At 36.5% G+C, this 211539-nt stretch overlaps 2 protein-coding genes and 2 long non-coding RNA genes across 7 annotated transcripts in view; 2 read left to right on the top strand and 2 right to left on the bottom strand.

The window, feature by feature from the left end:
* TNFAIP8 (TNF alpha induced protein 8) overlaps nt 1–11078 on the bottom strand; it is a 122650-nt gene extending 111572 nt beyond the window's left edge. The window contains exon 1 of the mRNA XM_027099608.1: nt 10966–11078. Within this exon, the coding sequence (XP_026955409.1) occupies nt 10966 (1 nt within the window). The 5' untranslated portion in view covers nt 10967–11078. The remainder of the gene's footprint in view (nt 1–10965) is intronic.
* A 226-nt stretch (nt 11079–11304) lies between these two features.
* On the top strand, nt 11305–12970 carry LOC113616315 (uncharacterized). Its single transcript, XR_003431263.1, has 2 exons — nt 11305–11601; nt 11714–12970. It is a non-coding gene; the product is annotated as an uncharacterized LOC113616315 (long non-coding RNA).
* Nucleotides 12971–18808: 5838 nt separating this feature from the next.
* Nucleotides 18809–152161, bottom strand: DMXL1 (Dmx like 1). 4 transcript variants are annotated; one of them, XM_027099563.1, is made up of 44 exons: nt 151410–152146; nt 130299–130424; nt 127146–127217; nt 124259–124337; nt 119633–119765; nt 114839–114905; nt 113387–113565; nt 109084–109273; nt 107372–107540; nt 103986–104198; nt 101871–102124; nt 101079–101763; nt 100867–100988; nt 98076–98165; nt 97893–97995; nt 97633–97752; nt 97120–97341; nt 93287–94972; nt 91953–92060; nt 90654–90823; nt 90042–90139; nt 88892–89057; nt 87814–88069; nt 85586–86679; nt 84942–85133; nt 82393–82469; nt 80041–80168; nt 79275–79523; nt 74007–74185; nt 69326–69456; nt 64454–64539; nt 62841–63042; nt 61486–61603; nt 58195–58257; nt 49458–49544; nt 46778–46899; nt 46269–46410; nt 42695–42755; nt 38446–38573; nt 34455–34547; nt 31798–31889; nt 26543–26595; nt 23984–24201; nt 18809–22297 (listed from the first exon to the last, which is right to left on the bottom strand). In XM_027099563.1, exons 1-44 carry the CDS (start codon nt 151494–151496, stop codon nt 22073–22075), a joined length of 9135 nt encoding a protein of 3044 aa, XP_026955364.1. In that variant the 5' UTR covers nt 151497–152146; the 3' UTR covers nt 18809–22072. The 4 variants fall into 4 exon arrangements, with proteins under 4 accessions (XP_026955364.1, XP_026955372.1, XP_026955379.1 ...); XM_027099578.1 differs by lacking the exon at nt 18809–22297 and adding an exon at nt 22303–22395 and having other exon boundaries at nt 151410–152150; XM_027099571.1 differs by lacking the exon at nt 58195–58257 and having other exon boundaries at nt 151410–152147.
* On the top strand, nt 151429–157689 carry LOC113616304 (uncharacterized). Its single transcript, XR_003431262.1, has 4 exons — nt 151429–151518; nt 152059–152243; nt 154483–154610; nt 156148–157689. It is a non-coding gene; the product is annotated as an uncharacterized LOC113616304 (long non-coding RNA).
* The last annotated feature ends 53850 nt before the right edge of the window (nt 157690–211539 follow it).

Consider the following 211539-nt stretch of genomic DNA (forward strand, 5'->3'; position numbering starts at 1 on the left):
ATACCAACCTAGGGCAGCTTTGAGTTCCCAGAATTAGAGAAGAACCTTACACCCCTTACTCCCATACTCAGCTCCAGACTCGTTATTAGCAATAGTCGATTAAAAAACAAATGAACAGGAGCTTCCCTGGTGGCCCAGTGGTTGAGAGTCCGCCTGCCGATGCAGGGGACACGGGTTCGTGCCCCGGTCCGGGAGGATCCCACATGCCGCGGAGCGGCTGGGCCCGTGAGCCATGGCCGCTGAGCCTGCACGTCCGGAGCCTGTGCTCCGCAACGGGACAGGCCACAACAGTGAAAGGCCTGCGTACCGCAAAAAACTACCACACACAAGATGTTATTACAACTTTAGCAACATGAATTCAGGACTAAGAGAAGAAACACAGGCTCCCAATGTCTGCACTGCATTTTGGAACAGCGTCTCCACTGCGTCCCTGTTATTAGAGTCACCAGATGAGAAGCACACCTAGCCCTGCTTCTGCTAAAGCCAATTCTCAGCTGCCCAAGCATTCTGCAGGGTGCAGTCTCTGCACAATGACCATCAGGAAGTTTTCCCAGCTTTTACTAAATTTGCCTCACACAAGATTCTACAACCTGAGGACAAATTTGCCATCACTCAGATTGGCACTCTTCTGTACAAGCCAATAATGAAAGACACATTCCTCTGGGTTATTAAAGTTGTCCAACTTCTTCCCAGTATGAAAAAGGATATAAATGTTATCTTCTCAATTTGGGAAGTACAGCTCCATTCATCTTGAACTTCCACATCCTTACTTTGAAATACATTTGTGAATCACATCTGAAATAAACATAGGACTTTTAGTACAATCTGCAGAGGGCAACGGTCTGTGAACAACAGACCCTAAGTGCCTGGATATGGCCCCGCAGACTCAGTCTTAATCTGAACTTCTCAGAGGAGACTGTGGTGGCTTGTTGAAGGTCACCAGGTGAGTCAGTGTCAGCTGGGCACACTCTCAAGGTTCTTCTTTCTACTACTAAAAACACCAGAATGTCAATTATATCTCAATCTTAAAATATGAACAATAAAATGAGACATAAACTATGAGGTAGACTCTGACTGGTTGGAAAGATAACAGCTTTTGAGAGCTTACAGAAAATGAAGGAGTTTTTAGCAGTTTTGTTGAGGGGTAATATCCTGTAGCAGTTCAAAGCACAGGTATGGGATGAAGCTGAACTGCCCGGGTGTGACTCCCAGCTCAGCCAGGAATCTATGGCAGGTTATTTGACCTCCCCAAGCCTCAGTTCCTCATCTGCAAATGCAGATTAACAACAATACCTTTCTCACAGATCTGTTAGGAAGATGAATTTAATAATGTGTATAAAGCATTTAGCACAGTGCCCGGCCCATCATAAGTACTCAAAAAGTGTTTGTCATGATTACTGTTACTGGGGGTGTAAACATTTCCATAAAGATAAAGAACTCTCTATTTGATGAACATCTTCTGGGTTTCAATGCAGCATGCTGTCTCCAAAGTAAATACTGCTATTTTTAGAAACCCACAACATTAAAAAGTCACTACTAGTAGTAATTAAGTTCATATATGTGATTAACACCTTCCACATCTTTTTCTCCCAACTACTCATCATGGGTAGATAATTTTAATTCCAATAAAACCTGAGATGATTATTATCAGTAATAGTGATGGCTCAGCTAGACAGCTTCTAGAGCATGGGAGCCTGGGGCTGGTGCAGATATTATTTATCTGCCCAATAATCATGTCTCTTTCCCTTGTTCCCATTGGTACAGCCAACCTCCCAAAGTAGAAGTTTTCCCTTAATGTCCATTACTTATTTTCACAGCTTCCCTTGCAGCTGTGACTCAGTTGTGGTCAGTGAGGCCTGAGGAGGCTTCAGGAAAGATTTATCCTCTGATGAAAAGAGATGGACAGGGAGGGGGAAGGGTAAGCTGGGACAAAGTGAGAGTGGCATGGAAATGTATACACTACCTAATGTAAAACAGATAGCTAGTGGGAAGCAGCCGCATAGCACAGGGAGATCAGCTCGGTGCTTTGTGACCACCTAGAGGGGTGGGATAGGGAGGATGGGAGGGAGATGCAAGAGGGAGGAGATATGGGGATATATGTATATGTATAGCTGATTCACTTCGTTATAAAGCAGAAACTAACACATCATTGTAAAGCATTTATACTCCAATAAAGATGTTAAAAAAACAAAAAGAGATGGACATTACAAGAGAACAGATTTATTGCTGCTCTCTCTGCCCACCCCTCTCCCCACATCCACAAGCTCCTCCTGTCTTTGAATGAGTTTGGAGAAGCCTGTGATACCCACCGCAGAAGAAACTATTTTCTGTCTATGAGGCGGCAAGTCTGCAGAAAAAAAAAAGGTAACATATTAAGGATGGGAGAAGAGAAGGATGGAAAGAACCTGGTCCCTGATGATGCTGTTTGAGGCACTGATTCAACTCTGGATTGGATCAACCCCAGACTCCCTTCACGTAAGATAATTTAATGTCTTTACTGTTCAAACCACTGGTAGCTGGGCATTCTCTTACTTGCAGCCTAAAGCATCCTAACTGTTATGGGCTGAATTGTGTCCCCCCCCCACCACTAAGAGAATTCATATGTTGGAGTCCTCACCTCCAGTAACTCAAAATGGGACTGTACTTGGAGATAGGGTCTTTAAAAAGGTGATTCAACTACAGTGAGGTTCTTCTGGTGTGCCCTAACGCAATCTGACTGGTACCCTTATAAGAAGAGATTTGGACACACAGACATGAGGGGCACATGTACAAAGGAGGCTGAGAGAATTTGTTGCCAGCAGCTCTGGGCTACAAGTAATATTAAAGGAAGTTCTTCAGGCTGAAGGATTAAAAAATACCTGATGGAAACGGATCTACACTAAAGAATGAAGAGCCTCAAGTAAGTGGATAAATATAAAAAACTTTTTCTCATGTTCTAATTTCTTCAAAAGATCATTGTTTAAAGTAAAAAATAATAACCATGATTTCTGAAGATTATATATGTAGACGTAAACCATATGATAATAACACAAAGGGTATTATTTGTAACACTCCTGCCCTTTTTTATGACCGTGCTGCTCGGCTTTTGGAACCTTAGTTCCTGAATCAGGCCACCACAGTGAAAGTGCCCAGTCCTACTACTGCACTGCCAGGGAATTCCCCGTAATACCTTTACAAAAGAGATTGTTGTAGATAGAATTCTGCCCCCTCCCCCTCAAAATCTTAGGCTGAAGCCCTAATCCCCAGTGTGACTAGAGATAGGGCCTTTTGAAAGATAATTAAAGTTAAATGAGGTCAAAAGGGTGGGGTCCTAATCTAATATGACTGCTGTCCTCATAAAAAGAAAGTGAGAGAGATACCACAGATGCATGCACACAGAGAAAAGACTATGTGAGGAAACAATGAGAAGGTGACCATCTGCAAACCTAGGAGAGAAGCCTCAGGAGAAACCACACCAGTCAACACCTTGATCTTGGCCTTCCAGCCTCCAGAACTGTGAGAAATAGATTTCTATTGTTTAAGCCACCCAGTCTGTAGAATGTTGTTATGGCAGCCCTAGCAAACTGTTACAGTGATCTGGTATACTATCTGTTATCATGAATATACAAATACTAGGGCAACCAAGAAAGGAAACAGAAAAGACAGACTGAAGGGTAAAATTTGGGGTGGACATGCTTGTAGGGAACTCAGACCAGGTATGCACCAGGAAGACTGTGGTGATTCATTCTCTGGCCTGTGGTTTGTCTCTGCAAGTCACTTCCCAACCTCTTCCACCTGCCCCTTTTCCCAAATTGTGAGGCTAGAAGGCCCCTTGTGCGCTGGACTCGGGAGCAGCAAACCTGGAGGATTGCTGGCTAGAGAGGAAGGCTGAGGCAAGACTCAGATCAGTCCATTTTTATACTTGTGGGTCCCTGGTCAAATATTTCAACCTAGAGGGAAAAAATAGTGGTTCTACTAAAATTAGGACTATGTAGCATCAGTAGCAGACCATTATTAAATAATTTTCAAGGCCCCTATTAGAATGAGAAATTGAAAACTGACGAGAATTCAGAAGTAGGGAAGAAAGTCTCAAGTACTTACACAACTCAAAATGCAAAAAAAAAAAAAGCAAAAGAAGGAGGAGGAAGAAGAGAAGGAAGAGGAAGTAGAGGACAAAGGGGGAGAAGGGAGAGGGGGAGGAAGTTACAGCAAGACAGCTTCAGCAGTCTATTGTCCATTTTCCCATCACCCACCATTTCAACATGAGAGGGGCACGGCACTCTCAGAACAGGATAGCTTCCTGGAGGTGCCAGGACCTCAGGACAGGGGAGTAGACCCAGGGAAGGGAAAACAGGCTACTTGGCAACTCAAGAGTCTTGGGCCTGGGGCTCCTCCCAACAGGTGTCACTCCTAGAAAAAGGGCGCCCATCCCATGTCAGTGATCTACAAAGCGTGAGGTGTCCTCAAGTCAGCAGCACACTAAAGGATGAGGTCAGCATTGCCAGTGATTCGAAATCTAGATTGTGAACAAATGAACACTGAGCAGACTCCCTGGTGTCTCTGCTTCGTGGCTTTCAATTCCTGGATCCATTTGTGGGATGCCACTACTGGTTTTGGTTGTTATTTTTTGTTCTTGACCTGGTTGTTGGTCAACAATTTTTAACCCAGTGAGGACCTACTTGAAAAACCACTTTGTTATTTCCTAGGATGGGTACACAGGTGTTCATTTTGTGCACGTTCATGTTAATCTTCTTTAAACTTTAAAGTCACTCTGTACTTTCAAGAGGTTTGCACTTTTCCACTGCCAAAAAAAAAAGGAGGTGGGGAGACACCTACAGATACTGCCTGAATAATCTTTACAGAACGAGACATTACAACCGATCTCCCAGGCTAGGGGTTTTCAGTTCGCTGTGCATCAGTCACCAGGGGTGGGCATGGGGGGGCGGGGAGAGAATTGTTAGAAAGGCAGATTCCCTGGCCCGGCCTTGGTGATGCCACAGTAGGTGGAACTATGGCCCCAGATGAGCCCTAAAATATAGCACGTTGGACAAGTTCAAAATTTCATTTGGGAGATCACCTCTGTGGCTGCCCAGATAATTGCATTCTCAAACCACAGGGCAGGAACCCGGGAGGCTCCTTGTCGACACAGTCTCTCTCCTTGGCAAAAAGAGTGGCTGTTCTTTCAGGAACCTTCAGGTGTTCCAGGCCATAAAAGCAAAGGAGCAAAATGGCTAAGTATGTGCAACACAGAGACCATCACCGGATGCTCGGGGAGGGAGGGCTGAGCTCACCACCTCTCCCAGGTACACTCTGTGAGTCACCGGGGGGCCTATCCCTGCACCAAGGCAGAAAGAATTCCATCATTAAGTCTAGACTGCTCTGCCCTTCCAGGGCGGTGATAGTATTGAATCAAACACCAGCCACTTCCCAGAAAACTACCTCATCTTTTTCAAGAGAGAAGAAAGGGAGAAAAAGGGAGTTGTTTCCCAATCACAGAGGGGTGGAATCAGGTATTGGACTTCTTTCTTAAAGGTCTGAGTCATCAAAGATTGTTTTGAACTTTGCAACCTCTGGCCAACATTTGTACCTGCAGTTTTTCTCAGAAGACGGTGGCATTTCCGTAGAACTCCCTACTCCAACATGTTCCGTAGAATATGTTGCATCTACATGTATATGAGAGCCTGAGCACAACTCAAGAGGCCGAGATGGGAAAGGATGAGGACAGTGGGACTCCACCAGGACTGGTTGAGTCCCACTGGTTGACAGTCATAAGGAACTCATTTTTTGAAATAAATAAAATAACAGCTGTGAGTGGAGAAGGCTTGAACTAAATGAATTTGGCTTGAAGGAATAAGAGCCAGGCTTAGAGAGGGTATTGGCCAGGTGGGCTGGTTCTTCCTTTTTGGCTCCTTTCAAATATTCATGAGTGTCCTGTGTGCCCTGCAGAGTGCTGTGTTCCCAGAAGAGCTTGCCCCAGTGGACAACCTTGAAGATAATGTCCCTGCCCTCTGCCCCTCGGAACTCTCACAACTTCTCTTGAAGACATGCCAGCCCGAGTCCCTTTGCAACACCAAGGGCAGCTGAGACATAGCTTCCTGTCTGGCTTGGAAAACCTGGTTTCATATCCATTACCTGTTTTAAATAAGGGCCTCCATAGGCTAAAGGCCAACCCACTGCTCACAAATGAACTGTAACGGGCCTTTTAAAAGTGTCTCTCATGCATAGGGAGGGTTTACTGGATGCCATGGCTCTTCTGCTCAGACACGTAAAACCCAGATGCCCTGCTCTGGCTCATTCTCTTTAGCAGCTGCAGCAGCGGCAGCAGCAGCAAGAGTTCCCTATATAATCACATGACCCTGCAGCTGGGAATAACTGAAATTGCGCTACATGCACCCCCTTCTCTGGGCTTCTCTGGCTTCGTCAGAGGCAAAAAAAGGAAAGTTCATGCTAAAAGCACATGTGGTAACAGTCACCACTCTCCCTCTCTGCTCCACTATGGCCCAGTACAAACACCATCGTCTTGAAATGAGAGCAATGTGGCCAATCCAACAAAGTAGACCACTTGCTTCTGCACATTGGACACCAGGAGAGGAACATCCTGCCTTAATCCACACAACAATCCTATGATAGAAATACCATCCCCACGTTTTAGGTAAAGCAATAGGCTCAGAGAGCTGAAGTAGCTTATCCCAAGTCACACAGCTAGTGGTGGCTGAGACATGAACAGCTGATTCCAACAGTGTCACGTGACCCAACCACTTTTTGACTAAACTAAAAGTCATCTTCATTCCCAATGTTTAAGGAAATGACGACAAGTGGAATTTTGGACTTAATTCCATTCTCTGTTATTAAAGAAACAAACCCCAATGTGCTTATAAGTCAGCTTGGGTTGTTCCAGGGGAGGCCCATTCCTGTGACCTCCCAGCCATTTTTTGTTTCTTTTTGGTGGGGAAGGTGGCTGCATGCCTAGCCCCTGGTCACCCTGAGTGAAATATCATCATGTTGGTCAATCACCCCTCTTGTTCTATATAAAAAAGCACAATCCGGGAATTCCCTGGCAGTCCAGTGGTTAGGACTCTGAGCTTTCACGGCGGAGGGCCCGGGTTCCATCCCTGGTTGGGGAACTAAGATCCCACAAGCCGCATGGGCGGCCAAAAAAACCTCCACAATCCTGGGAAAACAAACTTGCTGACGCCCATCCAGCTTTGCAGCTGGCTCTGCATCTTTGCTACCTTGGTTCTGAACCATAAACACTTTCTTCTAGAGAAAAAGCAACCTATCCCTAAAAGGATGGGTGGATGTTATTTGATTATTTTGGAGCATGTGACATTTTAAAACAAATTTCTCAGGTAACTTCCATGCTTGACATGCAAGGCCAAGAAAACCAAATCTTATGGAATCACGTTTATTGCAGTTATACCACTGGTGATTTGAAACAGACGTCAGATGAAAGATGCTTATTTCAACTTCTTATTATTGAGAAATAAAAAATATTTTGAAAATGGTTCATCTACTGTTCTAAGGAATTGCCTTTACTTTCCTTTGTGAAACTCAGAAGAATTCTGAACCCATCTTTGCCATTATCAATTTATCTTCAGGGACTCGTTCTTACCAGCAAACATTTTCATGCAAGTCACTGGTCCTCTTGGATCCCAGGCCTTGGTGCAAACATGAGAGGGCTGCACAGTGCCACGTACACAGTAGGAGCTCAATAAATGCCCGCTGCGTGAATGAATGGTGCCCCTGAAAGCTGGACAGAGGGGATGCGCCTCCAAACTTGTATAACGGCCACTGTTGTAGTCTAAGACTCATGGGCCAAATGGTGCCTCTCACATTCTAGAATTATCTACCTCCTACTGTAGCTCACTTCCTTTTCTTAAGGCCAAAATATAGAATGCGAACTGACGTTCGCTGGTTACTACTTGACCTCGTTTACATTTTGCAACAAGGTTCACTGATTTTTTTTTTTTACCCTCAATGAACCATCTGTTTTTAGCTACTGGGAAGCCCCACTGAGGTACAAAAGTCTAGAAACTGCAGTTGGCTCAGACCCCAGGGCCAAAGTCATCAAAACCAGAGATGGGGGAGCAGGAAGTAAACTGCTTCTCACAGGGAAACATGAAGGTTGGGGTGTTAAAAGCTCCTTTTCGGTGTTTGTTGAATGCTTACTCTGTGCATTTGGTATTAAATGCAGGATGTGGGCAGCGTGAGGAGAGTTGAGGTGATAAAAGTTTATCTGGCACCACACGGTGCCTTCTCTTAAACTCTGCAGCAGAGCTGATTATCTCTGTGAATGCCAAACTTAGGAAAACTGTCCCATTTTTGTCCGGGTGGGCCCCTGTGCGTGTCCCCAGTGCCCGAGTCAGTGCCCATGGTACTGGGGTTGTGCTACCGCTCCCTTCTCCCTCCGTGAGAAAACAGGTGGCCTTTATTTGTTATCACCCACCCTCCTCTGCCTCCTGGAGGTCATCCCATGGTCAAGCCCTCAATTTGTACCAGGCAAGGATGGAGGGGGTGGAGAATGGACTCTTCTGCATGGTGTGGAAGCAAAGCTCAATTCTGATTGAGGACGAAAGAAATCTCCAAGAAGGAAATGTGTTCATTCCAAGGGGCTGATCCAAGTAGACAAGGATTAATTTGAATCAATTAACTATGAGGTCTCGCGAGTGCCTGGCACTGTGGCAGCCTCAGCTTCAAGGATCAGCTACCTGAAGTTCCCCAAGTCGTAAACCACCTAGAAATCCCCTCCTCCCCCAAACTGCATTTCCTAATGAGTACTGTTTGGATGCAATCATTTCTCTCCACACACCCTTTCCTCCAATTTCAACAGAATAAAAAATTGCAGAGAACAGTCCTCATAAAATACTCTGTTCCTGGCCCTTGCAGTGTGCATGCTCACCCTCAGTTTCTGCCATTCTGCTGGACTCCCAGAACAGCCTGTCTGCAACACTCACAACACAGATGAAGACTATATCCAGCAATATAGTCAGAAACAGAAAATTAAGAGGCAACAAAGATAAGCAGATTTTCCAGCTCATGCCATCCCTTTCCTCATTGAATTTAAACACATTAGAACAAAAGGCACTACAGATTCAAGTCTCTCTTAAAGAAAAAAAATTTAAAGGAGCATCTGTGCAGGAGCACTACAATTTGGCGGGAACTTTCTTATATTCAATAATTTATTAATGATTCTTAAATTAGCAGATAATCTAGATGGATATAATGGCTTAGAAGACCTATATCTGTTAATGCAAAGACCTTAACACCAAACATTCAATACCTAAGGTATTCATATTTTACAGGGAGGTAAATGGTAGTCCACTTCCCTAAACTTTATTTACTCAAATTACAGGTTAAAAACTCAAAAGCTGAGCAAGAAGTGGCAGAGACAAGTAATGTATATGAAGGGGAACTGGCATCCCCCGCCCCAAAAATCTACGAAAAAGCCAATTGTGTTACTGGCTAGAATATTAACAATAACTTGCTGACAACTCCCCATGACAGATCTAATTAGAAGGTGGCAATAAATGTTTCCAGGTGTTTAATTAAGTGTGATAATTATTTCTTTCCTTAAAGACAGATGGAGTCATATGTTTACATTTCAAAGCATAATGTTTCCTTAGTTAAAACACTGTGGAAACACTTTTGTGTAACACAAGATTCAAACCAGGATAAAAATATCTGCTGTGATAAGCGGCACTTAAAGTGATTTATCAGCTCTAACTTTCATATCAGCTCTAACTTTCACAATGGCAACTTAGAGCCTGCTCTGTTCTGGTTATTTCCTTTAACCACATAGTTTTGTTTTCCTTATGCCTCAATGAATAATTTCTACTCAACAGGTCATTTCCCTACCAGCATCTCCTAAATGAATTCTTATCATGAAGGTGGGGAAATTTTATGGGTATCTCTACTTTCACAGCAAGAAGATAGCAAGAATAAACTGAGATACAGAAGAATTCAGGGACTATCATAATTGGATGGGACCTCAGCAACCAGGGAATCATTTTATTGATGGATTAAAGTACTGTACTGCTATCAATTAAATCTGCTTTTTAGGGCAGAAATACACCCTACATTGAGATAGTATTGACCCCCAATAAAAATAATTTATGCAAGGATGGAATTATCAGTCTTAAGTAACTCCAGGATTTCTTTGTTTCAACACTGAACACTCAACTACTGTCTCCCTCCTCCCATGATTCTCTCAGGGTACTGCTCTTCCTACCTAGGGCTGTGTTTTATCAGTTGGCTTTAGCAATAGGGTGTCACTGAATCAATAAACATCTTTTAGGCGCCCAAGCCCGGTTGGTCAGAGTGGTCTTGAACATGCCTATCAGCCGCCCTGGGTCCGAGGGCGCTCATCAAGTGTTCTTGCATCAGGTTTTGAAGGCTGAGAGTCGAGAGGGCGCGCAAAGACACGGGCGGACACACAAACACACACACAAACTTTCTTCCTCAAAGGAAGTCTCCACCGAACGATCTCAAGGCAAAACTCTAGTCCCTGCCCATTTTACAATGCAGGGTTGGATTACAATCTCAGGCTAGCATCTCGGTCTGCAATCTGGGGCATCCTGATAACCGGGCCAGTCCTTTCGACAGCAGGAGCTGTTACCAGGAGGGCGTGACACGTAGTGGGGGCCGCGTCTGCAGAAGGAAGCAAGGAATAGGGAGGGATGGGGCTCAGTGCAGGAGGTGGAAGTTAAGGGGTCAGCCCAAATCGGTAAGGGCCCCGAGCTGGAGGTCTCAGGTTGTCTCTGCGCTGCAGGAACTGAGTAAAACTCTGCGGAGTTTTCGGAGCTGTGCGCGTCTGCACACACACGCACAAACACACACACTCGCTCACACGCACTCACACCCACTCCCACCCACTCCAGAGACTCTCGGCGAGCTGAAAGCGCGCGCCCTCAGGAGCAGCCCACAGCCCAGCAGCCGGGGAAGGTTGCGAGGGTGTGTGCGGAACCGGCGCGCCCAGGAAGCACTTACTCGGAAGAGGGGGCCCGGTGGCGCCGGGACGCCAAGAGGCGAGCTGGGCGATCTGACGGCGCGGAGCTGCCTAGACTCTTGAACGTTCGCGGGGCCCCGCGGACTCGAGCAAAGCGCGGGCCAGAGACGGCGGGAGAAAAGGAGCCAGGGGCAAGGCAAAAGAAACGAGGGGCGGGGTAGGAGGAGGAGCTAAGGAGCCGGGGGCGGGGCGGAAGGTGGAGTTAGGAGGCTGGGGGCGGAGCCGGACAAGGAGGAGGAGCCGGGAGGTCGGGGGCGGAGCGTGCGGAGGAGGAAGAGCGGAGCAGCCGGGGAGGCAAGGTAGAGGAGGATCTAGCGGTCCAGGGCGGGGACGGGAGGAGAACCCCAGCGGCCGTGACTGGGCAGACTGGGCCTGGCGTTGGGGGTCAGGAGTGGCCAGAGCTCCGGAGACCGCGGAGGAGAGCTGGACAGCTACCTGGGAGCTGGACTTGAGCTGCAAGGCAAGATTTTTGGGCGCGAGGAGCCAGGACAGGCTTGGGAGATATGCAAGGAAGACGTTACCTTTCGGGTCTCTCAGTTTCTTCAACTGTGAAAATGAGATACCAACCTCGTAGTGAGTTGAGTCGGTTAAGTGAGCTCATGCCTGGCACCTAACAAGTACGCATGAATTTTATCATCTGTTATCTGTTGCCGTTATCATCCTCATCATCATTTTCCGTATAAGCCCCTAAATCCCGCCTGCTCTTAACGCTGTGTGTGTGTGTTTCAGCCTCTACTGGCCTCAGGTCTACCTGGCGATACCTGACGCGCTAGCGATTCCTAGTTTCAATTCGCGGGGGGTGCAGGGCTCCCTCTCAAAGTTAAAAGGCTCATTGGCTCCTGGGAAGCCAGACCGGTCTGTGGCACCCCCGTGGACTTCAGTGACTGCCCCTGCCCACGGAGCCGAAGGCTGGCTATTCATTGGAATGGGACCGAATCTGGGCCTTCCTTCTGGTGAAGAGCCCTGACCCGGGGTAGCCATTCTCAAGGGCGAAGGTGCTGGACCTTCGTAGGAGTGTGATGAACCCGTCCTCCATTAAGCACCTACTATATGGTAGTTCTGTGCAGAGGGCTGGGAATATGAATAATACTAGCAAAACTTAACATATGCAGGTCACTTATAATCCTCACAACAACTTATAAATGTAGATCCTGTAGCTACTTTAAGTTTTACAAAGGGAAAGGGAGGCATAGTAAAGTAAAATACCCTACCCAAAGTTACACATTTAGGAAGTGGCAGAGCATGGCTGGGACACAGGAAAGTAAACACTTGTTAGGTGAAATAGACTAAAATCACAACACATTTGGGTTTAATGCCCAAAATAGGAATATACAGAAGATGTATACAGAAGACGTAAACATCTCTTAAACAGAGATGTTTAAGACACTGTTCCTGTGGTTATAGCTATGGGGAGGGGAGTGTCAGGAAGATTTTTCTGAAGGAGGTGATGTCTAAGCTCAATTTGGAAGAAGAAATGGGAGCTTCACAGCACCTATAGGTGGAGAAAGGACACAGTAAACATTTTTCAAGCATTCAGAAGGGTTAGGGAAGAAGTGGAGATTGGAATGAAGCTAAAACAATAGAAAAGGACCAAATCTAAGCGCGTTCTTCCAATAGGAGCTGAAGAACATTAATTTGACCCTTGTTTTGGAGAAAGTCAGAAGGATTTTAAGCATGGGAGACATGTCAAATGTTCTAGAAAGGTTAATCTGAAAACAGCATAGAGAATACCAGAGCCAGGAAACTTGACTTATGGAGTTATTGAAATAAGTCAGATTGGGATACAGTGGTAGGCAGAATAAGAACTCCAGGAAAGATGTTCACACCAGAATCCCCAGAACCTGTGAATATGTTACCTTACATGGCAAAAGGGACTTGGCAGGTGTGATTAAGGTTAAAGATAATGAGATGGGGAGATTATCCTGGATTATTTGGGTGGATCTAATCTAATCATATGCTTCCCCTAAAGTAGAAGAGTGAGTCAGAGATTCAAAGCATGAGAAGGGCTTGACCTGGGTCAGGAGCCAAGGAGGGTGAGTGGTCTCTAGAAGCTGGGAATGGACCTCAGTCAACAACAACAACAACAAAATGGGAATCTCAGTTCTACCACCATAAGGAAATGGATCCTCCCTTGGAGCCTCCAGAAAGGAACTCAGCTCTACTGACACTTTGAGTTTATCCTGGTGAGACCCATACTGGACTTCTGACCTGTAGAACTGTAAAATAATAAATGTATGTTGTTTTAAACCCCTAAATTGCTGTTAATTTGTTGTGGCAGTAATAGGAAATAATTACAGACGCTGAATGCTTAAACTAAGTGGATGGAAAGAAGATGGTTTCAAGGCTTAACACAGGCCCTGGAGACTAATGGGATGTGAGGGTTAAGGGAAAGAGAATAATCTAGGTCACTTTATGGGGTTTCTGGATTGCCAGGCTCAGTCTTTGGTAGTGCCACGCAGTGCAGGGAGTAACAAAGGCAGGTCCTTTTAGGATTAAAAAGGTTTGTACACTCCCAGGCCTCCCCTACTCCTCAAAATCATTAGAAACGATCCCTGAAAGTCCATGGGCAGTGATATTTGTCACCACGAACTGAGAGTCCTAATAATGGGTCTGCTCTGTGTAAGCTGGATACTTTGGACAAAGCACAAAACCTTAATGAAACATGGCTTCTTCTACTGTGTGAGATAGGAGCCCCATCTGTGTGACTGCTGGGAGAGTCAGCCAGGATGTCATGGTGTCTTGTCTGTAACCTCAACCCCAGTAACTTTCACCATTGCTTCATTTCAGTCTCCCTTGTCTCAAGCTGCACCCTGGAGCAGCAATCTCCAGAGATATTTCTACCTTTATAGAAAAAGATTCTTTCATCTTTATCTCCATCATTCTACACCCCTACTGCAGCCTTTCATCCTTGGTCCTCACACTCTTTTTTTACCTCATGCAGACTTGCATTTCTCCCAGTTGGCTTCCTTTCCTACACAGCCTAACCCCAAGAGCCAATACCTCAGTCACTCACTGCTAGTGCCTCCTATTGCTTTATTACATTGTCCTTTCCTTCTACTACCTGGCAAATATTTTTAGCCATCCACATTATTCATAAGCTCTACTTAAGAAGCACCAAAAAGTGTAAAACCTGATGCTCTGCAGATTCATGAGGATTTTCTCCTGCATCATGGATGGAAAGGAGAAGTGTGTTCCATCTTTATCCCTTTCCTCAAGACATCTTTTGCACCCCTAACCCCTCCTGCTCTTGATATATAATCTCACCTCCTATTTCAAATAAATATAGAGTGAACTTTTAAAATAATTAATTAATTAATTAATTTATGGCTGTGTTGGGTCTTCATTGCTGTGCACAGGCTTTCTCTAGTTGCGGTGTGCGGGGGCTACTCTTTGTTGTGGTGCGTGGGCTTCTTATTGCGGTGACTTCTCTTGTTGCAGAGCACGGACTCTAGGTGCACGGGCTTCAGTAGTTGTGGCACGTGGGCTTCAGTAGTTGTGGCACACGGGCTTACTTGCTCCGCGGCATGTGGGATCTTCCCGGACCAGCACTCGAACCCATGTCCCTTGCATTGGCAGGCGGATTCTTAACCACTGTGCCACCAGGGAAGCCCCAAAGGAAATATATAGATCATCAATAGAGAATTTTCTCTACTTCCTACCCCAGCTACCAAAAATGCCATCTATATCAACAGTCACATTGACTTCCTTTCTCTCACCCCAGTGGATCAGAGCAAACCCATCCACCAGTTCTCTGGGTCCCCAAGGAGCCCTCCCTTCTATCTACAGGGGCCACATTCTGTTGAATATCCCTTCTTTTCTATCTTGGACCTCTCAATTTCTATGCTTCCCCCACAAAATATTTAAAAATGCTAAAATGTTAAAATGATAAAATTTAAAAATCTCCATGAATCCTACCACCTTCTCTCACCGCAACCCTCTTTACTAGGGCCATCTAGACCTGAGTGACTACAGGAGCTGATAGCTGAAATGATTCAGAGTGGGCATTGCCTCAGCGCTTACTTTAGGAGGGCTGGTAAGGGGCCTCTACAATCCCAGGCAACTTGCATCATTGTCATCAAAGAACAACCAGTCTTTCTTCTAATAAAGATATTGGATTCCACCTTACTACACAGAGTGATAATATTTAGAAATTAGTAAGATAATTACCTTTCCTATCTTACTTGGGCCAAAAGATACTTGGATCATTTCATTTTCAAACTAGCACTTGCATACTTCCAGTTCGGAGTTGTAAAAAACATAGAATCTAGGAAGCTCCTAATAACTAATCCATTATTCAACGGCTAATTATATTTTAAAATAATTGCAGCTGTCTCTGGATTAATTGAATCCTTTCAGACCAAACTCCACCCCCCCAAACCCTATAAATCACATGAAGTGGAGAGAGCTGTAATGAGAGCTGCATGCCAAAAATACCTCTGTGCATACCTTCTATTTTTACTTCTGCCCAGTCGAAGGTATAGGAACTAACATCAGACAGCTTAAAGTTGAAAAAATCTTCTGACCCAGCTTCCTCTTGTACTCTTCTTTTGCTTCAAGCCTCTTCTCTGCTTACTCAGTGTCAGCCTCCTCTTTTTGAGTGTAAGGAAATAACTACATGGCACTGTGAAACGTACAATAAAAATTTATGCATAAATACTCTGGGAGGAGAATGGAAGTGACTCACACTCCTTGGGGGAATGGAGAGAATTTCACAAAGGAGGTTCCATCCAACCAAGTCGAAAAGGATGAACTCAAGCTTGCCCGGCAGAAGGGCACTCCAGGCATCATGGAGAGAGAAGAAAGATAGTGTAACATTTTCTGGCACTAAAATCACTGAAGCAAGGATGTGCACCTTGAACACAGCCCACAGAAATATCTATGTGGCCTTTGTGCTCTAACTACATTTTAATGGGACTATATCAATGAACATGCCTGATTCAAAACATGGCTATAACTTCACCATCCTCTAAGGTCACTATCTGATTGTCTACTGCTTCAACTCTATTCCCAGTCCCATTTCTTTTCAGAGCTTTACCATAACATGTAATCTTGTTCTTAGAGTAACAATATGGGTATGGTAAAGAGTACATTTTTCCTAACAGAAGTCAAGGTGCATACTGGGTAGGGTAGGAGAATTGTTCAATGTCATGCAAACTAGAAACTTGGGGATAGAACAAAAATCAAGATTTGGGGGTCAGTGATCTTTTCCTATTACTTCCATATACCTCAACCCTTACTCCTAACTATTATACACCACTAGTGATTATACCTTCATCATAGAGCATTTTTCACTTTTTTATTCAGAATTACTTACCTATGATGTTACTAAAATACACCTCTTCCTAAGAAAGTTTGCTAGAACTGTTGCCTGCATTAAAGGTAACTTCATCCACATTCTTAGCCAATTCGATCAGCCACCCTCTACATGAAACCAAGCTCTCTGTGTATTTCCAGGTTTTCACCCCTTAAGCCATTCCTCTATAGAAAATATAGTGATGCCCCTACCCAGAACCCTTATTTTTCTGTGACTGCACCACTGGATTCTTCATCTCTGTGGGTTCTTCCTCACCTGAACTGTTTTCTCCTTTTTGACCATCTCAAATCTTACTTGAGCCTATCCCCAATACTACAGTCTATTTTTTTTGTCCTTAGCTGCATAATTCTACTCTGAAAGGCTTTTTCTATACATATGGGTCTAAATTCCTGCCTCTATCAAGAGTTCTCTTCTGCGCTTACACCCATGAAATGCTAGCCCACATTGGCAAGGCATTACGTGATTTTAAACAAAAAAGGCTCCCACCTTAGTCCTGGAATACTCGAAGCACAGCACCCTCCCCTAGTGGGTTCTGACTTCCACACTGTCCTCTTTCAATAGCCTCACTTCTTTCCCTCTCATTATCAGTCTTCAGAGTAAAGAGTTGATGTGCTAGTTATTTCCATGTACCTGTGCTTCCTCTCTCTGTGTGTGTACATGGGTCTGTTCATCTGTCTCTCTCTACATAAAAATGGCCACATGGATTTTAAAAAAGTGTATTCAGTATTGTGGCGGATTGCAAATGGTCTCAGAATAAAAACACAGCCAAGGTTATGGTTAAGTCCTTTTGTTAAGATCTCAGAAAGATTTTTGGGTGCACCATGTATACCGTTTTTGTGAGACACTAAGATTTCTAAGAATCTTAAGGTGGTATACACCACAGCAACCTCACAGGGGGCCCAAGGTAGAGAAATAAAATACGGGTGTGGCTTTTGTCTAATGAGTGGATTATAATTTAATATACAAGAAACCCACAACGGTTTTTTTTTGTTTGTTTTTTTGCGGTTCGTGGGCCTCTCACTGTTGTGGCCTCTCCCGTTGCAGAGCACAGGCTCCCGACGCGCAGGCTCAGCGGCCATGGCTCACGGGCCCAGCTGCTCCGCGGCATGTGGGATCTTCCCAGACCGGGGCATGAACCCATGTCCCCTGCATCGGCAGGCAGACTCTCAACCACTGCGCCACCAGGGAAGCCCCCCACAACGTTTTAAAAAGCAATTTTACTAGACTGAAGCATAGGGGACAGGACAGTATAAAATGTAAAGAGGTCTTTGAATGCTCAAACTTCTCTATCCAGGAAAACAGGCTGAGAAAACTTCCGTTAAAAACACTGGGCCACTTTTATGGAAAAAGAATAACTTAAGGATAGAAAAAAGCAGCCCAGAAGGTGGAGCCAAGAGCTGTAGAGAATTACTTGCAGGGAACAAGAGTACTCAAGGAACTGGTGACATGTACCCAGCTAAATTCCAGAATCCCTCTGGACCAGGACCTACCATGTGACTTACTTTTCCTCTTTTAGAATGGGAGATAGCTATCGCCTGTTTCACCACTGTTACATTTCACATGTGGGAGGCACATAACTTGCCTCATTAGTTCATGGATCTTTAAACTGAGTACTGTACTTAAGGAACCTCATTTAAGGAGCCACATATACACCTGAACCTGATTTAGACATCAGGACCCTGGGGTTCAAATGCCTAACCCTGATGCAGTAATAGGATGAAAACATTGGAGTTTTTCTGGGGGAGTGTTTTACATGTGGGAGGAATAGATTTTAAAACTTTTAAAACACATATCCTGGACTGATACACTGCACTGCTTAGATTCTGTTACAAAGGGCATACAGGAGTAAGGCATTTTCACTGTGGAAAGAAATGGGTTGTACCACCAAATTGTTTCTATTACCTATCTGTATTTGCAGTGGGAGAACATTAAGAAATTTTTCTTGTTCCAAGGAGACTTGTGAAATAATGTCACACTGCAACTCTGTGTTAGCTCCCTGACTTATAGGCCACAGACATACAGGAGACAACCAAGTAAGCAGAAGGGGAAGAAGAGTCCTAAAAAACTCGAAACAGATTTAGCTTTGAAAATAACTGTAGCAAAAGCCATACACATATCTAACGCTGACAGGTACATTTAACTAATCTATGTTCAACTTTTTCCAAGTACCCTGAAGGGTAACATCTTAACCTTTCTACTTAAGTAATATCAAGCATCAAAAATATCTCAACAATTCAAAGAGGAATATTCCTGACACAAGACCACTTCACTCGACAGAGCAGTTGCCAAAGTCGTTGTCCTTCTTGGTATGAAAATACAGATTTTCTTCACCAACACATACACAACCATCTCGGGTATCATGTTACCAAGTGGGGTTTAAAGGAGTTTAGAAAAGTATTACCTCCTTCTTCCCTTTTCCCATGTTAAAGTTTTGCTTTGTATGTATTCTTCCATACACATTTCTATGTTCCTACATATATACTAAAACTAAAGATTGAAAAAACCTGAAATAAGGGATATAACACCTTTTACTTTGAAATTTTATCTCACCACCCTCCTTTCAGATGAACAGATACAAATCTAACATTCTTTTACCATTGAGAATATTCCATTGTATGGATGTACCAAAATTTATGCCAAAATTTACCCACTAATTAACATTTAGATTTCCAGTTTTCTTGCTCCATCAGATGTCTCAATAAACATCCATATACATATATTTTTATGCATAGGTGTTTTTATCTTAAAGGATAATCTCTCAAAAGATTGCTCAGTGAAAGTATGTTTTTCAATTTTAATATGTATCTAGGTAACTTTGTAGCAGTTTAGTCCTGCCAGCAATGTTTCACTGTGCCCACTTCCTTGCATCTTCACCAAACTGATGTCACTGTGTTTTGACTTTATACTAACTTGATGGATGAACAGTGGTAACACATTTCTTTTTTTTAAAGCATTCCTTTAACTATTAGTGAGGATGAACATACTTTGTGCTTGCTGACTTTTCCATGTCCTGTTCTGTGAATTGTGTGACTTCTCCATTACTTATCATGTTAAAATTCTCTTTGTATTAGGGTCGTTAACATTTTTCCTATTCCTATACACATATTTCTTCTCGTCTACCTGTTCTTTAGACTGTGGTCTTTTGCAATATGACATTTAAACTCTTTGTTTAGTAAATATGTCTCTCTGGGTTTCCAACACTGTTATAAAAAGATCATCACCACTCTAAGGTTGTATAAGGATTTTCTTTAAGTAGGTATATCTCTGTATTTTGTTCCAATTGTTGAGACCATTTTGAGAAATTCCTCAATGGTTTTGAAAAAATTTTTTAAAGAGAAGAAATGAATTGGGGCAAGACAGAGAGAGCAAGAAAGGAGGATGGAATTGACTGTCCCATGATTCTACATAAGAAAAATCCTACATTTTAGAAAATGAGACTCACAATGTTGTGAATTCTTCCATCATTACAAAGCCTCATTCTCAGAAAGCACACAATTTAAAAAATGTATTTTGATGTATCTACTTCATTAGTGTGGATGAAATTTTACATATATGTATACCATTTTATACTTAAACATACATTCCAACTACTTTTATTCTCACCTTTTTTGAATAATGCTTATTCATTAAGTTAAAGACTATAGAGAAGGAAGAACAGGGTATCTGGGAAAATTATGCAATTCTTCCTACATTAACCAAATACAATACAGAAGTTCTCCAATTTAAAATGTCACATACACTCAAGTCAACTAAAGTGGCATAAATACTACTTAAAACAATAGCATGCTAAAAATAGTTACTGCATGATTGTTTATTTAAAATATTATGACTCTGGATGTAAATACATATGGGCTTACATAATTTATTATTCATATAAACCCTCAATTAAAATGCTTAATTCTTCTCCACAATGTCTTTTTCCTAGTAAGCATAATAATACATTTTCTATCTCACTGAAAGTGTTTAAAGCCTTTTGAATCTTGATTCATGAAGAAATTACTGAGGAATAACTTAATATTAACTACATCAAACAATAGTATTGTTTGCAATGTTGTCACAGATTTCTCCATGGCAAAATAGTCACATATCGTTATTGCACAATTTATAGGTACAGGTTATTATGTGCACATCAACTCTCTACATAATAACAGTGTCTTCACTGCAACTTGCTCAACACATTTAAAATTATGAATACAATTTACAAAATCTTTTAACAATATACTTTTAAAAGTATCCTGAGGATATTACAAAATTCATTTTACCAGCCCTTCATTTCTTTGCTTCATTTGACTCTTTAGTTTCCAAGATAATAGCTTTCCATATTTTGTTACATAAAAATGTTCTCTTAATATTCCTATTAAAATATATTTAAGCTAAATAGTATATAATTGTCCCTTAAACTCTTAGTCCCATCTGCCTCCAGTCTTCTTGGTTAAAATCAAGTATTATCAAGTTTTCTATAATTCTGAATCAGAAAAGGTATAGCACAAAACAGACAGAAATAGGGTTAGCACATTTAAGTTAAAAGCATTGTGCATTTTTAATATTTTGGTCATATTTTATAATAAAATAATATATTTTGGCAAAAAATAATAAAATATAAGGCTTAGTTTATTATCTTTTAATGGTAGATCTGGCAGGTATTTTACATTTGTAAATACTATCTATTTAATTTGACTGTTTTCACATTTGTTTCTAAAAACACTGCTATGAGGTTTTCAGAACGTTGAGACTAAAAGCACCTAAAAAATAAGAAATAAAATAAAATAAAATTTAAGTAAAATGTATGGTGCCTAGAAATCCTTTGACAAATTTATAAGCTTAAGTATCTCATATATGCCAACACAGAATCATTATTGCCTGCTAAGTCTTATCTGACTCAATGTAATCTTTAAAATAATAATCTTGGAAGTTTTCCTGAAATTTATTTGAAAATTAGGATGGGAATTCAAAAATTAAAAAAAAAAAAAGGTGAAAAAAACAGTTGCAGAAAAAGTTGTTATTCTGGTGGCAGTAGTTGTTATGGCACAAAAACAAATGAAAAGACTTATAGTTTTCATATATATATATATATATATATACACACACACACACACACATATATATATATATATATACATATACACACACACACACACACAAAGTTCAAATAAGATGTATAAGATACATTACATATATATACACGACCACACACACACAACTTGGGGTCCAGAGGGGAAACTGATGAAAACTTTACATAACGAGGCATTTGGCTCACCTGTCACTGAAGTCCCAAAGACAGTGTTAATGGAGATGTTCACTATTTTTTGATTCTTACCCAAATATCAATCTATCATTAATTAAGAGAGGAGTGTGAGATGTGTAAGTTTGAAAAAGGCAGTGAGAGTGTGGTGAATTAAGTGATGACTGATGTGCAACTGCCTTTACATAAAGGGTATTTTTACTGTGAAACAAATTCATGCAGAGATATCTGCAGAAGAATTTATCAACAACAAGAAAACAAAACTCCTTTAACACTATGATATACTCACTATACTATAAATATGTATTATTACAGCATTACTTATACATTCTACTTTAGGCAATGTAGTCTAATTTTGAATGACCTTATTAATTTTTAAGGCATCAGTGCATCAAGGGCAAAGCTCCATAAAATAAATATGAAAACAGGAAAGCATTAGCTTATCTGTGGCATAGAGACTGATCACTGTACATCATATGTGTTGGCCACTTCATGGAATAGGTAATAAATTATACATCTTATTGTTAAAATGTTACAGCATAAATTTCACATCATTTTTCAACACTTCATTTAATGGGCTAAACTGATCTGGCAGTATTCTCATTTTCATTGTTCCATCAGCTCCACATGAAAAAATGTGATTTGCAGGCCCTGTCTCAATTTGCATCACTCCGGTTCCAATATTTCTGAAAATGGATTGCCGAGCATGTTCATTGATAAAAGTGTGGAGAAGACTAAAGGTAGAGAGACTCCAAATCTGAAATATATAAGAACAAAATAAAAATTGGGGTTGACATTACCTTAAAAATCCAAACAAAAGATTCACGTCTGTCTTCCTGCACAAATAAGGAATTTCTAAAACAAAAATGGAGAAAAATCTGTGTAGGCTTACAGTCATAACATTTTGATTCTGTATATGGTGTTGCAATTTTCCAAAGCTCTTTGATATTATCACATTCTTCAAAAATCAATCCAGTAAGAGAGGAGGTACTTTAAACCCTTAGTTGGAGACGAGAAAACTTAGGTACAAGGAGGTTAGGTGTACAATGCAACAGAAACTTGTAATGTTATAGGAACTACAATCAAGATTTCCTATCTCTCAGCGAAGTTTCTGTTGTGTAGTTGTATAGTGGGGTAATTCTTTCCCCATAATATACAGTACCCACCAAGGGATCAGAACCGCTGGAAAGAGGAAAATACCAAACACCTAGAGGCCTTCAGACCAGTCAAAACTATATTCCAGCTGCAAGATAAATTATTACAACTTTCTGATGTTTTGACATCACATTAAAAAAAAATATTTCTTTTCCCTAAGAAATTCATTAATTTATATTACTCTAGACATGATTGTTAAATTGTAAGTCCTGAATACTACCTGGTATACTATGAAATCTTCTAACTTAATTAAATAATAAACCTCAGAATGAAAGTACAAACTAATCTAAATAACTAATCTAAAACATAGTATGACTTATTCTAAACTGAGGGCAGTTCAAATAAGAAACTAGCTTCAAACTGGAAAAAAAAAGAATTCTGTATGGAAGCTGGTGTATATATTTAAGAAAAACCTTTTTGAAATTCTTCAATTTCTTCTGGCTGAGAATTATGAAAACAATATGGAAGTTCTAACAAAGCAGTCCAACTTACCTGTACTAAGTACTCAGTAGCACTTAAATTAATGGATTCTAAGAAACTAGACTCCTCCAGTGGGTTGCTGACCATTAGAGTAACTTAGGGACTAGTCTTATCCCTGCAGATCCTTCTGAGTGTAGCCAGAGAACCTGCCATCAAAACCACTATTTCTGTGTTCCAAAAATGCACATTCCTGAGCCTTGGACTTACCAAATGGGTATTTTTGGGATAGGACCTAGTAACAGTATTTCTGGAGTGGGATGCATTTTTAACAAGGTGCTTAACATTTTTAACAAGCTGCTTAACATTCAAACTTCTAAGTTTGAAACACAGTGGAGTTTGAGAAGGACTGTTACAGGCAGAGCTTATCCAGGTACATCAGAATTCTTGAATCAGGCACTGAGTTGTTGGATGCTGATACTATGAATGACAAAATGGGGAGAAATTTGGAATAAGGGAAAATGTCAGCATATCTCACAGCCCCTGAAACTGAATTCAGTAACTCTGAATATGGAGTCAAGACTAATTCTAATGTCTGAAATATGTTCATATCCATGGAAAATCCAGTTCTTTTGCGTGCATTAGTTAAGCATATTTGAAAACAACTGAAAAACAGGCATTTTTCAAGTTAAATATTATTTTATTTCATTCATTAAAAGATTTATTAAATAGCAATTAACCTTGTTGACTACAAAGGAATTAATACTTCTATTATTTAAAGAGACTGGTGTCATCAATATGATTAAAGATCTAAGGTTTCTAAAGATTTCTTTTCATATTGTAATAGATATTGTGGCATTACTGTATTTACCTTTATGTTGCCCTCAGCAGATCCTGTAACAAAGTACTCTTCAGTTGGATCAATAGCAATGGCTTTAACAGGAGAATCATGGCTCTGGAAAAGCTGCCTCTGCTGTCGTTGCCGAAGGTCAAAAACACATGTATAGCCTTTTCTGCCACCTGATATTAGTAGCTGATGTTTTGGAGCATATGCTAAAACAGTGGCTCCGCTATCATGACAAGTAAAAGCTGGAAAAAAAAGTAAAAACTATTTAATAGTATAAGAAACAGACTTCTGGCTTTTGGCCAAGGTAGAATGATAGATTAGATTTGCCATCCTGCCTAAAACAATTAAAATATCAAATGATATACAGGAAACAATGGTTTGAGACACCGGTCACTAAGCAATGAAGAATGATCTTTGCAAAATGGGAAACAAACTGGGTGACCAACATAACTGCCCCAGCTTATTGCCTACAGAGTATTTTCTGGCCGTGGCATAAGAAAGGGGAACCCAAGTTGATCTGGGTTCCTATTTCCACCAGCCATACTGGGAAAAAACCCTCATAATTCACAAGGCATCGTATAGAGTACTGAGAAGGGTACTGCCTCAACAGAGGGGCAAAATTAGCCCTGTACCAAATACGGCTTTTAACACAGCTGTTTTCATCATCCCAGAAAGTTCCCTCATGCCTCTCCCTCAAAGGCAATCGCTATCCTGATTTCTATCCAATTGGTTTTGCCAATTCTTGAACTTCACATAAATGGAATTTTATAGTATATATTCTTTTGTGCCTGCTTCTTTTTCTTTAACATAACATTTTAGATGTGTCTCACGTATCAGTAGGTCATGCTTTTAAATTCTGAGTAGTATTCTATTACATAAATATACCACGTTATCCTGTTGGACATTTGTGTTGTTTCCAGTTTTGGGCTACTATAAATAAAGCTGCTAAGAACATTCCTAATACCAGTCTATTTGTGGACATGTGTTTTCATTTTTCTTGGGTACATATGTAAAACTATATACTGCTGGGTCACGCTACATGCATGTTTAACTTCACTAAGAAATTGCTAAACAGTTTTCCAAAGCAGTTGTACTGTTTTATACTTTTATCAGCAAATCATGAGGGTTCCAGTTTCTCCATATCCTCACCAACACTTGGTAGTCTAGAACCTTTAATTTTTGCCATTTCAGTATACAGAGTAGTATGATAAATTATGGTGAATTTAGTTTGCATTTCCCTGATGACTACTGATGTTGAGCATCTTTTATATGCTTATTTGCTATTCAGGTATTGAGAAAAACGGTAATTTAAAAAAATCTTGAATATATCATTTCTTTAATAGATTGTGCTTTTGGTGTTGTATCTAAATCTCATTACCAAACCCGAGGTCACCAAGATTTTCTCCTATATTTCCTTCTAGAAGTATTACAGTTTTGTTTTTACATGTTTTACATGAGTCATTTTAAGTAAATTTTTGTGAAAGGGGTAAGGTTTGTACCTATGTTCATTATTCCACATATAAGCACCCAATTGTTATTAGCACTTTTTGTTGAAAGACTATCTGTTTCCACTGAATTATCTTTGTGCCATTATTAGCAATGAGTCTACTATTTATGTGTGGGTCTATTTCTGGGCTCTCTAATCTGTGTCTATTCTTCAGCCAGTACCACAATGGCTTGATTACTGTAGCTTTATAGTGAGTCCTGAAATCAGGTAATGTGAGTTCTCCAAGTTTGTTTTTATTCAGTATGCATTATTCTAGGTCTCTTGCCTCTCTACATAAACTTTAGAACCAGTTTGTTGATATATACAAAACAGATTGCTGGGGGTTTAATTAGAATTCCACTGAATCTATAAAGTTGTGAGGAAGTAACATCCTAACAATATCAAGTTTTACAATCTGTGAACATGATGAACATTTATTTAGACCTTTTTTTCTTTTACTTTTTTTGTGGCTTCTCCCAACAGATGTTATACATATTTCGATTTATGCTTCAGTATTTCATTATTTTGGGTGCTCTTTTAAATGGTAATATTTTTTTTAAATTTCAAATTCCAATTGTTCATTGTTGATAAAGGAATGCAACTAATTTTAGTATAATGACCTGGTATCCTGTGACATTGCTGTGCTTGCACATCAGTTCCAGCAGTTTTTTTTCTGTATTCTTTGGGATTTTCTACACCATCATGTAATCTGTGCATAAACAGTTTTATTTCTTCCCTTCCAATATGGATAACTTTTACTTCCTTTTCTTGTCTTATTGCTTTATTTAGAACTTCAAGTACAAAGTTGAGTAAGAGTGGTGTGAGGGGATATAATACTGTAACTGATGTTCGGACCTGTGCTATCAGATTCAAAGTAAAAACAAATGATTTTTATATTATCTATGTTCCACTGTCCTTCATTAAAGTACAGTGAAGAGTTAATTACATATACAGCATTTTTTCTGCTTTTAAACTTTGCCACCATGGTCAAAAATAAACCTCACAGACTACTAAGTGTGTCATTAAAAAAAAAAATCCATTTAAACATCACTTTTACTTTATGAGTTTGTGATTCATAAAATGCTTTCAAAACTTACCATGGACTAAACTATTGGAAGGTGCTACAAGAGTGTCCCACAAACATATGTTTCTGGAAAAAAAAAAAAATATTATTGAATGACATAAGAAGTTAACCACAGAATAAAAATAGATATGTCTCATATTATATAATGATAAAGGTATCAATACAAAAAGAATATTATACTTGTTAACATATATGCACCCAATACAGAAGCACCTAAATATATAAAGCAAATACTAATAGACATAAAGGGAGAAACAGACAATAATACAGTAATAGCAGGGGATTTTAACACCCCCCCTAACATCAATGAACAGATCATCCAGAGAGAAAGTAAGGTAATAGTGGTGTTAAGTGACACAATAGACCAGCTGAACTTAAATGATATGTACAGAATATAACACCCCAAAACAGCAGAATGCACATTCTTTTCAAGCACACATGGAATGTTCTCCAAAACATATTACATACTAGGTCACAAAACAAGCCTCAACAAATTTAAGAGGATAGAAATTGTATCAAGCATTTTTTTCTGACCACAATAGTATGAAGTTAAAAATTAACTCCAGAAAGAAAAATGGAAAAAAACCCCAAACACATGGAGACTAAACAACATGCTACTAAAAAACCAATGGGTCAATGACAAAATCAAAGAGGAAGTCAAAAAAGATCTTGAGACAAATGTAAATGGAAACACAACAACCCAAAATCTATGGGATGAAGCAAAAGCAATTCTAAGAGAGAAGTTCATAGCAATACAGGCCTTCTCAAATAAACAACACAGCCTATCACTTACCACCTAAAAGAATTAGAAAAAGAACAAACAAAGCCCAAAGTCAGCAGAAGGAAGAAAATAATTAAGATCAGAGAGGAAATAAACAAAATAGAGCTTAAAAAAACAACAACAAAAACAATCAATGAAAGCAAGAGCTGATTTATTTTTAAGAACTGATTTTTTGAAAAGAAAACAAAATTGACAAACCTTTATCCAGCGCATCAAGAAGAGAGAAGACCCAAATAAACAAAATAAGAAATGAAAGAGGAGAAATAACAACTGATACGAAAGAGATACAAAGAATTATAATACTATTAACAGTTATATGCCAACAAATTGGACAACCTAGAAGAAATGGACAAGTTTCTAGAAACATACAGCCTGCCAAGAATGAGTCAAGAAGAACAGAAAGTTTGAACAGACTGATCACTAGAAACGAAAATGAATCTGTAAGGGAAAAAAAAAAACAAACCAAAACCCAACCGCCAGGAAACAAAAGTCCAGGACCAGACAGGGGAATTCTACGAAACATATGAAGAACAAACACTTATCCTTCTTAAACCATTCCAAAAAAACTGAAGAGGAGGGAACACTCCCAAATTCATTCTACAAGGCCACCATTACCCTGATACCAAAACCAGACAAAGACACTACAAAAAAAGAAAATTACAGTCCAGTATCTTTGATAACTACAAATACAAAAATCCTCAACAAAATATATTAGCAAACTGAATCCAACAATACATAAAAAGCATCATACACCATGATCAAGTTGGATTTATTCTGGGGTCACAAGGATAGTTCAACATTTGCAAATCAATAAATGTAATACATCACATTAACAAAAGGAAAGATAAAAATCACATGATCATCTCAAAATACACAGAAAAACTGTCTACTGAGATGTCCATTCATGATAAAAACTTTCATCAAAGTGTGTATAGAGAGAACATTCCTCAACATAATAAAGGCCATTTAAGACAAATCCACAGCCAACATCATACTCAACAGTGAAAAGCTGAAAGCCTGCCCACTAAATTCAGAAACAAGACAAGGATGTCCACTCTCTCCACTTTATTTAACATAGTACTGGAAGTCCTAGCCACAGCAATCAGACAAGAAAAAGAAATAAAAGGCATCCAAATTGGAAGAGAAGGGGACTTCCCTGTTAGTCCAGTGGGTAAGACTCCATGTTCCCAATGCAGGGGGCCTGGGTTTGATCTCTGGTCAGGGAACTAGATAGTGCACACATGCCGCAACTAAGAGTCCACATGCCGCAACTAAGAAGTCCACATGCCGCAACTAAAGATCCTGCATGCTGCAGCTAAGACCTGGTGAAGCCAAAGTAAATAAATAATTTCTTTTTAAATTAAAAAAAAACAAATTGGAAGGGAAGAAGTAAAACTGTCACTATTTGCAGATGACATGATACTTTAGATAGAAAACCCTGAAGTCTTCACCCCCCAAATTTAGAACTAATAAATGAATTCAGCAAGGGTGCAGGATACAAGATCAATATTAAAAAAATCTGCATTTTTATACACTAATAATGAAATATGAGAAAAAGAAAGTAAAACACAACCTGTTTAAGATCACATCAACAAGAATAAATACCTAGGAATAAACTTAACCAAGGAGGTGAAAGACCTATACTCTGAAATATATAACACTGATGAAGGAAACTGAAGATAATACAAAGAAATGGAAAGATATCTTGTGCTCTCGGACTGGAAGATTAATATTGTTAAATTGGCCACACTACTCAAAGCAATCTACAGATTTAATGCAATCGCCATCAAAATACCCATGGCATTTTTCACAGAACTAGAACAAAATAATCCTAAAACTCACATGGAATCACAAAAGACCCTGAATTGCCAAAGCAATGTTGAGAAAAAAGAATAGAGCTGGAAGAATCACACTCCCTGATTTCAGACTATACTACATAGTTACAGTAATCAAAACAGTGTGCTACTGCCACAAGAACAGACACATAGATCAATGGAACAGAACAGAGACCCCAGAAATAAACCCAAGCATTTATGGTCAGTTAATCTATGACAAAGATGGCAAGAATATACAATGGAGAAAAGACAGTCTCTTCAACAAGTGGTGGAAAAACTGGACAGCCACATATAAAATAATGAGATTAGAACATTCCTGTTCACCATATACAAAAATAAACTCAAAAAGGTTTAAAGACCTAAATGTAAGAATGGAAAACCATAAACCTCCTAGAAGAGAACATAGGCAATACACTCTTTGACAAAAATTGTAGCAATATTTTCTTAGATCAGTCTCCTAAGGCAAAAGAAATAAAAGCAGAAATAAACAAATGGGACCTAATTAAACATAAAGCTTTTGCACAGCAAAGGAAATCATCAACAAAACGAAAAGACAACCTACTGAATGGGAGAAAATATTTGCAAATGATGATTGACAAGGGGTTAAAACCTAAAATATACATACAGTTCATACAACTCAATATAAAAAAAAAAACTCAATAAAAAAATGGGCAGAAGATCTGAATAGACAATTTCCCAAGGAAGACATACAGATGCCCAACAGGCACATGAAAAGATTCTCAACATCACTCACTATTAGAGAAATGCAAATCAAAACAACAATGAGTTATCACCTCACACCAGTCAGAATGGCCATCATCAAAAAAATCTACAAACAATAAATGCTGGAGACAGTGTAGAGAAAATGGAACCCTTGTACACTGTTGGTGGAAATGTAGATTGGTGCAACCACTGTGGAAAACAGTATGGAGGTTCCTCAAAAAACTAAAAATAGAACTACCATATGATCCAGCAATTCTACTCCTTGGGTACATATCTGGAAAAAATGAAAATACTAATTTAAAAAGATACATGCATCCAAATGTTCACAGCAGCACTATTTACAATAGCCAAGACATGGAAGCAACTCAAGTGCCCATCAACAGATGACTGGATTAAGATGTGACTCACACACACACACACACACACACACACACACACACACACACAAAATAAAATACTACTCAGCCATAAAAAAGAATGAAATACTGCCATTTGCAGCAATGTAGATGGACCTAGAGAATATCATGCTAAGTGAAATAAGTCAGACAGAAAAAGACAAATACTATATGATATAACTTACATGTGGAATCTAAAAACAAAGACAAATGACTGTATATACAAAACAGAAACAGACTCACAGATATAGAAACAAACTTGTGGTTACCAAAGAGGGGAAGACGGGTGAGTGACATATTAGGAATATGGAATTAATAGATAAAAACTACTATATATAAAATAGATAAGCAACAAGGATATACTGTATAGCATAGGGAATTGTAAAAATTATCTTGTAATAACCTATAATGAAGTATAATCTGCAAAAATACTGAATCACCATGCTGTATACCTGTAACTAATATAATGTTGTAAATCAAGTATACTTCAATGAAAAAAAGCAATATGTCTCATTATAGCTCGCTTGAACCTTGCTCACACAGAAAGTTCTTAAATTTATAAAGCATCGAATACAAGTAGCCAATATATTTATGTATGATTAATTTTTAGACAAAAATTTAAAAAACTAATAGCTTCCCAAACTGAATAACTTTAGATTAACATGTAATTACAAGGAGTACTATATGAAGTCTGAATATGGGAACCACTTTTTGTATTCACTGATTTTCTAATCTAATAGTTCGACCACATACATAAGTAGCAGGACACACCGAATTTTCTTGAGTACAAAGAAAACTTATTCCTACTACAAAAGGGAGCAGCTTCTACTCCATTCTGTGAGTTACAAAGAAGGCACAAATGTGCATAAGAATTTCTATGAAAAACGGGCTGAAAACTCCATATTCCTAAAATTCCCACTTTGAGTGTAAAGTGAGGCCTCAGGACAAACACAAAAGCTCAGCAACCTCAGAAGGCCTTAATCACAGAACTCAGCTGTAGGAGGAAAGTAAAAAGTGTGCCTGGACATGGAGGGAGGAGACTTTTTTTTGCATATTTAAGCTATTTGGGGAGATGGGGACGGGCTGTCACTTACTAGTTATTATACAACTCAGCTTCTTGTGTTCTTACTGTGAAACATTGATAATACGATATAATAAAGCTGTGGCAAGGGTTTAACTAAATAGCATGGCCAATAAATAATACTCTTTTTTTTTTTTGGCCTCAAGCTTTCGTAACACATAGCAAATAATATGGAGAAAAACTCTACCAACAATCAAATTCTTTTATCCTACACTAAAGTCTTAACATTAGAATACTAAAAATCCAGAAGGAATGGATTTTGTCTTTAATGTCACCAGAATTTCCTTAGCTTTACAATTAAAACACTAAAAAAGCTCTAAGAAACAAGTCTCTTTAAATAAAAATATTTAAAGGTGTAATTATGACATTATTGAGATATAAGGACATTAAGCAATTAAAATATAAAGCTTAGCTATACATACACAGACTTCAATTTCAGTTATAATCTCTTACCTATTGTCAGTTGAAAGACCAGCTGTAGCTATCAGAGAGGAGGAACTAACGAAGACAAAATCATTGGCTGTTTTGTTATGACACTGCCAAGTCTGGAATGGTTATAAACAACACATGTTTATTGCTGTCACAAACAATTTTATAAGCAGGTAGATGTATTAATCAAAAAACGATCATGTAATTTGTGGCTTACTTAAATCCTTGTGTTCTTTCCCCCACAGATTTTAGAAAAGTTGCAAGAGTAATAGAGAACTCTCATATACCCTTTACCCCGATTCACCAATGTTTACCATTTTGGCACATTTGTTTTGCCTCTTCTTCTCTTTCTCACACACACACACCCCTTTCCCTGAACCATTTAAATAAGATGCATACGTTATGACCTTTTATGACCTCCGCTTTTGTTCAACCAAAAGTTCAAAGGGAAACAAAAGAAAGTTAAGTTCAAACATTTTTCTTAGAATACTTGTGAAAATTTTGGTCTTAGAAAACAAAAACTAGCATTTTAGATGATCTCAGACTGAATTATTTATTTTCAGAAATATTTAAGCTTTCAAATACTTTTTCAAATATGTGAATAAAAACATATTACTAATAGTCAACAAATTAGAAAATTTACAATGTTTCTCAATATTCCGTCAAACAATAACAAACTACTATGAGAGGTTTAGTCAGTTATAAAGGCTTCCAAGTTATGTCTGCTCAGATGTTTCTCTTCAATAAAAAATAAAATTTAAAAATATGTCAAAATCATCATATGAAAAAGTTTTCCTGTGAGTCACTTCCCCATTGCCCCCAACCACCACTGCAGCTGGGCTAGATGATATGTCTTTAAAACAAAATCTACTTTAATCCCCAAAAGCAAATAATGTTCATTTTTAATCCAATTTGTCTTTTTAGAAGTTTTAAAACAAAGGCAGTCCCCTAAGAAACATAAACCTGTACAGTTGACCCTTGAACGACACAGGTTTGAACTGCATGGGTCCACTGATACACAGATTTTTTTCAATAAATACTACAGTACTACATGATCCAAGGTTAGCTGAATCTGTGGATGCAGGACCATGGATATGGAGGGGTGACTGCAAAGTTATATGCAGATTTTCACCTTGGGGAGGTGAGGTGTCCAGTGTCCCTAACCCCTGTGTTGTTCAAGGCCCATCTGTACATTTAATCTGCTGCCTGAATGAAAATATGAGGAAAAATAAATATTCTTTCAAGGTACCCTCACCAACACTCCCTTGCTTGCTTTCACTTAGACCAGTACTTTATTCTAGCATTTAACCTTGGATGAATTACTGGAATTTTAACCCATATTCTTAATTTTTTTCTTGATAGATATTACTTAGTCTTATAAAGAGCTTCACTAAAGAATCCATCAAATATAAATTCAGTGTTCTATGAGGCTGCGGAAGGTTCACTGAACCTGTGTGGTCCTGAATAGAGATTTTTTTTTTTTTTTTTTTTTTAAGAGATGGGCAAGAAAATAGCACCAGCTATAGGATACCCTTTCTACTTTGTTCATAAGGGATAATAACTGCAGAAAAACAACCAGATGCACTGGTCTGTTGATCATCCTTTTTAGGTATCATAGCCACTGCCATTTAGTGAGGCTAGAAGAGGGCTTGAGTAACTCATGGGTCTCCAGAGTTACCATGTTGGTTCTATACAGGTTTCTTTTTTTTAACATCTTTTTATTTTATTTATCCCTTGACTAATCATTGCATTTTTTTTTGTGTGTGTGTGTGGTACGCGGGCCTCTCACTGCTGTGGCCTCTCCCGTTGCGGAGCACAGGCTCCGGACGCGCAGGCTCAGTGGCCATGGCTCACAGGCCCAGCCGCTCCGCCGGCATGTGGGATCTTGCAGGACCGGGGCACGAACCCGCATCCCCTGCATCGGCAGGCGGACTCTCAACCACTGCACCACCAGGGAAGCCCAATCATTGCATTTTTAATTAATTTTACTACTTTGGTCTTTATCGAGTGACTAATCCACAAGCTTTATTATTTATTTACATTTTCTGGTGAGATTTTTTTACTTTTCTTATGTTTTTTTTTTTTTTTCCTTTCAGTTTTGAGAAATGATTAACATGAAGCACTGCATAAGTTTAAGGAGTACAGCATAATGTTCTGGCTTACATACATCATGAAATAAGTTTAGTAACATCCATCACCTCGCATAGATATAAAATGAAAGAAAAAATATTTTTCCTTATTCTGAAAATGCTTAGAATTTACTCTCTTAACAACTTTCATATATAACATGTAGCCGTGTTAATTATGTTAATCATGTTGTACATTACATACCCAGTACTTACTTACCTTTTACCTGGAAGTTTGTACCTTCTGACTGCTTCCATCCAATTTCCCCTCTCCACCCCTGCCTCTGAGTAACCACATATCTAATCTCCCCTTGCCATCAGAAACAGGTACTTTCATACAGGTTTATTCTCCAAGTTACCAGAGACTAAGGATTTTTATACCTCACAGTGTAATTTTCAACACAATACAAGGACAGAAACTTATAGTAAAGTGATTGAATACACAAGACTAGACAGATTTTGTATTTTGGCTTTGATATTTCTTGCAAGTATATATTCTTGGTTTCTTTAAAATAAAAATTCAAAAAATTTTAAAGGTAGGAATTCTTGGCTTACCAGGTATGGCTTAGGCATACTTCCAGTAACTGGACAACATTTCCAGTTTGTTTGATACAAACTTAAATATCCATCAGCATCAACTATTCCAAACTTAGAGAAAAAAAATATTTAAAAGTATTTAATACAAATAAAAAAGCACATTATTTACCCTTACCCTCACTGTGAATCTCATACTTTAACTCTTAAACATTTGACTGATAAGTTGCTTGACTTTTCACTTCACCTACACATGGATCTAGTCCAGAAAAACATTTAGCTATTGCTTTAAAAAATTCCAGGGTGGATATAAAGGAAACTAACATCAGACACTCAATTTATTATACTAACCGACAGCACAGTCTGTATATTCTCTGTAAATACTCCAAAAATAGAATACTGGATTTACACATTAAGCCATGTGACAAAGTTTTAGCATATATAAGATAAAAAAACTGTTCATCTTAAAAAAGACAAAGTAAGGACTTCCAGAGATATACAATAAGAAAAACACGTAAACAACAGCAGAAAATGAAACAAAGTTTATCACAGTAAAAGAATTCCACTATGGAAACTCAGAGCATTTTGACTGGAAAGATGACAAAATAATCCAGTAAGGGAGTATATGATACAGATCTTAAAATAAAACAAATGTCTAATTCGGACTCCTGCCCTCTCCCATCTACAGATATAACAACTATTAACAATTTGATAGTGTTCCCTTTCAGATTTGTTCTATGAATATTCAAACATTCATACATACAAGGATACAAGGTTTTTTAAAAATTATGATGATAATATACAGTTCTACAGTTACATTTTTTACTTATTATAGCCATTTTTTCACATTGGTATCTATAAATCTACCTTATTCTTGTGCTGTGCAGTATTACACTATATAGTTGCACTGTAACTTTTTAAAGCTTTTCCTTATAGAATTTCCAATTTTTCCTATAATAAAAAGTACTGTTTTGAACATTCTTGCATATACACCTCTGAGTATTTATATAGGACAGACATCTAGAAAAGAAAAAGCTCTGTCAAAGGGCATCATTTAAAATTGGTAGGTGAAGCCAAAATTAAATCCTAAGTGGTAATATCAATTTACACACCCATTTTTCTTACACATTAGTCAATACTGCGTACTACAAAATTATAATATTTGTTGATTATCAGAAATAAAGTCTCATTTTAATGTGCATTTCTTCAGTTATTAGTGAGGGTTATTGGCCATGCATAGGGTTTTGTTTTTTTGGTAAATTGTTCATTCTTTGTCTTCTTTTTCATTGTCTTCTTACAAAACTGACTGATAGGACTAATAGTAGGAATATTAATCCATTGTTTACTATTTTTGTTACAGATATTTTTCTGATGTTTATCCTTTCTGTGGTTTATCCTATGTTTTCTAGAGTAGGTTTAGGTACGTTCTTCAGAAAGGGTATATGGAATGTGCTAATTCTCTGCATACTTAAAAATGTGTTTATTTTGCCACCAAATATAAATGACAGTTTGGATAGACATCAACCCCATTCCTTATCCATCAGAATTCTGTGAATACTGTTCTATTGTCTATTTGTAACCTCTATTTTTGAGGAGGCCAATGCCATTAATTTTAGATAGGGGGGTGGAGAGGTTGTAAGCAATCATTTTTACCCCTACTCCTTTCTAAAAGCTCTCTTTATCCTTCAGTTAAAAAAAACAAAAATCAAATAATCAGGCTGTGTCTAGGCACGTGCTGTTTCTCAATACTCCTGCTTAGTACTTGGTAGGTGCTTCTTTTTCTAAAATTCCATGTTTTGCTTCGGGGAAGTTTTTATTTTATTATTCCTTTTAATATAATGTTTCTCTTCCATCACCTTTTTTCTTCTTCTGATACATCTTTTAAATTTCTTTTATAAATTTTCCTGGGTCTAGTCTCAATTTACTTCTTGGGTTATTTTCACCATGGAATAAATTCCAAATTTGTACCTCCCAGTCACAAACTTGATTTTCAAAAACTTCAATTCTGCTATTCAGCCCTTGTAATCAGTAGTTCCTCTACTCCTAATTTTGGGGAATCATATGTTTTTAACTTCTAAAAATTCTTTACTGTTCTACTGCCTTTGGTTCATAAAATCCCATTCTTGTTTTACAATGTAGGATCTTCCTAAATCCAAGGAATTATTCCTCACAGGTCATTTTTTTCTGCTAAATGCTCCCTTTTATCCTCTTGGTTTTTCTGCAATGTCCAATGACTTTTGACAAAATGATCAGCATTACTGTGATACACTGTAGTATGAGTTATCTGTTCCAATTACTCCAGTAGGCTTCCCTACTAAGGGAGATAGCACACTTAGGTGTCGTGCTCTTGGGCACCATCATGGCTAAGGTGAATCAACAGTAAGCTGACTGCCTGTCAAAGAGACTTGGGAAGACAATAAGGAAGTTTGTTGTGACTTAAAATAGCCTATATAGAAGGTTGTAGTGAGTGTAAAATCTATAAAATAACTCCGAGTGTAGAAGGACTTGAATGCCACACTAAAGAATATGGGCTTTTGGATAAAATGAGGAGGCTGCAGGTTCTTGAAAAGGACAATATGATCTCACCTATAGGGTAGTTATATAATTATGTTATTTGTTCTTTTTTCTTTTATGGCTACACCGCACAGCTTGTGGAATCTTAGTTCCCGGACCAGGGATCAAACCCGCGCCCTCGGCACTGAAAGCACGTGAATCCTAACCACTGAACCACCAGGGAATTCCCTACGCTATTTGTTATATAACTTTGTTGACAACATGAAGAATGCATTAGAGAGACAGGGTCGAAGTACAGAGATTAGTTAGGAACAATGTAACATTGACAAACCAAAGTGGAAAAATATGAGCACATAAGTGGTATGGATAGGTTATACAGCTGAAAGTACAGTAGAATTCTAAAGGCTTTTAGATTAAATCCCCTTAATTTCCCATTAAGGAGCAAAGAATGTTGCTAATTGGTATTAAGAAATTATAAGCTCTCAATTTTGTTTCATAACTACATGAAAAATTATCCCTGACTTCTGTGAAATGATAAGAGCCATGTGATAAATGTGGCAGGCAAAAAGGTTGCAGCACACCATGACACAAGTAACACGTAAGGAGGGTGGAAGGTTTGGAGGTTGAGGGAAAACGAAAGGCAAGATGAACCATCAGCTAGGGCCTGTGTGAATGTTTTTAGTGAAGCATGGCCCTGAAGACAAAGAGCAGGCTGATTTCCCCTTCAGTAGTTGTTTAAAGTGCTAGTAAGATAGAAGGAGCAGAGAGAGGCAGTTTGAGGAAAGGAGGATTACGGGAAGTGAAGCTGGTAAGAGCCAGGTTGGCAAACTTTTATTAAAAGGCCCATATAGTAAATATTTTAGGCTTGCCAGCTACAGTCTTTGTTCTCCTGAACTCTGTTGCAGTACTGGGAAAACAATCATAGAAAACAAATAATGAATGGGTTAGCTGTGTTCCAATATAACTTTATTTACAAAACAGGTGGCTAGGCCGTAGTTTGTTAACACCCTGTTCTAACACCCTGTTCTAGAGCAGTGCTTCTCAAAACTTTAATGTTGTATACAAATCACAAGAGTATCTGGCTAAAATGCAGATGGTGATTTGATAGGTCTGGACTAGAGTCAATAACCTGCATTTCTAATCAACTCCCAGATGTTACTTACTACTTGGTACTTGACCATACTTTGAGTAGGTCCCAGAGGGTAAAGTAAGCAGATGTATTTAATAAAAAATGTGTAATATAAGATGGTCCTATAATCATTTGGTCCTTAAGCATCATATAAGAGAATTTTAATGGAAATGTATATAATGTCTTTCCAGGAAGAACCAAGTGAATTTACGTTTTGAGAGGAATTTCTTTAAAAAGAATTCATATAAGATGGATTAATACTTCACCATTAGCTCATTGAGCTGTTCTCTTCAGAAACCCAAATGAGTAATATTCATAAACCCTTAATGAAATCAAACCATTTTCCCTATTTACATTTTTATATACTACCTTATTTCCTTGATAGTTAAATCTCATTCTTGTAACTCTTGAATTGCCACCAGATCGGAAACAGGTTATTTGTTGAGAATGGCCCCATTCGAACATTCTCACACTTCCATCTTGAGCTCCTGTCAGATCTGCATTATAAGAGGGAAAAAATTGCAAATTTATTTCAGGAATCTTTGGCAAATTTATCTTTTAATCCAATGTGAAAATCTTTACGGAAGAAATACCTAAGAAATGAATCATAGTCAATTCACATGAATTTACCTTTGTATGAAATTTCACTTGAATACTCTCAATCTTAAAAACAGATGATTACATGGTGTTCTTTCAACTGACAGAACATATCCTCACACAAAACAACAGAAGCAATTAAATCAGACCTCTATAAACTTTATTTCCTTTTGAAATTATCTCAGTTACGTTTTAACAGCCTTTAGTAGATAACGTTTATGATAAAGAATCAAATTCTTGGAGTTACTTAACTTTGTATGGTGACAGATGGTAACTAGACTTATCATGGTGATCATTTTGTAATGTATAAAAATACTGAATCAGTATGTTGTACACCTGAGACGAACACAACACTTTAATAAGTCAACTGTATTTAAAAAAAAAAACTTGGGTTTTTTTTTTCACACACACACACTGTATTTTATTTTTACAAGAGATAAATAAACTGACACCAAGCATTGTAAATGGATGACCACAACAAAAGCAACAATGACTGCAATTACCAAACACGAAACACACTCATACTATGTCATATAATATTGACATTCAGTCCAGTAATCCTCCACAGTAACAGCTCCTTTACTTTGTATATTGATTTGTATATTTTTTGATTCTGAAAATTGATTTGTATATTTTTTGATTCTGAGTCCTTGTGGGTTTTTTTTTTATTGAAACAGAAAGTCACAAAAATTATAATCATCCTCATCAGTTCACTCAGTCCCATGTAATTAATTTTTTTTTCATCTTGATCTTTTGTTAGCACTTTTATGAATTCATCAGTTTTCCATTAGAGTTCCGAAAATGCTTATTCATTCAGTTCAGCAGTATAAAATCTTGGGATTTTTAACAGCCAATTCTTATCAGTCATACTACTGATGTTTAAATTTATGCATTTTTCTCTGAAAAAAAGATTGTACAAGGTCTTGAAAGTCATGCTAAAAAAATCATTTCTAATAGTTATTGTCTGATCTGATATCTCAAATATATGTTATCTGTTTCATTAAGGAATATGAACAAACTAAGTAATTATTAAATTCTTTACTTTACCATTTACTAATTGTGTGTTACTAGGAAACTTACTTAATCTCCCTGAGCCTATTTCCTTCTAGTAAAAGGTATATAAGCCACTATAATAGTGATATATATCATTAATGATATATAAGTCACTGGACAGTTCTGAGAAGTAAATGAGATAATTCATATAAATCATTCAGAAATATGCCTAACATATAGGGCCAAATCTACATTAAGAATAGTTATCAGTATTAATGTGGTACAGAGGTAGTGAGAAATTATATTAATGTATGTAAAAGTAAAGTATCTAGCACATTGCTGGTCATATATTAGTCAATTTTCCCTCATTCATATCCAAGTATTTAAAAAAAAGGAGCTTCAACTGTTTTGACATGTTTTAACACTGGGCTGGGATGGAAGGGTGGGTAGAATTTCTTGAGACTAGGGATGTTAATTCTACCCTCCCTCTCCTCTATAGTCTTGCCCAGCTTAATCAAAAAAAATAAATTGGACTAGATGCATTTAAAAACCACTCAAATTTTTCTATTATTTATGGTTTTATTTATTTGAAAAAAATCCCTAATTATTAGTAGCTCACATGTAAAATGAAACACTCTTAAAACCTTATAAACTAAAACTTAAAAAAACGAAGGTTCCATGACTTCACTGGTGGCACAGTGGATAAGAATCTGCCTGCCAATGCAGGGGACACGGGTTCGATCCCTGGTCTGGGAAGATCCCACATGCCGCAGAGCAACTAAGCCCATGCACCACAACTACTGAGCCTGTACTCTAGAGACCGCGTGCCACAACTACTGAGCCCGTGCAACACAACTACTGAAGCCCGCGTGCCTAGAGCCTGTGCTCTGCAACAAGAGAAGCCACTGCAATGAGAAGCCCGTGCATCGCAACGAAGAGTAGCCCCCGCTCGTCACAACTAGAGAAAGCCCATGCGCAGCAACAAGACCCAATGTGGCCAAAAATTAATTCTTTAAAAAACAAAAACAAACAAACAAAAAAACCCACAAACGTTCCTATAACCAGGTTGTCTGAGCAAATATTCCTTATTAGTAAGTAAAGTCTGTTACATCATATACATGTAACGAAAGAGTTAAATGCAACCTTAAAAATCTTAATATATTCATTTTTTGTTTTTGAAATGAGGCTTTCCTTTTAAGACTTACATTTCTATTTCAGTTCAACCTATTAGATTAACTTCTAAAAAACTTCCCTGGAGTAGAAGTCCAAAAGTTTTGGTTTACAATGACTAAGATTTTTTAAAAATCTATTCCAAAGGAAGGAAGGAACTATTTTGAGGTATCTGTAATTCAGAGTAAAATTTTTTAAAAACTTGTTTCAAAACATTTCCAGTACATGAAAGGAGCCTATTGTTGAACTAAATTACTATCTGTGAGACTTGTTCATGACATGAAAAAATATACTGTAAAAAAATTTCAGTGATTAATTTAATTAGCATTTAATTTTTCAAGTCTCTTATCTGCCAGTTACAGTAGTTCTTCTCTGAACAGAGAAAGTACTTACTGCAAGACAGAAGTTACATGATATTACATAATAACTCTGAAAATAAGTCCATTAATTGCCTTTGAAGCTAGGGATTATTTTATTTAAATTTATGGGCTTGACGTAGAGCCTATTTATAAACTAGTCACCTGTCATGATACATGCTTTGGGACTGAGAAATAATGAAATCCCTTCAATATTTCAGGAAACTTCTAAACCCTATTGTATAGAGTAAGAATAGATTTTAAACAATGCCAAATTTTCTTGCTGCAGGATTAATATTATTTAAGCTTTGTAAATAAAACACCTTTGACTCCTTCCTCTATATGCTTCATGATTGTTTTTAGTTCTTACTTTACATTAGACTTGTGGATAGAAAACATATACTTCTAGTGTTGAATAAATTTGATGTAGTGGAAACAGGCTAATTTTCAATATTATTTTATACCTCTAGCATAAGTAACAGAAGTTACCCTCTTCATCTTAAATATATGGTTCTCTTCAACCCTTTTATTAGACATTGGTATATAACTTTGATAATAGATGCTTACAGCGCTTATTATAATTAGGTAGTAAAGAACACTCGTTTTGCCACTCCTATTTTATTAGACATTGGTATATAACTTTGATAATAGATGCTTACAGACTTATTATAATTAGGTAGAAAAGAACACTCGTTTTGCCACTCCTATTTTATCAAAACATCTCTCATAAAAAAGGTGGTACAATTTTTTTATAGGTTATTAAATTGGAAGGACATGAGTACCTTTTAATTAACATGCACTATTTTCACTATTTTTGTTACTGTGTAGTAGGACAATTTGATGAAGGGCACTACTTAAAAATTATATTAAAAAAAACCTGGAATACACACATGCCAATATGAATACTGATTCCAACCCACCAGTTAAAGTTGTCTCTATTATTTTTTCTCTGCTTCAATACTTCCAATAAATTCCCCGTTAAATCTTTGTTAAAGGAAGAAAAACTTTTGAGATTCCTAGGAAGATTAACTAAAAATAAATATATCCTGCCTTAGAATGTAAGAATGTAGTAATAACCATTTCCTATACTTACTATTAGTGTATCTGATAAAAGACAAACTGACAAAATGTTAATAAAATACAAACTGATTATGAGGAGGCTACAAGTGACCCAGATACGGTTCTGTTCTATGTAATAAAAAAGGGAGTGATCCAATTATTAAAACAATAATTATCAACTACAATTTAACAATGTGCAAAATGTTCAAAAATAAAATGTGATAACAGAAATATTCAGTCAAAATGCTAAAAATTTACATGTTAAGTTAGCCTTCTCTATTAATTCAGGAAAATCACTTTTTCTATTTTTACCCAATTTTGAAGTGATTTTACTTGCTAGCAAACATTCCCTACAAAAAAAATAAAGTGTTGACTATCTTTCAATTGAAACTAAAAGTTTCCTTTAAATTCCTTAAAATAATGGCTAATTATTATCAACTTACAGTAAGGAAGAGATGGATGAGAAGTCATTCTTCTGACATTATTAATGGCTTTCTTAATCATCTGTTAACAAAGAAAAATCATTCTTTTACAGTTACAATAAAAAGTAGTATTAAAAATTTAAATTGTGACAGGAGATTCAAATAACATTTATTTATTTTTACATGATTCCATAACTATTGTAATGGGTGCTAAAAATACTAAACATGGTAACAGAAATGAAATTTAATAGCTCAGCTCTCTAACATTTAAGTGTACATACATTTTCTGCATCATTACCTAGTATCTAAGAACAAATTCACCTCAAGAATTTAGTCTTACCTCCTTTCTTGCCAATTCTTTTCTTATCCCATTAAATTTATTGGAACAATCCTGAATAGTATAAGGTTAAAAAGACAGGCAGAAGCATGTGAAAAAAAAAAAAAGAGGTAAACAGAAAACTGTATAAATTTTTAACTGATAGTTTGGAACTATTTATTTACCCATTTTAAAATTATGCTTTGAATGATTTACATAGCCTGTCAAATAAGAGTAAACTAAATATGTGAAATTAAAGGGATAATTTTAATTTATAGAGTATTTCCTACTTATAACTCTAACTATAGTTATAGGTTATCCTAAGTTTGTAGCACCAGTTCATGTATATTTTGTTGTTACTGTTCTTTTGGATTTTAAATTGTTCAATTAGCCTAAAGCTGTAAGTAAAGTGGGGATTTGGAAGGGAGGGAAGGAACTAGGCCAGCAGAATCAGTGAGGGATAGAAACACTGAAAGATATATATGGCTGCAGTTATACTCCAAAACAGCAGAAATTGGTCATAACTAGTATTCATTAGCATTCATAATTTAATAAAATAATAGGATTAAGAAAATTTTGATCAAATTCTCTACACACAAAAAACAACCTTCTGAATGTTACTTCTGTTTAGTAAACTTCATGTTTAAATCCCTTGCCCCTCTTAATTTAGAAAAAGTCTAAAGATTCCTGTTCTTTCTTTTAATTATCATTTTTTTTCTGGTAAGAGCATCAAAGGAAAATCATGAGTAAAAAAATAAAAGAAAGTTAAATAAGTTTCTGAAAGCATATGTAGAATATTATAAGGGAAAGAAATCATTAATTATTTTAGAAGATCCATATAAAAAGGAACCACCTTATTATATTGGTGTCTTTTTCCTGAGGATGGAGTGGGATAATCCCAATACTTATGTTTACAAACCACAATGACCCCAACTAAAAAAGATGTCCTTCTAACATTTAAATAGGAAGAAAATTCAGTCCTAAGAGGAATAACAATGGTAAATTTCCATATTATAATACTCTGGAGAATAAACAAATATTTTCTGAGCACCTACTAAATGTTCTACTTAGAGATCTATTCTACTTAGAGATCATCAATATATAAGGCAGGCATAACATAATCTCTCAAAGAGCTTGCATTGCAGAGGGTATAAAAAAAGACAACCAAATAATGAATAGATAATTTCCAAACTGATGAGATGATAACATGGGATAATATGATGATCAAATGAGATAACAGTGTGACTGGCAGTAGTGTAGGGAGCAGCAGATACCTTTGCTAAGGAAGCAAGGGAAATCTCTGGGAATTTGAGTTGAGATCTGAATGGTAAACAGAAGAGTATTTCAAGCAGAAAACAAGGTAAAGGCTCTGAGCTTGATGTGCTCAAGTGACAGAAAGAAGGCCAGTGTGACCAGAGCAGAGAATCAGGTGTGGAAACAAGGGAGATGCTGCTGCAGAGGCTGGCAGAGTTTAAATCACATAGGGCCTTAGAGGCCATGTTAAGGACTTGATTTAAAGCTGTACTGGGAAATCTTCAAGTCTTAAGCATTGGAGTGATAACCTGAATGATCTTTTAGAAAAAAGCAACTCTGCCTGCTGTGTATAAAACAGAGGGAGCAGTATAGAAGCAGAGAGACCAGAAAGAAAGCTGTTACAGGAAGAATTGTATCATATTCTCTGAAAATGGAGTTGGAAAAAGTGCTTATTATTTCTTTTTGTATATTTTGTATATTCTCTTTAAGTTCTTTAAAAGATAATAGTATCAGTAGGTTTTACAAATGAATTTTAATGTATCTGTCCATTGGAAAAAATTTAACTATTAATGACCAACTCTTTTCTTTTGAATAATCACTAGATTGCTTTTCAAATTCTTAATACTTAAAACACTCCTACCTGAAATCAATGAGTGAAGGGGAATGGAGGGCTTTAACACAAGCTCTACCACAAATTTGAGATAGTGACCTGAGTTAAATTCCTTGACCTTTCTGGATCTCAAGCTTCATCTAAAGAATGGTAAGTAGGAGTAATTACAACAGCTACAACAGATATCTCAAACAATAATAAGGTTATATGAGTGATAAAGGAACTGCATTAAGTATAAAATATTATCAGGTATTATTAAAGATGACTGAGCCTTTATTTAAATAATTACCCTTACAAAACCCACCTACCACCTAGAAAGCCATGGAAAGAACTGCTGGTGCTGGGTTTCTTTGGTTCTGTGTATGAATTCCTATACCCTAAGTGTCAACAAAGGAATCTCATGTGGGTATAAACATGGATCACAGCTTAGGTAATCAGGGCTCAAGAAGATCCTCCATTACTACAGAAAAATTCTGTTTCAGTTCATCTGCATATTATATTTTGCTTAAATTAAAAAAAATTTATATCATTTTTATTTGTTCAAAAAAAGAAAAATTTATTTGTCTCAGCATCAACTAACAGTTATTAGTTGATAACCATTTAAAAATATTATCTAGACTAGGGGTTGGCAAACCTTTTTCATAAAGAATTAGATAATAAATGTTTTGGACTCTATGGGCATATAGTCTCTGCTCAGATACTCAATCCTACCACTGTAATGTGAAAGCATCCATAAACAAAATATTAAAAAAATGAGTGTGGCTATGTTCCAATAAAACTTTATTTATAGACAATAAAATCTGAATTTCATATAATTTTCATGTGTCACAGAATACCATTCTTCTTTTGATTTTTTTTCAACAGCTGAAAAATGCAAACACCATTCTTAGCATGTTGTCGATACAACAGGTAGTAGGCAGGATTTGACCCATAGGCCATAGTTTGCTGAGGCCTAATTTGGTTCCAAATAATTATTACTTAAAATATAGCTCTTTGTATTTTCAATTATTTATTTAAAATAATTTTTGTTACCCTCTTCAAATGAAAACATATTATTCTTCGAATCAAAATTTATAATTTCCAACAAGTATGACTTATTAAAAAAATTAAGAATTAAAAAAAAATATTTAGGGCTTCCCTGGTGGCGCAGTGGTTGAGTCCGCCTGCCAATGCAGGGGACACAGGTTCGTGCCCCGGTCCAGGAAGATCCCACATGCCGCGGAGTGGCTAGGCCCGTGAGCCATGGCCACTGAGCCTGCGCATCCAGAGCCTGTGCTCCGCAACGGGAGAGGCCACAACAGTGAGAGGCCCCCATACCACAAAAAAAAAAAAAAAAAAATTTACATCATCTTTTATCTATTAAGTTAGAGAGAAAAACAGGACATTTATACACAAATATGTTTAACTTTACATACCACTGATGCTCCTCTGCCAGTCTGTGTACTACCAAGCCATGGCATGTTAATTGGAGTACCAGGATTGCTATGTGTGTATGGGGTTGTACCCTGCACAGCTGTTAAATCATCACGAGCATGTATAACCAAGAAATCTTCTGACCTACAAAGGAATATCAGCCAGAATGAAAGCAACCCATCAGTTCTTCATTTCTTCTGTTATACCTGAAAGCTCTAACATATGACTTTGTATTTCCCTTTAAAATTAATTTTCTTCAGCTCTGAACTCTCAACTTACAGACAATAATTTCGTACGTGAACAATTTCAGATCCCTTCACCTATTCTCTTCTAACCCTCGATTCCCTTCTTTAAAGCTCCAGCCACCCCTTCTTTACTCTTTAGCGTATCAATTTCCACTTTGCTTACAATCTAGGACTATTCCTTTAAAAAATCATTTGAAAGGTATAGTTCTGTGGATTTCATTATTTGTACTGCAATGTCACCAAATAAAAACAAAGTATAAGGGTACCCTTTGGTTTCCATTTCTATATCATCATCTACCCAAGTATAGATCTGTGTAGCCAGAATTCCAGAAACATCTAGTTCTTGAACATCATGGCTTGAAGCAATTGCTATGCAGTTTCTATTCGCCTGAAAAATAAATCATACAGTACTTTTTAAATAAAAATGTGTAACATGTATATGCGCTACTTTTGAAAATGGAGACTACAAAACAGCCTCTAGAAATGATAACTTTAAGGTATAGAATAAATAGTATTTTCACAAATATTTTAAATTAATTTTAATAAATAACTGAGTGAAATAATCATCAGCTTGAGCTTGGAGATATGTTTATATTCTAAGAATTCCAGAGCATTCAAACAGAAAGTCAGCTATAAATGGAAATGCACATGCCACTTCATTTCTTCTCCCAGCACTGTCTCTCTAGTCTACTAGAATGGTACAATCTCCTTAAGGTTTGCACAGTTCAGAAATGTGGAGTGAGATGTTGAACAATATAGGGGCCCTGGGAGGTAAGGAAAGGTAAGGGAGATAAGGAACTCCAAACTAAAGAAATAATGGTGAATTATTCAAATAAGATGGTATCACTTTCACCTAAAGCCTTTCAATCTTAGGCAAGACAAACAGAATTTGGGAAAGGGTCACAAAGAAGAGGTGAAGAAGAGTGAGGGAAGTATGTCAGAAAAAATCATAAATGAAAAGTTGGTCAGACTAAATGATAGAAAATTTTAAACATCTACAAATTTAAAACATGTATCTCTAAAACAGAAAATGAAAAGATATTGACAGCAAAAAGAAAACAGGATTAGTATTTCCATTATGTAAAATGCTAAATACAAACTAATAAGAAAAAACTGAGACCCCAGAGATATGTGGGAAAAGGATATTAACTAGACTGTTGGAAGGTAATTCTCCATGGGACTCTCCACTTTTGTATGTCTTGTGAGTTAGTCAATGACTGCCTTTGTTTCACGGTATTATTGCCAGGATGTCTATATAGCTATAGTCTCTCCCTCCAGATCAAAAGGCAGATAAGCTTAATGTACATTAGAAAAGATTTGGGTATCATTGGCCTTCTTGCTGTCCCTTTGTGGGAACTGTACCTCAGGGAACCAGAGCAAAAATGCTAACATTCTAGTTTTTGCTATTAGTAATAAACTGTCCTTTGTCTCTGGTCTTGTGTCTTCTAACAGTATCCATTAAACTGTGAAAGTTAACTTGTTCCATTGAATGCAGGGGAAAATCTCAGATCATTCTTGACACAGATAATTCACAACTAAACAAATGGGGAAAAGTTCAATCTCATCAGCATTTTAAATTACTGCAATTTAAAGCAAAGGATATTTCTTAGCTACAAATTTAACAAAGATGTAAAAACAATATATTTGAAGAAATAAAAATTAAACAAGTACACTCTTACAGAGTCAACAGGAGACTTTGTATATGACTGTTCATTACTATTTACTTATATAATATATCCAAGTAAGAGAAAAAAGCTAGTCTGTTTTATAGCACAAAATATTAAAACCTTATTTTCTTCAGGGGAAGGAAGTGACTTGTTGAGTGTAAATAATAATTTTATATTTGTATTGTGTAATATGTATATATCATATTATATAGATACTACATCATGAGAACTGCCTGGCTAAGGGGCGAATCCCAAACTTGCCTGCTATGAACAGAACTAGTCACTGTTAGGGAGAGTCTATGAGGAATATGAGATGAAGAACACAGGTAAAGATGAGGACAGAATGACAAAGGATCTATCTCGGTGAAATCAAAGAAAAGACAGGCATAGGGAATTCCCCAGTGGTCCAGTGGGTAAGACTCTGCGCTTTCACTGCTGAGGGTGTGGGTTCAATCCCTGGTCAGGGAACTAAGATCCCACAAGCCGCACGGTGAGGGCAAAAAAAAAGACAGACATAGCATAGGAAGATGAAGAATCAACTAGAAGTCCCTATACATTTTGCAGTAAGGCAATTAGGGAAGATAGGAGGGGAAAATGACTAAGATAAATTTCAACCTTGGACCACTGTACCGAAGGCTACCTCTTCTGTAAGTAGCTTATAGACACCTCTAAGGAGGATATTGAGTAAGAAAGCTAAGGAATACAAAGAAAACACTCTAGTTGGGCAGCTATTATAGCTGAAAGTCAAAGAGGGAGAATTTCTGTGAGTCACATATAAGCTTAATTTTGATCTATACGAAGAATCACATTCAACATATTCATATAAAGAAAACAGGAAACATTTTCTTTGGATTAGCTGCATGTGTTGTATAAATTCTAAAGGCAGGGGGACTTCCCTGACGGTCCAGTGGTTAATATTCTGTGCTTCCACTGCAAGGGGCATGGGTTCGATCCCTGGTCGGGGAACTAAGATCCCGCATGCCAAAAAATAAAAATAAAATAAAATAAATAAATTCTAAAGGCAACTGCATATATAAATACTTGAGACCTCTCTCTGTGTAGTAATAAAACATTTTATCTGCTATATATCCAAGATCAAATAAATTATCAAACAATATAATCATTTTATAAAATAAAAAATGTATTCACATTGCAATTTAAGGAGTAGAAAGTAGCTCTGGGAAAGGGAAACACTGCTACTGAATAAACTGACAGAACAGGAGACATTCTCCAACTATGAATACTTAATCAAAGAAAAGAAAAATGTCTATGTACTTACTTTATTAACAGCAAAGGCAGTAATTATATCAGATTCCTTATGAATAATTCTTGCTTTACCTCCAGGATATCCCAAATCTGCTTCTATCTAAATGGAGGGAAAGAAAATACAAAAATACAGTGATTTTAGTAAATGAAAAAACATAATATATGTCAGTCTTTCATTTAATACTTGCATAAATTAAGAAACTTTTCAGGTATTTCAAATCCAAAGGTACTATTTTACATGTTACTTATTTCTAAAACAAAATTTGGCAAGAGGAATTTACATCTTTTCAAATTTGCTTTTTCACATATAAAAAGATCATTGATATACAACTTCATTAACTGCTTATGTTCTTAAGCTGCAATAAGTTAACTTTAAGACATTCTAATTATTAACGTTAAGATAAGTTTACCGCGTTTCGTAGTATTATAATCCTTTGATATTTTAAATATTTTAATATTAAAAGGTCAGAAGGTAAATATCTTAGGTTTTGCAGACCAGTAAAGAATTATGTTGCATATTCTTTTTTAAAACAACCTTTCAAAAATATAAAAACCATTCTTAGCTCATGGCCTACAGAAGAACAAGTAGGACACAGCCAGCTGAATATATTTTACTGACTCTTTATCTAAAATAACTTTTAATTTATTAAAGGACTCTGAAATCCGGAAAGGCATAGTAATTTGCCCAAGTCAGTAATCATTTTAATAGCTGAATAAACCATAATTCAATATACTTTGGAAAAGGGAAATATTATTTGACCTTTTGCTTACCCCACAGAAGGTATATACACCTTTCAACTCAGAAGAGAGTACTGTATAAAATCAACATTTACTAAAATAAACAGAGGTAAAATGAAGAGGCAATTGTTAAGAGTTGGAGATGTTACTTAATGTACTATTTTGTTTCATTTTATTTTATCCTAACCTTCAACCTTTAAAATGAATTATTATAAATTGTTTCACAACTCATTGTGCAGTGCAGAAGTTATTAATTTGAAATCAGAAAACAAATTTACTTCCTGGAAAATTTAGATAAAATATCACCAATCCCCATCCATCGTTTGACCACAGAACTGAGTAGGGTGAGCAGTATTTTTAAAAATGGCAACTAAGATGACAGTTCATTTGCAAAGTTGAAAGAGACATAATCAAACCAAAATAACCATATGCAATCAAAACTCATAGTCACTGGATGTAAAGATGTCAAATATACTCTAATCTTAAATGCAACTGGATAACAAACATGAAAGAATTTCACTGCTCGTACCAGCATTTAGGTTGAGAAGTCAACTTCTTTTCTAAATAAAGTCTTAGTTCTGGTTGAGGTCCATCATCCAGTAAGAATGTCTAAGTCAAATTCTGTAATTTCATGACCAAAATCCCAACTTAACCACCTATCTGCCTGGTATCTAAAGTACACTAAGGGTCCACTACTGGGTGTTGAAGAAATTGGAAATAAAGACAAATGATATTTCCATGGAATAGAGGGATATGCTATTTGCTGGTAATGAATGGGTGGGTGGAAAATTTCAGTTTCACCGGCAGCACTTCTTCAAACTTTACACTCACAGAGAGGAAAGCATGAACTTCATAAACGCTTCTTCAGTGTGGGAATACATTCCTGTCCTTCCATTATCTAGATTTACTAAAACATTGTTTCTCAATAGTGCGGTCCCAAGAAGATCTGTGTGAGAATCAATTAAAGGGGGTGGGGTGGGGTAGAAGGAATGGTGTTTGGCATCAAGAGTTTATGCATATTCAATTTTGAAAACAATCGTAAGTTGTAGGAGATGAATTTGGAGAAGTAGGCACAGTTTAGCTTGCATGGGGCCTTAAAAGCCATAATAAAGAATTCAGATTTTATTTTAAGGTTAGAAAACCATTGGAGGGTTTTGATAATTCTGGATGTTGTGGGACAAAACATAAGGGGCGTGAGACTGGCTGCCAGGAAACTAGTTAAGAGGCAACTACAGTAGCTGAAGTAAGAGGCAGCGGTGTATTTGATTAGAGGAGTAGGAATGGTGGTACTGATTAAGTGGTTAGCATTAGGATAAATTTTGCCAATGGGCTGAGACTACAGTAGTGAGTAAAAGAGAGGAAGCAAGGGTGACTCCCAGTTTTCAGACCGTTCTCAAAAAATGATACTGAGACAAAAGTGAAGGAAAGAGTAGGTTTAGGTTGGGATTAGGGGAAGACAGAAAATTCTATGTTTTGACATTGAGGGGGAGGTAACTAATAGATTATATATGCAAGTCTGGACTTCATGAAATGAGCAGGGCTGGAGAGAATTAAGAATTATAATTTGTATGGAAACACAAAAGACACTGAATAGCCAAAGCAATCTTGAGAATGAAAAACAGAGCTGGAGGAATCAGGCTCCCTGACTTCAGACTATACTACAAAGCTACAGTAATCAAGACACTATGGTACTGGCACAAAAACAGAAATATAGATCAATGGAACAGGATAGAAAGCCCAGAGATAAACCGACACACATATGGTCACCTTATCTGTGATAAAGGAGGCAGGAATGTACAGTGGAGAAAGGACAGCCTCTTCAATAAGTGGTGCTGGGAAAACTGGACAGGTACCTGTAAAAGTATGAGATTAGATCACTCCCTAACACCATACACAAAAATAAGCTCAAAATGGATTAAAGACCTAAATGTAAGGTCAGAATCTATCAAACTCTTAGAGGAAAACATAGGCAGAACACTCTATGACATAAATCACAGCAAGATCCTTTTTGACCCACCTCCTAGAGAAATGGAAATAAAAATAAACAAATGGGACCTAATGAAACTTCAAAGCTTTTGCACAGCAAAGGAAACCACAAACAAGACCAAAAGACAACCCTCAGAATGGGAGAAAATATTTGCAAATGAAGCAACTGACAAAGGATCAATCTCCAAAATTTACAAGAAGCTCATGCAGCTCAATAACAAAAAAACAAACAACCCAATCCAAAAATGGGCAGAAGACCTAAATAGACATTTCTCCAAAGAAGATATACAGACTGCCAACAAACACATGAAAGAATGCTCAACATCATTAATCATTAGAGAAATACAAATCAAAACTACAATGAGATATCATCTCACACCAGTCAGAATGGCCATCCTCAAAAAATCTAGAAACAATAAATGCTGGAGAGGGTGTGGAGAAAAGGGAACACTCTTGCACTGCTGGTGGGAATGTGAATTGGTATAGCCATTATGGAGAACAGTATGGAGGTTCCTTAAAAAACTACAAATAGAACTACCATATGACCCAGCAATCCCACTACTGGGCATATACCCTGAGAAAACCATAATTCAAAAAGAGTCATGTACCAAAATGTTCATTGCAGCTCTACTTACAATAGCCAGGAGATGGAAACAACCTAAGTGTCCATCGACAGATGAATGGATAAAGAAGATGTGGCACATATATACAATGGAATATTACTCAGCCATTAAAAGAAATGAAATTGAGCTATTTGTAATGAGGTGGATGGACCTAGAGTCTGTCATACACAGTGAAGTAAGTCAGAAAGAGAAAGACAAATACCGTATGCTAACACATATATATGGAATCTAAAACAAACAGAAAATCGTCATGAAGAACCTAGGGGCAAGATGGGAATAAAGACGCAGACCTACTAGAAAATGGACTTGAGGATACGGGGAGGGGTAAGGGTAAGCTGGCACAAAGTGAGAGAGTGGCATGGACATCTATACACTACCAAATGTAAAACAGATAGCTAGTGGGAAGCAGCCGCATAGCACAGGGAGATCAGCTCAGTGCTCTGTGGCCGTCTGGGGGGTGTGATGGGGAGGGTGGGAGGGAGGGAGACACAGGAGGGGGGAGATGTTGGGATATGTGTGTGTGTATAGCTGATTCACTTTGTTGTAAGGCAGAAACTAACACACCATTGTAGAGCAATTATACTTCAATAAAGATGTTAAAAAAAATCACAATGAATATGGTCTTAAAGGTCATCTTAATATAAGGTTTCAAGTCATGCTTATAAAATGTGATTGGGCTGGATAAATGAGGGAAAAAAACCCAAATATGAATGCTAAAAGAGTTTTTATGAGATTAAACAGATAAAAAAAAGTAAACAGGACAATTGTGGTTGACATGTATACACTGATGTGTATAAAACTGATGACTAATAAGAACCTGCTGTAAAAAAACTAAAATAAAATTCAAAAAAAAAAAAAAAGTAAAGAATTATCATATGATCCAGCAATTCCATTTCAAGGTAAATACACAAAGAACTGAAAGCAGAGACTGGAATAGATATTTGTATACCAATGTTCACAGCAGTACTACCCACAATAGTCAAAAGACTGATACAACCCAAATGTCCATTAATAGCTGAATGGATAAACGAAATGCTATATATACATAATGGAATATTATTTAACCTTGAAAAGAAAGGAAATTCTGAAACATGCTACGAAATGGATGAACCTTGAAGGTGTTATACTAAATGAAATAAGCCAGTCACAAAAGTACAAATATTGTACGATTCCACTTATATAGGTATCTAGGGAAGTAAAATTCATAGACAGAACGTAAAATGGTAATTGGAAGGGGCTGGGGGGAGGAGTGGCAGAAATGGAGAACTACTGTTTAATGGGTAAAGAGTTTCAGTTTAGGGAGATGAAGAAGTTCTGGGGACGGATGGTAGTGATGGTTGCAAAACCATGTGAATGTACTTAATGTCACTGAACTGTATACTCAAAATGATTAAACTGATAAATTTTATATATATATTTTACCAAAATTTTTAAAAAAGGAAATCTTATGTGGAAACTGATCTGAATAGTGTCTGGGTTCCACAAAGCTTCCCTTAGGAGTGAAGAAGGGAATAGTACTAACAGACTAAATCCAGGATTCTACTACTATTTCAATTAAAGCAACAGCATGTTTAAAACTATCAACTCTCATTTAGTAAATAAGACTTCAAGGGTGGAATGAGCTCGGTGTCACAGAACAGGTCTATAGAAAAGCTGTACTCCAGGTCTCATTAGTTGTTTTCAGTTACTAAGACTTTCTACAATATAAAGCTGTATGCCTGGAGTACTTCAGCACTACTCTAATGATATAATAAAACAAACATGAAGATGAGATCTAAAGACTATCAAAGGCATACTAGAAAGAAATGGGAAGCAGTCAGATGAATATAAAATGACACCAATACCCAAAATATTAGGGAATATAAATATTAAGAAATAATTTTGTTTTCAAGATTATAGCAGAGAAATGAGAGGTAATAACACCACAGATTCTACTGTGTATTAAAAGGATAAGGGAATATTATGCATAACTTTACATCAATAAATATGACAACGGAAATGAAGCAGATAAATTTCTTGAAAGGTATGGACTACCAAAAGCTCACTCAAGAAGAAACTGAAAACCTGAACTGCTCTATATCTGTTAAAGAAAGAAACTGAAGTTGTAGATTTAAAAACTCCAGGCCCAGAAAATTTCTCTGGTGAATTCTACCAAACACTTAAAGAAGAAATAATACTGATTCTACACAAATTCTTCCAAACAATTAAAAAGGAGAGAACATTTTCCAACTCACTCTGTGAGGCCAGCATTTGTTAAAACACACACACACACACACGAAAAAAAACAAAGATAAAACAAAAAACCCAAAAACATTAAAAGAAACTAAAAACCAGTATCTTTCATAAACATAGGTACAAAAATTCTTAACAAAAATTTTAACAGATCAAATCTAATAATATATTAAAAATATACCACATCATGACCATATGGTTCTTACCCTGGGAATGCAAATTTGATTTAACATCAAACAAAGCCATCAATCTACTTAGCCATATTAAACAGACTCAAAGCAGAAAAACCATATGATCATCTCAACAGGAGAAAAAAAAAAGCATTTGACAAATTCCAACATCCATGCCCGATTAAAAACTCTCAACAACCTGAAGAAAGAAAGAAACTTCTTCAGTCTTATGAAGGGCCTCTAAAAAAACCTTACAGATAACATCATACTTGATGACAAAAGACTGCATGCTTCCTCCCCAAGATCAGGAACAAGATAAAAATGTCTGTTTTCACCATTTCTATTCAATACTAGACTGGAAGTTCTAGTTAGTGCAGTAAGATAGTAGGGTATTAGCATAAAGATAAACAAATAGATCAATGGTCCAAAATAGAGTCCAGAAATAAACTTCCAGATATATGTCAACTGACTTTTTAAGAGAGAAAAGCAATGCAGTGGAGGAAAGGATAATCAAAGTGGTGGGACAACTGATACACAGATTTAAAAAAAAAAGTAACTACAATACATACTTCACACCGTATTAAAAAATTAACTGAAACTGGGTCATAGGTCTAACCATGACTATAAAACATCAACAAAGCAGGAGAAAATCTTTGTGACGTTAGGTTAGGCAAAATTCTTATAGAAAGAAAATCCATACACAGAACAAATTTTGATGAGCTCCAATGTATCAATTAAGAACTTCTGGGGCTTCCCTGGTGGCGCAGTGGTTGAGAGTCCGCCTGCCGATGCAGGGGACACGGGTTCGTGTCCTAGTCCGGGAGGATTCCCACATGCCGCGGAGCGGCTGGGCCCATGAGCCATGGCCGCTGAGCCTGCGCGTCCGGAGCCTGAGCTCCGCAACAGGAGAGGCCACAACAGCGAGAGGCCCGCGTACCGCAAAAAAAAAAAGAAAGAAAAAGAACGTCTGCAGTTTAAAAGAACTTGTAAAGAGAATGAAAAGACAAGAAATCATCTAAGAGGAAATATTTTAAAATCACATATCTAATTTGTATTTAAAATACATAAGGAACTGTTGAAACTCAACTAAGCAAACATACAACCCTATAAAAACAGACACAACATCTGAAAAGACACTTCAACCAAAAAGTTACACAAATGGCAAATAAGCACATGATTAAGATGCTTAATGCAAATTAAATCCATAACAAACTACCAGTACACATCTACTAGAATGGCTAAAATAAAAAGGCTGACCATACTAAGTGTTGGTGAGAATGTTAAACAACTGATTTCATATACTGTCACTGAGAATGTAAAATGGTACAATGGAAAATACTTAAGCAGTTCCTTAAAAAGTTAACCATACACCTACACTATGATTCAGTCGTTCCATTCCCAGGCATCTACACAAGAGAAATGAAAGCATATGCCCATACAAAGAAACCTGTGCATGAATATGATAAGTAGTCTTATTTGAAATAGCCCCAAAATGGTAACAGCTCTAGTGTTCATCAACAGATAAATGGACAAACAAACTGTGGTATAGCCATAAAATGAATATAATTCAGTGATAAAAATGAATGAACTACTGAAATAAACAATATGGAAGAATTTCAAAATAATTATGCTAAGAGAAAGGACACAGAGAAAAAAAGACATATTGTATGATTCTATTTACATAAAATTCAAGAAAATGCAAACTAATCAGTAATGTCAGGAAGCAAATTGGTAGTTGTCTGAGAGAAACAGGGCAAAGTTAGGAAGGGAGAAGCAAGGAAGGAATTAAAGTTTTGAGGTTGATGGATATATTCATTATCTTGATTGTGATGATGGCTTCACCAATGTATACATATGTCAAAGTTGACCAAACTCTACACTTTAATAAATATGTGCAGTTACTTTAAGTCAGGTATACCTAACAAACCTGTTTAAAATAAAACTGTAGCAGATGGCTTGGAAAATTCTGGCCAAAAATTGTTATGATGTTAACCAAACAGAATGACTGCCTTTTGATGTAGTGTGATGACTACAGAAATACAACATTCTGATTATTAACATTTTATAAAATCTGTCAAAAGAAAAGTCTTAGGATAAGAATTCATGCTAATGTATAGACTATAATAATTAATGAGTACCCAGGCAAAGAATATTGTTAACTGATTAAAAGTCTGAATTACGTTCCCTCAAAACTTCTGAAGGCCATTAGAAATTTCCAAAGTTAAGTATGGACGGCATATATTTACTTTGCCAAAGTTTTAGTTACAATATACACTTCATATCAAATCAGTCTTTTTAAATTAATTGCATAGAATCCTTTGGGAAAGAAAAAGAAGTGGAAATTAGTAGCCTTAAAAAAAATATTTTGAAAAATCATTCCCCTAAAAATTACTCTGTTGAGATTGTCTTAAAATAAGAATATGAAACATATAAATTAAATACCAACCTACTAAAAGTTGTATTTGAATGTCTGATCACAGAACATCTGGGAGTTATTTTATGATTGTACAAATTCTCATCCTTTCTGCTCTTATTCTCAAGTACTCTGAGTACTTACTATACATAAGGCAATGTGCTATATGCTACTGATACCAGTAAAACAAAGGCTACATAATAGTATTTGATATATTTCAAGTAATTTACATCATAGGAGAGAATTTTATCTTCAAAAGTGATACTTGCAGAAACAGAACAATACTACTATACTTCTATAATACCTACTGTAATTACATTTTATTAAGAACCTTAGTTTTATTTACTCAGAAAAATCTGCAGCCAAAACAGGATACATTCAACTCCCTTTAAAACTGCATTGTCTTAATAACAAAACAGAAACAATTTTTATGATTGCAATATTTAACTTGTTAAAAAAAGAATAATTTGAGGGAATAGTAATTTAATTGCATTAGAAACAAAGTCCAGTCCAAAACTAAAATGCAAACACTTTGTTTTTCTTGTTAAAGAATGCAATTTCTAATTTCAGTTGAATGATATTTTGTACCTTATTGATGTTTGGCTCCTCCATCATAGAATTTTTGATGGTTTCACAGCTGTCCTCTAATGACTTCATCAAGAAAGAATAACCACATGACAAAGAGTAAGGATGAGATGTAACATGCAAAATACTGGGGATATTTTTTTTAATTTTATTTTTAACTAAATTTACTAAAAAACAACACTGGACTGAGTTATTATTTTTTTAATTTCATATATTTTAAAAGAAGCATGTGTGGGGATGCATGATTGGGGTTTGGGGAAAACTTAATCCGTCGGAACTCCTTAACTATCACTATAAATTTTATTCTATTTCTTAAGAAATTTTTACCCACTTAACTCATTTGAAACGTTGACATTAAAGCAAGATTGAGCCCAAAGTACTTTATACTACAAATTTCAGAGCTACTAGTGCCAGAGTACTATCAACTGAAAATTAAAGTAAAATTGCTCTCTTACACACTATTAAGTCTTGTCTCCATTATGATACCTCATTCCTCAAGGAAGACCCCCTGATTACAAAATTTTTGATTCCTAGGTTTCTAATTCTCTCCTTCTCTTGATTTAGCCAGAAACAGTCAATAAAATGCTTGGAGACACATATCATTTTTAAAAGGGGATATTAGCACTTGTTAAAAAAAGAGATGGTTCAAGATCTTTAGTTCTCAGAAAATGGAAAAAAAAAAAACAGAAAAAGGAATTGGGGATAAAAATGACAGCTGCCAAGCATTTTTGTTGTTGTTGGTTATGATTCAGATATAGTCTATTTGCAGCTATCTATACTTTACTTCCAAATAAGCACAAACAGGAAAGAACTTCTATTTTAAAAATGCATGTGCCAGCAAACTACATTATATACGAAAAGAAAAGAACTGAGGATACACCAGGATTTTAATGTCAGATGAAGAAAATTTCATTTCCAAACATGTAAAGGAATAAATAAAACAGCACTCTCAAAATACTCTCCAACATCTCCCACTGAAAATTCAAGGCCTGTCACACATCTGTTAATATTTCCTAACCATCTGAAAAGTCAGGGACTTGGGCTCAACTATTTAAGTATAATCATCATTTTATAAAGCAGAGAGATGGAAGGTAATTTTGTTAATACCACAAAAAGGCTAGTCAACTTTCCAGTAAAGATTAAATAACTTTGTACCAACTCTATAAAGTTAATATTTTATTTAATTCCATCTAATCTATGTTTTACTCCATAAAATTTTTCTTTTCATATTTCCTTTATCAAAATGTCACTATCATCAAGAATAAAACAACAAAGTAGTAACAAATAATTTCTAATAACTACCATTAATCACGCCAGGTTTTATATAAGTTAAGTTCTGCTAATCAAAGTACTGTAAGGTATATCATATTCATTTTAGAGATTTAAAAAAACTAAAATCGGAGAAAATATTTAGCTTAATGATAGCTATAAAACATTCAGTGCAACATTCATATTCATGCTTCTGATTAAAATAATTACAATACAAAAATAACTAAAATTTTCTTAAGATATCATGAAACTCCTAAGAAAACTAAGAATAAAACAGCAGAGGAATTTAACAGGAATAGTTGTACTCATTTATCCATTATCCCTCCATATGCATTCTGGCTTGGTTATGCTCCTCTATTTCCTTAATGACTCTATTTCCTAATTCAACTAGACAATCCAGTGGTAAACTAGTTTTCTGTTTTGTTTGTTTTGAGAATGATTTCATTTCCCAAATGCACTAAATATATCAGCAGTGGAGAAATGTTTTTATCTTCATAACTATATTAATCAAATACGGCAACGGTTTTTAAAAAATGATTTTGTACTTGAAATTACTATGCCATATTTGCATGTTCATATTACACGGCACATCAAAGAAATCAAAGAAGTAATAACAAGCAGAGTAAACATGCCATTTATACAGAATGCAGCAGTGCTTCATATACCATTATCAGGATGCTTTAACTTGTAATAAATTATTTTAGGCAAAGGTATATTTAAAATAAGAAACATTACCTCAGCAGTAAACATATTATAGTTACTCTGACACTCTTATCTAGCACATTCATTTTTTTTAGCACATTCATTTTTAATTTTATTTATCAAAAAAATTTCTTAAACTGTTTTAAAGGGAATTCATATACTAAATATTTAAGATATATCTGACATAAGGTTAAAAAGAAATACATTAATTTGTATTATATCTAATTGTATCTATTGTTTGCCTAGATTTCAATGTTATACTAAGGTACACATGTCAGAAGTCTTCTAAGTTAGCAAGAACACTATATATTTTGTTTCCTGACTTGGCTATTCAAATATATTTACACAATCAGGCAAATAGTAAATAATAACACATGCAGTTGCCTCTTACAAATTAGTTCTTAAACTGAGAGACAATGAGATATATGTAATTTTCCTTTTTCAATAAGGTTAGATGCCATCTTGCTTTTTGCTAACTTGTCTATTAAGAAGCTGTTCTATTTCCTTATTTTTCCAACTGAAATATCTTCCTTTTCTCCTCCCACTTCAACAACTGCAAAGCTTGCTTTTAGATTAGTTCAGTGCTTCTCAAAGTGTGATCCACAAACCAGCCGCCAGTCTTGAACTCTTTGTTACTGATCCATGAGAAGATAAGGAATTAACTGCATCACTAAGTCCACTGTTTAATTTATCCAAAACTTTTTAATAGCAAAACTATTTCAAAGAAAGAGGCAATATGTTAATTTATATTCCAGTACAGGTTCCCCATATCTTCAAACTGGACTTACTAGTAGCACTGAACTAAATGAGAAAAATAATCTTTATGATAATAACATCAAGGTATAATCAACCAATTACAGTATAATTATAAATTTATTTCAGTCTGCAAAATTTTACTAAGAAGTATAATCAATACAAAAAAAGGAAAATGTACATATTTGAAATGTTTGCAGTATACAAACCTAGTTTCAATGAAACTTATAAGATAAACTTTATCACATGAAAATGATGGGAAATTTCCACTTTGCCTCTTAAAATGGTAATCATGACAACTCAAAACCAGGAAACAAGACAAAAAATCTTAAGTCAAACAGTATCTTTTTGGGAAATAAAAGTCCCAAACACATCTGAATTAGTTACTTTAAATTAAATTGGTTAGGAAAATACTGACCCTCTCTTTTTCTATGTATTAACTACATAATACATGTTTATGACATAAACAATGAGTTTTTAAAAGTCTGTAAAATGCAACTTATTCTTTATAGTTAAAAATACAAAAGACTTTAATAATAAAATAGCAAACAAGTTTTAATTTATACAGACCTCATTTAGACACCTTTTCTTTGTGAATATATTTCTGATAAAGGTTTCTTGAATTTCTTCCTGCTTCACCAAGTACTGCCAAAGTCTCTTCACAGACAGTGACAGATGGTGTTTAGATCTACAGAGAGACAATATGTTTCATCATACACTTCAGAGATTTCTGGTTAATCTGACTATATTTCCTTGGTGCTATATGAATGTTTATAACAATAAATTAACTAGAATCAGACCACATCATCTAGGGTAGCAATCAGCAAACTTTTTCTTAAGAGATAGTAAATATTTCAGGCTTTGTGGGCTATATGGTCTCTCCCCCAACTACTTAACTTCACCACTGAAGTGGGAAAGCAACCATAGGTAACACTAAAATGAAAGGGTGTGGCTGTAATCCACAAAACTTTATTTACAATGCAGAAGGAGAGTGGATTTGGCCCCACAGGCTGCAGTTTGATGACCTTTAACCTAAGCACATAAGATCTAACAAAAGAGGTATGCTTCCTACAAAAGATCTAGAAGCAAAACTACTCAAAGTGTTGTTTGTGAACACATACTGGACCATGAACTGTGTTACTGATGTGCAGTGAGGTAAGAGCCCATGAAAGAATGTAAATCAACTATGTCACTAAGCCACTAAGTACACTGTTTAGTTCAGTTAAATGAAGCAAGCAATGAATTGATTTACCTCTTGGTGCAAATGCTTTATCTCCTCATGTACAGTAAAACAGTTTGCTAACTAGCTATTACAAATAGGTCTGCTCCAACGTAGATGTCAGAAAACACTGGCCCATGGCTCAAATTTAGCCTACCTTTCATATTCAAAAATAAAGTTTATTGACATTACTATATTTAGAATAGATAAGCAACAAGGACCTACTGTATAGCACAGGGAACTTGTCTCAATACAATGTAATAGCCTAAATGGGAAAAGAATTCAAAAAGAATGAATACTTACATGGGTATAACTGAATCACTTTCCTGTACACCTGTAACTAACACATCACTGTTAATCAACTACACTCCAATATAAAATAAATATTAAAAAAAAAGTTTATTGGATCATAGCCATGCCCATTCATTTACTGTCTATGGTTGCTTTTACTCTACAAATGGCAGAGTTGAATAGCTGCAAAAAGGATTGTAGGGCCAGTAAAGGCTAAAATATTTACTATATGAACCTTTGCAAGAAATGTTTGCTAACATCCGGACTACAATATGCATCACACAAAGACACAGATATGAGCCTAGAACAGCAAATTAAATATGGAAGTACTAAAGTATTTTTTCTTTAAATACCACCTGATGACATTCTGATTTAATAAAACTCATATTAGAACAGTATTCATATGAAACCCTACTTGAAAGGAGTGTTTGTAGGTTCCAGCAAAGCTTTGTGGCGGAGAATTGCAGGACCTGCAGACACACTCTCTTCAGAGGTATGACTTGCAATATAGTTTTGAGGTGGCCCCCCATGGATTTCAAGTCGTCGGAGAAGAACTTGTTCCCAACATTGAAGAGTTTTTAGAACGGCATGACAAAGTGGTGAACTAACTGGAAGCTCTATAAAGAGAAAATAAAATTGACCCACATTTATCTTCTGCAGTAAAATGCTATATTCAATGTAGAGAATAAGATATAAACACACATTTTGGCAGAGGCGATGCGAAAGAGAGGTGGGCACAGAAATCCAGAGGATTGAAAAGAATGTCATAAATCTGTATAGCATTTCAACATAATTAGTGGCCTAGGACAACAGAATAAAAGGGCAATCTAGGTCAAAATTACATCATACCTTTACTACTAGAACTTGGAATAACATTTGTGACTTGTGATTTAAGTAACTGCCATAGTGGTTAAGAATCCGCCTACCAATGCAGGGGACGTGGGTTTGAGCCTCGGTCCAGGAAGATCCCACATGCTGTGGAGCAACTAAGCCCGTGTGCCACAACTACTGAGCCTGCGCTCTAGAGCCTGTGAGCCCCAACTGCTGAGGCCCGTGCGCCTGGAGCCCATGCTCTGCAACAGGAGAAGCCACCGCAGTGAGAGGCCCGCTCACTGCAACGAAGAGTAGCCCCCGCTTACCGCAACTAGAGAAAGGCGGGCGCAGCAGCAAGGACCCAACACAGCCAAAAATAAATAAATTAAATAAATAAATAAATAACTGCTATAGCAATCTCTGCTTTTGACTTTAATTTCGCACAAAAAATGTACCTGAATATTATAAAAATATGTTTGGGAGGAAAATTAATTGCTTTAAGCCTTTGTATCAGCCCAATTTATGTACAGCACATAGCTAGACTTCTTTTGAAAAGTAAAATAATATACAAGGTAAAAAAAGTGAAATAATACTTATTACAAAAGTCAGCACTTTCCAGTTCTACACTTCCATACTCCTGAATCCTGATCCCCCTTTCAACTTTTAGCTATTTCTGCTGTTTACCTTCAAAAATCTAAATAATATGCTTATGATTTTTTTCTATTTTAGAAATGATCTACTGATTTACTACTATGAAATGTGAGAATAAACTTCCCCTCTCTCCATCATTCCAATATAGTCCATAATAATTTTTAGTTAGATTGATAATTTAGTGTCTACTTTGTTTTATATATATGTTAATAGAGATCACAGCTGAACTACTTAGTATACTATCATGCCCCTTTCTTTCCTGTACAACCTTTTTCTCCCTCAGAGTTAATAATTACTAAATTTTTGCTTTTGTTTAGTTTCCTACGTGTCTACAACTATTAAATCTTCAACACCTTGGCTAGAGCCATAAACACAGTCTCAATACAGTCAATCACATCAGCTTCAGATTCCCTGCTTTCTTGGACTCTGTCCTCCTAAAAGCACCTAACAATATGATAGACCCATAGGAACTTACTAAACGTTTTCTCCACTACTTGAAAAACAATACAAAATAAGTCAATCAAAAGCAATGGCAATATAAGTTTATGTTAAGCTATTTATTACCTGCAAGATCATGACCTGCAAAGGGATAGAAAGTCTTCAAATTGCTGAGCACCAACTGCACCATTGCCAAACGCATCAATGACCAACTAAAAATAAAGCAACAGTAGATCTGTTAAAAATTTACTTAGGGATTGAGAAGACTACACACTCTTTATCCAACAATTCACTACCAGGAATCTACCCTGAAGATATACCTCCACAAAAACAAAACAATACATGCATGTAGTTACTCATGTCAGCATTATCTACAACAGCAAAAGAGTAGAAATTACCCATCAGAGTAATTGTAATGGTTGAATAACTAGCTCTGAATCATGGAATGTTTTAGGGTAGCCAAAAGGATGTTTAAATGTTAATATGGAGTGAACCCCAGCATGTATTAATAAATAAAAAGCAAGTTATAAACATTATATAGTATGCTACCTGCTACCTTCTGTGTAAGAAAGCAGCGGAAATAAATTTTACACACACACAGAGACACACACACACCTTTATTTTTGAGAACAGAAGGATAAACCAGAAACTAATAAAAATACGTATCTGTAGAGGGTATAGAGGAGGACTCAAGTGGAAGGGATATGAGACTTCAGATTTTATATTTTTATACAGATTTCCTTTTTTAATTAAAAAAAGATAGCTTGGCATTTTTTTTTCAAGCAAAAAATTTATTTCTTAGATTACTGATTTTTTACTACTCTAAATTGTAGTAAAATACATATGACATCTAACTACCTTTAAGTGTACAGTTCAGTGACATTAAGTACATTCATATTGTGCAGCCACTACCACCATCCATTTCCAGAATTCTTTTCATCTTGAAAAACTGAAACTCTATAACCATTTAACAATAACTCCCCATTTTCCCTGTCTCCTAGGCCCTGGCAACCAGCATTCTACTTTCTGTCTCTATGAATTTGACTATTCTAGGTATCTTACATAAGTGGAATTATACAAGCATTTGTCTTTTTGTGCCTGGTTTATTTTACCTAGCAAAATGTCCTCAAGATTCATCCATATTGTAGCATGTGTCAGAATTTCCATCCTTTTAAAGGCTGAATAATATTCTACTCTATGTATCTACCACACTCTTTATTGCATTCAATTTGCTGACAGACACCTGAGTTGCAATTACCCCTTGGCTATTATGAATAGTGCTATTATGAGCATGAGTGTACTACTACCAGTTCAACACCTGCTTTCAATTTCTTGTGGTATATATCCAGAAGGGAAACTGCTGGGTCATATGGTAATTCTACTTTTAATTTTTGAGGAACTGTCATACTGTTTTCCACAGTGGTTTGCACCAGTTCACATTCCTACCAACAGTGGACAAGGGTTTCAATCTCTCCACACCCTTGCCAACATTGTAATTTTCTGTTTTTTTTGATAATAGCCAATCTAATGGGTGTGAGGGGATCTCTCATTGTGGTTTTTATTTGCATTTCCTCAATAATCTGTGATAGTGAGAATCTTTTCATGTGCTTATTTTGAAAAATGTCTGTTCAACTTATTTGCCCATTTTTTAATTGAGTTATTTTGTTGTTGAGTTACACAGATTGACTTTTGAGCCATGTAAATATTCCATATATTCAAAAAAACAAAATCAGGTTAACACAGGAAACCAGCAAATAAAAATCTCACATTGATACCAACACCAGACAAAGACATCACAAAAAAGGAAAATTACAGGCCAATATCAGTGATGAACATAGACACAAAAATCCTCAACAAAATACTAGCAAATCAAATCCAACAACACATTAAAAGGATCATACACCATGAACAAGTGGGATTTATCCCAGGGATGCAAGGATACTTCAGTATACGCAAGGATACTTCAATATACGCAAATCAATCAATGTAATACACCACATTAACAAACTAAAAAATAAAAACCGTATGATCATCTCAATGGACGCAGAAAAAGCTTTTGACAAAATTCAACACCCACTTATGATAAAAACTCTCCAGAAAAGTGGGCATAGATAACATACCTCAAAATGATAAAGGCCATATATGACAAATCTACAGCTAACATCATACTCAATGGTGAAATGCTGAAAGCATTTCCTCTAACATCAGGAATAAGACAAGGATGTCCACTCTTGTCACTTTTATTCAACACAGCTTTGGAAGTCCTAGCTACAGCAATCAGAGAAGAAAAAGAAATAAAAGGAATCCAAATTGGAAAAGAAGAAGTAAAACTGTCACTATTTGCACATGACATGATACTACACACAGAGAATCCTAAAGATGCTAACAGAAAACTACTAGAGCTTGTCAATGAATTTGGTAAAGTTGCAGGATACAAAATTAATACACAGAAAGCTCTTGCATTCCTATACACTAACAATGAAAGATCAGAAAGAGAAATTAAGAAAACAATCTCATTTACCATCTCATCAAAAGAATAGAATACCTAGGAATACACCTACCTAAGGAGGCAAAAGACCTGTACTCAGAAAACTATAAGATACTGATGAAAGAAATCAAAGATGACACAAACAGATGGAGAGATATACCATGTTTTTGGATTGGAAGAATCAATATTGTCAAAATGACTATACTACCCAAAGTAATCTACAGAATCAGTGCAATCCCTATCAAACTACCAATAGCATTTTTCACAGAATTAGAACAGAAATTTTACAATTTGTATGGAAACACAAAAGACCTCGAATAGCCAGAGCAATCCTGAGAGAGAAAGACGGAGCTGGAGGAATCACACTCCCTGAGTTCAGACTATACTACAAAGCTACCGTAATCAAAACAGTATGGTACTGGCACAAAGACAGACATACAGATCAATGGAACAGGATAGAAAGCCCAGAGATAAACCCACCCATCTATGGTCACCTAATCTACGATCAAGGAGGCAAGAATATACAATGGAGAAAAGACAGTCTCTTCAATAAATGGTGCTGAGAAAACTGGACAGCTATATGTAAAAGAATGAAATTAGAACATTAGAACAAATTAGAACAAACACCATACACAAAAATAAACTCAAAATGGATTAAAGACCTAAATGTAAGACAGGATACTATAAAACTCTTAGAGGAAAACAAAGGCAGAACACTCTCTGATATAAATTGCAGCAAGATCTTTTTTGACTCATTGCCAAGAGTAGTGAAAATAAAACCAAAAATAAACAAATGGGACCTCATTAAACTTAAAAGCTTTTGCACAGCAAAGGAAACCATAAACAAAACAAAAAGACAACCCTCAGAATGGGAGAAAATACTTGCAAACTAAGTGGCCAACAAGGGATTAATCTCTAAAATATCAAACAGCTCATGCAGCTCCATATCAAAAAAACAAACAACCCAATCAAAAACTGGGTGGAAAATCTAAATTGACATTTCTCCAAAGAAGACATACAGATGGCGAAAAAGCACATGAAAAGATGCTCGACACTGCTAATTATTAGAGAAATGCAAATCAAAACTACAAGGAGGAATCACTTCACACTGGTCAGAAGAGCCATCATCAAAAAATCTACAAACAATAAATGCTGGAGAGGGTGGGGAGAAAAGGGAACCCTCGTACACTGTTGGTGGGAATGTAGATTGGTAAATTGGTACAGTCACTATGGCGAACAGTATGAAGGTTCTTTAAAAAACTAAAAATAGAGCTACTATACCATGATCCAGCAATCCCACTCCTGGGCATATATATGGAGAAAACTATCATTTGAAAAGATACATGCACCCCAACGTTCATTGCAGCACTATTTACAATAGCCAGGACATGGAAGCATCCTAAATGTCCATTGACAGAGGAATGGATAAAGAAGATGTGGTACATATATACAATGGAATATTAGCCACAAAAAAGAATGAAATAATGCCATTTGCACCGACATGGATGGACCTAGAGATTGTCATACTGAGTGAAGTAAGTCAGACAAAGACAAATATTATATGATATCACTTATATGTGGAATCTAAAACAATAGTACAAATGGACTTATTTACAAAACAGAAATAAAGTCACAGATGTAGAAAACAAACTTATGGTTACCAAGGTGAAAAAGGATAAAGTGGGGGAGGGATAAATTGGGAGACTGAGATTGACATATATACACTACTATATATAAAACAGATAACTAGTAAGAACCTACTGTATAGCACAGGGAACTCTACTCAATACTCTGTAATGACCTATATGGGAAAGAATCTAAAAGAGTGGATATATGTATATGTATAACTGATTCCCTTTGCTGTACAGCAGAAACTAACATAACACTGTAAATCCACTATACTCCAATAAAAATTAATTTTTTAAAAATCTCATAAAAACTGTTCTTTTCGATAAAGGAGTACTTCATTTTCCCTAATATCCTTACTTGTTTCTTTTGGAAAAGTTATATTTTTCTATCAATTAACATACCATGTCATAATAAAATATATACACCTTTCAGATATAAACAACATATCATACTATCACTTATACATGTAAGGATAATAATGTAGCATTGGAGCTTTGAGGGTATTTGAACATTTATGATTTTTATATGTGTTCCACATATGCCATTTTTAAGAAAGAAATCACTGACATCTTTGAGTACTAGTGTACTGAAAAGACATTAGATCTTTTAGGTTAAAACAATGCAGTTTGTTTATTGTAGGGAGCAAAGGGCAAGGAATGATATGACAGCAAGATTTATGAGAGCTGAAAAAAAGTACAGATTGTCCATTCAAGGGTAATCAAAAATTAACTGTCAAATTATTGTTAAGGAAGGGAATTTAACAATTTCAGCTAAAGAGATCTGGGTTATAATATAATTCACCAAGATATTAATTTCATGTATTATTTTCAAAATTACATAATGAATTTTTTTAAAGAAGCTTAAAATTAAATATTCCATACCTATATGAATTTGAATTAGAATGCTCTTGGAGATGGAAATCTGAAGCTAAAACATCTTCATCTTCGTCATCACTTTCCAGACTCTCCTCTGAATCATATTCTGGTCTACTTTGAGAAGCAGGTAGAAAAGGCTAAAATAAAAAAGTTACAGAATTTATCATCCAACTATCTGATTTAACACATTCAATTATACAGTCTAATATTAGCAATTTATCCCATTTTGGGGTACTTTGTTATAAGAAAGTAAAGTAACCAGTACTTGGTTGCTTCTTTTTTGACATTCTATGCCTTCAACATCACTTTACACAATTCCCTTCTTTATTCATCCAATCAACAAAAATTTATTAAGTATCCACTATGTGTGAAAAGTATACTCAATGTAAGAAATTTTAAGACATATATATAGTCACTGTCCTCACAGCTCTTATATTTTAGTGGGGGAAAAAAACAGGCAAATAATAGAAAACTAAATATAAATTGTATTTAGCTGTGTTATAAAGAAGAAAATAGCATTGGCATCAAGAATATTAACAAGAGTTGAGATAAGCTGATCATGAAAGGCCTCTTTGAAAAGTGTCATTTAAGTGAGACCTAAAGGACAAGAAGGAATAAGCCATTTAACAAGAGGGAAGAAAAGCATTTTAGGTAGTATAGTATGTAAAAAGGCTTTAATAAGGTAAAAGAGTTTGGTATGGAAAAAAAAAAAAAGAAGTTCGGCTGAAGCCTACTAAAGCAAGAGGGTTGTGTTGGGAGAAAAGCTGAAGAGAACAGCAGATGACAGATCAGGTAGGGTTTTTGTACAACACAGTAAAGAGTGTAATGGAATGCCACTGATGAGTTTTAAGTAGAGGATAGGTATTGAGATTTATACTTTAGGAATGTTACTATGACCATAGCCTTATGAGAGAAAAGTCAAATGTCAAGAGAAGAAATGGAGACATCAGTAACTAAGGCAAGAGTTGGCAGTCTGGATACAGGTGTGTGATGGAGATGGAGATAAATAACACATTCATGGTATATCTGGGGGAAAGCACAGATTTACTGATCAATTTGGAGAGCAAGGGAAAGAGAAGGAAAAGACGATTTCTGGGTTTCTGGCTTGAGCAACTATAAGGATGAAGATGCCGTTTACTAAAATGGGAGGACTTTGGTTGTGACATGGGAAGTACTAAAGAAAATAAATATCAGAAACCTAAATCTTGAAGAAGATCAAGATTCACAGGTCAGGCAGAAAAGGAAGAAGAAAGAAGACTATGAAGGAATAAATAGTAAGGTTAGGAAATAAACTAGAAGAGACTGGTATCAATACAACAAGAGAGAAAAGTAATTCAAAAAGGAGGAAATAGTCACATGGATTGAATACTGCTAAGAAGTCATATAAGATGATGACAAAGAAGTTTCCTATACTTGATGACATGGATACCACCTGAATCTCAACAACAGCAGGTTTAGTGGGGTGGTTGTGTCACGAGTCATACAATGGGTAAATATGAACAGGACCTATGGTAATAGAAAGATAATGTGTTTATAGTTTTGAAAAGTTGAAGGAGGATGGGAAGCAGAGAAATGGGATAATAGTTCAAAAAGTTTTGGGATCAAAGCAGGATTTGGAATGGGAGACAGCAGAGCACATTTCTGCTCTGAAGGGAAGAGCCAGTAGTGAAGAGAGAAGGGTAGAGAAGAAAAACAAGGATAGGATTCAGAATAGCAATGAATCTTTGATAGGAAGGATGCTTCCTTGATAATAACAAGAGAGAACAAGATGAGGGCTTCACAACAGAATGATGAAAGACTTTTGTCTGGTTCTATTTTTTTTTTTAATGACATAAGATGATGTCATCAGTTAAGAGTGAGGATGAAAGAAGAGATGTGGGAAATTTGAAAAGAAAACTTATAAAATCTTGGGTCCAAAGAAGCCCAATAAAGAAACATAGCAGGGAGGGTAGAAATTCTGGAAAAGCTGAGTGAGGAGTTTGGTAAGTCCTCTTCCCAAAAAGAAGTAATGAAACTGGAAAAAGTTGTCAAAAACAACCATTTAAAGATACTGGAAACTGACCAAATACATACAACACATAGAGAAGTATTTATTCAAGAAAAACTACTGAATCTCTGGTAAAAAGTGAGCATCTGGCATTTTGGCCAGGGGGTACTCCTAACCCAACCCCTGCCCTCTGTGGCCCATTTGTTCTATCAGGGACAGCAGCCTGTGAGGACAAAGAACTCTGTGGCCTGGCCAGAGGGGGCTGACTTTAATAAGAACTCCATGCCCATAAATCCAGAGAAAACTATAATTCGAAAAGATACATGCACCCCAATGTTCACTGCAGCACCATTTACAACAGCCAAGACATGGAAACAACCTAAATATCCACTGACAGATGAATGGATAAAGAAGATGTGGCACATATATATAATGGAATACTACTCAGCCATTAAAAAGAATGAAATAGGGTTTCCCTGGTGGTGCAGTGGTTGAGAGTCCGCCTGCCGATGCAGGGGACATGGGTTCGTGCCCCGGTCCGGGAAGATCCCACATGCCGCGGAGCGGCTGGGCCCGTGAGCCATGGCCGCTGAGCCTGCGCGTCCGGAGCCTGTGCTCCGCAACGGGAGAGGCCACAACAGTGAGAGGCCCGCGTACCGCAAAAAAAAAGAAGTGAAATAAGTCAGAAACAGAAAGATAAATACCATATAATATCACTTAAATGTGGAATCTAAAATATGGCATAAATGAACTTATCTACGAAACAGAAACAGACTCACAGACGTAGAGAACAGACTTGTGGTTGCCAAGAGGGAGGTGGGGTAGGGATTGGGACTTTGGGATTAGGGGATGCAAACTATTATACAGAGAATGGATAAACAACAAGGTCCTCAATCTATATTCAATATCATGTGATAAACCATATGAAAAATATGAAAAATAATGTATATAAATGAATACTTGAATCACTTTGCTGTACAGTAGAAATTAACACAACACTGTAAATCAACTATACTTCAATTAAAAAAACAACAACAACGAATTCCATGCCCAGCAGCATTGTCAAAAACAAGAGTTCTTAGCAGCAAACAATTAGGGAAGGTTAACATTTCAACTAGCCTGAGGCTGAGATACAGATTGGAACAAGGGCAGACCAGCCCCAAATTTAACCAGATCCAGGAACAAGACAACTAAAGGCGGCCTTGCTAATCAAGAATCACATACCCAGCAAAAGTAAAACTATGCTTTAAAAATGAAGATGAAATAAAGATATTCCAATATAAACAGAGTACATAATAAACATCTGTTGAATGAATCAATGACTGCAAAAGGCAATGTGAAACAAGGTGATATAAATGCCCTTCTTTACCCTGAAGCATGCCAAAATTACAAATGTTCTGTGACCATTTAAAAATTTGTCAGAACATTAAAAACTTTTACAGTCAGCTATAAATGTATAGGAAAATGAAAAAAAATAGTAAAAACAATACTTATTTAGTATACTGTAATTAGAAACAGTGAGAATTAAAGTGTTTTATTTCTTTGTAAGAAATTTATCAAGAGTACTTTGAACAGTGCTGGCCTTCTTCTAACTCAGGAATCAAAGCAAGCTTCTTTTCTAATTGTTAGCAAATCGTCATACTCCTTTCTAAGTTTGTATCAGCGTCCAACTTTTTACTCTTTGCACTTTCAATGTTGTGAAATATTACCCAGAGTTCTTTTAATGTGAAGTATTTTGCCAATTTCACTATCTCTGGGACATCTTCATCCTTTTGCCACACTTTCCTCATTTATGTTGATAAGCTGGCCTTTACTAATTGCCTCTGGCTGTACATCTAAAGTGTATCAAATGACAGCAATGTCAGTATTCCCAAAGTTAGCTATTTCTTCTATAACTTTACTTATATTTGATTTGAATTTCACTTCCAGTACTATCACTATCACTTTTCATTTTTCAGTTGCACTTTTATCTGTGTTAGCCAATTCCCTCTTCTGATTAGCCAGTTTTGTAAAATGTCACTTGAGTTTATTATGGGAGATAAGGAGGCAAGACAACCACATGCCTTTCTGTCTGTGTATGAACTGAATACTGAATAAGGGGTACTAAATGACCAATCACTGACAGACTTTGAAAGAACTGTTGTGATTGGTCACTGATCATGAGGTGCATCTGTTATTTACATAGTGATTTGTGGACTGAATAGCTAGCAGGAAAGTTTGTACTTTATGCAATTACTCATATTTAATAAATTGTGGTAACTTTAAAATTGAACAGTGTTGTTGAGGGACTGATGTTATTTAACTAAAAACTGAAATCTGTGTATATCAGGACAATGCAGGACTGCCTGGAGTATAGAAAAGGAATTAGAGTATGGATGGCACTTTGACTTCCGGCAGTCTTGATTCCTTAATTACTATCAAGCATTAAGGTGCTAATAACCAATTTATCTTTTCATCTTACTAAGAACGTTGCTTTGTTTAAAATGCAAAGATCATAATTTATAAAAGAACTGCCTTAAAACCTGGTTGAAATATGTCCAAAATATTTTAGGGTATATTTTGTGATAATGTACCCTGATAAAATGAAAATTTTCTAAACCAGTGTGGAAAAATATTTGGAAACACCAACAATTACCTATTTTAAACAGTTTCATTTCTGTTTAACTACACAAATAATCATGTGGATAACACTTGTATTACCTTGGCAATGAAATAGTCCCAGATACTGAGCTCAGGTGGAATGAACTTCTCTTTAACTATCAGTGATTCCTGGCTTACTGGTGGTGAGGAAGAGGTCACTGAGGCAGATTCTCTGTAAGACATTTTTGATGGCCTAAAACGTTTGTTCTGTTTCTCTCCTTCTTCCACTAGTGAAGAAACTAACAAGAACAAAATAAAGTATTATAAAATAAGTACAATTTTCATTGTTCTGATTTCATCTATTTTTACATAAGACCTAAGGTTAACTACAAGTAAGTACATACACAAAACCGAGATTATTATGATAGTAAGGTAAGAAAATAGTGGAGGAAGTGAGACAAAAATCATCTTGTATAGTGATCTTTGTTTTTATCTCATCTTGTCCCTTACTCTCTGAATGTTGACTTATCTAAATTATCTACATCTTTCTATTTTGTTTTTTAAGAATATCATGGGGCGGGGGGGGGGGGAAGAATACCATGGGATGTCAGTGGTAATTAAAGGCAACAACTCAGTTATGAGATTCTTCAGTAATCACTTGGCCTTTTATCTACTAAAAAACTACTACTAATTTTTCACTGAAAATATTAAAAAATTCAAACACCAAAACTACCTACTAAACTGATTCAGACTTTTAGAAATGGCTTGGAGGTAGAATTTTCTACTCAATGGAACAACAAAGAAGAGGGAGAAAATGCAATCTTTATTGTTTTAACTTCTAAACATTTAACAGTCAATATTCTCTTAGTATTTTACCTTAGAGTATTAAGGGCGTTAGCAAAGAAAAACAAGTTATACAAATCTTTAATCAATACTAAGTCACTAGATGCAAATCACCAACAGAAAATCAAGGATCTCCTGGACATAGTCATGGTCTAAAAGATAGGTAAACAACCCCATATTAAGGCACACCAATATTCTTCTTTAATGGTTACAGCAAGAAGTCACTTACCTTCCAAAGGAATACAAGTATTTGTGTTTTAATACAATTTTGTTTTATTGCTTGAAGCTACTTAGCTTGCATAAACAGCATGCTCATGCATTATATCAAGCTACAGCCAAGCTGAGTCTAACAATAATTTAGTTACTTCAGAAAAAATGAAATAAAGATGAATAAAATTAGTATACAGAGGGATTGCTAAAAAGTGGTATGTAATCATTCAAATGACTTTAAAAAGAACCATCATATTCAATGTGTAATTTTTTCTCTCTGATCTTATAAGCAATTGATAATCAACAATCATGTTTCTAATATATCTGTTGCATACATTTATATACATTATAAAACTTAAACAGTGGTTTTACCAAATTCTCATTGAGTAAAAAATTTAGAATATAAGGGTATTTTTTTAATCTGTCAAAAAAATTAATGCTATGCTTTAAAATAAATTTATCACTTGACAAATATTACTATTCTCCTTGTTTTGTTTTTAGATTATTAGAAGGCATGTGATGTGAACACAGACGTTTAGGGAAAAATAAAACTTACAATGCTAAATTCACAGATTTTACCAAGCTTGCTATGTCATAAAAAAGCAAAGTTTTTAAAGCAAAACATAAAAAAAATTTTTTAAGAGAGAAAAACATTTGCAAGTACAGTGTGTGAACCCAGATAATTGACATGAAAACAAGAAATTAACCACACTGAGGGGAAACATTTAAAATTACAGACTCAATTTCAGAAGTATAAAACTTCTTATTGAAACATTTCTGATGCACAAGGACAACAGGGGAAAAACGGCAAACAGGTTCACAGTACCGAATGTTATATTACGTGAAATGCTACAAATTAAAAGACCTTAGTGACACCTCCTAGCAAACAAGAAATGATTTGAAGCTTATCATTAGGGTAGATGCTCCCTCTTCTTTTCCCTCAAATTGCAGCAAGACCTAAGACAACTTTATGCTTATATCACGTTGGGTTCGAGTGGTCATGAAGCTGAGGGGCACCAAGAGAAACTGTGTAGCTGCTGGCTGCTTAACCATTTGTTTCTGAAAAAAGCTAATAATAAAATATCAAGAACTGTGTCACTCCTTGGATACAAACTGATTCTACTGTTCCATTATTAAGGTAGTAAATGGCTACTTTACTAGTAATGAAAGAAAAAAATCAGCATTAGGGGGAAATGAAAAGGAACTTGGATATAGATAGAGCTTATGAATTATAAGGGGCATTAAGAAGTTAGAATGTAGGTAAAGAAAAACTAAGGTATGCACAGGAATAACGACAATTCTTATACCTGCAAACATTATTATGAAACACAACAAAAATTCTTAAAATATTTTGTTTTGCTTTACAATATGCAATAAAAAGCAAAAGTATGGATTTCTCACTGTTAGCAGAAAAAAAAGTAGTTTTTCAAAAACTGCTATTGCTTATATGATCATCTACTTTAAAACTTAACCATAATAGAATAATTCAGAACTCCATGAACATTCACCCACGCTATAGTTTTAATTAATTAGAAAAAATAAATCCCTCATTAACATATGTAGGCATCACAAAGTAAATTTGATTAAAAAATAAAATACTGATTTATGTACCTTAACATTTTTGTTAAGAACTCTGACCTGCTGAGTTAAAGTCTAATAAAAATCATCTACCATTTTCTTATATTACAAAGCTTAAGTCATATTTAAATTTTATGTCACTAAAAGTATATTAAGTATATAATAGACATGTAGAAAGAAAAATTTAGTTCATAAGACCATTATTGCAAAGAAAATTAAAATCAGAATTTATACCAGAACAAGGAAAACAAATGGTAACTTTTAAAATCTTCTCATAGTACTAAGTTTATGAAAACACTTTTTAAAAACAGATTTTTAAGGGTTCTAAGCATGTATTTCATCTTCAATATACAATACATTGACACTGAATAGATGAATAGGTTGTCAGGAAAATGAAATATTCTAGACCTGTCAGTTTTCATTTGGCCATATTTAAACACTAGAAACTAAAAATATATCAATATATATAACAATTTTGGCTGAATTCAGATCAACTTTTCTAAAACGCATCATTTTATTCCCTTGGTCAACAATGTATACTGAATATTATCTAATTTAATTACACTCTTAAGACATCATGATTACATTCAACAGTAACTCGAACATACAGGGCTGCTTACTTACAACCTAAAATTTATCAAGCTGCTGTGCTGCTTTAGTTGGTGTGCTTTCAGAACAACATAATAATGCCTTCAAAAACTGAGATTTCAGAACTCTGCCTTATACTGAAAGCCACCCCTGCTTGTCCCTTTGTCTTGGTTGATTTTCTGTTCTCAGATTTTGTCTCTCCAACTGTCAGTTTATCTGCCTCATAGGACTGCTACTTCTAATTACTATTACTGCCTTTACTACCTAGTATCTTCACTTCTTCCCTTTATTCTGTTTTTCTACTTTTTTCTTTTTCTCCTTGTTCCTTCACAAACTAAATCAGCTTTAGAAACAGCAGACCTTTGGTTTCATCATTAAATGAGCGTACTCTTTTTTCTGGTTAGCAAACTGATAAATCATATCATTTATGTTTTCTGTACATGCTCCTTCAGTTACATCCATGATTGATTGCATTCAGAATTGTTTCTGGGTTCTTATAGACAGATGAGCATCACATAATCTATATGTGGCTATATCCAGCCCCATCACTAAGTAAACCTCATTTTTTAAGTATCCTGTATTATTTGGCTACCATGTCCCAACGCAAGAGGTTAAACATACAGATGCAGATAATTTTTTTCACTTTGATTATTTCGGATTCAGTAAGTGGTGAGATAGAGTTGATTATATGATATTTGTAACTACAAACAGCTATATCTGAGTGGTTAAACAAAGAACAACCTGGACTTTGAGTAAGGTTGTTTATGTATCTGTGCTCAGAAATGCTCCAGGAATTGTTGAAGTTGAGGCTTGCTGACTGGTTAGTAAAAATGTATTTTTAATTTTTTACAAGTATGTGGACATTCTATTTCAAGAATTTATCCCTTTATAACATGTTGTAATAACAAGATCACAGTCTTTAATCTCAGTAGACCTATAAATCGTACTCCCTCTCAGACTTTGAAATTTTTTCTAAAATGAATTCAAATACCTGAAGTTAAGTATATATTCCAACATGAGTTTCATAAGTTAGTCTTTTCTATTTTTATCCATATAAAAAATAAAGCACAGGAAATTACTCTTTAAAAATTAGAAAGGAGATGTTACAAAATTTAAAATATTGTTAAAAATTTTAAAGCCAAGATTATCACATATGGGCTAATAAAAAAAAGAAAACTTAAAGGCAGAAAGCATCATGAAGATTCTTTTCAGGTCAAAAGCTTGTTTCAGTCTTTAAATAAATACAGTACCTACAGTTACAACATTAGAAAGTTAGAAAAGGTAATACAATTGTTTAAAATACTTACTTTGCATGATATTATGAACACTTAGAAATCCAAAACCCTAATGGCTGGAATCATAATATGCAGAACATAAAGCAGCCTTATTTGAAATGTTTTTCCAGTCATTTCAAGCCATAGTCTGATTTATCATGATTAGCACTGACGTTTATTTATTTCTACACATTTAAAAATATGTTAAAGTCTAAGGAATAGAAAACATCAAAATGAAGAACTTAAAGCATAATAAAAAAGCAGGGATGGTTTTCTAAAATGCTAATCATTGTTTTAAATCAAAAATATGACTTGATTAATGGAAAATTTTCAGTTTGCTAAGTGCCAAACAAAATAAAACTGGCCCACTGTACCCCAACCCTTCCAAAACAACACAAAGCAAGCTGAACTGTAAAAGCCTATTTCTAAAGCTAATATCTTGCCTGCAAGACTGGGAGGGCTATGAGAACTGATGGTTGAAAGAGCTTTGGAAAAGCCCACACATTCCATGGAGAATACCACTACCTGGTGGGGGCTAGGCATAGCAAAGTACCTTCCTGCCAAAGAAAGAAGAGAGATCTGATTTGGGATAGAACAAAAACCAATGTTACAGTACATTTCAAAACAAATGAAAATTTCAATAGTAAAAGATTTTAAATTACATTAGATAGTTCTAATCACTGGTGCATGAGTATCTTAAAGTTTGATAATTACACCAGAAACTTTATACTGCATATTTACCACAAAACTATTTGTTCATGCTTTAAGAAAATGGTCTGTAACAGAACTTTCTGTGAATGAATTAAAATGTAATTACATTTAACGAAGTTATCATTCAGATGAAAAAATAAAGCTGTAGCCTTAAAAAATAAAATAAAACAGTTTAAAAACTAACCAGGTAAAGCTTTTGAGCGTGTCTGTTCTTTGCTGGGAACATGTGCACCTCCACCAAATACAGCAGACCACATTTTTTCATTTAGAGGGTGGGCCACAATCCGAAACAGTTCGTTACTAGAATGTGTTGCCAAGCCATGGATGAAGAGACTAAGATACACTGCTGTGAGAATCTCACAGAGCAAGACTGTAAGCCCTGACTGGGCTTCCTCCCCAGAAGAATTCAAAAGTCGAATTAGAGAAGTTATTCCTAGGAGAAACAACAAACATAGCTACCATTAGCTATCATTGACAATAAATTAATAAATAATCAACATTTCCTAATTTTTGAAAAAAGTTACAGCATCAGGATTAAAATATTTTCTGCCAGAGATTCATAGACTAGTAGAGGTTATTGCAGTTAATGCATAAATGTTGAGCTACTTGTTCAATTTAGACAAACGCTGGAAATCTGTAATCTGATTCAAATCTGATAGATAAAATTTCATTGCCATAACAAATGTTTTTCTATTATGACAAAAGCAAAATTATAAAAAGTGATATAACAAAATATTTGAGTTATTTTAGTATGATGATAAAGGAAAAACTAACATTACATAACTGGATAATTTGTAATAAGTGGTGAATAATAAACTGGTATCAATTCTAACAATAGTTAACAACAATGATTATCATACAACAAACCCAAGCCAAACCTACTTTTTCCTCATCTGATTAAATTCAATAAGGCTAAGAAAAACACTCACACATATATAAATTATTTATACCTGGCCACTGAGCTGGTGATGTATTGGGAGTTATGGCTTCATCTAAGCTTCCTGTTTTCAAAGAATGTCGATGGGGAAGCAGTACTGTCTGATACACCATTCCAGTAAACTGATTTGTTTGAAATGAACTAAGAAAAAAAAATTTAAATAATAACAATCTATAATGACCTACAATAACAACGATATAATAAAACAATAATAACATACAATGATCTAAAATGAATTTCACACGTAATACTTCCATGTTTTAGATCTATCATCTAGGGTACCTTAAATACAAAATTTTGTGTATTAGTTATACTGCTTTACACCTAAGTACTGTGCTTTATAGTCTAGTATTATAATAAAACAAAGTGTCCTTTAAATTTTCTAAATTAAAACAGATATGATAGCTTTTAAATATATTTACTGTAAGACATAAAATATGCACAAATGAAAAAACTAAATCATTATTGACCACAAGTAGCAAGCTTATATATCAAAATTTAAAACAAGGTTACTGAGTTGAAAAAGTCAGTTTAGGTTCAATTTGATATTTAATGGCTATTCTACCCTACACTAGGGTAGGTTATATCAGGTATATGCACCAGATAACAGGTGTTTAATGAAACACATGGTTTCCGTCCTCATGCGATTTATAGTCTGGTGGGGGAATCAGACACAAATAATTTTATCAAACTGTTTTTAAAGACAAAACCTATGCATACAGTGATATGAAAGCAAAAGGGAGGAGTGATTTCACACAGTTTGGGAATTCAGCATAAGCTTCTCTAATTAAATGGCACTTTAAGCTAAAACTAAATAAACTGATCAATGGACAAAATAAATTACAGCTTGACACAAACTATGAAATAAATACAATAGAAAAATGGTACGAAAAATTTGTTAAACCCTGTCAGTAGTTCCTATATCATATGTTAAATAAATGAATATAATATTTAAAAATAGCACACTTATTTGTTTAGATCTGTTCTAACTGGCAAGTTGTCTTAGTTCTAACAGTTTGATACATATGGAAATAGCTTCTCTTGCTTTACTTTCCATTTTCAAGATGGAAGAGTAACAAAAACCAAAAATCTCCCCTGCTAAAGTAAGCCTATGGAAATGATAAGAAAGATAAAAATATGTTGATGAAAACAAAGCCATACTCAGTAATAAGAAAGTGAACTTTTGGAGGACCAAGGTCAAAGAAATCAAGTTGAAGCTACTATGGGAATACATAACCAGAGTAGTAAGCTGAGGTGACCCCTGGGAGAATTCAAACACATAAGATAAACAGATAATCAAAAATCAACACAAAGGAATGTTGACATCATGTAAGAGAAAACAAACTCAGCGACATACCTACACCTGAGGAAGCAAAGACTTACCAGAACATTAAGGAAAGTGGTTTATACTCAGAGATGTTAAAAAAAAAAATAAAACTAAAAAAAGAACAGTAAGTTATTTTTTTTAAGTGGCTATTAAAATAAATAAAGAGATACTAAAATTGAAAATAGAATTTCTAAAACAAACTCAAATAGGCTAAATAAAAGATAGGACATTGCTGAAGAATGAATTAGTGTCTGGAAAATGAAGCTAGGATTTCTCCTGAAATGAAGCAAAAAATAAATAAAGAAATAATGAAAGGGATCATTTGAGAGGAAAGCTAAAAGAAAAATAAGAGGGACCCACAAGTTCCAATATCTGTCTCATATAAGGAAAGAGAAGAGAGAAGATAAAATATTTGAAGAAATAGAGTAAGGGAATTTCAAAGAACTAAAGAAAGATACAGACCCCCACACTGTCAAACAACATGTTTTGAAAGCCTAGATAAATTATCTAGGCTTTAAATTATTTAGGCTTTATTATCTTTATGTCCTAAGTGAAACCTTAGGACATAAAGAGAAAAATCATAATCAACTACTCTGTAAAATTTTTCTCAATTCCAAGTCAGTCACTCCCTCCTCTGTGCTCCCTGAGATTTTACTACCTATCATCTTATAGGACATATCATTTAAGTATGATGTCATGTTACATATCATTTATCATTTCACATGTTTGTCTCTAACTAGATTGACCTTAAGGAAGGAGACCTTATTCCAGCGTATATCACAATGTCTAGCATTAGACAGTGATCAATAAAAGGCTGCTAAATAAGTTATATTGTGAAGAGTTTACTTGAGATACATTTGCCATAAAGACGTATGCTAAAATTTCAAAGATGAAAAAAAAGGACTCAACACTTAAGCCATATGCTTTTTGCATTATTTAAGGTGGACTGCAGTACACAGTATTTCTAGAGCAAGAGCATACAAATTCTCAAACCTCATCAGTTACTGCAAACATTCTTAAATTTCACAAGATATTTACCTGTAGTTATGACTACCACAAAGGCACTGATAAATACAAGCAGAAAGTGAAGCTGCTAAAGTATGCATTACATATACCTGGAAAAAAAAAAACAACAGAGTTATAACTTTGAAAAATGTAGCTTTTTTTCAAGACCTAATATAATCAGCATTTTTAAAAAGATGAAAAAATGATTTTGCCCTTATAAACTATTTCCTTTTTCTCCCTAATACTCATTTCTGTCTGAAAGGTCTTGTGACAAACAAATTAAAAACACACACACAAACAAACACACAAAACCTGAGGACTTTGGCAGAAATTATAAAACAGACACCTACTACCTAATTTGTTTTAAGGGCAAACGAGAACAGATGTTAGCTTATTCAGTAGTGCCATGAGCCATGCATTAAAAGCAAGCCCTCCAAGACTTAAACGGCTCCTTCTTCAACCAAAATATGAAGTCCAGCCTGGTAAATGACAGTTCACTTATGAACAGATCACTGAAGAATATGCTATCACACAGTCGAGTTACTACAGAAAACAATTTGAAGAGAGGGAAATTTTAGAGAAAGAAGGTATGAAAGACAGCAACTGAAAGGCAAATACGTGTACTGAGGAAGACAGGGCTCCAAACATGGCATGACAAGAGAAGTAACAGGAGTAGATCTGAGGATGAGGGAGAAGCTTAGTCTAGGTAAGAAAGGAGGCTAGACTATTAAAAGACCAGGTTCTTGATCTAATTATAAGGTATGATACTCTTTGTGCATATTAAAATCTAATTGCTATTTTTCCTTCAATGATCAATAGACATGTGATATGAATTAAAATCAAGGACAACATCATATGAATGAAGACAGCGAAGACCACATACAACAGACTACAAAAACGATAATATTTTCTAGCTTCTCCAATCAACAGGTGGAGTCTATTTCGCCACTTACTGAATTTGGGCTGAGACTTGCTTTGTGCAAGAGGACACGGCAGAAGTGATGCGTTATTTCTGAACCGAGTTCTCTAAAGGCCTTGCAAATTCTACTTTTGCTCTTTAAACCCCTGGAACCACTATATGAAATAATCCAGGTGAAATGGTTAATTTCATGTGTCCATTTAACTGGGCCAAGGGGTGCCCAGACGTTTGGTCAAACGTTATTATGGATGCGTCTGTTAGGGTAAATTTGGATGAGGTTAATATTTGAATTGGTAGACTGAGTAAAGACGATTGCCCTCCCGATTGTGAGCGGGCCTTATCCAATCAATCGAAGACCTGAATAGAACAAAAAAGCTGAGTATGAGGGAACTTCTGCCTGGCTGCACTGAGCTGGGACACTGGTCTTTTCCTACCTTGGGACTAGAACTGAAACACTGGCTCTTCTTGGGTCTCAGGCCTGCTGGAATTTGGACTGGAACTTATACTATTACCTATCCTGGTTCTCAGGCCTTTGTACTTAGACTGGACCTACACAATCTGTTTTCCTGGGTCTCCAACTTGCCAACTGAAGATCCTGAGACTTCTCGGCCTCCATAATTAAGTGAGCCAACTGCTTACAACAAGGCTCCTTCTATAAAAACACACGCACACACCCTACTGGCTCTATTTCTTTAGAGAACCCAGGCTAATTACTCTAGGCTTGCCTACTGGAGGATGAGACACATCCCAAAGTCTTTGGTCATCCCAAAGTTTCCTGTCAGCCTTGCAAACAGTCTGCCAACCACCAGAAATGTAAATAAGGCCATCCTAGGTCATCCAGAATCCAGTCAACCTGCCTGCTGACCAAAGACAAATGAAGGTATCCAGCTATCAGTCCAGTTGGCCCACAGAATCATGAGCAAAATAAATCATGGCTATTTTAAGCTATTAATGTTTCAGGGTGGCTCTTAAGCAGCAAAAGCTGATACACCAGGGTTATGCTTATTATTTGCTTATTATTAAAGTTGAATATGGAATAAAGTTTGGTTAAAATCAGCACAATCTAAACAAAATTAAATTCCTAATTGTATAATATGCAATGTGGGCATTTATTCTACTGAGCAGTATAGGAAACAAAGTGACAAAATTAATTTATAAGGGTTAAGGTTATCCAGGAAGGTAAAACTGTAGGAGAGGCTACCACTAGACAAAAAGAAAATGGATGGCATGATATCACAGCCTGTGAGGTGGGGGAGAGAATCAAATGCAGACTATGAGGGGAAAAAAAAGAGATACTAGTACTTTTACATAATATTAAGTTTCTGTCTCTAAAAAAACCCCAGCTTTTTGGCTAAGTGTACTGCTGAAGATTTACTCATAAATGTGCATACACACTATTATGCTTACCAAAATGATGCAGTTAAACAAGACGAAGTAAAACTTTAAAACTGAAGTACCCTATTGGGTATAAGTAATACAAGTAAGATGAACTTGGCCTACAACCAAAAGTTTTCTTTGATCAAAACCAATATAAACTTGGCAATGAAACAATCACTATGCATAGGATGATATTTAAAATTGTTTATAAAAAGCCTTAACACTTATCTTTTAGTTTTATCATAGTATATAGGTAAATTAAATGTCTGAAACCAAGCATACTTACTTTATTGCTTTGGATATCAGGATGGGGTGGTGAATCAAAGTTTATTATGGCATGCAGAATATCATGTGTTAGATTACTAAGGTGCAATAACGGATTGGCAACTACTGTTTTGGCACTGGCTGTACAAGCAAAGAGGAGAGGTACTGAGGTTTGTTCTGAAAGAGGGCTAGGAAATATTGGTTCTGCTGTTTCCTTAAAAAACAAAGGGAAAAAAGGTTAATCAACTATTTATAGTTATAATCCATTAAGTAATTCAGGGTCTCTTTGAAAAACTTCAGAACAATTAAAAATTAAAAGCATAACAAACTTTTACAGAGTTAGAAGGGACGATCAACCTTCCACCAATTATAATGAAAACTGATGGGACAATACGCTCATATCATCATCTCACAAGGCATTCGTATAAGAATGTTTAATATGAATTAAGCAGATCACAGGGTCTGATATCAAACTGTCCTTAAACCACAATGCATTCACAACTCTAGAAATCCATAATATGAAGCACCACACAAAAAGCAGAATTCCTTAAAGCAACCATAATTAAGAAAATCAACAATTTTAACATTTTAAAACTAAAAAAGCAATCTCAAAAACTGTTTTTCATACAAGTAGTATTTTGACTGGTTATCATGTAAGTTACATACCTGTTGAGATTCTTGTAAAAGCAAAATCAATTCCATTCTCACAGATGCAAGACCCCCACCATGGGATCCATGCAGTATGCAGTAACTAAGAAACATCCTCAAGAGTGACTGATATTTCAAAAGCCACTGTCTTTTTTCCTGAAAATTTTCTCTCAGTTGTTTCACTTTTGTTTGATGAAGCAAATCTTCAGCATCTTCATTTAATCCAAATGCATCTCCATTTTCACTAAATGCAGACTGTAATTCTTCAGGATCTGAACAATAGTCGCAAGTTCTCTGAAGGGCTATCACCTCTTTTTCAAGCCAGTGGTACAGCTGGTATCGCAATTTTCCACCATCTATTTCATATCCAGTAGATAAAGTACGAAGTTCTACAGTGAGAATCTTTAAACATGCTCTAAATTTTAACTGAACTGCAATGATATCTTCTGATGGATTTAAAATGTCATGTTCATCTAGTGTGCTGAGAGAGTCTGTGTACTTAGAACTTGTTTCATCTATTTTTTCCCCTACTTTTCTCTGTAAAGGTTTTAGTTCTTTCATTGAAACAGGGAGATCCTCATTTTCTTCATCGTTATCACTGTCCCATTTTAATTCTAAAGAGTCATCCTGAAATACAATACTTGGTTGGCTCCAGTCAAAAGAAAGAGTGGAATTTGACTGCTTCTCTGAGGAACCCTCTGAAGAAGATCCAAAACCATTCATCAGTGACTGTGACCAATCAATAGCAGAAGACTTATCTTCCCTTGCATCCAATTTGAATGGAGAAGAAGGAGAACAGACTTTACTAGTATCCAGAAAACTAGATGTTCTACAAAAAGGTTTCGTTTTTTTGATGACTTTTGGCATCTTTGATAATACTTCCAAAGCCAACATAGGGCAGCCAGCTTTTAAATGAGCACTGGCAGTAGTAAAAAATAATCTTCTTTCACTTAAATTAATTGTTCCTGCCAGTCCACTTTTTCCTGTTAAACTCATGTGTGCGGAAAACGCATCAGATGATCCAAAATGACGTCTCAGCAAAAGAGGATGTGTTCTTAGATAATTGTAGAAATTAAAAACGGCAGGATTGCAGGCTGACATCATGACTTGATCTGAAAGTAAATTCATTTTATGAGCCAAGAAAAATTCTTCAAGGGTTGTACTGTAGCCCTTTTTCTCTACCATGGCACCTTTATCTACCTGGTCTTCTAAGAAAAATTTAAGAGACCAAACTAATACATAGCACTGAATAGACAGGAACACAGTTGTAATGAAAGCGTTCTAACATAGTAGGAAAACAAAGATTATGCTGATTTCACATCTCTTCAGGAAACAATCTAAGACATTTTAAAACATCCAGTTACACACTTAGTTCTTTTTCTCCTACTTTCCTGGACACTTCATCTCAGTCCGTCTGCTTTGCTAGATCTTCCTCATCTTCTCTACTTTTAAATGCTGAGTGTCCTAGAGTTCAGTACTTGACCTCCTTTCTATCTACACTCCTTGAGTTAACTCCTGCAGTCCCACGGCTTTAAATACCATCTATATGTGATAACGTGCACATCTCTATTTCTAGTAGCAATTTCACCCTGTAAATCTAGAATGCTATATCCAAAGGCCTACATTACGTTTCCATTTACATGTACATATTCTTGCCTCAAGGCCTTTTTATTTACTGTGCCCTTGGCCTAAAAACCAGATACCTGCACTGACTGATTACTCACTCATTTCAATTAGGTCTCATCTCAAAGGTTACCTTATCTGAGAAGTCTTTTCTATCTAAAGCAACACTCTCCAAACTCTGCTCCTAGCCTTCCCCCTATCACTTATCTATTGCTCAAACTAAAAACCCAGGAGTTAAACTTCACTCTCATTCCCTTCATATTCCATATCCAATTCAGTCCTATCTAGTCAACCTTAAAATTATAGTTGAAATCCAACCACTTCTATTTCCCTGTTTATCACTATTTTCTTCAAAACATTTATATTCAAACGTTGAAAACATCTATGTTCAATAAGAAAATCCAAAGTCCTTGGTTTTCAAAGGATTTAGCTTCCTGGTGGGGGGGGAAATAAAAAATAAAAAACTGTATACATAACTCTGTCTCCCCAACTAAACCATAAAGTCTTAGACCATGTACGTCTTCAATTTGCTCTGCATTATCCTTAGCACCCAACAGTGTGCTCTGAACCTGACGAACACTAATAAAACTCTTAAACATTAACATCTTAGAAGTATAGCTTACCATCATCCTCTCTGATAGGTTGCTTTATTAATGTTTCCAGAGCACTACTATAATCTTCTAAAATCCAATATGCCATACTCCGAAGAAAAGGATCATAATGCATATTTATATTCAACAAATTGAGTTCATTGAGTTCAATTCCCAAAACTTTTTTACGTAAAATAGATTTATATGTTGCAGATGTATCAAATTCAGACTCATAGAGTCTTGCTATTACAAGAGCCAACTGAATGTCATTCAGTTTCTCAAGACATACCTTCAAAAACAAGAAATATTGTTTATAAATAAGGGTATCTTTCATTTTAAGGTAAACTCAATTAACTCACTAATAACTAGATGAACACAAAGCTTTATTAATATCTGAAAATAGTGAACAAGGACAATAAACAAAACATATGCTGCTTGCTTCAGCAAATCTACTTGACAACATTTATGTTAATTTATCTGGTAGTACTAAATACATATTTGCAAAAAGAATTAGCCTAATGAAAAACCACTAAATAATTGCTAAAATGACACGCTTTGTTTTATTCTTGAGCTTTTACCCTTCCCCATCCACCTCAGCAGACTATAATGTTTCCAAATCAAAAAGATGTTTTGAATCACTTGTATGAAACTCTGAGCAAAAGGGCAATTTGAAACAGAAATGTTATATTTTAAATATTTATAACTTTTTGTAAGGTTTACTTAGAAATAATTAGCTAAAAATTTCCTAAGGTTTGTCAACTAACACAGAGCCAAATATACGTCCGAATGTGTTTAAAGTGACAGGACAAATATTTTATTTTTTAACTGTTCATAAATATTTTTAAGAGTCAGATCAACTACCTATCTCTACCAACCAACAGAACCTGGTTAATTTTAATTCTGTATAAATATCATTCAAGCTAAATGACAAAATTTTAAAGTCACCATTTAAATATTACCAGTTAGGCATTAAGCCTTTAGGCATTAAGCCTTTAGACATTAAGCCTTGTGTTAGTTCCACTATACTTGAGTTGAAATTAAAAAACAAAATTGAAACCATGAAGAGCTTAAAAGGATGACAATGCTATTTTAAAAAAAATTCATTCATTACCTCAATTGCATCTCTGAGGCAACCAGCTAAAAGAAAAAATGCTGCTGAATGTTCAAATCTTTGTTTTCCTAACAAAGAAAAAGCATTCTTTAAAGCTGCTTTACGCCATCTCTCATCCTCAAAATTGTGCCCAAAAAACTGTGTCATCTTGGAATCTTTTTGGGATCTATAAAGAAAAAAGTTTGAAAATTTCGGAACATAATGCTTCTACATCAAAACCAATTGTTATGAAGTTAGCCACTTAAAAGTTAAGACTCAAAAGAAACATTTACCAGTTCATAAATTACTATACATCTGCTGCTTTTCTGAGCAAAAATAGCATTTATGGTAAACATTTACTTTTCCATATAAATTTCAGAGATTATTGAAAACATTCTTTCAAACTACGAAGAAACTACATTAACAGCACTGTGAAAAATTATTTTTAAATCTATACAAATATATAATTTACATTAACTTCTGTGCTATTTTACCATTTAAACTTAATCAACTGCCTTTAGCCCCACTGCCCACCTGAAGATGACTTTGATGATAAAAATCCAAGGAATTTGTCCCGAAGCAAAACAATCCTAAAAGATCTAGTCTCTTACAACTGATTGATACCATGATTTTCCCCCAAAGGTTGCTGATCATATGGATAGATCTAGAACTGAACCCCAAACGAATAATGAACTATTTATGGCGATCACGCTCACCAAGTCTAGCTGAGAACAAGTGAAAGAGAAAAATTCTAAATGACTCTAGCTCAAGAATGGGGCCAGGGCCCATAGGAAGAGGGTGGTTTGGAAGAATAGCCTGGTCCAAGAGCTCCTTGATAGGGCAGAGGGTAGATGTATCTTCAAAGCTCCACCAATTCATCTTCTTCCCCATTCCAGATAAAGTTTCTGGTTTAGTTTTTGTTCTACAGGAGCATCATGAGAAGTTCTTAAAATAAGCAAAAAAAAAATGTTTTTCTGGACTGATAAACCTAAAAAACGCTAATGTGACCTCATCAAGATTCTTCTGCTCTGTAACCTGGGCTTCTTTCACATGAAATCTCTTAAATACAAAAATAACTAAGAATCCACATGAATCACACTAACAAGAACAAGAAATCTTTACTTCATACTCTATGGAAAGTTTTTCATTTTGAAGCAGTTTTTTCACCTACCTATATAATCCCCAAATCACAGCTTTCTTTTTCATTGCAAGGTAAAAAATGGCAGCATCTAAAGGATCATTCTTTTTATAAAAGGCTGCTTTGGCTACCTATAATTAGAAAATATTGGTCAAAATTTCACGGTAACAGTTTTTAATTAAATAAACAAATACTTTCCTTCATATACGAGACTGTCATACATTCTCTACTTAAATGTTCAATAAACTAAAAAATATGTGTATGAACACACGCATGTATATGTAAATTTATTAATTTATTAATTTATTTTATAATTACAAAAGTAATCATGGTGGTGGGCTCCAAGATTACAGAGATGGAAACAGGACTACACTTGTCATTGCAAGTTCTTCTGTACTGTTTTATTTTCCTAAATGTGTATATATATTATTTTGTGTATATCAATAAAAAATGCTAATATATCAACTAGCAATTTAAGAATTAGAATATAAATTGTTAAAAATTATGCTATTTTGAAATATAAAGACTATTTAAAAGCATTTTACTGCTAAAAAAAAAGAGTAACAGGAGAGGAAATATGGAATATCATGTAAATAAACATGCAATATATATTAACTCATTTTTACACCCAAATAAAACACTCACCTTTTCTATGCATTTGCGTAAGATGCGGGTATTCCGGACCCACCACCCCACACCCATAGCTCTAAGTTCAGACCATGTGGGATCATCTTTCTGCATTGCTGGCAACATGTTCAGCAGTTCTTCTTCTGCTACTGAATGAAAGGCCCAGGCAAAATGACTACTAGACAGGCCTGAAGAAACATCAAAAATAATGTTTATAAGAAAATAAATATGATTATATAATGATGATCAGAAATGTGTGTTCCATAGTTGCAATAAAAATGCCTAAAAGTTTATATAAGACTCCCAGAGTTATAACTGTTTGGGGTTGGAGGGAATATGGGTCTTTTTTCTTGCTTCTCCAAGTAACTCAATCATCACATCAATATTTTCTACAATGAGCATGTATTTTCTATAATTAAAATATAGTTTTTTAAAAAGATAAGGAAAAACGCTTATGGGCAAATGCCACTGTGCTGAGTCTTTCTATTCTCTAGTATGTCTGACATCCTTTGGTCAACATTTGTTGTGTGGATTTAATTCCATGGAATCAAAAAAGCACCAAGGAGACAGTACAGCTGGTGAACAGAACTTAAGACTGCAAAAACTCTGGAATCAGAATGCATAAATTAAATTCTAGCTCCACCCTAACTAACTATATAACTTTGGTCAAGCTACTTAACCTCTTGATTCCTCAATTTTCTTATTTACAAAATGTGAATAATCATGGCACCTACCTCATTACATTGTTGTGAGGATTAAAAGAAATAATATAGTTAAAGCATCTGGGATAGTACCTAGCACATAATAACTTTTATTACCCCATAATCACTATATTAATAAGATACTTTTATATTTATAAAGCATCATTTACATTAGCAAGTCTCTCAACCTACTGGTCCACACATGTGGGGTTTATCGTTCAGCTTTTTTTTTTTTTTTTTTTGTGGTACGCAGTCCTCTCACTGCTGTGGCCTCTCCCGCTGCGGAGCACAGGCTCTGGATGCGCAGGCTCAGCGGCCATGGCTCACGGGCCCAGCCACTCCGCAGCATGTGGGATCTTCCCGGACCAGGGCACGAACCCGTGTCCCCTGCATCAGCAGGCGGACTCTCAACCACTGCGCCACCAGGGGAGCCCTCTCCAGTATTTTTATGCAAAGAGGATGAGATGAAAGCAAACATTTTTAACATAAATTAAGGCAATTCAGAATGTGTCAAATTTGTTGGCATTATCATATCTGGGCAAAAACAAACTTAAATGTTCTTAAGCCTCTCTTCTACTCGTCTTACATCCTTTTACTATATTATTGCCAAAATCACCTTGGTGAAGGAGTTGAGCTCGATAAGCTGGAAGAGAAGTTGTAAGAAAAGTATGAAGTCGAACAGCCAAAAGAAATTTTAAGCCACATTCATCAAGAGTTTCTCCACCTATAAAAAAGAAAAAAAAAGGTATTTTTACTTGTAAAAACCCATTTCATTAGCAAAACACAAGTAAATGCTAATAATTCTGGCAAGCAGGGTATGTCACAGCACCAAATACAGGGACAAAACATTGTGTGAAACTGACAAAAGTTTTCAGTCTAAATATTATCTAGTATTTCTTTTTCCTATATAATTATACATTACAGAAAAAAGTTGTATCGTTAAATAATTGAAAAAATAATAAAGAAGAGAATGAATTGACTCAGGATCTCTGACATATTTTTAATAATAATCTCCTCTGACATGAATATTTTAATTTAAATGTGACTCAATTTTAAAATAGTTTAACCTTCCCTGTAATATTATCCATACTGATTCAAGTCACATACCCATTCCAATAACTGCTAACACTGGAAGAAATGGCTATATGGTAAGGGGGCCTGATTTTTACTTTAAATGAATAAAAACATAAAACACTTGTAATACAGTCACATCAAAACATAATATCTACTAATAATATTTCATGTCGCAATTCATGACCAACTTATTTTTTCTTAAAGTTTTTATTTTTATTATTGTTATTCTTTTTTCTTAAATTTACCCCACATTTTCCTTTTAAGGGGCGCATCCTACTGACATATCTGGTGCACAAGGCTAGACTGTTAATCAGATCTTATTTGAAATCTGATGGGAATTCTACAAATTTATTCATAACTCAGGAGGTTAAAAACAAAAAATGCTCTTTGGGTGAGGAAAAGACCTAATTTTATTAGGCTTGCTTGCTGCTATTCTAGGAAGGAGTATACCTTAATGTTAATTTTTTTAAAACCTCAATATTAAAAAACCCAAATTAACAGTGAATTATTACAATGTGAAAAACAAATAAAGGAGAAAGCACCTTTTATTTTGGGGTTTCTAAAGTAATTATTTATTAAGAATGTTAACTTTTGCTAAACTCAAAAGCAATTAGTTGGATTCTTAACATTATTAAGTAGACAGGTAAAAATGACTTGGCATAATGAATCTTTGTGTACTTTCTCAGAGTACTATGATTTATGGGATAAATAATATATATTCAAGTTAAAAATACTGTGAAGGCAACAATGATGATTTTAAAAACCTTCATGGCTGTCATTTTTACAGAAATTATTTAAGATTATTTTCTGTGAAAAAAATAAGTAAAAATATTACCATCAATTTTTCCTCTAATCCTATACCCAATTTAATTTTACCTTGGCTTCTGTCTCTGCTTTCTCCAATATCAGTGCTGGTAGTTGCAATTGTATCTGCTAAAGCCATCAAAGACATCTGCTCCATCCGGCTGAGTCCTGGTAAACTAGAATGAAGTAAGTGGCCAGAAAGAACCTGAGCGTGCTCAGGACCAAAGTAAGTTGGACTGTATTGTGAAAGGTCAATAACCCTGGGCTTTGTATTTTCTTCTTCTGTCTTTAACACATGACTATCAGTCATTAAAGCTGACATCTGAAAAAGCTCATCATAACTTTCTTTTGACAACTGGTTTGAGTTATTTAAGGTACTCTGATTACTAGATTTCTCCAAGGATGAGTAATAGCTATCATCATCTGCTGCAAGTAAGGCATATAAAGGAAGTGGAGGGACAGAATCGATTTCTGTGTAATCTGTATTTTCACTCTTGTTGAATGCCTGGGGGTCTCGAGTAGTGCTTCCACTAGCACTGATGGTGAGAGACCTAAAGCGGCGTTCATGATTAGATTCAGCTTCATTCAGAGCCACAACTTCCCCAGCAATGCACTTGACAAGATGTGACAAGATGGCCTTTGCTCTCCGAACTTTGCCAAGATCCATGAGTTCCAAAAGCTGCAAAGGATGGTACTGAGGTAAAGTTGGGGAAAGAACATGAGCTGCTTCAAAAAGACCTGAATCTTCCATACCCACAGAAGGATCAAGCGCAGTTTTCTTTCCACAAATTTTCTGTGCAAGACTGGTCATGGATCGAGTCAGGGTTTTCTTTGGAGGATGTAATCCAGAACTTGATGAGTTACTCTGTTTTATTAAACTTATTATAGATGGAGTGCTCCCATTGTATGAATCTGTTGTAACCGGTTCTTGTTTAGAAGATGGCTGCCATTGGGAATATACATGCATTTCACAATCCATTCCTACCACCAGGATGCCATCCCGGACCCATGATAAAGAAACAGGAAAAGGTGGAGAGCCTTCTACAGAAGAAACCAAGTCCACACTTCGTAACAGTACAAATTTAGAAAGAGGCACAACTTTAGTACCTTCCCAGAGAGGAAATGCCAGGCTTTCCTTACCCGTCTGTTCTTGTACCTTGCCAGCCAGGGGTCCATACATAAAAAGTTTTGATCCAATTCCTACAGTAAGAATATGAGAACCATCTTCTCTAGACATCCAATCTAAGTGAACTAAATGCTTTGTGTTTGATGTGACACTCTCTTTACTGGATAAATATACCTCTTGTTTATTATAGGCCACTAAATTGCTATCAATACTAATGCCAGAATCCAACACTGTATTTAACTCACCTAAATGAACTGTCTGTTCAAGGACCCAGCATGAACCTCCTGTAGACTCACATTCAAAAATACTTACATGCATCACAAAGTCCTGAGAACATCTACTATTAGACGTAGGCTGCTTATATGCTACTGCTAAACGATTTGTGTGTGCACAGCTGACTTCTATAGGCCTACCAGGTACAGTTATACTACTATTGCTCTGCAGTCCATCTTCAATAAGTAACGGCCATTCTTCCCAAATGTATATAAGATCCATTTCTCCATTCTTTGAAGTGGCAGATTCTTCAGCTGTTACTCTACATCTCCAGAATCTTACTTTCTCATCTGAGCATGAAGTTGCCAATAAATAAGGAGCACTGCATATGGGATATATGGAAGAAGAACTCAGATGTCCTAAAACAAAAATAATCCAGTAACAAAATGTGAAATTTGGTTAAATAAATCTGTTTTCTTGTACTAAAGGTTTTAGTCTTTTGCATGAACTAGTGTTAACAACATGACAATCAATATTTAGCTTAAGGATCAGCAAGATCAGTAAGACGCTTTTAATGACGTCAAAAAGGTACATAAAAAGGACATTATTACCAAAACCTAGAGCTGAAAGAGAACTCCGTAATAATTTATAAGTAAGGACTCTTGACTAAATGTGTAAGTATCTTATGCCTAAATCAAATAGCTAGACTAAGGCAGAATTAGAAAACCTAAATTCTAGTCCTGGTTTTCAATCCAGCATTCTTTTCACAACTCTTTGTTAGCATTATATATTATTATAAATCTCACTTTAAAGATATCAATACATTTTTTAAAATTTGTCAATATTCACTGGCTACTTCTCTATAATATTTTTTAATACAATTTTGTGAACGGCTCATGCTTACCTAAGTACTAAAAGAGTCCTCCATGATTGAAGTGTATTTCATATAAATGACGCTGAGAAGATTCCTAAGTGGGACATATGTTTGCTTGGGCTTAATGTAATTACACACTCTTAATTTCCTAAATCGGGGTTGACAAACTTTTTCTTAAAGGGCCAAAGAGTAACAACTAGGCTTTGCTAGCCACAGAGTCCCGGTTGCAGCTACTCAACTCCACCAGTGTAGAACAAAGCAGCCATACACAAAGGTAAACAAATAGGTGTGGCTACGTTCCAATCAAACTTACTTACAAAAAGGTAGGTGACCCATAGTTTGCCAATCCCTATCCTAGACTATTAAACATAAACTGCTAATCGTAATACAGAAATGTTATACAGAACATTTATTATATTTTAAAAGCATATTTCAACATAAGTTTTTCTTTAAGTCCTCAAGGACTTAGCAGTACTGCATAAGGACACAATTAACACTGTCTATTAGTTTCTCTGAACTGAACAGAGAATAAAGAGCTTACCCTTCCCAAAAGTCTTGGTTAAAAAAAAAAATTCTCAAGACTAGGAAAAAAAGCTGTTATCACATGCTACTGTTTTTGCCAAACAAAACAAATTTTTTCCTTTGCCCTAGGACTTCTCTTTTCTTTCAAACTCAACTTGCGCCAAGGATTATTTTTAGAAACATCTTCAGTTTCTCTTAGATCTGCCATATAGTTTTTTTAATAGAATTCAGTAGTGAAGATTATACTGCTCTGGCTAAGGATAACAGCTCTTAAAACTGTGCCAATACAAAAGTCATTCTATTTCAAACTTTAACTTGCCTTGCATTGATGCCTCTTTTATTAAAATATACAAAAAAAACCCAGAATGTAAAAGTTATCAGGACACTGTTAATACTCCTGCTAACTTCACCAATTAGAAAAGATTAAGTACCTGATAATGTGGCAAACTGAAAAGTATTCAAAGTAATTAGTCAAAAGTGATAGACAAGTAAAGAAGACCAAAAACCCACACTGTGACTATGAAAATGAAAGAACTAGGTGATAAAAAGATGGATTTTTGTCTTGGTTTTCATGATACCCTTGATACTTTGATCTTTTTTGTACACTGGAATCACCTGGAAGGCTTGTCAAAACAAGACTGCTGGGTCCCACCTCACAGCTGGTGATTTAGTAAGTCTAGGGTGTGACCCAAGAATTATTATTTCTAACAACTTCCCAAACAATGCTGATGCTTTTGGTCTGGGGACCACATTTTGAGAACCACTGCCCTAAGGATAGGATGACAAATATATATATCAGGAACTACACACTTAGAATCCTTCACAGCACAGAGCTCCAGGCAGCCAATACCAGCATTATCAAAGCTGGCAAATAAGGTGCCACCCCATTATTATCTCTGCCCTGGAAACTTTCGCTTTGTCTTCACAAAAGGATAATAAAAATTTGTTTTGGAAATCAATATTTAAGACCACAACTGGCTGACAAATGCCAGAGTCATCTGAAAACGTAATGAGAAATTTAAATTTTTAATTTAGGGTACTTAAAGATATTCTTTCTATTTCTGTTTCTGTGTAGATTTTAAAACTGGGAGTTGCACCTATTTTTAAATACACAGTAAATACTCATGCATTATGAAGTTTGATTAGTCTCCTTTTACAAAATTTACAAACCTGCTGATGGCTTAACACTTATTATCTCAACTCCTTCTGGCAAATGCAACTCTTGGCTATAAACCATTTCTGAAGACAGAGTCAACTTGCTGGTACTCTGGAGATTTGCTCTGCAAGCCTGATACTTCTGTGAAAAAGGGGATAAGATCTTCTCTGGAGAAGAAGAATAATGTTCTTCTGGCTGCCAAACTGCTTCAGATATTTTTGTATCTACTTTTTCATCTATAAAACATAAAAAAAGAACCAAAAACTGGGAGAGAAACCCTATAAACATTACAATTGCTACATTTTATAATCTAAAACCACCTTATAAAAGACAAAAAAGTTAACATATTAATATGATTCTTTACGGCAAGAAAATCAGAAAATTGTTTTTTTCTTAATTAACAGAATAAACTATAATTATCCTCTCTCAATAAAAACAGCTTTAAAAAATATCCACTGAACTATCTAACCATATATAATTTGTTAACCTAAGCCTACTTAAAGTTTAAAAAAAAAAAAAAAACTCACCCAATGAGACAGGAATGGACTTCAAATGCAAATTCCACATGTGTAACAATGAACGGTTGTCTTGGGTGCACTCTATCACAATTAGGTAGAATTTTTCCGAAAATTCATTAGGTGAGCTGCCTGTTGGTATAAATGGTGTATTTCACTACTAACATGGAAAGCTGAGATAACTTTATATATTATGTAAATATTATATCAATTTATCTTTGCCTAACATACTCTACATTTTATTTCTTATTTCATGAAAAATTCTTCTTTACCTGCATCAGATAATATTCTGTCTTTTCCTAGTCTTTTCTTCCCAAGGTTATTCAAAATGAAGTCTTCTTGAAAAACATGAAGCAGTTGGGTTTTTCTGCCTTGCTGAATGTAAATAAATACCAATGTAAGTTGACATACATATTATTTACCTAATGCTAAGTGGCCAGAAAAATAATACTTACAAGTTTGGTAATGGGATCTAATGCAATAATGCATCCTGGCCTGGCTGTTGACTGTTGACTTACGATGTTAAACACTTCACCAACATATTTCTGTTTTTGAAAAAATGGATATCTCCTTTATTAAACAATTAAAAAAAATAGTAACAAATGACATAAAATTTCAGGCATAACAGACAAATAATAAATAAGTTCAGGTGAGACTAAATAAATTCACAAGTCCTTTTCATTATAAACATTTTACTATTTTACAAAGCAATTACACAGGAATGAAGAAAGTTACAGCTCAGCTGGTGCAGAGAAAACCAAAAGCAATGCTTGGTAATTGTTAAGGGGAAAAAAAGTGTTTTATATTTATAAGTGTGAAAGACTGACTTCAATCTCATGGAAATGTTCTAAGAATCAAGGTTTTTTAAGCATTAATTTTGACAAAGAAAGCTAAAGAAACAAGTTAACATACTATTTACATATGCTGATTTCTTGAGACACTTATCTCCTGACTGCTCTAGTCAAGCACACGTTGTTAAATTCAATGTTCATCATACTGGATCCATCAGCAGCATTTGATTCTGTTGATTACTCCTTCCTCCTGGAAATAATTTTCTTCATTTTGGCTTCCATTATACACCACGCTCACCTCACTTTTAGCAATGGAATGCCCCAGGGTTCAATCCTCCTATCATTTCTACTTTCCAGCTATAGTCTCTCCCTCAGTGATCTCACTCAGCTCCACAACTTTATATTCTGACAACTACTTATTTTCTATCTTCAGACCAGGCCTCCCTCAAAACTCCAGAGACTAGCTTACTAGATCTCTTGGATATCAAACAGGCATTTCAAAATTAACATGTCTAAAGCCCGGCTCTTGAATCGCCCTGCTCCTCAAAATCTGCTGTTTAGGGACTTCCCTGGCAGTCCACTGGTTAAGACTCCACACTTCCAATGCAGGGAACACAGCTTCAATCCCTGGTCAGGGAACTAAGATCTCACATGGCAGGCAGTGTGGCCAAAAAAAAAAAAAACCCCAAAACTGCTATTTATACTTCTCATCTCAAGGCAAACTTTGGGAGTCATCTTCTTTTTGTCACACAAACCCCATATCCAGTCCAATCCTTACTATTCAATGTTCAAAACACATCCAGATTTGACCAATTCTTAGCATCTTTATCACCACCATTTCCTACCACTCTAAACCCCTTTGATTCTTTCCTAGACTACTGTAATAGCTTCCTGAATTGTTCCCTCTGATAACACTTCTGCTTCCCATGTCTAATCTATATAACAACCAGAGTGATCCTTTTAAAGCCTAAGTCAGACCATATCACTGTCATTCTCTTCACTAGTTATTATGTCATTCAGAGTAAAAGTCAAAGTTACTCTCAATACAATCTGGCCAGGCTCACATTCTGATTTTATTTTTTGACTACTCTCCACCTCACTTATTCTGCACCAGCCACAATGGCCTCCTTGATGTTCCTTACATACCAAACATGCTCTGGCCTCAGGATCTTTACACTGGCTCTTCCTGAAATACTCTTCCCTCTACATATCGATATAGGTAGCTCTTTTATCTCCTTCAGGTCTTTACTCAAATGGCACCACTTCTGTGAGGTTTTCCCAGACCAGCACTTTACTTGGCACTCCATACTACTTCTGCAACATTGTTTCTCTCCAAAGTATTTATTAATATATTTTTACCTTTTTTCTATATTCTTTCACTAGAATGTAAGCTTAGATTTTTGTCTGTTTTGCTCACATCTAAATTTCCAGCACTTAAAACAATTCCTGAAAAATAGAAGGCCCTCGAGAAATATATGTTTCTAATTTAACACTATATATGTTTTGAAAAACTTTGTATTCTGTAAAACCATGCAATAAAAATAACAGGGAAAAATCAAGATGGGAGCAGACCACTGACACCTATGCAATCCTGTAACCAGAGCATTAACAAAGACATTAATTGATGGTTGAGAGGACAGTTTGACTCTCTTAAACAGGAAGCTCAGTATGGCTGAAAGTTACCTCAGGGCATATTTAAAAACACAAAAACCAAAAGAATGGAAATACTGGCTTTTGGAGGTGCTGAGACAATGCAGATGGTGGGTTGCTATTAGTTGGGCACAGGAACAAGTGCCCTCTGTCATAAGACAAAAGCTTTGTTTGCAATGGTGTTGAAAAAACTCCTGCCTGTAGTGCAACCAAGCTGAAAGCTCTTTCCTCTTGGTTAAGATTAAAATTCCACTCCTGTTATTTCAGCTTCCCTTGCCTAGAAAAAAACCTGCAGATGAACCAACATAATTCCATACACTGTCAGTAGTCCCCATTTATCTCTGAGCAAAGAAGTACAACAGTGGGCTTGCTTCCCTGATGGCACGTGGTTGGGAGTCCACCTGCCGATGCAGGGGACACGGGTTCATGCCCCGGTCTGGGAGGATCCCGCATGCCGCGGAGCGGCTGGGCCCATGAGCCATGGCCGCTGGTCCTGCATGTCTGGAGCCTGTGCTCCGCAGCAGGGGAGGCCACAGCAGTGAGAGGTTCGCGTACCACAAAAAAAAAAAAAAAAGTACAACAGAAACACATATTGTAGGACACTAGACTCTACTTTTGGAATGAATGAAAGATATGGTTTCTTTTTAAAGGAGGTTAGAATCACTGTAAGAGTAAAATGTGAAAAAAATTACTAAAAAATATACATTTTATTACAAATTATATGTCACAATTCTAGAACATGCCCAATAAGTATAAAGTATCTAAAAACATATTATATTCTTAGCTTCAAAAGCCATTTACTTACAGAAATGTCAGGATTGGAAAGCTCATATAGAAGTTTCTTGGCATCAATAACTGCTTCATATAATCTCAGATATTGTCCATCACTTGCTACAAAGCATGCACTAGGAGAGTTGCAGTATGCACCTAGATGTATTTTAAAAACATTTGAAATTTAACCCTTAAGCAATAATGTCAGAAAATCTCAAGTTCTTAAATAAAAATCAGAATTCTTACCTAGACAATAACTGGGTATAAGAGTGGGCAGCCATGCCACATTGGAAAATGCAGAAACATGAAGAGAATTAATCCGGGCAAGCTCAGAAACACCTCCAGAAAAAGACAATGGCCCAACTGGATCAACTCTCCAAAGAATAAGCTCACTGTAAACTGCATTGGGATCCTGAAAGGCCATGTCAATAGTGCTTTTATTCTGTTGTGCCAAAGAACATTCTTCAATATTCACAGCACCATAAGGTTCCTTTTGGTTATCAACATCTGGTGTCCTTAATGCGTTATGGTGTGACGTTGTCAGCAATAATGGTAATACTGAGTGACAAGCTAAATCATTAAGATGAAAGCGATGACCACAATATCTGGATTTGTGGGAAATACTGAGAACTGTAGAAAAGGCAGATTCCTCGGCAAAACTGACAAGCCATTGATTCAGGGAGCCATCAGCATGCTTTGAAATCATCATAACATTAGGGGTAAAAATGCTTAATTTTAAACTATTAGTTGATTTACTGTGACCAGAAGATATAAGCATTGATGTGGAACGTGTCAGGCTGGAAGTTTTTTGTTTCCCTTGCTGAATAGCCAAGTCAACATTCTTGGTACAGGCATACATCACTATGCTTTTACAGAGAGAGTTTGCATCACCTGTGGGGAAAGCTACAGGAATTCTGGAAACAAAGGACACCTAGAAGAAAGAAAGTAGCATTAGAATTCATGAAATTATATAAAGAGGTTTTACAAAACAGTACCCACATTTAACAAGTAGCTCTCCAGAGATCATAAAAATAATACCTGTACTTGACGAAACATACCAGGCTGGTATTCATCCAGCCAATCCACATGCCAAACCAGCAAAGAACCATCCATGGGATGAATACTGAATAGCATGTCTGCATTTTTACTCCATTCAGACAGAAGTACTTCAATCTGATGATCAATGGCAGCTGATGGTAATGGTACAGAACTTGAATTTGGTACCAATTTATCACTGCCCAATTCCTTCTTTTCAAGATTTATTTTCAGATCATCAATACCGTCATCGATCTCTATAAGCAAAAGGGTTCATGAACCAAGTAAATACAATCAAGCTACTACTAAAAATTAAGAAATATCTTTACAAATGCATTCAAAATGAAAAACAAGTTTTCATATAAACAAGAAATGGGGTTCCCTTTAAAAAATAACTTTGCTCCAGGAATATAAGGCCACGGAGTTAACTCAGTACTCAGAAGGCCTATAAGGCTGATTCAGTGGATTATTAGTAGAAGGACTAATACTAGACTGGAAAGTAGGTAAACTGGTTTCCAAACCCAGATGTACCACAAGTAACTACTTAGAAGTAAGACACAGTACTTCTCTGGACCCTAGTTTTGCTCATGTTAACATGAGGGAGTTGAAATTAGGCTGAATTTTTAAAATATAGTATTGGAATGTAATTTGTACTTTCTTCATAATGTCAGATTCATAAAACCTAAGTCAACCACACTAGCCATCCTCTAGGTGTAAGCATTTATAACTGATATGACACCTTAAAGAAACTATTTTAAAGAAATACATTTTATAGTGCCTAATTTCCAGATTTCCTTCAACACATGCCAACTTATTAATACAAATAAATATGTATATTCTGACCTCTACATCCAAGCCCCTATTCCTGGTTAGGAATACAAAGCCTTTCTTAAGAGACTATCAAAAAATGTTAGCTTGTTTACCAGATTTTAAAAATTAGTCAAGACATAAAATCATTAAGAAAAAGAAAAATAACTCAACAGAAAATTAGGCAAAAGGCACGAAGAGGCAAACCACAGAAGGGTTAACATAATTCTGCTCAATTTAACTCAAGAAAATTCAAAGTAAAACAAGACACCATTTTGTCCATATCAACAGCCAAAAAATAAAAAGATCCAGTGTTGGCAAGGATGTGAAAAAAGGATATCTGCATATACTTAGAGGGAACATATACTGGTAAAACATTACTAGAGGGTAATCTGACAGAACTTATTGAAATTTAAAAATGCTTATACACTATGCTAATTCCCCATCTAGGAATCTACCTTACAGAAAAATTCACACAAAGATGAAGAGATGTGTTACTCTACCATTATCAGTATATAGTGAAAAACAATTTAAATCAATTTAAATGGCTATCATCAGAAAAAATGCTTAAGTTTTCTCTTGAGTCTCTTGACTCAGGAGCTGTTAAAAATAAGAAAGAAAAGTGCCTGTTACTGAATTTAAAAAGCAAGCTGCAGCACACTATTTTCATTGAAAAATGAACTCCCATAGTACAACTCTTAAAAAAACTACCTTTATGCATATATTTGTGTGAGCATAGAAAAGAATAAATCTGGAAGGACACTTATCAAACTTAACAATATGGAAACTTTATACACGCCTGTATTGTTTAATTTAAATTTTTTTTAAAGGGGAACGTGCACTCTTGTAATTAAAACAAATAACAAAAACATTTTTGATTTCTCTCTCTACTTGACTGAGGCTGAATGCAAACCTTAAGGCCCTAGTGTACTGCTTCTCAAACTTTAATATACATATAACTCATCTGGGAATTTCATTAAATTACAGATTCTTGTAGCTCCAGGTGGAGCCTGAGATTGTACATTCCTAATAATGACAATGCTGCTAGTCTGCAGATAGTCCTCTAAGTAGCAAGACCCTAGTGGCTGACAGAAGCATAAGTATGGAGAAGTCTAAGTCCCTACATCATCATCAGGAAAGAAGCCACCTGGAACAGGAACATCTACATTGGATTATTAAATGAGCTAGTCCAAATCTGTATTAAGCCACTGCAATTTGAAGGTTATTTCTAACAGTAGCTGGTGTTACCATAATATAAAAATCTTTGCTATTTTAAATAAAACTTTATAATTTTTATCCTTAAAGCTTTACCTTCATCAGATTTTACATCTGCCTGATTAGAGTCTTCTACACTCATCTCAGAAGATGGTTGCTCAAAACTTTTTCTAAGTTGTTGTAAAAAGACTTCCATGGACAAAGAAAAATGCAGTTCTTTATTGTTTAGCCAGTGTACCACAAAAGGTCCACTCTTCTCTTCATTTTCACTTAGACTCAGAGACGTAATAGAAGGAAGAAGTGGAATGTCTATAAAGAACAACAACAAAAAAATATTAAAATTTCTATTATGCTAGCATATAAAACATCCATGTCTCTTATTTTTATTATTTACTGTTACATTTATCTTTAAACCTCTGCCATACATTTTATTTAACCTATAAATAAGACTCACAGTATAATGGTTCACACAATTATTATTCATGAAAACAGACTTACATGGTAAATTTAAAACACTTACTGTAAAGGAAATAAAATTCTACATTATATACCGTAACTTATTTATATATACATACATATACATTTTTTTCTATAATTTTAAAAAATATTCTCATTAAGAAATATGTCTATAATTTGCAGACGTGTTAATAGGGTAGTCTTCTTAATTTGTATAGAAACTTTGGTTAGAAATATATTTTAACCTGATCTACCATTAAAAATGCCATCATTAAGTTGTCAAAGGAACCAGTGATATGTTTATCTCAACAGCAACAACTTTCTTTTACTTAACAGATCCTCATATTAACTTTTTTCATGACCTACCTATCTAATTCTAAGATAGATACTGCTTATTTATTAGCATCAAGATTGAAGTTAGAAAGTATGAAACTGAGGTTCCCTTATATTCAAGAAAAGCATTCAAGACAAGCCAACTCAGCTACAAAAAATTGTTCCTTGGTATTACTTTTGAAATCATTGCTAAGTATACTGAAGTACAAATTCAGAGTAAATTGTGAAAAATGACAATCCTAACTTAATAGAGGTAAAGAAAAATTTGTCTATCATTATTAAATAAAATCCAAATCTAGATCATGCTGGTGTCTGCTGAACATTATAGGCTGGAATGGATTCAGCGAAGGTAAATAATTTGCTCCAGAGCAAATCTACTGATTTTTTTTAAAAGGAAATATAAACAATTTTAAGTATTTGTTCAAATACCGTCTATTGATGGACACCCATAGGAACAGTATTATAGGGCATGAATGGTAAAAGAAAGGATAGAAGAATCTTTTTCCTGGTGGGAGGGAGGGAGACGCAAGAGAGAGGAGATACAGGGACATATGTATATGTATAGCTGATTCACTTTGTTATAAAGCAGAAACTAACATACCATTGAAAAGCAATTATACTCCAATAAAGATGTTAAAAAAAAGAATCTTTTTTCTGTCCCTTCTTATTGGCGTTGGGTTCTAAGAGTTGATGGATATTATCTAATCCAAGCGCTCTGTTTATTATTATATATTCATTAGTATAATTATTTGATTAATATTTACCTATCTCCTACCTAGTTATATGCTTCCTAAGAGCAAGGACCACACTGTTTTGATCACTACTGTACCTCCAGTTCCTACCACTATCTCCAGTTCCTATACTGGCACAGACTAAACACCCAATAAAACCCTTGAGGGGCTGAACTGCCAATCCCACTGTTCCTAGGTAGATACACAATAGTGTTAGGGTTTGAAAGAGTGTCCCCAAGAAAACTAAATGGGTAGCATTTTCTGATTTTCAACTTACAATCAACTCAGAAGAGATAAGCAATGCCTAAAGTAGATCACAGACCTAGCTGTAAAGTACACACAATTAGGGGCTTATGCTGACTTTTAGCAGAAGCATTCTGGCTGAAAAGACTCACATTTCCTTTGCCTCCTGACCTCACCCAAAGAATCTGATAAAGTCATTTTTTATGAGAAATCTTCATGGAAAGCGTGTAAGAACTAGAACTAAGAGAACACGCTATTATGAACTCCTCTCCTGTATCATTTTCCATTGATGGACAAATAAGTGAAGCCATATCTGAGTTGGGCCTTGCAGGAAAGTCATTCTAACAGACCTAATTTAGGGAAAGGAGTTTTCACAAGATCTAATATAGCTCCTAATATTATTATTTTGCTTTGATTTGCCCTACATATATGAATTTTTCTTAGGGACCCACAATCTAAAGAAAGGTTTTAGAGTTTTCCTTATTGGAAGGTAGTCAGGGAGATGTTACACAGGAACTTAGGGTTTATTTTTTTCATAATACCTCAGCCTTTTCCATTAAAGTGAGAATTTAAGCTTTCTTTATTCTCAAAATATTGTCCTTTACTCAGCAAAGACTTTCAAAATTATTCCACTGACCTAGAGTTGCCTCTGGATACTATAAGTGCTGACAATGTACATTTTTTGATAAGGTAATAAAACAATTTTTTAATAAAAATAATTCAATATTCTCCCATTTACATTTTCATGGCTCATGGATTTTGGATTCTTTTAGAGCTGGGACTGTAATTAACCATATAAAATTTTAAAAATCAGCAAATACTCTTTATTCCTACCACAGGTATCTCAGCACTTTTTAACTTATCAAAGTACTTCTCACTTTGATTCAAGTAACTAATGGACTGTATTTATTGCTATGTTTCTTGAAGAATGCAATCCAGTGTGTTATATGGAAATAGGTTATGCTTAATTTATGTTTAAGAATATCTCAAAATACATAAAAACTCATCAACAGTGGTTATCTTCTGGGAAGGAAGACTAGGGTGGAATAGAGGTAAAAGGAGGATTTTACTTTACACTTCCTGTACAGATGGCATTTATCATGTGCAAATATTATTTTTAACTTTTTTCCCAGTAATATTCTAAGGTTCCACTTTAAATGCCCCCAACTGTGACCACTTGGTTTTTAAACTCACAGAAAATATTTACTAAAATGATAAACACTTCAGTCTTCAAATTCATAGATAAACTCAGGTATTCTAGATCTTTCAGTCTGTTTCATAGTACCTATTTGACTACAGTGATAAGTTTCTTAATTCTTCCAGTTATAATTTCTACATACTTCTGCCCTATTTCTGAAATGGCTCCAAAGATCAAGTACGAAACACACTGGTTTCGTTTGAACAACTATACAATAATTATAAAATACTACTCTGAGGTGTTAACCTCTTTGTTATGTATTAGCTCAAATCTCAGATATCAAATACAGAATCTCAATGACTTATTAAGATCTAAAATTACAGACCAAATCACAGACTTAAGAAGCAAACAAGTAAATAAAAACTTCTTTTTCTATAATCAGTGAGCTGGCTAAAATGAAAAGTTAGCTAAGAAAGTCACCTACAATTTTTTACTTATTAAAAAAGTAAAAGTATAACTTATTGGTTATAAAAATCAATCTACTCAATTTGAAAAACATTTTCTGAACAGTGCTTTATTACCCGTGGCTGGGTTGATGCTGGCTGCAATATGAAAGTGGCAAAGTGCATTGGCATGCAGTGGAGTGTTCCTGTGAACGTGATGAGGATCTTGCTGATGTGGCAGGTATCCAGTATGTGCTACAAGTGCAAGTGATCTCCTCCGACCTCTACGAAAATGTTTCAGATTTACCTGTGAGAATAAAAACAAAGTCAAACAATGCAAAACAAAGTAAAACTAATGCCTGTATTGTCATAAGCATATATGTATAGGTTACATAATGATTGTTACATAGTACATATATCCTATTTCAGATAAGTTTATATGTACAAATATCTTGCAGTATTTTTTTTTTTGTTTTTTTATTTATTTATTTATTATTTTTGCGGTACGCGGGCCTCTCACTGTTGTGGCCTCTCCCGTTGCGGAGCACAGGCTCTGGAAGCGCAGGCTCAGCGGCCATGGCTCACGGGCCCAGCCACTCCACAGCATGTGGGATCTTCCCGGACCGGGGCACGAACCCGTGTCCCCTGCATGGGCAGGCGGACTCTCAACCACTGCGCCACCAGGGAAGCCCTCTTGCAGTACTTTTGTACAGCAAAATTGAAACCTGGAATAAGCCTGGAACTTAAACTGCTTGACTCTTCTTTTAACCATCACACAATACTTTAAATTTTTATTTAATATTTTCTGAGAATTAATTTCCTAAACTTAAAAAAGTTTACAATGTGTGTGTGGAAAACGATGTCCCTATGTATACTGTTCTCTTCGTATCCTCAGTTTACTTCCTATGACCACAAAGCACTGAATAAAACTACCATGATACATTAGGATGATATTTCATAGTTTGCAAAGCACTTTCACAGAGATCATCTCATTTGACCCATAAAGCAGACAATGCAAATATTGTTATTCTCATCTTTCATATGATAAAATAGTTTATAGAGAACACAAGGTCATCTAAAAGTGAAACAAAGGTCTTCAGATTCCTAGTCAAGGACTTCTTTCAACTATTACTACACATAACCATTCTATCAGTGGTTGAGTCTCTACACAATATATACTTAATGATATTCTGTGTCACTAGAATACTATCTAAATTTGAGAAATAGTGGTTCCATATTCATACAAAACATTCAAAGATAAATCATTTTTAGGTCACTTTCTTGTTTTCAATATTAAGAAAATAATAAGAAGAATCTGTGTTAACTAGTCTATGTTGAATTACCCCCAACACCAAAAACTGGCTTTTACTTTCCATACTATAGTAATTAGTAAGGTAAATAATTCAAGTTCTTGGAGATTTGGAAGATAACAAATGTAGAACAGAATCTGATAAACTACTCTAATCATTCCTGTAATTATGACAGGACGAACACCCCAAGCTCTAAAGAAAGAAAAATAATAAATGATTTTTACAGTCAAATCTTTGCATTCTCAGATCTTAATTTACATTATTTTAGCTAAGTCAAGTATAATCATCCTTTTGTTATCATCAGTTAACCTAAGGTTAACTTTGTAATTATAGGCAGTTTTATGCTAGGCAAAATCCTTAAGAAAACTTGTTGAACCCAAAAACACCCGAAAATCTTCTCAGAACTGTTTTCCTAAGACATATATGTTTTTTCATAACTATCCATGACTTTGAATATTAATTAAGATGAATGTTACAAAAAAGGCCATGTACGAAAGATTTTAAAACTTGTAGGAAATAACATCTAACAAAAACACTCACATCTAAAGCATTCTGAACTCGTTCTTTACTGGAAGCATTTCTCTTGAAGTTATTTGTTAAATTAATTGGTTCAGTCCAATGGCTGCAGTCACCTCCATAGAGCAAACAATCATTTGGTAAAAATGTCTCTACCCAAAGACGACATATGTTATCTTTGCAGCAAGTCAACAGTACATTACATACAGAAGCCCTAAGGAATAAAAAGATTTTAGAGGCAAAAGTATAAATTTCCCACAGTATCACATTCTACAATGTTTCTATAATTATTTAAATGCACACAACTAAGGTATCAATGAAGAAAATGTCAATATACATTTATGTAGTGTATTTAGTCAAAGCCATTACAACTGAGTTGGGTATTTGATTTCATCACAGCAAATGCTTGCTAACCTATTCTTTTCTGCCTGGAACTCAGTAGTTCCTGTTTCAGTAGTCTAAGATTCTTCTTACATCTAAAGAACAAAAACTGAAATCATACCATACTTGCTCAGTTAATAAACAAGGAAAAAACCTGACTTCTTCTATTAAAATTTTCTGATTTATTCAGTGGATGTTTATTTGAATTATTTCACAATGCTTCATTTTTACTTCCTGTAAAGGTACATGCACTTGTCACTAATAAGCTAAAGTAACCAGTACACTTACTCTTTCCTTGCCTAACATATGACAAAAGCAGTCAAGTGCAATAGAAAAATTCATGATTTTTTAGCCACCTCCTTCATTAGTCATTTTTGACTTTCAGTGAATTTACTGTCTTGCCACCCCACAAAATAATAACAAAACAATTACATATATGTTAATAAACCCCACAAGCATCAAGAGCTCAAAGGCTGAAACCCTATTAACTAAGACTACCTTTCTACTGGATAACCCAGGAAATTTAAAAAAAAAAAAAATAGTTGCAATATCCTCTAACAGACACTTATTCAAACATATCTGATTAAAAGAGAACAATCAGTAAGTAGGTTTCTATCAAGTAACCCAGTAAGTTAAAGAAAAAAATTAAAATATTCCGTAGTAGTCACTTTTTAAAACAAACGTATCTACTTGATTTAAGAACAATAGCAAAGGGGAAGAAAAGGGAGAACAGCTTTCTTTGTCTTGGTAGCTCTCTCCTTCAGATTCCCTCCTCTGTTTTAACACCTCCCTCCCTTCCCCTCCCCCTCTGTGTATACTCCCCTACTTTTCTCCCCTTTCCATCTACTCTGGGCTTCTCTCCCTCTGCTTTCTCCTATAATTCTCTGCTTCTCACGTTCTCCAACCCACCCTCCGTTTCCACCTCTCCTACCTCTCACCGCTACCCCCTTCCTAGGGCCCCTCCTTCTTCTTACCTTTCCAAACCCTCTGTTTCTCCTTCCTTTCCCCAGCCTTATGCCTCTCCCTCCTCTTCCTCCTTCATTTTTCTCCCTCTTTTTCCCTCTATCTCCCTCTGACCTTTTCCTCCCCTCCTTCCCTCTCTTAGTTTCTCTCTAGTACATTTAAATACACACAAGCAGTAGCAATGAGATTAAACAGAAACAGAAACAGAAGAAAATACAAAAAGGCAATATGGAAGTTCAAGGTTCATAGTGCCAATCAGTAAATGGCAGAATGGGAAGGCTTATAAAGAAAGAGCAGAAGATAGGAGACTAAAGGCCTGAACAGACAGCAATCAGGAGAGGTACAGAACTTAGGCAAGACCAACAAAGCAAGCTAAGAAGTTGCAAAACTCAGAAGCATGGACAGGGCTTCGACCCCACATGACTCTCTTCAGGATACCATGCCTTACAAATAATGCCACGCCTTACAAACAGCTGGCAGGTAATATAAGCATGGCATAGAAGAAATATCCAGATGTATTTGAGGCACTGCTCAGGCAATACCTCCCCCCTTCCTCACTTCATCAAGGTATCTTATTCTCTCTCCAATAAGCATATCATATTCAGGTGTAGCACTCCCCTCCCAACCAAAAAAAAAAAAAAAATATATATATATATATACACACATATATATATATATAAAATGAATGACCTTATATGGGCAACCATGTGATGGGTAAGTGTCTGCAACAGCTGTCCTATCTTTTTTTTTTTAATTTTATTTTATTTAGCTGCCCTATGTTGATGCAACAAAAGGCTAAGATGCTTTTGAAACTAGTTATGTAGAACCAACTTTTGGACGTTTTAGGGGGATATAACCAGACCTCCTAATCTGTCCTACATACAACAATTTTTAACTTGTAAAGAAGTACATGCTCATTACAAACACTTCCCCATTCTTCTCTCTCAAGCCAGCAGGCCCTTTATATAAAGTATTACCATCTGGTTAAGCATCTTAATTTTAAGATTCCATATCAGAAAGGATAATGGTCTTTGATGGGATCTCTTTCATCCTCATGAGAAAGGGTCAGCCTTCCCACTATATATCTGCAGGCAGCTGGTGAAACAAAAATGAAAACTAAAAGAACTAAGGGAGATTAGCTGGTTCTTTAGTGAAATGGATCCAAAAATGAAATTCTGGAAACCTTGAAAAGATGCCATAACTAACAGAAAAGTCTAGCTCTGTATCAGCTCCCTATGTTGCAGAATTTAGTTGATAAGAAATAAAATAAGCAGGGCAAAAAAAACCCCTTAATATGCCTTTTTGCTGTCATTGGGCATTCGTAATGCCCCAGTTTAAGGTACTGCCTCTGTATCCACCGTGATCACTTTTGCCAACACTAAGTGAACTAGGTCAGGAGTAGATATGACTGTCCTCTCTCAAAAGATAAAATATTTCACAAGCCTCATTTTTAGTATTCTGGTGGTCTAACTGGCTGCATATGAAAATACCTGGAATAGAAGAAGAAATCAGCCTCCGAAATAATGTAATCTTGTGATAGTTCTAAAAGGTTAACAGTTTGTGATGACAGCTATTTTTACTTTACATTTGTCATAGCTCATTCTATTCTAAACACGTTTTTATACGTGTGGGCAATGATCTCAGAGGTACTAGAGCAACAGTTCTCAAAGTGAAGCTGGAGTAAAGGTGCTTTTGCTAACAATACAGATTGCCCACACCACTCTCCCTTGGCCCAAAAACTGTGAAACATACTTCTAACAAAAGAACCATCACTGTACCTACAGTGTCCTACTCCTATGCTTTGTTAGACTGTAGGACTGAGGTAGGAAGAATGGTAACTACTGCACTCCAAAATAGCTCAAAAAAGTCTAGGTATAACGATGATGGATATATGCCATTATACACTTATCCAAACCCATCGAATGTACAACACCAAGAGTGAACCACAAAGTAAACTATGAACTTTAAGTGAAAATAATGTGTTGAAATAAGCATCAACTGTAACAAATGTACCACTCTGGTGGAGGATGTTGATAATGGGGGAGGCTGCGCATATGTGGGGGACAGGATTATGTGAGAAATCTCTGTACCTTCCCTTCAGCTTTGCTGTGAATCTGAAACTGCTCTAAAAAACGTCTAAAATAATTTTTAAAAAATCTAGGTATACTCTGCTGGCTCAGAAGAGCAAAACTAAAGTCAACAAATGATCTAGGTATGCTACCATGGATCAGCTTAAGACATCTCAGATGACAAAAAGATAAGGGAAAACCTGTACTGATCCATAGTGTGGCCAAATTGAAAATGGCCATGTGGAACAAAAAGGATTTCTACCTATACTTAAGTAATACAATAGCTCTGTAACTTACTAAATATAGGCAAAAATTCAACAGGATTATCAAGTCTTGCAAGGACTACAGGAAAAAAGAAAAGTACTAACAGGTGTGTTTGTGCATGCACGTGTAGGTTAAACTAATACCTAGTTTACGGCATCATAATGTATTAACCCATGCACTTCTCCTCAAAGATGCTGGGTGCAGTTAAAGAAATATTTGAGGCCTTATGGTATATGTTCTCAATAAAGCATTTTTTTTTTTAATTAAAAAAAAAAAAAGGGAAACCAGAGGAGATATAGAAGGGACAAGATAAGGGAGTGAAATGTGAAAAAGTTGATGCAAATGGCAATTTGGAGAATGATTAAGAGATGAAAGAATTGGATACATAACATAGAGAAGAAAACGATGCACAACTCTGTCACTTAAAGATATCTGATCTAGAGGTAAATTATCCTTTCATATGGCTCTCCTCTTAAGCGTCAACCATAGTTGACCGGTGGCCAGAGGTTTGCAGTCCAAGAACGATCTAGTATTACTTGAATCTTCATAGGCAAAAACCCTAAAGGAATGATTCTCAAAGTGAGAAAAGCAGTCAAAGTCACAAAGATGATGTTCTCTTAATACATGGGAAAAATGACTAATCCACTGACCTAGGCATATATTTGCTTGTTTTACGCCAGGAAAATCCATTTACAGCTCGAGGATGGGCCAGATATACAAAAGAAAAGTCAATTTCTCCTTGGGATTGTTTTTCTGAACTTTTATCTGGAGAGGTAACAGATGTCCGCCAGTTTTCTACATTATACCATACCTTTAAAAGACAGTCATCCTAAGGGGAAAAAAAACACAAAAAACATCCAGATCAGAATTAAATTAAAGGTTAAGTCAAATACCAAAAGTAAGATTTTTCTCCCCAATTAAAGGAACTTAGGGATGTGAAGAGGAGTTGGGCATGGAGAAATTAGGAAGAAAATCTCTGATTCTGATACTTTTCTACTAGCATTCCTTAACTGTTCTTTAAGAATTAATGTGTGTGGATGTGTGTATTTTGCAAGGGTTGGTTCAAGGAAAATGCTAGTTACCATTTGGTATGGAAAATAAAGTCATTTAGGAAAGACCTAAAGATGAAGTTAGGGCTTCACGTGCCCACTTAGCCAAATACCAAATAAGAAAGCATTAGCAGACTTCAAAAGACTGGTGATTTTTGAAAACACAGTTTTTAAAAATTACCATGTGAATGTTCAAAGAAAATGTTGATGATAACTAGTTAGCAACTACTACTATGTAAAATATTCTAAGCACAATCAAAATTGCATCTCCTAATTTGAGAAGGAAAGCAAGAACAAGAGAGACTAGCACGTACCAGGTTCTGTTCTTAAGCTATTAATTGCATTCCCAAAGCTGACTGTAAAGTCAATTAGATTAAACAGCTCTACTTTTATCCTAAAAAAACCTCACTGAGGGTTTAAGGTATATCTCATATTCTTAGTCTGCAGGTTTTGAGCCATGGGAACAATAACTTCAGACTATTAGTTGTATGTAAAGTGCTCTGTGAACCAATGATTAAAAATAAAATAATTTCAAGGGAATACATTATTCTAAAATAAACAGGTAATAACAAAGAAAAGTTACAAATCTCCTTCTAGAAAGTCTGTAAATTCTTTTACTGTAAATACAGCCTAATATAGCTGTCAGCTAAAAGATAACATAAACAGTAGTTATAGTTGATTATTGACAGTATACTTCATCCATGACTCTGTGCCAGTCACTTTACATACACTGTCTAAACTAATCTGATGATCAACAACCTATGAGGTGGGTACTATCATCCTCAGTTTATACATGAGAAAACCAAGGCTCAAAGAGAGTAACTACTTGCCCAAGATCAAACAGTTGGTAAATGGCAAATTTATACCCAGATCTACCTTTGATCTACGTTGTTTCAATTATACCATACTGCCTTTAACACTATATTTAGCCAATTTTTGCTACTTAACATTTTTAACAGAAAATGTTTTCAACTTAATGAAGCCAGCTAATTTTTTTTGACATTTCAAACTATACCATAAACACAACTTGACAATAGTATTTTTACAAATTACCTTCCCAGCAGTGGCAAAAAATTCTCCATCTGGTGAAAACTTCATTAAATGAACTTGGGAAGCAGTTCTGTAAATTAAACAGACAAGAAATAATTTTCAAGGAAAATTAAATAAGAGAATGCAACATTACTTCTCTAAACTATATTCAGCAATTTGCTTCAAATAGAAAATTTTGTGATAAAACAAGTTTCACACTCGCTTATAAGTATATCTCATAAATATAAAATAAATTAAAAAATAGAAAACTTAATATTAAATATAAAAATTATTTTTTATGTAAAAATATCCATGCATAAGAATCATGTAAGGAATGACTTGTCAGTCTTTTTTTTTTTTTTTGCGGTACGCGGGCCTCTCAGTGTTGTGGCCTCTCCCGTTGCGGAGCACAGGCTCCGGACGAGCAGGCTCAGCAGCCATAGCTCACAGGCCTAGCCGCTCCGCGGCTTGTGGGATCTTCCCGGACTGGGGCACGAACCCGTGTCCCCTGCATCGGAAGGCAGACTCTCAACCACTGCGCCACCAGGGAAGCCCTGACTTGTCAGTCTTCAAAGCTTAAGACAAAAGAGCCATAGGTCTCATTCCCTTAGGATGTGAGAAAGAAAGGTTTCATTTTTTAATCTGGAAACCTAATTTCCGGAGCCATAGATACTTATATTCCAGCATACATTTACAAGGACAGTAAATCAGTATTTTAAAATGAATTCTGCCTTAAGGCAGCATTTGCATAATTAAAGATTATGTATGGGTTAATGGGAGACTTGCAACTATCATGGATTCGGCCTTCCAAGTTCACCAACATACTTGGTACATAGTTGTCTTTTCTTCTCCAAGGAGTTTTGGCTCATTTCCCTTCATCACCTTCCCTTCTGGCTACCTGTATATACTAATCTCAAGACACTTCTCACTGTGATTGCTTTCCTTTTCTTTACCCAAGTTCATGCTTAGATAGATTCATCCTAAATTTATTTGTAAAGCAGGCCAAAGAGATATTTTGTCACATTTCATTCCAAATAAAAATAACTTTTTCCCCCCGATTTCTAAAAAATATTTGTTTGCTTATTTGTTTGTTTGGCTGTGCCGGGTCTTACTGCGGCACGCAGGATCTTCGTTGCTGCGTGCAGGATCTTTAGTTGTGGCACTCGGAATCTTTTAGTTGCGGCATGCGGGCTCCTAATAGCGGCATGTGGGATCTAGTTCCCCGACCAGGGATCGAACCTAGCTGCCCTGCATTGGGAGCGCAGAGTCTTAACCACTGGACCACCAGGGAAGTCCCTTCCCTGATTTTAAATGTTACAAATACATAAGAGAAAATATTGATACAAATGGGTGAAAGGAAGAAAATAAAATCATCCATAGCTTCACCAATACCACAACACTCATTCTCATGCAAAATCACTGTTAACATTTTAATACACTGACTTCCAGACCTCTTCCATATTCCCTCTCCATCTACTTTCTGTGGAAGGGTGTGGGGAAGGAGATGGAAACTGATGCCATATTTACAATCTGCTTTGTAATATTTATTTTAAAATATGTCATGAACATTAAGTAGTACAATGAACATTTTTGCACACACATTTTTATGCATCTGGTTAATCCTAAGGACATCTTTAAAACAAATAATTAAAAGTCTGGTCTCCATGATTGTGACCTTGTTGCCCCTACAGTCTTTTCTTAAAACAGTAGCTAAAGCAGTTCTTTTAAAAGAGAATTACTGGGTTGGCCAGAAAGTTCGTTTGGTTTTAAGTAAAAATAAGAGACATTTTTCATTTTCACGAAGAACTTTATTGAACGTATTCACTAGCCGAACGAACTTTTTGGCCAATCCACTAGATCTCAACACACCCTCTGCTTAAAACCCCCAAGGCCTTCCCAACTCACTCAAAATAAAAGGCAAAAGCTTCACAATAACCTATAAGCTGACTCCTGACTCCCCTATTACTCCTCACTTTGTTCACTTTACTCCAGCCACAAGGTAACATACACTTTTACCTCAGAGCCTTGCACTAGTTCCCTCCTCCTACAACGTTCTTCACCAGAAGGTACACACACATAGCTTACTCACTCACTTCCTTCAGGTCTATACTCAAATGTCACCTCTACTCTTCTTCCCCCTACCCTACTTAATTATTCTCTATCGTACCTACTGGTCCTCATCTAACAGGTATTAGCAGTGTTCTAAATGCACCACAAATGTATGATCAAACCCAACTTTGAAATGTATTCCAGTTAGTGTAATCTTCAGTTGATTCTAAAATAAAACTGGCATAGTTTCTAGTCCAAGGCTTTATTGCTTACTTAAATAACAAACCACCTCAAATAAACAATTAGTATGTCTAGTCCAAGTTCCCACTGTATAACTCTGATTATGATTTAACTTAATATCCTTCCCCTCTCCCAAATGCAAGAAATACATTTCAAATTCTCAGTTCAACCCAAGGAATCCCCTTACTAGATCTGCAGTGAAGGCACTATAGCACTTCTTTGTTCTTCTCTCCCCCATCAGCTCTTTCTAAAGAACTATCTTTGCAAAATCTTATTTCCTCTCTACATGTAAACCCTTTTTAACACCCATGATCTGGCTGAGGGGGTGCAAAATAACACAGAACCAGCTCCTTTGAAATCTCCTTTGTATATTCTATACATATAGGAGGTCTGCCTTACTCTGACTTTGGTATCTGATTTGTACCCTTTACTGCTTCATATGAAACTGACTCAGAGGACTTCCCGGGTGGCGCAGTAGTTAAGAATCCACCTGCCAGTGCAGGGGACACGGGTTCAAGCCCTGGTCTGGGAGGATCCCACATGCAACTAAGCCCGTGCACCACAACTGCTGAGCCTGTGCTCTAGAGCCTGCGAGCCACAACTACTGAAGCCTGCACGCCTAGAGCCCGTGCTCCGCAACAAGAGAAGCCACCACAATGAGAAGCCAGTGCACTGCAACGAAGACTAGCCCCCGCTCGCCGTAATTAGAGAAAGCCCGCACGCAGCAACGAAGACTCAACACAGCAAAAATTTTAAAAAATAAAATAAGAATTTTAAAAATATGTAAAACTGACTCAGGAAGAATGCCATTCCTAACATCCTGTCATACTGATTTACTGGTGTATTGTCTATCTCCCCCTATGTGTTCACAGCTATATCTAAGCGCTTTTACCACTGTCTGGAACATGATAAGCACTCAACAAATATCTGTTGAATGAATGAAAGAAACTTGGACTTGCTATCTAAACGGCATAAGAAAAATTAAGCCTGTTGATTCATACTTCCAAATTGATCTCTAGAAAGATGATACCAATTGTATGCCCTTATTAAGAGTATATAAGAATACCTTTCCTCCACTCACTCGTAATAGGTATTATTCATTCTCTTCTTTATGATTTTGAGTGAAGTCAATCAACTCTTAATATGCTCATTACTCATATGTACTACTGTTTAAAATTTTTCTCAAAAAAAATTTCTCTTCATTGTCCATTTTTGTTTACTTTTGAGATATGTTATTTTCTAGTTAATTTTTAAGACCTCCTTTTAAAAAAGGCATTAACCCAAAATTGCACATATTTCCCAACAAGTTTTTGGTTCTTTTCCTTATGGTCTTTTTGCTTTACAGAAATTTTTTATTGATACACAAAACTATTAATTTTTTCCTTTTCTTTCCTTTCAGTTTCTACTTTTGGTGTCATACTTAGAAATTTTTTCCATAACTCTAAAATAGCACTTCTCATCCAACAGTGATAGAACACAAATGATAAATGTTAGCCCAATATGTAATTTTTAATTTCCTAGTAGTGACATTTAAAAAAGTAAAAGGAAACAGGTAAAATTAAGTATATTTTATTTAATCCAATATATCAAAAATATTATTTTAATGTGTAATCAATTAAAATTTAATAAGAGTTTTACATTTTTTTCTTTGTGCAAAGTTTTTGAAATCTAGTGTTCATTTCATACTTTTAGGACATCTCAGTTAAGTCTAGCCATATTTCAAGGGCTCAAGTGAAATGAGGCTATCATACTGGACATGGTAGTATTAAACTATGACAATTCACCGATATTTTCTTCTAAAATTTTTTCATTGTATAGATATTGCTTCTTCTTCCTTTGAAATTTATTTTGGTGCCAAGTATGAAAGAGATTCTAACGTCATTTTCTCCACCACAGAGCTAGCAAGTTGCCCCACTGATGTAAAATGCCACCTTATATACTGAATCTCCATGTATAATTGGGTCTAACCCTGGACCCTAATCTATCTGTTCCTGTATCAACAACAAACTGCTTGACCAGTTGTAGCTTTAGAATTCATTTTACTATACTGTATATCTTCATTCTTTTCTTCTTTCAGGATTTTCCTGATTTTCCCATATTTGTCCTTTTAAATAAAATTTGAACTATGCTCAAAAGTAGAAATTCCAATGAGATTTTGATAAGGATGATGTTCAACATACAGATTAGTCTGGGAAAAATATACTTCTTCACAATAGGAAAATTTCCATTCAAAATCATGACAGGTGTCTCTGTCTCCTTTTGTATAATTTAGCAAGTTCTTATTTAACTATCTTCATATAGGCCTAACACATTTCTATGTTTCTTCCTAGTTGTTTTATTCAACAATTTAAAAAAAGTAAAAAAGGGTCTGCAGAACATGGGAAATGGTGAATCCTCTGTATATAAGAAAAGGCATGTCAAAATCAATACTTTTTATGTTAGTATGGTTTTACACCAACTAAAATGCATTTATAATATAAGACCACATGGAACAGGTTTATTGGTTTAATCCCCTAATTAATTGCTTACTTGCAATGCCAAATGCATCTCCAATCCCCAAAGTTAAGATCTGTTTTATCTGGATTTTCATCTTCAGCTGATTTCTCCAAGTTAGCACTGGACCACAGTTGCAAACAGCTAGAACCAGTTAAAAGACGATTGCCTAAAATATATATATATCAAAAAAAATAATATATATATATCATTCACCAATTATTATTTAGGTATTTAATTAGTGAGTTAAGTACATGCTCAAGAGTTGTATATAATACTATAAAGATAATACAACTTTTTAAAAAAGTCAAATAACAAAAAGAGATTTGGGGTATGGGGGGAGTAAGGCTATATTTTAACTTTGTTGAAGAAACTTAAGACAAAAAAGGGAACAGATCTTATCATCTCTCATCCAACAAACATTTAATGAGCATCTTCTTTGTAACAGGCACTGTGCTAGGCACTGGCAATACAATAAGAAATGAAAGACTGTCCTTTTTCATGATGGGTTCACATTCCAGTAGAGAAATATTATGAACAGAAGCATGAAAACATGCAAGTTCAAATATATTCCAGAGAATGCCTCATAATCTCATTATAGTTAAGGGATAAGGTACGTAGTAGACTTAGAAAAAGAAATAAGTTTGGAAAAAAGGGATCATATTGTGAAGCATTTTTGAGGTTCATAAAGAGTTCAGAGTTTGTTATAGGTAGCTGGAAGTTAAAGGTTTTATTTAGGGGGGGTGTAGTTTACATAAGTGTATCTGTATTTTAGAACAAGGGGTCTCAACTGGGAGGGGCTGTCAACAGATGGATGTAAGATGCCCATAAACCTCCTTCCAATGACATACATGCAAAAGTTATAGGTATACTTTGTGCATTTTTCTAGAGAGATAATCCATAATTTTCACCATACTTTCAAAAACTCCAGTAAACAAAGAAGGGTAAATTATGATTCTTTATAACTCTAGAGATAGGCAAGATTAGGAAAAATGTAAGACGCTGGGAAATCTGGTTAAATGACTATAATAAATACAGATGGGAAATCATGAGGATCTGAATCAAATATTAAAGTAATAAGCATGGATTTAAAAGTCATTTCAAAAAAAAGAACAGAATTTTCATGGCATGACACCAAGTAAAAAACAGAGAGATACAAGAGGTTTCAAGGAGAGATTCCAACTTTATGACTTGGGGAATTGAGTGGAAGATTGTGCTATCAAAGAAAATAAAGGCAGTACAATTTTGGCCAAAAAGCTGACAATAAATAAGGCATTCTATCTCTCTGGAAAGATCACTTTATTTAAAAAGTGAGTCTGTGGCAAAACACTGACTTTAGATCAGAAATCCTTGTGTCTAAATCCCAAATAAGTTACTCAATCAGCTATGTGAATTTGATCGAGTTGGGCAACCTCTGAGTCTCAATTTTCTCACCTATAAAATTAGAAGTTTGTGTAGAGCTGTTTTAAGAATTAGCTATAATATGTATTACATATCTAGCACAGGCTAGGCACTTAGCAGAAGCTCAATAAATAATAGCAACTAGGTGGAAAGTCCTATAGACAGATAAAAACAGCCCAGAAAGTATTGATACTAATGAGACATTCCATTTAAATATGGTTATCATTCCACTGTTTAGCTTAGCAACATACATACGTTTTCTTTTTTTTTACTGAGATGTAACTGACATGTATCATTGTATTAGTTTCAGGTTACAACATAATGATTCAATATTTGTATACAGTGTGAAATGACCACCACAATAAGTCTCCTTAACATTCATCACCACACATGGCTACAATGTTTTTTCTTATGATGAGAACTTTAAGATCTACTTTCTCTTAGCAACTTTCAAATACACAATACAGAATTATTAAGCATAGTCACTATGTCATACATTACATCCCAGGATTTATTTATTTCATAACTGAAAGTTTGTACCTTCACCTATTTCATCTACTCTCCCCAATCCCACCCCGCCCCACTCCAGCCCACTGCCTCTGACAAGTTTTCTTTAACATAAACTAAAGGTGAAACTAAGGTAACCCATGAAGGATTAAGAAATTAATATAGAACACAAAATAATTCATCCCAGTTATGGAATGAAACAAAAGTAGGTAAGGTATGGCATAATACATTGATTTGAACAGAAAGGCAGAAGTATAGATATCAAAGTAGGAAAAAAAAGCATTAAGTCTAAAATAGTAAGTCTTATGATTTAAGCAAGATGCAATAGTGCGTTTGGAGACAACACAAAGGCACTATAGTCAGTTTACTAGCACCATCTGAAAAATATTCTTTATATCCCAATACCTGGCATATACTAATAAGTAAATATTCATCAAAACCGAAATACTAGTATTTCACTTAATATATTCTAAATCTGTTTATATAAATAATTACAAAGTTCATTTACAAAAGTAATAATAGCTCCCCAATATATATTACAGTAATAACCCATTTCTCAACCAAACCACTTAAATTTTAAACTTTTTGATTATAAAAAGAAAAATGATAAACTTTTATGTGAATTTTAAATAAATCATGATTTAAAAGATAATGGTCATGAAATACTGGCAAGTCACTACTAGATATGTTAAGAAAATAAGTAGTTATCTTCTAATACTACTCTGTAATGATGATTTTAGAAGAACTAATACTGTCAATATCAATAACAATATCAATACTACCTTCTAAAGAATTAGTACTTACAGACTGCAGGTACAAAAATTCCAGGCAACTACTATGTCATTACTAAAGAAATATCACTCAATTCAAATAATAAATGTTTTTATTACAGTTATTCATGAGACTTCAAGTAGCCAGTTCACTTGCTAACAATATTTTTATAGGTAAGTACCTACATAAATACCTTTTTACAGAAAGTACCAACTACTTTCATATATACTACCATATCTGATCATTAAAAAACTATCTTGTGAAATAGATATTACCTTAATTTAAAGTGAGTTAACCATTCTTGATATGTTAAGTAATCTGCTCATGATCACAAAACTTGTAGTCATATATGTAAACATTTATTGAGAGCTTAATATATGATGGACCCCTAAAGATAAATAAAATACTGAATAAAATAGATTCTAAGCCCTTGCCTAATAAAAAAAAAAGGTAAACAAATAATTGTAATAAATTGTAGTGTTATCACAGAGTAACCATATAATTTATCATCCAAATAGGAACACTTGTAAAAGTAAAGGTGACACTGCTAATAATCTTATAAGGAAACAGGCATAAACTGGACATCAGCGACCCTATCCAGAGTAGAGTTATATTCAAAGTGCTGTACTAAATGCCAAATTTGAACCCAGGACAAATTTTTACTCTTTTCACTGTATGCATAAAATATACCTGTAGGCTACCAGCTAGTAAGCATCAATCTCATGAGAAAAAACATCTTAAAACATTATGTGATTTTTATTTAATCTAAGATAATCTCTTTTACCTTCTAAAATAATTTCCCAAGGTTCTGAACTTCGTATTCTAAATTAACATTTTTTCTCAGCCATTTTATCTACTATATTAAAATTTATCTTATCTATCTTAACTGATGACTTCTAGTTCTATGCTCCAAAGATAACTTCTTTCATAAATTTAGATTCAAATTTCTAACAATCTAATGAATACTGCTATAGGATATGCAAGCATCTCAAATTCCATACATCCAAATAAAATTTATGTTCCACTATCTCTAACTCCTACATATCACTCTTCTTGTGATCAAAGATACCCTCAGAATAATGTGAAATCCAGTTGTCAAGTAATGTCAATTCAACTACCTAAATGCATTTCATATCCATGTATTCCTTTCATTAGTCACGCCATATTAATTGAACACCTACTATGATAAAGGCACTGAAATAAGTTCTTATTTCTCTTTCAGACTACTGTGAATGCACACTTTCCAAAGGTAATTATAGATAATACAGTATTTATCTTCCTGTTCCTCTTGTGTCTGATCATTCTAAGTTACTGCTACCAGAAAAATCTGGCAAAACCATAAATCTTAGCCTGTCACTAGCCATTTTCAAAAACCTATACATTTTATACAATTAAAAGGAATTAAATTAAAATTCTTTAATTCTTCACATGACTGTAAAGGCTTTCCATATATGCTGTATTCTTATCTCATCACCAGACTCACTCCAGCCTCAATGAAGTACTAACCATTACTAGAATATATCTTATGCTTTCTTTCTTTGTTCCTCTTTGCTCACTCTGGTAAATTGGTAAAAATGACTTTAGGATGATTTTCTAATGCAGAAATAGATAACTGATACATATACACATTATCTCTTCTTAGAATTCACTTCTTTTTTCCTTCTTCAACCTATTCCCACCCTCACTGTCAAAATCTATCTACTCTCATGGCAAAAGGCTCCTCTGCAATGGAACTTTGATTCCCCACAAAGAATTAGTGTCTCCTTCCCAAAACAACAGGTATTCCTACAATAGCTGGACACTATTATGGTGCATATTTTCCTCATTTCAGTATAAGCTCTAAAATAGCACAACCTGTTTTACTTACTTTTGTGTTCCCCACCATTTCACACAAAGCAGAACTGAAATACATGAAAGTAAGAAAAAAAGCAATAGCCTAGACAAGTGTTATTTCACTTCAGTTAATTCTTCTTGTATTCTTACCTGCAGGATCCCAAGTTATATTGTGTGCTATTGAGTCCAGAAAAAATTGGCCACTTTTCTGCCACTGACTATATAATTCCTAAAATTAAAAAGTCATTTAGTCAATAATTATTGGCATCTTTTCTGTCAAACGTATATACTGACACTAATTATTTTTAACAATACATGTACTCATTTTTTTTAGGTATAATTGACCATGTAGTCATACTTAAAGAGAATAAAATGTTCAGCTTGTCAAGAAAAATAAGGAATATGTGATGGAGGAGATCAGTGAGAGAACATCCATTCCTGTAAGTCCAAAAGCCTGTCTTTAGTATATTTAAACAACCAGTAAGTATCTGCCAACTAGGACAACATATATATTAACCTCAGCCTTTTAAAGTTATAATTATTACTTTATTATTATTATAGTTACAAAGGTTTAATTTTAAATATGTCTGTGTCTGCTATTTGAGGATTCCTCCTCTATAAAGTTTCATCTTCATCTGAGGGCGTACGGTTATGTGTGAAAATTCAGAATAAGAGATGTTAACACTTCCCTTACATTACATAATTTAAGGGCTTTTCATTCCTTAAAGCAATATTTTCCAAACTTTTTAAACCTGCAAACCAGTAAGAAATACATGTTGCACTATAACCCAGAACAAACACACATACACACACATAAGTGCAATCTAAGTTCACCCTTAATACATGTGATGCACTCTTAACATTTTCTATTATATTTCATTTTCTTTTAAATTCAGGTTGTGGCCTACTAAGTTGACTTCTCTAACCTCTAATACATTGAGATCCATAAACACTATCTTAATGTAGTCGTTCCCATACTTTAGTATGAAAACAGTCTAAGATGTTTATTAAAAATTCAAATGCTCAAGACCCATGCCCAAAGGTTCAGATTCAAAAGGTCCAGAACTGGGCACAGGAAATCTGTACTTTAAACCAACATCTCCAGGTGATTCTGATACAGGTGGCCTGCAGAATATGCTTTTATGAAACACTATCCTGCAGGAATGGCTCTCAATCACAGCACACATCAGAACTCCCTCTAGATCTATATGTACAAGCACACAGGCACAATCCCACACCTACACATTTAGAATTCCTCAGGGCAGGATATGGACACACGTATCAACTAGTGATTCTGAAGTGTACCTCTTGTGAAGAACCACCATCTTAAAAGAATATTCCAGAATGTACAAATAAAAGAATATAATATTTTTTATGAGGCTCTAAGGATTCTCTGAGACTATATCCTGGAATTCAAGATTTTGTGCATCTTCCAAGTTTATGATTTTTCCATTTGATCCAGTTTTCCCTTTATTCATCAGGCTTTTTTTTCACCCTCTCTGCAAAGTCAGTGCTGCCTACCAATAAACAAGCCTCTTCTTATTGAATTTTTTACACTATTATATTAAACAATTATAATTAGAGAAAATGGGCAAAACCTGAAATTCTCAATTGTACCCTTATCAATAAAGGCATTTTAACATAACAAACTGACTTTTTTTTAAAGTCAGCTATTTCATTCAACAAATACTTATTGAGTATTATTTGAAATACAGTGTTTTGGATGGAGCAACCACCTTTAAAATTTGTTTTTAGTGCTATCAGTTACTAACTCATAAGGGTGTGAGAGCCTCTAACACTGGATTCATTAGGTAATATATAAACACAAATAGAAATGAGGAGAAAACTGTGGACTCTCCTTCCATGAAATTTTAAAATGGATATCAATTAACCCAGAGAAAATATTTTTCATTAACACAAGGTAGGGAAAAAGAATGCTCACACCCAGGAATCAAGACAACTAGTTTCTCTCTTAGTTCTGGAGCTCAATAGCTGTTTCATTGCTCAAGTCACTTATTTTGGGGTCTCTGCTGCCTTATTTATAAAAAAGAAGTAACGGCTACCCAACTAAGTCAGAGGGAATTTGTAAGATACTAATGAGCTAAGTGAAAATGAAATGAAAGCTATTAAAAGATATATAAGGTAAATCTATTGTTGACACACTGTTTAATTCTTTACATTTAACACATTTCCACAGTCTTTGACATCAAAAATAAACAAACATTAACCAATTTCAGAATTGAGCAAAGAGCCTCTTAAGGTTGACCTGCTTAGTTTCAATAGCTACAGAGCAGCAGAGAAATAAACCAGTCCTATGACTCCTACTACAATGCTCTTTAGACCACACCATGCTGATCTTCTTCCACATGGTTCAAATCACTAGCTTAACCTTCAGTAGAAATGGATAAAACAGCCTGTTCTGACTGTTATCTTTAAGAGCATCTAAACACCCAAGAAATCTACTACATAACCTCAATATTTATAAATTATAAAGTTTTAACCAACTCTCAGGAACTATTTCTGAATATAATTTCTTTATTAAAAAAAAATTCACTGACCCACTAACAATTATTACATGATATAATAAGTGCAAGAAAGTAAGTTCAGGGGGTAGGTTAAGACTTTGCAATTAAAACATGTCACTTTAAGAACAAAATATATAAAGCAGAAAAACTACCTAAAAGTAGATCACAGAAACAAAGAACAAGTGCCACATATGACTGGACAATGATGTTTGCCACTAGCAATAAAGTAACTAACAAGTTTCAAGTTGTTGACTCTTCAAATACTTAATAAAAGAAAAAAATGATAGATGGAAAAAAAGAAAAGCATTTCAAGATAATTCATATGCACAATTTAGTTTAATTCTACTTCAATGAAACATACATCTTTAATAAGGAAGTGGTATTTAACACGTCTTTAATTAGTGTATAATTTATACTGATTTATGTGATCACTCTAATTTTGTACTCTAAAAATGGTATATTTTAATACACAACACATTTTCATTTCTAAGAGAAAAAGATGAATTACTGACCAAATTTTTCTTTTGCTTCGGTAGGTTAACTGGTTCAAAAACAGATACAACATTTCCATAGGATGCTGCAATCTTTTAAAAAGAAAAAAGAAAGAAAACTTATGGATATGTTAACTTACTTATGAATCAAAAGAACAAAAGAAATTAACAGTATAACTTAAAAAATACCCAACACAAAATTTCTTTCACCAATACTTGAGAATGTCAATTTTGGGGACTACCATATCTGGATCAGAATTCCAGTGCTGTCACTGTGTACCAGCAAGTTAAGCTCTCTGAACCTTAGTTTCTATCTATATTTACAGTATATATAACACTATCTTCCTAATAGGATTATTTTGAGTGTTGAAATAACATTTGTAAAGCATCTGGAAAAGAATTATCTATATAAGATGCATAGTAAATGTTAATTCCCTTCCTCACAGAAGAAAATGTATTGATGTATTCCTTGTCAAGTATGGAATTTGACGTGACTTAAAAATCAAGTTTTTAGGTTATCTGTCTTCAAAGTTCAGAATTCTGTCAGTGTATATTTAACTTTTTAGAAGTGAAACTTAGATCTATTCCTTTGTAAACTCTCTAAGGAGTATATTTTTTTCAATATTCTATTTTATTTGAGTAACTTTCAAATATTTACTCTTAAATCAATGAAGCATAACCCTTGCTGGCTCTGTTTTATAAGGTAGCTACTACTATAGCTTGAGTGAGTCACAAATGAAGAACATCAAAACATCAGAAATCAGACAGATATATAGATAGAATGAATGATCAGGGATAAAAATAAGAACATATAATCTAGTGAAGACAGTAAGAAATGAGGATGTAACATACATATGGAAAAAAAAACTTTCAATGGATATTTTAAAGTGTTCTGAGGAGATCTTAGAAGGTAGAAATCATCTGCACTGACTTCACCTGGGAGTATTTAGTTTGCGCCTTTAAACGTGGATAGAATTTCAAACTGCAGTGAGTGTTCAATTTTAGAAATAGGGCATAGTATGAACACAAGTGTACATCTTTTTTTTTTAATATTTATTTATTTGGCTGCTCCGGGTCGTAGTCACGGCACGTGAAATCTTCGTTGCCGCATGCAGGATCTAGTTCCCTGACCAGGGATTGCACCTGGGGCCCCTGCATTGGGTGTGTGGAGTCTTAACCACTGGACTACCAGGGAAGTCCCCACGAGTGTAAATATTAAAAGAGGTAAAGTATGTTGGGAGGTGACTGAGCACCAGCCCAGGCAGAAGAGAGAAATAATGGACATGAGGCCAAAAAGGCAAGTGTGAGTGGGTTAAATAAGGTCTCCAACCAAGGTGAACAATTTGAACTTTTCTAAGTTCATGAGAAACTAAGAATGGTTTTAAGGAAATCAATAACAAGTCAAATGCAGATGAATTTTCTTAGGAAAATTAATCTGGTAGTACTACAAATAAAAAAACAGTAATGATAAAATATTGATGCCTATGGTATCAAGAAGCATTTCCTTCTAAAAGGTAAACAGAAATCCCAAGTACCAAAATCTACAAATTTTCGTCTTGATACCTTAAGGAATCATTTGAGTATACTGCTATCTGTAAAACAAAGGAAATTTACCCTTTATTAGAATAATTATAAAACCAAATGACCTCTTCATTCTAACCTGGATTTCATGTAATATAGATTAAAAGATAACTCATATTAAAAATTTCTAAAATTAGATTTCCAACATTAACAAGCCCTATGTGAATCTAAATGGTATAAGTAAGTTTTTATATACAATCAAGATTACAGAACTACAGAGCTACGAGATCAAACAAACATGAAGAGAAAGGGAAAAAAGTCTCAAGGATTTTTAGCATTCCATAATAAAAACCACTTTCGTAGTACAGTGAGAATGAAAGGCATGAAAAAAAGAAAGACAGATGAGATACCTGTAACTCTACTGAAAGGAAGGAACACAGGAATAACAAAAAGAACAGTAGTCCAAAAAGTAGGCAAAGACTACAAGAGTTGAAACTCCTTTGTTACGAGTATCTTTAAACTAGGTCCCAAGAAGTAACTTTTCAGAATGGCAGCCTTATTAGGAATGATTACATTAAAAAAAATAAGGTTGGGCCCATTTTGATTTCTCACACAAAATGTTCTGGTAGAATCACAAACAATATACATGAATTAAGTATCTACCAAAAAAATTAAATTTGCAAAGTTCAGCCTAGTCTAGCTGCAACTGTACCTAGGCCTGGTCATCTATGCCTATATGGTGCTATATTAAGCTATACACTATACTGCCTATAAGTTATAACTCTCCCAACTCTGGTACGATACAGAACTGTATTTAACCTGATGTTAAATCATATGCCCTGTTTCTTTTTTTTTTTTTTTTTTTTTGCGGTACGCGGGCCTTTCACTGTTATGGCCTCTCCCGTTGCGGAGCACAGGCTCCGGATGCGCAGGCTCAGCGTCCATGGCTCACAGGCTCAGCCGCTCCACACGGCATGTGGGATCTTCCCGGACTGCGGCACGAACCCGCGTCCCCTGCATTGGCAGGCGGACTCTCAACCACTGCGCCACCAGGGAAGCCCATGCCCTGTTTCTTTTGTTTTTGTTGCTTTTTTACTTTCAAGGTAACTTTATACTTTCCATGTGTAAACAGAAGTTCAAATTAAATTTTTCATTTTTCTTATAGACTTGGAATAAATTATTTAAAAAATTATCAATTTATGTTCATTTTTGTACAAAGTTTATCTAGAAGTTACAAGGAGATAACTACCTGTTTACAGACGAAAAAGGACGCTGACAACAATTTCTTTTCAGGGTTTATTTCTAAATAGACTGAAGTTTATTGTCATTCCTTTCCCTCAATCCAATCAATTTTTAAATAAGTAAGCTTTACACCTATTCTACAGGTAATATTACATTTGTTTGTCAATTCATGGAGAAAACTATGCTATATTTCAAGATTATATGAGAACAGAATTCCTGACAATCTCTAAGATACATCTGAGTCAGGAATTTTGTTCTCTAGAGTGCATCTTAGAGAGCCAAAGAAATCTGTAGCTACATTGTCTTGGAAACACAGCAAGTCTCTAATTCAATAGGAAATAGATACTTCAGAGACTATACTTACAAAAACCATATTCAAAACAAATCTCATATCACCACAAGATTACAAACCTTGCCTTGTTGCATTGAACAATCTACACATCCTACTTGAATATTTCCATGTTTAGCTCCTGGGATTATTTGCAGTCTTTCAAAATCACTTCCCAGTATAACAATGTCACATCCAGAGGCATAAGCCTAAAAACAAAGAAAAAAATGAACAAAGTAAAATAAAAATGATAAAATTGTCAAGAAAATATTTATCATGTATAACACTGGCATTAAATATTAACAGACTAATTTTAAATATTTTAAAAAATCTTTATTATTTGAGAATATTCCCCTTACCTCCCATATATAGTCCCATCAGTCAGTCCTTTCTGCAAAATATATACCAATTCCTTTCACTTTTTCCATCTCCACTGAATGCTACTGCCCTTATCTAAACTACCATAATCTCTCTCCTGCATTATTGTTTATACTCTGACTGCTTCCATTCTTGCTTCCCTCTAATTCCTTTCCACACACAGACAAGAGTGATCTTTTAAAAATGTTTATTACACCAAGTAATTTTCCCTTCAATAGTTTCCTCATCGCACTTGGAATAAAATCTCAACTTCTTATCAATGTCAATGCCCTAAATGATTGTCCTAATTCCCCAAATCCATCTCAAGCTACTCTTTCATTCCCTCAATTGGCTCCTGCCCTTACATTGCCCTTCTTTCTGTTTCTTGGGCGTAACAATCTTTTTTCACCTCAAGGTGGTTTACCTTCCTTCTATCTGCCTGGTCTTTGTCTAACTAGCTTCTTTTCAACATTCATGTCTCAGTTCCTGAATATACTCATATTGATCAATATTCTTCCCCCCTCCCCTAATTACTTTCCATCACACTACTCTTTTTCTTCTTCATAGCATATACCACAATTTGTAAATATCTTGCTTGTTATCCATTTCCATTACTACAAGTTAAGGTCCAAGACGAAAAAGTAGGGTTCAAGTTTATCTTGTTCTCTGCTCTTAGATCACAGGAGTTTCTTCCATTTAAGAGTACGTGGCTGTCGTCCTAGAATTTACATGCAGCATAATTCTGAAAATAAAATATCTATCACAAACTGCTTTCCATCCTAAGTTCTTAAAATTTTAGTAATTCTTTACTTTCTCATCACTTTTGCACATATACATACACCTTACTTAATGTAAAAAATATTATACTTAATATATACTTCATGACCGTAATTCCTACCAAAGCCAAAATGGTTCTGTACAAGCTACCAAAAAATATTAGAAAAGGGACTTGAAAGAACATACAAATAAATCTGCTCACATTATCAACAAGAAAATGAGGCCTAAATTGGCCGACAACTTCTTAGTGGCAGAGTGGGCTTGAGAACTCTGATCTCTTGATTTTTGATCTAGTGCTATTTTGATGTCAGAACAGGAACTTCCCTAGTTAAGCATGCTTGTCTGGAATTTTCCTAAAAGGAATTAGGGGAAATCAAGTCTGTTTCTACTAGTGCCACACAGTGGAAAAAACTGGCTCAGTAAACAAACAAAAAACCTCATGATGGTCTGCTCACCTAGGTGTAAATATCCACAATAGGATCATAAGGCTTGTCACAAGACTAACAGCCAGAATAAATTCCAAAATCTAATTTATGAAAAATGTCATTAACAATACTCTAAAATACCTTAATATTTTAGAAACTGATTTTCTCCTGAATATTATATTTTGATAAAATACTGATTGTCACTGTTTACCAAAATACTGTATTAAATTTGGAATGTTTACAATGTAGATTTCCTCCTCACTAAACAAAATTTTTTCAGTTTCCATTAACTAGAATATATATATATATATTTTAAAATGTGTTCATAACTTTGCCTTCTTTTTGTTTACCTGCAATTATATATCTACTTACAGATATTGTGTTGCACCTATTTTTGTCAATCAGGACTCTAAGTTTTCCTGAATTAAGTCTACATGAATCCTGAAGTACCTCACAAAATTACTGTTTATTTCAACAAGTATTAAACATTTATAAACTTGATAAATGCAAAGTTACCTCAGAAATAAACATCTATCCCTATAGAAAGATGCCAACTTATAATACAAATAAACCTTGATCATTCAAAGACTTATCCAGTTCTGGATTACCCTTGTTCTTTTGCTGCTGCTATTATACTATCACTGCCTGTCAGTTAATTTTTCCTTAGTGACGGCACTAGAAGGTGCAAAGCTATCTATCCCTAGTTTTGGCAAACTTTAAATTGAATAAAAATTATTGATCTTCATCTGGAATATCTCTGTCATTTAGTCCTCACTTTCTTCTTTCAGAGTTATAACTAATGGATGGCAATAAACTGGTAAATGGGGAAAAACCAAAAAACAAATATAACGAACTGCAGTTTACAGTTCATCAGTTTACTATTATCCTTGGGGCTTATAATAAAAACAACTTCTGGTTTTCTTGACTACAGAATTTTAATTTTTATAGTTTATTTGACTAATTAAATATAAAATGCATTAGAGACTCAAACTCTATTTGTGTTTTGTTCCATTTCTTAATCATTTTCCAGAATGTGTAAACATCTCCTTAAAAATCCTGCTGTGCACAGAATACTGGTTGAATAAACTGTGGTACATAGCCACGATGGAGTATTAAACAGCTATAAAAAGAATGAGGAAGAAATCTATGAACTGACTTGGAGTGATTTCTAGGGGATATTATAAAGTGAAAAAAAAAAGTAGAAAAGAGCATATATGGCAATTTTTTGTGTGTAAGGAACAAGGAAAATAAAACACGTGTACCTGGCTTGCTACAAAAAGGAACAAAGGGAGAATAAAACTAGGGAAAAATGAAGTTGGATACCTACAAAAGGGGAGAAGATGAAGTGGAAGCAAAGAATAACACTTCTGAGTATAACTTTTTATATACTCACGACTTCTTTTTAAAATTGAAGTATAACTGACCTACAGCACTCTGTTAGTTCCAGGTGCACAACTCCGTGATTCTACATTTCCATACATTATAAAGTGATCATCATTAAGTCTAGTTATTATGTGTCACCATACAAAGATATTACAGTATTATTGACTATATTCCCCATGCTGTACATTTAATGCCCATGACTCATTTATTTTGTAACTGGAAGTCTCTATTTCTTAATCTCCCTTACCTATTTCACTTATCACTCCCACCTCCCCCTTCCCTCCGCTCTGGCAACCACATTTGTCCCCTGTATCTATGAGTCTGTTACCGTTCTGCTGTTTGTTCATTTGTTTTGTTTTTTAGATTCCACATGTAAGTGAAATCATACGGTATTTGTCTTTGTCTGACTTACTTCACTTAGCATAATACCCTCCAGGTCCACACATATTGTCACAAATGGCAAGATTCCATTCTTTTTTTATGGCTGAGTAATATTCTACTGTGTGTGTATACATGTATACACACACACACACACACACACCTTTATCCATTCATCTACCAGTGGACACTAGTTATGACTTTTGAAACACGTTAACATCATACATATTCAAAAAATTGATTTAAATCAATCAGAATGGGGGGGAGGTGAAACAAAGGAACTAAGTACATTTCAAACAAATACTATATCTACACTGAAAGAAAGAAGGCAGGAAGGAACTAAGTAACTTATGAACACAGAATTTGACTATACGTTTGCAGCCTTGGAGAGTGAGAAGGAAAAAACTAGTCTTCCTCCCGTGTTTCTCCTTTGCTCTCACATTATTACCACATTCACAACACTTCTGACAACAGATATGGGGGGGGGGGTTTTAACCACACCAAGCAAGCAATTATGTGACACCAACTGAGTATCCTACAATTTAACTCAGTCCTGACACTATCTGCCTGGAGATAGCATCAGATCCCACAAGTTAAGGGCTCAGCCTTAACTGAGACTGCCCTCCACTTCAGATGCTAATCACAAATAGTAGGTCCTCAGATTACCCACAACTTCTGTCCCAGTCAAAGGTTCCCATGACCTCTTCCCCCTTGGATTTATTTGCTAAAACAGTGCGAAGAACTCAGGGAAACACTTATGCTTACCAGTGTGATAAAGGATACAAATAAACAGCCAGAAAAAGAGATGGGGGCGGGGAGGGGGGCACTTTTTTGTGCTTTCCTCTATCTTTCATTCACTGTAGTCATCTGAGCCTATTTTTTCTTCTTGACAGGGCCAAATGCTAAGTGCTTTTCACTGGTATCCCATTTAATCCTCACAACAAATCCTGTGAGATATTTACTATAATCAATCCATTTTACTGATAAGGAAACTCGAACTTAGATAGAGTAATTGGCTCAAGTCTCAGAGCTAGTATCAGACACAAATGAGACTGAAAGCAAGTTATAACTAATGGGAAAGAACATGCTCTTACTCCTTCTGCTATGCTGCCATACAATGCCTTATAAATAAACATGATGTGAATTTAATAACTGTCCCCTAATTTCTTCCTATAATTAAAAATGACTTCTTTGGATGTAAAGCAACCAGAATTCCCATAACTGCTGATACGAATGTAAAATAAAATGGTCCCACTACTTTGGAAAGGTAAACACAGGCACACTCAATGATCCAGCAATTCTACCTCTAAGTTTATACCCAACAGAAATGTGTCTATATGTACACTAAGAGACATGTACAAGAACATTCATAGCTATTCATAAAAGCTCCAAAGTAGAACCAACTCAAACATATAATAGAATGCATAAATAAACTGTAGTATATATATTTTAAATGGATAGCCACCAATGACCTACTGTATAGCACAGGGAACTCTGCTCAATATTCTGTAACAACCTAATTGGGAGAACAATTTGAAAAAGAATAGATACTTATAACTGAATCACTTTGTTGTACACCTGAAACTAACACAACATTGTTAATCAACTGTACTCCAATGTAAAATAAAAAGTTAAAAAAAAAACTGCAGTATAATCATACAATGGAATACTATAAAGCAATGGTTCTCAAACTCTCTGGTTTCAGTAATCCTTTGTACACTTAAGAAAATACTGAGGATAACCACCCTAGCTTCTCCCTCCCCAAGAGCTTTAGTTTGTGTGGGTTATCACTATCAATATTTACTCTTTTAGAAAACTGAGAAAATATAATACACTAATTGATAAGGTAATCAAAACTTCCCAACAAATAAAAGCCCAGGACCAGTTGGCTTTACCAGTGAATTCTACCAAACATTTAAAGAATAATTAACACCAATCCTTGTCAAACCCTTCCAAAAAACTGAAGAGGCCATTTAACAAGGTCAACATTACCGTTATACCAAAGCTACACAAGGCACTATAAGAAAAGAAAATTACAGGCCAATTTCCCTGATGAATATAGATGCAAAAATCTTGAACAAAATACTAGCAAACTGATTTCAAGCGCACATTAAAAAGATCTTATACCATAATCAAGTGGGATTTACCCCTGGGATGCAAGGATGGTTCCATAAAGGCCATATATGACAAGCTTATAGCTAATATACTCAATGATAAAAAGCTAAAAGCTTTCCTCTAAGATCAGGAAAAAGACAAGGATGCACACACTCCCACCAATTCTATTCAACATAATATTGCAAGTCCTAGCCAGAGCAATTAGGCAAGAAAAAGAAATAAAAGGCATTCGAATCAGAACGGAAGATGTAAAATTGTCTGTTTGCAGAAGACAAGATATTACATATAGAAACCCTAAAGATTCCACCAAAAAACTGTTAGAACTAAGAAATGAACTCAGCAAAACTGCAGAATACAAAATCAACATACAAAAATCAACTGCATTTCTATATGCTAACAATAAACTATTCAAAAAAGAAATTAAGAAAATCCAATTTACAATAGCATCAAAAATAAAATACTTAAGAGTAAATGTAACCAAGGTGAAAAGTCTTGTACACAGAAAACTGTAAGACATTGATTAAAGAAGCTGACAACACAAATAAATGAAAAGACATTTTCTGTTCTTGGACTGGAAGAATTAATATTGTTGAAATGTCCATACTACACAAAACCATCTATAGATTCAATGTAATCTCTATCAAAATTCCAGTGGCATTTTTCACATAGGGAAAAAAAAAATCCTAAAATTCACATGGAACCACAGAAGACCCCAAATAGCCAAAGCAATCTTAAAGAAAAACTAAGCTGGAACCATCACATTTCCTTATTTCAAACCATGTTGCAAAGCTATAAAAATCAAAACAGTATGGTGAAGGCGGAAGATGGCGGAAGAGTAAGACGCGGAGATCACCTTCCTCCCCACAGATACACCAGAAATACATCTACACGTGGAACAGCTCCTACAGAACACCTGCTGAAGGCTGGCAGAAGACCTCAGACCTCCCAAAACGCAAGAAACTCCCCACATACCTGGGTAGGGCAAAAGAAAAAAAGAAAAAACAGAGACAAAAGAATAGGGACGGCACCTGCACCAGTGGGAGGGAGCTGTGAAGGAGGAAAAGTTTCCACACACTAGGAAGCCCCTTCCCGGGCGGAGACTGCGGGAGGCGGAGGGGGGAGCTTCGAAGCCGCGGAGGAGTGCACAGCAACGGGTGCGGAGGGCAAAGCGGGAAGATTCCCGCACAGAGGATCGGTGCCGACCGGCACTCACCAGCCCGAGAGGCTTCTCTGCTCACCCACCAGGGCGGGCGGGGCTGCGAGCTGAGGCTCTGAGGCTCGGGTTTCGGTTTCGGACGGAGCGCAGAGAGAGGACTGGGGTTGGCGGCTTGAACAAAGCCTGAAGGGGTTAGTGCACCACAGCTAGCCGGGAGGGAGTCCGGAGTCCGGGGAAAAGTCTGCACCTGCCGAAGAGGCAGAAGACTTTTCCTTCCCTCTTTGTTTCCTGGGGCGTGAGGAGAGGGGTTTAAGAACGCTGCTTAAAGGAACTCCAGAGACGGGCGCGAGCCGCGGCTAAAAGCGCGAATCCCAGAGACGGGCGCGAGCCGCAGCTGAAAGCACGGACCCCAGAGACGGGCGCGAGCCGCAGCTGAAAGCGCGGACCCCAGAGACGGGCGCGAGCCGCGGCTGAAAGCGCGGAATCCAGAGACGGGCGCGAGCCGCGGCTGAAAGCGCGGAATCCAGAGACGGGCGCAAACTGCGGCTAAAAGCGCGGACCCCAGAGGAGGGCGGGAGACGTTAAGGCTGCTGCTGCCGCCACCAAGGGGCCTGTGTGCGAGCACAGGTCACTCTCCACACCCCTCTTCCGCGGAGCCTGTGCAGCCCGCCACTGCCAGGTTCCCGGGATCCAGGGACAACTTCCCCGGGAGAACGCACAGCGGGCCTCAGGCTGGTGCAAGTCACGCCGGCCTTTGCCACCGCAGGCCCGCCCCGCACTCCGTGCCCCTCCCTCCCCGCCGGCCTGAGTGCGCCAGAGCCCCCGAATCAGCGGCTCTTTTAACCCCATCCTGTCTGAGCAAAAAACAGACGCCCTCCAGCGACCTACACGCAGTGGCAGGGCCAAATCCAAAGCTGAGCCCCTGTGAGCTGTGAGAACAAAGAAGAGAAAGGGAAATCTCTCCCAGCAGCCTCAGAAGCAGCGGATTAAAGCTCCACAATCAACTTGATATACCCTGCATCTGTGGAATACCTGAATAGACAACCAATCATCCCAAATTAAGGAAGTGGACTTTAGGAGCAAGATCTATGATTTTTTCCCTTTTCCTCTTTTTGTGACTGTGTATGTGTATGCTTCTGTGTGAGATCTTGTCTGTATAGTCTTGCTTCCACCATTTGTCCTAGGGTTCTATCCGTCCATGGTTTTTTCTTAAAATTTTTTTCTTAATAATCAATTTTAATAACGTTATTATACTTTACCTTCGTCCTTTCTTTCTTCCTTTCTTTCTTTCTTTCCTTCCTTCCCTCCTTTATACAACGAATCATCCCAAATTGAGGAGGTGGTCTCTGACAGCAAGATTTATGATTTTTCCCCCTTTACCTCTTTTAGTGAGGGTGTATATGTATGCTTCTCTGTAAGATTTTGTCAGTATAGCTTTGCTTCCAACATTTGTCCTAAGGTTCTATCCGTCCCTTTTTTTTTCTAAATAAGAATTTTTTAATTCAATAACTTTATTATACTTTATTTTATTTTTACTGTATCTTCTTTCTTTCTGTCTTTTTTCCTTCTTTCCCTCCTTCCTTCCTTCCTCCCTCCCTCCTTTCTTTCCTTCTTGCCTTCTTTCCTTCTTTGCTTCTTTCTTCCTTCCTTCCTACCCTCCTTTCCTTCTTTCTTTCCTCATACTTCTATTAATTCCCTCTACTTTTTCTCCCTTTTATCCTGAGCCGTGTGGATGAAAAGCTCTTGGTGCTCCAGCCAGGAGGCAGGGCTCTGCCTCTGAGGTAGGAGAGCCAACTTCAGGACACTGGTCAACAAGAGACCTCCCAGCTCCACATAATATCAAACGGCGAAAATCTCCCAGAGACCTCCATCTTAACACCAGCACCCAGCTTCACTCAACAACCAGCAAGCCACAAGGCTGGAAAACCTATGCCAAACAACTAGCAAAACAGGAACACAACCCCACCCATTAGCAGAGAGGCTGCCTAAAATCATAATAAGGCCACAGACACCCCAAAACACACCACCAGACGTGAACCTGCCCACTAGAGAGACAAGATCCAGCCTCATCCACCACAACACAGGCACTAGTCCCCTCCACCAGGAAGCCTACACAACCCACTGAACCAACCTTAGCCACTGGAGACAGACATCAAAAACAGGAGGAACTAGGAACCTGCAGCCTGCAAAATGGAGACCCCAAACACAGTAAGATAAGCAAAATGAGAAGACAGAAAAACACACAGCAGATAAAGGAGCAAGATAAAAATGCACCAGACCTAACAAATGAAGAGGAAATAGGCAGTCTACCTGAAAAAGAATTCAGAATGATAGTAAGGTTGATCCGAAATCTTGGAGATAGAATGGACAATAGAATGGACAAAATGCAAGAATCAGTTAACAAGGACCTAGGAGAACTAAAGATGAAACAAGCAACGATGAACAACACAATAAATGAAATTAAAAGTACTCTAGATGGGATCAATAGCAGAATAACTGAGGCAGAAGAACGGATAAGTGACCTGGAAGATAAAATAGTGGAAATAACTACTGCAGAGCAGAATAAAGAAAAAAGAATGAAGAGAACTGAGGACAGTCTCAGAGACCTCTGGGACAACATTAAACACACCAACATTCGAATTATAGGGGTTCCAGAAGAAGAAGAGAAAAAGAAAGGGACTGAGAAAATATTTGAAGAGATTATAGTTGAAAACTTCCCTAATATGGGAAAGGAAATAGTTCATCAAGTCCAGGAAGCACAGAGAGTCCCATACAGGATAAATCCAAGGAGAAACATGCCAAGACACATATTAATCAAACTGTCAAAAATTAAATACAAAGAAAGCATATTAAAAGCAGCAAGGGAAAAACAACAAATAACACATAAGGTAATTCCCATAAGGTTAACAGCTGATCTCTCAGCAGAAACCCTACAAGCCAGAAGGGAGTGGCAGGACATACTGAAAGTGATGAAGGAGAAAAACATGCAGCCAAGACTACTCTACCCAGCAAGGATCTCATTCAGATTTGATGGAGAAATTAAAACCTTTACAGACAAGCAAAAGCTGAGAGAGTTCAGCACCACCAAACCAGCTTTACAACAAATGCTAAAGGATCTTCTCTAGACAAGAAACACAAGAGAAGGAAAAGACCTATAATAACGAACCCAAAACAATTTAGAAATGGGAATAGGAACATACATATCGATAATTACCTTAAATGTAAATGGACTAAATGCTCCCACCAAAAGACACAGATTAGCTGAATGGATACAAAAACAAGACCCTTATATATGCTGTCTACAAGAGGCCCACTTCAGACCTAGAGACACATACAGACTGAAAGTAAGGGGATGGAAAAAGATATTCCATGCAAATGGAAACCAAAAGAAAGCTGGAGTAGCAATTCTCATATCAGACAAAATAGACTTTAAAATAAGGACTATTAAAAGAGACAAAGAAGGACACTACATAATGATCAAGGATCGATCCAAGAAGAAGATATAACAATTGTAAATATTTATGCACCCAACATAGGAGCACCTCAATACATAAGGCAAATACTAACAGCCATAAAAGGGGATATCGACAGTAACACATTCATAATACGGGACTTTACCACCCCACTTTCACCCATGGACAGATCATCCAAAATGAAAATAAATAAGGAAACACAAGCTTTAAATGATACATTAAACAAGATGGACTTAATTGATATTTATAGGACACTCCATCCAAAACAACACAATACACATTTTTCTCAAGTGCTCATGGAACATTCTCCAGGATAGATCATATCTTGGGTCACAAATCAAGCCTTGGTAAATTTAAGAAAATTGAAATTGTATCAAGTATCTTTTCTGACCACAACGCCATGAGACTAGATATCAATTAAAGGAAAAGATCTGTAAAAAATACAAACACATGGAGGCTAAACAATACACTACTTAATAATGAAGTGATCACTGAAGAAATCAAAGAGAAAATCAAAAAATACCTAGAAACAAATGACAATGGAGACACAACGACCCAAAACCTGTGGGATGCAGCAAAAGCAGTTCTAAGAGGGAAGTTTATAGCAATACAATCCTACCTTAAGAAACAGTAAACATCTCGAATAAACAACCTAACCTTGCACCTCAAGCAATTAGAGAAAGAAGAACAAAAAAACCCCAAAGCTAGCAGAAGGAAGGAAATCATAAAAATCAGATCAGAAATAAATGAAAAAGAAATGAAGGAAACAATAGCAAAGATCAATAAAACTAAAAGCTGGTTCTTTGAGAAGATAAACAAAATAGATAAACCACTAGCCAGACTCATCAAGAAAAAAAGGGAGAAGACTCAAATCAATAGAATTAGAAATGAAAAAGGAGAGGTAACAACTGACACTGCAGAAATAAAAGAGATCATGAGAGATTACTACAAGCAACTCTATGCCAATAAAATGGACAATCTGGAAGAAATGGACAAATTCTTAGAAAGGCACAACCTGCCAAGACTGAATCAGGAAGAAATAGAAAATATGAACAGACCAATCACAAGCACTGAAATTGAAACTGTGATTAAAAATCTTCCAACAAACAAAAGCCCAGGACCAGATGGCTTCACAGGCGAATTCTATCAAACATTTAGAGAAGAGCTAACACCTATCCTTCTCAAACTCTTCCAAAATATAGCAGAGGGAGGACCACTCCCTAACTCCTTCTACGAGGCCACCATCACCTTGATACCAAAACCAGACAAGGATGTCACAAAGAAAGAAAACTACAGGCCAATATCACTGATGAACATAGATGCAAAAATCCTCAACAAAATACTAGCAAACAGAACCCAACAGCACATTAAAAGGATCATACACCATGATCAAGTGGGGTTTATTCCAGGAATGCAAGGATTCTTCAATATACGAAAATCTATCAATGTGATAAACCATATTAACAAACTGAAGGAGAAAAACCATATGATCATCTCAATAGATGCAGAGAAAGCTTTTGACAAAATTAAACACCCATTTATGATAAAAACCCTGCAGAAAGTAGGCATAGAGGGAACTTTCCTCAACATAATAAAGGCCATATATGACAAGCCCACAGCAAACATCATCCTCAATGGTGAAAAACTGAAAGCATTTCCACTAAGATCAGGAACAAGACAAGGTTGCCCACTCTCACCACTATTATTCAACATAGTTTTGCAAGTTTTAGCCACAGCAATCAGAGAAGAAAAGGAAATAAAAGGAATCCAAATCGGAAAAGAAGAAGTAAAGCTGTCACTGTTTGCAGATGACATGATCCTATACATAGAGAACCCCAAAGATGCTACCAGAAAACTACTAGAGCTAATCAATGAATTTGGTAAAGTGGCAGGATACAAAATTAATGCACAGAAATCTCTGGCATTCCTATACACTAATGATGAAAAATCTGAAAGTGAAATCAAGAAAACACTCCCATTTACCATTGCAACAAAAAGAATAAAATATCTAGGAATAAACCTACCTAAGGAAACAAAAGACCTGTATGCAGAAAATTATAAGACACTGATGAAAGAAATTAAAGATGATACAAATAGATGGAGAGATATACCATGTTCTTGGATTGGAAGAATCAACATTGTGAAAATGACTCTACTACCCAAAGCAATCTATAGATTCAATGCAATCCCTATCAAACTACCACTGGTATTTTTCACAGAACTAGAACAAAAAATTTTGCAATTTGTATGGAAACACAAAAGACCCCACTTAGCCAAAGCAATCTTGAGAACGAAAGAAGGAACTGGAGGAATCAGGCTCCCTGACTTCAGACTATACTACAAAGCTACAGTTATCAAGACGGTATGGTACTGGCACAAAAACAGAAAGATAGATCAATGGAACAGGATAGAAAGCCCAGAGATAAACCCATGCACATATGGACACCTTATCTTTGATAAAGGTGGCAGTAATGTACAGTGGAGAAAGGACAGCCTCTTCAATAAGTGGTGCTGGGAAAACTGGACAGGTACATGTAAAAGTATGAGATTAGATCACTCCCTAACACCATACACAAAAATAAGCTCAAAATGGATTAAAGACCTAAATGTAAGGCCAGAAACTATCAAACTCTTAGAGGAAAACACAGGCAGAACACTCTATGACATAAATCACAGCAAGATCCTTTCTGACCCACCTCCTAGAGTAATGGAAATAAAAACAAAAATAAACAAATGGGACCTAATGAAACTTCAAAGCTTTTGCACAGCAAAGGAAACCATAAACAAGACCAAAAGACAACCCTCAGAATGGGAGAAAATATTTGCAAATGAAGCAACCGACAAAGATTAATCTCCAAAATTTACAAGCAGCTCATGCAGCTCAATAACAAGAAAACAAACAACCCAATCCAAAAATGGGCAGAAGACCTAAATAGACATTTCTCCAAAGAAGATATACAGACTGCCAACAAACACATGGAAGAATGCTCAACATCATTAATCATCAGAGAAATGCAAATCAAAACTACAATGAGATATCATCTCACACCAGTCAGAATGGCCATCATCAAAAAATCTAGAAACAATAAATGCTGGAGAGGGTGTGGAGAAAAGGGAACACTCTTGCACTGCTGGTGGGAATGTGAATTGGTTCAGCCACTATGGAGAACAGTATGGAGGTTCCTTAAAAAACTACAAATAGAACTACCATATGACCCAGCAATCCCACTACTGGGCATATACCCTGAGAAAACCAAAATTCAAAAAGAGTCATGTACCAAAATGTTCATTGCAGCTCTATTTACAATAGCCCGGAGATGGAAACAACCTAAGTGCCCATCATCGGATGAATGGATAAAGAAGATGTGGCACATATATACAATGGAATATTACTCAGCCATAAAAAGAAACGAAATTGAGCTATTTGTAATGAGGTGGATAGACCTAGAGTCTGTCATACAGAGTGAAGTAAGTCAGAAAGAAAAAGACAAATACCGTATGCTAACACATATATATGGCATTTAAGAAAAAGAAATGTCATGAAGAACCTAGGGGTAAGGCAGGAATAAAGACGCAGACCTCCTAGAGAACGGACTTGAGGTTATGGGGAGGGGAAAGGGTGAGCTGTGACGGGGCGAGAGAGAGTCATGGACATATACACACTAACAAACGTAGTAAGGTAGATAGCTAGTGGGAAGCAGCCGCATGGCACAGGGATATTGGCTCGGTGCTTTGTGACAGCCTGGAGGGGTGGGATAGGGAGGGTGGGAGGGAGGGAGACGCAAGAGGGAAGAGATATGGGAACATATGTATATGTATAACTGATTCACTTTGTTATAAAGCAGAAACTAACACACCATTGTAAAGCAATTGTACCCCAATAAAGATGTTAAAAAAAAAAACCAAAAAAACAGTATGGTATTGGCATAAAAACAGACACACGGCCAAAGGAACAGAATCATGAGCCCAGACATAACCCACACATATATGGTCAACTAATCTTTGACAAAGGTGCCAAGAATATACAACAGAGAAAAGACAGTTTCTTCCATAAATTGATGCTGGGAAAACTGTACATCCACATACAAAAGAATAAAATCGGACCCTTGTCTTACATCACATGCAGAAATCAACTCAAAAATGGATTAAAAACTTAAACCTAAAACCACAAAACTCCTAGAAGAAAACATAGGGGAAAAGGCCCTTGACAATTAGTGATGATTTTTTGGACACCAAAAGCACAAGCAACAAAAGCAGTAATAAATAAGTAAGACTACATTAAACTGAAAAGCTTCTGCACAGCAAAAGAAACCACCAACAAAATGAAAAGGCCACCTAAAAATGGGAGAAAATATTTGCAAACCTTATCTGATAAAAAGTTAATATCTAGGGCTTCCCTGGTGGTGCAGTGGTTGAGAGTCTGCCTGCCGATGCAGGGGACATGGGTTCGTGCCCAGGTCCGGGAAGATCCCACATGCCGTGGAGCGGCTAGGCCCGTGAGCCATGGCTACTGAGCCTGCGCATTCAGAGCCTGTGCTCCGCAACGGGAGAGGCCACAACAGTGAGAGGCCTGCGTACCGCAAAAAAAAAAAAAAGTTAATACCTAAAATACATAAGGAACTCATATAACTCATTACCAGAAATGAACAATCCAATTAAAAATGGGCAGAAGACTTAGACATTTTTCCAAAGAAGATGTACAAATGGCCAACAGGTACATGAAGAGATGTTCAACATCACTACTCATCAGGGAAATGCCAATCAAAACTGGATGAGATATCACTTCATATCCATTAGGATGCTATCAACAAAAAGATAAAAGTGTTGGTGAAGATGTGAAGAAAGGGAATCTTTGTGCACTCTTGGTGTGAATGTAGATTGGCACAGTCACTGTAAAAAACAGTATGGAAGAGTCCTGAAAAAATTAAAAGCAGAACTACCATATATTCCACCAATCCAACTTCTAGGATTATATCCAAAGATGATGAAATCTCTGTAAGAGATATCTGCACTCCCATATTCATTTCAGCATTGTTCACAATAGCCAAGATATGGAAACAACCTAAGTGTCCATCAGTGAATGAATGGATAAAGAAAATATGTTTTATACACACACACACACACAAACACAAAAGAATATTATTCACTCATAAAAAAGAAGAAAATTCTGCCACTTGTGACAACCTTGCGGGCATTATGCTAAGTCAGACAGAGAAAGACAAATAATGTATTCCACTTATATGTGGAATCTAAAAACATCGTACTAATAGAAACATTGTACTAACAGAATAGAATGGTGGTTGCCAGGGGCTATGGATGGGGGAAATGGGAGATGTTGGTCAAAGGATACAAACTTTCAGTTATAAGATGAATAAGTTCTAGGGATCTAATGCACGGCATGGTGACTATAGTTAACAATATTGTATTGTACAGTTGCAAGTTGCTATTAGAATAAAGCTTTAATGTTCTCATCATAACAACAACAAAATGGTAATTATGTGAGTTAAAGGATATGTTAACTAACCTTATTGTGGTAAAGATTTCACACTATATATGTGTATCAAATCATCACACTGCATACCTTAAACTTACACAATTTTCATGTAAACTGTATGTCAATAAAGCTTGGGGGGAAAAAATAGAGAGATGAATCTGTACAGAAAATCCAAACTGGATATCATGCAAAAATCACTTGAAATAAACATATCTTCTTATGGATATTTTTAATATATTATTAAAATTAATTCAATCTCTAGAGTTTATACAACATGATGAGTTAATAAGCATGGAAATACACGAAAACAAACTTTAATTCAAAATGGGCTCTGCATCCAAAGTTCATAGCAGCACTATTTACAACAGCCAAGACATGGAAGCAACCTAAGTGGCCATCAACAGATGAATGGATAATGATGTGGTACATATATACAAAGGACTATTACTCAGACATGAAAAAGATTGAAATATTGCCATTTGCAGTGACATGAATGGACCTAGAGAATATCATACTAAGTGAAGTCATAGAGAGAAAGACAAATATTGTATGATATTACTTATATGTGTAATCTAAAAAATAATACAAATGAATCCATATATAAAACAGAAACAGACTCACAGACATAGAAAACAAGCTTATGGTTACCAAAGGGAAAAGGGAGTGGGGCAAGTGATAAATTAGGAGTATGGAATTAACAAATACAAACTACTATACATAAAACAGATAAGCAACAGGATTTACTGTATAATACAGGGGACACTATTCTTGTAATAACCTATAATAGAACATAATCATATATATGTGTGTGTGTATACACACACACACACACACACACACACAATCTCCAAATCACTTTTCTGGACACCTGAAACCAACACAGTATTATGAATCAACTGTCCTTCAATTTTAAAAGTCAATCAATGTAATTCACACATAAACAAAATAAAGAAGAAAAAATAAATAAAATGTGCTGTGTGTGATTTTAAAATAATCCATTTTTACTAAATTCTTAAATAAAAATAACCCATCTCCCTGGTTTTAAATAAAAACCTAAGATGTAATACTATACATAACATTCTAAACCAAAATCTAAAACTAGTTTTATAGATTTTTTCCAAAATAAATTGTTCTGAAAAATTCATTTCAAGGTGCCCTATTACTATCAAAACAAAAAGAACAGCACTGGTTCATCAAATAAATTGCCACACTACCTAAGCTTCAAAATTAATATGTATATATTGTAATTGGTACACTAGCTGCTTCTGTCAAAAGATCTGTAATCAGAATAACCTATTACTAAGCAATGAAAATTAAAGTGAGAAATGAAAATCCTTTTATTAGGCATACATAATATTGGGTTTACTAACTTTGAGACTAAACAAGGTGCAAAGAAAGAACTGAGTTCATATGTGTGCTTTCAAGCATACAACTGAAACATGATTTTTAACTTTAAATTTGGCAGACAACCTTCTCCAATATTCAAAAATTACCCAAGGCTGCCACAGTCAGCATTCTAATTTGGAAATCCTGTGATTTCTGTACTTAGATTTCCTGTTTTCACTGTTTTGTTTTAACCAACCACACCAGGTAAATATCCCAAAGAATTTCTTCCTGGTATACTTCCTGGTTAAATGAGTTATGTTTGGCATGTTGTAATTAACATTATTCTCATTTTTTTAAACACAACATTAAGAATTCATATTACTTCAATAATTTTAAAGGAACCTTAATACTATTTAAAACATAAAATTTTTAAATAGGCTAAATATGTAAAAAGAAGTCCAATTTGTACTCGTAATAGCATATGAGTACCACAAAAATCATTCTCTTTCTCCAGATACAAACAGTATCAAACTTTCCCCTCCTGTATCTCTCCATCCACAAACATTAACGTGCTTCTCCAAAATAAGAACCTCCTATAAAGGTTTCCCTACAGTGAACAAAACAAAAAGTTAAACTACTATTACAGAAAGAAGGAGAATGCTAATTCAGCCTCCATTTCTCTACCAACACCCGGATAGCTGCAGTCAGTCTTTTGACTTCTAATCTGGGTCCCCTTGGCTGGGAACACAGAGTTGTCTAATACAAAAGGGAGTCTGGAGTTATTACATGTTTGTTATCCCTCGTATAACAAAGGCATTTAAATTCCAAACTAGAGACAGCAAGTCCTAAATATTAACACAACCTGTCTCTTGGAAATTATCTCCCTTTCCATTTCAGTAAAAACACAATTTCAACACGAAGTATGGATAATCTATTGCATGCACAGAAACATTAGAAAATCCAGATTCTAACTAACTATGCCTGTTTTTAACTTATTATATGTCTTTTACAAATAAAATTTTTATTCTAAAAACAAAAGTTGTCAACAGATTAGGTCCAGGTTGCTCATATACTTTCACTCTAAAGACAGTATGAAATTAACAAGGGAAAAGGAGTGAGAGAAAAATTCATGTAAATAAAGAAAAATTAAAGAATTTTTGCTTCGGATATCTGAAATCTCTCCTGGTTACTCACCTGATATTTATGGCAAAATGCGTAATAAATGACTTTGGAAAAAAATTTTAAACTTTAATTGAAGTATTTTATTTGGACTCAAATCTAAATTATTAAAAATATTTTTTTAAAAACACAATTTTTAATTACATAGATAAGGCTTCTTTATCTATTAGTCATCAATTCAACCAGTATTTATTAAGCACTTTTTATGTGCTATGCATTATAATGAGTTTAGCCTTTATAATAACTGACATTTTTAAGGGTTTTACAGGTACTAAGCAATGAACTTAGCACTTTTTCATGTAACAACCCTATGAATAAGTTCTTCTTTAGCCCCACTTTACAGATAAGAAAAAAAAGAAATTCAAAGAATGTAAAAGAACTTGCCCAGGGATACATAACTAACTATAAGGACTAGGTTGGAAATCAAATTCAGGTAATGACTCTACTATTAGGTGACATCAGTACTTCAATCACTGTTCCAGGCACTCACAATGAAACTGTGGAAGACATACACAAGGCAAGACAGGTCATTAATATAACGAAAGCACAAATAAAGTGCTTTGAAAGTATAAGAGAAAAGGTCATTGCCTACTAGAAGCTTTCTTATTAAGAGAAAAGTCAAAATTGTTTGATGCCAGTTTAAGTAGTAAAAAAGTATCTAATACTTACATATACTAACTATATTAGTAATTTCATATTTTAAAATCAAGAATCCATGAGAAATGGCACTCAATTTCATTTCAATTTAAAACCTGTCAGACTGTATTCAAAAAATGAGATCTCATCTCTTGTAATCTTTCAAAACAAGAACAAATAAGTTATCTGCAAACATGCAAAGAGATGAATTACGAATGTAAAGTCTGTCTTTAGAGAAGGCATAATGTAACAGGACAAACAAAGTAATTCTTCAAGTGGGCCTGCAAGAAGATTTCATGTCCCTAGCTCAAGTAAAACTGGAATTTGGAGAGAGTTTTTTAGTCTGCACATACCATCTACCATTAATGTTTGCTCTCTTTCTATGAAAAGAAAAAGAAGCCAAAATCAAAAGAGGTTAAAAACAAAATTCAAGGAGTAAACAACAGATTCTACATTTTAGCAAAGACAGTAATTTCAAGAGAGATAAATTTAAGATGTATATAGTGTCCAGCAGACTGAGGGCAAGAAACTTGGTTTATAACGGAATATCAATTTAATGTTAGAGAGTCAGGGATGGATTAGCTGCAAAGAAAAAAATATGATTGTTAATAAACTATCACCAAAATTATAGAGACCTGGGATCTCTTTATACTAAATAACAACAAAATGTTTATTTTTACCTTATTTACTGGACTGATTCCTGAGATCTGGAAGAAATCTGCAGTAGGCTTGGTGGGAGATGATTAAAGCCTGGTCTATGGAAACAGACTTTAAAATTCAGTAGAACTGTGCAACAAGCTACATGATGGCGTAGGATAGTCTTATCTTTGGTACATTAACTCATTTCTCCTTTAACATAACAGAAGCATTCACCAAGATTTTATATACACTTATAAGGATCATCTAGGTGTATAAATAGGCCATCATATTGTATATGCTTTGAAGTTCATATCACTGCTTACATAGATTCTGAATGCCTTCTCAGAAAAAGTTGTTAGAATTTACATTGGAGGAAGTACTCATATAATTTTAGGAGATGACAGAGAATGTAATGTTACCATCCTATAATCTACCACTAGCAAAATCGTCTTAGGATGATCTTTATTTTCTAAATAGCAAGAGCAGTGAGCAATGTTCAACTGCAGGGAGACTATGGTTGCCCACTGAGACTCTCAGAGTTCACCCTCCTCTTGAGCACTGAAGCGAGGTCAACATTTAGAATTAGAATCTCTAAAACTGCTAGTGTCAAGTGCAAGTTAAGGTGTGTGTGAGTCACTCTACAGGGGAGGTACAGACTCTATTCAAAAGCAAAGTACTTGGTTGGCACAGATCTAAAAGCACAATTCAGGTATTAAATGCCTACACCATGTTAAATAATGACTACTTTTTTTTCCTATTATTTATTCCGACTGATAAAGATGACCAAAAAAAGTCAAAATCGTTTGAGAAGAAAACCTAGGGCATCTACTAAGATGTTTATTTTGTTTCACTTTTTTATGCAAAATTAAGTTTTAATCACAAGTAAGAGATAGCTATTCAAGTTGTAGCAAAAATCATGAGCACTATACATATATTCAGATATAGGCTATCATGTGCAATACTGACTTATGGCTTGAAATCATTATAAAAACTATACTTAATTCTTTAAAAAAAACCGCTATAGTTAAGGCAGAAAATGTCAATATACTGATAAACAGCAAAAGTTTGGGGCCCTCTTCCTTTCACTATCTGGGGAAAACAAATGAAAAACAAGACACTTTCATTTAAACTTTAACCTGGAATTACCACTACACATCAAAGAGGAATTTTACTGAGAAACAGTAATGCAACTTTTAGTAATTAATGTGAACAATCTAAAATAAATATAAGCCTCCCAGGACTACTAAACTGTTACATATGGAATTCAAAGGATGGCAGGAGTGAACCATTTACGAAAAATAGTTTTTTCTTTCCAAAGTTATTCCCAGTGAATTTAAAGAAAAATAAGTGAAAAGCACTGTTTTCACTCAGCGCTAGTTGTTGACAGCTACCTGTTTTTAAGACACCCATTCTTTTCAACTACAAAGACACTTGACCTAAACTTAGAGGAAGAAATGAAACCAATCCCAACTATTCCTCAACTTGACAATTAGAGCCTATGGAGTGGGGCAATAAAAAGCCCACATACACATTACACACCAACGCTTCTCGGACAAACGATTTTAGTAAACCTCCCCAGCCCAAGGACGTCAGATTAAAAACTTTAAAAATCCTACAAAACATTCTAACTTCCGAGTTTAGCCTCTGTACATTAAATAACTCAATGACCGAAGCGTTACTGCCTCCTTCGTTCTCAAAGGCCAGGTACGCCGGCCCTAAGGAGCTGGGACCTCCGTAGGAGACGCCCCGCGAGGGCGACGAGGCTTTCTCGGCCTCTGCCCGTCACTCTGGGCCGAGCCCGGCTGACTCAGGGGCGCGGACTCGCCACAGGCGACGCGGGAGCCTCCCTCACTCACCGTGAAGCGCTGGTCGCCGACGCTGCCCACGGAGAAGCAGTGGTCGCCGGGGTTCACAGCCCCGGTCAGCACCTGGTGCAGGTTCATGTCGGCGCCTTAATCCAGCAACGTAAGTCGCGTCCGGCTCATGCCCGGGGTCAGCGGCCGCTTCCCTCCCTCTTTCCCTCACGGGCGGCGTCTGCTCTTGGGAGGAGACGGCGGCAGCGACAGGCGCCAGGAGCGGGAGCCGCTCAGCTGCGGCCCGCAGCTCATCCCGAGCCCGCGCAGGCGAGGCCCGGAGGGGGCGGACCGGCGAGCGGGCGGAGCGCCGCGCTCTACCGCGCACCTGTCACAACCCGCGCGGGCCCAGGTGAAACTCGGGGTTGACCCAGCGGCTGCGACCCCGGGCCGACCCACCGGCCAGGAGGGACACGCCGTCCACAACACTTCCTCTGTGTTCTGGGTGGCTGGCCCGGACCGAACCCGAATGGCGCAAGTAGCACCCGCTAGTCCTCTGCCCCCTAACCTAGCTTTTCCCTGCTCCGGTGCCGGCCACCCCCACTGGCCTCGGCGGCTCTCTACGCGTCGCTAGGTCCCTTTGGCGGAAATATCGCGAGATTCTCGCGGCGAAAAGGAACACTGCGGTAAACGATTTACTTTTTTACCACAGTGTGCAGAACGGCAAGTGGAAAACGCCTCTTCGAGTGAGATGTTGGCCAATCCAGAGATCCAGTCCACCTAAGGCTCCGCCCACCGCTGAGGACAGACCAATCTCTTTGAGGCTTGTGAGGGACGATGTGCGTTTGAATGTTGAACGTAAGGAACCTAGTAAAAACATAAAGAGCCTTGGAAGAGGTAAGGGTTGTCAAATTATGCTTTAGGTTGGGGCTTAATCTGACTGTTGGGCCAGAAAGCTTAAAAGGGAGAAGTGCATTATAAATGCAGTTGCGGTGTCTTCGGCCCCGGTAGAGACTACAAGTCCCAACAAGCACCGCTCCCCTAGGCGTCCCGCGAATACTCCCAAGTGAATGTGAACCCTGCAGTGTCTCTGTCCCCGCGCAATGGTTACCTCGACAGGACGCGCGTTTCCAGTTCGCTAAAAAGGAAAATTTTGAAAGGTTTAAACATTCGACAAGTACTAAAATGAAGGGTTTTCGCCAATGTTTAACTTAACATTCGTTTTAAAGTAGTGCTGATAACAGTACTGCAACAGCCCTGCGTTAAGCTGTTTTGGAAAAACCTAAGAATTCCAGAATGTTTAGTGTCACAGTCTCAACTGTGAGATTCAACTCTAATTGTATTTTAACACAAGTTTTGTATTATTATTGATAAACATCTCTTTATGTCTCCTCCCAGGTACCCTCTTAGGGACAAACTGTCCTGTATCCCAAGTGTCTAGTGCAGTGCGCTTTCCAACCTAGGTGTTCAGAAAATGTTAAATGAGTGAATGTAAATAGGAACTCCCCACCAAAAAAAAAAAAAAAAGTTTTTTTTTTAAAAATTGGTGAACTGATTTTGATTTTATATCCTTTTCTTGTGGTAAAAAAACAAAAAACAGAAAGCAAAACAAACAACCCCCCAAAAAGTTCACACTATTACTTGGGTAGGAGGAGTACTGGTAATTTTATTTCCTTTTGCTTTCCCTAAGTTTTTTGCAGTATACATGTACTTCGTTTAGCAATAAAAAAAAGTTACTTAAAAAATAAGTTTAAGAAAAGAATCTCAAAATTAGTGGATATATGTATAACAGATATACCTTGCTGTACAGCAGAAACTAATGCAACATTGTAAATCAACTATAATAAAAACTTTAAAAAAAATAAATTTAAGAGCCATCTCCCTTTTCTTAATTTGAAAGATGTAAATGAATTCCATTATTTATCCCAGTCTCCTCATAAAAATAAGGGATTTAAAACATAACTTGTCTTAAAAAAAAAAAACCTATTTTATTGAGGTCTAACATACAGTTTAGTTTGTGTTTTAATTATTCAGATTTTATTTTAAATGACTTTAAGTTAATTTTATATTTTAGATCTTAAATCAAGGTTTTTCTATATTCCACATAAATTCTGTGTATAGCCCAAAGTTTAACTTGTTTACTCATTCTATTCTGCCTATCTTTTGGTTTTGAAGGGCATACTGTTTAGCAGAATAAAAGAAACTAAGGGACCTAGTAGTTAGAAAATCTGAGATCTACTCCTGATCTGTCATTTGCTGTGTGACCATGGAAAATGTCTTGTAAACTTTGTTTTCGTCATCTGTAAAATTAACAAGTTTAACCTGATTATCAACACATTTTACTTGGCATTTTTATTCCTGATAAACATCTGTTAGGTTTTTTTTTAATTATTCAAACAGAAAGTCACAAAACTTATAATCATCCTTATCAGTTCACTCAGTCCCATGTAATTAATTTTTTTTATCTTGATCTTTTGTTAGCACTTTTATGAATTCATCAGTTTTCCATTAGAGTTCTGAAAATGCTTATTCATTCAGTTCAGCAGTATAGTCAATTACCAGAAACCTGTACTTGTCAGAGTCTTTTCCATGAATTCCTTGAAGATGAAACCCTTTTACGGGAATATTTTTGCAAAAGCATCAGAGTACACCCAGAACTGTCTGTAAATGACAAAAGACTTAAAAATGACCACGGTTAAAGATTTGATGAAAGTACATAATAATGCAATTGGCAAGGAAATTTAGTTATTTCTGAGATATATATTTTAAAGTAACAACTAGAATTATGACTTATGCCAGAACATATAAGATTTTTAGAAATTTCATGTAATGTCTGAAACATTTATATTAACATATTTCCATACAAACATCTGTTAGTTTTTATTAAATTCCTTCATCCTTGAAATAAACAAGAGTTTGACTCCTGGCCTAATCAGTCATTTAGACAAGTTGCTTAATCTCTTCGTGCTTTACTTTCCTTATCTGTAAAGTGGGAATAGTAATAGACTTTCTTCATACAATTATCATGAAGATTAAATGAGCACAGTGTTTAGCACATAGTCAGAATTCAATAGATGTTAGCTACTCATTATTATTATTAAATTAAATCTAACCTTTTGACATATTCTTTCTAAAGTTTTCATATAGTGTCAAACCTCAGTCCAAATCAAATTTTCCAGTGATGTTTGAGACACCACAAATGTTCTGAGGCCATCCCAGTCTGTATCCAAAACAATGGGACTACAGTACAACAACTAATGAAAAGTGAGGACATTCCTTTTACTCTTATTCAGAAAAAAATGCCCATTCAACAACCTATCTTTGATGTTTAGCAGATGGACTCTTTCAATGAAACAACTAAATCCTTTTACTATATCTATTTATTCCACTACAACTACGGCCTGCTGTCTGGTTTTATATAGTCCTTGAGCTGAGAATGTTTTTTACATTTTTAAATGGTTGGAAAAAATCAATAGAAGAAAAATATCTCATGATATATGAAAATTATATGAAATTCCCATGTCCATTAGTAAAATTTATTGGAACACAGCAATGCATAGACATTTAGATATTGTCTATGGCTACTTTCACACTACAACTGCAGAGCTGAGTAGTTTCAACAGAGACTGTATATCCTGCAAAGCAAAATATTTACTGTTTGGCCCATTAGAGAAGAAGTTTGCTGACCCCTAATTTATAGGAAGAATCCTCTACTGCTCTATGATCTATGAAATAGCTTTTGCTGTGCAGACTGGTTGTTGTACTGCATGACCACTCAGCTTAATTAGTAAAACATTTCATGTTGATGATTACACAAGCATCTTTAAATACATCTATTGTATCCCTGATTCCCCAATATTTATCATAGCACAGAGTAGATCCTCACTAATAGTTGAACCCTGAATATAGACAGGACCTGATTTACATATATATAAAAAGAGTCCCTGAAGAACCACCTTGGAGAAGTGGCCATAGACAATCCCTTTACTTTCAAACTGCTGCTCTTCATAGATCACCCTGTAATGTCACTCACCTCCCCCTTAACAAGGTTCTATTCAACCCTAAATCCAGTCCTGACTTCTTATGCAACTTGAGCATAACTCTGACCTTGTAGCAAAATTAGTAAGATAAGGAAATGGAAGAGATGGAGGTAAATTATACCTTTCATCCTCCCTTCCCTGTCCCCTCTGCCCAAAGGCCACAAGTCCACCTCCTAACACAGAAAGTCCAGGGGAATTCTTGAATCTAACTATTCCCTGATCTGTAATTGAATTTTGTTATTCTGTCCTTTGAATGCTCAAAGGCTATGTGCCTTTGTGGTTTTTCCCTTTAGTTTCTTTCATTCTTTTTTTCCCTGTAGTTTCTTTAGTTTTATTCTTCAGCTTTATTTCTAAGAAATAAAAGAGGAAGGATGGGTCTGAAAAAGGAAGCCTTTTTTTAAATAATTTTTTTTAAATAAAATTTTGCCTTATTTTGCCTTATTGCTAGCAGCAAAATCTCTTAGAAAACCAAAGTACTGTGGTTTTGGGGACTGGCAGGACAAAGAGATATGCTCTCTTCAGTGCTGGTCTTAAAGGGAAAGGGGACTTTTATCAGACTTGAGGGGTGGTTACAGTGTAAGGAAAAGCAAACAGGCTAAACTCTGAGATTTTTTTTTTGGTGGGGGGAGGAGCATATAGGAATTCAGCTCAGATGGAGAAGTAATCATGCCTCTTTCTCACTAGCTTATTTACTGACATCCCTGTCATTACCCTCCTCCCTGCCATCCTAAACTCATTAATATAAATCCCTTTCCTCCTAGGGCCTGTGCCAAGGGACCCACCAAGAGGGGCTTCCATCCCCACAGCCAACACCCAACAGATGAGGGAGGTCAGAAGAAAAGAGTTCCTAATCCTATAACAAAGACTGAATCAGGACGACTATGTTGCTGGAATTTCATGTAAGCATTCTGAACTCATTATCTCACAAAAGTAATGAGGATCTCTGAGCATCTAAGATATTGACTGCCCCAGAAACCTGCCTGTATTGCCAACAGCAACCTTACTATAGAAAACTCCATCAGCAATATTATAGGTTAAATAGATGTTTGAGCAATGGTATAGGACCCTAGCCATTATTTATAATACTGTTACTATAGAAAAATTAATTCCAATACCTCTAATATTTGAAGATTAAATACTATTGGCCATTAAATACTATTGGCTCACCCTCACTTGCTCAACTGGAGGGTTTTCCACCCATAAACTATTAAAGGGCAATTATTTATAAAAGCTAGTGTTTATTAAACACCCGATCTGTACTGTAATAGGTATTTTATTTATCTCATTTAAATCTCAACAACACTCTAAGGGTAATATCTCTGTTTTACAAATGAAGAAACCTAAACTCAAAGAAATTAAATAACTTGGCCAAGGTCATGTTGCCACCCAAATATTTGAACTCAGATCTCTTGGGCTGCAAAGGCCCTTTAAGTGTTCTCCAAAGCCCCTTAAATCCCAAAGTGGATTCAGTCAGGGCCTACTATTTATTCCCTAGCTGGCAAGATGAGAAGAGACAGGACTTCTTTAAGTTGAGTCTTCAGTGATCAGCTGGTAAAAAGAACCATCTTCCCAAAACAGTTTTCTCCTCCTTCCACGAGATGGAAGGAAAGCTCACCTCCTTACCTTGACCCACGCCCAGACTATAAAGGGCAGCTTTTATTAAATGGTAAAATAAACATCTCCAACCAGAAAACTCCCTGATACACAGTTATAGGTATTCACTTGGTTAAAGGCAAGTACTTCTTGGAATGTTTTGGAACTACCAATAAGTCACATGCATCAGATTGTGGGTCTTCTAACACCTACTGGAGTTTTCATTAAGGGGGAAGCAGAAGTCAAGAGATGTAAGTTTGAAAGGCAAAGGAGAGGCCATGTGGAAGACAGCAGCAGGCAGTTTTGGTTAGCCGGGAGCAACTTGAGAGCATTGGGCTTTGGGACAGTAATGAAGTGGAGGGATTATTCTAATCAAAATCCTGGCAAGTTATTCTGTGGATATTGACAAATTGACTCTAAATTTTTATGGGAGGCAAAATACCCAGAATAGCCAAAACAATATTGAAGGAGAAAAACAAATCTGAAGGACTGATGCTATCTGATTTCAAGACTTACTGTACAGCTACAGTAATCAAGACAGTGTGATTTTGGGGAAAGAACAGACAAATAGATCACTGGAACAGAACAGAGAATGCAGAAATAGACTGTGATCTATAGTCAACTGATCTTTGACAAAGGAGCAAAGGCAATACAATGGAGCAAAGATGGTGCTGGAGGGCTTCCGTGGTGGCGCAGTGGTTGAGAGTCCGCCTGCCGATGGCGGGGTTCGTGCCCCGATCCGGGAAGATCCCACATGCTGCGGAGCGGCTGTGTCCGTGAGCCATGGCCGCTGAGCCTGCGCGTCCAGAGCCTGTGCTCCGCAACGGGAGAGGCCACAACAGTTAGAGGCCCACGTACCGCAAAAAAAAAAAAGATGATTCCGGAAAAACTGGACAACTATGTGCAAAAACATTAGTCTAGACACAGACCTTACACCCTTCACAAAATCTAACTCAAAGTGGATCACAGACACAAAATTGAAACACAAAACTATAAAACTCCTAGCAGATAACATAGGAGAAACCTAGATGACCTTTGGATTGATGACGACTTCTTAGATACAATACCAACGGCATGATCCATGAAAGAAACGATGGATAAGCTGAATTTCAGTAAAATAAAAAAACTTCTGGTCTGTGAAAGACAATGTCAGAAGAATGAGAAGACAAATCACAGACTGGGAAAAAAATATTTGCAAAAGATACTTCTAATAAACGATTGTTATCACAAATACACAAAGAACTCTTAAAATTCAACAATAAGAAAACAAACAGCCTGATTGAAAAATGGGCCAAAGACCTTAAAAGACACCTCACCAAAGAAGATATATAGATGTCAAATAAGCATATGAAAAATGCTCCACATCATATGTCATGAGGGAATGCAGAATAAAACAACAATGAGATACTACTACATATGTATTAGAATGGCCAAAATCTGGAACACTGGCAACACCAAATGCTGTAGAGGATGTGGAGCAACAGGAACTCTCATGCGTTGCTGCTGAGAACACAAAATTGTATGGTCACATTGGAAGATAGTTTGGCAGTTTCTTACAAAACTAAATGTACTCTTACCATACAGTCCAGCAATCATGCCCCTCAGAATTTACCCAAAGTAGGTAAAAACTATTTCCATACAAAAACCTGCACAGTGATGTTTATAACAGCTTTGTTTACACTTGCCAAAACTTAGAAGTAAACACTCTGTCTTTCAGTAGGTTAACAGGTAAATAAACTGTGGTACATCAAGACTATGGAATATCATTCAGTGCTGAAAAGAAATGAGCTGTTAAACCATGATGAGTCATGGAGGAACCTTAAATGCATATTAAGTGAAAGAAGTCAACCTGAAAACACTACGTACTGTATGATTTCCAACTATACGACGTTCTGAAAGAAGCAAAACTACGGAGACAGTAAAGAGATCAGTCATTGCCAGGGGTTGGCGGTAAGGGATGACTAGATAGAACACGGTGTCTTTTTAAGAGCATGTTGAAAATACTCTGTACTGTCAAAATGGGTACATGTCATTCTACATTTGTCCAAACCATGAATTTTGGTGATTATGCTGTGTCAGTGTAGGTTCATCAGTTGTAACAAATGTACCGCTCTGGTTAGGGATGTTGATAATGAGGAGGCTATGCATGTGTGAGGGCAGGGGTATTTGGGAAATCTCTGCTTCTGCCTCTTAATTTTGTTGCGAACCTAAAACTTCTCTAAAAAAATTGTCTTAAAAAAAAAAAAAGAAGGGGGACTATGATTTGGTAAATGATCAGAGCCTTCCACTTCCTCCTAGCTGAAACAGTAAGACAAGATAGGGAGGTAAATGAATGAACAGAAATTTGGGGAATGTTTCTCAAACATGGGAAGGAATAATTACAAAAGACATATATTCTGAAAGCAAAGAAAACAGAAGATGTGTGCACGGGGGGAAAAAGGTTTTTTACCCAATTAGATTATAAAAAAAGCTTATCAGAGCTATGCTTGCACTCACTCATGCATGTATTATAGAATAACTGATGAGGCAGGACACAAAATTTTCCAATAAAAGAAACTGCGAGCCTCTTTTCTGCCTAGGACAACATAGCAAGTACACTTGAAGCAATCTATGTCTAGGTGAGAGTCACTTGAGTGGCTCCTTTAATTGTGCAATACAAGCTGAGGCTAATTCTGCATGAAGATGGGGGAGTGAAGTTGAGTCACACACTGTCCACCAATATCTAATTAAGTAACACTTTCTCTATAAATTATACATATATAACTTATATATATATAAATTATATATAAATAAAAGTATATATATGTATTATTATTAATTTATTTATTTTTGGCTGCGTTGGATCTTCATTGCTGCACATGGGCTTTCTCTAGTTGCGGCGAGCAGGGGCTACTCTTCGTTGCAGAGCATGGGCTTCTCATTGCGGTGGCTTCTCCTGTTGCAGAGCATGGGCTCTAGGAGCATGGGCTTCAGTAGTTGTGGCATGTGGGCTCAGTAGTTGTGGCTCACAGGCTCTAGAGCGCAGGCTCAGCAGTTGTGGCGCATAGTCTTAGTTGCTCCAGGGCATGTGGGATCTTCCTGGATCAGGGCTCGAACCCATGTCCCCTGCATTGGCAAGCAGATTCCTAACCACTGCGCCACCAGGGAAGTCCCAATATAAATTATTACTATTATTTTTTACCAGCAAAATTTTTTTAGTAATAGCTACGTTAGGAAAGGAACAGAGATAAACCAGAAAAAATTACAACCAATGTACAAGTGGAAGATTTTGCTGAAGCTTAGTGTGGCTCTACTTGTATTTACCAGAAGCAATCCTTGAAAGTTACAATCAAATCATTAGAATTCTCACAAATAATCCCAAATTTAGAGAGAAGTGGACTGAGAGTATATCCTTATTTTTTTCCTCTTCTACCTAAGGAAGTGGAAATAGCTGTTATATAGGGATGGATGAAAAGAGCAGTGAACAGCCAGAACCTGGGCTGCCTCTCACTGGTCAACGCTTTGGCTCCAGGGCCCTACACTGAACTGGGGAAATGGCAGTGGGACTTCCCATGAAAATGGGATATGAGCCTGGCAAGTATCAGAGAGTACATTAAAAGGAGATAACATAAATCTACAAAATTCCATCAGAGTACATTCTATTAACCTCTAGGCTATACTGCTCATTTTAGGTTCCCTGGCCACAGTGATTGACTCAGGGATGGACCCCTGGGTCAATCAGAACCCTTCTCTGGGATTTCTCTGCTGTAGCTGGCAGGGAACAGTTACATTTTTGAAAGAAAGCACCACCATCTCTGAACATAGAGTGATGTCTGAGTGTTTTAGGAAAGAACAAAGAGAGAAAAGTAAAGCTCATTTTTGATTGGGAATAAGAAGATGTCATGACAATCTCACTTGAACCCTTGGTCCAGTCCTGTGTAGTGCCCATCTTATCCAATTATGTAAGACCAAAATCTTCCCCACCTGCTTCCCCCACCCCTTAAATTAGTTTGAGTTTTAATTCTGTTTCTGTCACTTTGGATCACAAGGCTAATACATGATAACTTATAGTCCAACCAGCACGAGAGTTCCAATTTTTCTGAATCTGGGAAATATTAGCATGTGAAGTAGCAGAGGGAACAGCATTAGCTATGGGAGAAAGGCAAGAATACCATTCCTGAAAAGTGCTTTTTACATAATTCAACATAACTTGGTTCAATTCCTGCCTGTATGATTTAAAAAAATAAAAGTATAGACACCAGGTAGAAAATTAATTACACAGAAAACGTATAATAGAGCTCTGAGCAAGTAAAAGAAAACAGAGTCGAAAAATGAATAAATTACTTATTCTGACCTTACCTGCTGATTTTTCCTTTCCATACAACGGAGGAAAGAAAAAGAGAACCTTTTTAAGAGGGAAATTCAGTAAGCAGCTTTCTTAAAAAAAACTCTTTTCTGTAGCTGAAATTGCCAGGAATTCAGATGGCCACAATTTTCCTGTGTTCTAGAAGTACATTGCCTTATGCTCAGTGCAGAGGCTTTTGATTATAGTTTCTGGATCAAAAGCATCCACAGAGAGAGTTCCAGGTTGTAAACAGTGCTTCAGTTAAAGCACATCTATCTGAACCAATAATGGATTTTTAGTAAATAGGACTTTTTTCTTTCTGAATCTTAAGAGCCAGAGGTAGATAAAAGAAATGCCCTTTTGCTATACATGAAAAGGTCACTTTAACAGTATGTATTTCTGAAAAAAAAAATCCTCAAGTTTGTGATTTTCAAAAATGAAATTTAAAAATATATACGATGTTATTTTTTACCTGTTTCTAAATTTCTCTCGTTGATAATGGCTTATGGTGTCTAACATGGTACATTTGTTTGCTTAATATTCTTCCTAGAAAGTTTTTATCTTGGAAAAGAAGGGAGATAAGATTTTGAAATTTTCTCATAGAAGAGTAGGAATGGAGACAGGCTGCTCATTGACAGCATTAGATGACTGGCGTTTTACTAATGTGTGAAAAATAAGGAGACTATAGCAGGACAAGCCATTTTGGGTAGGCAAGACTAAGACTAATTTCAGTGTTTGAATTTGAAGTAATCATGGTACATCCATGGTGGAAGATAGTTGGAGAAATGGGATTGGAGCTCAGGAATGATTACAGAGCTAGTAATATAAAACCAAGAAAGAGACATTAAAAGTATCAGGAGTTGACCCTCAGGAAGAAAGGTGGTTTCTAAGGAGAGAAGGTGAAGAAAGCAAGGAATGAAGAACCAAAAACTAAAGCTTAGTGACTACCCAATAGTAGTAATCAGGAGTCAGCTCCTCTAATGTAGTCAGGCGCATGGGAGAGGCATCAGGGAAACATAGCAGGGACTTTAAGAAGCATGTTGCTTGAAAAACACTATGCTTCTCAGATTGTGAAAATAATTAAAGTCTAAGAAGAGAGCATTGGCATTGGATTTAGGATTTTAGATCACTGGTGACATTCTAAATGCATAAAAAGGACATAAGGAGGCATCAACTGGCAGCAATATCTATAAACTGTCTTTGCCTTTGTACTTATTGTCCTTTTCCCAAGGCAGGAACTGAAAGGAAAACTATGAAGAAAATTACAAGGCTTGGAAGAATTAGCCCACCATGAGGGACTCAGTCCTTCAGCCAAGCCTTGAATCTGACTTGGACACTGAGAGCTCTTGAATAGATGAAGACAGTATCTTCTTTTTTTTCCTTGTCTTCCTTCCTTTTTCTTTCCTTCCTTCTTTCCTTTCCCCCATACTGCTTTTTAAAATCTTTTTAATTTTTGTTTCAGTTTTCCCCAATATCTAGAAAGCTCTGACAGGGAAAGATGCTGACTGGAAAATACTTAGACTACAACTGACAAAAGGGCAATGGTTTCCTAGGCTTCAGTCAGAGAACAAGTTCTTTGTAGCACTGGCTCTGGAGCACTGTCCTGAAGGGTCTAATTAGTTTGCTTCTCTGACCTTGATTGCTACCTTTTGAAGACGCCTTAAAGCCTGCTGAGTCTCCTAAACTTGCCAAGCCCTGCTGCGTCAGTCTAGTCAGCAATCTTGCCCTGCCCAGGCCTCTTGCTGTCTGACCACACTGCTTAGCTAACCCCATTTGGGTCACTCCCTATTGCTTATGTCTCCTTTGGAAAGGCCCATCTAAGAGCTACCTCCTTACATAAATGTAAAGATATTAAACATTCTTGATGGAGTTAAAAACCAAGGATATAAGGAATCCAGGGTGGAGGGGTTGGAATTGTCAATGGTAAGTGTAGAAATAGAGACCTTTGGTTAGAGAGGATAGAGGTGGGGCAAGAAATGTTCAACTTGATAGTCTTCATCTTTTCTGCAAAGTGGGATGCTAATCCTTTCCAAAGAGGGAGTATGAATTTTATAATATGTGAATTGTGTCTCAATAAAGCTATTTAAAAAAGGAGTGCATGTAAGAGATGGGATAGGATTAGAAAATTATTGAGTTTTAGAAGGCATATTCATATTAATATGGCAGTTCCTAGTTACGGATCCCTTTAATGATGTTTCTATATAGAGCGATTGCAATTGTCTATATGTTCCCCTCTTCCTTTCTCATTGAAATATTAGATTGCTCCAAAGGTTTCCACAGAACCTTTTCAACTTTCTGGCAGTCATTCCAGGGGAGGAACAAATGGAACATAACCATATGTTTCCTAATCAACAAATGTAAACATGACAGATATAGTAAATATTCTAATACATAAATAATATTTATATAGTCTGTTTTAGGCTGTACATAACAGACTAGGCAGCCAGTGGTGGCTTAAACAATAAAGACATATAAGTATGTCATACAATAAAAATAGTTCCAGGATGGTACAGCAACAAAATGTGGGATTTCTCCTGATGGGCACACGTTGACTATAGCAGCTCCAGATTTTTCCTCACCAGAAAACAAAGCAGGAAGGATGGGGAAGGAAAGAGGCATTGTCCTCACTTTCAACTTTTCTTTTACCAGCGAGGAAAATCTTTCTGGGAAGTTACCAAGCAAACTTCCTATTGTATTTCCATGGCCAAAGTTGGGTCACATTGCAAACACCTAGCTTCAAGGGAGGCTGGGAAGTGAATGAATAACTGGCTTTTTAGCCTTAGATAAAGAACTTTAATACAAGAAAGGAGGGGACTGGAAATGGCTTTTAGGTAGGCTACCAAACGGTCTGCTACATTATTCACTGGGAAAAAGTATAATACAACCAGAAAATATTTGCTTGAGGAACTTCCAAAATGAGCAGATTTCATTTAAACTGAGATAAAACTCAAAAACTGAGGACTAAGACAAGAAAAGTCTCAGACTTGAACAGTAAACAAAACTTCAAAAACCAAAACATGAGCTTATGAAAATAAAACTGTTTAAGGTAGATTTGTGTTTTGGATTCCAGTCAGTTTGGGAGAACTACAGATTTCTTGCAGTAGCAGCTAACTTTTCCTGGAATTCTCCTGTATGACCCCCAGATATATACCTAAGGGAACGAAAGGCATGGATGTTTCTATCCCAAATAAGTTAGCTGAAAGTGTTTCTAACAACTACTCCATATTATGGTATTTGTTTTTCTTTTCATTCAGTTTTGAATTGGGTCACATTAAGCATCTCTGTACTTCTCAATGAGGTTTTAAGTAAAACACTAAAAAAGTGCCGATATTTGGGAAAGTGTAACTTAATTTTTCAGACCTTGGATCCCTGCAAAACTCAAAAACTTAGAAAAACAAAACAACTGTTTTTCATTCAGACAGTGACCATGTCATATGTTGTGAAGGAGTGCTACTAATTAGTAACTTCCCAACTCAAAGAATATTCATTGTACTGTGGCTGAGGGCCTGCCATATCAGTAAACAAAGATGTTCAGGCCATCTAGCCATCAGCCACTGCAGCTGTCCCCGACTGTGCACCCTGAGGGGATTCAGGATGGAGAAAAGCAGGATACTGGCCCTAGATAGTTAAGGTGCATATCAAAGGAACAATTTCAATAAGCCCAGACTCTTGCATCTTCCCATATATAGAAAAGTGCTAAATTCATTAATTTGAGATGTCTGATTTTCTTTAATTAGCGGTAATCTCTTCGTGTTCCAACTACCTTATTTTTTTTTTTTTTTGGCAAAAACTCCTTTTAGGTTGTGCAGTATTTTTCAGTTGACAGTACCTTTTTATTATATAAATTGAGAAAAAGAACCACACTGGTTTTTCAATGTTATTAATGAATGAAGAAATTGTTCATAATTCTAACTTTGAGTACATTGACCCTTGGATTTTTACTTTTAAAAAAGGAACTACAGGGGCTTCCCTGGTGGCGCAGTGGTTAAGAGTCTGCCTGCCGATGCAGGGGACCCGGGTTCGTGCCCCGGTCTGGGAAGATCCCACATGCCGCGGAGCGGCTGGGCCCATGAGCCATGGCCGCTGAGCCTGCGCGTCCGGAGCCTGTGCTCCGCAACGGGAGAGGCCACAACAGTGAGAGGCCTGCGTACCGCAAAAAAAAAAAAAAGGAACTACAGGACTGATTAAAAAGAGTACCCTATGCACTATTATGAGAGTCTATAGTATAGAAAAGAAGTTATTTAGACACATTCAAACCGTAGGCTTCAATTTCTGTCTTTTCAAATGTATCACAGCTGACCTCCTCTAAAGATAAATAGGAAAAGTTATTAACAAATTCTGCTTATAATTAAGAATATTCTTTCCAAAGATTGTACACAAAAGACATTAAAGAGGAAAGAAAATTCACAAATAAGAGCCTATGGAAGGGATTTCCCTGGCGGTCCAGTGGTTGGGACTCCAAGCTTCTACTGCAGGGGGCGGGTTCCATCCCTGGTCAGGGAACTGAGATCCCGCATGCCTCGCGGCACAGCCCAAACAGAAGAGTCTATGGGGATCCACTCAGACCCCCAGAGTTGGTATAAAGATATTTTAAGCTAAAGACATTTGAGATTCAACAGATGAAGAAAGAAGCTGCCTTGGAGCTTCCTTTATTAAAAGCAGAAACTTTTGGGTAATGAGGTTGCTATAAATTCCCTTTTCTGGCAGCTTTTACTCCCAGGAAGCCAAGAGTAAATCTATCATAAATCCCCTCTCTGGTGAGATTTATAATCTTTAAGAGGAAAGACCACTGGTACCTGCTTAGAAAAACATTATCACAAACTTCTATCTCTCCTTTGTTCTCCTAAAACCCATTTGTCTCTCTTAAATAAACTTATAATTCTTCCCAAAGAAGTCTTTTCTCCTCTCTCCTTTTCTCTTACTGAGTCAGGTATATAAACCTCTAACTTCAACGACTTAATGAGCTAGCTACTTCTTTTGTTAGTTCCCTTATGCATACAAATAAACTGTTTTTCTCCTGTTAGTCTGTCTTTTGTCTTTTGTCACTTTAATGTGCAGTCCCCCAATTAGTATACAGAAGAGGGTAGAGGAAAAGTTTTTTTCCTACCCAGCAAGTCTTGCCAGTTTTCACAAATGGTGCTATTGGCATTTTTGGTGGGACAGTTTTTTGTTGCATGGAACTGTCCCATAATTTCAGGACATTAAGTGTTCCTGGCCTCTGCCAACAGGGCTCACACACCCCACTGCCCCCCATCTCACAGTATGTCAACCAAATATACCCTGTACATATCCTAAATAGGATTGTCAGATAACATTTGGATTTCATATCATTTCAGAATAATTTTTATGTAAGTATGTTCCAAATATTATATGGGATACACTTATACTAAAAATACTTTATTGTTTGTCTGAAATTGAAATTTAACTGGGCTTCCTGTATTTTTTTAATAGATTTTTTTCTTGTAGAGCAATTTTAGATACACAGCAAAATTAAGAGGAAAGTACAGAGATTTCCCATATACACCTGTCCCCTGCACATACATAGCCTCCCCCATTATCAACGTCTCCTACTAGAAAGTTACATTTCCTACAACTGATGCATCTCCACTGACACATCATTATCACCTCAAGAACATAGTTTACATTACCATTCACTCTTGGTGTTGTACATTTTATGGGTTTGGACAAATGTATGATGACATGTATTGAGTAGTACGTACATCTTACAGAGTAGTTTCATTGCCATAAAAATCCTCTGTGCTCCAGCTCCCTGTATTTTTATTTTTTTAATTTTTATTTATTTATTTATTTTTAAAAATTTATTTATTTTATTTACTTTATTTTTGGCTGTGTTGAGTCTTTGTGCTGCTTGTGGGCTTTCTCTAGTTGTCGTGAGCGGGGGCTACTCTTCATTGCAGTTCTCGGGCTTCTCATTGACATGACTTCTCTTTGCTGTGGAGCATGGGCTCTAGGTGCATGGGCTTCAGTAGTTGTGGCTTGTGGGCTCAGTAGTTGTAGCTCTCAGGCTCTAGAGCACAGGTTCAGTAGCTGTGGTGCTCGGGCTTAGCTGCTCCATGGCATGTGGGATCATCCCGGACCAGGGCTCGAACCCGTGTCCCCTGCATCGGCAGGCGGACTCCTAACCACTGCGCCACCAGGGAAGCCCCCTCCCTGTATTTTTAAATGCTTAATCTGGCAATCCTAACCCAAAGTCTCGCTAGAGAGGTGGTACCACCACTCATGAGAACTACCTCCTCTCAGAAAGAGCTTTGCCAACCTGCCTAACATTCAAGAATTCAAAAATATTGCAGTCATTCATTTATTCAGCAAATATTAAGTTGCAACATTTTAAAGTGTTTACTGGGTATATTAAGTTTCATTAGGCATTGTAAAAAACAAAAATAAATAAGACATAATCCCTAATCTCCAGGGACGGTCAAATGCTCGTTCCCCCACATCAGCTAAACAGTCTGTGGATACGACAAAGCTGAGTTTATTGTTTACTGCAGTAAGAGAGAACACTACCACAAAAGTGTCTTAATGGTGTCTCAGAGAGAGGACAAAGTTGGGGTATTTATTGAGATTGTGAAGTTTGGTTCAAGGCAGATCTTTTAACTTTAGGCGGAGAGGAGTGTTGATTAGGATTGCATATGGATCGTTATTGAATTACATGGATGTTATAGTTTAGAATTAGTAGACACAGCAAGGTGAGGCTTTTGGGGCAAGTCTTGGGATGTAAACTGTTGTTCGATACCTTCTATTGAGGAGTTGATGATTCTCCCAGGAAATTCCACCATTTGACATTTTCCTCTAGATCAAATAGTTAATGTTTGTTTACCTTTTCCTGGGAAAATCAGTAATTATCCTGGACAGTTATGCTTAGAATTTCAGAGGTACACTCTTGCTTTTCACAATTCCACAACCACGACCTCATAGACTATAAATTTCTCAGGGATTCTACATGTAAACAAAATGTGGATGACCTTTTGTTGTGTTCTAAAGATGATCTAAGTCCTAAGACTGATTCTCTCTACTTACTGTTTTAGCTCAGAAAGGCTATAAGTTTCCCAAAGAGAATTTATAATTTTATCAAAGTTCTTTAGCTAGGACATAATATATCTGGAGGAGATAAACCCTTTCTTTCTGACAGACTATATAGGCTGTTCAAAACTTTGCCAGGCCAGTAACAAAGACAATTACGAAGAATCCTAGATGGCACTGACTTTTTCAGAAAGTGGATTCCCAACTCTTCTGAAATAATGACGTCTTTGAATAGCGTCTGTTAAAAGCACCTTTAGGAACTAAGTCTTTGGTAAGGAGACCTCTTCTTTTGAAACCTAAACATGAACGGGCCTTTTGTGATTTATAATCAGCTTCCCACTGTGCTTTGTCTAACGACAGTAGTCACAGCAACTAATCTAGTAGAAACATCGACACGTTGTTAGGGGGACCCCGTTTAAATCTGATGTTCCTCCATACTGTAAAATCTTTGATTCTCACTGAAAACACACCACAGTTCTTCGTAAATAAACTTACCTCCTGTGAAATCCTATTACATTTTCTGTTACATATTTCTGATCATTGTTACAATATATACTTTAAATCCTGCTACATTCCTTCTGTTACCGAGTCCAAGCTTGCTCTGCTCGCCGCATGACAGGCCAGTAAATCGGAGACGAGGTGTTGAGGCAAGGAGTACGACTTTATTCGGAAAGCTGGCAGACCAAGAAGGTGGTAGACTAGTGTCTCCGAAAAACCATCTTATCGGGGTTTGGATACCAGTTTCTTTTATAAAACAGAGAAGGGGAGGAGATGAGGAAGTAAAGTAAAAAGGGCATAAGATTTGCAAATATCCCCTGGAATGGCCAGCCTCGGGGAGGGTATGTGTTAATTTCTTCTTTCTTGCAGCCATCCACAGGTGGACAGGGTCAGGATGTTTCCCTGAACAAAGGCACTCTGGTTTAACATTCAGGGAGAGGCAGGGTTCCCTGAGGCAGACCATGGTGTACAGACAGTATCCTTGTAGTGATCAAAAGTAACAGGAAGCGAAGGTTAAAGTAAGAGAAACAGATCCGACATGTAGTCAGATTTGGCTCTTCCCTATTACACAAGGACTTGCATTTTGGGTGGCTAGAAAAATTGGCTGACCGAAATAAGAGATCAGTTTATCGTGGGAAATGTGGGTACCCCGATCCCTGCCTCGAATAAAGCAATTTAAAGGAAAGGAAGTAATTTGGTAAAAGCATAATTCTTGATTAATAAATTGGGTGTTTTACCTGAAAGTTTCTGTTTTTACTATTATAAATATATCTTGATCCTGATAAATAGTCTTACTTATATTTTTAACTGCCCTAAGACTTAGCTTTAAGAAAAGAATTATGCCACATGTTCAATATATACCTTCTCCTACCACAATCTAGTTGCTGCAGATTTTTGAAACCTCATTCTGGACAAGCATAAATTTGTGCAAATGTACCTACTTTTAACCAGATGTTATTCAATTTGAAAAGCAGTCATATTCTGATATTCAAGTGCACAAAGCAACTTTTAGACTTGGCCAATATTCTTATATCTGAATAACAAATATACATTTGTGTGTCTGTGTATGTGCATATAGCTGTATATGTGTACCCACAAGTATCATTTCCTATTTTTGTAGTATCCTTTTACAACCTAAAACCAACATTACATGCTGTCACTTAATGGTTTCCTAATTATTATTGCTGTGTAACATTGTTAGTAAACATTGTACATGGAGAGGAGTATTACAGTTAAATCAGCTGAACTACAGTTCAATGCCCTTAACCCAGTAGGTTTTTATTTAGAACATAAGCAGAGTAAAACCTAATGATAGACACAGGAACATGTCATACCTTTGTTTTCTTTTTTTTGAACCTTAGGTTTCGAGGGTTAAGCTAATAACCATACTTCCTTCTTCATGGCCCAGATGTGCAACCCTTCCTCCCATCCTCTCACTTTTTAAAACATTTTAGGTAAGGGAAATATTTTACACGTGTACTCTTATTCTGCAGGGTTTAGAGGGAAGTCTTAGGAGTCAGAGAGACTAGAGTTTGGATCCTGATTCTTTGCCAATGAGCGTGTAATCTTGGGTAAATGATTTGACCTCTCTGAGACTGCATTTTCTCATCTGTAAAATAGGAATAATAATAACCTCCTCGTGGGGTTGTAAGAATTGGATTATGTGCTTAGAGTGCTCAGCACAGCATCTGGTACATGTTAAGTGCTCCTTACATTTTGCTACTGTTATTATATCACCAATGGCATAAGAACTTTTGGTCAAAGAGCTATCCAGGCTAGGAATATCCACTATCAGTATGCTGCATAACTTTAAGCAAGTCACTTTGCCAAAGTGTTACTTTGTTTCTGCAACTAAGACATGGAAATGACATTGCAAATTGTGCCTTCTAAATAAGACTGTGAAAAGTTAAAGCCCTAAATAAATGTTAATACTTTATGCCACCTCATTAAAATCTGTAGTTATGTTTATAATCCTGAAGATAAGTATAATTAATATTTGGTATTAGTAGTGTGCCTTCCACTCAGGCGTTAATAAGACATTTCAAAGATGAGCAAGCGTAGAGCATTGAACCTACCTAAGGTTATGGACTCAGTAAGACAGGAGGAGCAGATATTCTGTAAATGACAGGCAATCAGAAATTTATCTTTTCTGAAGCTTTTCATGTTTATTCCCAAACTGTAAATAACAAGTCCTCAGTGCACCTTACCAGCTGCTCTTTTAGGAAGTGGGTGGTCCTAAGTGGGAGCTGATACAGTGGGCCCCTAGGCCACTTGAATAGCTATGGCCATTCCTCTCCTCTCCTATGCCTAATTCTGACTTAATATTTAGCTCCAAAGGAGGAAATGTTATGCTGTAAAATGATGGAACTCCTGGGCCCCCTAAGGCACTCTGCTCTGACCCTCACATCTCAAGGCACAAGATTCATTATCATTATTGGCTCATTAGCCTGTTTTAATTGAAGGGCTGTATAGAGCAGCGACATGGAGCCTTTGAGTCACACTGCCTGTGTCTGAATCCCAGCTCTCATGCTCACTAGCAGTATAAACTAAACCCCTTAGGGCTTTAGTAGGGTTGACAAAAATAACACCTACCCCAGGCCAGCACCTGGACCATACTAAAGGCTCTATTAACATTGGCAAATTAGTTTTACAGCCAAAACTGTATGCCTAACTGGAATGTTGTTCACCTAAAAGGTAAAATTAGAGGATGAAGTTGGCTTAAATTGAAATAATTTATATGAGCAGTTGCCATCAAGATACCGATGTGAATCACTTCGTAGTGACATAAATAACACCAGTTCTTTTCTCCTCATTGCGAAAATTGCTAAAATTCCAAGTTAATATAGCACAGAGGATGTGTGTGGGCTTTTAAGTCAGTTATGACACTTACTGGGTGTCAGTTACCTTGATTTTCCCATCTGTAAAATAGTTAAAAATAGTACCTTCTTCACAGAGTTGTTGTGAGGTTTAGATGAGAAAATGAAAGTAAAGAGATTAGCATAGTTTTGACAAACAGTAAATACTTAATATGTGATTTATAATAAATGTTCGTGGTGGTTATTGCTGTTTTAAGTAAAATAATAATGCATATAAGCCCCTTCTGATATTCCTAGTTTTAACCATGATTACCACAAATTTAAATGTGTTCAGAAGTGGTGCTTCTCATTGTAGATTTAGACATATAGAAACAATTTGGGAACAATCCTATGTCTGGGCCACAGTAGACACGTATATAAATACTTTTAAATGAATGCCCTCTGAGTACACTGAATGTTTTCCTTTCCTCTATGAACCTCGCATCTCAGTCTTTTTTGCTTTTTTTACCTTACTATTTCAGGTCAGTTTAGGTGAGGGAGATTGTTTATGCCATCACTAAGCCTTGCAGTATCTAATCTAGTCTTGAACTGAATCTGTTAGAAGCAGCTAAAAGAAGCCATAGCCAGTTGGCATTAGCTGAAAAGCATGTATGAAGAGTTTGGAGAAACATTTTTAAAGAGTAATAGGAAAAGAATCAGACAGTATTTCCTTGGATTTAAATGCCTTGCATGTATATTGAAGTTTGGATTACCTTCTCTGTGGACTAACTCTGGCAAAATTTTAGTTATTTTCCCTCATCCAGTTTACTCTGCTTAAAGCTCATTACTGTCCTAACAGACTAAAATTATTCTTACCATTAGCTCCAGCAAAACGTCACAAGAAAGGTAAACCTTTACCTCCACTCTTGCTCAAATGCATTCTAATGCAAAATAGTAGTTTTACATTATGAGTTGCCCTCAAATATTCAAAGCACTGCCATTGATCATTTAAATAAACACTTTTTTAAAAATTGTAATAATAAATTAACGAAAACTTTCAGCAAAAATATATTTGCCTATAATTGCCAAGAGGAAGCAGAATTGAGTGTACCTATTCATTGAGTGTACCATTCATTTCAGTAGGTTTATTAAATTCTCTTTCCCTTATCACAGCTCTTAATCCAAACTTTATCTTCATTTGCAAAAATGTTGTTGTGGCAACACTGGGACTCATGGCGCTAGAATGTGGCCAGGTCAGAATACACCAGAATCTGCACCTTCCTGTATGTTCATAGCTCTGTTTATGGCATTTGTCATTTATTGGCTATATGTGATTTTTTTTGATTGTTTGTGTACAAATCGAAGAGATACCTCTTAGAATTCCTGTTGCCTGGGATAATGTCTTGTTGGGAGGAAGGAGGAAAGGAGGGAAGGGGGGAAAGAGGGACGGAAGGAAGGAAGGGGTACAAGTATAGAGCTAGAGTCAGAGAAGTGGGTCTAGGAAAACACTATTGTCATTATGCTCTCCCATCTTCTGTACAACATTCTGTTGGCTGCTCTTTTCTGTCTCTCTCCAATTTCTTGATGATTCTAGCCTTAAAGAGAAGTAATTCCAAGGGCTTTTCTTTGTTGTCATGAATGGATTCAGTAATTTTAATACCCATCAGCAGTAATAATATAGTTAATTAGAAATATTTTTATTATAGGATTTAAAATAATCTACACTGAATAATTCACAGGTCTATCATTTATGGTCTTGTCCATCCTCCTTCTTCAAAGTTTGATTTATGTTTCTGTCAGCCCTGTGATCAGTAAAAGCTTCCGAGATGAAAAAAGAAAAAGAAACCTAACATTGCTTTCCCTCTATACTCTAACTTTCTCTTTTATCTGTAGGAGCTAATAGTATTAGTTTGGAATCACATTTATTTTTTGCCCTAAAGGTATATTAAATAATGTATAACAACACATACAATTGTTTAAATAGCTTTTAGGAGTACTGCTCTTTGATACCAGAAGACACTTGATTGAGTGCACTCTTTATGATTGCAAGATAACACAGCTCATTAACCTGAGGGATAGAATGGCATTTGCTGTATATTTTACTGTTTCAAGAATACAATTTTCCTAAGAGATTATGTTGTCATTGGTCTTCTTAATATTTTAAGGGAAACACATTAATTTAACTTTTAAAATATTGTATTTCCTTCTTTGAATAGATAGTACAGTCACATGATTTAAAATTTAAAAGATACAAAAGGGTATATAGTGAGACGTCTCTCTCCTGCCCTCGTCTCCCAGCCACCCAGTTCCCGGAGGTAACCACTGTGTTTTGGTTTTTTTTTCTTGCGACACGCGGGCCTCTCATTGCTGTGGCCTCTCCCGCTGCGGAGCACAGGCTCAGCGGCCATGACTCACGGGCCCAGCTGCTCCGCGGCATGTGGGATCCTCCCGGACTGGGGCACGAACTCGTGTCCCCTGCATTGGCAGGCAGACTCTCAACCACTGCGCCACCAGGGAAGCCCAACCACTGTGTTTTGGGTACTCTTCCAGACATATTGTCGTACTGATTTTTGACACATCTCATTTAACCTAAGCACCTGTTCAGCTCAGCCTCTAAACATCAAGTAGTCGTTTCTCCCTGCTGGCCATTTGCTATAAATTGATTCACAAAATGAAAACATTCAGTTTAATTGAACTCCCACTTGATGAACTTGGTAGAATGTCACAATTGCTGGGGTTAATTTAAAGAATGTTTTAAAGAAAACCAAGTGTTACAGAGTCTAGATGTATCTTTAAAAAAAATTAGTAAACTAGTGTCTTTTCTTGGGTTTGTCTGTCAGTTACACAGATAACTTTCATATTAGAGAATTCTTTGTTGTTGTTGCTATTGAATCTCATCATGTGGGAGGATGTCAAGTTAGGCTTCAAATCCAATACCGAAGTGCCCCTGTTTTATTTCTACCTCTTTCTGCGTGTTTTTAGCAGTAAATTTGTCCTTAGCCTACCTCCTCTATCCTGACAGCATTTGAGTTTTGCACTTTTTTAAAGCTGCCCCACTGGGTTTCTCCATGTTTGCCTCACTTCCCTGTCCTTCTCCTCTCTTCGGTAGACCATCAAAGTTCCAACATGTAAAATCAGTTACAGCATAAAGACTTAATTCTAAAATAGTCAGGTTGGATATACCTATGTTTGGGAACAACATTTCTATATGGAGCTTTCCATTCAATGCAATTTATTGAACTATATCCCCTGCCTTACTATTAATGGGTTATTTGCTTGGATATGGGAATTGGTTCATTAAACAGAAACTTGAGTTAAACAGATATTTAGTGAAATTGGACTTTCCTTGATGACACAAGTCTGTGTTGGGCTCCACTAGAAGAAATTATTTATGAGGTGATTGTGAGGGAAGGTGCATGGTCCCACCCATAAAGGAGTCCTCAATTTGGGGCCCTGGGAAGAGTGTTATAATGAAGCCATAAGGCAAAGTAATCTCCTCAGCGTACATCCTATGAGTTCATGATAAGATGACTTTCTAATGGGGGCTTTGGGGTATTTCTTGGTGTTATTCCTACTTCCCTAGGATTCAACAAGGCCTTATATTATACAAAACTATATACACACTTTGGGTAAGGTGCCAGCATTTTATTAGTTATGTCCCCATAAATTTATACTAACAGAACATGTACTAACTGATAGGAATAGTGTTTTTATTTTTTCATCATCAAGTACTATAACTAGGCAACCAGGAATTTGTTTAGAGTCTGCTGTTTGCTTGACACAACAATTCTCCTTGCCCTCAAGGCTTCCACCAACAAGGTTAGAGACTCCTGTGACAATGTCAAGCAGTTCCAGAATTACTGGATCATCTGTGTTAATATCATTTTTCCCAGTGTGCTTCAGGTTGAGTATTTTTCTGCTTAATACTCATTTTAAAAAACGTACAGCTTTAAATGGATTTTACCTGAAATACAGTTTCTTACACGCACAGGCTTGCACATGGTAGGTTGAAAAGAAGCTTACTTGGGCCCAGACTATTTTGAGGTCTAAGTGAGAACTAATTTTAATAAGAATTCAGAATTGTATACAAAACATTGATGTTTTATTTCTGGTATATATGCTCATAAGAATCTTCATCACTAAAGGAAGGAGCAATGAAAACTCTGAGGTCAGATACTCTTGGTTTATGGCATTCAAAAATTTCAGAATTATGTTTTCTGATATAACATTGTTTGTTACATTATTTATAAGGTAGTTACCTCAGAAGCTAGGATACTGAGAGAGTAATGACAGAATTAATAGACAGCTATTGACTTGTCTAAGGTACTTCCTATATAGGCACAATAATAGAAAAAAAGGGTCTTAGAGTAGGATTTAAGCTCTAAGTGGCTTAGGGTATTTGTCCCTAACGTTAGCATAAATGCAACAGATATTAATATAAATTTTTTTAAAAAGTGAGAGCACTGTCTTTGTATTTCAGTTTAGTGGTATCTTTAGATATTTGAATCCCCCAAATTTGTTCTCGTACAACCTACTGTTGAAAACTAGTAGGAAAATGGCTTTTATTTTATTTCCTTACTCTGATTTCAGATGGTTGTTGTTTAAATAATTATCCTGAAAATTACTTTAGGACTGACAGTTAATGACTCAATGGAACAGTTCCACCTCTGACTCATGGGGAGTCTGGTATAAGTCATTTGACTCATCTGCTTCTCTCATTTAGGAAATGTCACTATAAATGTACCATAAGGTGCTGTGAAATGCTTGAATGCACATATAAAAGGTGGTGGCAAATTACAACATTAGAGAGTCTTATTTTTAAATATAGTTTATAAAACTGGAAACAGAGGTTTTAGTTTTGTCGGAGATCAATTCTGGGATAACTTATTTATGCGGGGAAAAAAAAACCCACCTCCCCTCCAAATGAAATATCTCATTAGAAGTTTTATAGCTTCTGTCATTAGGTTAAATAAAATAAATTGAAAGAAGCAAACATTCAGTACTGGATTTAATGTAAAAGTTTTCCTAATTAAGTTGAAAAATCCACACAATATTCAGAGCCTACCATAAATTAGATTAATTAAATCAGTTGCTTATTACACTTTGGTTAAGTAGAATTAAACCTATCTTAATTTTTTTAAGATTAAAAAATGTCATTCTCCTAATACTCTTACCATTAAGCAAAAAGTACGATGTAATATATAAATGATATGCTTTTATTAGAATAACTGAAAACTTTTCTTTTTACAATAGGCTTCATTTTTTAGAACAGTTTTAGATTTACAGAAAAATTGAGAAGATAGTTTAGAGAGTTACCATATATCTCGTACCTAGTTTCCCCTATTTTCAACATTTTACATTATTATGGTACACGTGCTATAATTAATGAACTGATATTGATACATTAACTAAAGTCCGTGGTTTACTCAGATTTCTTAGTTGTACCCAATGCCCTGCTTCTGTCTCAGATCCCATTAAGATACCACATTACATTTAGTCATTATGTCCTTAGGCTCCTCTTGGCTGTGACACTTTCTCAGACATTTCCTAATTTTTGATGACTTTGAAAGTTTTGAGGACTACTAGTCAAGTAGTTTGTAAGATGTTCCTCTATTGGGATTTGTCTGATTTTTACTTCATTATTAGACTGGGACTATGCATTTTTGGGAGAATACCGCAGAGGTGAAGTACCGTTTTCACCACATCATGTTAAGGCTACATATGTCTACTTGGTTTATCACTGTTGATGTTGACTGGCTGACGTAGTGTTTCTCATTCTTTTTCCCACCTTCCCATACTGTACTCTATGGAAGGAAGACACTATTCACAGACAACACTTTCGGAGTTTCCTTAACTCTGTAAGTCAGGAGTTATGGTCTCTATCCTTCAGGGTAGAGTATCTACAGAAATTATTTCTTAATTCTTTTGAATGGGAGATTAGCCTCTTCTCCCACATTTATTTATTTATTCAGTCATTTGTTATATTAGTACGTACTCATGGATTTTTACTTTATATGTTGGTTTATAATCCCATGCTACTTTATTTTGTGGCTCAAATTGTTCCAGCTTTTTGCCCTTAGGAGTTCTTTCAACTGGCTCCGTTGCTGCTTTGATACACTACATCATTGTTTTTTGTTTGTTTCTTTTAGCATTTCCTTACTTTCTGGCACTACGAGATGATCTGGTCCTATCTGGGCATAGCTGACAACTTAAAAAAATCATATTCTAATTTCTTGCTAATTAGGAAAATTGACAATTATAATAAATTCTTATTTATCTCTCAGCCAAACTGTCAGAGAATCCAAATAACTATTTTTTCTGCATTTAAGATTACAAGAAATAATCATGAGATTAATATGAATTCAATTTTGTTTTCTATAATTTTATAGCCATAATACAGCATTACAATTATAATAGAATTTATAGTGATGATTAAGATAAAAAGATTTAAATGTATTAAGTTTAATACTGTTTATTATATTCTAATTTAAAAAAAAATTAACAGTTTAAATGTCATATGTAAAACAGTCATATGTCCAGCCATCACAGATAATTGGAATTTTACCTAAGGAAGCTGAATAATTTGTTTATAACCATGTGGGTAAATCTGAACATTTGTTAGGCTATAAGGCACGTTCATAACATTAGAGTTAGATAACATTAGTTAACATTAGAGTTCTCACAAATGGCAAGATTAATAGATATTAAATATATTAACACAAGCAAAAGTATATAGCATAGTGCTGACACATTTGCTTGAACCTTAGTATTCAGGCTAAGGCACACCAGAGATAAATATGAAGCCTTATGACACATGCTAGCCTAGACATGTTCTATTTTCTCGAGAATACCTAGCATGACTTCAGAAGGCTGAATGTGGCCTGTAAAAGTCCCTTTGATGTTCAATGTTCAGATATCAGTGATTCCTAGAGGCTGCTGTGTCTCTAGGTGACCCTGAATGAAGCCTGAGAGCAGTTCTTCAGCTGACTCCTCGTAGCAAGAGAGTGTAAGAATCCACCCTTTAAGTTTTACTGACTGATTAAAAAACATGGCTTATATTGGCTCTGCACTGATCACTCATGTCGATATATGTGCACTGTTAGAGTCACACACTGCTCTGCCTTTTTCTGGGCTGTTCCCTGCAGATGGCCCTCAGAGACTATGGGATTGCAGTGGCTAAAACCAAACTAATGAACAGAATGGTTCTGTTCCTGAAAAAGGCAAGGATTTCCCACCCCCTCAGTTTTTTTGTTGATGGGATAGATAGCAACCCTATATTATACCCCAATTTTTGCTTTCATAAAGAAAGGTATAGTCTTGCAGATTAAAAAGTAACTATTTAAATACAGTAAGCATAAAACTAGTTGACTTTATTATTGTCCTATGTATTACTGTTTTATATTTATTATGTATTTTCCTATATAAAATTCTTCTTATCTTCTACATGTTTTTCACAGTTCAAAGTGTTATGGCCATTACGCAATTTAAACTTCACAATAACCTAGGAAGGAAAGCGGAACGGGTATCTTCTTTCATTTTACATATTAGGAGAGAGGCTCAGAGTGGTAAAGAAATTTAACAGAAAAAAAAAATAACTGAATTTTGAAGCCCTGTTTTTTTTTGTACCAAATTCAGTGCTCTTTCCATGAACTATACCAGTGTTTCCCACAATGAGGTGCTTTTAGGTAGTACACAGATTAATATTTTTAAAATATTTGAATATATAAAAATATAAATAGCACCTCAAGCTTATGATATCGTGGATATTATTTCAGGGAATTCCCCCAAAAGTAATTTTTAAAAACTAGGTTATATTTTAGAATGAGTAGGAGAACTGTATGCTAGCCTGCATTTGCCTGACCAGATAAGTTGTATGTGTTATATAAACACCACAAACATCTAAAAAGTAAAACATGTTATATAGATGCTGAAGATTTTAAAATACTTTATCTCTCTTGTGGAATTTTTGGCAATTTTAATTATAGGAATAATTAGTATTTCTCTTTATACTTTTATTATAACTAAATCAAATGTCACATGAAAGCATCAACCAGCCACATTTAATGCTCCTAAAAGAAATAAGAGATTGTTTTTCCTCAGGCAAAAGAAATTGATTTCTAATTTGGAAGTAAAAAACTTCAGGCAAGTAGAATTAATGCACATGGATTTTGATTTTCTGAAATGGAGAAGCAATAAGATGTCCTACAAAGTGCATTGGTCTGAGAATTACAAGTGCTGGGGTTCAGTCTTAGTTCTGTGACTTTAGACAAATGATCTTTTAAAGAGAATATTTATACAACAAAGAGGATTAAAGTTTCTTTTTCTAAGAGTCCTTTTAGTTCTGATTCTCTCTGAGTCAAATATTCATCCCAATCAATTTTCTACCCTATTGAGCAGTTAAATATAGTGGATTTGAGGTGACAATCCTATTTGATTTCTAAGGGCCTATTAGAATGGTACTCTCTCTCCATCAAGTCTCCTGTGTAGGCCCCATATCCTTTGGGGATATTTCCTTTGTCTCATGGTTAATAGGGAAGGAGGTATGAAAGATATTTTCCTCCTCTCTCCAGAATCACCTTTACTTTTTTTTTTTTTTGGGTAGACACCTTTTATTTTACAAAGAAAGGGACAAAGTAAAATAATTTGTTCAATTTACCTATAGTGATGGAATAGAAGGCTGAGGATTAAAACAAAACGTATTGTATCCTACCCGGGTTTCTTTTCTGATTTTTAATATTTTCAGATAGTGAATGGTGGAATATGTCTACCTTTTTTTAACCACATCATACATACATCAGTTAGAAATAATCTGAAGTGGTTTAAAGGAAATAGACCTTTTAAACATTCAAAACTTAGAACAGGTTAGGATATATTGCTGTAATAAACAACCCCAGGTTCACTTATTGTTTGTGTGACATGTGGTTATTATAATTTAGTTACAGCTCTGCTCCATATTTTCCTCTTTCAGATACACAGCTTAACATAACCTCCACCATCTAGACATCACCGGTTGCTGAATAAGAGAAAAGAGAGCATGATAAATTATACACTTACTCTTAAAATCTTCAACCTGAAAATGACACATATAGTTTCTATTCATTTGTTTCAAGGCAGGTGTCATGCCTTCACCACTTTTTAAAAATGTTTCTCATGTTATCTTTTATAACAGTGATCTTGAAAACTACGTGAATATTCAGTTTTATCTCATACCTCTCTGTCCAGAATTCCAGTTTATCTTGAATATTTCAAACCAAGATTAACTAAAGATCTGTTTTAATCACAAGGCAAATAAGGATTATAAAGTATTATATATTTTTTATTCAGAATTTACTTGTGCTATTGGCACTTCTTTCTATACTCATTTGCTAAGCTATGGTCTCTCATCTCTGTTTGTACTTTCCTATGAACCCTGATTTACCCACCTCAGTGGCTAAGAAGAAACGAAAAATTGCTCCATATTTTTCCCCTTTCTTTTATTTTTTTTTAATTAAAAAGAATTTTTTAAAAAATATTTATTTATTTATTTGGTTGCACCAGGTCTTAGTTGCAGCAGGCGGGCTCCTTAGTTGTGGCATGTGAACTCTTAGTTGCGACATGCATGTGGGACCTAGTTCCCTAATGAGGGAATCAAACCTGGGCCTATTGCATTGGGAGCGTGGAGTCTTAACCACTGTACCACCAGGGAAGTCCCATTTTTCCCTTTCTTTTAATGTCACAGCAGCAACTCCTCAACTTGCCACACAGCTGTCAGGGCTCATGAGAGCCAGGACTACTGAGCAGACCTGAGTTCCTAAAACACACAGCTCTACTCTTAATCAGACTATACTACCAGTAATGTTCCTGAAGGCACAGGCAGATCCAGATTTTAATAGGGCATGAAAATTATCCATTTCTGGAGGCCCTTTTAAAAAAAATAGACAAAATTAGATTCGTTTCTTAGAAGGGCCCCATGAAAATGAGAAGCACTGAAGCTTAAACTTTGTTAGCTTCAGGGTTAAATCTTCACTGCCAAGGAAATTCATATGTATGTATCTCCAAACAAACACCACTCCAAAAAAAAGTGTGTGTGTGTGTGTGTGTGTGTGTGTGTGTGTGTGTAAAACCAAAAACAGCACAGCCATAGGAACACTATTTCAATCTGGGATTTTTATCTCCTTTCTCCAACATCGAATCTAGTGAGTTTAACTGGACCATCTAAATGGTGAAAGTTGGTGAAAGTTGAAACTCAGCTTTCAAAACTCTTGTGTAAAATGAAGTCTGGAGTAATGAAATGTGCTAGAATGAAAAAGAGTAAGACCAGAGAATGTAAATTTGAGCAAGCCTGAATTCTTAACCTAGACATTTTCCTGGGTGGGGATCAGGCCTGTTTCACCTAAACCTCTAAGAAGAGAAGACACCCAGAGAGAGATTACTCCTGTAAGTTCTCTTTACCTTTGAAAGCATCTTCCTTATACAATCTAGAACATCTGTCCTTCTGGGCAAGGGGTCAGCCAGGAGCTCTTCCTGTGTGTCACAGCCATGCGGCAGAGCAAAGAAGGAAGTTGGCTAGGGGGTAAAAGGACATGGGGGGCTGATTGAAGCAAACATACTCTCCTGCCTTTTTCATCTCCAGGCTTTAAAGTAATTCTTCCATTTATCCATTAACACCCATCTGAAATTTAGAAACTATTGGTATTTATTTTATTAAAGTGTTTGGATTGTTTGCTCTGACTGATCAAGATGTTTCATTCATCTGCTATTTATGTAGCATTATTTTTAAAAGATAAAAAACTCACTCTAATTAAGAAAGAGGGTAAAGAAGTTTGCTAAAAAGATACTTATGGACTTAAAACAGCTCTGTCTCTCTCTCATGGGTTATAGTTTCTACTTCCCTCTTTGCTTCTGCTCATTATCTGCCTGGTGGCTAACTTCTGCTTACAGTTTCTGCTCCCTTTCTGCTTTTACCTGATTTGGAGTTGTTACAGTACTATGCTAGGTGCTAGAAATATAGTACTGAGTAGGACAGCCCTGACCCTCATAGGACTCATAGTATGGCAGGGACTAGTAGTGAGAGAGAGACAGAGAGGAGATATGCTATGAAACAAAAACACACGACACTATGAGACCATACATGAAGGCAGTATAATATAAACTGTGGATCATGAAACCAATCTAGTGGCTTACAACCAGTATTTTTAATAAAAGGAATAACAGAAAATATCAGAGTAAATCACACCTAATAAGGTAAGTATTATTTTGTGAATTTTAAAATTTCAGTTTATATAGTCAGTGAATAAAGACAAAAATCCAGGACCATAGGGAGTGTGCTTTCTAGGAGAAAGATAGATAATAAGATAAATTAGTAAGATATAGAATATATTAGAAGGTGATAAAACTGAAAAACAAAAGGCAAGGAGGAGTATATAAAATGTCAGGGGTATGGGTTGAAATTTTAGGAACAGTAACCAAGGAAGACTTCCATGGGAAGGTGCCTTTTGGGTAAAGACCTCAAAGAACTAGGGGAGTAAGTCATATGGATATTTGGAGGAGGAACATTCCAGGCAGAAGCAATAGCCAGTGCAAAGGCACTGATCTTGCCTGGCCTGTCTGAGTTTGAAGAAAAGCAAGGCCAAAGTGAGTAAAGGGGAGTGAATGGGAGACATAGCAGGCTATGAGGGAAAAGGGCAAGTGGGGTTTCTGGAGCATGTAAGACCTTGTAGTTCATAGAAGGGCCTTTGGTTTTGACTCTGCGTGAGATGGGAAGCCATTGGATGATGTTGAGCAACAGAGTAACATGATCTGACTTCTGTTTTAATAGCATCACTCTGGCTGCTAGATTCAAAATAGCTTTAAGGGAGGTAAAGGCAGAAGCAGGAACACCAGAATGTAAGCTCTGTCAGGACAAGAGTTTTTAACAGTCTTATTCACTTTGTATCTCTCATGCTTTATAGTAACTGGCACACAGAGATATTCAGGAATGAATATTTCCCTGTGTGTGCACCAGATCAGTATATGAAATATATTTCTTACTGTGGGTCAAAGTCATAAGGATTAAAAGCTCCTCTCTTGGAGGAAATGGACCTGGTCTTTGTCAGGAGAAGGAGCTCTGGAAATTGACATTCAGGCTGGGAGTTGAAGAACAAGCAAGAGGACGTGCGGGATGAAGAGAAGAGAAGAATTTTTCAGGCATTGTAAATTTCGGAATCATCAGCACATGCATAGTATTTAAAGCTCTCTGCAGGTTTTTCTGTCTGGGTGAAAGCAAGCAGCAAAATTAAAACCATTGTAAACCACCTCCACTTTCTGTTTCTTATTTTTTTGTACTCATTTCCTATAACATTTGCCCTTTTGAAAAATAACATATAGTAGTCATTTTTTTAAAAGTGTATAAATCTTTAAGGCAGTTTCCTGTATCATTTAATAATGGGAAAAGTCAATGAATTATAAAATTCATATTTAGGTGTTTTTTTTTAACCTAAAGTGTACATTGTGGTGATTGGATATACACATATATTGTGAAAGGATTTCCCCCATCTAGCTAATTAACACATCCATCACCTCACATATTTATCTTTTCTTTTTTTTTGTAAGAACATTTAAGTTCTACTCTCTTAGCAATTTCAGTTATACAATACAGTGTTATCAAGTATCGTCACCATGTTTTACATTATATCCTCATACCTTACTCATTTTACTAACCTCTCCTTATTCCACCCCCCATCCCCACCCAAGCCCCTGGCAAGCACCTTTCTTCTCTTTATTTCTATGAGTTTGACATTTTATTTTAGCTTCCACATATAAGTAATATCATGCAGTATTTGTCTTTCTCTGGTTTATTTGACTTAGCTTAATGACCTCAAGTTTCATCCATGCTGGTGCATATTGCAGGATTTCCTTCTTTAATATGGCTGAATAATATTCCATTGTATATATACGTATCACATCTTCTTTATCCACTCACCCATTGACAGACACTTAGAATTGTTTCCCTTTCTTGGCTATTGTGAATAATGCTGAAGATTGTTTCCCTTTCTTGGCTATTGTGAATAATGCTGCAATGAACATGGAGTTAAGATATCTCTTTGATATCCGGTTTTCACTTCCTTTGAATTATACCCAGAAGTGGGATTGCTGGATCATATGATAGTTCTTTTTTTTTTTTTTTTTTGTGGTACACGGGCCTCTCACTGCCGTGGCCTCCCCCGTTGTGGAGCACAGGCTCCGGACACGCAGGCTCAGCCGCCATGGCTCATGGGCCCAGCCGCTCCGCGGCATGTAGGATCTTCCCGGACCAGGGCACGAACCTGCGTCCCCTGCATCGGCAGGCGGACTCTCAACCACTGCGCCACAAGGGAAGCCCGATAGTTCTATTTTTAATTTTTGGTGGAACCTCCATACTGTTTTCCATAGTGGCTACACGAACTGACATTCCCACCAACAGTGTATGAGGGTTCCCTTTTCTCTACATCCTCACCACCCTTATTGCTTGTCTTTTTGATGATAGCCATTCTAACAGATGTGAGGTGATAAATCATTGTGGTTTTGATTTGCATTTCCCTGATGATTAGTGATGTTTAGTACGTTTTCATATACCTGTTGGCTATATATATGTCCTCTTTAGAAAAATGTCTATTCAGTTCTTCTGCCTATTTTTTAATCAAATTATATGCTTTTTGTCCAGGAGATGTATGAGTTCTTTATATATTTTGGATATTAACCCCTTATCAGATGTATGATTTGAAATATTTTCTCCCATTTTGAAGGTTGCCTTTTCATTCTGTTGATGGTTTTCTTTGCTGTGCAGAAGCTTTTTAGTTTGATGTAGTCCCACTTATTTGTTTTAGTTTTTGTTGCCTTTGCTTTTGGTGTCAAATCCTAAGGAAAAAAAATCATTGTCAAGACCAATATCAAGGAGCTCACTGCTCACTGCCTATATTTTCTTCCAGGAGTTTTATGGTTTCTGGCCTTACATTCAAGTCTTTAATCCATCTTGAGTTGATTTTTGTGTATGCAGAAAGATAGTGGTCCAGTTTCATTCTTTTGCATTCTGCTCCATTGATCTATGTATCTGTTTTTATGCTAATACCATACTGTTTTGATTACTATAACTTTAAAATATTGTTTGAAACTAGGAAGTGTGTGGGAATTTCCTGGTGGTCCAGTGGTTAGGACTCGGTGCTTTCACTGTCGTGGGCCTGGGTTCAATCCCTGGTTGAGGAACTAATATCCCGCAAGCTGCACATCACAGCGAAAAATTAAAAAGAAAAAGAAGAAATCAGTGAGTGTGATGACTTCAGATCCATGGATAGTTTAGGTATTCCACATTTTCTGAGCCTGTGTCTTGTTACCATTGAGTCCATGCTTCAGTTTTGAATAGCTAGCATGTGATTCCTCAGTATAGGCACTGGTGTAGTTACATCAATAGCCCAAGGGACTAGCAATATTTTTTTCTCCTGACTCTTCATGTACAGTGTTTACAACATTGGTTTCATTTCATTTTTATTTTATCTTGTTTTATTTTATTTTGCTAAGTCAGCTTCTGCTGCTATGGTGATACATACACACTATAATTTCAGTAAATTTAAATCTAAAACGGTTCACTTAAAGCAGGACTTTCTATATAAGCACATGTTTGATATATATATTTTCTAAGGGAAGTTCAGTGTTCTTCATTAACTTCTGGTATTTCTTAAGTTGTAAAATAGACTTAGGATACATAAAAGCATATTATTTAGAATAATATCACAATTTAAGCTATAATAGAATCTAATTCTAACTTTACTAATTAAAAACTTATAACATTTGACTTGTTTAAAAATATCAAATTAGAAAATATTTAACATGTTTTAAAGAACATTAATAATTGTTTCAAATAACTTTTTTCTTATTATAAGGTAAAATGTTGCCATTGTAGAAAATGTAGAAAACACATAAAAGTATAAAGAAGAAAACAAAAATCATCTGTAGTCATATCACTCAGATACAATATCAATATTTACATTTTACAATATTTCCTTCCAGTTTCTATGTATATATTTAATGTATATATATTTTTCAGTATACTATGATATACTAATAGTGGGTAGAGTTTATTGAACACTTACTATGAGCTGGCATCAGGCTAAGTACTTTACATATATTATCTCATTTAATCATCACCAGACCCTTATGAAAATATGTACTATTAATTATCCCCATTTTATAGATAAGGAAACTGAAGCTCAGAAAGGTTTAGTAACATGTTCAAGGTCATACATTTAGAAAGTATTTGAGAGACTTCCTTGGTGGTGCAGTGGGTAAGAATCCTCCTGCCAATGCAGGGGACATAGGTTCGATCCCTGGTCCAGGAAGATCCCACATGCCACCAGCCAACTAAGCCAGTGAGCCACAACTACTGAGCCCTCGCGCCACAATTACTGAACACCCTGCACTCAAGGACCTTTGTGCCACAACTACTGAGCCTGCATGCCTAGAGCCCGTGCTGCACAATAAGGGAAGCCACCGCAGTGAGAATCCTGAGCACCGCAATGAAGAGTAGCCCCTGCTCGCTGCAACTAGAGAAAGCCCGTGTGCAGCAACGAAGACCCAACTCAGCCAAAAAAAAAGAAAGTATTTGAGCCAACTCTAGAATGTAGGTTTATCTGACTACAAAGCCTAAAACAAAGCTGGTGGCCTATATTCTCTACTATTACCCTGACCTGCTTTTGTCATTTGCCATTAGATTTTGTGAATTTCTCCAAGTCACTAAATGTTCTTCTTAGAATGATTATAAGGGCTGTTGAGTGGTGTGTTTTGTCAGGCATACCATAATTACTTTAAACATATCTCTTTGGGCATTTAGGTTGTTTCCAACTATGAAGGTAAGGACCGCGTGTGAGTCATCTCTGTAGCCCCAGCATCTAGCAAAGTGGCTGGCACTTTGTTTAGGCTCAAAATGTCAGCCGAACGACTAGTTAGAGGGAAGAAAAGGGAATTCATCTAAGGTAAATGACATAAAAGATGGAAGACAGGCAGGGATGAAAGTGACATATTTATGGGAAAATAGGAAAATGAAGGAAGAATCCTAGTTAACAGAAACAGAGAGAACCAACAGGGGATGGTTTTCATTAGGCACTCTGAGTTGTAAAGAACAGAGAAACTCATTCAGACTAACTTTCTTAAGGTGGTAGTTATCAATAAGGAATATAATGATACCATAGGAATTGAAGTTTAGAACAATTATGGGCTCCCCTCTTAATATATCTCTACTACATTCTTTGAATCTGTTTCAAGGTATCTATTTGCTTCTCCTCCAATTACCAACTGCTTCACATAGTCTTTTTTCTGCCCGTATATATTCTTTACCCCACAGATTAAGTCAACATTTCGGCTCACTTATGGCTCATTATTACCCATCTATCCTCTTTCTACCTCATGATCTTTCTGATTTTGCTCCCGGAGCTAAATTGCCTAATGCGGGCTTGAAAGGCACAAAGATTGACATAACCAAGATAGTGGTTCTGGGAATAATGTTGGAAGGACAGGTGTGAGCAGGCCATCATTAGCTCTTCACTACAGCCACAACAGACAATGTACAATTCTCTGTCCCTTTGAATATGCTGTTCCCTCTGCTTGAAATACACATCTTGAAAAAGCCACGCTTCTGTTCTTTCACAGTACCCGGTGTATACCTCTAGCGTAATATCTATAATTCTTTGTTATAATTATCTATTTACTTTGTCATGACTGTATAATAAACTTTACAACAGCAAGGAGAATGAATGAATACATTAATCAAAATTTGTTTACATTTATTTTATACTAGCATCCATTTATTCACTAATACCATAATTTGTTGAGTATCTGTGCTAACATACAAGGCACAGATAAATAGAACGTAAGAATGGACAGATCCTTCTGTGTTACCCATGAGTAGACCCCAAACTATTGTAGCTAGGCCAAAAGCTCTCACACTGTCTCATATTAATATACTTTTAGACAAAATAATGCTTTGAGTCCCCAAGAGAAGGCGAAAAAGAAAAGCAAAAATAATATGACCAGTAGTCATAAAGTTATCCTGCACCTAAAATGCTTAAGACAGGTTGGCCACTGGACTTGATCATTATGGTACCTCTGATGTACCACATAGGCAGAACTGCAGGAGAGATTTAGAGGCATGATAAACATTTTTGCCATCTGCCTCCTGTGTGACACTCTCCTTTAAGGACAAGGGAATGTTTTTTCAGTGTTCTACAAAATTGGCACAATAATGAACACCTGACATCTTATCTCATTTCTTGCTGTTTTTCCCATAGTAGTGAAGCAGCCAGCCCTAACATTCTTAAGTCTGGAATAGTCTTGAGATAGGACTATTTCCTAAATAACTTTACAGAGCAAAAACAAAGAGAAGGGTGCAGGGCAATCATTTTGTTACCTTCTTAACTTTGATTTTTATTTTTCAAATGTTTTTCATCTATTAGAAAGAAGGCATGTAAGAAGGGAGGTATTACCTGATGTTCGGCACATTACACGTTCAAAACTAAACAAAAAACACCAGCTGCATACCCAGGCTGTACCTTGTTGAAATGTACAGTGTATTAATTTCTATGATATCATTAAAGGCTCAGGCTTTTTCTGTTTTGCGCTCTGTCATCTTTGGCATGTTTGTTCTTGCTCTGAGGCATGTCCCCGTATGATCACAAGATGATATAAGATGATATGTCATCAAGTTGAAGAAGAAGACTCACTTTCTTCCATGGGTCTATTATTATCAGCCAGGAGAAACTTCTGCTGGACACCCCCTAGTAGGCTTCCTGTCATGTCTCATTGGCCAAAGTTGCTTCACGTGCCCATGCTTAAACCAATTGTTGGCAAGGGGAATGGAATGACAATAATTGGCACCAAACAAGATCACTGGGGAGGGGTCTAGTCTGCCTTAAATCTAAAGGCTACCCTAGACCTGAGGAAGCAGGGGTTCTCTTAGCAAGGAACAAATCTGGGGTGTAGGCTATAGAGAAGGATGGCTGTAGAGAAGATGGCCTGCAGAATCAACAGGTTCTGCTGCACAAGCCCATGGCAGAGCAAAACAAGACACACAAACTCAAATATACAGTGATCTGGGCTATTTAAGGACAAATAGCCACACATGCATTATTCATTTTGGCAGATTTATTATGTGGCTGTCTGGGGTGGCAAATAGGACATGGACTTCAAAATCAGACAGGCCTGGTCACTTAGCAGTGATTTAGCATGAGTGAAATTAATTTCTCTGCAATTCAGCTTCCTTCTTTATAAGACAGGGATAACAGTGCCTGCTTCTAAGAGCTATTATGAGGATTAAATCTTATGATGGACATAAATTGCCTATAACACTGCAGGCATTCAAGTGTATATTTCTTCCCCCTTTATTGAAATGATAATAATTCATAATGATGATTCCAAGTGATCAACAAAATGTTCAGTTTAGTTCTGTATTTTGTTTGAAAGCAGATATTTAACATATATTGGAAATATATTTGTCAAATCTGATTAAAATAAGAGATTCTAAGTTTGTAAAATATAAAAACTCGGTTATCCAGATGCCCAGAATGGCTCATTAATAATAACTACCAATGTTTGAGAACTTACTAGTTCTGTGTATGTTATACATATTTTCTCATTTTTTTAAAAAGGGGGGTGGCGTCGGTGGGTGACGTATGCTGTTGGTATCAGTGGATAAAGGTTAGGGATGCTGCTAAACGTCCTACAATGCACAGGACAGCTCCACATGACAAAATATCTCAAAATTTACAATAAGTCTGTGGGTTAGGTATTTTTATCCTTATTTTGTAAATGAGGAAATTGACCTTCCAAGAGGTTGAGAAGCCCAGGATCACATAGCTAGTAAGCAGAGAACATGGTTTTATCACTCTAAAGATCATGGTCTTTCAACTATAATGCTTTGCCTGAATAGGGTTAGAGAGTATCACTAAAGGTGTCATTAAAGATTTATAAGATCCTTTATAATATCTACAAAAGATATAAGGTACTTGGGAATAAATCATTTAAAAATGTTGTATAAGTCCTTTAAGGAGCGGGAAAAAAAACCACTGAAAGATACTGAAGGAGATTTAAGTAAATTAAACCAAATAAAATGTACAATGTTCTTGGATAGTTAGTGTATTGTATTGTTTGAGAATATTAAATCCTGCTACAAAAGAAAAGAAAACAAGTGAGATTAATAAAATTCTTTAGATGTGTTAAGTATAAATAAGAAGTTAGTATGTAGTGCACGTGTATGTTAAATAGGAAAGGGTGGAAGGACCAGGACATACTTAATTCTCATGAATCACTAAATACCTAAATATTCACGATATACTAAATATGCAAGAGGCACTTAATATTTAGGATACACTAAGTATGCATAGCATATGAAAGCACTCAATATTCATGAGGTCTTAATTCAACTTCCATCCATTTTTGATATCCATTCTGGCCCCGTGTATTCTCTACCCAGTAAACACAAATAAAACTCAAGATTGTTCAATAGGCTAATTGAAAACCACAGCTGTGACCAAGTGTATTTGGCCCTGAGTCTCTCCAATAGGGCAATTATGTATCATTGGTCCAAGGCACCTAATGTCTGGGCTGCTTTGCTCAGACCTCAGCACTGGGCCTTGTAACCACACCATCAGTGAGTAAGGCTCATGTGGTGGAGAGAGAAACAGAGCCAGGTACTGTGGCCCTTCCACCCAGCTTGGATCCTATCCTAAGTGTATTAACTTACTCCTCTCTTTCTCCTGTTTCTCACTGTGTGTTAAAGTGGTTTAACAACCCATGTGATTTGAGCATTTTAATTTAGCCTTGAGCCCTTCTGCCCTATGATGTCCGGGATAGCTTGCCAGGGAGTATACTTAGTGGCCACCATTGCATCAAGGCAATTTCCCACATGGCAGGAAGATGCAATACATGAAAAAGTCAATAGATTCAATGACATTCTAATCTGAACCTCAATATAACCTTTTTTCTTGTAACTGACAAGCTGACTCTAACATGTATATAATAAAGAAGAGCAAAGGTCCAAGATCAGCCAAGACATTCCTGAGGAAGAAGTGGAAAAAAGAGAAGAAGCAGGTTGTGCTGAAAGCACTTGCCCAATCACATAGGGCTGCATTTATTAAGACCATGTAGTTTGTGCAAACAAGAATGGATTCAATATCCACTAACAGTGGTGACACTTTGAGGAGAAAAGTGTCAGGAGCTTTGGGTATCAGCAAGGGCAGATTACATGGTCTCAATCAGGTGAAGCAGTAGTTCAGAAAAATAATGGATACTATTGTACATATGAAAAAACAGACTAGTCCACAGAGTACAAAAAAAGTCACCCTCTGAGGACCTCAAAACAGTCTGGGAACACCTTGAGGAGCTGGAGTTCTTGCAAAGTTGTTTGAGCCAAGTCAGAGAAGTACTGTTGTTGCACTGTGACTCTCAGTTAGTCCCAGGCCGATGAGGATGAAACTGCCTAGACTAAGTTTTTATGTTTTGTGTTTTTAAAAGGTCCTTTGGGGACTTCCCTGGTGGCATAGTGGTTGAGAATCCGCCTGCCAATGCAGGGTACACGGGTTTGAGCCCTGGTCCGGGAAGATCCCACATGCTGCGGAGCAGCTAAGCCCGTGCGCCACAACTATGGAGTCTGCGCTCTAGAGCCCGTGAGCCACAACTACTGAGCCCACGCACCACAACAGAGTCCCTGTTCCACAAGAGAAGCCACCACAATGAGAAGCCCTTGCACTGCAACGAAGAGTAGCCCCCTATCTCCACAACTAGAGAAAACCCGCGCAGCAACGAAGACCCAATGCAGCCAAAAATAAGTACATAATTAAATATATTTAAAATTTTAAAAAAAGGCCCTTTGAAATAAAGAGGATGTTTTGTATGTTGATTCTTGTAATATGCTGCTATAGGTTGAATTTTATTTTCCCCCAAAAGTGTTGAAATCTTAACCCCTAGTATCTGTGAACATGCTTTTATTTGGAAATAGGGTCTTTGCAGATGATCAAGTTAAGATGAACTCATTAGGGTGACCGCTAATCCATTATGACTGTGGCCTTATAAAAAGGGGAAATTTGGACATAGAGATGGAGACACAGAGAGAATGTCAGGGGAAGACTGGAGTTACGCTGCCACTAAGAACCACTGGAAGCTAGGAGAAAGACCTGGAACAGACCTTTCCCTAGTGCTTTTAGAGGGAGCACGGCCCTGCCAATGCCCTGATCTCAGACTTCTAGCTCCATAACTGTGAGATCATAAATTTCTGTTGTTTCAGGCACTCAGTTTATAGTACTTTGTTATGGCAGCCCTAGGAAACTGATACATATGCCAAGCATGACTTTGTTTTAGGACAGTTCTTTGGGAGACTCTGAGACAAAGATTTGCATTTAAGAGATCTATCAGGAATGCTCTTGGGAAAAACACTGGAGCAGGATTGGGCAGTGAGAAAAGGTGAACTTCAGTGTAGTTGCAACAGAGGTCTCCTATGGAATTTACGGGAAAATGGGTCTGGGATGGTTCTTCTGAGTTGTGCTCAACTGAGTTTGGGGCCTGGGCCTTTTTATCCCCATATGGACACCTAAGAAGGGTGTCTAACCTTGAGGAAGGCAGGTCTGTTCAGCTGAGGACGATTCCCAGTAAGGGCTCACACTGGCAATTGGGAAAATGAGTGCCTTGGTCCTGAAGGGGAGATCTGGGTGATGTACTGAAGTATCTACTGCATTGTCTGATAATTTTTTCTTACCAAGACAAAAAAATCTCAACTCATATATATATACTCATAGACATAATACTACTAAGTTTACCTTAAGTACTTACAATAAATTGAGGTAGTGAACTACTCAGAATAAACTAGTATGATATTTATAAAGCTTAATAGGCCTTGTTATATGTCCCAAAAGAAATAATTTTTCAATTTGTATACAAAAAGGGGAAGTCACTTAAGTCCCAGTAGTATAAATTGAGGTAAAGGTGCTGCAGGTGCTGGCCAGTTGAAAGCATTGTGGAAGGGGAAGGGGGGCTGGTGTACAGAACCAGCAAAGAGTGATCTGAGATATGGGCAGAGCCCCAGGAAAAATCAAGGAAGTTAATTTTGTTTGCTTTTAGATACTAATTTATTCATTGGAAATACTCTTTACTAAAAATGGTACAAACAATATTGACTGGAGATATTCATCAATGTGGGAGAAGGCTCTGGGAATGGTCAGGAAAGTCTTTACAGAGGAGGATGAACTTGAACTGAACTTTGAAAAGTGATCAGAATTCCCATAGGCAAAGGGTATTTGTTCCAAATTTTAAAAAAATTTTTACTTATTTATTTATTTATGTATTTATTTTTTGACTGTGTTGGGTCTTCATTGCTGTGCACAGGCTTCCTCTAGTTGTGGTGAGCGGAGGCTACTCTTCATTGCAGTGTGTGGGCTTCTCATTGTGGTGGCTTCTCTTGTTGCAGAGCACAGGTTCTAGGCTTGCGGGCTTCAGTAGTTGCAGTGCGTGGGCTCAGTAGTTGTGGCGCACTGGGCTTAGCTGCTCCGCAGCATGTGGGATCCTCCTACACCAGGGCTCGAACCCGTGTCCCTTGAATTACCAGGCAGATTCCCAACCACTGTGCCACCAGGGAAGTCCCTGTTCCAAAGTTTTTTCAGGGACCTGGGATGGGTTTTGGGAATCGCTTTGAACATAGGAGAAAATGTTTAAATGATTTAGCTTTTGCTATCCTTTTACTTTCAATCTTCTTTGTATATTTGAATGTATCTCCTGTAGTCATCATGTAACTGGATCTTGTTTTTTTAAAAATCCAGTTTGACACTCTAGCTTTGATTAGATTTAGTCCATTCACATTTACGCCATTATTGGTATAGTTGGATTTACATCTGCCATTTGATTTTTTTGTTTTCTATATATCATGCTGTTTTGTTCTTCTATTTCTCCTTATTTCTTTCTTTTCATTAAGTGAATATTTTGTAATGTAGCATTTTAACTTCATTAATGATTTTTTTCCACTATTTTGGTGGTTGTTTCATGAGTGATTACTCTAGGGCTTACCATATACCTCTTTATTTATCAGCATCAATCAGCTTCAGAAGTATACTAACTTAATTTCAGTGAGATGTAGAAACATTACTCCTTTATAGATTTATTCCCCTTCCCTGTTTTTGTGTTATTATTGTTATACATATTTCACCTATATATCTGTAAATGTCAAAAGACCCAACATTGTTATAATTATTAATTTATGTAATTTTAATGTATTTTAAGGAAGATAAGAGGAGAAAGGAGAGCAAGTATATATTTATGAACATCAATATATTCAGACTCTTAGTAACTTCTTTCAGTAACTGATATACATACCCAGAATAGAAGTGTTCCCAAATATCAGGTTCATTTTCTGTAGTTCTGTCCTAGCCTGCATCTTGACCCAGTACCTCTTTATTGACTTCTTAGCTCACTGATGTCCATGAGCAGATGTTTTATATTTATTGCAGAGGTATAGCTGTCCTCAGCAAAAAGATCCAAAAGAATTACCTTATCTGCCACTATGAATCAGCTGACCTCACTCTGTTTTTTAAACAAAGTGTCAAATCTTCTGCTTAATGCTACTCCTCTTACTTCTACAACCCTCTTATTTATCAAATATTGAGTTTGCATACTTAGTCCCTTATGTTCATTTTATAAAAATGAAGAAAAGCTTATTTTATGGTAAATGTTATTTTGCTTTCTTGAACTGATTAAGGGAAAAGTGACTTAGGCAAGTTTCCTATTGAATAAGATGCAAAATATGTCCAGTTTATAGCAGAGAAGAGATCCAGAAGGATATTGTCCAAAAAGAAAGAGAAAACTCTTTCCCTCTGGGTTTCCCCTTTGGGAATTTCTCACATCATTTCAGGTCACTACCACCTGTCTTAGCTCCCTCAGGTATGGGTCCTTTCCTTTAAAATGTTCAGTCAACCCACAGACAAAACCTCACTCTCCCACTAGATATGCCATCACTCTGCATGGGTGTGTATGTGTGCTCATATATATATATATATATATATACACACACACACACCTATATATGCTTTCTAAAAATTGAGTTTCTACTAATACTAATAGTTCCAATCAAATGTCACCTGATCTTTCTTATCTTCCCTCATTCCATGTTTATATCTTATTGCTCCCTCAGGGAGAGCCCTAGCTCTTGGTGGTATGACTCAATAGCAATTTCTACCTATCTGCCAGAGTTATCCAGCAGGATTGAGTCTCAGTTGCCCACAGCTGTAATCTGCTTAATAATAATAATAATTTTTGCTGCTCCTTTTTCCTTTCCCTGTCTCACTTCCCCATTCCTCTACTGCTGCTTCTGAGATTCGCCTCCAAAGTAAACTAACTGCACTCAAATCCTGGTTTCAGGCTATGCCTTGGCGAAGCTAAGTCTAAGACACACTGCACCCACCTACCCACTGACCCAAGTACCAAGAAATGGTCTCGCAAAAACTACCAATATACAGGTTCAAAGCACATATTATATTAATAATATAGTGAATTGTATGCAGGAAGTAAAATATTGTAAAATATCATTAAGAAAAATGTTACTTTCTCATATTTATATTTAAATTCTCAGTTCTTTTATCATAAAATATAATTTTATTATTAATATTAGGTTTATTTAAGGGTTAACTTATAGGCTAAAGGAAAGAGGGGAAAAAGGAAGGAAGCAAAGAAGGAAGAAGGAAGGAAATAAAAGGAAGAGAGTGAAAGAATAAATCTATTTACAGGGTGAATGTTCTGTCTTTAAATGACTTCCGTGAATCATGTACTTTAGCAATATGTCATCTGATCCGCAGATCCATGCCTCCAAGGAGCAAATGTAAGAGTAAATGAACACTGAAGCCCTGATTTAGAAACTGTTTTATCGAAGTATCGTTGATGTACAACATTATATAAGTTACAGGTGCACAATACAGTGGTTCACAATTTTTAAAGGTTATACTCCATTTATAGTTATTATAAAATATTGGCTATATTCTCTCTGTTGTACAATATGTCCTTGTAGCTTATTTTACACAGAATAGTTTGTAATAATTAATCCCCTACCCCTATATTGATTGCCCCTCCCATCTTCTCTCTCCCCACTGGTAACCACCAATTTGTTCTCTGAAGCCCTGATTTTGATCTCAGACAGAAAGGAGGTAATATCACTTCATCAATGAGCTACTTATTAAAAAAAAAAGCTTCATTAAAAAAAGAAAGCCTCTTATTTTTTGCCTGTCATCTCTGGTTCAGTTTTAGAATAGAAAGGAATAAACACAGGTGCATTCTCAGACCAGTACTTGCTTAATAAGAACGGTTTATCACATGATATAACAAAACATCTCTCCACCTTTTAGAGAATAAAGAAAAATGCAAGTCTTTTACTCTAAAGCTACTATAGAGATAAAATGAAAATATAATAGAGAAAACTGTAAACACACTATAAGGAAACCTGTATTAAAAATTAATTATAGTTAAAAAGTTAATTGGAAATTTAAAAAAATCGTGGGGTAGTTATTCACAAAAATATTCACAGTAGGACTCATTACATACAGTCTACTTCATTTTACTAACAAAAATGATATTATAAGTTAGTGGGACAGGGCTTCCCTGGTGGCACAGTGGTTGAGAGTCTGCCTGCCGATGCAGGGGACACGGGTTCATGCCCCGGTCCGGGAAGATCCCACGTGCCGCGGAGCGGCTGGGCCCGTGAGCCATGGCTGCTGAGACTGCGCGTCCAGAGCCTGCGCTCCGCAACGGGAGAGGCCACAGTAGTGAGAGGGCCGCGTACCGCAAAAAAAAAAAAAAAAAAAAAAAATTATTAGGACAGATCCAACCCTCTTAAAGTAGAAATGTCCTTTGATCTTCTATATTTGTCTATACGGAAAATTCTATCATAAAGAACCTTTGTGGTGAAGAATAGAGAGTACAGTTATTTATGAGGCTGCCCTTTAATTCAACCAATGAATTTAATGGAAATGGTTTCCTGACTTCCTTTGTCAGTCAGTGAGGTGCCCTTTCTCTCCCAGTTGGAGACGTCTTCCTCCTCAAGCTCTTAGCTGTGTCTAGGATGTTATGAGTGATTCCATCACTTGGAACCAGAATGCTGTCATTTTTCTATTTGACTATCATCTGCCATTTGAACACTTGAAATTGCAAATAAGTCGTGAAACAGTTCTGAGCTTGCCATAGCCATTGGATCTGGCTGTTGTTTTCACTCAACCAGGGTTAGCTTTCCAACTTCGACCCGGATTCTAAAAACAAAAGACCATGATTTAAGTCCTTGTTCTGCCACTATTTTTGGTGAATGAGTAAAGAGAAGTTGGATTGTCCAATAAATGACTGTAGAAGTTCTCTCTGGGTTGCCTGGATGAACTAGCTTGGGCAGGGGACCCTGCTTCCCTCACCAGTGGAAGGGGCTGTGTCTCAAACAACTTCTTGCGGCACCAGTGATTTCCTTTCTCCCCATGGGAAGAGCTGCACAACAAGCCAACTTCCCACAGGAGCTAACGGCTAGTGTTCACAGACAAATGGCACCTAAGCTCAGACCATTCAGCGCACAAGCCCAGACTTTATGTCCCTTGCTTCTAAGTCCACTCCCATCTTGCCCTGTAGAGAGCAACAGGGAGTGGGATCCCTCTCTCGAAGCACAGTCCTGTTATACATCCCCCTTCACCTTGACCCTACCTAACTCATCTCTTTGCAACATGAACAGAGTATGGGGGACCCTTCTGCCTAAGGCATACACCGAGTAATACTGCTGATGTTTGCAAAAGTGGTTGGCTTTTCGTATGTTATTTTACTTCTTTGACCTTTAGTTTCTGACTCTGTGAAAAAAGGAAAAAACAATACTTATCTCACAGGATTGTTTTGAAAGTTAAATTTACCTAGTCTTTCAACCCATTCCCAAAACACTATTGAGTTAGCTCTTGTTGAAGAGAAAAACTACAGGCCCCAAATGGCGTCACTTTACTAAAGCCCATGGTACCAAAGCTAGATTTAATACCTAACCTAATTTCAGTTTTTCAATCTTCACCAGAAATGTAAGCTGAATCAACCAGTCTGGAATTTTCTGGCTAGCACCAATGAAGTAATCGGCCACGTGGGTCCTCTTTATCCCCCCCCCCCACCCCAGGGGAAATAGACAATTTGCATGATAAAACTCTTCCACCTTTCCTTTCTCCCCGACAAAAGATGTCCTGGCCCCAAATTAATCCTATCTTTTGCTAATAGCTTCCTTGCCCCATCTATACAACCCCTCCAAGCTCCCTTCCAGTTGCTAGATGGAATGTTGCCCAATTCCTAAGTGGCCTAATAAAGCCAATTAGATCTTCAAATGTACTCAGTTGAATTTTGTTTTTTAAGACTTGCTTGCTGCACTGGTTAAAATAAATCATCATTGAGAGAGTTGTGGTGTTAGGAAGAGGGAGTGGACTTTTGAGTTAGAATTGGCTTTATAGTCTAAGTTTGTTGTTTTGTGCCTTTGTGACCTTGAGTAAGTCCTTAACTCTCTGAACTTAAGGGGGCGTGAATATTAAATATGATGTGTATAAAAGGAATGAGCACACTTGGTACCTAGTACATGCTCAATAAACTGTTAATTTACCTTCCTGCTTCCCTGCCTTCCTTTCTCCCTCCTCCTTACTTCCACTCAGGCTTGCTTGCTTCTTATGCCATTCTGACTTCTCCTTTTTTTTTTTTTTTTTTACATTTTTATTGGAGTATAATTGCTTTACAATGGTGTGTTAGTTTCTGCTTTATAACAAAGTGAATCAGTTATACATATACATATGTTCCCATATCTCTTCCCTCTTGTTTCTGCCTCCCTCCAACCCTCCCTATCTCACCCCTCTAGGTGGTCACAAAGCACCGAGCTGATCTCCCTGTGCTATGCGGCTGCTTCCCACTAGCTATCTACCTTACGTTTGTTAGTGTATATATGTCCATGCCACTCTCTCGCTTTGTCACAGCTTACCCTTCCCCCTCCCTATATCCTCAAGTCCCTTCTCTAGTAGGTCTGTGTCTTTATTCCCATCTTACCCCTAGGTATCCATCTGGGGAAGATTTGGAGGGGTAAAGAGTCAGGATAAGTGGAACAAAGAAGGAGAAGTCATAGATTCCATATATATGTGTTAGCATACGTATGGAATCTATGACTTCTTCTTTGTTCCACTTATCCTGACTCTTTACCCCTCCAAATCTTCCCCAGATGGATACGAAATGCTTTACAGCATTCCACAAATTCCTAATGTGCTGCATGGAATGCAGGCATGAATGCTTAGCTGATGTGGGCATAGGTCTGAAGGCACTTTCTGAAGGGAGCCCTGACTTACTACACATGGAGAGGCCCAGCAAGGAACATCCGTGTTTGTGATAGTCATTTTTAGTTCACCAAAAAGTGTGGTTAATTCTCACATCAGTAGTGAGAATTTTCATTTTCATGGATATCTGGGCTGTTCTTTGCTTCCTTCTTCTGCTGAGTTCCTTTTTAGATTTTTTTCAGAGTGCATCTGTAATTTGGAGGTATGTAGTACAAGGGTTGCAGTACAAGTCAATAATTCCAGAGTAGCATTCAAATGTCACCCCTTCCATCCCCTACTTTCTTGGCATCTGAGATGGTGTTGTCGTTTCACACAATGGACTTGTTGTATCAATGGAGCCAGAAAGACTAAGAGAAACTGAGACTTGGAATTAAACATTCTTTTGAGGTACTGGGTAAATAGAACCCAGCTGGGATGGTGATGAGAGCTCTGTTACGTTGTTGGAGAGGGACTTCCCTGGTGGTGCAGTGGTTAAGAATCTGCCTGCCAATGCAGGGGATACGGGTTCGATCCCTGGTCCAGGAAGTTCCCACATGTCACGGAGCAACTAAGCCCTTGCACCACAGCTACTGAGTTTGTGCTCTAGAGCCCATGAGCCACAACTACTGAGCCTGCACATCACAACTACTGAAGCCTGTGCACCTAGAGCCCGTGCTCCACAACAAGGGAAGCCACTGCAGTAAGAAGCCCATGCACAGCAACAAGGAGTAACCCCCACTTGCCGCAACTAGAGAAAGCCTGTGCACAGCAACAAAGACCCAACATGGCCCAAAAATAAATGAAATTTTAAAAAAGATTCTGTTAAAAAAAAAAATCTTAAAAAAAAAGGTTGTTGGAGGGGCTCTCTCTATAGAGGTCTAACTCAAATAACTTCAAGTCTCAGGCAGTTAAACAAATTAATAAAGGGGCAGGTGTAATACAATAGGGAGTGCTGGAGACTGTGGCAAACCAGAGAACATATTTTTGGTCTAAAGACCAAAAAGACCTTTTAAAATTTCAAATACTGATAATGCCAAACCAACTGTTACTGGGCCAAATTTGCCCTATGGGCCATCTGTTTGTTACCTCCCCAAGACTTAACAGAACTTAATCTCTAAGAGATACGACAACAGATAATAGTGGTGAGCCAGAGAAGTGGTCACCATCAGGAAGGCTTAACCAGATGTAAAAGGAGTGATGTTATAGCAAGCAGTGATGTTATAGCAAGCAGTAAGAGGGAAATAAGCCAGCAGTTAATGGGTTTCAGGAATGAGAGTGGCAAGAAGCAGTCTCAGTGAAGGTCTCTAAGCCCTCTGTGATAGTGGAGGGAAGGAAATAGAGTTCCCAACCAGGAAGGCCTAGGGTCTGAGAATGGTGATCATTATTGGGAATCAGAACTAGGATGTAACAAAGGGCAACACCAGGTATCACTTATTACTGAATCACTTGCATATTGAACTCGTAATCCTCAAATCCCTTAAAAATATTTTTATTGCTTCTTAAAAACTGATTTTTAAACTTGCTTATATAGAGAATTTAGAAAATACAGAAAAGCATAATAAAAAAGAACTTTTGAACTGTCCCACTGAAGGAAAGATAGCACTGTTTGCAAAGCATGGGGCCAGGCAGGGAATCAACAGTTTCTGTCTTTGGGAAGAGGACTTTGGGATATGGGGGCAGGAAACTGGGTTAAGAGCTAGAAGCGTGTTGGCTAGCCTTCACGGGTTACCTAGAGCAGGACTGATTTCAGACTATTTTAGATAATTCATCATGATTTTTGGTTTGACAATATTGTAGTTAAGAGCCAGAATATAAAACCTCGCTCCTAGGACTTCCCTGGTGGTCCAGTGGTTAAAACTCCATGCTTCCACTGCAGGGGGAATGGGTTCGATCCCTGGCTGGGGAACTGGGAAACTAAGATCCTGCAGGCTGTGCAGCCGAAAAAAATTTTAAAAACCCTAGCTCCTGTCTAGTCAGATCTTCAGTATTCATAATACAACCTAATCTCTTTAAGGAGTTGTGAATTCTCAGGATGTCAAATATCCATGTCTTACTAAAATGCATGTCCTAAATTCCTTTTTGGAAATTATGGACTATTTTGGATTATATACACCACTGATGTTTCACATCATTGGATTATATTGTCTTAGAATAATTTTGGTTTTGCTAAATATATGTATAGAAAAATATGAATTTTTTTGGTCTTCAACTATTGGCCTGTTTTATGTAACAGGTGTGGGTCAATGTATGTGTTTTTAGTATAGGAGTACTTCCAGGGCAAGTAACAAGTCATTGTGAATAAAACCATATGTCTCAGACCCAAATTAATTCTTGTCATCTAAGATGTTACCGTATTGAGTTCTAATTCTGGAGTTTGTATTCAAAAGCTATTATTTGACAATGATTTTGTACAAAAAAGGAGAGATATTTTAGAAGAGAAACATGATACTTAGAGGAGAAAATTTCAACTTACGATTTTCTGGGCTAGTCTTAAACGGTACTCACATCTTTTCTAAAATAAACTACAAAAAGTCATCCATGATATGCCCATATAATGTGATTTTCATTGAATAGGGGCTTTGTGTATAACAGGTCTCAAAATGGAACATGTGAAACGTCAGATTTCCCATATGTGACTGCCACAATGAGTCCACTCAAGCATCCTAACACCTGATATTCTAACATTTATTTGTACATTTTTTCTTAAACTTCCTCTTTTTTTTTTGGTCATAGCCACAACTGCTTCAGCAATTTTGTGATTTTTAAACTTCCTCCTTCAAGAGAGTTTTAAAAACATGAATTATCTCTGAAAACTTGAAAAAAATGTAGTAAAAGTGGTAAGAAATTGAATTATTGCCAGGCATATTTTGCTCATAGGTTTTAGCTCAAGGTATTTATGTAGTAGAAATGATTTACAGTGGTAAACATCTCTAGCTGAATCATCAGTGAATGTTTAATGGATTAGTTAAGAAACAGCAACTTAGGAAATGTAGGTTCTAATCTTAGCTCTTTCCGATATAATTTCATGGTGTAAAGACATTCATTTCACTCTAAGTTATCTCAATTTTGTTTATTATGAAATTGGGGAAACGATTAATAAATATCCACTTAACAGTGTAGAAAAAATTAAAGAAGTTTTATGGTATCACAGAAAGAAACAGCCTCAGAGTTAGAAGATCTGGTTTCTGAACACAGTCTTGTCACTTAAAATAGCTATTTTTTCGATCCCTGGTCTGGGAAGATCCCACATGCTGCGGAGCAGCTAAGCCCCTGTGCCACAATTACTGAGCCCACGTGCCACAACTACTGAAGCCCGCACGCCTAGAGCCCGTGCTCTGCAGCAAGAGAAGCCACCACAATGAGAAGCCCGCCCACTACAACGATGAGTAGCCCCCGCTCATGGCAACTAGAGAAAGCCTGTGTGCAGCAGCGAAGATCCAACGCAGCCAAAAATAAATAAATAAATTTAAAATAGCCATTTTAATTTAGACAAACCATTTCATTTTCAGAGGCTGGCATTTTTCCTTATCTGGCAAATAGAAATAAAAATAAACATCTTATTTACTTTGTAAGGCTGTAGGGAAAAGCAAAATGAAATAATGTTGGTAAAAAGACTTTATAAATTGTAAAGTGCTATGTAAATGTAAGTTATAATTTCAGAAATAACACCAGGGCTTTGCTATAGTATCATCTGCTTCAGCATGGAATTCAATATAATGCTGCTGTATTTGAACTGTTCAAAGGGGTATGTCAGTGGCAAGGCTATAGCACATTCATCTTTGCAGAAATTTTGAGCTGAGTATTATAATGAAATTCAAAAGATATTTATTTTAGAATTCTAGTTCTGTTAAGTCATATATACGCTATTTCAATAATTTACATTTGTTTTGAGAAATATCAGATTTTTCCCTGTTCATGTGTTCTCCATTCCTTTCACTACCAGCCCTACTCCCGAACAATAAACTAAAAACAGATATAGAAGCATAAATGCTCACCTTCATGTTCCAGGCCTCTTGAAAATATATAATATAATCAAAGGGATTGGAAAAAATCTATGGAGCTGGCTATAGTAAAAGCGACATATAGTACAGTGATGGCTTGTTTTATTTGCCGTTCCCTCTCAAATCAGACAAACCCCTGGTATTTCTAGGGTATAGCTGAATCTTTTTTTTTTTAAATCAAAAGCACATTTAGTAACATGATGAATATAATTAACACTGCTGTATATTGTATATGAAAGTTGTTGAGAATAAATCCTGAGTTCTCATCACAAGAAAATAATTTTTTCTGTTTCTTTAATTTTATATCTATATGAGATGATGAATGTTCACTAAACTTACTGTGATAATCATTTCATGATGTAAGTGAAATCATTATACCTTAAACTTACACAGTGCTGTAAGTCAATTATATCTCAATAAAACTGGAAGGAAAAGAAGCATATTTAATGTTTCTATCCCTGTCTTCTCCCTCATAGTCCAGATTCTTATATCCAGCTGCATACTTGATATTTCTATATTAATTTCAATGTTGGTACTTGAAACATGGCATGGACAAAACAGCATTCTTGGCACCCTGTTTTGATACCCATCTCCCCCAAACATGTTCATCACCCCAGTCTTCCCTATCTCAATTGATGACAGCATTATCACTCAGTTACTCCCATCACTAATCCCCCAAAGGTTTGCTGGGCCAGGCAGAGACAGTGTGACACAAAAAGCAATTTGTGTGTGTGTATGTGTGTGTACCACATCTTCTTTATTCATTCATCTGTTGATGGTCACTTAGGTTGCTTGCATATTTTGGCAATTGTAAATAATGCTGCTATGAGCATTGGTGTGCATATATCTTTTTGAATTGATGTTTTCCTTTTATTCGGATATATACCCAGGAGTGAAATTGCTGGATCATATGGTAGTTCTATTTTTAGTTTTTTGAGGAAACTCCAGACTGTTTTTCATGGTAGCTGCCCCAATTTACATTCCCACCAACAGTGTAAAAATGTTCCCTTTTCTCCACACCCTCTCCAGCATTTGTTATTTGTGGTCTTCTGATGATAGCACAGAGAGGAATTTTAATAAGTCGACTTTGCTAGATTCCTCCCTGTCTACTACACCTAGTTCACACTATAGTTATCTACAGTGGTAGTTTCCTTCTTGGAATAGGTCCTCTGTGTTCTTTAGGCAGTTAAGGGAAATGTCAAAATTTCTTCCTGATTCTTTTGGGTTTTCACTGTTTTCAGCTTGGAAATAATCCACATGCCAAAGAGACATCTTGGGGTGGCAAATTTTGTTCCCCTACAGTACCTTTAAGAAAACACATGAAAGGAAGTAAGGACTCGGCTCTATCTAGTACTGCCTTGCTGACAGGTCTTTCATTAGTAACTTAAAATGTGTGGTCCTCAGTTTTCTTAGCTATAAAATAAATAGATTATAGAAGGTCATCTCTGAGGAGCCCAGCGGTTCTAGAATTCCATAATTCCATGATGATGATTTGTGTTTCCATGCTTTTATTTTTTTTTTTTGCGGTACGCAGACCTCTCACTGTTGTGGCCTCTGCCGTTGCGAAGCACAGGCTCCGGACGCGCAGGCTCAGCGGCCATGGCTCACGAACCTAGCCGCTCCGCGGCACGTGGGATCTTCCCGGACCGGGCCACGAGCCCGTGTGCCCTGCATCGGCAAGCGGACTCTCAACCACTGAGCCACCAGGGAAGCCCCTGTGTTTCCATTTTTTGTTGCAGGAAAGAAAGTGGGGCTGGAGAGGATGGTCACTTCCCAGGTCTCATGTGAGTCAGCTGCCAAATGTGGGTTCTTGGCTTCTCGCAGGAAAGAATTCAAGAGTGAGCCATAGTAAAGTGAAAGGTTTATTCAGGGAGATACACACTCCATAGACAGAGTGGGCCATCTTGGAAGGTGAGAGAAACCATGGGAGAAACACACTCCACAGAGTGTGGGCCATCCTAGAAGGCAAGAGAGGCACCAGGGTACAGGGTTGTCAGTTTCTATAGGGCTGGGTAATTTCACAGGCTAATGAGTGAGAGGATTATTCCAACTATTTTGGGGAAGCGGTGGGGATTTCCAGGAATTGGGCCACCGCCCACTTTACTGTCTTTTATGGTCAGCCTCAGAACTGTCATGGTGCCTGTGGATGTGTCATTTAGCATATGCTAATGTATTAAAATGAGCGTAAAATGAGGCTCAAGGTCTAGTGGAAGTCAGCTTGTCCACCATCTTAGACCAATTTGATTCTAACCAGTTTATGTCGTATCCTGTCATTCTTTTAAAGGTTGTGCCCTGCCCCCTTCCTTTCTCATTTTCACCTCAGGATGAATTCTAGAACCATTTTGAAGCTCCTTGTTAATGAATGGGCTCAGTACATCAAGAATAGGGTGATGAAAGGCACAGGTCTTGAGTTTAAGGTCCTAGCAGGTTGCTATAGGAGCTCACATACAGGGTTGTTGCTTTGAGTAAGGAAGATGAACAAAACCTGTCCTCTCTCTCTGCTCAAGGATTGTGACTCTATATACTGGTTTTGGAACTTCAACTTTGAAAACTAAAAGTTATTTAATAATTACTTTTGCAACATTTTCCCTCAAGGTATTTGAGGATGAAGAGCAGAACATAATTGCCAGGTTGCTTTTAAGCAAAGTTCATATTTCCCTCTATACTTCAATTCAAAACACAGAGAAAATTAAAAGGAGAACTAGGGTTGTTGGGGCATATGCCTTTTAGTTATTGGCTCAAATGAGGTATTGCCAACAGATGACTTGTTAGATCAAGATGCCCTGCAGCTCACAGCTATCAGGAGGTGTTTTTCCTCAAGGAATTTCAAGGTTGAGATTTTTTTTATCCCCTTAGAGAGACTGTTTAACATACAGGATGTCATTTCAGGGTGTCCCTGAAAGCAGCAAATAAATTTCTCATATGGAAGGTGCATTCCCTGCATCTGGAGGTAGAAGGACACGCTTATCACCAGAGATAGGGAATTTAGGGTGGAGAAGCCTATATAAACAAACATTGTTACTACTTTAATTTACTACCCCAAGGACAAAATGTTTAGGTTCTTCACTAATTAAGCACCCAAAGCCCAAGTTTCTTTGTCCTCTTAATTCCTCACAAATTTATTGTTTCTTCGTCTCAAAAGTATAAAAGCTGTATGCTTTGGTCACTACCTAGATCCCGTTTCAATGAGACCTCCATGCGCATTAATTAAAATTGTTTGTTTTTCTCCTGTTAACCTATCTTGTGTCAATTTTATTATTAGTCCAGTCACAAGAACTCAAGAGGGGTAGAGAAAATTTCTCCCTCCTCAACAGTGGTAACAAATTATTGTTGTGATGAAAATGTCCCCTTAAATAGGATTGTAGTATATTAAAAAATATATATATATCTCCCAACAAAAGCATAGACTGACAATTTTAAAAGATAGAGGAGAGAAATTATGATTATGTTCTGTTCTTTTCCTATGAGAAAAATCACCACTTTAGGTAAGATGCAATGATTCTCAACTTTGGTGCTCGTCTGAACTACCTAGGGAGTGACCGATTCTGCTTCATTAGGCTGGAGGTAGAACTTTGGGCTTTATCAAGTAATTATGAATGTTCTAAAGAGGGTTCTAAGCATCCCTGTCTGGGAGGAAGAGATTTTCCTCTACCCTCCAGGTTCTTCAGGCTGGTCTAAGATTGACACGAGCACATCAACAGGAGAAAAATGGAACGAAAGTTTAATAACACGTATACATGAGAGAGACTCAGGAAAACTGAGTAACTTGCCAAAATGGCTGAAACCCTCACCTTAAGTACCATTTTCAGCTGAACATAACGGAGCGTGTTGGAGGTGGCGGTTTGGGGTTTCTAAGGGGAGAAGGAAATTGACTTCTAGGTAGGAAAGCAAATGTTTGGCAGACAAATGTTTGCCGGGCCGTGCAGAGTCAATGGGACACAGAGGAATTCTAGCAGACTTTCCTGTCTCCTAGTTATCTGTAACTGGAACAGGTCATCTACCTACTTTTTTTTTTTTTTTTTTTTTTTTTTTTTTTTGCGGTACGCGGGCCTCTCACTGTTGTGGCCTCTCCCGTTGCAGAGCACAGGCTCCGGACGCGCAGGCTCAGCGGCCATGGCTCACGGGCCCAGCCGCTCCGCGGCATGTGGGATCCTCCCAGACCGGGGCACGAACCCGTGTCCCCTGCATCGGCAGGCGGACTCTCAACCACTGCGCCACCACGGAAGCCCTACCTACATTCTTTTAGGCAGTTAGGGGGAAAATCAAAGTTTCTTCCTGAGTCTTGGGCCTTGATCATTTTTTCAGCTTGAAATCATCTGCATGCTAAAGAGACATTTTAGGGTGGCGAATTCTGCTCCCTGACACCGCAAAGATTGAGAACAACAAGGTCAGGGGAAAACTCACTAGGTTAGAAGTCAGGAGTTTTAAACTTTCTACCTGGCCATTTCCCCTCTTTGGGCCTCAGCTTCCGCATCTGTAAAAAGCTGGATCTTAGGATCAGTGGTTTTCAACTCAAGCTGCAAGAAGAATATTGATGCCTGGGGTTCCCTCTTTCTTTCCAGGCTCTGATTTAATTGGCTTTGGGTGGGGCTCTTCCTCTGATTCCCATGTAAGACAGGCTGGAAAAGCACCGTGTTAGATGATCTTCACATTCCCTTCCTGCTCTAAAACTCAGTTGTTTCTAATAATTGAGGTAATTCTTGGCCATAAAAATAGCTAAGTTAAAAAATTTGCCAGTCATCTGAATTGGATTTATAAATTTTAATTATTTAACTCTATGCAGGGATATTTAATTCAAAATGTAAAAATGAGTGTCTCCAAAACTAATTGGTAAAACAAACAAATCTAAGCAAACAAGATGCTTTAAAAAAAAAAAAATCCTGTGAGCAGAGGATCCAAGTTGTATGTGTAGATAAGGGATAATGAATTTCCAAGTTAAGTAAACCTAGAATTTTTAGAAAATATGAAAGCATAACTGCACAGTCAGGAAATATAAAAATTAGAGTAGATCCTTGAGGAAAACCAAAGGGTCCAGTGACTTGGGGGTGAGGGAAACACAATCACCTCCCTATCATCAACTGGGTCACTTAAGAACAATTTATGTCAAAATAATCATGACACATGTACTTAGGGAACTTGCATTAAATAAAAGAATCACTAGACTCACTACTTATTCACATAAAAAAGACCCAAAAATACAGTCTTAAGGAAAGGTAGCCTAAGGAAAACAAGGAATGGAATTAATAGAAACCATCTTCCACTTTATATTACTTGCCATTAATCATACCATTTAATATTCTGATATCTAGTTGTTAATGTTCTGAATTCTTCTTTCTAAAAATGTGGTTTACATGGTCATTGTGCAGAACATTTGTAAGATAGAGGAAAATCACACTCACACAGAGACTTCTAATCCCAGTACCTTGGTGTAAGTATCAGTAATACTTTGGGTATATTTTTTTCCTTTTTCTTTTTCATGTTAAGTTTGTATGAATTGCATCCATAGATTTAGATGTGCAGATATGGAAGGTAAGATTTTGGCCCTCAAGTTCTGCACTCCCTGGTGTTATGCCTGAGACTGTGTTACTTTACACAGCAAAAGGGAATTAAGGTTGCAGATAGAATTAAGCAGTTAATCAGTTGACTTTAAAATAGGGAGATTATCCTGGATTATCTAGGTGGAAAAGGAAGTGGAAAAGGAAGGCAGAGAGTGAGTCAGAGAGATGTGACTACGGAAGAAGAGGCAGGAGAGAGTCAAACCACGAAAGGCACTCAAAACCTGCCATTACTGGCTTTGAAGATAGAGGAAGGGGATGCGTTCAGAACATGCTTCCCCAAATATATGCCTCTTTGGCATATTGACTCCTTTGAGTTAAAGCCATGTGAAAAACTGCAGATAGAAGAAAAACACTCTGACTTTACTTTTTTTTCCCCTAAAAGCAGGAAGTGAAATTCCTATGTGAAAGATATCCTCCCTATACCAGAAGGAAGGTACATTCTAATCATCAAGGACAGGAAGTTAAGATCAAGAGAATGCTATCATCCAAACAGACTTTGTTAAAATAATTCCTATCGTCCTTTAGCTTGCCCACATAGTTGAGTCACTTTTCCACGACTGCCTCTTCGTTCAACCTAATATAAAAACAAGTTGGTGTCATAATATCTTTGGATCTTATTCCTTATGAAGGGTCTCGTGTGACAAAAAGCTTGCATTAAAAAAAGTTGTATTCTTTTCTCCTTTTGATCTGTCTTATGTCGATTTAATTCTCAGGCCCAGCCAAAAAGAACCAGTTGGGGAGGGGGATATTTCCCCCTCTACCCCTCTTGAATTTTTGTGGCTGGACTAATAATATAATTGACACAGACAGATTAACAGAGAAAAAGAAACAATTTTAATTCATGTGCATGGAGGTCTCAGAGAAATGAGACATGGGAAGTGGCCAAAGCAGGCATTTTTTATACTTGCTAGGTGACTTTGTGAGGAATTGGCAGGACAATGAAGTGTAGGTTTTGAATGCCCTATTAGTGAAGAATCTAAACAGAGTTTTGGCTTGAGGTAGTAAATTAAAGAAGTAACAATGTTTGTTTACACAGGCTTCTAGGCTGGAATTCCTTATCTTTGACAACAAGGGTGTCCTTCTACCTCCAGATGCAGGGGTGCACCTTTCACATGAAACACTGATTTCCTGCTTTCAGGGAGACAGGAAGGTCAGAGTGTCCCTCTTGTGTTGGCTGTTTCTTAAGTAATTTTAATTCAAAATAATCAATATGCCCTTGAGGCACACTTTGCACAACCTACTCTGGGCTCCAACAGTTCTCTCCTCCGAAACTTCCCTGGAAGTTTCACATAGTCAAAGCTGAGCTGGTGACGGTGGAGAGAGAGAACAGGTTAGCAGAGTCCTCCGTTTCATTGAACCAGTTTCTTAGTTCTGAGAACAGGTCATTTAAACAGTTGTATCTCATTTCAGTAATGCATCTGGGCTCCCAAAGCCAGATCTATGGTGCAAGGAATCGGGTATTTAATAAGAGGCACTTCTATGGAAACAAAAGAAAAACATAGGTTAAAAATTGGAGCAGATTATAAACCAGTTTTTTAGCCCAGGGGGCAGTCAGTCAAGAGAATTTCTAGATATCAGTGTCCAAGCATCTTTTGCAGTTTGAAACGTCTCTGATGATGTCATTGGGTGTTCAGGTAAACTTTCTGAGTGACATACAGTAACAGGCACAAGGATTATTTAAATATAAGCTGTTGTGGCAACTTCTCTGAAGTTTATATCAATTCGTTTAGCTTCAGTTTGCAGGGCTTCAGGAAAAGTTTTAGGTCTCAGTGATTCCAAGTCAAATGGATGGGAAGAAATTGGAAAAGTTAGTTTAGAGAGTTGTAGCCAGATATTGGAGAAAACTAAAAAAATTCAGTCTAGTTTTTAGGTAAATTACAAAACCTCAAGGAAAGTTAATAGCAAAAAAATCTAATATCTACAAGTATGTATTATAATTTAATTGAAACGTAACTATTCTCTCTAAAATCTCACCCTAATTGTTAACAAAGATAGCCGAATTAAGACTAATTTGTTTGCAAAGTAAGTCTAGATTTAATAAACTT

The sequence above is a fragment of the Aethalodelphis obliquidens genome, unplaced genomic scaffold, assembly GCF_003676395.1.
Source record: "Aethalodelphis obliquidens isolate GAN/ISIS:26980383/991018 unplaced genomic scaffold, ASM367639v1 scaffold4, whole genome shotgun sequence".
Lineage (NCBI taxonomy): Eukaryota > Metazoa > Chordata > Mammalia > Artiodactyla > Delphinidae > Aethalodelphis > Aethalodelphis obliquidens.

Excerpts from the sequence above, each read along its gene's own strand:
- DMXL1 (XM_027099563.1), bottom strand. The coding sequence starts at position 151,496 with ATGAACCTGCACCAGGTGCTGACCGGGGCTGTGAACCCCGGCGACCAC. Across the intron at positions 98,166-100,866 it reads TTTCCAATCCTGACATTTCT|AAATATGTTGGTGAAGTGTT; the intron begins GTAAGTAAATGG and ends TTTCAAAAACAG. Across the intron at positions 90,140-90,653 it reads TACGCAAATGCATAGAAAAG|GTAGCCAAAGCAGCCTTTTA; the intron begins GTGAGTGTTTTA and ends TTCTAATTATAG.